Below are 254273 nucleotides of genomic sequence, written 5' to 3'. Positions count from 1 at the left end.
CTTCAGCTTAACAAGACAAGGATTCCTCTTACCTTCCTTAGTATCAACAGTAATAAATAAGAGATCATAACTCGTTTGAAAGAATCACATCAGAAATCTTTAGTTATGAACCCAGATCTGTTACCAATTCCTGTGTCTTAACAGCATCATCTTGCCTTCCTACAAAAAAAGCATGCGATTCTGCAAAATGATTCCTCAGGCCCTATTCTGATCTCAGTTTGCAATCTTGTGTATACAACAGCTCACAGAGATAGTAACTAGCTGTTGTGTTAGGTCTCATCTATATAGTTAAGAGCACGATGAAGCCTGAGTGCATCCTGCATAAAAAATTTCTTAATACGTCTTGCTTCTTTCACTGCTGTGTGGACTCTTCAATGCTATTAAGTATGAAAAAACAGGAAAGTGTAGTCACTCAAATAAAAAGACATGACTCAAAGCACACAGTGAGGATACACATGGAGAAGGAAAATCATTTTTATATACTCCTGCTGGAAAATAAAGCTGCAGCCTGAATTCGCAGCTAATGTAACTCTGTTGGTAGCATTACACTGGAGGTTGATCTGTCTCCAGGAGTTTAAGACAGGAACTCATAAAATATTAGTAAAACAAAGGGAAGCCTGACTCAGTAAACTAATAGTGTTTGAATTTAACACATTCTAAAGACGAGTGGAGCGCTGGCACACTGAGCATGATTTAAACTATCTGCTTGCTATAGATTTTCACTGTAAATATACCTAAAAAAACCCTCAGACAATAAATCATTCTTCCCAAACTGCTGATACAAATTAGAGGAGTCAGCATTTAGGTAACAAAAACTACTGAACGCAGAGTAGTTCCGTGCTACAGTGAAGCAGGAGGAAGATTTTCTTGATATGGAGTTGTCACCCATGTACTGCATGCTGCAACGAGTGCCGTGCCACGCTGACTAGTTGATTGCAATCTGCACTGAGCATACAAAAAAAAAGAGTGAAGGCAGAACTGTGCCTTAAGCCCACATCTTGGGGCAGCTCTGCAAACTGGTCTCCTGTTTTGGTGAATTTACTTCCAAAAACACTAAGGGTTATGATTCCGGACCACCTTTGCAGCTGCCCTCCAGCTCTGACTGGCCTGCGTGCAGGCGACAGCCCTGGGAAGGAGGAGCAGCAACATACTCTCTGGAGCACATGGGATGCAAACATGCCCATACTAGCACGGCATAGGGCATGCCTCATGGTGGTGTAACACAGGCCCAGCTTCCCATGAGTTACGTCTTCTCTCGGGCTTTTGAGAAAAGACCTTTACAGACAGGCCAATGTCTACGAGCAAAGGAAGCGCTCTTCTGCGTTCAGCCAGATCTCCACCCAGTCTAGCATTCTAGCTCCAGCTCAGGTCCATATTAGAGGTAGAAGTACAATAGGAACATGCAACAGATCATTCTGAAAAACACATATACAAAACAGGTTTTGTCTTTATTTCTATCCAAGTTCTCAGACATGGTGGTTTAAGAGATTCTATATACATTTTCTGTTAATAAAAATTACTAGCTGTAGATTTTCTTATTAAAATTAAAAACTTGTAAGACTTTTTAAAATCCTTTTTCATGGTTGGCCACAGAAATACCTTCTGGCTAAGGCTTACACAAAACCAATAACTCCCGGAGTAAGAATTATTTCCTTCTATCACCATATGTCCAAATGCCCATATATTTTTTATAAGAAGCATTAACAGGCAGCAGAGTTTAATGCTAAAATACATCTGCATGCTCAAATACAATTATGCATTCTTATTTTACCCTCTTCAGAGGCACTTTTATTATGTAGCAGCTTTTGCTGGCTTCTTTTTACTTTGCAGAATATTTTCTCTCTCGTGAATACTATTAAATTCTACAAAAGATGCCACTACTGAGAGAAAAAGAACAGTAAAGTAAGTTTATGAAGCAAAATTATCCATTAGGTACTAACTGTGTAAGTGTATTGTGTCAGATTTGACTAAAAAATAGTTAGTATTTTTGTGAATTTTTTTTTAAGTTTTTAGTGTTGTAAGACTTCTTATCTCTTGAAATATGATGCAAGAATCACTGATAAGCTAATATTATTCTGCAAGTTCAGGTTAGTGAAAGAGCACAAGATTAATATTTTTTTCAGTTCCTTGATTACAAAAAAGACATTGTGATATGTTTTTATTTTAGGCATCATAGTAAATTTGTAACCAGATAGGTATTGGCTGTTATGGTTATTAATGATCCCATAAAATGAGTTATGTACTTACACATATTTAGGGAAGTATGGCTAATGTGAAATCATAATGGGAGATATTTGTTTAATAAATTACCTGTGGTGAAAATGGGCATCTGTTGCTTTACTGCACACAACTGTATACACTGATAGTTCCCCAGAACTTTTGCTGCTGGTGTGAGCTGTGTGTGGATGATTGCCTCCTCCCCATTTATGTTACCTCTTGTATCATGTACTGACACATAATTTTTTGTTCATCTGTCTCTTCTACTGCCCTTACCCACTTTAATTTTTTATTTATTTTTGAGACATAAGGGAAAAAGTCTATTGATCAGTTTAATCAACGGTGTATCAGTGTGTGCATAGATAAATATTTACATGTGTGCCTCTATCTGTCTGCTCTCAGTCCTTCCTTAAATAATGTTTGAACCATTTGAATAGTTTAAACCGAAAATGAAGGAGGGGTAAAAGTCTCAGATGCCAAATTCCTCAAAGTTGAATGAAAATGGGCAGCAGAGTAGGAGGTAGAAATCCTACTATTCAACTGAATAGAAAGGCTGCAGCATGAGCTCACAGTCCTTATTACATAATGGAAAGGCTTAAAAAATGCATCAAGTCCAGGATAAATTTTAATCAAAGTTTGTGTCTTATTAACTCTAGAAAATCCAACTAACCACACACCTCTGTTAGGGATTCATGGAATCAATTCTTTTATTCAATGCCACTCTTTTACAAGTTACACTGATTTTTTTCTCTGCCTTCATTCACTGCCAAAACATGTCCCCACGAAGGGTTTCAGGACAAGGGTGGTAGGAGGCCTCAGAGGTAGAGCAATATCATCCGGTAACATCCAAGTTTGTTGGCCATAAGGTAAGGAAGAAAGTGACAAGCTATTGTTTAAGTCTGCAGCCTTTGCCCTGGAAAAATACTGCCACAGCTGCTTACTTACAGACACCTGAGTCTGCCTAAAGGCGCAGAAGCTGTATCTGCATGCACAAACCACCCTGTTGTTCTGAGCCAAGACCTGGGAAGCACAAGAATTCAAGGAACCATCCTTACACAGTCCCAGCTCACTTCTTATTTCTGAACCATTTGGCTCACTTAGGTTTAATTTCATTTAGGTTCCAACATAGGGGTTTATCTTCTTTTTTTTTTTTCTCTGAATAAAACATTCAAAACAACAATATTAATCTAGAAGGTAAAGTCACACTTTTCTGTTCAGTGGAGAGAACTGCTGAGAGCAGGAGTTAGCATCGACCTCGGCTGGTACATCTACACCATACTGGAAGAACAACACAAAGGTATTAATCTCATCATAGAAAGGAGTGGAGGTGCACTAGCATGGTGCCACGTTTGAGCTGGCTGAGGCCAGGACGAGATTCAGAGCTATAGTCACAGCTTCCGTTTCCAGAGCTAACACTCAGTTTCCTTCAGTTAGATTTTAGATTTTGAAGGTATATGTGGTAAAAACCAAGCTCCCAAGAAAGATACATAGAAGAGTTTCTCTACATATCATAAAAACAGAGAAAAGGCATACTGGTTATGTAATTTGTTTTAAAAATCCTGACCAAATCACTCTGAACTATAAATTACCTCTATGAGTCTGCAGCAGGCTTTTCTCTTCAGTAAATCTACTGAACTGTTTATCACTGCCTCCTGTTCCAATTTATGAAGAAAATAATATCCAAAATAGGGTAGATATTTTGGAGAGGGGAAAATGCTTACATTTTGTGTGTGTTATACATTTTTTGTTGGTTGGGAAAAAAGTTATAAAGCTGCATCATCTAGCACAATTCCCTGTCTTCTATGATAAGATAATATTTGTCAAACAGATTTCACAATATGAAATCTAATAACAGGTATGCACTTTTTGTCAGATCTGAATGAGTTTTCTTTGCTTAATTTGTGCTTCATTAGTCCATATTTGTATTCTTTTTATATATTTTCCATTGTCAAATATGGTACCTTTTGATACAAAATAGAACTCATGTAACTCTTTCCTCATTGATGGGTTATTTGATGGTCTTTCCTTCAAGATTAGTGCTTAGAAACCAAGTTGTAAATCCAGCAAGATGTCATCATCTTTAGTCATAAAAAATCTCTCTCTAGTAATAATCATATATTTGTCTTTGGTTTGGCTATCCATATCATGATCACCCTTTTAAGTATGTCTAACTGTTACATAGTACAATTGTCTCTATTTAGGATTTAGCTTTGAAGTACGTAAAGGATATTAGCTACATGAGACAGTTACAGCATAATCTGTTTCACTGTAGTTGATTCAAAGTACATACTGTCTGTATAGACACCCCACTGACTTTATTAGGGATTTTTACTTTACCTTGAATACCCCATAACACCTGTAACCCAAAATCACTTTCAATTCTGCACAAATCCTGCATGCTCAATAATTTAAGGCAGAAATCTACCATAGCAGCAGCAAAAGGTGAGCAATATTATACTTCAGCATCTTTTTATTCTTTGTAATTTTCTCCTTTAATATCCTGTGGAACTTGGAAACTCCATAAATACTGATGTTGAAGGTTACACAGTTCTCTAATCTATTCTGTCATTGTAGAACTACCTCTCTCGGGTCCCCACTTTGAGCAGTCCAGAGCTTGGGCTGTTGAACCTTCAGGGGAAAATAGCAACCTCCTGTGGAGCCCAAGGCATCCAGAGAGTTCAGCAGTATATCCAGAATGAGGGCTCGGAGGGGCATGGTTCCCAACAGGGTCCAATATGCCCCAGTTCATCCAGTAACTGTCTCCACTACTCCTCCCTCCTAAAATGACAAGCTGCGGTTTCCAGGGCGAGCAAATGACAGAGGGCAGGAGGGAGAGTGGAATGAGCCTGCACTAACAGATCTTACTACATCTGGAACATATCACAAAGGCAGCATGAAAACTGCAGGGATCCCATGTCTTATCAGGTTGAGGGGTAGACTGAAGGCAGAAAAATTTCATAGCTGTCGTTCATATGCTTGTGTCTCTGCTGAAATTGGAATTCAGTGGAACAGGTATGTTCCCTAGAGAGATTTATTTACACTGAATTGTCATTTCCTGCTAGAATACTCTTTCACTGAAATATTTTGACGAAAATTATACCTGCGTTACAGAAATTTTCAGGAGCACCGAACATGTTTAGCTATTGCAGCCATCAGTAGTCTGCAGAAATAAGAAGTTATCAAGGTTACCTCATAGTCACAGTCTACAAAAAGGCCATTTATCTTTACAAGCATCCCCATTTTTTTCAAAGTAGCATTTTGTTAACAGAGATATAGATTCAAAGAATAAACTTTCATAAAAAACAGTGGAAATATTCAGTATCTTTGTTTACATGTATATAAAAGAAATGCATGAAATAAACCTTCTGCCATGTATGCAGATCCAAACTGTGGATCCATATACAAGATCCAGGACTAGCAAATTGTATTGAGTAGGAGAGTGGTTTAGGACGTTTTTGGAAAAAGGGGCAAACCTGTTCTCATTTACATTCATTATCATTAAGCAAAAGTACACTCTTTAAAACAGAACAGTTTTACAAGTTAAGCATTATAAAGGTGAAGAATGAATAGGAGGCTTCTCAAAAAATGGCATTAATATTCTATCTAAATGAAACTATCTTCAATCTTAGCTAAAATATCTCAGTTTTGCATATCACATTTTGGAGCAGGAGAAAAAAATCACAAAAAATTGTCTCACCAAAAAAATTATTTTCTTTTGAAAATACTGTTTTAAGAATTTTCAACCAGCTCTGCTTGATAAGAACTCCACAGTAAAGGCTGCACAAGACTTACATTTGTAGTTGGAGTTTGAAATCCTAGGTCTGTGATGTGAGGTAGATCTAAACGAAGTAATGTGAAAAGGATAATACAGTGACTCCAGACATCCGGGTTTTGATGAGAATTTAACTAGCAATTTCCTCGTGAAACCATGGCTCTGTTGGTAGCAAATGCACTTTGCTGTATATGAAGATGTTTTAAATAACACCTATTTAAACTCACATTTTATGTCTGTTACTTTAAATTTTGTTACAGTGAAGACCAACAAATGAAGATGGTCTTTATCTGAAGCCTACTGAAATAAAGGATAATCTCTCCTTTGATACCAGCAGGCATTGCTTTCAATCCTTGTGTACGTCAAAATCTTCAGTCTGAATACCTAAGCAGTTGTGGCAATTTAAATAGCTAACCCCCCTGATTACATTACAGTAACATCAGAAGTATGCATTTTGTAAGTTATGTGATAGAAAATAAAATATTTGTATTAATTTTACTTCCCTCATTAAAAAAATGTTTACACAGGAAATAATTTTTACTTAGCTATTATATAGGTTAGGCACAGATTATATAGGCTAGGCACAGATTTAGCTAAGGTGTATAGATGTGGGCATATCATCCATATCTTACTGGCGTGGTATACATGTGCAAAGTCATACAATACAAAAGTGCCTGGTGGCCGCGCCGGGCCCACCCATGGGCTCACGTCCCAGCCTGGCCTTGGTTGTCCCCAGGGAGGTGCCCAATGCCCGGGGCTGACCCCCTGCCCCGCTCCCTGGCTGGGGTGGGGGGACGGGCCTCGGCTGCCAGGCCCTGCCGTGCCTCCCTAGGCAGCCCCCGTGACACCCGGCTCCCCAGCCCGCAGGGAGCAGCCACCCCTGCTGAGCCCTGGCAGGTCAAGCCACTCTCCGTAGGAGTCCCAGCTGTACCTCATGTGGTGTGCAAAGGTGCGTTTGGCTCCAAAGGCATTAAGGATCAAGTCTGGGAAAAACACCTGAGGTGTAGGACAGATCAGCTGGCCAAGCAGTTTTCAAATCATGCTTATGTCACGATTGATGGCAGCACATTCTCATTTCTTTTTGACAAAAAAATCATGTGCCTACAAAATAGGTATGCAAAACTTCCATGGAAAGTGATGTTTCCACAAAACTAAAAAAAAAAAAAAAAAAAAAAAGTTTGGGTCATTAAATGGTTGCACTTTATTAATTGCTTTAAAACCACTGTTTTCTGTAATATTTGTAACGTGTTCCTAATGCCTGACATCTACTGCTCGCTTGGAATGCAAAGTCTTTTCTTCATTTGGCAGAAGTAATGGTGTATCAAATGCAAAGAATTCAGGGATTCTGAGGATTTTGAGAGATCAGGTCTGAGTGTGCCAGACTCAGCACTACCTCCCAGCTGTTCCTGCTATATTCTCATTTTTCTGTCATCGCTCTATCCTTGTCTGAATAACTGGGTAATTGGCAACTCTTAAAATGTGCTGTGTTTATAAATGTGGCCTGAGATGCTGGCATATACAAAAAAAAAAAAGAAAAGGGAATGATGAAGCTACTTGTTCCTCTTGCCCCATTTCTATTTATTGGCTAAGGCAAGGGCAAAACATTGCTGTCCCGTCACTGAAGTGTAGTCCGGGGCCTAACTACCACGTACAGCTAAAAAAGTGGGTAGCAAATTGGCTTAAATGAGCTAAATAGCCTGCCCAATTGCACCAGCTTTATAGGGGTGTGTGACCGGTACCCCCAGCTCCCGACCCCTGGTAATGTGGTTAGCATAACTAACGCCATTTTATAAGGCAAGCAGCCATTCTCTGTGACCAAGGGGGTCACGTATTCATTCCCTTTCCCTCATTATCAGGCCCTGAAGGTCCTGTGCACCAAGCAGACAAACCAAACAGATTCCTTCTTCCCCTCCCTACTGGCCTCAAGGTTCCTGGGCGCCAGGCCGATTACGCCTTCCTTACCGGCCTTGAAGGTCCCAGGCACCCGGCCAACCCGGTGCTGGTGATGACCCCATCACAGAACAGGGAAGCGTAACAGCACCCAGAGCACTGCCTATAAAATCAAGCAGTTACGAGTCCTAAGTGGGGAACTTGGACCGGAGCTGCTGCTGGACAGTGAGACCCGGGACCCTCCGGTGGCCAGGGACGCCTCCACCGTCATCTGCTTCCTCCGAGGACTGAGTTGTATTCTTTTATACCATTTTCGAGTCTAGATTATGATTGTTATACTGATACAGCAAACCGTGTATTAAGATCTGACCCAATCTGCAGAGGGTCCAGGTGATTAGAAATTATAAGTTGTTGTATTATAAATTCTGTATTACGCTACTTATAGATTGTACTATATTGATTCTGCTTGTAGAAATCCTGTGCCATTCTAATCACAAATTCTGGGCTATACTAATCATAGTATCCTGTTAAGAAAATAAAGCTCTAATTGTAGCTACAATTTAGTGCTGTCATCATTTTGCCAAGGATCCCTAAAAGAACCCATCAGTCCCCTCAGCGTCGGGTGACAGTGTGTCAGCCAGTTTACAGGGAAATGCCTGTTACTCGAGAACCTCATGGAGAAACGGGGAACTCTAGAAGGTGTGTTTGGCACAACTGGAAAAGGGTTGGATGCAGTATTTAGGAAATGGGAAGGAATGGTATTCCGGGGAATTGGACTCCTGATGCTGAGAAAGTTCTGCGTTGCACACCCTGCCTACCTTGCTTAAAGGAGTATTACTAAATTAAAACTTACTGCTTGAAATCTGAAGTTACTGGTTGTTTTGTTTGTTGGTTTTGAAGGAGGTTAATCTTAAGAATGCTATGGCTGAAAGCTACGTAGCAGGAAATTTTTCTTTTTTGGTCAACTGATTTTGGTCATTTGGCAGCGTTCTACATAGAGCCACTTCAGCTGTTTTCTTCTGCAAAACCATCTGTAGTTAAATTTTGAGAGGTGTACAATGGTTTCCTTTTTCTGTTGTTCAACTCCTAACTTGAGATAGTTTTGACTTTCAGAGATCACATGAACTTAAGACTCCTGTTGATTTGGTGGGAAGTCGGAGTCCAGCACCTCTGGAAATCAGGTGTCTCATGCCTCTCTTTCAGAAATCTCCGACTTTGTGTATACAAATATTGGAGAATAAATGCAGCTAGTACTACTACAGCATTGTTATTAATTTTTGCAATGGCTGTCTGGTATATTTTTATATTTGCATTTGGAAATCAGGGTATTATGGAAAGTTGATTGTAGAAAATAATCTAATACTGAAAAATTATGGATTCATTTAACTTAGATGAAAAGATAAACAAAAAACAGATTGACAGTTAAGATCCCCAGTTTCAAAAAGAAAACCTACTAACTCTTTTATTTTGAGAAGTATCAAGCCTGTTTTCTGAGAGGGGATAGGCAGTAGTATGGAGGTCTCACTCCTTGCCCTCATTCCTTGTTCTCTCTTCATAACTTTCTGGACACCATGCACCCTTCCCACCAGGGACGGTGAGAACGCACTTCAGGAAGGATTGTACCTTCTACCGCACAGCATGTTCTCTGTTTTAAACATGTTTTTTGCCATATGAAACTCACATTTTTGGCTGCAGGAGTGAACCACCACAAATTCATAGCAGGCACCAGAACGTGGGGAACTACAGTTTAGAGTGCTGCTTCCCAACCAATGTGATACATCTTTTTAAAAGTTAGATGTGGATCATGATACAACCCAGCAAGCTCAGCTGGTTTTACTGTCTTGCATGCCATACCACAGCTAGGATATCAGCTGTTCCTATCAGCTAGGAGGAATTGGTGCCAGTGATTTTTTTATTAGGAAAAGTCAGAAACCACTGCACTAGGTTTTCTTGGGACTTACCTTGAAGATGCAAAAATTAACTGCAACTGATCCCCCAGAAGGGGAAAAGCTAGCAGGAAAAACTCAATGTATAAATAACCAACTCAGAAAGGTCATTAGCAAGGAGCAGGGAGAATATAATGAATGGATGAATTCCTGATCTGCAAAGAAAGCTAGTGCATGAAGCATGCAGAAAAGATAAGAACAAAAGATAAAGTGCCAACTGGGGAATTTAGCTAGATTAGAGAAGATGTGGGGGATTAGTTTAAAAAAAGAAAAAGGTGAGAACTGGCTAACTGTGAGGCTTGGCAGATAGCATCAGGGTGGAGGGAGGTTGTTCTTGGAGATTCTCATTGCTGTGTTTTGGATCCGGTCTTGCTACATTGATATTGGTGGCTTTGTCAGGAAACGCTGTTTTAGGACTCTGTATGGTTAAGAACTTTACTTCTTAATCAGAAGAAGTGTGTGCTATATTTGCAGAATGTGTGCGAGAATTCTTGTGTGTAGTGTTGAACAGCTAGTCTATGGGATCTGGCTGAAGAAAATGGTCTCGTGACTGCCCAGCTCATCCAATCCTCAATGTAAAACAAACAGCTGCAGTAAACAACCAGTCTCACACATGAGCAACATCCTGCATAGGACTGAGAAAAAGCACGTGCTAACACTAAGAGTGAGACCACTGTATGTCAAAAGATGGAACATAATGTAAATCTTCAAAGATTACACACTGCAATCTGACAGAAGGATACTCGCAGTATTCTCTGCTTTCATTGTCTTGAAAGAGTATGGAAGTGTGGGCTCCATACCCCAGTGCTCTGGTCACCCAGCAAGAACCAGCGTGAGCAACCCAATTTGGAAAACTGCAGAGACTGAAAGAAAATGAGAGTGAGTGTACGCATGCTTGCACTTGCAAGTAGTTTTAGTTAATAAAACACCACAGAGACTCTTTGCCTTGTAATGACTTACTTAATCAAGGTACGATAAATATTAACAGTTAGAACTATTGCCATCGGTTATTATACTTGAAAGGGACTGTGCAAGAAGAGAAGTGCGATAACTTTGCTGACTTTACATATTCATAAGCCATTCTCAACAACAAAGAAGATCAAGTTGTCGTGTGGTAAGAACCAGATGTCTTCAAAGACTGAAGTAATAGGAGAAGGATAATATCTGATAGTATGAGAGAAATGCATGCCCGTATTAACAAGATATTTTTTTCCATATACAGAAACAGGTTAGGAAAAAACTTAGCTGACCTAATCACAGGATGATGGAGTAAGAAACAGGCAAATGCTATCCTAGGCTGCTTCAAAATACATATTTTCAGTAGAGATAAAAGATATTGCCATTGGTGCTGTTGGTGCATCAGTTCTTTTCACATGAATAAGAAAAAGAGGACTGATTAAAATTTAATTAGGTGTTGAAAAGGGTGCCAAGGATACTAAAGGAAATTAAGAAGCTATCCTATACACGTGAGATGAAAATGTTTTTTCATCTGGCAACATGAAGACTGCAAAGAAATACTTCTCTCTAAATGCAAAGGAGACAGAAAGACAGGGAGAGGTATAAGCCATGAACAAGTTCAGAGCGCTACCTGACGATAGATCGTTGGAGCAGAAAAAACAAATTATGTACTTTTCAGATAAAACTTAATCAGTTGAAAGGAATGGGATGCATCAAGAGGGACTGGTGCTCTGTGCGCCAGAACGCTCCCACCTGTTCAATACCCCATCAAACAGCCTGAAGAGCAAACACAGAGCTACTGAAAACGTTGGGGTTTGTTGCAGTTTGTCTAGGCTTGGCTTCCACAGGCCAGCCAAAGTCAAACAAGGCCGCCGCACTCCCAAAGCAGGGAGCTGGGCCTGCCCGGTGAAAGGAAAACAAGCAACCCCCAGATCACCAGACCGAGTGAGGTTTGCCCAGCACTTGGTGGCTGGACCCTAGCGGGGCGTGTAACCATAATTACGAGGGCAGCTAGCCCTGGTTTGGCTAGGCCGCTCACTCACGATGCCGCCGTGGTTTCTGGCACCGGGGGAGAGGCCGGCGGACAGATGGGCCAAGGTGGAGGCAGGATGGGGGATTAGTTTAAAAAAGGCGTGCGGAGGAGGGGAGCCGGGAGCCTTCGTCGCCTTCTCCCCTCTCCAAGCCCAGGCGCTCAGCGGTGCCGGTGCGGCTCCCGGAGGGTCCCGGCCGAGGCGGGGCTCCAGCGCGCCCGGCCAGGCCAGGCCAGGCCACTCCGGCCGCGGCGCCCCGGCCCCCTGCACGCCCGCCCCCGCGGGGCCGCGCCTGGGCTCGGCGGGGCCGCGCGCGGCGGAAGGGGGATGCGGGGCCGGGACCGCGCGGCGGGGCTCCCCGCCCCCGCCCCGGCATTGTGCTGCCGCTCGCACTTTGCAGGCGCGGCGGGACTGGGAATCCCGGGCGCCTGAGGCAGCCTCGCCTCCTCCTCCGGAGTGGGGCGCATGATGGCGGCAGCCGCCGTAGCGGAGGTGAGCAGCGCCGGGAGTAGCAGCAGCGATACCTCCAGCACGGGCGAGGAGGAGAGGATGAGGCGCCTCTTCCAGACCTGCGACGGCGATGGGGATGGCTTCATCAGCAGGTAGCGACAGCGGGAGGAGGTTCTTTGCGCCGCCGGTACGGAGCCGTCCCGTCCTTCCCCCCATCCCCGGCTGCCCGTGAAGCGGCGTCTCAACTTCTCGGCGAGTTTGAGTAGTTTGCAGAGCGCAGCCCCTGCCGCCGCCAGGCCGGACCCTCCTCGCCGCCGGCGGGGCAGCCGCCCTGCGGCTTCTGCCGCTGGCAGCGCGGGGGGCGGACCTTGGGACCGCCCGTCTCCCTTGCCCGCTGCCCCCTGCGGCACGGCGCGGCCTGCCTCGGCCGGTACCCCACCGAGCGCAGCGGCCGGCCGGCCGGCGGCCGGCCCGCCTGCCCGGGGCGCCCCCGCCCTCCCTCCCGCCTCTCGGACGGCCGTTGGCTCCCGGAGCGAGGGGTCTGGGAGCGGGGCTCTGGCTGTGCCTCGCACGGAGAGCTTTTAGGGAACGGAGGGGAGGGTGGACAACTACCGCGGGGAGGACTTCCACTTCCAGCGGGTCTGGAAGGTCACGCCCTCTAACCTGGGTGGATTTATCACCTAATGCACTAGGCAGGCGATTTTTGCAAGTAAACAAGCAAAGCTGGTCACGGGTAATCTAAGAGAAAATTCGTATTGATCTCTCAGATGATCTGGTTTTATTTTTTTAATATGTTTTTATCAATATCCTTGTTATAAAATCTCATTTAAATTCCTCTACTGGTCCCCAGTTAGTTTTGGAATTGTGACCCGGGCTGATAGATTTTGAGGGGGAAGCGGTGAGCTAGTACATTTGCAGTAGACAGTTGGAAATAAGCCGTAATGAAATGTTCATGTATCTGGGAGTACTGGCAATGTGCTTTGGTCAGGACTGGGTTTTGTTGGAAGGATATTTCTGGAGCTAGTCCTCTGTGCTCTCACCATAATTTAAAAAATACTGAACTTCCAAAGGCGAGATTTGCCAGAGATGGTGGGAACTTGGATTTTCAAAATGAAACCTATGTTAGTTGCAGTTAGTAAGTGCCTCTAGAGAACTGAGTCAGAGTGAGGGAATTTCCAAGTCTGTCATCTAACCTGAAACCTAAGAATATGACCCTGCAAAAAGGCTAAGTAAATTTCAATCCCCACTGTCATCTCTTCGGAGCCAGAAAGTTGTTGAAAATCTGTAACAGCTGGCAGTCGCTTTAAAAATAAAACTTAAGGGTCATGATATTTCTTATCTAAACAGCTCCCTGAATACTCTTGTTTTCCCCAGTCTAATGATTATTTTGACAGTTGTGGTTCTGAAATGTAAACTTTGAAAATGTATGCTTTCCAACCAGTGTGTTAAGATCACTTCTCTTTCCATTTGTTTACTGTCTTCATGGAAATCATTCTGATGTCTGAAAACTTAGGACGTTCACTTACCAGCATGCACTGCCTCCTCAGGGCATGCTCGCTGATCTGTACTGTGATGCTTTTCTGCAATGTAAACTCAGTAGACTTATGTATATTTATAATTTAAAGACCGTACTGAGGGATTGTTAATGTTTTAGTGCTTCATATGGACAGTTGAGAGATGCTACCGTGACACAAGCCACTCATTTCTGATTGACTTTTCTACAGTGCCTAAGTTTTGTTCCAAATTTGTATTCTGTGGATTTCAAAATGGGTGTTTCTGAGTGTTGCTTGAACTACACAGTTGAAAGCTTTGAAAACTCCAGGACATGTCTGAGGAGAGACATTGGATTTCAGCAGGAAATGGAAATAAAGCCCAGAGGATAGTGGTTGAAAGTCCTTTAGGCGATGGTGGGTTCATTGTTGAAGGTTGCTAATACCTTGCTTCAGAAGGGAGCTGTGCCTTCAAGGCAGAACTGGTATGGCCTTGATCAGAGAACATAGTGTTATAAATTACTGTCTTCCCTTCATATTTGTGAGAAAGTAGTGACTGAATATTTAACAAATGATCTTTGATATGAGAGGGAGTCATTTACTTTTCTTGACTTCATTAGCTAGCCTGGGTAATCAGTCTTGTAAATGGAATGCGTTCCTTGCTTTGTGCAATGTCTCAATTTCCCTCATGATCTATTTTATGGCAATGGCTTATGCAGGAGCAGACTTGCCCAGTGGTTTTTGGATATATTTGTAGTATGCACCACCATAGTTTTACAGACAGCTCTTTCTGATTCATGGACACACAGCATCCCTGTTAAAAGTATAGCAACTGGGGTTTTGTTGTCGTTGTTTACAGTCTTAGTGTTTAGGTAATTGCATCTTTTTTAATGTAATGAATTAAAATAAAGACAAAAAAGTTACATCTGCTTTTACACTAAACTTAATCTTGCCATTCTGTGCATGCTGTTTGTCTTGCTTCTGCAAGACAATTTTTTTTTCATACAGGCCAGTTGCTTTGTTTTCCTGTTCCCTTTTGTCCTGCTTCCTTGGACTTTCCTTTGCTCATCCTTGAGGGCAATAATTTCTTTGTCGCCTTCCTTGTAGCCCCAGTGGAGATGATAGGCTGACTTCTGCATGTTACTGTGCCTTTTACAGCAGGTTAAACATTGCAATAAATGCCTGGGCATCTGTATGAAGAGCTGAAAACAGAGAAGCCAGCACTGTAAAATCAGCTGCTTCCTTGTGGACTAGAACTGATCTATAGCCTTTTACTAGTTTGAGCCTCTTTTTCAGAACTTACTTATTTTCAGTGCAATGGGGTTGAAATTTGCAGTTTTGCAGCTGCAACTCAGCCTAAGTTGTCATATCTTTCAATATGAGTATCCCTTCTCTTCTGCTTGCAGGGATGAAGCTTGGTCAGTCATTTGTTTGCGTAACACATGCAGCAGTTTGTTTATAAGATGTATTTCTTTCCAACTCCAGAGCTGTTACGAAAGAGAAGATCTTCATTCTTGCAGCAAAGGCAGGCATTTTGTATGCGTGTTTACTTAGTTCATATTGCATGGGGAAAAGAGCTATTTGCATTCCAAATGAAGTAAGGTGGTGTCTCAGCTGTGGAAATGCTTTGTTGTGCATCAAACTGTAAACCTCTTCAAATAATAGCAGGGAAGTAAAGGCACAGATGGAGAGGAGGAGCATGTCCTGAGATACCGATTAATTTTCAGGCTCTCACCTGAGATACTGATTAATTTTCAGGCTCTAAATAGTTAGGATGGTTATAACGCAGAAGAAGCTGAATGATGAAATGCTAAGCCTGTGTCTCTGAGCATTGCATTTGACATGTACATATTGAAATTTTCCAACGTCTAGCTAGACAAAAGTACTAAGAACACACGAGAGTTTTAACTTGTTGGTTTGTACTGAACTGGCTTTTGCTTCTTTTGGGATTAATATTGGTTACTTCATTATTTTAACATCTTGCAAGTGCTTGGCATTCTTCTGATACTTCAACAATGAGAGGTAACTTACAAAAAAAAAAACAACCCAACAACTGCAAAGCAGTCCATGATTAAGGCTGGATTCTGAACGCTTGAGATCAGCTGGATCAGCCTTGCTGGGAGCGAAAGGCAGCCTTAAACACTGTTTACAGTAGAACTTTGTTTTTGCAGCTGTAGCTGGATTGTGTTGTTATTAACAAAAAGCTGTTAACTGAAAAAACACTAATTGTATTAATTTGATTTGCTTTTTATTCTGTTTGCTTTGAAAAGCTTCAGAATCTGATGTTACAGTTAAAAATATATGCAGCTTCAGAGGGTTGGTGCGTGGGGAGGACACCTGCTGCTTTTTTTTTTTGCCCTTTTTTTTTTTTTTTAAGGTCAGCATATGTGGCCTTGGTTGATGTCAGTGAGGAAAGTGAGAGCATGCTGGGTTTTTACAGGTGGCAGGCTAGATTAAAGTCTTCTTTAGAAACTTGATTGCCTTGTAACTTTATTATATGTGGATTGTACTGAAGTTCCATTTAGCACATAACAAATCTCTTTACTGCAGAAGTCGCTAAATGGGTTTCCAGATTATTCTATTCTAACACTGCAAGGTCTAAATAAGGTAACTTTGAATCTGCAGGAGATACTTTTGCTTAAAAAATGAAGCTATGAGCTATGGAGAAAATGGATGAAGAAAAAATTGATTTCATTATTAAGTTACAAACTTGCTATTTTTCTGATTTTAACTTTTAAGCATGGATAAGTAATTTCTAGGGTTATGAAGTAGAAGGGTAAAGCTAGTGTTTAATTCAGAGGGAGAATTGTATTAACAATAATGGAATGAAGTTCTGTTTGTAGAGTTTGAAAATATTTTCTTCTGTGTACACAGATATTTTTACACTGGGGTCAATGTCTTACAGAAAATATTTGGTAAAAGTAGAGTAAGATGTTTAAAAACCCATAAACCTACTGATTTTATATTGTGTTTATACAGCCTGTTAAAAGGACATGCTGAAAGACTGCCTCCTTCGCTAGCCCTTCACAGAAGCAGTTAAAAGGAACTTGTTGGATTTGGTCTGTTGTCTGGGTGGTTTTAGTGGTACATAGCTTTGGGAACTCAAAACCTTTGCAAGGACACGCTGATACTTCCCTTTTTAATGGGCTGCAGTAGTAGGGCGTTCCCAGCTTTCTTGTTGAGTATATTTAGGCATCCCCCTCAGTGTTTCTGCATCTAGTGGCCACATGCTATTAGAAAAGAAAAAGTCTTTTCAAGAAGACAAATTATGTGTCTCTTCATTGCATTTTTAAGGGAAGTGTTTTATGCTTCTATGCTCTCTGTTACTCTCCACCACAGCCATTACCATTAAACTTTTTTTTAAGTGGTTGCTTTTGCTAATGTGCTTGAACTTCTGTGCTTAACATTTAAAGAGATACCTGTTGAAGCACAAAAGGACCGATTAAATGAACAAAATCAATGTGGGTTGTCTGTGACCAGCCAAGTTGTTGCCTTGACTGTTGTGCTGTTGTTATTTGGGGTATATAAGATGCAAAATACATATGCTGTGTCATAGCAGGTTAGTAATTCAGGCTGACATCCAGTTACAATTTTTGGTGTATAATTAAATAAGCTGGGTTTTTGTAGCCGTGGAAGAAACTGTGAAGGTATTTATTGCTATAATCCAGGTTGCAAGCTAGTGTTCATGTAAATTTATTAACTTAGTTGAACTAGATCCATTTACAGGATTCTTGATTTTTCTTTTTAAATTTGTTTTCTTTTCTTGCAATTTTCTGTAAGTAAAATAAGTACTGCTGAGAAATGTAAGTGTCCAAACTGACTGCCTTGGAATCTTCTTAAATAAATGGGTAGAAAGTGGCCTTATAACTAGAGAATTTAGGAATAAAAATAATCCTTTAGTTATTTAAAACATACAGTCCTTATGTAAAACATGAGATGTTTTACTCTTTATTGCCTGAAGGTGGGCCAAACTTTTAACTGATTGTAGTATAGTAGCACAGAATTTGTCCTGTTGAGTTTGACTTGACGGGTCTTTAGGAGAGAACATATATGAAACAGATCTATGAAATGACAAAAGCGTCCATGATTTTTCTGTTTAAAAAGCAGTACAAAAGTTACTTTTTCCCTAAAACAATCTTTTGCTATTCCTTTTTTTACTCTCCCCTTTAAAAATAGGTAATTATTGCAAAGTGTTTGGAGTCAATATAGATGTTTCCTAAGACTGTAATCTGACTTTTCTCCTTGCAGCTGTTCAAAGGGGATACAGTATACTTCAGGCTATAGCTCCATGTGAAACCACAAATCAGGTTCATACAAAGCATCATCAGAGATCTTGTCCAAGCATCATATGTTTTAAAATTCATGTATAGATTGGAGGTAGTGATCTGAATGACATAGAAGATGAGTAAATTATAAGCTAGAACTGCACTGCACATTGTTATGAGTGGGGGGAAAAGAACACGAAGAAGCTACTAGTGTGGGGTAAATTGTGGTGGACTTGTGAAAGGTCCTGTAAATAAAATAGGTAAATGAAACAAGTGCGTAGTATTTAACGTAGATATTTAGTGAGAACTAAATGAATAGGTACCGAGTTCCAAATTCATCAATAGGGTAACTGTTAGGCTTTTACTAGAAGTAAAGACAGAGGTTTGACCTTGTGTAGTTGCTAGCCTATCTCTTACGCTACTCTTCAGTGTGCAGAGGCGCGCTGTGTTAATGTTGAGGTGAAACATTCATTGCTCCCAAGGGAGCTGACTGCAATATGTCAAGGTCTTCAACCGTGTAAAGAATATACCTACCGCATGGCCATGAGGTTCTCAGACTCCTCCTTTCTGCTGTGTATTTCTGTGCTTAGCAATAAATAATTTCTCAGTGTTGGTGGGAGTTGTCAAGCCGACTGCAAACAACTCTGCTGGCAAGAGATAAAGGCCTTTTTTCTCAAAGGCTGTATTTACCAAAGCAGTTTTGACAGTGGTAGCCACAAGAAAACATATAGGGGAAAAAAACATGAGCAGGCTCTTCCTGTCACTATATTTTCTTTCTTTAACTTCTGTTTATGATCTGCTGTGATTAAATTGTTTTCCTTTCATAGATAGTCTCAGGACAACTGGGGGAAAGGTGAGCAGAGGCACTTGTATGGGTGTAATAATGTGGACTTAGAGTATAATGTTAAAATGATGCCTCTTCTGAAATAAACCCAATATATAGACTTCTCAAAAAGGTCTGAACAAGGAGCTTTTCTATTATTTGGTTCATATATACACTAGTAACCTCCTGGAGACTGTTCTAACTTGGTAATTGCTTCTAAAATTAATCTAAACTCTGTAAATGTACAAACATACACAAGCAGGTTTGTCAAAGATTTTATCAGCCTCTTTTGCTGTTGAGGGCATAAAGTTTTACATACTGTACATGCAGTTCTGCAGCCCCGTGGTGGTAAAACTTGGGTTTTACCCATAAGATGATCGTTTATGAGCCTGTGCAAATACATTCAGTCAGGATCTCTGAAAACTTCATTTGGGCATGAGTTAATATTCTGCATGTAGATGCTTTCTAGTCCCTGCAGGCTATTCTGTGCTGGTTGGAAGCAGCATCAGGAACAAAATGTATAAGCAGAAGCTCCTGTGAGTGCTCAGACGTCAGCAGACTAGGGAATGATAAAGCCATATATCCTACAAGCAAGAGGTTTAAAACAGAACAGGTGGAAATAAAAAAACTGCCTTTGAAGGCTTGTGAGAGAAGTAATATTATTCTGCTAGTGTTGCAGGTACTGGGGTTTCAAATTTCACAAGCAGTTTGGTCCCAGTACTGTACAGTCCTAAGTCTGGCCTCAATCCGTCTGTCTAACAAGGGAACATCGCTTAGAAGCAGTCTGCAAAATGTCACCAAGATGGGGACAAGGCTTTGCTCAGTCCCTGAGTTCAGTCTGGCTCTTCATATTGCTGGGTTGTTCTTACCATGGAGCTGGACAAGTTGTTAGACCCCAGTTACAAGATTTTATTATCACTTGAGATCTGGACTATTTGCTCTGTGCTTTCTTTAACCACCTGAAAGCTTCACGCAATTCAGTTTTAGGAATTCCAGCAAAAAAATGCCTGAACCTTGGTTAAACTCACTTTGTCCTTGCACTATTTTTTGAGTGTGTCTTGAAAACAGTTTCAGCTCCCAGGTTCTCTTCCTAGACTTAATTTTATTTTTCATCCATCTCCATTAGGAAGCTGTCACAGCATCTGTCATCCATGTAACTGAAAGAGTGCTTTTATATGGATACAGCACAATACTTACTGTATGCCAAATAAGATGGTGAGTGGAAGCACTGTGCTGTTTTTTACATGATTGTAGTCTGTTTTCTCTGTTTCTCTTGGGACTTGTCTTAGTCAATGGTTCCACAATTGTATAGAATTTTGTGGGGTTTCAGTCTAACTTTGTCCTCCACAGGTCCTCTCAGAGCATCATAACCAAAAAAGGAATAAGTTAGGGGGGGGAAGACAGATGGACGGATATAGATGAAAAGCCAGAGAGACACCCTGCATGCTTAGTTTAGGATGAAGAAAAAAGTATCCCTTTGTTAAATATTGTGTCTAGAAAACATACCAAGAATCAACATTCATTAAAGGCTTATGTCTTTCAAAGTCTGTATTTGTTACAACTAATACACAGTCAGAGGAATATATTAAAGTGAATTTTCTGAACCTTTAGTATTTTTTAATTAGTTAGCTGTCCAGTTCTTATGTAAAAATCAGACACGTGAAGGGGTGTCCATTTATGTTTTAAAGTTAGTTGGTGTGTTTTATACAGGTTATTGCATTTTTCTTTCCTTGCTGGCATTAGTAATCTGGGAAAAGTGACTTAAGTATATATCTCAGGCTTGTTGTTACGTGCTGTTATTTTATTCTTGGGAGCTTGATATCCAGGTAATGTGGAAGAACTGAGCAAACAGTGAGTCACTTGAGAATACAATTGTCAAACTTTTTGATCCCTTTGAAAGTTACCATCCAGTTACCTTGTAAGTGCTGAAGTTGTTTCTTATCTTTATTAATTTTTATCAAATTTTACTAATTTTTAATGACATGGTTGCTAATACCATGTTATTGGGGTTATTATTGTAAGAGAATTGAACCTCTCTTTAAAGTCAATAATTTCCCTTTTGTGGCCCTGGAGGGGAAAAAAAAAGTAGTTGTTAAACTGGGATTTTTTGCCCTGTGTTTTCTTGGGTTTCTTGGTGGCAATTCTGAAAGATTATAACTTCACTAATATACTCTATTACTTTCCTTCCAAGGGTGATGTGGAACAGGGGACCTCACAAGACGCTTTGGTGCTTGGCCTTTCTAGGCCCTACGTAATAACATAGCCCTACGTTAATAACATAGAAACCACTGGTGGCTGTTCTGCCAGTATGACTGGGACTACAGTAAATATTTGAATTTGTCTCATTCATGTGTGATTGCATCTTCTTCTGCTTATGGCAGACAAGGCAGTTAGCGTCCTCCTAACCACTTTGGTTAGCTCATGTTTCTAAGGAGCAACTTTCTAGATGTTTTCAGAATTAACTTGCCAAAACCTATTGTTTGAAATTAATGGATGGGTTGACTGTTTTGGGAGGCACTTGGATGAAAGAAGAGTTCTGCCAGTGGGTGGTTAACTCCTTGTATTTCTTTGTCTCACATTGTTTGTCCAGTTTGAGGATACCATGTGGAAGTATTTTGATGGCCATTGTGGATGGATTCTAAAACAATTAAAAAAAAATTCTTTGTCTTAGGTTGCTGGGGTAGGGTAGTTAGTATCTGAAATTGATTAAAGCAACACAGGTCATGCATGTTTTGATGGGGAGCAAGGAGCCTTACAAGATGCTTGGGCAACTGGCCTTTCTTGCAGATACACAGCCGTAAGCTAGGTGCCTGTACTCCTTATGAAATGAACTGGGAAAAGTAAGTGGAGCTTTCATTTTTTTTTTTTTTTTAAGTCAACCTATGCTGCCGAATTAGTTGTTCCACTGTGCACGGTCCTGAAGTTTTGCTCTGTCTGTGCTGGAATTTGTTCAGTCAAAGAACTGCCCTAGCTGTGAACTAGCTCAGTAAGAAATATTTATTTCCAGCGTGGTCAGTTCATGCTGGCTCATTATACAACTGTGTGACTTTTAGTGTCAGCACAAGACGGGGTTAAGAAGCTCGAGCTTGGGGTTTAGTTGTGATCCCTCTGGTTATGTCTGCTTGACTTTTAAACGTGGTTCACTCCAAATGCTCTGAACTAAGAAACATCTCTAAAAGTTAATTCATGACCATAGAAATGGCATTGTTTTAAGAGGTATAAAACTACAGCAGAGGTTTTATTTAGACTTTTGGTATCTCAGCTGGTAAATGAAAGAGATTAACAAGGCTAGTGTTGTGCCTAATGGTGTGTTGTCCAAAGGATGGGCTTCAAATGGCATCTGGAGAAAAAGTTACACTGTGGATACATGGCTTTTCAAATCCGCCTTATTTTTACTGTGAATGTTCACATGCATCTTTTAGAATAAATAGTACATATGTGGAATTCATCCTAGCATAGTGACTGTTTGCATTCATGACCTTGTATGTTAATTAATGTAGCCGTCATGAGCTATAATGATTAATTGTAATCAGCACATTTAATGTCTCCTTTCTTCTGAGAGTTTTTCTGCAGCAGTACTTTCTTATATTTAATAGACCAAAACAGTATTTATGTAGTATTGGCAGTTACTCAATGAAATCCCTTATGTATTTTTTAAATGTAAGTTAGGTAACAAAGACCAGACTACCTCTGAACGAAAACTGTGCTCCTGGTAGTTCCTACCATGTGGTAGAGTCTGTAGGTTGAATTGATACTGTGTTTCAGCAAAATTTGAAACTAGTAAGCAGCACAAAGGAAAGCATAGAATGGCAGAAGTTCTATTGACAAGCTCTGCTTCGCTGTTGATAAACGGACCTTTGTTTGCCTGCAACAGTTCTGTCTCCGGAGATGACAGCCGTAGCCAAAAATGGACACACTGTTCTCGCAGGTTGCGAGATGCAGTTTGTGTTAAGAGTTTGACGTAGATGTTCGGAGTACACCATTTAAGTTATTTCTAATGAGTAGAATGTGCCTTTGTTGTGCCGTCTGTAAAAACACACGTTTCTGTTCTGGAAGTTCCTGCGACAGACCAGCAGTCATGTCCATATCTAGGATGAAACGAGGGGGAGACACACACACACACCCCGTGGTGGGAGGTATTGACTGTCGAAGGAACCTTCCCCCTGCTTTCCCAGGAGTGGTGGTGGAGGCTGCGTGCCTGGAATAGTACTGTGAGAGGTGGCCAAGCCAGGGCAGAGCTGTGGAGTAAAAGCTTAGCTGGTTGAATTATGAATAAAGCGTACAGAGGTTTGGGGCTGGTTGACGGTTAACCCTGTCTTTTTCCTGCCGCTGCTGCTCAGCGTAGTGGAACTGGGCCAAGTTGCAAGTTAATTGTGAACTGACAGAACAGTCACTGGAACATGAAAGGCAGAAAATGAAACTAGCAAGGAGTTTCAAGTGTAACAAAAAACTATCCCAGAGTATGGAAACACTAACATGAGGGAAAATCAGGGAAAGGGTACCCAAGAGAGGGAGCCAGTGAGCTGTTGATGGCTGATGCTGAGAAGCATGAGATGTTTTTTTTTGTTTGTTTGTTTCCAACACTGAAAATATCAAATATAGTGAGATGATTCCTGCAAATAGGACCGGTAACAAATACCTTGGAAAGAAGGGGGAAGAAAGAAGTTGGAGAGTACTTGGATTTGTTTCAATTAATTGTACTTGAAAATCTTGATATAAGATTCTTAAACACAGTCTCAGAACTATTTTGCAGGGTTTTTTTCCTGAGATCTTCCAAAAGATAGAAGTAACAGAAAATGGGAAAAGATAAAACGTGCTGCTTTTCTTTAAAATTGCAGTGAGGTGACGATCAGTCTGCAGACAGCCTATAACTGGCTGAATATGGATTTGTTAAGAAAAAGTTGTGTCAAACCCACTTGATCTTTCTCAAGTCTAGTAAGAGAAGTTAGAGGTGGAAGTGAAACAATAGATGCTGTCTGTCTGATCTTTATTAAGGTTTTTGATGTTGTTTTATGACGCTTGTAGGCAAGACAGAGAAACAGGGTGAGAGAGAGAGTTTGGTTTGGGTTTTTTTCCAAGCTATACTTAGAGATCATTGGATACCAATAGTTTGTTTTACAAATAAAAGACTATCAAATTGAAATTGGAAGGATGGCCTGGGCCAGATCAGTACTATTAAGGATTAATGATCTGGATGACATGGTAATGAGTAAGCTTTCTCAAATTTGAGATGCTACCAAGCTAAGGAAGACTGGAGACATGCTGAGGGATAAGATTGGAGTCAAATTGGTGTTGACAAATTGAAGATATGGCTAGAAAAAAATCAAGTGAGATAAAGTAGGGATAAGTATACGATAGCACATTTGGTGGTAAAAATACAGGATGTGCAATTGAAGAAAATCCTCTGAGATTTATAGTAGGTCTCAAGTTAAACTTGAATTAACAGTATCATGCTATTGTAAGACAGGACTTCTGCTTTCAACTTTTCTATTCTTTTCAGTGTATGCTTTAAGCTGGTGTCTAGTTTTGCATGCTGTTGTCCATCAGGTTGGTGGATCAGTTGGAGAGAGACAAGAGCAGCTCACTGAAGATGATCAGAGATGCAGAAATTTGAGTTCTTTACTCAAAGGAAGGTGGGACACCTGATGATGGGTTTTAAATATGTAATGACGATTTTTCTTATCAACTGTGATTGAAGAAAACAGACTATTAACTTCCTTTCTGAAGTAATGTTCTGAATTGCAGCTGCAAAGTTTTAAATTAGGAAACTTGCAGGAGAGAACAGTGAAACACTAGGACAGATCACCAACGGAGGTTGTGGCAGCCTTAAAAACAGCTTAGACACACATCAGTGATGACACAGGTGTATTTTTTACTGTCATTGGGTACAGTGTTGGATAATTTTCCTCTGCAGTCCTTTCCATGGTCTCGTTATGTGCTGTATTTCTGTGGGGTGACATCTTAATAACATAAGGCTCATTCAGTTGACCTATACAATTCTGACAATGGAGTTCTGCACAATGCCTCTTTAGATTTAAAACATAACTAAAATCTCCTTGCTGTCCCTTAACCTTTTCATTCAGTTTCCTAGAACAGACTCTTACCATCTTCCTTCCCTCCAAGCTATTATGTCTCCTTTTTCTTCTTCTGAAGCTTCTCTGACTCTTATTTTTCCTTGATCCTGTAACGGCAGCTGTGTACCCTGGTTCTTTTCACTATGCCATGCTGGGAGAATAGATCGTGTTTGAGAATGAGGGAGTAGTTTTCCTTTAGAATGGTTTGAAGCAATATTGTGCTCCTAGTGCAGAGGTTAATACTTTCTGTGCTTTAAAAATGCTGGCACAACATGTTTGGTGCTACACTCTTCTGTTCTTTCTCCTTCCTTATACGGGCTAATTTCTCCCTGTGAACATGGCCACCTTGTTTACTTCTGCAGCACTTTTCTTGTCTTGGTTTTTTTGAGCCAGATGTGTTTTCTCCACTGTTAGAACTTCATTGCCTGTCTTCCGCTGTTTAAGAGGTTATTTGCTGAGTTTTGCAATTTGTCTCTTGTGCTTGTAGGATAATCAAGCAAATGTGCAGGACTCCATATAGTGCCATATAGACTCCAAATATGCAGAACCCAGTGGTTGTGGAATAAATACCCCCTTGTGGGACTGTGGTCTGTTTTAATGACTCCCACCCCCGCCATTTGCTTTCAACTTTGTGTTTACATTTTGCTTTCATTCCTTTGTTTTTGGGTGGAAAAAATAGAAAAAAAAAAAAAAAAATCCTGTAACTAGCAAATGTCAACCAATACTCTTATGTCTTCCCAAGTTTTTATATAGCATGAAAAAACATCTGCGTGAATTCCCTTCCTGATCACAATGAGATGTTAAAGCTGAAGCCTCAGTGTGAGTTTTCAAATCCCAATATCAACAGTACTGCTGCTCAGCGTTTTAACAAGTGTGTCCAGCTAATGTGCCTATTCTGTATCCCATCCTGCCTCACATTATTCATGACTTGCCAAAAACACCAGCTTAGTTGCAGATGTCTCCTTTACAACTTTTGCCTTGTGCTGACAATATATTTGATACACAGAAAAGAGAGAATATTGGGACAGTGAAAAGGAAATGGAACTGTACATAAAAAATTAACAATATGGGTGTTACTAAAAAGTGGTTTGTAAGTGTAGATGAATACTACTGGGCACTCTAGTACTAGGGAGTAAAAACAAAAAGAATACTCTTGAAACAAAATTCATTTTGTTAAACAATGTATTGACTATTCCAAATATACATGTAAGAAATTAATTGTTTACACATCAATTTATCAGTCCTCCTATGTATGAATAGTAGTGATAAGAATTAATGCACTTCATTAAATTGAGATTAGAACTGAGGGCCTTCTTCCCTAACAGCAGCTGCCAGGCAGATGTATTGTTGCAGTAAGTTTGTAGTTCTTCATTCTTTGCCATTTCTTTGGGGCATCTAGGTAGTAGTAAGTAGAAAATTCCAGCAGTTTTGAAGTTGTCCTGATTATTACTTCAGAAGCTGTAACTTCAGTCTTGCTTTTACTTCTTCCTTTAAAACATAACATGGAAATGCTGAATGAGTCTATCAGGATGATCTACACCTGAGATAGTAATAGCTTCTGTGTTGTTAAACCATCAAAATTAGTAATAATGGAGGGCATTGGAGAATCAAAAGATACCTATTAAAGTATTTGTACGTGAAACGGTCTGTGGAAAATGGTCACCATTGAGATTGTGATAAAGGTAATGAAATCTCATGTTTCTGTGTGTAAATTGATTAGAAGAACAGGAATTTCTTTCTTGTGGCCATTGCTAGTTCTGGGAATTAGTTCTTCAGAAAAGCAGGCTGAGAAAGAACTAATGTGGATGATTGTCTCCTTTCCTAGTCTACCAGACTGCTATATCTGCTAGCGAACTTTCCTGAATTGCTTTTCTGCTTTGTAAAGTCAAAACATCTTTCAGGCCTTAGGTAGAATGCAGAACTACATAAATTTTCCCTCCAGCACCACAGGTAGGTGAGGACATTGTTTTAATCATGTTTTACAGACGGAGCAGCGGACATAGTCTTCTAGTCTGGTAACCTTCAAAAGTGATCCCTGTATTTGGGTGCTTACCTTGAGATGCTTTGTTTGCCAAAGATCATAGTGTAATACAGAGGGCTTCAGTAGTATACATTCTCTGTTGCTTATGCGTTCTGGGTATATCAGATGGCTTTGGAATTGTAGTGAGTTACTCCTGTTGGTACAGATTGAGAAACAAGCATTTTGTACAACCTGCTTCATGTGATGCTTAGGGCACGTTATTTAGCAATTTCTTTCCCCATCTAAAATTCTGATAGAGGTTATCCTCTACTCTGAGCAAATGGTGTCACTCTGTGAGCCTTCTGGAAGTTCTGACTGAAGATTGAGCTCAGTGGAAACCTACCTGTACTTTGTTGTGCAGTTGTTGCTGGCTGTTATCTCAACTTTCCTCCCAAAACTTTACACAAAGTATTGGTCCATGTAGTCTTTGTGTGATGCAGTAGTTTATCAGCTGTGCATTTGTACTTCAGGTTGTTAGAATGAGATGATGAGCTTTTATCTGAGGGTTTTTTCATTGATGGCCAATAAAACAAGTGAGCTGGGGACAGCTTTTTATATAAGGTTTGTTGATGGATGAGTTTGTGTGAAGTTTGAGTATTGGTCAATGTGATGGAATTGCTCTATCAGTTGAAGGTCTCCACATGTAAGAGAGCTGCCATAGGTCCTGTGTCACAAAGGTGAAGATGTGATTGCCTGTCCTGGTAGGACCGTGAGTTGTGGAAAGTGAAGAAAATGAGCAGGCTGTCTAATGATACAGGTAAACTGGAGGCTAGTTTGCCTCTGAAGGGAATGGTGCTGTTACTAGCCTAGTGCTGGCTTATCTTCCTCTGTAATGAACTGGTGGGCAGAGCTAAGTAAACAAAAAATATTCCCTTTATTATGATCAGTTTTGTGCTGGTTTATCTGCCTGCTGAGACAGCCCTACTGGAGGAACATGTGGGGAGATGGGTGGGAGAGTGGGATTGTCGCTTTTGACAGAAACAAGCTGACCTACTGTATCCCAGATTCTTGCTTGTTTGTATAGAGAAGTAGAAAACAGAGCAAAGGAAGCTGGAGACAGACTGCTTTGGGAAGCCAGAATGATGGGCAGGAAAGAGGACTAGAAAGAATTTCAGAGTAGAAAGCTACTTCTCATCTGGAGGGAAGCTGATTGGCAGGGCAGAAAAGATTGGTGATTTGCAGAAAATCTTTGGTTAGCAGAAAGAAGTGAGGTGGTACTTGGAGGATTTTATTTGACCTAGGTCTAAATCAAAGACTGGTGAAGAAATAGAGGCAAAAAGTATGTTTTTGTTTTGGCTGCATCCCACTTTTATGCACTGTCTCAACTAAGAGCAGCTTTAGAATTCTGCATGCAGCACGTCTTACAAATTTAGACTGTTGCCTTTGCTAGATCAAATCCCACATGGTAAAATTGCTGGGGGAGGGTGTGTTTAAGGTATGTGTAAGTCTTGGTCTTACTTGCTTGTCTTCAAGCTTTGTGAAAGCAGTGACACCAGCTGAAACCCACAGAGGCCATGTAGTTGAAGCCCAGACATAGAAGTCTGGAGAATGCTCAGCTGGATGGAGGGACTTCTGTTAGCATTTTCTGTGACATGGCAGCCTTTGTTCAGACCAGATTTCTCTCCTTCCCTTTTGCAAGGGCCCACATCTTAATGAGAAAGCAAAATCGGGTATTTTAGGGAAGTACTCTTTTAGTATGAGTAGCAAATGTGAGTTGTTTGAGAAAAAAACAATTCTGAGATCATTGCCAGGATTGTTTGCCTGCGGTTGCTCATAGAAAAGTCAAAGCTAGGGAACTAGTGTAATTCCATGATTTAAGCAGTCAGGGGCTTGAGCTGCTGTGAGAGTCAGAGCAGATGGGGCACTGTGTGAGGCCCAGAAACCCAGCAGTGGGTAAGAGTCCGGCAGCGGGTGCTCTGGAGATCGGTGGCTACACCAGGGAACAAAATTAAACACGCTCCTACCAAGGATAAAAGTGATCTAACTGCAGTGAGTCCAGTATATATATATTATATTGGCAGCTTATTATTGCTTCATTTCCTGGGGATGCTACAGAGAGCTCCATTAAACAGGCATTTCCAGGTTAGTCCTTTTTAAATTAATGCTTCAAATAGATCACTGTTTATCTACAGTACTGGTCCAGAAGTGACTCACAACACAACTGAGTGGAACAGGTTTTCTTGAACTGTTTGTTTATTTACTCTACTTGCCTCTAGGGAACTTGGATGCATCTTTAATTTTGACTTTTCTTCTTCAAAGGTATTTGTGCACCTAGACTGTAAGTTGCATAAGCAAAGATTAAATGTTTTCCAGCAAAATGACCATACTTTTTTAGTAGCTGAAAATGTAAATAGTTTTAAGTAAACGTATAGTTGCTCTTGGTGTTATATAGTGGCTGTAGAACCATCCTTACCAGACTTCCTGTATAAATGTGGTGGAACAGAAGATGGGAAAAGAACAGGAAAATTACTCCACTGGTTGTCTTCAGTCTCAGAGCCAACTCCTTGCAGGTACTGTGCAGCATGCATGTATGCTTACCTAGGTAGTTCCTCATGCTTACCAAAGTGATAATCAGAACAAGGTAAAAATGAGTACAGCAGTGAGTATGGCTGTTCCAGGAAAGAAAAAGACTGTTACTGATCCTGTTTTGGTGTCTAACAGAAGTTTCACTCATTTTACATTTGATCTTCCATTTATAAAAAAAAATCCAACCAACCAAAAACCCAAATAAAAAAAAAAAAACAACCCCCGAACACTTTATGTTGTCATTTTTAGAGTATGCACATGTATGCTTGATTTATGTGTTTAACTGCCCAATATTGTTATAGCACGTAGTACATATGAAAGTTTTTTTTTTTTATTTAATTTCTCCTGGGGGAGAAAATCTCAATGTTGCAAATTTATATCAAGTTATAAATTAGGCTCACTTTTTAATTGGTAGAGAAATCCTGTGTTTTTAAGCTGTGTTAGTAAGAATTAATAAGATGGAATGTGTAACAATTCTTGAAGGATTGGTGTGGTAGGTGGATGGCTAAATAATTAGAACAGATTGTGACAGAATAACCTGATGTTTTCCTGTTAAAAGAACAGTTTCTTGTGATGGCAGGAGTTCAGCTTTACAGCTTCCTTAGCTTTCTGGCTGTTTTCAAAATTTAGGTATCATTGACCTGACAGCTAACATGTCCTTAAAACCTGTTACGTGGTACTTTTTTTTTTTTTTTTTTTAGTATGTTTTTCCAGTGAAAGTGAAATTAATTCAAGGTTAAATTAAAAGAGTCTACTTAAGCAATTTTTTTTTTCTCCTATTGTTGGGTTCCTTAATCTGAAAATGTTCCAGATGATGTATTTCGGAGAAAGGTTTTAAAATTATGTAGCGAGCTTGCTGAATCCAAAATATCTTTCTGATTTGTGGAATGAAAAATGGTTTAGGGCCTGTATTCTTGCACTGCCAGTTAATATGTATTTTTATATGGAGTTTTTTACTCCACATACCATATGTTCCCAACTGTCTCCTGTGTGTCTGTCACCATAAAAATGGATCCAAATTTTGTAGCAGTTAGTAGAAAGATGTCAGTTAACTCCCACAGAATAGGAGAACAGAATAGAGAACTGGCTTAATAGGTTTAAGAGCAGATGTACTGGAATTATGTACATCTCTCTGCCAAAGATAAGCTTTCGTCTGTATTGAACTGGTGTCTTAGGAGAGACTTTTATAGTCATCTTGATTTTAAAAGTTGAATCAAAATAGGTGGCTGGATTATTTTATAAATAAAGTTATTTTCATTTAAAAAAGAGGATTCTTTGTTTTTATTATTAAGCAGTAGGGCCATACCTGCGGTAGAACCCTCTGGTGTCATAATCACTGGTTGTAGAATTTTATGTTCCAAAGTGTTTTATTTTTATTACATTTCAGAACGCTTTTCATACAGTTTTCTTTTAAAGCGACTAGAAGTTCCAATTAGTTGTGCTTCTCAACACGTAGGTATTTACATGGAGAAACTCCTGCAGATCTACATGGGAATGTTTGTAGAATTTAAAATGAAAGTGGTGTTCTTTACTTAAAAATAAAAATCCTTGTGATAGTGTTTGTAGATGGAGATTAGGAAAACTCTGTCATTTCACATTGCATGATGCACTCCAAGGCGTTGAAATCGTATTTTCAGCAGTGCTTGTGGTCCTCAGTTACTCGAGCAGTCTCTGATTTACTGTTTTTTGTAATTCATTGCATCGTTTCTCGCGCTTCTGCAGGCAACGTCCTCAGGCTGTAGGTGCTACAAACCATACTCGGTTCGTCTCCGCACAGCAGGAGAGAAAGCTCAGCCCCTTGTGACTGCCGGGGGCCGGGTGCCGAGCTGGAGGTGCGCCCTGCGGGCCGTGCTGAGGGGGAGTCACAGCCCGGGCCGTGCGAGGCGTGCCGCCGGAGCCACGGCCTCCTCCCAGCCCGGCGCGCCGAAACGGCCCTCCTGCGGCTGGGGCGGCGGGCCTCCGTCCTGGAAGGCCCTGGCGGAGTCGCTCTTACGCTGCTTCGCCTGACGCTCGCTTCAAAATCGGCACTGCTCCGGGGAGTCCCTCGGCCTGTGGTGCTACCCCTGATCTGTCACGGGGGAACACGTAGCGCTACGTGCACAAGGGCTCCTCTGTGAACAGCTGCCCGTGGGTTTGTTGCTGTAGTTGAAGTGATGCCGAAAGCAGTTGCTGCCAGGCTTACCGCATCGCTGCTGCCGTTAAAGTCAATTCCGATTTAGCTGTTGGCATCTGAATTTGGGCTAGCTCCGCCTTAAACTCTTAATGTAGGCGTAGCTTAATTGTAGCTGACGTTCCCCTTGTGAAAACGTGAATGCTTTGTCATCCTTGTTTTTCTTAGCAACGCCCTTGTGAGATTGGTTTGTATTGCCGTCTTAATTTTTAAAAACGGGGAACTGAGCCATGCTAAGATTATTTATTTAGTCATTGACCAGATTCAAAGCTAAGAGCAAAACTCTGACCAAAATTTTAACTGCAAGTATTGATCACTTATATTTGGCCTATGTAATGTAATTTAGTTCTCTTATAATGAAGTTACTTCTTGTCATAAGTGGAGATTTTATTTATTTACTTTTTGCTAAAATACATGGTCATAATGTGATTATTACACTCCAGTTTTACTGTAAACATCTCTGCCAAGAAGTCTGCTGGGGCAGCTCTGGAATTCCTGCGTGGAACAGACTTACAGAGCTCCGCCCGATGTACAACTTTTTTCTGTAGAATAGATGGACCTTGATTGTGATATTAAATTACTTTAGTGAAACGGTTCATGCAAGAACTTTGGATAATTCACTACATCATGTTTTCATAGAAACCTTCTGAATGATGTTCAGATGTTAGTAATGAAATACTACTACTAAACGTGCTAATAATTTACATAATGCTAATATTATTACACATTTCCTTTACCTTCCTCCTACAGAAAGGTTTTGTACAACATAAAAATAAGCAGCACTTAAAAGAAGTCATGACATATCCATACTATTCGTGGTATGAATCAGTGTGGTAGTATTATGCAGTCCAACTCAAAAAGTATTTAAGGAAAGCATGGCAGGAAAGAAATAGTGAAATGTGAGAGTGACAAAGTAGTGGTAATTTTTTTAACTTTTGAAATCGGAGAGAATGGAGCACCAAGAAGATTTTGATAGTGTAGAGCAGCTGTTGCTTCAGGTCTGACTGAATTGGGTTACCCACACTTTATTTAGAATGTGATTAGTTGTCATTTGACAAATATGTATCTGCCTTCCTTCAGTTTCTGGAAAAGTTGTTTCAAGATTTTGTTTCCTCTTCTCTCCCCATGCCTTTTCCTTTCTAAAGTGAGATGGGGCTAGGTGGGAGAGGAATGGGAAGAAAAGAGGATGAAAGAGGGTCTTTTGGCTCTCCCTTTTTTTGGTGGCTGAGTCTCTCCGAGTAGCAGCAGAATGAGGCAGGCCTGAGTCTATCAACTTTGTCTCCTGCTGTTTATGAAAACTATGAGCATCTGGAAAGGAGCAGAGGTGTTTTCTCTGTATGCTCAGGAAAATTATTTGGTCTGGGTTTACAGTTGCAGAGTTGTGTTTGCCTAAGAACAGCAGTGGGTTTTTTAGTGGTTTACATTTTGAAAAAAGACAGTATGACAGTACCTTCAAAAAAACGCTCCCTTTTCTGATGGGTTGATTTAGTCTCTGATGCAGCAAATGACTGAGGAATTTCACTGAGCTGCACATCTGCCACTGTTGGAGAGCGTCCGGTGTTTGTCTAATAGGCCACTTACATTCATATCCAATTCACATCCAATACCTTTTTTCCTGTTGTTCCCTGAATAGACTTGTTAATGGTTATTCACCTTTCTTTCCTTAGTTATCAACTTCTGATTCATGATTTTTTTTTTTTTTTTTTTTTTTTACCAACTGCTACTGTTGAGAATTCTTTCAAAATACTTAATCTTACCTCAGTTTTGAAAAAGAAAAAAGGGTGGTGGGGAACAAACTCCTCAGAATATTTTCTCCTGAGACTAGTGTTATACCCCAGATTAAGCCTTAGGTATGTTCTTGAGGTTCTTGTCTTCACACAAAATAGAAAATGACATTTGTCATAGTGTTGATGAATTTTTTGCCTGAATAGTATGTTTAGGGCTATTTGCATGCATCTCTCCTAAAAGCACATTTTATAAATTTGTAAGTGTATCGTATGCTGTAAGTATCTTCCACGCTGATTTGGTTGCAGCTGTCTTTTGGCCACTTGCAGTCGGTGCCAGAGTATTTTTCATAGTGCTCCTCCCCCTTTTGTGAGTTTCATTAAACAATTGGACCAAGCAAGCTTCTTAAGAGGGTTTTGTAGTCAGAATGTTTGGAGACAGGCTTGAAGCCAGTTAATGGAAATAGTATTTCTCTTTTCTGCTGTTTTCTTTTGTCTCTCGTATGTTTTTCATCTTTAGCTTACTGCTGTTTAGTGGCAAAAGAAATTTCCTTGGCGTGTTCTGAGTAAAATGGAAATTTAAGTAGCCATTGTTCTAGTTAGAAGATAATTATTTAAATCCTTATTATGTCACCTTTTCAGAAGATACTGTGAAGATCAACAGCAGGATTCAGCTCTCCCTTGTGTCCATCTCTGCTAGTAGAAGTGTTAATGATAGCATGAAAATAGAGGTTAACACTTAAAGAAAAATGTTCCTTTCTTTTCCATAGTTTTTCTGTGTTGTAATTTCTTGTCAACCTCATAGTTCCTTTGTTGGATTGACAGAAACAATAGTTGGCTTATTGGTTTTAAATGTCTGTGCATTAATGCATTTTCAGATTAAACAGAGTTAGTATTCCTTTTCTTCTAAACTAAATTGTTGGTTTTTTTTCTTCTCTGTTCCCACTTCTCCAATCTTCCACTTTCATATCCCCCACCCCCCTTTTCCCTCTAAAAATATCCTTAGGAATGACTTGCTGATGGTGTGCCGCCAGCTGAATATGGAGGAGTCTGTCGCGGAGATCATGCACCAGCTGGGAGCAGACGAAAATGGAAAAATTTCCTTCCAGGATTTTAGTCAGTGCCGCATGGAACTGGTACGAGAAATCAGGAAGGAGGAAGTGGAGCTTTCTGTGATATCGGATGACTCTTGTAAAAAGAAAAAGTTAAGGGATAGGATAGCTTCCTGGCCAACTAGCAGCAATAACAGTTTAGGTAGGTATGACTTTTAAATATCATGTTGGTGTAATTTAACAAAAGATAAACTCTGTGGGTTTTGTTGCCAATTTTACTGGCATTAGGATATCTCCTAAAGGGCTTTGTGAATATCTGTGGCATAATTTCATCATATATTACAGTGGTGTTGTAACTGATGCAGTCTGGTCATCGGTATATAGACTAGAATGTGTGCAGAGCATCCTGTTCTAAAAACCCTAGTTGCGCAAGACAACGATCTTTCTTGAAAGGACAAGAGCTGCAGAGCTCAGCTGATAACTGAAGATCCAGTGAACTCTTTGTTGTCTGTAAAGCCCAGACAGATAGGTAGGTAGAAATATTAAAAATGAGGAGAGAAATAATCTTAGTCTTTTGTCTTTCAGATGTAATATACTGTAGGAATGTGGATGTTTCTTGGATGCTTTAAAAAATCATTCCACTTAGTTGGGGATCTGAATGCTGGAAGTGCCTTGTGATTTAGACAATACAAAAATTCTCCTTTCCTTTTGCCTGCCCTCCACCCAGGACAAAAAAAAAGGAAAAAAAACCTTGCCATGCCATCTACGGGAACATGGATGTAGAAGGGTTTGTCTGTGTCATTGAGCCCATCCTTGATAGCACTGTGATCAATCGGCATTAGAGCAGAAATGTTAACACCTACAAAATGCTTCCTTTCACCCTGTAACAGATGCAAGAGACCAGAGGGGACAGCTTCTGTGGTCAAAAATCCCAAAATGCAAGGTACAGTGGAAAAAGCTGGAGATGTCAGTACTCTAGCTCCCTACTGCAGCTGCATACTAGCTAAACATGACCGCTAGCCTATGATCTAGAACTGACCTACATCCATGCTTCAGGGAGATGATGTCAGTACCACTGATTGTATTTAGTAAGAGCTGTGTCCGCTCAACCTTTTGCTTAGACTACATGAGCCTAGATTTTTCTAAAATACTTTTTTAATGAGAGATCCTCTATTAGTCATCCCAATAGTTTTTCTTTCCATGTGTCCTACATTAAGTTAGGAATGTTTTTTACAGTCGGGTATACTTCGTACATCTTCCTGGAGAGTTTACTTATCTGTGTTCTGGCTCCTCATGTAAGTGACCTGTTGTGAGAGTCCAGTACTCTCTGACCAGGTTCTTTTAGATATTCCACGTGTGGAGGGTGTCATGTTTAACATCAGATTTACTTATTTGAAGATAGTTGATGTTACATGGGATTTCTGATTTAGCAGAGTGATACAAAACATACTGAAAACACAATACAGACATAAGTTACACATAGCAGAATATAGCAATTGCAATACACAGTTCAATCACAATACCAACGTGATTCCTGTTACCAGGCTCTCTAGTATGCTCACCATCATGACACTGGGCATCCCCAGTCTCGCTGGGAAGACGTGGGTTAAAGCCAGCTCAAGCCCATTGCTCTCTTTGAAATTCTTTTGTTAGTTGTTTACATTTTCATAGTCTCTATGTTGGGCTGAGCCATGTACACACCACCCCCATGTTGGCCTGGCTAACTCAGGGAGACATTCACACTCTTTTAATGAAGTCAGGGAGAAACACACCACCAGTTGATCCACTCAGCTGTTGATAGCTGTTTATCTAAAGCAAAGACCACCCTCGGGTCCCCTTGGTGTTGAGATCAAGTCAGCTTCTTTGCAACAGCTGTGAGCCATAAAACCCTGCATTATTCCCTGATATCGCCGTGGCCCATCTCCTCTGAGCCTTCTTCTGTAGTAGGGGTTTACTGGTCAGTCACACCTGTCTTTATTTTTTCAGTAGTAAGTCTCCTAGAATGTAAAACTGGGCGTGTGTTGGTTTTGGGGTTTGTTTTGGTGTTTGGGTTTGTTTATTTATTTTTGGGGGGTGGGTTTAGCATGTTTTTCTGTCTTCTAGTAACTCTGCACATGTTTTTGGCTGGTCATCTCAGGCATTCAAATTTTCCTTGTTTGCTTTGTATCCCTGGTGAATTCCATATCTTCCTGCTTTTTGATTGACTGCACTTCTCCCTCACCATCCCGTCATCTCATGCTCATTGGCTTTTCTTTTTGGCTTCTCAACATAGCAAATCTGTTTCATAGCTCTGTTTATTCTCCATCTCATCTCTTTTACTGTCTTCATAGTCATATTTTGTAGTAGATGTATTTTGTTGTTAACATTTCCTCTGTTTATCCATCTTCCATACATATTCTTGAATTGCAAGACTATTAACTCCATAGTTTCTATGCCCGTTTTTCCATCGCTGTCTATACTGAATCTTCATAATCCTTGGGTTCAATTACATTTCCAGCCTATGAATCTCTTCCAGGAGCTGTATCAGACAACACTTCAAAACCAAGATCGTGCCTAATATCTTTTTTAATTGGATTAAGGATGATGTGTGTTCCATAGCTCTTACAATTCTGCCTCTGTTGGCTGTTTTTTCAATGCTGCCACAGTTGTATTTTCCTGCAAAACAGAAAACTTCTTCTGCCCTCAGACTGCTATACAAAGTTTCCCTGTTTGCTGACCAGATTTCTGGCAACTTGGGGTTTAAAATCTTATTTTGTAGACAAACCAGCCTAATAATTATGGTTTGTAATAATCAAGGGTAAAGGATAGGACCTAAGCTTTACTGGAGAAACATTCTGAGATTGTAATGCAGATCTATCCCACAAAGAAATCTTATTAATTGCTGCCAAAAAATAGTCATAGATGAACATTCAAATATGTTAATGTATACAATTCAATCCCTACTCTTTTTTCCTATTTGCCAATTTCTGTTAGTTGTACAAGAGTAATTTAATGCATTTTTAAAGCTGGTGAGTGAATTCATATTTCTTTTCATAATTTTTTTTTTTCCCCAAAAAAAAAAGTTAAGTCCAGAAGACCTTTGAATTTCCTGCCTTGGTATATTTTGGTCTGTGCTGATGAAGCCTGACTACTTTACTGTACTGTGTTTTTACACCTATAGAGGATTCATGGTTTTTGTACTTGTTCTGCCTTGACTCTTGCAGATTCTGTAAGACTTTTTTAATAATTAGAGAACATACAGAGATGCTCCCCCATGTAAACAAAAAACAGAATGGGAGGGAATAATAATAATGAGTGTTTAGAATGCAACTGGTCTTTATTTGGTTGTAAAAGAAAACCATTGTGGCAGCCCTGTCCAAGATGTTCTACAGATCTTTTTTTAAAGAGGCAAGGAAACACCACTGTATTTCTGTGATATAAACACTGCACAGAGTATGAACATAATGAGAGCTGAGGAGTTACACTTGCAGTCAAGCTTGAATTATGATCTGCGTATGCTTCCATGCTTTTCATGTCTTTGAGGGCTCATGTATGTACTCGTTAGTGATCAAAGAGTCAGTTGTGTTATATTGACTGTTTGCTGTTGCTTTCTAAATATTGTTTAAGAAGGGAGACATCATCATGTGCAAATTCAAACATATAAACTTGGTGGATGTTCTTTTTTGTGTGTATCTTTCTTTTTTTCGGACAAGAAACACTGTTTTTGATAAACATTATTTTCGAAATAGTTTACAGGGCTTTTTTCAAGACTGATTTCTACATAATGTGCGAGCTGCTGGTAATCCTTGAAAGCTGTTATCATGTATCCATGTGGGGTGCATGAATTACAAAATTTCAAAATTAATTTGACTGCCACTGAGTAACAGAGGTCCTGGTGGTCTGAAGCAAAGGAATCCAGCCTCTGTCATGGACATTTTTACACTGTGAGTTTGTATGTAATTGTGCAGAGAGAGATTACCAGTCAGACAGCACTTTGTGCAGGCTTTTCTTGTAGCTGTTCACAATTTCTTAACAAAGAGTGCAAAAACATATGCATATATCTAAATAAAAGATTATCTTTGTTACCTATAGTTTTTGCATTTCATTATAAAGAAAATAACTGGCAAAAAAGGTCCTAAGAAATAATTACATCTAAATGACTATTGAACTTTGTATCACCCATCATTTTTAATCACTGGTAAGGTTATTCTAATAGTTTTGCCCAACTTTGCCCAACAAATGTTTTTACTCCTGTGTTTCCAGGTGCGATGCAGAAGTAAGGAAACTGGTTGAATGTTTTAGTCAAGGTACAGGACTCAGGTTTATTAATACCCAGTCATATATGTGCTCAGGAAGCCAAACCTGCATCCATATCTACCATCTTGACAATCAAATGAGTATATAGATTTAGAAGTTTAATCTTTTATTCAAATGCATGAAAAAGGATATTTTTCAAGTTATTAGAATGATGCTTTTTGCTGCTTGGATATCTGCAACTCAAGGCTGTTACAATGTATTGTAATTCTTATTCTACACTTTCTATAAGTGAAATGGAATGTGAACTCTGTTAATATTCTTCTGACATTGTTTAAAATCTAATAAAAATGAATAAAATAACTTTTGAAAGTGTTGCTGGAGTCTTGCAATGACCGAATGCTACCTGACTCTCTAATATATCATTTCAGTAGGAAACACAGGAAGAATGTCAGTTACTGATCAGATCTGTGGGTCCTATTTCCAGTTATGGAGACTGAAAGCCATGATGGGTACAGTAAATCTGTGTGAATCATCTAGTGAGTGATGGAATTGGATTGCTTGGTGAATGAGAGCCTATAGTACAGCAGAACTACACCTCTAATGTTTTAAGGTGGGAAGTTGCCTGAAAAGTTGTGGCCTCTGTCAGGTTTTTCAGTGTTAGATAGTTTTATGTCTTATGTAAAAGCTAGAACTAGAATTATTTATATTATATGTTGTATAGATTTCTCTAGCTCTTTACAGGTAATTAGGAAATTGCCATTTTTTTCCTATGATAAAGAATAGTCTATTCCTAGTGCCCATTGTTTTTGAGGATGAACAAGATATGGTACTGTTTATTAGTAAATTCCTTCTTTAGACAGGTGAATGGCTTCCTGTCCCACTGAAAGCTGCATGTACTTACTGATCTGATTTCATATTCTAGATAAACAGTTATGAATACCAGAGTCCATAAGCAATCTTTCTCTGTAGGTTAGTAGTTAGTAATTAATTCATAGCCAACTCCCCTGTTCTCTTTACTGAAAATAAGTCCCTTGAAAATTTGGCATGATAATTTATTTACATTGTGGATCAAGCATGGGAATTAAGCAAAGGAATGGTAGAAATTCAGCATCAAATTAAGCTTATTGGTAAACATGAGAGGCAGGCCAGTTGGGGCTGAAAAATCATTACTTTAGCTTTGCATTAATTCCATGTTTGATCTTACTGCAAATAAAATGCTTTCAAGAAACTGATGCAGTGATTACATTTATTTATGCTATGTTTAATTAAAAACTACAGAGCTCATATGGACTTAAAGGTGTGCCACAGATTTTCTTGACATCTATGAGCAAAGTTTCACCTTAGATTTGTTTGACTGGAAAAGCTGTGGATATCTGCTAGGCCAAATTTAACTACATACGAACTTACGTTGACTGTAAGTGGTTCAGTTTATTACTTTTAAATATTCTTTTGATACTGCTATCTGTGTGCAAAGCAGCAGAATATAGGTAATTTTTTTTTAATTTTTTATCTTTTTTTAGAAACATAAGAGTGCTAAGTTCTGTGAGCAGCAGGACAAATGAACCTGGATTTCCAAGGGGTTTGTAATTGACAGCTGACTAATCTTATTGAAACTGCAATGTATAATATATGTTAAACACCAGCAAATCTACAAAGTATGGAAATCATCCCCGCAGAATGGGTTCTCTGGTGTCTGATAGGGCAACAAACTTGGTTGAAGCTTTCTTATGGTTTGAATACTTTTAAAATGTAAGAACAGCTAATCTGTATTAGACCAGAGGTTATTCTGAAACGGTTATTCTCTTAGAGTGGTGAAAAGCAAATGGTTAGAGAAGATAATAGGAACTGGGTGAGCATGTAATGATGCTTCCCTATTGAATTTCAGTTCAGGGACTTTGAACTAGAAATGGTTGTGCTTGTTCACACATGCATTGCCTCTGTCCTTCTGTAATACTGTCTTACAGAACTGAGTCTTTGAACCTGTGTTGGTCTTTAGCATTTACCATATCCTGCAGCCAGGAGCAGCACAGCTTACCCTTTTGTTGTATGAGGAACAAACTCTTTTTGCTTTGCTTCAATTTCCTGACCTCCTTCTTCCAGGTGTGTGTGTGGGTTTTCTCTCTTTTTTTTTTTTTTTTTTTTCTCCTAGCATGTCTAGTCAAGGTTGAGCATTGCATCACATTGCATTATTTTTCTCAGCAGGAGCACTAACAGAATCTGTCACCTCTGTGCCTTCCATAGAACTTACAGGAGTTTAGTATATTTGAGACTTTGACACCACTATCAAATGTTTTCGAAATTACCAAATAGCTTAAAAAATTGGAGGGAAAGGGGAAGACAGACAGACCAGTGGGCAGGGCATGCCTACAGGGAAACCCAGGAAGCTGCCCTTCTTGATAGCTGCTGCTACCAAGAGTCAATAGAATGGTTGGCCCAGACACAAGCATGTAGCTAGAGCTGGATCCTGGTCCTTGGCCTTCTTAGCATCACACAGCTCTACAGAGGACCACAGCTCTGGCTTGTTCCAGAGTAATGTTACTGCATAGCCAGTGCTGTCCATGCTTCTTGCTCAACTCCACTGGCAAGACATGGAGCTGTGGCTTGCCATATGGAGTGTGGAACTGGATTACAGCATCACTTTTTTCCCAGTTTATGCTTCCTACACAAACTGTGGTAAGCTTGAGAAACCAAAAGGGTGCAGCTGGGATTTTCATAGAGGCTATGCTTCATTTGGCTTGGGAATGAGCACTGTGATACATCCCACTCTCTAGCTTTTGTAAAACAAGGGTTGCCTCTCCGCATATTTCTGCTTACCCTCTCCTGACTTACACGGTGACATGCTCTTCACCTTGCCCAATTCTAATATCACCAGTGTAGATCTGACATACTATGGTTCGTAAAACAACATGAAAATGACAGACAGCAAACTCAGGATGTTTTGTTTGTTTGCTTTGGTACACATGAATGGAAGTCGGATCCAAATTGAGATTGTCTTGAGTGGAAGATAATCTGGGGGGGGAAGCTGATTGTTCACATACAGAGAAAATTGCCATGTGAGAGAAAATAACTTTCTTCAAAAGTATAGTGCACACAATACAAATACTGTACTTGGAAGGTGTGTTGGAACTTCATCTAGCCTCTGCATAATTTCATGTTTTATGTGCCCTTTTTCCTATTACTATATACACCCCTTTTTACTAGAGATTATTAATTTCCAGAAAAAAAAGGATTATTGTCTCCCTTACTACAAACTTTAAATGAAATATTAGATTGAGTTCCTGAGTATAATGCAGTTGTTAGCCACCAGTGTTGTGGCAAAATTTAGTTTGGTAATTAAACAACACCTGCGTTCTGGGAGACCTTGGGTTCTAGACTGTTGATAAGTCATTCCCATCATCCATTTCTTGTGTCTGAATAGAGGAAATGGTTGTCATGTCTCAACAATAATCTTAAATCATTTCAGATTCAAGGATAGGTGTATGAAGGTGTCATGGATAGTATGCTTTTTTTGTTTTCTGTTTCATCATTTCCTGTATGGCCAATGCCAATCTGCTGGCAAGTACTGAAACCACGATAGTTTACAGATATGCATTTCTACAGTAATTGAAATAAATTTGAAGAAGGTTGGTTGACTGAAATTCCACAAATATTTGTTAATATGCATGGCTTGGGCTACTGGTTTAACAAGCCCAGCTTCTTCATCCACAAAGCTGTGTTGCATGACTGGGAAATTGTAATGAGAGAAAATTTTTATTTCACTAGACATATCACTAAATGTTTTACTTTCTCAAGACTTTATAAGGAATGAGTTACCTGATACAAACTTTGATTGTCTACTTTATGGTTTTGTTCTTAGCAAGCTCATTCTTTTATCTGTCCTAATTTTCATGTGGGCATTTAGTTTATTTCTTTCTTAAGATTTTAGGTAGTTTTCATACTTGGTAAAAATGTGCTTAGAAAAATATGTCATGGAGTGTAAAAAAATCAAAACCCAAAAGCCAAAAAAAATATTACTTTGCTAAGTGAAAGTGCTAGTTAAGTGTCAAACTGTTCTAATTTCTTTAAAGGTGCATTTAAGTATTTCCCAGATTTACTCTATAGTTATACCCTATAGTGAGTCTGGCAGTACAAAATTCCAGAATTCCTGAATTCTGAATGTACCAATATTGAGGATACTTCAGTGAACCTGAAATACAATTAAGGTTTTGTGATGATTTGAAGAAATATACCAGTAGAAAGTGAAAATGTTATAACTGTAGTTCAGGGACATGGGAGACGAAGCATGAGCTGACTGCACTTGGTGTACATACTACACTTAACGATATGCAACTAAAACTGTGCATGAGCCTTCAGTGGGCATTGAGAAACGTAACTGGAGAAGATTTATTTTACTGAGTTATGTCTACAAGAGAGTTCTTGTCTATTGTGAGTATTAGTTTTATATGTTCTCAAAGGTAAGTAATTCTACTCTTTCAGTCAAAACTTGACTTCTCTTTCCATTTGTTCTTTGTCATATTTTCATGCCAAAACCATTATGCTCTATTAGGTCATTTGCTTGATACTGATGAGTATTTTTGTGATCTCTGTAATGCTATCAAGCATGTGCATTGTATTGTATGTTCCTAGTACTAGAAAAGGCATATAAAATGCTGCTCATACTCTTTCAAAGTATACTTGCTTGTCTTGGCATAATATCAAAGTGTTCTGGAGCTTTTTGTTCTTTGAGGGGTTAAGAAAACACTACATCTAAACAAAAATTGTCAAAGGTGTCAGATGCATTTTTCTAAGAAGTCCAAAGCTTTTCTTTTTTAGAGCAAAAATGATGGATTTGGTTCAATTTTCCTCTTAGATCTGATTTAATGAAACAGATTTCTTCCATGGAGTAAGTTGCCTTAGTTAGTCAGAGTGGGGTGTAGCTGTGGCTTCCTTCCCTTAGAGCTTGTTATCCTCACTTCCAATCCTAAGGAGAAAAGGATTGTAATAACATAGCCTAACACAATATCTTCTATGCAGTGTTCATCAAACCAGATAAGGGTGTGGTGGGAGGAAGAAGACCGAGATAGTGATCCCACAAACCCTTGTCTTAGTTATTCCTCATTTCCCCTAACTGCTTCTCCCATAGGAAATTATTTCCTCCTAGGTCACTGGAGAAGAGTTGCAAAAAGTTCTGATGAGAACTTTCTCTAGGACTGAATGCTGCGTTGAGAATGCATTTAAAAATTATGCCTCTGCAGACTTTTTTTTCCCAAAAAAAGAAAAGCTGTTTTATTCTGAATTCTCCCAGAACTTGTAATGGATGTTTAGCAGACATCTTTCTGTATTTTTAAATAAACATTCTCACCCACCTGTGGATGCGAGGATCAGTCATTATCATCACTCTGTTGCCATGCTATCATTCACATTGTTCTGTCATTTGATGCAAAATAATAAATAAGTTTTAAAGTGTGTTTCCTGTTAAATAGGAAAGAGTTACTCTAGCTGACGGGCTTGGGACATGTGCCAGGTGGTAAACATGGACTGTGAAGCTGGAGCCTTTGGTCTTTGATTCCTGTATGGGAGTGGTTCACTGACTTGCATAGAGCCTTTTGTGGATATCTTGTGGTTTTAAGTAGATTTTAAGTAGGTTCCATTCCAGACATAAACAGTTCTACCAGAAGGTTTTTGTGAACAAAAAAGCTATCCCCGCTTCCTCATTAGTTTCCTATAACTCTTCCAGGAAAAATATCACAGACAGCAGGATGTGAGAGAAAACACTTGTTTTCTAATGTGTTATGGAGAACATTGGTGTTACGGAGACACATGATGTTATGTAGAACACAATTGAAATAGTTTCAATAAGTTCCAAATATGACTTCATAATTTTCACTTCTCTAGTCAGGTTGGCTTAGTATAAAGTTGATCCCTCTTTGGAGCATAGCTTCTTTCCAGTTGTTTTGATTTACTGGACTTCATATGTTGCTTGAGCAATTTGAGCTCTCTTCAACTTCTAAATTTTCTTTAAAGTGCATTTGGCCCTTGTAATTTTTCCATCAGCTTATGGGAGTTGAATGTCTGAATGTCCAGAGACTTATTCTCCATTCCTCTTGGTTTCGTGCCCTACCCCCCATTTTTTACAGCTAGGCCAGCTCCTTGACATCTTATTCAGCTGACTGCTAAGTGCAAAATGACCATGCTTTGTTAATTTTGTATGGTTTTCCCTTCATTCTGTGGTGCTCTTACCACCAAAACCATTATTACTGAAGTCAGTAGGGAGCTTTCAAATGACTACTGCTTTTCGCAAATCTCCCTGTTGCCTTCATTGAATAATAGAATAAGTGCTCAAAATTCCCACTCTTTTTGATAGTTTTTCATATTTTAACTGTTGAATGAAAGATTAAAAAAAAAAGCTGAAAAATAGCTGTTCTTCTGGTAAGATAATGCTTTTGGAATACAGAAGGATTCTGTCTTCAGTCAGTCAGAATCTGAATTTTGAATATTGAACAAAATGGAAGCGGAAAAGAGAGGAACTGTCTGGCTCACCTTAAAAAACTGCAAAGTCACTGATTGCCTAAATCTATAACCTCTTTATGCCTATCGAGTGGTCCAGTGTGTGAAATGAGATGGTAGAATCAGATGGACCGTATCTCCAGGAATTGTTGTATACATGTAGTAAAGCATGAAGAAAATGTTTTAAAATAATTATGCAGCTTCTGATTATGGCTGGTTGAAATAGGTTTTGAGACCAGAGGCTAACACTGAACTGAGAGGACTTAACTCTGCCCACTCAGCAGTAAAATCATCATATTCTAGAATGAAATTTCTCCCAGAAGCAGCTGCAAGCTGTGCCCAGTGCATGTGTAAGTTATATTCTATGTTAAATATCAGAGTCCCTCAAATAAATTTAGGTAACTAAATGTCACTGATACCTCATGAAAAACAGTGATAAGACTTTGGATCTCTGCTGTTAAGACCCTCCTCATTGAGTGAGGTGTAGCTATGTGACCTAGAGGCTGGTCGTGCTTATAGCGTCTTACATTGTCAACTCTCTTCGTGTTTGCCATTCGTAAGCCAGACTCATTTGAGAAGCTGATGCAGGGCTAATCTTACAGTACCTCAGTTTTCCTGATATCCCAGATCCTTTCAGCCACTCATACATCTTCAGCACCCTACCATCTTGGTGGGTTATCTTTCCTACCCTGTGAGCAAAGATGAAATCACATAATGCTTGGTCCATCAGCATAGCCTGGTAAAGTTAACCTTTACCAAACCAAAAAGCCTGGCTGTGTGGGTAGACTTGTAGTTATGGTAGGCATCTGTTGCAGAGTACAAGGCTTGTAGGCAGAGAAGTTAGTAGAGAAGATGAAATACCATTTTCTTTCAGATCAGCATGATGAGATGACGCCAGCAGCAGAACACAGACCTCCATGCTGTTACTGAGAGCTTTGCAGGTGATAAAGGAAGATTAAGCTAGCAAGCAGTCTCAATGCAGATGGGCAAGGTATCCTATCATAGTGATACTTGTCGAGGGAATTGATTAAAGTTACTTCAAACAGCTTTGATACAATTCACCAGCTGAAATGTTATCTGTGATTATGGAATCTTGTATGTGTACATGTCATCAAACTAAACTGTCCTTTGTTTTTCTTACATGTGGTATCATATGTCAAAGTTTAAATAATTGTAAATTGTAAGGAAATAAGGAAAAGCTGGGGCTAACTAAATGAACAGGAAAACCTGCAAAAGGCGAAATCTTTAAATAAATGTTTCAGACAAGATTTAGGTTACCCTGCTGTGATTGACCTGACTGCTGCTAATGGATCCACATATGCTCAGATGCTCTACTCATGTACTCTACAAAAGGCTAGAAACAAGAAGTTCCTGTTAAGTACTGAATGTTTACTATAACATGAATTTCACCCAGAATTAATTACAGGTCAAGAGAGGCAAGCGATAGTAGCACTAGGAAGGCAGTTAAAAGAATACTTGTGTAGAATCTTGTGTAGAATCGGAAGCTTTTATACTGCACTTTTAGAGAAGTCTGATGTATCCATTCAGTCCAAAACGGATTGATTTAACTGTCTTACTCTGGAATTGAAATGTTATGTAATTTGAAAACAATTATATGCTTTTATATTACTTAGCTGATACAAATATTGTGCAACTAATTTTTTTTCTTTTTCTGCTTAGCAGTTGTAACAACATAAATTTTCTGGCATGCTTATTACCTGGCAATTTTCATGACAATTTTGTTTCATTTAATACATAAATTTCATGTTTCATATGATTGTAAGTGTAGAGCAACAAGGAAAACTACTATGGGATGTGTGTAGTTCTGTAAAGACTAATTCTTAAACACAGATTTAGGAACTATAGATTCCTAGTTATCAGGTTGGCTATCAGCTTTTGGTGTGCCGTCACAGCTAATGATCCCTTCTTTCCGATTCCTACTGTAAGAGAAAGAGTTGTACATTAATTATGGCAACATATAAGAGTTGTATGTTAATTCCTGACTGAATTTTCAGTTACAACTGAAATCTCAGTTTTGACAACTCCAGAGTTTCCCTGCAGAGCTAAGACTTGAAAGCTGCATGACCCAGGAGGACAGCATCTTAACAGCCAGAGTTTTGGAATCTGTGGGCAAATTTAGAGATTAGGATTAAGCCCAAAATAAAATACTGGAAATGCCTGCCTTTGTAACAGTCATCTCTCCTTGCATTTTTAGTATGTATGTTTTAAATGAGTATGTTCAACAGAGTTGAACTTTTAAGAAAACTTGGGTTAAAAATACAGTCACAATACCGTCATAAAAACCTGATCTTTCCTGGAGTGCCTGATCCATCTGTGACTGACAGGTGACTTCTGAGCCAGCTGACTGTTGTTAATTGCTTCCAATCTGATAGCAGATGGTGCAATCAATGAAGGCCACTTGGGTCTTCAACAAAGCTACTGTTGTTAATGGAATGAATGTGAAAGCTCTTTTGCCGAACAGTGCCGTTTGAGTAATAGAAATTTAGTGCACATACTCTGTTGAAATATGTGCCATATTTAGCTCTGTAAAAACAGGAGTGTCTATGTGATGTAACCAACTCTCTTAATTCTGTGGCTATGCTTGTGCAGATAGACTTGTTTCCCGTGTTCTTGTCAAGCCTGGGAGATGGCAGAGCTGATCCCCTGTCTCCCTCAGGCTTCTGAGATATTTCTGCGGCTTCGGCTCTGTGAGCTGCTGCTTTTTTCTGCTGTACAGTATACTGTAGCCACAAGAGGGCAGAGATACCTAACATTATGCATAGTCACCAGTCACAGTACACTACACTCAATGTAAAATATTGCTGGTAGCCGTGTCTTAGTTCAGCTCTGTTGGAGACTTCGCAGCATGTAGTTAGATTAAGTATGATGGTGCATGCTCTTGGTGTGAATGTAATTGAATTAATCTTTAATTGTTACCTGTACCTGTGGTAATGAATCATGGTAATTATATTGGTATAAAATGTAATTCTTTTTCGTATTTGTGTTATTTTCTACTTACACGTTTAAAGACTAGCATATTCTCATTACAGCAAGGCAGGGAAACACCTCTGGGTTTCCTAAGTCGGTTTGTCATGCATAACTGCTTTACAGGGTGTTAAGAGTGTTGACCTAAAGCTACAGATTAGGTCTTGCTCCCCTTCTGGCTGGTTTTCTATTTGCACATTTGCAGCTTCAACTTTCTTGGCAAGGGGGAGGCGTTCTCCTAATAGTTCATTATATAGTTTATTGTTTCTCCCTGTCATTGTACTGAATAAGTAATAACCAATGATTAGTAAATGCTCACTTAGAATGCTAATGAATATTTGAGAGAGAACTATCTCATAAAAAGGAAAAGCTTTCAAACTAATAGGATGGCATTACAGACAATTACTTATGGTTTGATGATTGCATGGTGGATTTAAGAGTTTTGCTCCGGTTTGTAGCTCTGGATTCTGTTCTGACTTTTCTATTAATTTAGAATGTGTGCTTGGACAAGTCACTTAATTGTTTTTAGTCTTCATTATGTTACATATGAAATTTTACAGTGCTGCCCAGGTTTATTAAACAATCTAGTGTCTACCATGGAATGTTTTGCCATAGGAAATTGTTGAGCCTAAAACATAACAAGATTTTAAAAGGAGTGAGACAGTTGTGTGGGAAGCAGAAACACCCAGGGATGAAGTAGTTACTGATAAAGTAAGAAAATTTTGTTAAATTTGTTTTAAGGTTTAAGCCCATCTCTGGCTGTAGGGAATTGGAAGGATTGTACATGGAAAAACAGCAACCCTACAGCTTCATGATACAGAAACTTCCTCTGAAGCATTCATTTTTGTCACTAGCTACATGATCATATTCTTACATTGATTTGTAATGCAACACCTTGTGATGGATGTGTCTCAAACTTGAACTGAAACAAGAAGGTCTCTGAGGTAATAAGAAAGGCAGTGCTAACATAAAAAATGATGAACTATACAGCTAAAAGATTCCCGTGTTGGTATTCAGTAAACAAAAAGAGGTGAATTATGGTTTTCCTCCTTTGTTCTTTGATCAGTGCTGCTTTTCAATCTGATGTAGTAACTGACACTTTTTCATTCAGTGGTCCTTAGCTATTGTAAATGACACTGGTTTTAATCTATAATAAATAGTCTATGCAAATACTTTTATTTTTCCTTCTGGATCTTGTAATTTAGTAAATGATCTGTGCATTGAAAAGGTTACTACTTTTTTTTTTCTTTCTGGCATTGTCAGCATGTGCAAGATGGGGACTAATGGTGGTGGAGCTGTTTGCTTTTTTCTTTCCGGAAAGACAAGCAGTCTTATTCATGTGTCAACAGTGTGCCCTGTCAGCCAAAAGGGCCAACTGTGTCCTGGGGTGCATCAAGCACAGCATAGCCAGCCGGTCGAGGGAGGTGATTGTCCCATTCTACACTGCACTGGTGCGGCCCCACCTCAAGTACCATCTGCAGATTTGGGCACCTCAATATAAGAATCAAATACTAGAGTGTGTCCAGAGGAGGGCGACCAAGATGGTGAAAGGCCTCGAGGGCAAGACTTAGGAGAAGCGGCTGAGGTCATTTGGCTTCTTCAGCTTGGAGAAGAGAAGGCTGAGGGGTGACCTCATCGCAGCCTACAACTTCCTCAAGGGGGGCAGTGGAGAGGGAGGTGCTCATCTCCTCTGTCTGGTGACCAGCGACAGGACACGAGGAAATGGAATGGAGCTGCGTCAGGGGAAGTTCAGATTGGACATTAGGAAAAGGTTCTTCACTGAGAGGGTGGTTGGTCACTGGAACAGGCTCCCCAGGGAAGTGGTCACGGCACCAGGCCTGTCAGAGTTCAAGGAGCGTCTGGACGATGCTCTTTGTCATAGGGTTCAGTTTTAGGTAGTCCTGTGAGGAGCAGGGAGTTGGATTTGATGATCCTTATGGGTCCCTTCCAACTCGAGATATTCTATGATTCTATGTGTTCTTTATACACAGTCCATACTAGGATGTTTTTCCATTTCTCCATTTTAGGTGCCTTATCAGGAGCCAGAGAAAGCTGGGAGTACGATTCAGGAGCAAGAGACCTTCAGAGTCCAGACCTCCAGAGTCATTTTACATTACAAAAGATGTTGGAATATGGTGGAAGCAATGTGACTCAACAGGCTGCTCTGCAGAGACTTCTAGCTCAGGCCTCAAATTTTAGCAACTCTGTTGGAGGAAGCTACTTAGAACTTGCCAACACTGTAAGTGCATTTTGCCTCTGCTTTTAAGTTTTGTAGAAATTTTTTCTTGTTTTTCTCCAAAGAAGCATATTAATTCCAGCCTTAGAGCCTTTGAGCCTTCATGGAAACAATGCCACACTGCTGTTGCCTTTCATTTACCAGAAAACCAATGTGATTTTAGCAGTTGGTAGGTGTATAGTATTTCCAAAGCTCATATAACTGAGTTCCATCAAAAAGGGTAGGAGTCCATGAGGAACCAAACTGAAGTTTTTAATTTATACAATTTAACAGAAGAAGAGTTGTGTCTGAAAATTTCCTACTAATTAATTTTTTTAAGTATGGTGTCAGATTGTTCAGAAGTGTTGTGCAGAAAAATTCTTCCAATGTTATTTCATTGCTGCCCACTAAATTGTTTATAATTGTTTTAAATGCTTGGTGTGCTAGCACTGTGCTTTTTTATTTCTACAGGCAAGAACTTTTCTCTCTTGTAAAAAACCACCTAACTGTTGAACGAATAGGGCATTATTTTTTGCTTCCCCATCAGTGTGTTGGCATCATGCTTGTGTTTCAATTTTAAGCCAGGTGTGTTATAAGAGAGCACCCATTTTGTAGCATGTTTCTGATTTATGTTGCACGGGAGTTTAAGTGGAGAAGTAAAAGATGCTAAAATGAAAGCAAAAAGTTTCTCATTTTTAAAATGACTGCTTATTGGCGTGCTTGACTTTGATGAAATAGACTCCTCGTTCATAGTATCATAGGATAATTCAAGGTGTAAGAGAACCTCAGGAAGTCATCTAGTCCAACATCCTGCTCAAGACTTAATGTCTAATGGAAGTGATTGCTGGCAACAGAGGAAAATCAACTTCTTTAAGCTACTTTATTTGAAAAGAAAATGATGAAAAATATTCTGAAAGTGTTTTCAAAACCTTTGTAAGTTTTATTGAAGTTCCTGAACATGATCTGATATAGCTGTGCAAAAAGAGTGGTTTGCATACTTTTGTTTCTGGATTAGGAACTGTGAATGCTGTGTCCTTTTTGGATCTGGAATTCATTCAGGTTTCAAGGTGGGTATGTATGTCCTCTTTCTATGCTCCTAACTGATGATGGTTCAGAAGTGATGGGCTTTGGTAATCTGTTGTACATTTGCAAATACGAAGACACAGGTGTGCAGTGTTATTCAAGAATGCACAGTGTGAAGGCTACTGCATTGCTATGACATGTAGAAATCTTAAAAATAAAAATGCTGAAGGATCATAAGAAATAAAGATCCCCAGGTATTACGGCTTTCTTTTTATTTCCACCTCTAAATTTCTTCTATGCTTACTCTCATAAAAGATGCCTGATCTTTGTTTTAACACGCATCTGTTATACTTCTGCTACTAAATATTCTTCCTATGTTCTTTCAAACTATAGTAGAATCAGCAGTCTCTCATTTATATGTAGATGAATTTAATAACATCTCCATTTAACTCCTGCTGAGCACTGGTGTCATGGATCATACGTAATTTTTTGCTTTGGCTTTATTAAAATGGAGAGAGAAGGGAATGGGAGAAAATTGAGAGAATGGTTTACTTTGGTTTTCACTATTTACATTTATTCCCTTTACACAGTTTTTAATACTGAGGGGCATGCTTACAGCAGTCTAAATTTAGACTCTCTAAAGAGATAAACATAGCCTTCTTAGAGCTGTGATTTGATATGGGTACTTCCTTCTCTGTCTCTTTCTCAGATTGTTTTACCTAACTGCATTTGCCACAATGACAAGCCAAGCTGCTCCCTTGCATTTATTCACAGAAATGACAGATCTCAGCTTTCACATTTTTATGGGCTGTATCCATGGACCTTTTGCATTTGTACACAAGGAGCTGGGCAGACTACTTTGTACTGTAACCAGGATTACTTCAAGAAAGCTGATGGAGGTTTAATACCTGCATTTCTCCCCTTCGGGAGTTGATTGTATTTCTTTTTGTAAAGTCGTGGAGTAGAAGGACAAAGATTTAAAAACAGACTCTATGTGGATATTTCTCTCTGGAACTCTAAATGCTCCTCAGGTTAACCAGAGAGGTTTATCTTCTTCAGAATGCTTGCGAAAAAGCAGAGCAGAGCCTTTCTGTGTCATCCTGCTCCCGGAGGAACAGTTCCTGGCAGCTTCTCCCAAATGCATCTACACAGGCCATGTGGACACACTCTTGAAAGCAGTGGTTTTTACATTTCTTTGTAGATGTTTAGACTTTACACTCAGAGGTCTAACAAATTAACTTGTATGGGTGAACATAAATCAGTTAGGTGCTTTCTGGTTAGAAGTTGTGTGACTCAGCATCTTGAAGTGCTTTTCCCTGTTGGAGTGTCAATTCTTCTACTTGATTTCCTGTTTTTCTTTCTGACAGCCTTTTGATTTTAAACTGTGCAGTCAGGCTAAAGACATCTCTGTGGTGATTATGTGCTTCTACAGCATAGATTTTACTCCTCAGTCAATACAGAGACTCTCCACGCTGCTCTTAACATTTAAGTTTTCCATTTGCGAAAGCTAAATGAACATCAGTCCGCTATCAATTTGCTTAGTTCTTATAAAGTGAATTTTTTAAATGCATTTTTTAAATCCTGTGAACATACAGTTCTACAGAGCTTCATAAAAACATAATACCTGCCCTGAAGCATTATTCCTATTCCTTCACAGGAGCGATACAATTTTTTAAAAAGCGCTGTTTAAATTTAACCATTCGTATTCATTGCATATGTTTTCATCTGTTCATTTCAGATCTTTTTGCTATGTTTTGGTTTATTAACACATGTTCAGATTCAGCTTTTGTTTTACCTGAGTAATTTATTCTGTAGTCTTTATAGACTGTGTAATTCTTTCAGCCTTTTTCAGAGTCGCGTTTTTACACCTAAATATTAAGAATACATTTCTCTTTATAGCTCTTCACCCTGGTACCAATATTTATGACTAACATATTAACCTTTAATGTGACCTGTCACCACTTACTGATGATGTGCCTGTTCATGCCAGTAGGTTAAATACCACAGCAAATATCTCTGATGGGAACCCTTGTACGTGTTCCAAATGTAATAATTTATGAGCTTGGTTTGTATTGCATTGGGATGTAGATAATTTAAATATTCTTCATGGATAGAAAAGAATTCAAGCATTTCAAAGGATTTCTTTGTGCGTGTGCATGTTTGGGAGATGTTTTTTATTTGTACTTGAATCTTCAAAGTTGGACAAGAATCACTAATGTGGGTAGTCATATGGTGTCACATTTGTTCACTTCCCAGGCGGCCGTGCGATGTGTTCCCTGTGGTGCTACCAGGAGGGATAGCACTCTGTTGTAGGACCTGAAGAATTGCTGTTCTCTGAAAACATCACATGGGGCAGCATCTCAATATGATAGGCATATTTCACATTAGAGTTCCAGTGAAGTTTAATAAGCTGAAGCAGTAAGATTTGGATATGTTTAATTCCCTTTTCATATTCTCCTTGCGCATGATTAAAATAGACTAGATCGACTTGATTTTTTTTTTAGTAGAATGTGTGCATATGAATGCTAATACATGTCTGTGTGCTTATTGTTAGTTTCTGTTGCCTTAGTTCAGTGTTGTTTTAAGATGAATGCATTTGTTGTCACAAATGTGCAAATGTTGTCACATTTACATAAGTAAAACCAATTGGGATTGTTTCATTTGCCATGATGATATGATCTCATACCTCTGTTCTTTTAGCTGTAAATACCTCTGGTTTGCTGAGAAAGTCTCTGCACAAAGTTCTTACATTTTTAAAATGTGACCCCAAGTATGTTGATATATGGGTTTTTTTAACTATCTAGTCCCTGGACTGGTGTGATCCAGGATCCTTTAATCTCCGATTTTTCCTTCCAAAGACACTGCAGCTGTGTTGGAAGCTCTTTGACTACACCTTCCTTGCCAGAGCTCTTTTGGTTGAAAACATTTAGAAAGATTTGATGAGGGTATGGTTGACTTGCGGAGGGGAAGAGTACAGCTATATTTTTGAGAATAGAGTGTGGTAGGATTTCTTCATGACCACTTGCTTTTAGAAGCCCGTCTTACTATTTCCTCCTCAAAGCAGCCATGCAAGTGCCACAGATGTGGTTGTTCTTACCAACTCAGCGAGAAGGCCATATTTACAGAGCTGCCACCATTGCTTCCTGCAGCATCTCATTCTGGCCAACAACTAAGCAGGCATAATCCCTCTTTTATCTTGTGTAGGGCTGTCAAGGCAAGATGGATGTGTCTAGGTAGGAGGGCATTGGCACAGATTGCTCCACCTGCCAAATCTGCACTTCTCATCTTAAGGGGAGCTGGTTTTGGAATGTCTCCAACAAGAACAAAACAGAAAGCTAATGCAGCAAGATTCTTAATGCGTCTTCTTGTAACTATTCTGGTATATGCTCTTCCTCAGCTATTCCTGTCCAATTTGCGTGTGTGTGTACCTCATTTGGAGGTACTAAAGACTTTGTTGAGCTTGGGAATGCACCGTTTTGATCGTGCATCTGTGTGACAGGGTATGCTTTCTGTACAGCAGAATTAAGGTGACTGAACCGAGTTTAGTTCTGACTGTGGATTCAGTGCCAAATGCAGATATCATTTCTGTTGGGTACACAACCCAAAAGTTTATAAAGTACAAAGGCATACTGGAAATATTCATAGCAAAGCAATATGTAGTTGTATTAGCATTAGTTTCTCAGCATGATCACTAGCAGATGAGAACTTAATGTTTTTGTCTTAGGAAGTGTCATGTTCTCTGAAAATAGATATTCTTACCGCGATACCTTTTCGTTAGTCAGAGTCAGTGAATGTTTGCATTGCTAATTTTTCCTCCTTAAGAGCATTAAGCTGTTAGTTATGATAGAACCATTGTTTTGAGAAAGCTCTTCTTTTTAGTTGACATAGTTTATACTGAGTGATAATATTCCAAAAGCCACTATTACATTTTTCAGGGACAGGTGGCTTTTCCTTTCCCACCTACATGATCTGCTCCATAATCAGGCAAACCTAACTTGCTGTGGCCTATTTATATGAATAGCTTTTGGATATAAAACAGCACGCTTAATATTATTGTTGTGTTTACATTTATGTCAGACTGTAGTGCAGCTGGTTCTGGATAACTGCTTGAAAAAGCATTAATGGGCTGTTTCATCCTAAGTCACAATAACTGTTTGTGTGCTCCGAGGTGCATGTAAATGTAAATTAAGTGATCCACATGTAAATTCTGTACTGCTGTCATGTTATGGAGCATATAATGATTTCTTGCAATGCCTTGATGTTATAAAATGTGCTTAGTACTTTAGCAAGAGAATATTATAGAGATGCTTGGTATTTTGCATATATTCACATACGACATTCTGTGATGAAATTCAAAATGCTAAATTTAATCTCTTTGTCCAGCCCAGTCTCCAGCACTTCAGACCATCTGACAATACATCAATTACTCTGTTACTTCCTACCTTACCTCTCAGTTTGGCTGTAAGACAGCCAGCTGATATTTGCTGTGTTACTAGCAGGGGATGTGCCTATGTAACCAACAGTCTTTCCTTACAAAGACTGATATGATCAGATTATCCGCTGATAACAGATGTCTGCTTGTCCATCTTATGTATATAAGTTTTTATTTGGCATAAGTCACTGTAATGTTAGCATGTTTAGAGAGTAAAAATTATACTGCTTAAAACCCCCATACCACTCACCATCCCAAAAAGCTGTAAGCCTCATATGTGTACTGTAATTTTTTTAAGCTACATTTTTGGCTCATTTTAACTAAGCTAGTAAATGTAGATTTTAAAATTGACTCCTTAAAAACAGGAAGGATTGTCTGGTTGCCAAAGAAAGCAAAAGTACTTTTGTAGGGGATGGGGAAAAAAGGGCTTCATAGAGATTTGCAGCAGTCTAGGTATCCTCTTACAGCTATCCTAAATATGAACCATTTTCTCTATTGTTTAATTTATAGCCATCAGCTGTAAATTAAATGTGAGTTTTATTGAAATCACACAGATATTTCTTTTGTGAAATTATCTTTTAAGGGAAAGTATCAAGGAAGTCTGAAAACAGAACTGTACTGTGAAAGGTAATTCCATGGTTGGTTTGTAGGCTACTTTTGTTTGGTGTCCCTCTTAATGAAAACCTACTCTAAAGCGTCTCATTTAATTTCTAAAGTTTTTGTGGTTTTATAACTCAGTAATATTGTTATGTCCTTTTCTGGCAAAGTCTGCCCCGTTTTCTTCTCCCACCTCTCTCCAAATCTTCTCTGTTTTTAAATTAAGCCTGTTTGTTCCTTGGTTTGGGAAGCTCTGCTCCTTCAGCTTCCCCACCCCTTCCCTTACAGACAGGGAAAGCTGGCCCCATCAGCTTTCCATCAGGTACCCCATCAGGTACCATCAGATACCATCAGGTATCCCATGCTCTCAAGGCACATCTTTTGGATGGGAGAAAGTAATGCCTTTCTAGTCCCTCTGCATGAGGCTAGTGTAGATAAGAAACACTTAGATTCTGTGTATTTCAAAGAATTTATTTGGTGCTATAGCCACTTTGTAGGATATGTCAGAATTCAGTTACCTGTGCATGGATTGATTTTTCCTAAGTTATTTCACTGGGGAGTCTGTTCTGTATTTGGGAACCAGTACATACTGTTACAGTAAACCGCAGGAGCCAGGTCTCTTCCTCTCCTCCCCTTGCAGCCATTTGTTTTCCATGTCCTACATGCAATTTGTATTATAATTTCTTTTTAATGCCAATAAAAGCTATTACCATAAAAATGTAGCCTAAAGATTCCTTCAGCTGGAACCCTAGTAGGAAGGAAGTTGAAGAAGATTCTGGTGGTATGGACGGTACAGCCTACTCTTTATAAAAGATTTGTGCCCAAGATAACCATGCCTTTTGTGCCTTTGCTTCCAAACTAGGCATTGTTCCCATTCTGCCAGGCTAAAAATAGAATCCAAGAATTCCATTAATGCAAGAACTGATTATTGGAATATAGATTCAGGAGGCTTGGCTTGTCGGAAAGCAGGCACAAAGGCAGTTTTGTCTGACAGACATTTTTTATGTCTGGGGATGTGGGAAGCTGTTTGCTGTTTGTCTTTGATTTCAAGCCAGCATTGCAATGGAGTTTGTCTGAAGCAGGCATCAGGTGTAATAGGATTATGCATTGTGTTTATCCAGTCTGGGCTTCCACAGCCCTCTAATAGTGCTCACTTATTCATTTTTCTCTTATAAGTTAAAATGGACATTATGGATTAGGTCTGCCAGGACTCATCTATTTAATACAAAATGTAGTTTTTCTGTCTTTTGAACTTATTGGATCATAGCAGACATGGAGGTAAGAGGCAAATTATAAACTTTCTTGAAAATTCCCTTCAGTAGCATATTCACGGATTTCTTTCTCCATGATAGATGATTACACTGTAGCCCCTTTCTAACAACTCTATGCTGAGCTGGGTTTTGTTTTTGTTTTGGTTTGGTTTTTTAATTCTGTTACTGTTTCCATCTGCAAACGATCACAGCTCAACGTGATGGGTGTCAGCACAGGGCACGTTTGTTCAGGCAGCCTTTTAATAGATCCTTTTGACTGAGGCTTTTAATTGGATCTTTTATGTGACTGTTGAACAATACCTCTTACAAGCATATAACGAAGGTGAAGTCCGCAGAATGATGGGTTTTGACCCAGCTCTGCGGTTGTAATTGGATGATGGGAACAGGCGTGTGGCAATTGGGTGCTGTAGAAAAGGGGGCTCTTAACAAGTGTGTGTAAGTAGATGTTTTGAAGGTCTACAGACGAAGCTTCAAAATTTCTAATTTAACTTAGTCACAAGGGCTTTGTATCTTTCACCCCCTCACTGCTTAGAAACTGTCTTTATGCATCCCATTTTGTTTGCTGTAGTTAAGAGAGCTCTGTCTCCGGTGAAGGTGTTCAGATCTTTTTACTTTTCCAAATGTTTTTTTTCTTTTCAGTTGTCTGAAATGAAGAGCAATTAACCTGGTACATTGGGCCAGCACCACTACACACAGTGGTGTGGTGTATAGTATTAATATTATTCATATAGTATTATATTATAGTATTAATATTATTGCTTTGCTTGGCAGTGGTAAGTTTAGCCTGAGGCCCAGGATTAGTCTGTTGAAGCAACATTAACCTCCGGGATTCTGGTATGCCAGAAAGATTACCATATAGCTCTTGTAGCAGGGTCTTCTATCTTCCCGGCTTTTCTGCCTGTTCTCTGAGTGTGAACTGTTGACATGACGCAGTGGCAGTTCGCAGTGCTGACCTTCTGTGAATCCTCATTTATTAAAAAGATGAGGAGACTTATTCCCCTTCCCCTTCTACACACATACTAAACCCTTATGTTTTGGTTACATGATATATAGGAATTTTGATAATAAAGTGAAAATCTTAACCGCAGTGCACAGTTGAAAATGGACTCTTTAAGTGCTGTTACAGTTCTGTGCTAGTTCCGTTATAATGGAGTAATCAACCGTTATCCTGCCAACCAAGTGAGACAAGGCAGGGTTTCCATAGAAGCCTGTCAGTGCCATGGTTAAATTCATCAAGATGCTCCTGCTCTATGAAATCGTTCCTCGGTCACTGTTAGGTCTGGGACATTGACCTGAGTCAGTGCAGGATGCTGCCACTGTTCAAACTCCTTGCTTCTCTCTATGTTCTGGGGTTTCTTTAAATGAGTACATGGTTGTCAGCACAGCTGTTCTGGGGAACTATTTTGGTGCCAGTGCAGAGATTATGGGAGGTGAGTACTTCTGCACATGTGCTCTCTTGCGCTTACTGTCTCTACTTTTTGTGAAGAACTGTTTCAGCATGATTGCTTCATTTTGGGCTAGAAAACCGCATTATGACTTCCCAGCTGGGAGACAGATTATGATAATAGCTATGTTACAGTGTATTGGTAAACTCCACTTTTCATCATGGTTGGAAGCAATCAAAGTAAACTTTGAGTTTTAGGAAGGGCAGTGTCTGTTCTGTGAAGAGATCATAATGAAAAAAGAACCCCACTGATGTACCCAAGTGAGGTTTGTGCCTTTAAGCTAAATAGCCATCTCTGATTTCCTACACTGAGTTTTGTATTACTTTACCTACTTGAAGGTATAATTTTAGGGAAGTAACTGGAGAAAAAGACATTGAATCTTTCTACCCTATAAATTTTTAAAGAGATTATAAGTGCATATTATTGGTTGAATCTAATTTTTACATGGATATTGATTGTCTGGTATGCATTATAGAAAAGGAAGGAAAAGTCTTTGTTTCTGTAGCACCCACAAGGGTGCCAGGTGTTTCTTCATAATGATGAAATGTCTTGTGCCAGGATTCTAAATCATAAAGACAGTACAAAGAAGACTTTTATTTATTTATTTATTTGCTGTGGTTTAGTTGGTTGATAGACCCTTACCTGAGAGTAAACACTAGAAATATTTAGCAAGTAATTTCTAAACTTAATGAAGTAAGGGACTATCCAGATAAGGCCTGAAATTAAAGAAGATCTTAGCTTGTAATCATGTTTCATGAACCTGAATTAAGTGTAATTGCCTTGAGAAAAGTATAAACAGGTCTTGGGTTGTAGAACCAAACAGACCGTAACAAGAAAGTCAGAGCTATCGTAAATGCTGAAGCAGGGTTGTTCTCTGTCCCTCCCAAAGTAGAAATGAGTGAGGCAGAGGTAAGGCAGTCTTGAAGATTAGGATGAGAAGCTTAAATGTATGAAGATGTGTAGGAAAAAAGCCACTGGAGAGATTTTAAAAGGTACATGGCAAAGGAGTTAGAAGGGCAGAAAACTGAATTTTATAGACCAGATGGGGGGTTAGAATAGAGAACTTGGATTTTATGTTTAGCTATCCAAGGGGAGGAAAAAACCCCCACAGACCTTTAGAAAAATAAAGAAATACTCACATTTACTGGATACTAAATAGTTAGGGAGTTGAGAAGTGTGCTGTAGACTAACGTGCTGGTCTTCATGAGCAGCCACTAAACTATGCAGCCAAAGAAGACAGCAAGTAAAATAAACTTCAGATGAGGGCTGTAGGAATTAAATGACAATAATCTTAAATTTGTTGATAGTAAAATAGATCCAGTTGAAAACTAGGGGGTTTGATTCACCAAAGGTTTTATATATAACAGCTCACATCATTGTTGAAGTAATTATTGTTATAATTTCTGCTAAAATGAAAGCTCCCCAAATCCCATAAATGCTCAGTGAAGTTGATGCTCTTGTCATTTAAATGCTCATGCTAGTCAAAAAGTTTTGTAAGCTTCAAGTAGGGATCTGTCAGATACTTGCCTTGCATTTACCAAAATTCGTCTGGTTTGAAAATGTTTCAAATGGAACGTTTCAGTGAATTGAATCTTTCAAATACTTATATAGGCATGCATATATATGTAAATTTATATAGGTAAGTGTGTGTACACACATGTATGTAGTATGAGTGTATATATGTGTATTCTTTTTTGTGTAAGTATGTATAGTATATATACAAATGTCACACACACTATGTATACACAAATATGTATATATATCTGTGTGTGTATATATACACACATGTAGTCAGAACGTATCCATCAGTTCATCTGTTAAACATTCAGAAGTCAGAGTGGAGAGAAGTCTTATAATTAGGGAAAATAGTTACAGACTGACCACACATCGATGTCTTAGAAGAGTTCAAGAGTAAAAGAGAAGTGGGCGGCTGCTGAGTTGGGCTTGCTGAATGTTTGCAGAGACGAGATCATGACTGTGGAGTGGGGACTGGAACTGGAAATGAGAGTGTATGCAGGACAAGATACAAAACCAAGAGAGTTTAGGAGTAAGAAGAGAATGTAAATGAGGAAATCTCACTATCAGGGATTGGGAAAAATAGGAGAGACTTAGCAGGGGAGTCCTGGCAAATCTTTCTTATGCAAGTAAGAATTTTTGAAAGAGATTCAGTTCACAACTGATAAATGTGAGGAAATACAAGTTCTGATAAAGTAGAAGAGTAAGTATCTTAAAGTTAGGATTAATCGACAGGCACTTTACTAAGAGTGCTCACATTTTTAGTGCAATAAGTGTACAAAACCACAGGCTGTATCTAGAGAAGTTAAATCAATTTTACCAAGATTGTAGGGACTAGAAGTGAAAGGAGTGAATTTACCTTGTGGTTAATAACTGGAGAAATCCATGACTGAACTGAGGGAATGCTGGACAATGAAGGGAAGCTAAGCAGTAGTATGATGACATGAACTGTAGTTTGCAGAACAGCTTTGTGTTTTTAAGCAAGCAGCAAACGAACAGTGATGATAATTAGGTGGCGGCAACATGAAAGGAACATAGAAATTGCTACTGTCTCTCCCTGTTGTCCTCACAGACAAGTCTCTCTAACATGAGTAACAGGCACACATTGACTCCTTGGTCCTTTTCCTGTCCTGACCTGATGCTAAGGCTCTGTGGGGTCAGAGGGAATCAAAACGAATGTGATGGCTTTGGATGAAATGACAGAAAATGAGAGTGGCTGTTTGACAAGTTGGTGAGTGGCTTCATGGCGTGAAATACTGGAGGATGGAAAAAAGGATCAAATGTGAACTCCCAAGGAGACTGGTAAGGTCAAGGACATGACTTTTTAAGTGGATTAAGTATTTGAAGGAAGGGTGAACAGGTGGGAGTAGCTGATTGAAGTGCTATTTGGAAATTACATTATTCTAGACATTTTATCTGTTTTAGACTAATCGAGATGGTGTGATTGAAGGAAAGAAGTTTGCTCATGGTTTTTTCAGAGAGAGTGCTTCATTCTTCAGTATAAGGTTACTTGCAATTGTTTCAAATGCGTTGGATTTTTTTCTCTCAGCCTAGGTACATAACCTTCACTAGCATTAATGAGAACAGTTTGCATCAAGAAGAACCTACCATCCCTTTCAGCCTCTCCCTTTTAAATCATAGTGCATTAATGCTATTGAATAGAGAATTTTCTGGAAACATTATCCAACTACTGTATTGAATTTCCACTTCCAAGTTTAGCCTCCATGCTAACCTTCTGAGTGCTACTATTTTGTCCATAGAAATTTAGACTTTGGCACCACACCTGTGTATTTTGTGCCAGAGTGAGAACAAAAACATGTTGTACTCAAATTGTGTGTAGTAGATTTGCAATATTTGAAGGTGTAATTTATTTGTGTGGGGGATTGTGCAGGGTGCTGCTCTAACTGTAGAGGTGATATTGAAACAAACAGACATGAACTAAATGTTCGGTGGACTTCAATTAGTGGCATTTCAATTACAGAGTTAATTAAATAGAACAAACCAAGAAGGTCTTCTTTCATACATCCTGGAATTGTGATCAGCTAATCATGTATGTTGTGCGCAGAGTGAAACTGCTTCTCAGAAAGTGGTACACACTATGCTGAAGAATATGTGATACGTACATCCTTAGTAGATAATTGCTTTTATGCTGTAGTTTTCACTCTGCAGCTGCCAAAACAAGGAAGGAACATTCATGTGTGGCAGTTGTCACACCTGCTCCAATAACTGTTGAGAAATAGAGTATTGTAATTACTGAGACATACTATGAGGGAGAAACCTTGTGAAATAACTACAGTGCTAATTTTTTCCATATTCTGTGGCAGTTTCAAAAGTAAAGGTGAGAAGGGCAAGAGAGTTGTATATTGTCCCAAAAGAATCCTTTTACACCAGGTGGTAGAGTAAATCTTATTAAATAATTATTCAAAAGGTAGACTCCTCGGTAAATTTCAGATACGTGTCAATGATTCTTTTACTACAGTTTAATAAGAGTAAACAAATGGAATAGAGCGGCCATAGGATTATTAGATCAACAATCAGCAAACTGGCCACACTAATGGTTGTTACTGGATAATTCTGAAATTATCTTGGGAAGAATCTGTCAGTGCAAATGCACTTTCCTACAAGCAGTATACATCATGAGTGCTTTAGAGGTACAGAAAGCAGAAATTGATCAGAACGCACTGAGACTGAGTGGAAGCCCAGGCCAGTGTCTCTGTCTTGACAGAAGGCGTTTGGTGGATGCTGTTTCTGAAAGCTTCCTGTCTCCCCCTTCTTGTTTGCATAATACACACTGAGGCATCCACTGAGACCGTGTCCTCTTGGGCTAAGAAATGTACATCTGTAGGTTAAGAGATTCCTCTTTCCATTCCCATCCCAACTGTAGAGGCTAAAAAAGAAGACAGGCGCAAGGCTGCGGGTGAGGAAGCATCGCTCTCCTAGGCGAGGAACTGGGTCAGGGAGAGAAAGAACGAACAGTCAGCCGCCAAACAGAAACAGAGAGGGACTGAGTCCAACAGGCACCTCTCTTTCGCTGGATGACAGGGTGCTCTGTTCTTTTTCTGGCAATGCAAAATTGGCATACTTGAGATTTTCCTTTGTTTTCTTTGAAGCCTGCCTTTGGCACAAGCCAATGGGAAAATATACTTTGTCTTCAACGAAGTTCTTAGTACCCTGCTACTGTATTAGGTCACTTACATGTATTTGAAAGTGGTGAAACTGCCTGGAGACAATTGGTCAGGTCTATCTGGGAATTTAATTTTGTGATGTAATGTTTTCATTCAGTTAGTAAATGGGCTCGGAGAAATGCCAGATAATATGACATTTCACAGAGAAACAAGTTCTACATCTTCAGGTATTCAGAATGTGTTCTCAATGCTACTAAGTATTTAAAAATGTGATATAATAGTAACTATTTTAGAAGAATGATTACATTTAGTCTTAGCTAGCCCTCCACAATGAAGAAATGCCTGCAAAGTTTGTAAGGACTTCAAGCCACATTGAAACAAGGAGTGCCAGTGCTTATGGGTTAGTTAAAAGTAACAGTTGATACTTTCCAACTGAGAAAAGTGTAATTCCGCACCACTCAGTGCAAGCATGCGGAGATTGCAATGGGAGTCAGCTGGGGTGAAAGTAAAATATTTTTTCATCCAAGTTTGGTTTAACGGTTTCATTAATTTGCATGTGAGTTACAGTTAATTTTAAAATTTTAAAGAAACATTGTTCTGAAAGTATCTGCATGCGTCTCTCATGTTCTTGTGCACATCTGAAACTGTGAATTCTGCTGTTGTTTTTCAGTCAGTATCTCTGTCTTTTTCCACCATGTTACTGTATGGAGTAGGAAAGAGGCAGAAAAAAATCCTGTGCAGCATATGGGTACAGTACGGAGTGGATCTAGTTCAGATCCTCAAGTGCCCTGCACCGTTATGCTTGGGATGCATCTGTGGTGCTGTGTGCTCTGTTCTGTCTGATGGCTGGTCCGCCAGGAATGGACAGCAATGGTGAGTGAGGAAAGGAAATCAAAACTCTTAATTTCTGAATGCCTGTTGATAGTCAGCTGGGAAGTATTTGGCAGTATAGGGATATAGTACTGGAAATGCAGTGTATCAAAGCCATAATTAATATGGCCTTTCCTTTAGAAAAGGAAAACCTTAGAACTTTGTTCTTAAGTAATTCTGAGATTCGTCCCTGTGTTGGTGAACCTGTGATACATGTGACAGAATTGGACAAAGATAGGATCGGAGCAGATTCTAAGCGGATTATAAGAGGGAATATAAAAGTTGATAGGGGTGGTGATGCAAAATACAAGAACTCTGTGACCCTCCCCTTTGTGAAAGCATAACTTGGAAAAGATAAAAAAATTTAAACGTGCTGCGTCGGCTGCAGGAATTTTTGAACAGAAGTTGTTTTTTTCTCATGTATGAGAAATGAGGTAAGTCATTATACAGTACCTTTGTTCCTGGGTATAAAACGCTGTTAATCACATTTTAATGCACAGGAAACCAGTGTACAAAACTGCTGTGGGTATACTGTTCCGGACTGCAGTCTGCAGCCTGGAGGACCCTGCCTCTTCCCGGCTCCCTACCCACTGGAGGGGGAAAGTGCGGTTTGGCCAGTGTGGCGCTGCGCCGTTTGCTGTGGCTGAGCCAGCAGCCATCTGCCAGCAGAGAGCAGTGCAGCCCGTGGCCCACGCTGGAGCAGCCATAAGTGGAAACATATGTCGGGAACAAAGCAGATGGGTAAGGAGGAATATACAGACAAGCACTAGACGTAGAGACAGAACTGAATGTAAAGGCGGGACAGGGAGGATGCTCTCAAGGAGGAAAATAACGAAGAATGGAGGCAATGCAAGGTGGGCATGAAAAGAAGAAGGGAAATCCAAAAATACGGATGACTAGAAAGCAAACTGGAGAACAGGAAAAACACAGAAAAGAGAAAGGAAAGGCTGGAAAATAGACCTGGAGGATGAAAGTAAAACATCTTGTAAAGAGATTGTGGCATTCCCCTTACGCCCTGAGCCAGAGGAGAGTTGCAGTTCCTGATGCTGGGCACAGAGGAAGGACAGGGACCCAGAAAGTGCTACTGCTTTTTAGTATCATAGAGTGATATATATGTGTCTGTCTTGGTTCTTGTTCTTAATGCACTTTCTGTATTGTCATTTGTATGAATTATCCCTATGTCTGCATGCTGATATTAATCTGTGATTAGCAGAGGAGAAAAGAAAAAATCACAAGATGATTTTCAAAGTGTTCCTCTTGGAGAGCATTGTTTCCCGCATAAATGTTTTTGCCAGGGTGCGAGAATTGTGCCACCGCTTGTATAACATTTATTCCTGTTTCTCATGGGGTTTTTTTCTGAACTCATTTGACTATTTACTAATACATTGTATTAAGATGATCAGGTAAATTTCAGGTGCAGAGTATGGTATTTCCTACTTCTATCTCCAAAAGTACATCATAATCCAGCATCACGAAGTGTGTGGGGCTGTCACTATGTTTTAGGGGATGGAGGGAAGGGGAAAGGAGGTTGTCTGTTCTTGTAATGGGTGCAGCATGTCCACAAATCCAGCTTGTTAAGGATTTTTCTAGGTTATTAGTGGAATGTTGAAAGCAAATGCTTTTTTCTCCCCTTCTTCCAGTAGCATCTCCCCAAAGTCTTTGTAAAATATCGGTGTGTTATGTGAAATCTGCAGCTTTCTAATGGTGCTTTTGGGCTTACTGTGACCTTTTGAAATCATTACAACCCCCACCCCCTAAAGCCCCCCAACTTTCCTTACTTAATTGCACATGGGAGTAGGGAAATAGGAATCCACTTTATTGTTATCCAGGTGGCACTTCCTGTTACTTAGCTTTATAGTTTCGTGTATAGTAATTAGTATGCAGAAAGCTGGAAAGATGCCTGTAATTCCAAAATGAACTCTCTGTAGCTCTCTCCCTCCCACTTGCACGCTCCTTTGAGTACCGCCCCTTCCATGCACCCTTTAGCCAGCAGCAAGACAGCTGTGTTTGATCATAAACCACTTAAACTCCGGGCTCACTGGCAGGGGAAACTTTAGCATGAAGTGCAGCATTGGTTTGTCTCGGGGAGGGGAGCTTTCTTCTCTTTTCGCTTCTCCCTCCCCGAACACTGAAGACTGTAGCAGCACGCTCCTTTTAATTTCTCTGTGAACTTGCGTGACGCTCATCAAATTTTTCTGAGCGCATTAAGTGGCATTGGGAGATGCCCTTAAGCAGAGTTGTGGAAAAGAGCGGCATAAAAAAGGCAGCAGAGACGAAGCACGCCTTGCGGATGGACTAAGACAGCCCTGGGATCCTGGCAAGCAGTTCCTTCCCTGCATTCTCTGAGCACTTCACAGTATTAACAAGTCTCTCACAGCAATGGATTGTCTGTGAAGTCAAAACCAGTTTGGTGCTTTTAGAAGATCTTGCATCATTAATTGAAACTATCAATGTGGAGTAAAAATGGCTGTCTAGAGCAGAATGTGCAAGACGGAAAAATTTTGGAGAAGAAAGTATTGAATCAGTTGAACAAAGCTTCGAAGCATTAAAATCTGCAGAAATCGTCAAGCCCCGAGAAGTCTAATCATGAATTCTGGAGTTGCTATGAAATATGGAAATGACTCCCCTGCAGAGCTGAGTGAGGTAAGCAGTTTCAGTGCCCTTCTTTATGCTTGAAAAAGAAACGCTCCCCTTTTGGGCTTTCAGTCTGCAAGCAATGCAATTAAAAATTAATAGAATGTGTATCTTGCTATAACTTGCTGTGCCAGTCAGGAAATGACCTGAACTTTTTTGCTGCTTTCCTCTGAATAAGCGGTGAAAAGCAAATGATTGTAACCATGTAGAGACATTTCTCCTGTTATCCTGCAGCAGAGATTGCCTTGCCTCCGAAGAGCTGTGTTTATACCCAACATTCATCTTTGCAGTAGGTGAAATACTGAGATCTCAGTTGAGATTAAGCAGATGGTGACTAATTTAGGAGGGAAGTGGGGTGAGTAGAAGATGGCAAATATTTATTGGTAAGACAACAACATTGGCAGAAGTTGTGTTTGCTTGTATTTAGCCAAGGTGATGTTGTTTCTTTAGGTTAGATGAATTAGGTTACTTTCCTTCCTTGCCTAAAAGAAAACAAGCCATGGGAAACTTTCTGCTTTTCCACTGGAAACCATAGTAAGCTGTTATTTCTTATAATTGTGGGTATGTTTGGTTTTGTGTAACATGATTGTGTGTTTTTAATAAATTTGAAATTAAAGCCATATCAGCTGTTATGCAAATGCTTAATAAATGTTTTAGAAGTGGCACATTTTGTCAGTTACTGAAATGTCTTAGATATGTCATCCTTATGGGCTTTGCTGAGAACTGCTAATTTAGTTATGCTATGAAATCCCAAGCATTTGATTGAGGTCATGTTGTAGAAAATTGAATCTGCAGTGTGTATTGTCCCAGTTTAACTGACATGCTTCTCTTTCCCTTTTGCCCATTTCTTTAATACACCTTTTGCTGTAACATATCCTTTGTTTACTTTATATGTTTGGGTTTTTAGGAATATTAGGTAGGAAACACTTGGCAGAATGAGAGAGTTAACAATTTCTGGAGTTAATTGTACAGAAAAAGGAGACATTGAGGTATTGAATGGAAAAAAAATCAGTAGGCTAGTGAGGGGGAAAACAGTGTAGGGGGAAGCAGAGTAAATGCGTGAGACCTAAGCAAGTGCAGTACCCTGCCATGCAAGGGAACAGTAGGTTTGTGACTGGGCAGTTCTTGTGAAAGAAATTTCATATGTGTTCCTCCTTTAAGTACAAAAGAGTTCAATTTCATTAACTCTGTGTTACTTTTTCAAATGATTGCTTAGAAATTGTGTATTGGCAATGCAGCATAAATGGAGTTCATAAACTCAGCATAAAAGCCCGGGTTACTTTCGGTAGGAGTCTGCCATGGTGTTTCTGGCTACAGTTGCATTGATAGCCTGCTATCACTGCTTTCTATCCCCTCAACATTTAATTTTCAAGACTGTGCAGGATCACATAAAATGTGGAGTGTCGCAAAGATTTGATACTTGGGTCGTTATTTGGAGCAGGCAGTACTGGTAGCACTGCTACCTTGAAATATTACCGATTCAAGTTTACTTCACACATCGACAGAGTAAGACTTCTGTTGTAAGAAATACCTTTTTCTTCTGATGTTTTAACATGGGAAATATTGAAAGAAGTCTGTGACTGTGCACCATGCAACATTTTTGTTGGCGTTTTTTTGTTTGTTTTTCCCAACAAGCTTACTTTAGTACTTAATCTACATTTGTACTCTGGTGCTACAGGTGAGTCAGAAATAGTCCCTTTTCTAACTGCAGACATACCAGGGAAGATCTTACACTCCTAACTGTCCTCAGCTGCTAATCATCATTTCTTTGCTGCTAGTCTTCATCTTTGCAATTTGAGCTGCTTGCGTGAGTGTGCTTTAGCCTGTGTCACTCAAAGGGCCGGGTCAGCTTCAGCATTGGTCTTGGATAACACAGTGTGCTTTCAATGAAACATGGAGGCCTTACAGAAGCATCATATTCCACCTCCCATAGGGGACAAGATGCGTAAGTACTCTGAGATGCAGTTAGTTGCTCAACTCTAACCTTTAATTACTCAACAAACTCCCTGTAATTTGTGTGCTCATATTAGGCCTTCTCCTATTGGTGACTGGTACTGTTTTGCTTGCTGTAATTGAAGATAGAAAGCCCCAGATAAAGGCTGTACATACGGTTTATATATCTGTTTCTCACCTCTTTGACATGCTCTCCCCCTTTTCCTTCCTTTCTGGCTATATCTTCTGTATGCTGTGTTTATTTCTGATCAATGGAAGACAGTAGCATTGTGTTCATTTAAACAATGGAAAAATTTGGAACTGGCTACAACAGGAATTTGATTAAATGACTGCTGTCTCAGTGTGTTTTCACCTCTACCTCTACAGTCAGCTGAGATTTTCACATTACAGTGGGCTGCTACCAGTGTATATGTCTGAATGGCAAATATGATAACAGACCAAGAAAGACTATGATTCACATGACGTACAGTGGGTTTTGGTGTAGGTGCCTTGATCTCTTTATCTCAGTACATGGAGCTCTAGGCATGAAACTACTGTTATTAAAATAAACAGGAAAACTACGAAGCCCTGAAGATGTAGTAAATGCACTCTTGAATGGATGCATTAGACAAAACAGAAAATGAAATTATTGTAACTCGTTCCATTTGTATTGAAACTTTCTACTTGAGATTTACATCCCTCTTCGGGAAATGGGCAAAAATTAAGGCATATCTTTTTTTCAAGACACAGTGTGATTGTAGAAACTTGTGTGTGGTTGATGTTTGCTATTCCTAAACTCTTGTCCAGGTAAACAGAGATCTTGATAGACTTTATTTACTCCCCTTGCCCCTGTCCAAAGGTCATGCAGAAAGCAGAAAAAAAATCTGATTTCTGTCATAGGTCAGTCAGACTTCCACAAAACTCATGCTCTGTGGTTCCCTAGCTCTAGAGTTCAAGCTGTTGTTTATTGATACATGTATCAATATATGTTACCCCATTTCTTCTGCTTTTCTCTCCCTTCAACCTTCTTTTCCTTCTGTCCAAAGAAAGAAAGATTAGCCAATATGCTGTTTGCATGGTAGATTCAGCGAGTTGTAGCTGCATAGAGAGGTAGAAGCAGCATTATTTTTACATAGCAAGGTTTGCTTGGTGGTGGTGTTAGGTTTGGGATATTTTACTATATGATACATTAAGAGAGGCAAATCTGAAAAATCTAGAATTTTCAGGTGGCTGTTGCTGTACTCTATGAGAATGTACGACAGCCTTTGTTACCTTTGTAAATAAGTAACAGTGTCCAACCAAGCTCAGTTCTACTATTATGAAATGGGCCTTCACCTGTCAATGTTATGGCTTAACATGATTTGCGGATTTTGCTTTTTAAGGCTTGGTCAAGGAAGGATGTATTTTGTATGCCATACATGACACCCAAATTAGTCGAGTGCTCTTTGGATCCCTTCAATTTTTCAGTCATACAATACTGTAAACTTTTCATGCAATCACAAGGCATATTTTTAAAGCCAACATCATGAACATTACTGCAAACATGTATGGGTAAACAGTTCGGTGCACAGAAACTGCAATTACAGACTGGTTTTACATAGTTAAAAATGAAACTTTATATCAGAATTTATACGCTTTGTACATATTCATTCAGTTTTTCTGGAGAAAGAAGTGTTCATCTAGAAGGAGCCAGATTGTCTAATCTATATTTTCTTCTTCTTCTTCCAAATTCAAAAACGCCACCTTTGACTCAGCAAGTCCCTGAGCCTCGGATGGCTTTAAGCCCCAGCGTTCTGGGGAGCTATCACTACATGCTAGCTTTGTTCTTATATGCTCCCTTGGCCATCCACTGTTGAGATGGTGGGCTGAGGTAGGGAAATCTGTGGTCTGACCTAGTACACCTATTGGGCGAAATGTGGTCAGCAGTTAATGCCCATGCCTAATTCTGGGACAGTTTAAATTAGTAGTGTAGGAACATGAAGCAAATATAAGAACTGAGCTTAATGATTTTTTTCTCAGTTGTATACTGTCGTGTTTTAACCCCAGTCAGCAACTGAGCACCACACAGCCGCTCACTCACCCTTTCCCCCCCCGGCCCCGGTGGGATGGGGGAGAGAATTGGAAGAGCAAAAGTAAGAAAACTCTTGAGTTGAGATAAAAAGAGTTTAATACTTGAAATAAAATAATAATTAATAATAATAATAATAATGGAAAGTAATACAATAAGAGAGAGAAACAAAAACCCAGGGAAAGAAAAAAAAAAACAAGTGATGCAACCGCTCACCACCTGCTGACCAACGCTCACTGAGTCCCTGAGCAGCTATCAATTTGCTGCCACTGGCCAACTCCCCCCAGTTTATGTACTGAGCATGATGTCACATGGTATGTAATACCCCTTTGGCCAGTTGGGGTCAGCTGTCCTGGCTGTGCCCCCTCCCAGCTCCTCGCTGGCAGGGCACGAGAAGCTGGAAAGTCCTTGACTAGTGTAAGCAATACTCAGCAGCAACTAAAACATTGGTGTGTTATCAACATTATTGTCATCCTAAATCCAAAACACAGCACTGTACCAGCTACTAGGAAGAAAATTAACTCTATCCCAGCCGAAACCAGGACATATACTTAAGGGCTAAATTATATCCTTGGATTAAGAGCCATATTATGTTCTCAGATATAATTTTCATTAAAGTGAGCCTTGTGAATTTGCTGATGGTAAAACTATGCCTAAGAGATTTTGTTGTGGGATAAGGGCCGGTATTATAGTATTGCATGCAATACATTCAGCACTTTAGATGTAGATGACTTGTATAATGTGATTGTTTATTATATTCTTTTAGCACTTGCTGTATAAGTTGATGGTGCATAACTTCTAAAAAGGATATATTCTTTTAGCACTTGCTGTATAAGTTGATGGTGCATAACTTCTAAAAAGGATATATTCTTTTCTGCACAGCAAAATTAGAAGATACCATGCTGCTTCAGCTACATACTTTATACCTTCTGCTTTTTTCTTTGTGCTTGGAAGTCAAGTGTTTAGGATGTGAATGTTGTGGCTTGCAGCATTAGATACAGCTAAATATTCTGTAACCCTTTACATTGACTGGAATAAACATATGGGCTATTTGTCTTGGAAATATGAGTAACTTGTTTGTTTGTTTATTTTAACAATGGGGTATTTAAAATTTTGGGGAGGGGAAGGGAAAATAGGATTCAAAGTTTGTGTTTGTGTAGGAAGCAGAATAGTGAGTTCATAAGGAGGGTTTCACCGAAATCTTGTATGTAATACCAGATATGAGGAAGTAAAGAGAGAGCCAAGTTTGAAAGGCTTAACTTGTGACTTTTTTAATAATTTTATGGTAGGACAATATTGCACTTAAGATTTGTGTTCCACTGCTGCTAAACTTAGAGATTACGCTTTGAGGAAAAAATTATGTAGGAGAAGAATTTCAGAAAGAAAAGGGGCTGCATGGCTTGAAGCTGTGTACATGAGGCCAGTGAGTAAGTCTGAGGGGAGCTGCGGGGTGAGGTGGGTAACCAGCAGAAGAGCAGGATATTGGGCCAACCCTCACTGGCAAGGGAAAAGTTCAACAGTGGCAATCCCCACCCTGAGGTACTTTCCCATGTGTGTCTCTGTTGTTTTAGAACAAGCATCAGCTTGTGCTTACGCTGTACATACATGTGAGGAAATAGCACTGACAGAATGGGGAACAGGTTTTGTATGCATTCAAGGCTAGGATTAAACCTCAGACAATCTCTCTGTTTTATCTTCCTGGGTTTGGTAGTCTTCTCATTAAGACAGTCAGCAAGTAAATGTCACGCTAATATTGCATCTGCTTCCTGAATGGTCTCTGGCCATGCAACAAGCATGCCAGTATATTTCCAGTACTTCTCGTGAGCAGGTAAACACCATTTCCTACTTCAATGCCACCTCTGCTACTGGACATGGCCTTGGCCGTCAGTGTCAAAGGTGTATGCAACTTGTAATGTAGAAGAGTGTACTGCGTCTTGCCACCAGAGGAAGTATATGTTTTCCCTGGTCAGAAGATGTTTTGGGAAGTGTGATAAATCCTTATTGTTAATCCTTTAAAATATTGCAGCCTTGCAATAGAACCGAGTGGAATGTGGCTATCAAATACTAGACATAGCATATTTTTACATTATATTTAAACTGTATACTACACAAACCAAAAAGGTGAACAGCGTTTGTGAACTGCTGAAGTCTTAGAAAAGTGAGCACAGCAACCCAGTATGCTTAGATCAAAGTATCTTAAGGAGAAACTTTCTTAAATGGATTCTAGTGGAGATCTGGATAAAACTTTCATCTAGTGGTAGCAATAACACCTGTAGCCTTACAAGAGTGTTCTCAGCTTTATGGCTTCAGAGATGCTGAGGTAGAGTTTGCAAATCTTTGGGTGAACTCTCTCCTCTTTCCTGGTTGAAATGGGCTTTGTGAAGTACTAGTCAACCTTGCAAACCTGGTATTTTCCCATACTGTCGTCTTGAGGGGTGTTGAGACTGTAAATGTGAAATATAATTACATAATTTATAGAGTTACTGTGTGTCTCAGTTACACTGATATATCTATCCTAATTTAAAGAAAAGATTTAAATGGGCAACTTTAATGGATGTGCTCCTGGATAGTGACCATCAAGTCTGAATGCAACTTTTAGATTGGATACACTTCTGCTCTATTTCATAGATCTGCTACAGATTATTTATCTTTTTGAAAAAATCTGATTTATTTTTATGGCTTATTTTGAAATCTTATGTTAAATTATATAGGTGAAAGCATCCTTTGAAAGGGGAAGGTCAGCTTTTCTGGAGTCATTTTGACATCTTTTGACTTTGACAAAGTTTTTTAAGAGGCAGGTTTGCTGGTATGTGACCAGTGAACTGTACTGCTGATTTTAGGAACATGAGTTAGAACATGAATGTGAATCCACAGCCGAGCTGAGGGGGCTCTGGCATGATCAACATATGTAATTTATAGTGTGATTGATGCATGGTATTTCCAGTGTAAAAAATGTAGTGACTTCAAAGAAAATTTTTTTTCTGGATTTGTGTGAGCTGCCTATCAGGCACAGAGTGTGTACCAGGCTTGGATGTTATTAAATTGAAGCACTATAAAAAGATTAGTCAAAATGCCCAGACACTGTCAGCACAGATAATGCTCTTCTGCAGCCTCCTAATGAAAAAAAGACAAAGATTATGTAACTTATCTGCCTGATATTTTAATATTCCTTGCTCCTAAAAAATCATGTTTGAAAAATACCTTATGGGCTGAAAAATCAGTTAGAACAAATGTATGCTCTGAAAGTAACATTAACAATGTATTGGATCCTCTAAATGCTTTTAGAGACTTGATGTTTTTATTCTTAAATTAAAAAGCCAGAGTTCATTCCTGGGAGATTTTTGGAGATAAAGATCGTCATCCTTTCCCTCCTCCCCTTCCAACCTGTGTTCGAAAAGAAAAATGTATTTTTGTCCTTGCTCAGGCTTGGACATACCAGGACGTGGCTCTGTGTGGGAACAATTGCAAGACTCTCCTTTCAGAAGGTATTTTTGTGTGTTCCTCTACAATCTATGGATTGTAAAGGAACACATAAACAAAAGCTTCTGAAGTAAGAATCCATAGATTGCAGAGTTAGTGTCTATGCTGTATGTATGTGTGAAGAGGGGACACGGAGAGAGGCTTTGTAATGGGATTGGACAGCTATGGTGGGGTGTAATGAGGTATTTTTGTTCTGGAGCTCTGAGTAGTTTGATATATGATTGAACAGGAAATGTGTTCTTGTTGCTTCTGTTTTTTTTCCTCATGTTTCATTTTTATTGTCTTTATGACATTGTATAGTATTTCTAGTTGCAGGTTTTACTTGTGCTGGGAATTTCTGCTTCCTGAATAGCATGGAAAAGCCTACTTGAGCTCTTCTGTTACAGGTAGTAATAATATACCAACTTAGTACTCTGTAGGGAAATGTGATGATCTCTGAATTCAAAGATTCTCTGTGATGGAAGGACAGAGGTTTGGTGTGGGGATCTGGTGCTGGTAAAGATAGTGTTTTGACACTGGTGGCAGTCTGCATTAGGCAGTCCTATGTCAGGATTTGCCATGTAAATGTACCTTCTGCATGAATTATTCATATTTTCTGAAGATTTAGATTTTTACCATCTCTAATGAATAGAAATATTCATTAAGACTTTGGAAATTGGCTTACATATTCCAACTCTGTTGTTGTAATCATACATGAAAATCTGTCATTGAAATTGGAATATTAATTGACAGAAATCTTTTCAGTCCTGCCAAATTTAAAGAAATACAGAAAGAAGTATTTTTTTCAGTATGCTTAGATATACCCCACCTATGTGCAAATTTTTGTCCTAGATCATAAAGCTGACTAGAGAGTATTGTCTTTTTTTTTTGCAGGTGAAAGCTTCTGAAAGCATGTAGTTGGTATCTAAAATTCTAGAGAAAAAAAAAACAAACCTGTTTTTATTTTCCCTCATTTTTTCAGTATTGTTAGTGATGACATTTATTCTTTTTTCAGGTAAGACATTAAATCAGCATCTTGATTGAAGAGGGGCCTTGGTGGTAGAATAGAGATGGCACCAGAGCTGTTGGGGACTCGGGATGTGTCTCCTTCTGTTGACTCTGAGTAAATCTCCCTGCTTCTCTGTGCATATCTTTTCTTTGTCTTGCCTGCCTTGACTGTAAACTCTCCTAAACTAAGGATTGTTTCTTATTGTTAGTATGGTGAAGCTGTGATGGGACTGCTGGTCTTTATTTGGATGTGCATAAATAATAATGATTTGAGTCACTTAAAGATCCCAAGATACTTATAATGAAAAGTCAGATGTCAGGAAAGAGTTGTGGTAGAATTCAGAATCTGGCATTACAGATAAGTTACGTGAGCTGGAAGCAATCATGGTAACAGGTAGCAGTTTCCACAGTGGCATTAAGTCATCCACAGTCCACTTCTCTATTCTGTGGTCTGAAGTTCTGTTTGGAGTGCTGCTCTATGCTGTTGAACTGCTGTCTTGATATACACATCAAAAAAGCTACTTCTCTCAGTGCAAGCCTATATTATACAAAATATTTTAAAACAATATGTATCTAAATACTTAGCTTTAGGAGGTGAACCTGAAATTGAAGCAGAAATGCTTGTGGTGTTTAAATTTGTGTTTATTTTTAAATATGACTTACCTTGGTTCTGGTATTTCTTTCTGCAATATCCAGATGTCTCTGTTTTAAAGTAAAATATTTCTAAATGTAGATAAAAATGTGATCAGTGTGCAATGACTGAAGGATTACTGGCATTACTCACTATCTTAAGAACTTTTTACTTCGAGTGTGTCATTTCTTGCTTGTTGCTATGTTTGAAAAGGAAGTTATTTCTTGTATATCAGAACCTTACCCTTAAACCTGTTTTTTTTTTTTTAACCAAACAAGGCAGTGCTGATACTAGCATTTTTTAAGCTCTCTGTCATACTAATATAACCTACAAAGTAAGTTATCAGAGCCACCAGAACAATAGGGCTCACAATGTCTTCTGGTTTGCCGATAAATACTATGCACTTACAAAGCTGTCATTGCAATTAGGAACCCCAACAGGCAATGGCTAAATTTTAGTATTGCAGTGCACGTTCAGTTGGGTCCTAGACTGCAGTTCAGCGACACAGTAAATTTAACTTCAGGAGCACTGTAGAGTGTAGGGGGGAGAGAAAGGGAGAGGGAGGGAGAGAAAGAGGGAGAGGGAGAGGAAGGAAACAGAAGGAAAAAATTGTAGTCGTTGTTTGGAGTTGTTCAAAATATTTTGACATGTTCATTTTTTACCAGCACGCTTTATACCAGATCAGGTAATGCCTGAACTACCTTACTTTTATGCCTGATTATCTGTTGTCTGTGCTCGAATAGTCAGTATAAAGGTACAAGCTGGTATAAATGCTGCTATCATTCCTTCTGGATTATTCACTGGAAATACGGACATATGACCTTGCCCAGTCCGGACAGAATTTGTTCTACTAGGGGTCTGATGGTGTTGAGATACATTTTTAATAATTGTGGTACCACAATTATTACTACTACCAAAGCAGTAGCTTTCAGACATCTATAAAGTACAGAGATAGGAAGGGGCACAGAGATGCTTGAGCTCAGCACTCTGCTTCCAGTGTTGCGCTGCTGTAAGGGCGAAATATGGAAGGAGATGAAAATCAGAGTAGAAGGAGCTCTTCCTACAGATAATCTCAAAATTGTTTGCTATTTTTTTACAGAAGACTGGAGGATAGAGCTAGATGCAGAAGGCAAGCTTGAAAAAGAAGTAATAATAAAAGACACTATTTTTTTTTACGTATTGGGACTTATGTGTTAACACAGTAAAACATTAAAACAAACTAACGTTTGAGGATATAACTAATCTTGCAAATGATCCATGTTTACTGAGGTAGGCCTACACATGTTCTTAGTGAGTTTTTATATGAAAGCTGAAGTTACCAGTATGAAATTATTTCCTATTTTTATTAAAAAGCTCAGTGCAGATTGTAGCACAGCATTTTCCAAGTGTTCTGTGTCTGACAAGAACTGGCATAGCGTCATGTGATTCTGCTGAAAATTTTTTATGAGTGTTGGGAAACATCGTACAGGTTTTTTTAAACTGTTGCAGAAAATAGATGTTGTTTGTAATTCGAAAAAAAAAAAAATTAAAAGTGGTCCCATTTTCCACTTCATTAAAGCTTGTGAACCGATTGGCAATGGGTGGATTCCATACACGGAGAAAAAAATATGTTTTAAATTCCTTTAGAAAAAGGCAAATCAGTATATTGAAGCTCAACACAAGTAAAAGATAAAGTGCTTTCCTTTTGGGTCCCATATGACAATGTATATGATCTATTACAGAGCTTTATGCTGGGGTAGCTGCAGGACACGAGCAAAAACACATGGGAATTTAATATCCTTGAGCCTTCTAAAGCTGCAGTCCAGTCGATTGTTGTTTGTGGCATACAGCTTTCAAGAATTACAGAAGGATTATTTGGACCTTTTTTAATGTGTAAGATTCTTGGCACGAATTCCAGTCAAGGTGGAGCAGAAAGCCATTAGAGACAGCAGAGATTCCAAATGGCTAATTGTTTTAATAGGAAGAGCAGTAAGTGCATATAGTGTATTTGTCTCAGGGCAAGGGGAAACTTGGTGATCCCTCCATTCCCTTGCTTAATTTAATCAGAAAAGAAATTACTCTTACTTGTGTATATTTATCTACCTTTACAGAGTTGTTCTGAGCGTTAGTGTTTGTACAGTGTTTTGAAAACACAAAATACTGTGTATCTACTATATATTACTGTCGTGGTTTAACCCCAGCCGGCAACTAAGCCCCACACGGCCGCTTGCTCACTCCCCCCGGTGGGATGGGGGAGAGAATCAGAAGAGTAAAAGGGAGAAAACTCGTGGGTTGAGATAAAGACAGTTTAACAGGTAAAGCAAAAGCCACACACGCAAGCAAAGCAAAACAAGGAATTCATTCACTCCTTCCCGTCGGCAGGCAGGTGTTCAGCCATCTCCAGGAAAGCAGGGCTCCATCACGCGTAACGGTGACTTGGGAAGACAAATGCCATCACTCCAAATGTCCCCCCCTTCCTTCTTCTTCCCCCAGCTTTATATACTGAGCATGACGTCACATGGTATGGAATATCCCTTTGGTCAGTTGGGGTCAGCTGTCCTGGCTGTGTCCCCTCCCAGCTTCTTGTGCACCCCCAGCCTGCTCGCTGGTGGGGTGGGGTGAGAAGCAGAAAAGGCCTTGACTCTGTGTCAGCACTGCTCAGCAGTAACAAAAACATCCCTGTGTTATCAACGCTGATTTCAGCACAGATCCAAAACATAGCCCCATACTAGCTACTATGAAGAAAATTAATTCTATCCCAGCCAAAACCAGCACAATTACTCACCCCTTTAAAACATCACTTGTATTGGAAAAAAGTCAACTGTTTTTTATTTAAGTTAGAAGAAGGTCCTCTGCAGGAAAAGTATTTGCTGATGGAAAGAACCAGTCATTGTTTGGATTTTTTTTTTTAATTTTTCTTTTTTTTAAGCTAAATTATTTGCAGACTCATGTTTTGGGAAATGAGGTTGACACATTCTGCTCTGTAAGTATCTGGATTTCAATTTTCCTTCTTTGCACAATTGATTTGAACCTCCAGAGTCTGGCCATTTGTTTCTCGTAAACTGTTGGTCAGCGCTATTCTAGCTTTGTCCTCACCTTGTTGTAGTCTAAATGGACTTCTGTAATATCTTTTTTGGCTCTTGGAATACTTTATTTTAGGGTTTTATCAGCCTCTCTAAAATGTTTCTCCTCCACACCTTTCCCCCACCTCCAGTTTTGAATCTATGAGAAATCCAGATTTTTTGAGGAATGCCGTGCACTTTTTCTGTTGCTGTTGTACTGATATGTTTTCCTTTGTTAACAGTGTGATATTAAATATGTTTTTTCCTATGTTTTTCTTCACGTTTTCCTATTCCTTTGAGCCCTGCTTTCTCTGGCAGTGTTCCAGAGCAAAGGATGTTGTTTCCCCAAAGGATTACTTGTATTATATATATAATTTAAAACCTGATGATCTCAAAGTCTGTTTCTTTATATCAAAATACTGGTCTTTGTTAGACTGAGCGCACTAGAAAACATGTCTGAGAGACATGTCTGAAGTCTTACAGCCACCGTGAAAGTAGGCAGGATTAATTTTTTAAAAAAGGACCCTCTTTGCTTTTTACCAGTTCTCATCCTGATTAGTTTTTGGTCCTTTTTGAAGACTGATCATTTGACCTATTAAATGAATATGCTGTTTTGCTGTGGTAGTAATAATAATCTAAAAGCAATTACTTGGGCAGCTGTCTGAAGGGCTCTGGTATTTTGAAAACCTTATCTGCTATGAATCATGGAGCAGACTTGGCTGTTATTGAAAATCCAGACTGCCCAGTGTTCCAAAGTAATGTTCTGTCTGGCATCCTCTGAGCAGGGCATAGCTATCAACAAAGCAGGAGAGATGGCAGTAATTAGACCAAGTCCTTATCTCTGCTCTGATATGTAGCTAACAATAAAGGATGTGGGAAATAAATGTGCTTATATTAATATATGCATTTATGCAGCATGTCTTTAAAGCAGGTGGCAGTACAGGAGAGTTTTCACTCTCCTAGTAGATTTTAGCAGATTTTAGATTTTCTTTTTAAAGAATCAGCTCTTTCATAAATTCAGTGTTTCCATGTCTCTTTCTGATTTGAATTATATTGTTTGATAATAGTGTACTTCTGTAGCTTTGGCTGAGGTTCTTAGGATGAGAGTCTTTAACTCTAGGGCATATGATCTAACATCTCTCCTTGGTACTTGCTTGTCTTGAAAAGTTTGTTAGATTAATGCCTGTTTAATCTCAAATCAATTAAGAATTTATTTTGCATTGAATTTTGTCCAGGTTTTATCTGTGCCTCACGGTTACATCATGCTTTCATGACTACAGCAAGTTCACTATCTTGATAAAGCAAGAGCTACTCTCCCTTGATGACTCATCTCCTAAAGAATAACGAAAGGGCTTGACACAGGAATAAATTATTCTTTAACAGACAGTGATTGGTCTTGATGGAGATGAAAACTGTGGATGAAATAAAACAAGAATGTCAAGCTCATTTCATAAAAACTATTCTGGTATAATCAGCATGGCTTTCAGGGGTCAGGGGTCTGCGCAAGTCATGAGGAATCATAATTTGCACAAACCATGTCTTTTTGGTCTTATTGATTGTATCTTTTAAGAGCCACAATTATGCAATGCAATTAATCATCAAGGGAGTTTGGGTTAATGGTATATATTCAAAGTAAACATTTTTTTTTTATTGCTGCAGCTTTGTCTTTTGTGCTTTGAGTAAGTGCGGTAATGAATGCTTAATTTAAAGGGATGCTGTCAACCTGAAACGTATTCCTTTTTTTTTTTTTTTTTTTTTTTAGTTGAGAGGAGTCTCAGAGACTATGCCAATTCCCTTGCCAGCATTGTGATTCCATGGCCACTCTGCTTTTTCCTTTTTTCAAGGCGTTTTTCCTTCCAGCAGACAATAAGAAAATTGATTAGCATATAATAACCTTTATAAAATATGCAAAATTTAAAATACATAGAGTTAACTGTTTTCCCCAAGTAATAATTAATCTTGATAGATCTGGTGTTGTGCCCCCGTTGTTGTTGTTATTTTTTTGTTTTAGGGAATTTCTGACCCTTCTCAGGTTCTATTTCGTCCATGCTTTCCCTTCTTATAGCCTGGCAGATAGTTTACAACCCATATTTCTGCTCTCCTTTGCTTTCTTTCCTTCTTTCCAGAACAGTATGCGTCCTCCAACATCTGTGTTCGACTCATTGTTTCTCTATAGTGCCTGTTAGCTGTATATGCCATGGATGCATGAATGTATAGACTCGCCAGTTGTTCCCATTGATGTCCTCCAAGTCCTAGCTGTGTTCTGCAGACACAGCTCAGCTGCTGTGAGCTCTTGCCACACTGCACAATGCTCTTTGGCATTTGAAAAGTGTGGCCATTGACGTGTAAGTTAGTGGCTGCCTGAGGTCAGAGGCTGACTCTTGTGTTCTTTGTTTTAAAGAGCAGTATCCTGCCACTGACTGCACTGAAAACTGGGAGCAAACTTTCCCGTCCTTTCCAAAGGACGGACCAAAATTTCAGTAGCATTTTCTGAATATCACTACAGCAGTTGATATTGATACCATGGCAAATTAATTGAACAAAAGTAATCTTCAGAAATATATCTGGTATGTTACTCAGTACCTGAAAACACTTTGAATGTATCTTTTAAAAAAATCCCAGAAACAATCTTTGGATTTTTTCAAGAAATAAATTTTGAATATTTATATGGGTTTCTGTGTCTGTAGGTATATTTGTAAATACTTTCAGGTAAGACATTAAACGGTACTTTATTGTATTGTTTAGTTCTTCTACTGATGATTGGATCTTGCAATATTTCTAGTAACAGTATATTATCTTGGTATTGCTTGCTATGAACTTGGGTCTTGAGAAGTGTCCATTTCTTTCCTCTTCTAAGTACCTATTTGATCAGCTGTTTTAACAATAATTTTCGGGTAGTCAGTGCTATAGTGGTGATTTAGTCTGACAGATATGGCAACTAAACCCTTTCTCTGAATTCAGAGGAATCATACCATCCATTTCTTTTTGTTGGTCACAAGTTTGCGTGTTGCTTCAAGGCTCCACAAGCTGTTCCACCGACTTTTATAACCACACACAAATAAAATGTTCCGTTCTCTGAGATTTTTGAAGTCTTGGTGGGACAAATTGTTATAAATTTAAGGTTGTAATAGATAAACATGAAGTGAAATTGTCATATTTATGCATCCCATTTATTTCACGAGTAGACTAATCTGAGACTTTAAGGATGTGGTATTGTGCCAAGTATTGCCAGCATTTGCTGAAGTTAAAGTTTAGCAAAAAACTTGATGTTTTGGTCAATCCACCATCTCCTGCCTACTGTACTGAAATGAGTATGTGCTAATACCACTTTAGTGTAAAACCTATTGATGGGTTTGAGCACAGATAAATATGAGATCATATAAAACACCATGGTTTGTAAGGAAGTCACCGAGGTTCTGGCAGTGTCTTCTGCTGACTCTGCTCTAAGAAGGGCAACCTGTGGCAGAAGGGACAGCTGGAGAGTGGTAGCTTTGTAAACGGCTTCCACGGCATCTTGTCTGAGTGCTGTGAAACCAAGTTCGCCGCTAACGTCTCTCTTTGGTTCTGTTGCTCAGAACTGTGCAAATGCCATACTGAGGGACTGCATGCTCTGTTTATGCATGCATTTGCAGGGATACCGCAGTTATTAACACAAGTGAAGTGCTCTGGTAAAGTTTTCTAGCTGTTACTCGTTATGAAAGGCTTAATCCTGGTAGGCATGCATCCTTTTCTTGGGTTTTGTCTGTGTCAGTGGGTTTGCTGACTGTCTGGAGGGATGTGTCACTCATACTATGTATCTAGCATAATTATTCTTTGACTTCTTGCCAATTTAACTGCAACTATGTTAACGGTTTTGTCAGCTCAGTTATGATAGCTAGAAACATGCTTTCTTTTTGCTGTTGGCTAAGGTAGGTGTGCTATCAAAACTCCGGAAGCATAGACCCGATGCGGAATTCCCATTTATTTCCACTACCTGAATGAGGAATGAAAAGTTATGCTCTAACTATACTTTACTTGACAGTGCAGAAAAATACATTGATACCACAGGAAGAACCCCCTCAAAGCAGCAGCATCAGTTTCTGCAACAAAATCACTCTTCTTTTTTGTTGTTGTTGTTGTTTCTTTTTTTTTTTTTTTTCTTTTTCCCTTCCACGTAAACTATGCCAGATTTTCTGGAAATATTTTCATGGAGAATGGATATTCTGTGAAAGCTTAGCCTGTGCCAAATGCAGATCTCTCTTGCTCTTTGAAGTTTTATGTTTACAGTACCTCTCAGCACCTAGACAAGTATGTGAAGGAAGCTGGATAATACGTTTGAGGAGAATGGTTACAAACAGACTGCTAAAGTAGCAAAGGCCTAGGTGCTTTTTACCCCTCTTTTTGTACATATTGTCACGCCCAGCACTTAATGTGTCCTCCTTAATATGAGGACAGAAAACTTTCTTTAAATGAATAATGAAGTAGACACCTTAGGGAGTGTTATGCAAAATGTCTTACAAACACAAACTGAGTGTGCTTAAAATAAAAGCTGAGAAACTATGAATTGATACCATAGGTACCGGCATGGCTGCTGTAACTCTTAGCCTGGCAAGCAAAAGTCTGGTTTTGCCTTAAAGTGTAGCATCCCCAATCTATCGGCTACTTTTTGCACATAACTTTTTGTCACTTGTTTTAGAATTCATTTCATATCACCTGGCATGTATTTTTTTCATCACAGTTTCCACAAATCAGAATAGAAACTTTTCTTGTTCACTTGAATTGTTATTTTTCCAGCCAACCTCTGTTGGTAGCAGAAGAAAGAGCAGTAAAGTATTCCCAGTGCTTTCACTACTTCGTGACACCCTTCGTACCATACCCCTTGCACCACAAGGATCACCAGGCAGAGAGACTCTGAATGAGACTGCACATCAGAGCAGACAGTACATGAGTCATGGGGTTTGTAGCCTTACTCTGGAGGGTAAAACCCTCTTCAGATCTTTCTCTGCGGTTAAGTGTTGACACAAAGTGTCACGATTTCAAGTGTACTTAGTACTTTGATGCAAGCAAGCTCTGTTCCAGATGGAAGTCCTCAAACTCATCTCTGGAGTGTCTCAACCAGGTGGATTTTTTGCCTGTGTGTTAACTTATGGATCTTTTCTTGTGCCATTTTGCCCTTGCCACCAGAAATGTCTCAGGTCCATTTAAATAAACAAAAAAGCAATCCATTATCTAGCTCATATTATTAAATAAAATATAGATAATAGAGCTTGCAAAATTATTGTAGCGAAATGATTTCTAAAACATATAAACCCATCTGCTTTAAGTAAGCTGTTTCCTACATAGCATAACTTTATTATACCAACATTTAATAAATAATGTTGTTTTTTTCTAAACACAGCAATGGCTTCAGTTATTTGCATTCTCTTCCAATAGAAAAAGTTAAGTCTGTAGCTTTTATTTACTTACTTTTTACTGTCCAGACATTCCCTTTGCAATTATGCAGCATTTCTGAAAATAAGTTCTAGACTCCAACGGACTTATTTCAGACTACTCTGATGTGGTTATAACATCTGCCAGTCAGAAGCGGGATGCTTATTGCACTAAACTAATCCCTGTCCCCAGCAGATTCCTGAGGCTTAGAAGTTAATGGCATGAATAACTTAATTCTTTTCAGAGTAGTGTTAATATTTTCACTTTCTGAAGGTAGCAGGAGGGTTGAGTAGCTCATTCCATTGATACATTACTTTGAAAGTGTCTTCTGAGTAACAGTCAGCCTGCTCTGTTAACATTATTCTGTAGCTTGCTCTTTTGCAAAAAAATTATATATTTGGGAGAAAAAAAAATTGCGGGGACTGTTTTTCCCTTACATGTTTTGCCATAAACTCATCGTGAAGATCATAAAATGTTCTGAAGGTTTGCAGTCATCTTGGAAATATCCTCACAGGAGTTAAATACTGTGCTCCTTGTACACTTTGAGTATCCTGTCTGATAAAAAAAGTCCTAAGGTCTCCTAGTTTCGGGGACTTCTCTGGGTCATTTCTTCCTTAAATTAACTTTTCAGCATTTCCATTTATTATGGAGACTCATGTGTCCATGTAATTTTTTATTCTTGAATACCAATTTCCAGCTGTCCTGTCTACTGAAATACAAATTTCAGTAAAAAGATCATTAAAAAAGCGCACACTTCAACAGTTGCTGCCCTGAGTTGATACTAAGCTCTGGGATTGTACAATGCAAAGTACATAGGGACTGCGTCTTAATTTTCCTCTGTCTTAAGGAGTTCATAACATAATAAGGAAACCAAAAGTGCAACAGAACCACATGGTGAAAATAGTACTGTCAACTCATTTATCCATCTGACATTTTAATTTTAAAACAAATATTAGGAATTATTGCCTGGCTTGGGAGGGAGTTGAAGTTGCAAATTTATATCCCTAAAATTTGTTTAGGCTTAGAATGGAACTAATTTATCTAAGTAAAAATAATACTGTATATTGTATGCATCATAAAATCTATTTTCACAACTATGAATATATATTTCACTCTCAAATAAACCCTGAGGAATTACCTATTTTCCAAATAGTGAAACTGAGCTTTAACATTTCAATTATGGAATTGTTCCTACTCATCTAATTTTTGCTACTCTGAAGTTAACCACTGCTGCCAGTGATATGCCATTGCCTAGTTCTCACCACAGCATTGCCATTGATTCTGTAAATAGTTTTAGTCAAATTGCTTAATTTCTGCTTCTGAATTCCCTCTTTTTTCATGGACACAGTATTTTTTACAGTTGGTATTTTTCCAGAGATACTTACCTTTTATGTTTATGTTTAAGTGCAAGCATCCAGATGTGATTTTAAAAAAAAAAAAAACAAACCAAACTTAATTTAAAAAAGCAAGGGAGGAGCACAAGTTAAAAGCAGTAGTGTAGAATGAATATTAAAACTACTCCCCCCGTTTAAATGCAGGGTATTCTCTGGGGTTTTTTATTTGTTGTTATTTGTATTTTTCCTGCTAGTAAAATGCCACTGAGTATGCAAAGTGGATACAGGAGAAAACACCATGAACTCCCATCTGTCATCACATGAAGCTTACAAGAAAGCTCGTGGATTTCTGTCACTCTTTTTTTTCATCTGTTGCTTAGGGAAGCAGGCATCAGATATGGTTTAATCAAAAGCAAGGGGAAAAAAGTAAGGACAGGACAGGTGGAAGGGAAATTTCATCCTTTATCTCTCACATCTAGTTCAAGGTTGTGTACAGTTTGTAGAGCTGAACTTTTCAAGTACTTTGTCTTCCAGTTCAAGCTACCATTCATGCAGTCAAGTATGTCTGACCTTCAACCAAAGCCTAGCAAAAGAGACCAATGTGATACTAACCTGTACTTGCAGGTAAAAAGGTTACTTGTGTGTTACCTGTGACTATGATTTGCAGTGCATCAAGAGCAGCAGTAAGAGGTATAGCACTTTTAAGGAAAAAATTTGCAATTGGAGGGAGGAGAGAAAAAAGTGAGGCTACAGTATACATGAATACACTGTCGTGGTCTGAATGGGCTTAATTGTTAATAATGTGCCTGAGTATTCAGCTGATGGAGCAGCAGAAGAGTCAGAGAGACAAATAAGGATCTGTCTATCCTCTTAGAGTTGAATCCATTTAGTTCATAGACAGGAGTCCAACACAATTGTGAATGGGAATATACTTCATGTTTACAAAATAGAAGTGTAGCAAAAATGGGGAAAAGGCATTCCCATTAGAAGTGTGCTCACATAAGGACCTACGCTGACAAAACTGTAGTGCCTTATCTACAGACTATATAGTTGCATTGACTATTCTTGTACATCATCCTCTATTACTCGGTCTTGGACAAGAGGTATGCTGTGTGTCAGGTTTTCTTACTTATAATCTGTAGTTCTGCTACCCTACCCTTGTGGATTTCAGTTACAAAATTACACACACCCACACCCATTACAGCTCACTTCCCCATCCCCTGCTAAAGAACTCCCAAACCTCACATCAGTGAGCTGGCTTGCTACTGTGACTTTCAGGTATTTAGGCCATGAAATTAATTGTGCATCCCTTGGAGGTACCTGTACCTCATCTGTAAAGTGTGCTTCATACGCTGAGAAGTAGTAGCAGGGGCCTTCCAGATAGGCATCTTTGGATGCTGTAGTAGTCCCTATTGTAATTTGAAATAAATGTAGTATTCCTTTACAGCTGAGTTTTTGGAAAATGTCTGTGGAAGCTAAATACCTAAATCCCAGGGAAATCAGTTTGTAATCTGAAATTGTTAGACTCCTTGGAAAACTCCAATTTGTATTTCTGGAGGCAGATTCCAAGATTGTCTCTCTAAGAATGTGCAAGACCGTAATCCTATTTCAAGTGCACTTTTTTCACCCATATCTTTTCAGTTCAGAAAAATGTCGTAAGTTTCCTTGTGATATTTAAGGGAGATACCAATACAGTCCAATATTAGCCTCCATATATAAACAAACAGGAACGGTATTGGTGAGTCCGTGCTCTACTTTTCTCCATGTAGCAATTTATAACTACTAAGATATAAATAGCCAGGGTACTAATTTGGTGGCCTCAAATACCTGAAGTTAGATGGCTAAATACACTTTTAATATATTGTGTCTAATAAAGTCACAACAAACAGTAAATCAAGTCATCTTCCCTCCTTTTCTTAATTTATTTCTTCAAAAAGCAGCCTATCCCAACACTTACCAGGAGGGATGTTTATAATGGTCTTCTGTATTCTTTCGGGCAGTCCTCAGTCCTCCCAGATCTGTTTTCTTGTTTGTCCACGTGAAGAATATTTTAACTTTTGAGCTGTTAGATGGTTCAAAATTATGCCGTTTCACATCTGAGGTGGTCCAAGCTTTTCTCTTCTTCCAGAAGGGCTAGTGGTAGATGTAACCAAGTGTTTGGATTTTTAAAAATTTCTGTAGATTCCTCAATATTGTGTTTCAGGTGACGATCAAAGAGGTAAAGTAATACAGTATACCTTTGCTTGACGTTGCAGAACCCTTTAACTGTGATTTTTTTGAAGTCCATGTTAAGCAGTTTGACCTCGAAGCTTTGCTGAGCATGGTCTGCTCATTTAAAAAACGAACACAGCAGTCTTGTTTTTCCATAGTCTCCTGTGTGTGCGGCGCATCACCAGCTAGTTACTGATTACAAGTGGTGTGCCAGCCTGGCTTCAGTGTGCCTGGGACGTCTGAAGCTGGGAATGTTCCAGTGGCAGCGGCAGCAGCAGCAATTTCAGTCCTGGTTAGTGCCAAGTCCCTTTTTTTAATGATCCTTCCAGATGACTTAGGTGAACAACAACAACATTTCTATGCAAGACACATCGCCCTAGCTAAAGAGAGAGCTGTCATACTATGGGGCTGCTAAAGCCAGTAATTTTTGGAAAAGAGCTTAAGAAAACAGTCCCATCTGAAAAAAAAGTTGGTGAGATTTAATGTTCATGTGAAAAAAAAATGCATGTTCTATTATCTAGAGTGCTGTAATTAATTAACACCCTTGCGATGAAAGGAAGTAGAGTTATTCCCATATTATATGTGAGAAAACAGTACGGGCCTGTCTGCACAGGGCTGTTTTCCAGTTGTGCTGTTAGCCAGTGCACTACTGTATTTAAACAGCTGTAATTATACTGGTAGAATTCCCTGAGTGAGACTCTCTTCTGAGTAAAAACATGCCCTTTTCTGGTTTGAGGTGTACTGCTTTGGAAGCAATTTGAACTGAGCCAAAAAAAGAAAAACCACCCCAACTTTTTGGCTAAATACAAAATAAGACCAAATACACAGTAAGTTATACTCAGTAACTATGGTGTTTTAAACATTTCCCTCATCCTGTGTAGCTTTCCTGGCTAGACAAGCCTTGAATAGGTTAATAATGTGCTTCTGTCACTGTTTGTTGTGCTTGTTAATACTGCATTACTGTTTCCTTGTGTCCGCTGTCTTCTCCCTGCATCATTTCTATGTACAGTACAGATCTTTTGCTTGGCCTAGAGAGCTTCTTTTGCAGAACAGTTCATATGTACAACCGTAGTGCAAAAGCAGATCTAAGGGCAGGTGGTCTGACCTGTATCACCTTTATTACAGGTTGTATAATATTTATTTGTATTAATGTTAGATGTTAAATACAATCCTATTAACATTTAGCTGATATGAAAAATATCCATGTTTAAAGCTCTGCAGTTCAAGTCCAACCTGTTAGATGAAACCCACTCCCAGGAAGCTAAAAAGTCTACTGCAGACTAAGCTAATTCTTGCTGATCGTGTAGAACTGGGAAAAATGTGGAAAAAGAGAAGACATTAATGCAGCAGGAATTGTGTCTTTATCTATTTTTCTGTATTTCTTTGGGTATTTTGGTCATATAGCTAGGTTAAGTCACTTCAAATGTTCTTCTTTGCAATCTGGTATAGCTGATATTTTTGCTTTTATTTAGAAGATGCAGATAATTTTTTTTATGGTTTCTTGATAACCTTGGAAATTATGTTGACTGGAAAACTATATGTTACAGATGGAAAGATCCATAAAATCATCTGTTCTATATCTCTGCCAGTTTAAGAGTGTTTCCTAATGTATATTTTGTTATCCAATCTAGCTGTATGCTTCCCAAGTCATGGAGCCTTTAACATTTACGTCAGGAGGTGATTATACAACTCTTCTGAATTTTCTTGCCAGGAACCCCTTTTTTTAAACTTTGTCTAAATATTCTTTGTTTTACTCCAACATTCTTACATCTACCTTTTTTTTAACTCTCTTTCTGCATTTCTGTACTTTCATGTGCATGAGAGTTGTGATTTTTCTTTTTTTAATTGCAACAGTGATGCTAATGTGAGTGCACTAGCCAAATTTGAAGTTAATAACTTGAAAATCCAGCTGCCAAGAAGTTCCTCCTGGACAATCATTCATTCCCAGTCTTTAAACTGGTTTTGCTCATTTCTTTCTTTTCTTCTTTCCACCCTTAATATGGTTAAATTACACGGTTACTTAGATAGGTTCATGTACTTAGTAACAACTCGTAAATTAATGTTAACCCAAGTACTATTCAGTAGAGTAACCTTTGTCTCTCAAAACCATAATTATTTTCTTGCATTTCAGTGAGATTTCCCACTGTTTCTAAATGCTTGTGGTCATATTTTTCTTCATCTGCATGTTGGTTCATATTAACTACCACATCATGAATGAATTGGTACAAGCTCCTCACTCATAGGAAAATGAGGAAAAAGGCCTCTTCTCCTCCCAGTGAAGGGAGGAAAGTAGAAGTTAACTTCTTTTAACTCTTTGGAAGGGTTCTCTTTCACAAGACAAGTACCCTTTTTTTCTATATCTGTGTGTGGCTGTGTAGATCTTTACATCTGGATGCTGTTGGAATAGTCTTGCAGTCACACTGTAAGAAGATAAGAGAAGGTGTTAGACCAGAAGTCTTTCTTACGAAGAGAACTTACAACTCTTGAATTACACCCAGTGCAATTTCACAGTGGGAAAGTTGTTCCAGGATGTAGACCAGAGAATATCTCATCTTTCGCTATACATTCTGTATATTTGAGTTTCCTTTTTTTTTTCTTTAAATAACTTCTAGTCACTGTCTTATCCTAGAGGTAGTAATTGTTATAAACTTTTATCTATGATCACTTTAAGGTGGCAGTATTTACCCCCTATGGTGTTGGCAGGTTAAAAGGAGAGAGGATGGAAAGCTATATGAGGGGGAAGTCGACTTGTTAACTTGGCTAGAAAAGCCAAGGTTTTTGGTTGTTGGGGTTTTTTTTCTTTTTTAAAAAATGGTGAAATAAAATCTGTGTCAGCACACAGATTTGTGCGCTGTGTGTCAGCACTTGGCTTGTTACTACTTTGTCAATTGCTTGTCTTGTCTCTGACCCATTGGTGAAGGCTTCCAACCTAAGGCTGCAAAGAGTCATTGAATATTCCTGGCCCTTTCAAGAAATGTCCTTGGGTAGCCACCAGTGCAGACACAAGAGAAAAGGTGCCAAAAATGTTTGTTGGAGAATTACATAAGCAAGCAGTTCTCATTGGAAGCATAGTACTTGGGAATCTTCCCATCTCACCACGCCAGTTACACCCGTAATCCCATTCTGACCCATATGGGACTTTCAGACTGAAGATTAGAGCAGCAGGGTTGGCTGGTAGGTTGTGCTTTCATCAGCATTTATGTAATCTTCCAATTATGTGCAAGTGCAAACCCTTTAATTTTTGAAATTCTTTACTGGTTAGTGCTGGTTTGAAGACTTGCTTGTTTAAAGGGTAGAACCATCTGTTCAATGGCTGATAACTGATGCATTAACTTTGTGAATCAAACTACCTTTTCTTCATTATTTTGTTGAGGCCAGTGGCTGAAAATAATTTTTGACAAATTTACATTGTTTGAAGGAGAAAATTGTCTTAGGACATCTTGAATTAACCAACGTGATTACAGTTAGTTTTCCCATTTTAGCATTCAAATACTTTGCATTGTATTACAAAACATGATGTATTGGAGAAGAGGAGGAATGTTCAGTTTTGAGCATTTGACATTCCTAAAATTAGATTTAGTCATAATGTGATGAGCATTTGTTCATGTCATTGATTGGCTTGTTTATTTTCATAGATACTAATTCCATGCTTCAAAAGTAAGCATATTTATTTATTTTTGCTCTGAGGTCCAAGTTCTGACCTCTTATAGGAAGTTGGACCTTTCATTATCGTTACTGAAAATTATCAACAGGTTTGCAAAAGCAGAGTTTAATTATAATCTTTATTGTGCTTACTACAGCTTAAAAAAACCCGAAAAACCCCCACAACTGGTAGAGAATCCAAACACTGAAGCGTAAGAAATTGTCATTCTGAGAAAAGCTTTCTGGACTAAGAGAACATAAACAGCTACTACTACCTGTGGGCAAACTACCTTTGTTTAAGGAAACATAACCTATTGTATTTCTTCTTTACTTTTGTATAATTGTTAAAATGCAAAATCCTGGATGGATAGCAGAATATGATGTTATCTATATACTGAATTTTTTTTTTTTTTTTTTTTTTTTTTTGCATCTCTCTGCTCAGGGCATGCACACACATATGTTGCCTTGACTCATGATAATCCCATGCAATGATTTGAGCATAATTTTTATTTCTTGACTTCTGATATTAATCTAGCCAGAAGTAGTTTAGTGCTGATGATAGTTGACAGGAAGAACGGGAAATACTGAAAGAAACTTTTATTTTCCTAGTTCATTTGATTTTGTTGCTGTTGCTGAAGGGTGTAATTCAGATATAGGATGCAGGGCAACTGCAAGAAGATTTCCATTCCATTTAACAGTCTAAGAATTTTTCAGGTTTTTCTTTACCCCCCCATGACACATGTGGCCCATGCCACTTTTTTTTCCTGCTTGCATCTACATCTTTTCTTTAGCTTTCCTAAATCAACATACTTCATGAGAAAGGAGAGGTCAGCGAGAGAAATGGTTTTCTCAAATTACATACTGCTCATATGTGGCTGTCTTTGTATGCATATTGTAGTTGTTGCTTTGTCTCAATGACAGGCCTGAATCTAGATCATTTTATTCAGCCTCTGATGTCCTATTTTGAGATCATAGTCTTTAGTAAAATAATCCTAATACAGTCATATATATATAGACCTTAAAATCAGTTTATGTTCCTTTCCAGTAATCCAGGGACCTGAAGCCATTTTGCTCTGACAAGGATTCTGCTCTTTCCTCTCCTTTTATTCCGGCTTTCTTGAGTAGAAGCTGGCCCTTTCTGTAAGATAAAAAAAATCTTACCATTAATAACTTTTAATTGTTTTACAAATAGTACACAGTGGGAGCAGTAAAGAAAGCTTACTCTGGCAATCCATAAATGCTGGAGGATGTCTAATAAAATCTATTTATGCAAATACAACTATCTAAAAGTGTTTCTCATGGTTAGTTCAGCTGTTCATGGTGGTAAAATACTTTGTGTTTTGCAGGAGATAATGTTTCAATTGAACAGCTGCAGAGTCAGTGACAAATGCTCTTCTAGAATTAGATGATGAAGCATTGGCCACCACAAATAGTGGGTCAGATCTGTAGTAAGGAGAGAAGCTGCACACAAAGGGAGCTTCTGGGGACTTGATTTACTGATGTGGTTTCCCTGAGACCTGTGTAACTGTCTGTTGTGATCTGTACAGCTGTAGCAAATAACTGGACCAAGGATTCAACAGTGCCTCTGTATGGGAGCTGGACTACAGATATTTGGGAATATTGGATTCCTGGCCTGGTGTTCAGGCCATGTTCAGATTTGGGACTGCTATGTTCTCAACCATGGCTTCCATGAGGGCTCGTAGGTAGTTGTGAATCCAGCCTGAGGTGGGGCTGGAAGTGGCTTCTGTTTATCCCATACTTCCAAACAAGACAGAAGACAAAGTAAATAGCTGTCCTTTTCAACTCTTCTGCACCACTCAGGGTTTTGAGTACTTGCTCAAACAATGAAGAGATGGGTAGTTATAGATACAGGCTAATTTTTAATGATGTTTTAATGCTGAGCCTGTGATAGCTGGTGGCTTGTCTCTGACTAAATTCTGCCAGGTTCTGTTTCACGGAGCAGAAGTGGTGTATCAGAATTACTCAACCTGGCAGGGACCTCAGGATATCTCTAAGCCAACTTCTTGCTCACAGGAGAGTCAAAACTGAATTCAGACCAGGCAGCTCAAGGCTTTATTCAGTTAGGTCCGGAAACATCTAAGGAGATTTCCTCTAACAGCATCTCTGGGCAACCCTTCTTGCTGCTTGGCTGTCCTCACAGGGAAAAGGTTGTTCCATACATCCAGCTGGAACCTCCTCTATTTCAACTCATTTCCATTCTCTCTTGTCCTCCTGTCATGTACCTCAGTAGGGAGCGTGGCTATATCTTCTTGATAACCTCTTCATAGGTACTGGCAGGCTGCTATGAGGTTCCCCAAAGCTGCATCATGTCCAGTCTGAACAAGCCTAGTGTTCACAGCCTCTCCTCAAGTGCTTCAGCCCCCTGACCATCTTGTTAGTCTTTGGCTAGACTTGTTCAAGTTCATTAACGTTTTTCATGTACTGTGAGGCCCAAAACCAAACACACACTTCCAGATGTGGTCTAGAGAGTGCAGAATAAATAAATGGGAGTATTCACCTAGCTTAATCCCTGTCTGCATTCATGTTGGTTCAATCCAGGATGCTGTTAGTCTTCATTGCTGCCATCGTGCACTGCTGGCTCCTGTTTAGCTGGCTCTCCACCAGGACCTCCAGTCCCTTTTCAGCAGAGCTGTTGCCCAGTCAGTCAGTTCCCAGTATGCCCTGTTGCAGAGTTTAGTTCATCTCGTCTGCGAGACATTGCATTTGTCCTTGTTGAATTGAATGACGTTGCTGTTGGCCCACTCCTCCAGCCTGTTTATGTTGCTCTCAGTGGCAGCCCTGCCCTTGGGTGTATCATTGCAATGGAGGCTGATAGAGATTATTAATAATGATAACCGAAGTTTAATCAAAGAAGGAACAAAAGATACCATAATCTTTGTATGATACCTTCTCCATTAAAATATAGCCATTTTCAGGCACAGTACTACAGTGCACCAATGGTAAATTGGAGGGAAGTGAATATACCTCTGTTTTCTCTAATAAGAGAAAACATGTGGTTATGTTGAGGTACATTGATACTTATCCGTTGTCACATAGCTTCTGTGTTTTCACTGAACATACGTTGCTGTTGGCTTCTGTAAGTTACTGATTGTATTTTCAACCATTAATTCATATATGTAAAGTATACTGCTATGTAGGAGAAATTGAGTGCAGGTTCCTACATTATTCTTAATGGAAGGGGCTGGAAGATAAGCCTGTTTTTTAACTCCCAATCTGATATGTATTTATGTGTGTATGTGTCATCAAAGCTTTATTTAATGTCTGCTTTCCCTGTCTGAAATAGGAAGTCACAAAATGTAATGAGAAATTGAGAAAAGTAGAAAGAATGAAAAAATCTTGGATGGACTACGTAAAGCTTCCAGAGGAAACGTCCCATGTTGGTACTAAATAATAAACTATACTGCCAGAATACATGGCTTAGTTACAAAGTACTGAGAAGTGTATTTTCAGGGCACTTGTCTGGAGTCAAAGATTTGATAAACTTTTATAGATAGTGGGAAATATTTCTGGGAATACTTCTTCTAAAGAGGAACTACTTGTGCCAATGGGAACCTAAGATTAAAAAAAAACCACCACATTTAAGAAGAAGCTTTCCTTTATGCATGTAGCCTGGGTGTTTATAAAGATTTCTAAGAAACAAAGGTGTACTTAAAAGTAAATTAAAACCTTGTTATGGGTGAAGTATTGAAATTATGGTTCACATATAGTTTAAAGTCATTCTGAAAAATAAGGAGTGCCAGGAATATCAAAGTTAGTAATTGTCCTCAGTGAAGACAGTTTTGCAACTCAGTGCCTGAGTTATATCCAAGTTACTGATACATATTTAAGTGGGGAGAAAGTGGTTAGGAGGCTTTTGTTGTTGCTGTTATTTCTTTTGGAAGGGTTTTTAAAATCTTTGATTATGTGGATCTTTTTGCATAAAACCTCTTTCCTCCTCTCATATGGTCTATATTCCTTCTGTAATTTCTCAATGTTGTATTTGTCCCTTTTTGTGATACCTTCTGTGACATTCACAGGACCTGAATTCTTTTGTGCAGGGAATGAGTTAGTGGTGCATGTAGGGATCAGTTTTGTGAAGGGTCCAGAGATGTGTTGTAGGATTTTCTTCATGACCTCCTCTAATGAATCTTCTTCTTTACTGATTAAGTTTCAGTAAAACTTTCGGTTTCATTGTAAATTCTCATTTTGACATCTTAGTGTAGCATTACTTGGTTGTTATGGCATGCTGCCTTGGTTCATTAGCTTTGAAATGGCTTGCTTACCTCTTATTTTAGTTTGCCCCCTAATAGAAATATGGCTGTAGCAATGAGCAAGTTAATGTCCCAGTGTTAAGCACTGTGTAAGTTGTAAATATTGTGTAGTTGGCTATTGTTAATAAAGAATGTTTTATTCAAATGGAAAGGGAGTCTTCTGGTTTGGGGAATGTCCAGAGTAACAGAAAACTGCTTTTACTAGAATTGCTCTCATAACTTTCTTAGTCTTTGGTGATCACTCTAGATTGTTCCTGGTAGGGTACCTATTTTCTAGACACTATTTTTACCTTTGCTTGGAAGATGCAGTGTCCAGAAATTATTTTCAAAAAGCAATACATGAAATACCTTTTGCAGAATAAACTGGCTTCGGTCAACTGAATTTAAGTATCAGTTCAGGTTTAATTTGGTAAAGATTTTGCCCAAATAAGTAAATAATGCCAGCTTTTCTGAGACTTTATTTTCTGGTTTTTTTGAGTAGACCACAGAGGTATTCATGAACACATAGGGAACAACTCAATTTAAAAAGTCAACTGATGGCAGAGGTTGGATACATAATCCGATTAAAATCCCTGTTCTTTAAATTACAGGAAAAATACTGAAGTTGAACCTCACTGAAAAGAAAGACTACCTGAGTGTCATTTGAAATTGGGTGATTGGATGCTTTATCGCTATTGCAGTTCTAGCCATGTTAACTTTACATCAGATTAGGGACTAATTTTGAAACTACAGTAGTCACCTGGAGTTTGCCAGAATAGTTGAAGAATTGGATACGGTATTTGTTGATGTGAAGGAGAATATGGCAGAATGCTGAAGCTTGCTATGGCTTTTCATGCTTGGATGCCTTTTTAAATTTTGTCAGTTTTACAGAGCATCATAAGCTTTTTCTGTGTGATTTATGTGGCAGAAGAAAGTGAAGTGGTTTTTTGTTTTCTGAAGAATGAAAGATGCTGAAAATGACATGTGGTTCCCGGTGCTACCAGTGAAAAGAAAGTATCAAGACAACTATAGCTTATTAATCCACTTAAAATGAATGAAGATTTCGCCTCTTTAAATTTCAAATTTGAACAGGCCTTGCAAAACATAGTGCCAATTAATGAGTTGTTCATCATAGAAGAGACCAGATGTTAGTGCAAGTAGAGCTGACATGTGTAGGCAGATGTAGCTTGGACATTTTAAGATATGCTGACCAGGTTAAATAATCTCAAAGAAAATTTAGAACAGAACATATGCTAAAACCTTCCTGATTACTGATAAAACTCCATTTCTAAATCACAACCTCTCAAGCCATTCCTTTCAGAGTTACTGACGAGTTGGCAAGGACAGACTGTGCTACACTGTTCAAAGTTTCACAGCTGTCAAGAAAATTTGCCTGAATTTGAGCAGGATTTCCTTCTGGAAATCAGACTAACAAGGAAGTAGCAAAAGTGGTTAAATGATGTTTCGTAACGGACTTGGCTGCACAGAAGGAATGTAACCGGTAAAAGGTCATATCCTGTAAATGAAGCTCTCATTTCTCACTTGTCAGAAGTTAACGAATTGTAACCAGATACAGCGTGCAATGTGGTTGAATGTGGAATTTTAAGAGAAGATTTTAGTGGATTAAGTGAATTCTGTAGTGCTTACACAAAAACATTTAGAAATCTTGAACTAGAATAGGGAAGCATGAAGACTTTTCATCTCTTATGATTAGAAAGATAGCGCTGGTCTTGATTGTGCCACATAGTTTGAGCATTATCATGGGCAGGTCAGATAGTTTTTTGCTTCTTAAAGAAAATAAGGCCAGATATAAGCAAATATTAGCATGACCTGGAAGACACTGGTGGAAGACACTATAGCAATCCAGGATATTTTCTGTGTTTCTAAAATAATGAAAATCTCGTCTTCGATAGCAGTGCTGCAGCATTGTCACAATCAAGTGAATTTATTCTATTAGCAATACAACTGTTGCTTTTCTCTAGACCTGCTGTATAACAGAATCCATCCGTAATGAGTGGAACTGCTTGGTGAAAAAGTATAGTCTGATTCACCCACTTACTCCCCAGACCATCTCCTTTAGGACCTACTGGAAAGATACAGAAGATGTGTGTGGTGGTGTTCTCTGATGCTTTGTGTGAGAGGAAGTCATGTTTTGCTGTCTTTCTCTTCTGGGTGTACAATACCTACTGTTTTTAATCAGTATTACTTTAAGAAAAAAGGAAAAAAAAGGAAAATCTCAGTGTATTGCTTCAGAGGCCAATATTTTGTTTGTTTTGACAAGGTAAATCCAGTGATTTTCCCCTTCACTCCTTTTTCCCTCGAAAATAAAGGAATTTAAGAAACTGGCTCATATATGGATAGAAAAATTCTCTTGAAAGTTGGGTTAGAAGTTGAATTAGTTAATTTAGAATTAAGTTAGAATGAAGTTCATTCAGAATTGAATTTTAAAAGAGCAAATACTATACTGACGGACACTTTCATATCCTGAATACATCAGGTGGGTGAATCTAATACAAATTTACACCAAGTAGACAATAAACCTTTTGATTTTGTAACTTCTTGTTGGTCTTAATCTGTTTATTTACTCTTAGCTACTGGAGCTAAGCCGTATTTCTTCTCTCATGACATAGAGATACACTGGAACCCTGTGGCATTTAGTTCTATGTGCTTGTACCACTGCACACAAATGGCATAGGCAACTGGGAAAAGTCAACCTGCTTAATTGTCAGTTCCCCACAGTCTCTCAGAGCACAGCCAGGTTGAAGGCTTAAAATCTTCATGAGAGGAAGACCCAGCCAAGCCATTGTCTCCCAGGAAGGAAGAGATGACTGGCTGCCCTGACCTTTGCAAGTGCTAGCAGTTGCTAGGCTGGTGCCTTTTCTGGATTGGGGATTTTAGGAGGCTGCTGGCTAGACTAGTTTTTTTGTGAACTGAAGTCTATTTGCCTATAAAAATAGTGGGTAAAATATAAGGGGTAATAAAACAAACATCAGTTGTCTCCAAGGGAAGTATGGTTTATGAAGGAAAAATATGCCTTTGGATTAAAAACAGGTTTTATGTTTTTCTGAGAATCCTTCTGTTGTCACTTAATATTTCTGTAGTTTTTATACATCTTGTTTCTGTTACCATTGCTTTTTTCCCTTTTTGGCTTTTGTGAGAAGATTGATTCATAAATTATTTAAAATTGAGTAGGATTTTGCAGACCAGAACCAAAGCAAGCTATGCAGGCCATACTCTTGAGGGCATGATCTTGAGTACACTCACTAGAACAATATTGTTAATCAGTATCACAAGGAGAGAATAAAGTACAGGTACACTTCTAAATGAGACCCTCAGAATTGCCTTTCTAAAATAAACATCTATGAAAGGAGAAATATATCAAGCCGTATGAGTGTGTGGGCTCCCTGGGTCCCTTTATGCTCTCTCCATCTCAGTGAAACTTAAAATAATGTCATGCTCTGTTGCAAAAAGAGAAATGGACTCCCTCCCCTTTCAAACAGAGAATAAAAATAAAGGTGGTATGTGATGCTGCTTGCTTTCTGCTGCCCCGATCAATTGCCATTCGCAGTGTGCCAGGAAGACTGCTGATCATGCCCCAGTCAAATAAGCAGTGCAGGAGTTAATGATTTACACTCTACAAATCACTACTATCACTAGCACCAAAGCTACTTCCTGCCAGAGATCAATTGCTCACATCTCTCAAAACTTGAACTTGTCAGTATCCAGACTTTTGATGCCTCTGCATCAATTACATTCCCATCACATTTTGCACTTTTCACTGTGATAGTAACAGCTGAAGACCAGTTATTACTTTTTAAATTTGCAACGTAGAGGAGAGAAAACAGCTTTGCAAAGGAGCTGATGTCATGTTGGAGCTCACCATACTGGTTTCTGAGTGTTAATTCTCCTTTGCAGGAACAATGTCTTTAAGTTGCGTTTTATGGGTAAAGGTTGAGTGTAAGATCAAAGTCCCTAAGACAGCAGGGCTTTTTCTGAACCTCCCATTCTGTTAGAATTGTAATTTAGGCATTACTTTAGTTTATTACCTAGTGTAGAAGAAGTACTAGTGAAACTGTCAGCTGCTGTGCTAGAGAACCAATAAAGGCTACGATGCAGTGGAGTACCAACTGGCACCAGTGTGCCATGATCAGTTTTGTAACAGATTAAATACAGAGGGTGTAGAATAGTCGAGAGATAAAGACGTAAGTCAGCTGAAGAATGGAAAACAGGGACTTGTATTACTTTGCAGTTTCTCAGTATAGCATGAAATGCTTTTTCTGTTCAAAGTCCAGGAAAAGTTGCCCCAAGAAAAGAAAGGTGGTGTGGTGGGTTGACTCTGGCTGGCGCCAGGCACCCACCAAGCTGCTCTATCACTCCCCTCCTCAGCTGGACAGGGGAGAGAAAATATAATGAAAGGCTCATGGGTCAAGATAAGGACAAGGAGATTACTTTACACTCACCAATTACTGTCACGGGCAAACCAGGCTCGACTTGGGGAAATTAGTTTAATTTTATTACCAGTCAAAATCAGAGTAAGATAATGATTAAACTAAATCTTAAAGCACCTTCCCCCCACCTCTCCCTTCTTCCTAGGCTCAACCTTACTCCCTATTTCTCTACCTTCTCCCCACCAGCGGCGCAGGGGGATGGGGAGTTGCGGTCAGTTCATCACATATTGTCTCTGCCACTCCTTCCTTCTCATGCTTTTCTCCTGCTCCAGTGCAGGGTCCCTCCCATGGGAGACAGTCCTCCAAGAACTTCTCCAACACGAGTCCTTCCCATGGGCTGCAGTTCTTCACGAACTGCTCCAGCGTGGGTCCCTTCCATGGGATGCAGTCCTTCAGGAACAGACTGCTTCAGTGTGAGTCCCCCATGGGGTCACAAGTCCTGCCAGCAAACCTGCTCCAGCGTGGGCTCCTATCTCCAGGTCCTGCCAGGAGCCTGTTCCAGTGCATGCTTCTCATGGGGTCACAGCCTCCTTTGGGCATCCACCTGCTTCGGCGTGGGGTCCTCCACGGGCTACAGGTGGCTATCTGCTCCACCATTAACCTCCATGGGCTGCACGGGGACAGCCTGCCTCACCATGGGCTGCAGGGGAATCCCTGCTCCGGTGCCTGGAGAACCTCCTCCCCTTCCTTCTTCACTGACGTTGGTGTCTGCAGAGTTGTTTCTCATATTCTCACTCCTCTCTACAGCTGCAGTTGTGCAGGTTTTTTTCCCCCTTATTAAATACGTTATCCCAGAGGTGCTACCACTGTCGCTGATGGGCTCAGCCTTGGCCAGCAGCAGGTTCATCTTGGAGCTGTCTGGCATTGGCTTTATCGGACATAGGGGAAGTTTCTAGCAGCTTCTCACAGAAGTCACCCCTGTAGCCCCCCCACTACCAAAACCATGCCATGCAAACCCAATACAGGTGGATAGATGCTTATTTTAGAAATGGGCTAATTGCATACATGGAGCACTGCATCTATTAAACACTAACAGAAAAAACTTACCAATTACCCCATGTAACCTGTTATTAAAATCAAGTATATACACAAAGGTAAACAGGGCTCCTCAGTGAATATTACAGTGTCATAGAGGTATAGCAGTCTTTGGATTCTACTAAAACAATAATACTGTTGGTAGAATAGAATAGAATAGAATAGAATAGAATAGAATAGAATAGTTCAGCTGGAAGGGACCTACAATGATCATCAAGTCCAACTGCCTGACCACTTCAGGGCTGACCAAAAGTTACATCGAATTATTAAGGGCATTGACCAAATGTCTCAAACACTCACAGGCTTGGGGCATCGACCACCTCTCCAGGAAGTCTGTTCTGGCATTTGACCCCCCTCTCAGTAAAGAAATGCTTCCTAATGTCAAGTCTGAACCTCCCCTGACACAGCTTTGAGCCATTCCCATGCGTCCTGTTGCTGGATCCCAGGGAGAAGAGACCAGCACCTCCCTCTCCATTTCCCTCCTCAGGAAGCTGTAGAGAGCAATGAGGTCGCCCCTCAGCCTCCTTTTCTCCAAACCAGACAAACCTAGAGCTCTCAGCCGCTGCTCACAGGACATGCCTTCCAGCCCTTCCACCAGCTTTCTTGCCCTCCTCTGGACACATTCCAGGACCTTCACAACCTTCTTAAACTGTGGGGCCCAGAACTGCACACAGTACTCAAGGTGAGGCCGCACCAATGCTGAATACAGCAGGATAATCACCTCTCTTGACCGGCTGGCTATGCTGGGTTTGATGCACCCCAGGGTGCGGTTTGCCCTCTTGGCTGCCAGGGCACACTGCTGACTCGTATTGAGCCTGCTGTCAACCAGCACCCCCAGATCCCTTTCTGCAGGGCTGCTCTCCAGCCACTCCTCCCCCAATTTATACTTGTGTCCAGTGTTACTCCACCCCAGGTGCAGAATTCAGAATTTGCTCTTGTTAAATTTCATGCCATTGATGATTGCCCAATGCTCTAATCTATCTAGATTCCTCTGCAAGGCCTCTTGTCCCATGAGAGTGTCAACAGCATCTCCCAGTTTGGTATTGTCAGCAAACTTGCTAATGCTGCGTTCAACTCCTGCATCTAGATCATTGATGAATATATAGAACAGAACTAACTGACCCTAGAATTGAGCCCTTGAGGAACACCGCTGGTGACTGGTCGCCACCCAGACGTAGCCCCATTCACTACAACCCTTTGAGCTCTGCCCTTCAGCCAGTTCTTCACCCAGCACATCATGAACCTGCTCATCCTGCAGTTGGACAACTTGTCCAGAAGGATGCTGTAAGAGACAGCATCAGAAGGCTTACTAAAATCCAGAAAAACTACATCCACCGCCTTCCCTTCATCCACTAGGCAGGTGACCTTATCCTAGAATGGTATCAAATTAGTTAAACAGGACTTCCCCTTTGTGAACTCATGTTGACTGTGCCTGATGACTGTGTTGTTCTTTAAATGCCTTTCAATAGTATCCAGTATGATCTTCTCCATAATTTTTCCAGGAACTGAGGTTAGACTAACAGGTCTGTAGTTTCCTGGGTCATCCCTCTTGCCCCACTTGTAAATTGGAATAACTTTGGCTAGCTTCCAGTCAGCAAGGACCTCCCCAGCCTCCCAAGACCTTTGGTAGGTGATCAAGAAGGGTCTTGCCATAACATCCGCTAACACCTTCAGTACCCTGGGATGAATCCCATCAGGCCTCACGGACTTGTGAACATTCAGCTGATATAGCTGGTTCCTGACAATTTCAGTGTCCACAAATGGAAAGTCACTGTTCCCACACTCATGGTCCTCTGACTCAGAGGACTGGGCAGCCCAAGGTATCCGTATTACTAAAGACTGAGGCAAAAAAAAGCACTGAATGCCTCCGCTTTTTCTTCATCCCTGGTAGTCAGGTGACCATCTTCAACAAGTATTGGTCTGATGTTTTCTTTAGACCTCCCCTTGCTATTAAAGTACTTAAAAAAGCCTTTCTTGTTGTCAGACACAACACTGGCCAGTTTCAACTCTAACTGAGCTTTGGCCTTTTGTGTCTTCTCCCTGCATATATGAACCACAGCTCTGTAATCTTCCTGCGAAGCCTGACCCTGCTTCCAGACATCGTACAATTTCTTCTTCCTCTTGAGCTCCACAAGGAATTCCCTGCTCAGCCAAGCTGGTCTTCTGCCCTGCTTGCTTGACAATGGAATTGCCTGCTCCTGTGCTTCTAAAAGGTGGTTCTTAAAAACTGACCAACACTCGTGGACTCCTAACCCCTCAAAAGCAGATTCCCAGGGTAGTCTGCTAAGTAGCTCCCCAAACAGCTTAAAGGTTTCTCTCTTCAAGTCCAGGGTAGCAATTCTGCTGTCCTTTTTTCTCATTACACTGAAAATTTTAAACTCAGCCATTTAATGATCACTGTGGCCAAGACAGCCACCAACATCACATCCCTCACAAGTCCTTTTCTATTCACAAATAGCAAGTCTAGGAGGGCATCTTTCCTAGGTGGCTCACTGAGTACTTGTGATAAGAAATTATCTCCCACAAACTTCAAGAACTTCCAAGACCTGCTTGTCACAGCAGTATGATATTCCCAGTTGATGTCTGGAAAGTTGAAATCTCCCATAAGGACAAGGGCTACCTGTCACGTCCCACCTATGAGAAGGGGAGAGTGACTAAGGTCTGCAAATCCCCTCCGTGTGGATTAAGGTGAGATAACACTCAAGGTCCGTACATGAACATCAACTTTAATGGAATGAACACTCTATAAGCATCAACCTTCTGTGTATTAATATGTCGCATAAGCTAAGCGGCTTTATGAGAAGTTGATGTAGGCCTTGTGTTACTTAGCAGCATCAAGGGCAAAGAATGAGAAGGGGGGGTGGAGAGAGAGAGTTGGAGTGGAGAGAGAGAGAGAGCTGGGGGGGGAGAGAGCGATCACCAATCCTGGGTCCATCGTCAGACCTGCCAACGGGGGGTGTCAGTGTGGAGAGCACCCTGAGGAGGCTTGTGTGTGCCCCTATTTATTGGCCCCAGTCCAAGGTTTCTGGAATCTTCTCTCACCCTGGTTTCAGGAGTGGTTGGGACATCAGTCAGTCAAGGAGGGTGACACCGGGCCCCTCCCCGTGGCTGGCTTCTGGAGCTTTCTCTTGGGGCATTGTCTGTGCTTGCAGCACAGTCACTTGGGCCTCGTCCCTTACACTACTGATCCAGAAATTTCTCCTAATTGCCTATAGAATAACTCATCAGTGCTAACATCCTGGCTGGGCAATCGGTAATAGACACCCACTACAACATCTCCTTTGTTTTCCATCCCCCTAATCCTCACCCAGAGGCTCTCAACAACATCACCGCTAACTGTAAGGGCTGTACAATCAAACCTCTCCCTTACATACAGTGCGACACCTCTACCCTGCCTGCCCTGCCTATCCCTCCCGAAAAGCCTGTAGCCCTCCATCCCAGCAGTCCAATCATGGGACTCATTCCACCAAGTCTCACTAATACCAATGATATAGTGGTATATGATATTCCCATAGTTCTGGGAACTAATCACCACTTCCGGTTCATCCTGTTTGTTTCTCATACTGCGTGCATTGGTGTACAAGCATTTCAGATATGCTCCTGAGCCCTCTGTGCTCCCAGGAGCAGCGTAAATGTTCCCACTAGCATTGCCACCCTCAGGCGATGCTATGCCAATCCTTGGCTTACCTTCAGCAATTCTGTTGGTATCCCCTTCCCCCATCAATTCTAGTTTAAAGCCCTCTCGATCAGTCCCGCCAGCTTACACCCAACAATGGGTTTTCCCCATCGGGACAGGTGGATCCCATCAGGCCCCAGCATACCTTGTGCCTTGAAGGCTCTGGAAGAGCCTTTGGGTTTAAAAACCCAAAGTTTTGGCAGAGGCACCCATCCTGGAGTGAGGTATTGATATCTTGGGCTTGCCTGTTTCTTCCAAAGTCTCTCCCTATTACTGGGAGAATCGAGGAAAACACTGCTTGTGCTCCTGAATTTTTTAGCATTCTTCCCAGGGCCCTGAAATCTCTTTTGATGGACCTTCGACTTTTTGTGGCGACATCATTAGTACCCACAATCTTCTCCGATTTCAGCTGAGACCTTTTTTTATCTTAAAGACTATTTTGACTGAACATGTCTTAAAATTAAAAAGACTACGTCAGACATAACACTTATCTCATGATACCCTTCAAATACACGCACAGTTGCAGAGCTACTTATCTGTGGAGTGTGATGACAGTGGTACTGTCGTGTTTATAGCTTAGTTTTCTACTTTTGCTCTTTCTTTGGTTCCATATGTAGAAAACCTTTGCATAAAGAAATGGTAGTGAGAATTGATCAAAAGCAGTAATTAATTGTGGGTTCAGCTAATATTGAGGTTGAAGTTTAATAATTCAGGAGTGTTGCACTGGATTATTGAAATATTTTGGGCTCTTGATCCTGCTGTAGTACAAGAATTCCTGGCTGCATATGATTGTGTGTTACCTGTTGTATATGTGTGTGTGCGTGCATGCTTACTCACTCATGTTACAACTCTGAAAGCTGAAGAAGTGCCTGTTTTAGATATTGCTGTCCGAACATTGCCAATTTAACAAACAGACCTTCTCCTTAAACTGCAAAGAGAATAGATGCTCACACAGATAAAAAATTAAGTAATTTTAAAAGTTTGTCAGATGTGCTGCCAAGTCCTCCTATATTCATAATTTTATTTTAAATGGAGATTGGGAGCTGGGACAACAAGCTGGTTTTGTGAACAAAAAAACCCAAACAACATTTAAGCAGAAACCTGATTGTTAATACTTGCTACTAGGAAGGGTCTTTTTTCTTTCAAAATGTTTACTGCGGAAAATCAGTGACAGTATGTCTTCTCTACTTCCACTTGCATAATATCCTTCTCTTCCTGACACTTTAAACTTCAAAAGTACATGAACAAAATTAAGGAGTAATACTGTGTCGCGTATTTCAGTTTACTGGTGATTTGCATGCTAGCTTGTTTTTGGAATGGTTAGGTATTTTGTATTCAAAATGGACATTATTTGGAATTGCTTATGTGTAAGGCTAAGGTGAGGTTGAAGGAGGGCTTGCTACACGTTTGAAAGGCTTTAAACTTACCTGACACAATGATTGAGGATTGTTCAGCATTCAAAAGAATCCTTCTGCTATTCTTTTTATACCTTCTTGTGATGTTTTTTCTTCAGATGATTTCCCTGGTAGTTGCAAAATGCAAATACATGGACAGATTTCACAAAGCTTGCACATTTACTGATTTGTTCCTCTTCATGTAGTTGTTTTATACATGCATATGGTAGCGTGCATAGCTTCAGCCAGTGAAAATGACCTTAGTAATAATCCTAGGAGTTTAAAAAAAAAACAACAAAAAAATCCTCTCCCCTAAATTTAGCCAAAGTCACATAGCTGCTATTTCCACAAAATGTTTCGGTGATGGAATATGGGTAGAAATTTTATCATTTAGTGTTTTATTTATTGATACTGAAAATTGTTCTTGCATTGCTCATTATGTTTTGTCATCTGCATGTGAATGACCCTTTCCTTTTGGATGACTGAAATGCAGACATCGCAATCGCTGAACAACTGTACATCTCACTGTTGATGAGAGGTTGGTACCATAAACTCCTGGCGACTGTTTTGTCCCCAAGCAGAACAGTTCATCTTGCTTTACTCCCAGCTCACATTTAAATGCCCCTAGGAAGAACGGTAGCTAGAAGCAGGCTGCATGAATTGTTCTTGTGTCAGTCCAATTTCTGATGCTGGGAGGTGGTCAGGAAATCTAGGTATATGCAGTGAAAGTGTCTTCTGACCTTTGTTCGATTTACTGGGCATGTCCAGAGGGTCTGTGTTGGGCATGGGTGCACACCCAGTGCCGTGGCAGTGTATGGTTTCATCATGGCTTTGTGGGAATCAGGATTGTTCTCTGCTGTGGCAAGGTTGCTCTGATGAGTATTGCCCTCTGTTTAAGTATTCACAGGGAGTACTGTGCTCCTGAATACTCTGGGAAACTTCAAAGTGATTTATTTAGCTTTGGTAAGGGAAAGATCATGAAGCTTGGTTACGCTTGAATTCTATTCAGATACGTGCTCAAATGTATCATCATTTGTCTGTTGATATCTCAGTGCACCGGTGTGACCGGTACCCCCAGCTCCCAACCCCTGGTAATGTGGTTAGCATAACTAACGCCATTTTATAAGGCAAGCAGCCATTCTCTGTGACCAAGGGGGTCACGTATTCATTCCCTTTCCCTCATTATCAGGCCCTGAAGGTCCTGTGCACCAAGCAGACAAACCAAACAGATTCCTTCTTCCCCTCCCTACTGGCCTCAAGGTTCCTGGGCGCCAGGCCGATTACGCCTTCCTTACCGGCCTTGAAGGTCCCAGGCACCCGGCCAACCCGGTGCTGGTGATGACCCCATCACAGAACAGGGAAGCGTAACAGCACCCAGAGCACTGCCTATAAAATCAAGCAGTTACGAGTCCTAAGTGGGGAACTTGGACCGGAGCTGCTGCTGGACAGTGAGACCCGGGACCCTCTGGTGGCCAGGGACACCTCCACCGTCATCTGCTTCCTCCAAGGACTGAGTGAGTCGTATTCTTTTATATCATTTTCGAGTCTAGATTATGATTGTTACACTGATACAGCAAACCGTGTATTAAGATCTGACCCGATCTGCAGAGGGTCCAGGTGATTAGAAATCATAAGTTAAGTTGTATTATAAATTCTGTATTACGCTACTTATAGATTGTACTATATTGATTCTGCTTGTAGAAATCCTGTGCCATTCTAATCACAAATTCTGGGCTATACTAATCATAGTATTCAGTTACGATTTAGTGCTATCATCATTCTGCCAGGGATCCCTGAAAGAACCTGTCTGTCCCCTCAGTGTTGGGTGACAACAGATGATAATATTTCATACACCAAATGCTTTTGAATTGTTAGTTATATTAAGGCTTATGAAAAAGTATGTCTGTGATCTTGAGTTATCACATGAGACCATCAGCAAAAATCTCTGCATTAGCTTTGTTTTTCCCTTGAGCTTTACAGACTGTCGTTACGGACAAGTATTTCCTTCTTTTGAACAGACTTTATTCTGTTTCTGCTTGAAAACTTTCATTGCCAACAGAGGGTTCCGCTAGCATGTCTTATTCAATCCTTCTCCATATTTTGCATGTTTCTGAATAAAAGTTGGTAGCATATTGCCTTCTTTGGGTCATTTGAGACATTGTCCGTTGCTTTATTTTGGGAAGAGATGTGCAGAGAGAAATGGGTAAGTACATAAATGGAAACAAAGATATTTGCATTTCTGATGTCTCATGCTGCTGGCCATTGATTAAAGGATCCTTCTGCTTCTGTTCTCACTTGAGTGCCGTTGTTTAGTGTTAGTGGATCATTGCTGCTGTCACAGGGTGGAAACTCTTTTAATGACACAGTGTTCATGTGATGTTTAAACTTCTGCTGATGCGCTGCTACACACATGAAGAAAATTTGACTTTTTTATTTTTTGGGTAGACATAACTTGTCTAGGTCTTGTATGTTTAACAGAGTAGAGATTTAGCTTTCAGTTAACCCACTTTGGGCTCAATTTTGACTGGGGTGTAAACCGCAGGGATTCACAGTGCTGTTACATAGCTTACCTGACTGTGCTAATCAAGCCTCACATTTCAGCTGCAATCCATTCTTCCAAGAGCCCTTCTGACAGCACTAATCTAATCAGGGCATGATATAAACAGAGAACAACCAAATTGTTCCTGATAGCAGCAGTAATAGTCCTGGGAGCCTGGTTCATTAACTGGGAGTGAAAGGCATTCCGCTCTTATTCACTAGTCTTCATACCTGTGTTTATGCTGCTGAGCTGCTCTGGAGAAAGCTCTGTGCAGAATTTGTCCTTTACCTCTTTAGATTAGATTCTCCCTTGCAGCCCTGGTTTCTTTGGCGGTGGAAAGAAACAGTACCATTCTTAGCATACCAGTGAACATTTTCCTTCTGTAGGCACAAACCTCCCTCTCCTGTAATGTTCACATTGTTTCATGTTACAGTGGTTTCATCTGACGCCATTGCCAAAGTGGTAGTTGAGACTGCAGCTGGATGGAAATACCTCTGCTGCTCATCTCTCCTCTCCTTGCTCCCACAATATTTTCTGCACTCTCTCAAATGCAGGTTGTTTAAAACCAAGCTGTCCTTTCTTCCTTCACATGTTGGGTTCTTGGCTGATTTGATGTATGAAATCTGTATGATTATGTGATCCCAGCTTCAAGGAATTTAAACTCCTCAGAAATCCTAATCTTGTCCTCCGTGTTCTGCAGTCTCTGTTAACCGCTCTGTATTGCATTCTCCCAAAGGAAAATCCTCCTTTTAAAGTTACTTTTTTCCCATTCCCCTAGTGTTTACTGCTAAACTTATGTGCTGTTTAGCCACCTAAATCCCAAAGATACCTTGGTAAAACCTCAGTGTGTATGCTCAAAGTGCTCTCCTTGCTGATTTATCACTGATCTCATCACCTGCTTCTTCTGCTGTACTGTGTTGGACTTGCACTTCCAGTCCTCAGCTTCAATTTCCTAAAGAACTTCTCTCCATCTGTTTTCCTCTCCTTTTCCTCTTACTCTTTGTGCTCTTCCAGATTCTTTTCCTTTTCAGCCAATATCCCCCTGGAGTTTGTTGATGTTAGTGAAAACAAGCAGCACTGAATTTGAGGAGAAGTGAGGTAAAAGAAATTATTCTTGCCCACTCAGGCAGCAGCCAAACAAGCTGGCGTACAAGCCAAACGATTTGGCATGGGTGAGGAGGTGGAAGGCTCTGGGCAGAAAGCAGGAGCAGGGCTGGCACTTTCCTGTCCTGAGAGGAGAGTTTCTGTTTCACTAGTGGCTGGTCTACTTCTGGAGACTTATGCTCTTCTGCCTGCAAGGCACAGCGTCCTATTTGGGCTGAATCAATTGGCTGCACACACTGTGAGGGTCTGGAAACAAACTTGTGGGAGTGGGACCAAACAGCTCCATGTTGAAATGGAGAATCTTTAATAAGGAAAACAAGCTTTTGGGAGTGGTAAAATTTAAACTGATAAATGAGAAGATAATTTCTTAAGCCGTATGTAAGAGCTAAGCCCATACGACATCAGACCAGAAGTCTAATTACCCCATGGTCTGGTTTCAGATGGTGGCTGAGAATAGATGCTTGTTCAAAAGTAGGACAGTGAGGTACTGCTGTTCCCTGCCAACCGTGTTAAGCAGGGAACTTTCTGAGCTAGAGCTGTTCTGGCGTTAGGCTGTTCTGCTTAATGGTTTTTGAAGGATTTTTCTTGCATTAATGGAAATGTTAGTTCTTTGAATCCGTGTCAACTGAAAATATCAACGTTTCAGGGCAGTGGTCCCAAAGCCTGATGACACATTGTGTGAAGGTACCTTTTTGTTTGTATTGATCTGGTATCCGATCGTTTCCAGTGTCACAATGTTATTTTTATATCAGGAGACAATAAAGAGTCATTCCTTGATTTTCTTTTCCTTAACAGTCAGGATTTCCTTAACAGTCAGCTCTTTTACAGTCTAATTACTTTTCTTGTTGCAGTCTTGGATTGTCCTTGCCATACATCTTTGTTTTATTTTTAGCTCACTAATGTCTTTGCATACCTGAGTTAGTTATCATTTAATAGCCTCACCCTCAGATTAGCACATTGTTTTGTGTGTTTGTTCAATCCTTTTCCCAGAAACATTTGTAAAACAGATTTTCTTAACATTTCCTCCTTATTTTATTTTACAGTTACAGGTTTTTTTTCTTGTTTCAGCATGTGATTTGTCCACATTAATTTTTCATTGTTGTACTGGGCCTGGCTGGGATGGAGTTAATTTTCTTCATAGTAGCTCATATGGTGCTGTGTTTTAGATTTTTAACCAAAACAGTGCAGATAACAAATTAATGTTTTAGCTGTTGCTGAACAGTGCTTGCACAGGGTCAAGGGTTTTTCTCTTTCTCACTCTGCCCGCCCCCAGTGAATAGACTGGGGGGGTGCGCAAGAGGTTGGGAGGTGACTCGAACTAACCAAAGAGATATTCCATACCATATAACATCATGCTTAGCAATAAAGAGGAAGAGGAGGGGATTTGAGGGGGTTAACCACCTTTTGCTCGGGAACTGGCGGGGCATCAGTCTACCCGTGGGATGTGGTGAGCAAATGCCTTTGCATCACTTGTTTAGTTTTGTTGTCTTTCTTTTTCCACTTCTCCTTCACTTATTAAACAATTTTTCTCTTGACCCACAAGTTTTCTTGCTTTTACTCTTCCTTTCCTCTTACCCTGTCCCATGAGCAAGTGCCTGTGTGGTGCTTAGCTGCCTACCGGGGTTAAACCACAACAACTCTATAGACATTTTCTTGTTTAATAAAATGTGTTTGGTTCCACCTTCTTGGGGAATAGAGCATGTCTATGTTCTGACTCTACAGATACAGGTGTAAAAAGGGGTTATGGGTTGGACTTGCAAGTGCTTCACTGTCACTTTCGTTAAAAGAGAAAAAAAAGAACATTGTTATTAACTATAAGGATTAAAAAGAGGTGAAAAATTATTTGCTGCATCTGCTGTAATATATGGTGATGTCCGAAAGCCTCTAACCAGAACCAGTTATTAACATTTGAGTTTTTAATGTTAATTCCTTGATTTTTAGTAAGCTATGATATTACTCAGATACAGCTTTGCAATATTGCATGTCTGTAGTTCACTGGAGATCGTATTGCATTACTTCAGCATTCTTCCTAACAGCTTTGGCACACACTGGAACACAGGAGGTTCCTCTTGAACATCAGGAAACACTTTTTCCCTTTTTCACTCAGTTTGCGTGGCAAGGTCTTGGTAGTGGGGGGGCTGCAGGGGTGGCTTCTGTGAGAAGCTGCTAGAAGCTTCCCCCATGTCCGACAGAGCTAATGCCAGACGGCTCCAAGACGGACCCACCGCTGGCCAAGGCCGAGCCCATGAGTGACGGTGGTGGTGCCTCTGGCATAACATATTTAATAAGGGGGAAAAAAATCACACGCAACAGCAGCTGTAGCAGGAGAGAGGAGTGAGAATATGTGAGAGAAACAACTCTGCAGACACCAAGGTCAGTGAAGGAGGAGCAGGAGGAGGTGCTCCAGGTGCTGGAGCAGAGATTCCCCTGCAGCCCATGGTGAAGACCATGGTGAGGCAGGCTGTCCCCCTGCAGCCCATGGAGGTTAATGGTGGAGCAGATAGCCACCTGCAGCCCATGGAGGACCCCACGCCGGAGCAGGTGGATGCCCAAAGGAGGCTGTGACCCCATGGGAAACCCACACTGGAACAGGCTCCTGGCAGGACCTGTGGACCTGTGGAGATAGGAGCCCACGCTGGCACAGGTTTGCTGGCAGAACTTGTGACCCTGCGGGGGACCCATGCTGTAGCAGTCTGTTCCTGAAGGACTGCACCCCGTGGAAGGGACCCATGCTGGAGCAGTTTGTGAAGAAGAACTCATGTTGGAGAAGTTTGTGGAGGACTGTCTCCCATGGGAGGGACCCCACGCTAGAGCAGGGGAAGAGCACAAAGAGGAAGGAGTGGCTGAGACAACACGTAATGAACTGACTGCAACCCCCATTCCCTGTCCCCCTGCGCCGTTTGGCAGAGGGAGGAGGTAGAGAAGCCAGGAGTGAAGATGAGCCTGGGAAGTGGGAGGAAGGTGTTTTTTAGATTTGTTTTCGTTTCTCATTATTCTACTCTGACTTTTGATTGGCAGTAAATTAACTTCCGCAAGTTGAGTCTGTTTTGCCCATGATGGTAATTGGTGAGTGATGTCTCCCTGTCCTCATCTCGACACACGAGCCTTTCATCATATTTTTTCTTCCCCTGTCCAGCTGAGGAGGGGAGTGATAGAGCAGCTTTGGTGGGCACCTGGCGTCTGGCCAGGGTCAACCCACCACAGGGTGACCGAGCACTGGCACAGGTTGCCCAGAGAGGTTGTGGTGTCTCCATCCTTGGAGATATTCAAAAGCCATCTGGACATAGTCCTGGGCAACCAGATCCAGGTGACCCTGCTTGAGCAGGTGGTTGGACCACATGACTTCCAGATGGAGGTCCCCTCCATCCTCAACCATTCAGTCATTCTGTGATTTTTTTTTAAAGGTCTAATGTTATGATGAAATATTAACTTGGTTACATATTAATCTGAGGAGCTGCTTTTACTATTGATAAAGTTTTTACCAGACACTGCTGGGAATGTTGTAAATGAGAACTGCCTAGCAATGAAAGAAAAGAGCAATAGGGGTTAATTTTGTCAAAGAGCTTTAGAAAAATCATTTACTTTCCAAACTCAAGAGGTAAGTTTGTTCAGATGAAGGATAGTGATAGGAGGGGGACATGATTCTGTAAATACTTGTTTATTAAAATATTCTGAAGTGAGGTTAATATGACTGCTGATTGGAGGAAATGTGTTCAGGAGCCAGGGTGCGTCTAAGTGTTAGTTTAGTGCATGTGCAGACAAATCTGTTTTACATGAATGGAAGTACTGAAATAATTCTGGGAAGAGTTTTGAGACAACGTAAGAGGAAAATTGGTGGGGAGAGCTCTCTGAAACAGTAATTGTACTCATGCAACTGTGTAAAAGGGAATAATTTTGTGACACCAGTGAGAAATTGACTCTAAAATGGGGCTATTTGTAATAGGAAAATATTTCTGCAATAATAGTTTTGGGTGACAAATTAATGGCTTTGATTTAGGCTTAAATTTACACTAGAATCTGTTACCTCTGTGATGCTTACACAACAGGAGTATAACTGATCCGAAAAAGGTACAGAAGCTATCAGGATCTCGCTTTTCAGTAACTGTAGTAAATAAGGAGTGTAAGAATCACAACTGATACTGAAAAATGCAAGTGTAAAATTTACTTAATTACTATTTTATTATCTCACACCTAAGTAGACCATGTGATCTGCTCTTAATATATATGCATATAGTGGATATATATCTGCACATAGAGTACGTGAACCTCTTGGGGGAAAGTCAAAAGCATTTTTAAGAGAGGTTATCTTGAGCTCTCAGTCATGCTTTCAGGCCGAGTGAGTTTTTATGGCTGAGACTGTCCAGCTGCTGTTACCGCCTTCCTGAGGCTGCTCTTGTCTGTAAGAGGTCTGGCTCAGCTGGACATCAATTGGGTTTCTCAGCCACATCGTTTGCATTGTTATACAGTGATGCAGCCAGAAGCCGGGAATGATTCATACTCGGTGGTGATGGCTGTGAGCTGCAATGGCTCAGGAAGAGGTAGGCATTCTGGAGGTAATCGGAGAGGTCAGCTAGGGGGAAGAACTGCTTCAGCTGCACCCTCTAACTCTTCCCAGCAGCGTAAGTCAGAGCCATTGGCCATGCCTCCTGCCCTCCTTTCACAGTACAGAAAGGATACAGCTGCAGTTTTCGTTACAAGAATTGTTTTTGTATTACATTATAAATTCCTAATGGAGAGGAGACAAGGTTGTTTTCACAACAGCTGAGCTAAACCCCTGCAATCATCTGCTATACTCCACCTTACCTGGTTTATCCAGTGATAACTAAAAACTTAAATACGAGAGTTGTTATATGCCAAGTTTTCTGAACACCAAAACACATCTTTTCTGTAGTTAGGATGATGTTACTGACATCCACACAACCTTGCTTTTTCAACCATGCATCTATTTAAAACTATTCCCCCATCTGAAATGTGGAAAACACTGTGATATCATGGAAGTATGGAGTCAGTACAACTTAATAGGATTAAAAAAATGAGAAACTGGAAGAATACTTGGATAACTTTTTACAACTAAATCAGTGACCTGTGATCAAAGCATTCTGCTGGAAACTTCTCCCTCAAGCCATATTGCCTGTTGGCCCATAAAACCACATCTCTGTTTGCTTAAGGATTATGTGCTCTCACATGCTCTGTCTCTATATTTTTATATAAAAAGTAAAAGTATGAAAACAGTATTCCTGCATAAAATGTTTTATGCTGATGGTGTCTACCCTAAAGGATTACTGTATTTGGAAAAGAACAAACACAGCAGTTTTCTTTAGTTTATACATTTGTGATTATTATACACTTATGAGTTGACCATGTCTCTGATAAATGCTGAAAATGTTCTACAAAAAGTTATGGTGGACTGAGTCTGATGTTGAACAGGAATTGGGCAGAAGTGTCTCCAGGATACAGAGACCTGAAATACCGTGCCCCTCAGTATAATGGGTGTCAGGTTGGAAGCTGCCAAAAACATACCTACACATCAGTAAAATAGAAAAGCCCTTGTATTTCGTTATGGATTTTATCTTTGCACTTTTGTATCAGTATTAAACATCTAGACCATATTTGTAACTCAAAAAGAAAACCTGGAATGTAGAAGGCAGGTGGTGGTTTTCTTCCATATCTTGCGGAAATACTTCTGCTTTTAGAACCTGACTGGTGGTTTTGTTAGTGATAAATGAAGCAGAATTGAATATAGTAGCTAACTTATTAGTTCATATAGCAACAGAAAAAAAAAAATCAGAAAAAACCCATTTCTTTAACAGTACAGTTCAGCTGGTGTTACCTGAGGAGGCAGAAGGAGAAGGTGCACAGAGTTGAAAGGTGCAGTTACAGCACTGTGGGTTTTCTAACTCTAGTCGTGCTCCAGCTGTTTTGCCTCCACATTCCAAGCGACTTGTAGCGCTGCAGCTCTTCCGAACAGTTTTTATCATGTGAAATGACTAGGAAGATCGGTACAGGATGCAAAAGCTTTCTGTCCATGCTTGATCTGCTGATTACTACTGCACTTGAAAGGGCGGGAGAGGTAGTTAACCTGAAGATAGATTTCTGAGGTAGACCACTTTGGTTATCTTCTTTTGTTTTGACTCATGATAAATATTGAAGGAGTGAATCCTGACCAGAGAACACGTGTAGGTTGCAGTCAGAAGGCAAATGTTCTTCTGGGAGACTTTTCTCAGTGTTTGAATGCCTGTGGGTATAAGGAATGTATTAAATTAAAAAAAAAAAAAAAAAAAAACAAAAACAAGCAAGCTTTTAAAATAGTGTAGATTTGTAAAATATAACAGTTAGATTAATTCATTGGAAAATCCTGTGTTTTAAAGAAAGCAAGAGTTTAAAACTCAATTCTAAATATATTTCTCTCTGTATATGGGCTCAGGCTTTCAAACAAATTGGTTGAAATAATCATGTAAGAGATTAGGTATGTACAAAACATAATTTAATGGAGAATATTAAAACTTGAAATAATTGTATCTTGTCAATCTAATTGGTTTTGTCTCTGTGACACGAAAAGGTCTTTGTACTTTCAAAACATACCTGCAACGTAAATCTCACTAAAATGTTTGTATTGAAAGGGTAGGTGTCCGCTAGTATACCTGAATAATTTATTTGACAATGCCAAAAACAATTAGAAGTTGAATAAATGTTTTGCTCGAGTTGTTTCATTTAGGTGTTACAACTGTGGGATACCTTGCTCTCACAAGGCTTGTGGAAGCCCACTGAAGTCATGCAAGAGAACTGCCTTGGGTCATCCCCAGGTGTTCATCCTAAGGCGGAGTGCAAGCCCCTGAGCTAAAACAGTGCATTTGGCTTTATCTGCTGTCTGGAGAGCTGCTGGCTTGGCAGTTGCAACTGTTGGTCCTAACACCTGGGTGTTGCATCCAGTGCGTGCACTCCATGAGGCACTAGACAGACGATTGCTGTGCTGGAGGATGAGCTAATTCGGCTGCTTTGAGCAAGTTAGCGAGGGACTGCTCTGTCAGCACAACCGTGGGGTGGTGACGCAGGGCAGTAATCTCTGGATCCAGAAGAGGACATCCCTCTGTCTTCTGGGAAGCGTGTTTGGGAGGTGCAGAATCTGCCTGATGCAGCATGCTTCAAATTAGCATTGTAGGTGAATGTTTCAAAATGGATCTGGGAAAACCAGTGTTGGTGAGTTACCATATCAAACTTGTCACAGAGGCAGGTAATTGCTAGGTGGGGTTATACAGCCCGTGTTATGCAGGAGGTCAGATTAGATCATCACTGTTTCTTCTGGTTTTAAATTCTGTGACTCTAATGCAACCAGTTGTTCCATGCGATCACTGTCCATACTTGTTTATCACCGGCACACCCAAATCAGCTTGCATCCATATGCGGCTCACACTGTAATAGAGCTGTCTGTTTTCCAGGGCATGAAGAGCTTTCTCATAGGTCAATGTGGTAAGCAAAATGGAACTTTAAAAATTATATACTTGCGTGACATGGAGTTAATTCAGGGGGAGAGAAGGGAATTGAAAATTATGGAATTTTTAATTAGAAATTCAGGTATTCTTGACTAACTTCAGCTAAATCAGTAGAACCTGTTTTAAACTGAGGCAGCACTTCACTCAGGTTTAGAAACAGGAATAATTAAAAAACACAATGCAGAGTTGTGTGTTATGCAGAATTATGTTATTATGTATTGTGTATATTATTATTATATATTATGTATACTATAACATATAACATGTTGTTATTACATATTATTATGTTCTTAATGCAAAATTAAGGACAAAGTAGATGGGTCAGCTTGCAGTAAACTGCTCTTGCTTGAAAGCCGTTTGTGTGATGTTGGCTGTGTCCGCATTAACATGTAGTCTGTTTCCATCATTGGGATTTCAGAGTACATACAGGTCAGGATTGGCCAAAAGATTGGTCCAATCAGATGTATTTGGTATTCTTGAAAATAATGCCTTTTTGCAGTTCAAATATGTGTAAGCAGCCCTATACTTGTTCTGGTAAATCTTAATCTCTCCCTTTATTTTTACAAGTGCTGGTTACAGGCATGAATTTACCTGTGGATGCAGTTTTAGGCCAAATCTGAAGGCCTGAGTAGCAAAAGTTTAACCCTGTTTGCATGAGAATTACTGAGAGAGATAAAAGGCTAGGTTTTCAGAGTTTGTATGCATGAAATATGTAAAAGCTGTTACATAAATGTATATATAAAAATACAAAAGAAGAAACGAATTGTTGAAAAAATTGTTTGGGTTTTTTTTTTTTAGCTTACATAAATATGAGTTAATTTTTAGTGCTGCAGATTGAAATCTGTTGGTCATACTGAACTGGTTAATGTTACTGCAGTGCTGTCTGCCATGTTTGTGAGATACAAAGCTCTTCTCTCCCTGAGTTCATTGCTTCCCAGAAATAGTTGTTTTGCCAGGCACATTGCTTTTTGAAGAAGGGAAGGGAAGACATCATTTTCAAAGAAGGACAAGACTGGGATGCACCTCAGAGCACTGCTCCCATATTAATAAGGTTTCAGTCAGCACCCCTCTATGGACTTACTGCCCTGCCCCAATTTATCTGTCTGTTAGAATACTTAGTTTTATTTGGAGCAATTCAGATAGTACAGTTGCTATGGGTAGAGTGTGACTGTCATGTAAAATTAATTAGTTTGCTGATAACTGTAGATTTTCTTCCTTTCTTTGCAGAGTCTGGGATAGGATGATGAGTCTGTTGAGTGTTTTCCTCAGTCAAAAAAATACTGCATTTGAGATGGTATATAAATTTTACTCAACAAATCTCATTAACAAAATACTGAGAAGGCTTATTTTTAATGGAAAAAATGAATAAATACTGAACTCACTGTTATCTTTGATATGTTCCAAACATTTTTTAAATGTCTTTCCGACAGATGGTCTGCATAGCTTTTCTCTGGAATCAGCTATGCCCATTAAAAGAGGGAACATAAATAGGTCAGATGAAGCTGCTAACTGTTCTAATGTAATTCAGGAGCACTGGGCATAACACAGGCTTTTGGTACAACAGCACATCTTTCTGATTATTGTCTGAGGAATATGTTGCAACCTATCCAAAGGAAATTTGTGTATAGAGCTGTTGTTTTTATTGTATTTTTCTCTCACACCCCTTGCTGGTTTTGTTTATATGGTTTGGCTGGATATTTGGTGTGGTTTGGCTGGATATTGATTTAGTTTCTCTGGAACAAACATACAGATTTAAAAAGTAATGATTAAAAAAATCTTTTTAAAATCCAGTTTGCCTTTAGAAGAACAGGAAGAAGGTTTAAAGGCTGAAAGTAAAAAAGAAGATTTGCTACTGAGCTTTTTTTAGAGCTTACCATTTCTGCAAGGTGCCCAGGGGTTACTCTGGTATTACTATTTTACTTATTTGTTAGCTGTAAACAGATATATTTTGGGTAAGTGGGGAGGTGGTTATAGCTACTTACAGCTTTTAGGGTTATCATTACTGGTTGGCAGGATGCCTGTCTGTGTCTCATGTCAAATATTTTCCAAATGTGAGTACTTCAGAGGCTGGTCTACCGTAACCCACACGCTTGTGTGCTCATCGGCTTTGGCTGTTTCATTGTACTGTAAGTGTGAAGTTTTTACCATTTTCCTTCAGAAGTTAGTTATGATAGTATGAGAATTGCTTGTTTCTGGTGGTATAAACCATTGTCAGAAGCACCTACCTCTGGTCTGATTCTTTCAAAACAGTTTTATTAAAGTGCTTTGATGATGTCAATGTTCTGGTCAGAACCTTGTGTCTGTGAGGATATATTTACATGAGGATATCAGAGAGAGTTTTTAACTTTAGTTATTAGGAAGCAGTTTAAGCAACTTTATTCAGCCAATTTCAGTTGGTTGGTGTATTTATAGCACAAAAGGGGGAAAAAAAACAGAAGGAAACTTTTGAGCACACAAGTGTCTGAAGCAAATAAATACTGAGAAGTTGCACATCATCTAAACGACCTTTTAAAATATCGCAATTTGATGACGAACCCAGAGCAGCTCCTCAGGGTTACAGAGGCATGCTGGCATCAGTTATGAGGAAGGGAATTGGAAGCACAACTTGGCACGCATCACACATGCACAACTCAATGGTGGTATGGCACTTGGGGCAGGGGCAGAGTCTGAAACAGCTTTGGAACAGAGCAATTATAGAGAAATTATGAAGAATGGACTGGAGATACCTGTGCACTTAATACTGGCATAGTAGAACAGCAGGACTATGTGGATAACATTGTATTTATTTTTTTTTAAATCATGTAATGGTAAAAGCTTGCAAGGCAGGACTGTTGTAGAATGTATATGGAGACAATGACTTGGAGAGATAAACCTGGAATGACTACCAGTGCCATTCATCTGGTGGGTGAGTTTAGGAGCTCTGAAAACAGTCTGTCCAAGGAAGCTCCTTGTCACTCGAGACAGCTAACAGCCATTATTTATGGATGTATTGTCAAATAATTCAGCTTTGTTTAAATATGTTGATAATCTTGAAGTAATGAACAAGATTTAATTTTCTTTATGGTATTCAATCAAATTTCCAAATTACTGCTTATAACAGGAACATGTATCTATACAAAAATATTCATGTATTCCAGTGTTTAACTCCGTATGTGTGAGTGTATGTATTTAGGGAATTCAGTTTTCAGTAAAATAGCTCAAAACTGAAATTTGTCATTCATATTCAAACCAAACTTGTGATGAAATTTATCATCCAGCCACATAGTGACAATTAATAGATTTTTTTGTGACCATTTGTGCAAGAGATGCACATTCTCTTGCAAATTATTGTTTCTTTTAGAGTGGCTTCCTTCCATAAGAAAGCGCTTTGTAATTTTTTTGTATTAAACCATTGCGAAAGAGACAGTAATATTAGTCTGACCGGTAGTTAGTTGCCTTTCTAGACAAAGGCTTGCAAACAGTAGTGACAAATAATATGTGCATTTTCAAATATGAAGCATCATATGTGGATAGTAACATGACAGTCTACATTGCGACGTACTGAAGTTGGCTGTGTTGTTAGGGTCTGTAACCCAGAACTTTATTTGGAATGGATTTTAGCATGGTGACGTTCATAAGCTGGGTATTGACAATGATATATGTTCATTTTATTGGTCTTCTGCTGCGCTTTAGGATCCACATACATCTTGTATATGTCATGTTTTCATGGTTTCTTATTTTTTCTTTAATGATGGTGACAACTATAGATTTACGTTTAAGAACTCAAATACTTCCAGAAAAGGAGACTATCTTGCTGTGTGCTTTTACACTTCTTATAGTACGTTCTGGATGCCCCTTGAATGGATAAAATCATGTGTTTTAATTTGCCTTATTAAATAATGTAGTACTGTTTTGTCAAAGTGATATTTAGCACTGCAAAAACAGATGAATATGCATGTCTTTAGATTAAAGTAATAGTTTCCCTTTCTCCTCTGTTTCTAACCTGTGACTTCTAACTATGTCGAACTGCAGAGTGTTTTGTCCTCTGTTGGTGCATATGCATGTTTATTATTGTAGATTTGTTTTTACTACAAATACGAGCACCTGAAAATAAATCTTTTGCCAATCTGGAAATGTGATATGCAAAAGAAACGCTCTCCAGCCTCCAGACAAGGTCCGCAAAGTACCATTGAGACGTAAAGTAATCTGTGGTTTGGGTCATCCTGAAAGCTCTTATTGATATGAGATGAGTCTCGATGGAGAAGTCCTGCTGTCACATGTTCATCATGTACTGACTGAGACCAGGGGGAATCGACTCAGAGAAGGCTGAAGCCAAGATATTTCCTATGCTGCAGAGACTGAGAGTGTGAAAGGAGCTAATGCCTCATTAGGCTGCACTGATTAAAAAATTGCAGAGTTTGTTAGACATAAGGTGCTCTGTTCACTGCTAATGGGACAAGTAAGCAGTTTATTAAGGTAAGGGCATTGTTCTTCAAAAGCAGATATGAGAAGCTTTGTTTATCATGTATGTGGGTTTTTTTAAAGTGCAGTTTGCTGCTTTGCTATCGGAAAAAAAAAATTGGCTGCTCTGTAACATAGCATTGTCAGAGAAACAACTGGAATGCAGAAATGCCTTTGAACTCAGGATGGATTTGTTTTTGCTTCCCAGGCAGTCAGCATCAGTGTTTTTAACAAAAGGGAGGAGGCTGATTACCGCAAGGTTTCCTGTTCATGTGGATAAGGAGCTTTCATAAAGAAACAGGAAAACAGGAATTCTTACAAATGATCAGTATTCTGCTGCATTTTGTGACATTCTGTACAAATTGTAAATGAAGCAGAAATAAGTATCTGCAGAATATGGAGGGCTGTGCGGAAGGTACTGAGAGAAAAGAACAGCAAAAAATGCAGAATTATGCAAACTGCCTTTCCAGTATTGGATTTAACGTGCTTGAAGGTACTTGGTGAGAGATGTGTTGACGGGTGTTCATGCTGGTCCCTACAGGGGATAGAGGATAGCGTGAGGTTTGTAGATGAAGAAGGAGGGGGTAGAGTGGGAGGAGGTTTTCCTCCTGTTTGAAGAGGGCAACTTTGCTGCTGTTCGGGGAGCATGGCACTTACTCAGGGTGTACTTGAAGGACTAGTTGCTGGACTGGTCACGCCTCTGTTCCAGGGCATGTAGCTCTCGCCCCTTCCTCTCCCAAATATGCATACACATACGTGCACGTGCTCGTGAAGAAGAAAGGCCTTCCAGAGAAGCACACAGTTACTGAAACTGTGCACAGGATTTTGGCTGGAGAGGATCTTAGGAGGGAGGAATTCTGCACGGCAGGCTGGCCGACAGCGCAGGGTGCTCCCGCGGGCAGGGCTCCCGGGGGGCTGCCTGCCTCCCTGGGGTTTAAGCCATTCACCTTCTGTTCGTGTAGGGGACAGTGGGAAACCCGCAGCCAGAAATACAACTCGGGGTGAAAAAAACAAACTTGTGTGTCCTAGGTGAGTTTTTTCTTCTAAAAGCAGGGTGGAGCAGTCGTCGTGTCCTGTTGCAGCTCTGTAGACATGAGGGCAGAATACTAAGGCATCGTTATTTCCACCAGCCTGTGGTCCCCCCTCCTACTCCCACAACTTCGTTTGGCTTCACCGTTGTGCTACAGCCACATCACGGCGACGTGCTGCGTCTTTCCTGACGCGCAGCTTTTCCTTTGTGGCCGTGGGGAGTTCGGCCGGGCTGGGGGAGGGGGGAGGGGGAGGGGGAAGGGCGAGGCGGGGAAGGAGGTGGGGGCAGGGAGGGAGAAGTTAGCGGAGGGAAAGCTGGAGGGCTGCGGTGGGCGGACGGATTGTTTTTCTGCGAGAAGTCGTGTGCTGGGACAGCCCTGGCACCGGCCGTGTGTGTTCGCTGCGGTGCTGAGGATGAGAGACCCAGGTAAGGCAGCAAGAGGGCAGATGCTTGGTGGCCGAGTGCGTTTTTTATGCCCCCCCCCCCCCCCCCCCCCTTTTCCATTTTATGCAACTAAAGCTTTTTTCCCCTGCTTTATAACGGGACAAGTACCTAGGGGAACGCAGACAGGTGCCAGCCTGTGTGAACAAAACATAACTTTTTAAAATTTAAGTTTTAACGTAAGAGTGTTGGGCTTTGGATAACAAATGTTCCCATCCTGCGTGTTTAACCTCTGCGTGATCTTAACTGGGAGGAGCAGCAACTTAAAACACGATTCTGATTTTTTTCTGCACTGTAAATACCTTAATATGAACATGGGAGTGAGCAGTTAGCTCACTGAATATCTCAGAAATGGTTGGGAGCAGTCCTACAAACTCTCTGTCTCAGTTGTGCGCTGGGATTGCTAACCTGTATTTCGGAGGTAAATGTAGGTTACATGGAGAGGAAGTGCTGGTGGCGCTGGGTGGTAATTAAGCGGCCTGGATATAAAGATTTCAGACGTGAGATACTGGGAATGGGAGCTCCAGCGAAAAAAATGGAAGGGGTTCATGTATTGGACATACAGGTGAGATGAATTACATGACTGATCTGACCATTGAAACTTTGAAAATGAGAACTAATTTTGGCTTACTAGGAGGGTTAAATCGGTGAAGGATCTAGAGAGTTACAAGGAAACTTGTACTCTTAAAAAATAAACCAAACAAAACCTGATGTCATAGTACATCTATTCTTTCCTTCGATCTGAAAGCTTCTCTGTAGCTTTTAATGACCTCCATCCCCACAACTAATACAAGAGAAACAATTAACAAGCTTATTTTATATAAAACATTCAGAAAATTTTTGCAGCGGTTATGTAGTGGAAATAAATACAGCATCTTGAACTCTTTAACTAAAATTGTCTCTTTTTTAAAGTAATTAACAAATTCTGCCTGCACTTGTGTTAAAGTACCGATTGCAGTGAATATGGTGTTGACAACATTTTAAAATGGCTTTTTACCGAATTTTACCTGAGTATAAAGAATTTTTACTGTTATATTTTGATCAGTATTACACTTGCATTGACAACTGGAAACATGGCAGAGGTCAGCTGCAAGAATAGATCTGGTTTCAGTTATCAGTCCTTTTAATTCACATCAGTACATTTATTCTGACGCCAAATACAGGTTGGTTGTAAATGGTGTTTTGATGTGAACCTACCTGGCAGTACAGAAGAGCTAGAGACAAATAAAAAATACAAGATAATACGTAATTACAATAATCATTAGCATTGAGACCACACATCTGAATACACTGTATTTGAGGGCAACTTAATTTCTGCGCATTCTTGTCTAGAGCGTAAGCTCTTTTGGACCAGACTACATAGGTGTTTCCTGCTTGTGGCAGGGCCTACGCAAAATGGTCGTTGCAACAGATAATGGTGATGAAGTTTTCTGATAAAACATACAATTTTTTTTCAATAAACATTTCCCCTTTAATCTCAATCACTGTATAACAGCTATTGTTACAGCCTTAACCTGCTTCCACATTCTTGCATACATTAGATTCTTCTACTAGAAAACAAAGCAAACCTTGCCAGTTAGCTCTTGTGCACGCTAGTACAGGTGAGCCCCAACAGCCTGTAATGCATTTGTGTTATTTCCATCTTATGAGAAAGGGCGCAAAGGGCAATGGTGAAGACTCCTGGAACCCTTTCTAATTTAGTGCTGCTGTGACAGCCACAGAGCTCATGAGAGTTGGAGAAGGTGTAGGAAGGGGAGGAATTGTACACGATTTGGTCAAACAGGAAAAGTTCTTGCTTACCACAACAAAGAAGGTAGAAAAGGGCAGTCCATTTCACTCATTTCTTCCATCGGTGTGTTAGGACGTATGAACATGCCTGTGCTACATCCAAGATTGCTTCTAGACGTCAGTTCTCACTTTAAGTTGGCCAGCACTTCTGAAGAATGCTGCAAACGCTACCTGTGCTTTGTTAAATAGTTGTTACTTGCTTTGGGAGGCTGAGACAAGGCAGAAAGGATTTCTAGTGCAAGATCCTCTTCTCCATTTACTTCCCTGTGGCTTGGCTTAGCTACTTTCCTGTTGTTGAGGAAGTTGGGAGGGAGCTGTGTTCCAAAACATGCTCTTGGGAAATCCAAAGAATCTTCTGTTTTCCAAAGATACCTATGCTTTAATATTTTTTTTTTTCCCCCCCAGCCTGGTTCTCAGATTTGAAGGCTTTTTAGCAGTTATGATAAGAGAAAGATGTACAGCAGCCCTCCCTTTTGCTGTACATTTATTTGGCCTTGTCTAAGTAACATTGCAAACAATTCTTGCTTTGTTTTATGCTTAGCGTATTGTTTTGCTGGTGCAGACCTTTCAAAGTGTCTGACCTTGTTTGTTTGTTTTCTTTTTTCCACTTCTTTTTGGATGTGCTTGGGTTGGTTTACGTTAGCACTGTATCCATCCTGTATGAATCAGTATACACCAAAACTTCACACCCAGAGAAGAAGCCACCACCTGTATTTTTGCTATGTTCCTTTTCCTCTTGTTAAAGGAGGGTCTTTCCAAACTTTGAGTAAGAATGGGAGGTGTGATGGATACAGTGCCCTTTGCTGCCCTGAACTTAGGGAAGTCACATTTACCATTTACCACTCTACTATTAAGTCAGTTCTCCACCTTGCGTCAGCAGCATCAGAAGTTCAAACGCATTATTCACTTCCTTCATTGCTATCACAAGGGCAGCTGTTGCATAGACAGGACTCAGGTGTTGTTATTTTTACCAGTACATTGTTTAATCCTGCTCAATATTAGAAGATGACGTGATACAGATTACCTCAGCCCAAATACAGTAGGGAATAAGGAATAATTTTAATCCTTCATGCAGAGTATTTCATTAACTATGTAAATTTTAGTGTCCTTGTTTCCTCTGAAATACAGGATTTTAATCAATACTAAAGACAACACCTCAGATAGGTTGCTTCTCTGATCCAGGGTGGTAAATCCTCTATTTCCAGCCAAAATATACACATTGGTTTTGCTATAGAGACCTCCTTTCCCATCCCTTTGTCATTGTGTAACACTATAGCAAAGTGAACAATGAGAGCTAGTATGTGCGGTCTAAACGTTCAGCCGTGTCCACGGGTCTTCCTCTTGTGTATTCTTCCTCTTCCTTGTTTGAACTCATCACATGCTTCACATGTCCCAGTGTCACTGGGACACTTGTCCGTGCCTGGAGAGGCAGGCGTGCACATCTTGATGCTCTTGCTTGCTCACATGCTGTCTCTGACTGTCTTTTATTAACACTCCCAACCCAGTTGTTCACACAGTCTGTCACTCAGAGAGGGGATAAATTTCACCTCCCTATGGACAGGATGCTCTGGGAAGCATAAGCAAGCATCTAGAGGCCGAAAGTGAGAGGTCACAGTCCAGTAGCAGACTTGCTCATTTCTCGCTACAGTCGCCATTCTGCTTTTCAGAATTTGGGCACACTGTATTTATTTTACACCGTTAATTTTCAGGTTTAAATTTGGGGAAATCTGTCACAGTCCTGCTTACCTGACAGCTTTTTTAACTCCTCTACGGGACAACTTCAGTAATTCAAAAAACAGGCAAAAGTGAGCCTTTCCCCATGGAACTCTATAAACACCTGAATAAAACACCTGTGAAGACGGTCAAAAAATTCACCACAGAGACAGCGGAGATGTTTTGAGAGGTGGTACAGGCTAGGATGTGAAGACAAATTTTCGCATGACATTTCTGGTATTCTGGGGGAATTATGGTAACAGTCAAGATGCCCAAAGCACAAAGCAGGTCTCTAACAATAGAGAAACACACTGGAGAGGAAGAAATGACAAGCTTCAGGAAGAATCTCACTGTGAAACAGGCAGAGTTAGGCTTTCTGTCTTGCTGATGAGCGTTGCCAAAAAGATGGTGCTAGCTTTCCCACTCCAAGGGAGATGGAGATTAGGCAAAGAGAGAGATCGTTGATACATTCCTTACTAGTGGTGTGGACAGAAGGCACGAGTAGGCAGTATGGTGTGTGACTGACCTCAAACACAATGCAGGTAGGAAGTAGCAGCATAGATCTGTGGGAGTATATAAAGGTGCAGGTACACATTGAAGAGACAGTGGTAACAAGGAACTCGGCTTAAGCTGTGACCCATTGAGTTTCCTAGTGACTCACGAAGGGTGTTCGTGAGTACTGAGAAAATAGGTTTTTCCTTGAAGTATCTCAGCTGAGAGAGTCTTGTTCTGTTCTGGAGAAGCCTTCCAGAAGGAGAAAGACATGCCATTCTCTGACAAAGGAGACAGTGTTTGTCACCTTGGTCTTTACACTGGGACTTGTTTCAGTGTTGCAGGCTAGTTCCATGCTCTTGACTAAGAACCAAGGCTCGTGGTCATAGAATCTCCTGGGCTTGCTTCATAAGCAGAGTTTGCTTGGCTTCCTTTGTCATTTGACAGTTAGCTTTGCTATCGTTTTTGTCCAGTTTTTTCTTCTGTTAGAGCTTCCATAAGAAACAGAGGTTTAATTGTAAAGAATCTGGAAGAAGTTTTATGGCCATGGCCTTTTGTCAGTTTTCACTCTAACAGAAGGAACCTTTTGGATGTGGTAAAACTCATTTCAGATGAGTTCTGAAAACCTATAGTGCACGTGACCCCTATGTGCTATACTCGTAAGTCATTTTGTGTTCTGCCCATTATAGAATAAGGAACAGATTGGTATTTGATGATTTTCCAAGTTGCTTCTCTTTGAAATTAGTTGTGCATTAGTCAGACCTGCAGAGGCAAACCTCATTCTTGCTGAGTTGGATTACAGCCAGCATGAAAGCAGCAAAGTCAGAATCACTCATTTGGAAGTGAACTCCCTCATTTTAAAAGCTATTTTTAGGCGATTGTTGGAGTTCTGTCCTCTGGCACAGAGTATTTTTTCTGTGTTTCAGTGAGTTATATAACATCTCAGGTTTTGGAAAGTTCATCATAACAGGCTGGATTGGCACATCTTTTCAGTTCTTAAATTTAGGTAGATTTAAAAAAAATATTGCTAGACTTAGTTACTTCCTGCTTCTACTTAGTCATTTGCCCTCTTTGTCATCGTTGTTGTAATCACGTACTGAAATGAAATTAGTCTTTGGAGTGTACTTGGGAGAAGGGAGAGGATCGAGGTGCTGTAAGTGATACGGATTCTCTCACCTGGGAACACGCTGGGTTGCTCAGTGCTGTAGAGCACTGTGGTGGGTTGACCCCCTCTGGCAGGCAAGCCCCCGGCCGGTCACTCGCTCAGTGCCCCACAGTGGGATGGGGGAGAGAATCAGAAGGGCATGCGTTCTAAGGGTGTCTTCTGTGACGAGCCAGAAATAATGCCAACCTAAAGCAAGGTTAGAAGAATGGCAATCAAAACTATACTAGGCTATCCAGTTAATGGATTTACATGCTTGCCTGCAGTGTTGCTCATTTATGACAAGTATGACTCTTCTAAAGAATTCAGGCATAATTCTTTTATTCTTACCAGAGATCTATTTTAAGAGAAGCTATTAGCTTATGTACAAGAGGTAGTAATACAGTAATAAAGATCTGTTGGTGTAAATCTAGTTGTGCTGGTAAGTTTTCTTTGTTCTAAATGTAAGTTATATTCTTTAAGGCTTTTAGGGAAAGAAAATTCTACACTTTCATTTTTTCTTGGGCTTTTTTTCCTCTTTTTGTTTTCACATATACTTTTATGTTCTAAAGACAAGACATTAAGAGGACTAAATGCAAATACAGTTTTTAAAGGTGTCGTAGAACACTAGCTGTGGCAAAGGCCTCAGAGATTATTTGCTTGGCCGTTGCAGTTAGTGCAGGATTTCTCTCTATTCTGTCCCTAACACTAGTGCTCAGTGTACCTTGTATATATCTTTGTCTACTACTACTGTGTAGTATTTTAGAAGCTTTTCCAACTCTTCAACATGTTTTAAATAATGGAAACTCAAAAATGTTTCTTGGGAGATTGTTCAAATTGAACAAAATCATATAGTCAGAAAAAAATCATGGTATATGTCCCTCTCTTACTCTTCTGTATCTACATTCTTGTGGGCCAAAATGCATTTCCTCATTGGGTCCATACCCTGGAATCAGCTGCTCATGCTCCTTGCTATTTACCCAGATTATGCATCTCAACTTCACATGCCTCACAGATGTACAAATCTGTTGTGATGAAGATGGCAGCTGAGCATAGGTAGATGGACACACAGAGCAATCAGGTCAGTGACTTTATGCTTCTCATTGTATTTTTTTCCAAATTTCTTGACTCCCTAACAAGACCCCTTCCATAAAGACACAGTTCTTCTGCGGCTTCACTTTCACTCTGTGCCTCCCTCAGGGCCCTCCTACATGTTAACTCACTGTTAGTGTAATATCCCCTCGTCTTATATTATCTGGCCTTCTTCCAAATTCACTTTAATTTCCAAACCATCTTTGTAGGTCTTTTGTATTGTTTCTCAGTCTTCACTGATGTTTCCAGCACCACCCCATTTACTCTCATTTGCAGATGTCATTAGTTCATTTTTAGTTCCCTTTTATAGGTATTGAAAAAGTTAGATAAGATGGGACTCACCAGTTAATACCTCTGCACAGCTTAGTACCTTGTTTGTTTACTGTATTGTGGCATTGTTTATGTCCAAGTATAAGTTAATTAAATTTGAAATGAAGTGTTCCTGAGACACTTGAAGTTTCTGCTTAAATGGAATGTATTCTGTGGTTGCAACATCTAGGGCTTTTTTGTTTGGGTGTTTGACTGGGATTTTTTGTTTTGTTTTTTAATAAAGTAGTGGTGGCAGAATGGAAGTGCAGCCACTTTCTGCTGTAGCCTTATTGCATTTCTATAATGGTGCTTCGGAAGACTTTTTCATTATTAATTCCAAATTTTTTTTTTTTTACCAGCTGGGCATTATTGGTGAAGCTGTTTAGCTAACAAATAAAAGCCATTGTGTTTTCAAATACATTGTACCTTGTACTCTAGAGCCATTATTTTCTATGCCCATTATGGCTATGCATCCAGTTTGGGGCCTACCAGTACCATAAAGATGAGTGAGTCCAGTGGAGGGCTACCGAGATGATCAGGGGCTGGAGCATTTGCTGTGGGAGGAGAGGCTGAGGGATCTGGGCTTGTTCAGTCTGAAGAAAGGATGGCTTCAAGTTGATGTGACAGAAGCCCCCTGTGCCTGCAGGGTGGTTATCATGGAGAGGGAGTCAGGCTCTTGCTGAGGTGCGCAGTGGGAGGGTGGATAGGCAATATGCATAAATTGAAATGAGAGTTAACTGAATATATGGGAAAAAAATTTCCCTGTGAGGACAGTCAAGCAAGGGAACTGGTTACTCGGAGAGGCTGTGCAGTCTCCATCCATGGAGGTTTTCAAGACCTAACTGTACAGAAAGACCTGAGCAGCCTTGACTCTGCTGCGAGCAGGAGATTGGGCTAGAGACCTACCATCCAACATGAATCATTCTACAGTTCTGTACCATTCATCAGCCTCACTGCTGATCTTTCAGACTGTTCGTGTCTCAGGGTTTGCTTCCCTGTTTAAGTAACAGTAAGTGCATTGGACTAGCTCTAGTTTTGTAGGTCTTTTAAAATCCAGGTCACATTTCCAAACATACCTCTTATGTACACTGACGGATGTATCTTTATCTACTGATAGGTGCTTTGTAAAGAGCTAATTTGGTCATCTTTTAAAATGAGGTTAAGAACTCTGTCAGCTGGTCCTGTATTTCCATGATGTCTGACAACAAAGCACATTGCTATGATTAATTTATAATAGAAAACAGGGTGTTCTGAAACGACCACAGGGCTTCCATGAAATGTGCACAAGTTGGAACTAACATAAGCTATATCTGTTATTTCAATTCCCATCTGAGATCCTGATTTCTTAACTATAAATAATGTACAACCCCTTTTACATACTCTGTTCTGGACACTAGTGCTCAGTGTAGCTTGTGTATATTTTTATTCCTTTTTAGTTTACTTTCTCCTCTGCATTATAGCTGCTGCATTAAAATACTGTAAGGTAGAGGATGATGATCTGTAAGTCTTTTTTGTTTGTTTTTGGTATAGGGGGGCTGCGTAAGCTTTTCTTGTTTCTCTGTTCAGCAAAGACAGATTGAAATGTCTTGACTTTAATACCTACTACACAATTTCCAAAAAAGTGTTACCAAATTTTAATGTCTGCAGTGGAAAAAAAACTCATTTGCATATTCATTGTAGTACAGCAATAAAAGCTTTTCTTTCATTCCCTCCATGTTTTTGCTTCAGACAGATAAAATCACTGGTGCATCTGTGGTTTTATGTGAATGAAATGTCTCTTCTCAATTACTATTTCAAAACAAGCTTGCTAATTCCCATTGTCCTAATCTAAAAAATCCATTATTTGTCACCAAAAACCTGGCAATGTCAGCTCACTCTTCATTTAAAAAAAAAAAAAAAAGAGTATTGACTTTAGAGTTTTAACCATTCTTACATCAATACTGTAGTGTATAATTCTTGCACAGTAGAATATGATAGTAAGCAGTGTTAACACTATGTTGTGCCTGCCAAAATATACTAATAAAATTCATTGCGGGCCAGGATGGTTGAATGATTAGAGCACTGGTCTGGGAAATGAAACACCTGGCTTCCAGTACCAGGTCTGCCATTCCCTGTCTGATGTTTGCAAAAGAAAAGCAATCTTATTTATTCTTGTCTATGGAGAGAAATATCATTACCCACTTCTGTAAAGTGTTTGTATGGTACTTCTCACTCAAAGATTTTTAAGTATTATTAATTTTACTTTCTGACTCAGCGTAGGAAATCCCAAGGATCCTTAACCAGTAGCATGTGGTGTTTGCAGGCTTTAATTCAGAAGAGTTGACCGTAATGAGCCTCCCAACTCTGTCTTTAAGTGTGATACAGGAGTTTCTGGATGTAATGCTATTGTCGGTGTTATTTGGAAGGTCAGACTAAATGACTTGGACTCCAAGAATATGACAATATCTGGTTTTTTTTCTTGTTGTTTTGGGGAGATGGGGGGGGGTGTTGTTTGGTTTGTTGTTGGGGTTTTTTTAGTGTGACATGTAAACTGCATCAGTGCAGTGGCATGCCACAATGCTATTTTGGTTTTACCTAGCTGAGAGACTTAAGTGAAGGGCGATTGAGGACTTTTTCTTAAATCTCTGCCCATGTAATAGTTTTTTTAAATTGTTTGAGAGATCATAGTGTAATTCTGTCACACTGGGCATGGAAGAGTCTCCAGTCTTCCCATGGTCTGTGGGGAGTGTGGAGGAGGATGTAATAGTTTCAAAGTGAATGATTCAGACTTGTGGGAGAAACAGCTCCATCCCATGTGTAAGGATTAGAAACCCAAAATCAGCTTGGATAGAAATTAAGCTACAATGTGAGGGCCGGGACATTCCCATCTACGTACATTCTGCCAGTGGCTGAGGAGTGGGTCGAGCAGACAGAATGGTTGATTCTCACAGTTTCCATAATTTTTGTTGGCAGTTCAAATCTGTCCATTGATAGTCACATAGCTGAGGATGTAAAACAAAATCTAATTTTCCCTTGGCTGATTGTGCTGCGTTTGTATCTCCTGCAGTATATAGTTCTGGGATATGGGATAACGCTGGAACTGTTAAGTCAGTAACACTGCAAAAATGTGCATGAGTTGTGCAGAAAGATGTTTATGTTTAAATGTAATGTTCTTGCCTAGAGCCATCTGGTTTATACTGTCCTCAAATTCTTTTCCAGATCTCTGTCTTAATTTTCTGATTTTGTAATGTAGTGGAACATTTGCTATTAATTAGAAAAGAAAAGCCCTTCATGTCCTTACTCAAGAAAAGCAGCTAACTTAAATCTCAGGAAACTCAAGTATATTAATACAGAGCAGGGTGGTCTAATTCACAGCACCATTTACAGACCAAGTCCACACAGTCTGCCATCACAACCTTTGGGAAAAGGAGGGGTGACTACAGGGGAAGCATATGTAAGCCCTACAGCTGAATGTGTCCCTAGGTGCCTGTACACAGCCTGATAAGGAAGCTATGAGCTGCTGTTGCTGCATCCTCATACGAAAAGGAAGAGAAGGCAGAATTGACGATTCCAGAGTATGGCTGGTGGGCAGCACTGAATTATACAACGAGCTGCTTCTACCTGCAAGGAGGGCCATAAAATAGGTGTTACGAACCTTCTGTCAGCACTGGAGAGTTGGGACCACTGTGACCCAGAAAAAGCTCTGCTAGTCACAATACATAAGCATTCCTGCTCTGTTTTCTAACAGCAGCCCAAACTGGCATTTATTCTTATCCAAACGTGGAAAAGGGGGAAAGATTGGGGAGATAAGGGGTCCTGTGGTATCCTACATATTGCACTCTTGTAGACTTGCTCTTGAATCTCATGCTTTTGCCAGGCAGTGGAACTGACCTCAGCAAAAAGTTTTAACCAGGTTAATATGAATCCAGTTTTGACCCACAACACCTTGAGGAGACTGTGTAATGTTCTGCTGGTGCAGGGGGAACTGTTTCAGTCTCATAATACGTATATAAACAGAGCTTCAGTGGAGGTTTTGAGTGTGTATGAACTGTGCATGACCAGAGCTCAGAGAAGCAGATTATAAATTTCTCTGATTCTCTGCTGTTGAGACTGGACAAATGGGAAATCTCAGTAACAGGATTAAAGAGCACTACAAATTACATTTACAGAAATACTCTACTGGAGTTATTTGAGAAGATAAGTTTAAGAATCTCATGTAGTTGGTGGACACAATCTGAGGAGACGTTTCTTCCCTTCCTGCCCCTCACCTCCATTCCTTGAAGAAATACCTGCACTTAAATTTGACTGGATGCAGATATATGGTATGGTAGGAACATGAAAAATTGCACTAAAATTTACATATCCTTGACAGCTAAACCACACTGTACATGCAATTACACTTTTGTGATTACAATTTCTTTGAAGTGGGAAGGGAACAGTAGGACTGAGGCTTGTTTTATCTCCACTATGGAAGTTTGGTGGAATATGTTTCTTATAAAATTTCTGTCTCAGTCCAGGCCTTAGAAATAGCTCTTTCAAAGTGTGTCCTAACAGAGGTTGACACCTTTTTAGTCTAGCAATATATAGTGTATATCAGTAGGTTTTTATTTAGAGTGGCACAGGCATTCAAATACACTGTCTGGTTCTGGAACCCTAGAACAAGAGAAGAAAATTACTTACTTTTCCCCTTTTTCTGGGTCAAATCCAATTTTATTTTTTTCTTTTTGTTATAGTGGACGTTTGGATTCCTGCTGATTAGATTGCCTTACAATGATATTAGAGCAACTGAGTTGGCAGGAAGGTATGCCATTGTGTGGCTCAATTAAGAGCAAATTCACAGTGGCATCTGTAGCTCTTTTACCCTTCCAGTTGTTGAGACTGCAAGAGTGCTTTGCAGAGTGCTTTGAGATATGCTCAGTGACTGAAATTGAACTGTGTCTGGAGTATTAAGTTGAGATCGCAAGGTAAGGATCCTTCCTTCAGAAGGAAACTATTGGCTTGCTTTTAGTTTGTTCCCTAGTCTTAACCCCCTCAGAAATTTCAACGCCGGCATGGCTAGAAGAAAGAGTCCCACATACAGCCTTTGGTTCACTTAGGGAAATTGAGTAAACAGTCAGGCATATGTTTCAGAATCAGTTGTGTGATGCCGAGAGCTTGCTCCGTGAGTCCCAGGTTCTGCAGTGAGATTTCCTCCAACATGGATATAGTAGGGCCTCTGGTGGGATTAGAGAAAGAGTAAAAGAAACAGCGATGGTGAAGGTCTGTTGCTAGGACAGCAAGCCTTATATCAAGCACAGAACGTTATCCTGTGATTGTTCCCAGGAGTGTGGGGAGAGTGGGAGGAGGGATGTGCGCATTTGGCTGATCGGGGTTCGGTTTGCAGGCACGGAATGGTTGCTGCTTCTACAAGCTTTGCTGCTTGTAGTTCAGTGAGAGCTGTGCAACTTGTTTCAAGCTTGGCTACTTTTTAATAGCCAATAGTTTTGTGTAAAATTCAGTCTGGGTCCATCTAATGACAAATTCAACTTCCGAGAATCGGATGAGATGCCTGAGGCATAGCTGTGTATGAAAAGTAGCCAGCAGTACCTTCTTGTGTAGGTTCTTGGAACAGACAAAATGCTTTTATGTTACTTGAAAATGGACTGAGAAAGATGGGGGGTGGAGTTGAGAGGAGGAGGAACGAGCACCTTCTTATTGCAGAGTAAGAATATCCTTGTGAAGAATTAATGACAGCTTAATTAATGTTAGTTTTCTACGACTATCACTTTTTTTAAAAAGCTGATTTATCTCAGCAGTGTTTTAAAAGTTTGTTTTTCAATATGTATTCCAAAATATTCTGGCATGTGATTTAGCAGTTAGATGCATTTCATGAAGTGTTCCACAATTTTGAGCAGGTTAAAAAAAAAAAGACATGACAGGTTATTTTTTAATGTTGCTGCTCTTTTCCAGCAATAACGCGTTTTAGACTTGGCCCTTGCTGTTGTAAATCTGATCCTTGTCACAAAGTTTTTTTTTTTTAAATATCTGTTTATCGACTTCAATTTCTAGAAAGAGGCTTTGAGATTTTATGCTCTCAGGGGCTTAGATATCTGTGGCAGCTGAGAGTGCTGCTTCTGCTGCATACTCAGCATTGCAGCTGAAATAGGCAAAAATGGTGCCTGCAAACAGAGACAATATTAATTGCTCCCTGCAGTTAAGTAAATAGCTTCATCGGTGCATAACAGGCAGGAGGGAGAGGGTTAATGAGGGGCTAATTCCATTCTCAGAGGGACCACAGGGCTGATTGGAAACAGCTGCTGTATTGCAGGCTCTAGGCTGCACAGGGTCATGCTGTGGTGAGCCTGGCAGCTTTGGTGAAAAGTGGGAACAGGAGAAGAATGGTATGTAGGGAAGATAATAAACAATCCAGAAAAGAAAGGACATAGAAAAGTATCTTAGGCCTGGATCCCTGAGAGAGGAGAAATTGTAACAGGCAGGAGAGAAAGAAGGGAGAGTTTGGGCTGGAATCGCAGACCGGAGGAGGGGGTTGCAGCCATCTGCATGCCCTTGACCTCTGCCTGAACGTCAAGGCTTACAATTAAGTCAACATGGTATAGTGTAGGTGTAGCTTGGATGTTAAAACAGCACAGCTGTGTTAATGGCATGCTTAGCTGAGCTAGCTAGCTCTGTTAGAAAGTGGGGGAATGTTGCTCAAGATGGATGCTGGGTATATGTGGCAGTGATTCACCAGAATGCATATTTCTGATGGCATTTGTCAAAATATGAATGAAAATAGGAGTTTGGTTCATTGATGTCAGCAACACAAGAGTCAAGTTATCCACAGTTCTGTAGGATGTGAATAATTCGGTTAATTGTCATCTCTGGTACATACCATCACGTTGTCACCTGAAACTTGGCTTCTTTCTCTTTCTACACCTGTCATGTGCATAGACATGTCCTGTGTTCCTGCTTACATACCAGTAGTTGTTACCAGTATTCATACACAAAACCTTTCAGCAGATGCCTGTGTCTGCATTTTGAACCGATGCTTGCTTCTATGGCTGAAGATACTCGTTAAAGCCCCAGAAATGCTTTAGCTTAAGCCAGAGCCCACCCTCTTCATAGAGGGGAAACTGCTAATGCCTTTCCCACTGCTTTTTCCTAAAGACAAACATTTTCTCCTGCAATTGATACAGTTAGCTGAGGAGGGGGAGGAAACCAGCTTCAAACTTCTCAGCACAAAGAACCATGGAATTTACCCCAGAGATATACTTGAGAACACAAGGATTGCTTATATACAGGCTAGATTGACCCAAATGTTAATGTAGCAGAGGCCAGTGATGTAATATACGCATAGGTTTAGCTTGCTGACAGCCAAAAATAGTTAGCCTTGTCAGCTGTGCGGCCAAGCACTATCCCAGTGGGCTGTAATGTGTCGAGCACCAGAACTGTAAAACCAGAGTGCTCCAAAGAAGGGCAAAAGGGAGGATCAAAAGTGAAAGAGCATCTTCTGTTTATTAAATAGATTAGGACATGTCAGCCTCAGGTAATAAGGGAGAAAAAGGAGTATATGTTTTGAGAGAGCATCATAAATTCATGAGTGATATGAAGAAGATCAGAAGGGACAAAAGTTATCCTTGAGGTGCAGAACATGCAAAGCAATACCAGGGAAGCATTACAAATGTATATCCAGTTCTTACGCTTTTTCTTCAACTTCTGTGATTCACCACTCTCAGAGGCAGAATGCTGGACTATCAGCCTGTGGTCTGGCCTGATACAGCACTTGTTAAGTATGCTCTTTCAACCAGGAAACTTGCTTTAAGATGGGGAAAAATGTGATCCTATTTTTTTTCACTGATGTTTTTTCAGTTAGATTGGAGTGGTTACTGTTTCATTATTAAAATTATGTTAAAGATAATACTTTTTAATATGTCAGGATTTTAGAGCCCACAGAAACTATTTTTGAGAATGTAAATTAAAAACAAAATGATGCACAATGTAATTCTTCACCTGAATTATGAAGTATCATGTTACACAAATGGTGAAGCCATAGAATATGAAAAAAGTAACTTCCACTTCCATTGTACCAAATTATGTGAGTAATATGCCACATTCTATATAAAGATAGAAATGAGAATGCTGTATGAGTGAGGAACATGCTCTGTGAAGAGTTAACACAGAATAGCTTTAGCTTTGGTATCAGCAAGCGTTTGGGCCTATGTAATGTGCAGGGGTGAAAAATAAGCCATGTGTTAAATGGATTAAAGCAGTGTTGATCCTCTTCTGTCAGGACAATTAACATGAGTAAAATATTTGCCCTACTTTAAACAGATAAGGAGGTACTGTGTTGTGTTCCTCTTAAGATTAATGTTCCTATATGGGCAGCAGAGAGCACAAGATTTATTTCCTGAACCTTATGTAGATTTATAGCTGTGCCAGTTACTGCTTGAAAGCTTTTTATGAGCCATGTTCACAGCAAGTCTTTTTTTGTGTATGTTAGTGAAAGTGGTCATAGGAAGGAGGCAGACATTTTGAAGTGTTAAGTGGGATGTGTGACAGGTACAATGCCTTTAAATTATAAATTTTGTCTTGTCGTGACCCCTGGTTTTCTTTTATATATGTGTATATGTGGGCATGTGTTTGTATGATATAAACATAAAAAATGTATTTATAAAATACATTATAAATGCATTATAAAATGCTTTAGAAGTAACTTCCTGTGCTGTCCTGCCTTCCTTAGAGAATTAGTAATGTTTTTTGTGTTACTATTTGATGATTTAAAGCAAAGAAAATTACACTCAAGGAGGGAATGCCAATCTCATGGGATGTGCACTTTCCATGGAACTGTGCTCTGGACTCATAAATATCTATGCAACTCCTGTTTATTTAATAGGATTGCATGGGTGAAATACGGGGTTGAATTTGGCATTCAGAGTCCAAGATAAGGAGTGAACCTGCCTTGGGCTTGGTAGAGACAGGCACGTAATGGTGGAAATACTATGTAAATTAATCTCAAAATGTTAGAGCAATTGCTATTTTTAATTTTTGTTTGAGTGAAGCTTTCAACTTTGCTAATTATAAGCATCTGCAATTTCATTAAGTGCAATTAAATTTTGAGTGTGTGTATATACCAGTGAAGATTAATTGTCCAGTAGACACTCTAAAACATTTAGATCTTAACTTTTATTCTTTTTCAGAGAAGTTGCAGGGAAAAAGTCATATGAAATGAGTAGTCTTAACGAAAATACATAGTAGTCTGGTTAGAAAATGGCTTTTCCATTTGCAGAAATTTTTGACATTTAAGGAAATTGTTACGCATTTTTTCCTGACAAACAAGGGATTTTTTTTTTTTTAACGTCAATTGAAAAAGAAAATGGAGGCATCCTCACTTGAAGAAGAACTAAAGCTTCATCTGTTAAGTCCCTGTATCTGAACTTACGATACAAAAGAACAAAAATGAGCTCATTGTGGGAGGAGAGGTTATGAGAAACAGAGTTAATCTTGTACTAGGATTTACCAGACACCTTTTCCCACCCATGAGTTTTGCAGACAGAGTTGTGAACAGGGCTGAAATTCTAACCATTACATTCATGAATGACACTTAGTTTGATTAGCTTCAGGTTTTTGATTACTGGCTACTTGTACCTTTGAATTACTTTTGATGCTATCTTTACAAATTGCTATCACCAGTTGACTCAAAGGTTCTAGTATGGTTTTGTCATGCTGTAGACACTTGATTCTATGCAAATTTTACAGCTACTTGCTTTTATATTTGGAGAAGCCTGCTGAATAAAAGCTGAAAAAGTATGAAGCCACTTGAGCAAAATACTATGCCTGACGCTACAGACAAAGATACCGTGTTGGATTATTAGTCCAGTGCAGAACAAAAGAAAATATTTCTCCTAAAAGGAATATATCCAGTTGTTACTGAAATACTAAAAAACTGATCTACGTAAATTTCTATTCAGTAAACAGATTGAAGTGTGCCAGCTGTGCAGACTTCTCTATGCTGGTGCAATTGATAATAAACATTTATCAATGTTTATTTTGACCTTTTCAGTTGTTCGTGCACTGGAGGTACCATTGCTTAAAATGTAAGCTATGTAGTGACTCAAAAAGAAAAATACATTCATGCAATTGAATTTCTTTCAAAAAGTCTCATTCACGAATGGTATATCTCTGTGCTGCCTGCTTCCTTCTAAAGGTAGTTGACATCAGGAAAGAGTTTGAGGCATCATGCAGAAATCTTGCATCAGGTTTTCTGATGGTTAGCACCAGATCCGAACATGCAAATAACTGGTATCAACTGGAGGACGACAAGATGGTGGAGGGCACTTGCAGTTTCTCAGTCCTCTGACTCACTGCTTTGGTCTCGCAGAAAAAAACCTAGTGGTTTTCACTAATGCAAAGTTTTTTTCCATGGTTTTCCAGAAAGAGGAAGAGGTTTTAAGTGGAATTCTTCAATAGGAGATTTATTTCAAATGAGTTATACCATAGAGAGCAAGAACTTATTTGGATAGACCTATGGACTGTTTTTCGAGGGAAGGGAGTTTCTTAGGATAGAATGTAGAAGTTGTGCTTGAGATTCTTCTTTATTTAACGTGCTTTCATCAAGAGTTGAGGTTGGTTGTTTATCTAAATATAAAAAACCAAATACTAGTCACTGATGTACTAAAACCCAGCTAAGCAGATGCTTTTTTAGCTTTTTCTTTTGCAAACAAACTCCTCTAACAGTGTTGTCGTAACTCTCTTTTTGAACCTTTCCTTTGCAACATACTCATTTTTAAAGCTGATTCATCACAGAGCGTTATCAGGGTTGCATTTTGCAACAGTGATTGTTTTCTAACCAATTTGTTAAAATTATAGTTTCAGTAATAACATCCAGTGCAGTGGGAAAACTCGACAGGAAATAATGCAGTGTCTCCCACAGTTTGCCATCCATTTGCAAAGCTTTCAGTAAAATCAGTCAGCTTTTCCCTGGTGTACTGACTGGGTAATAAGAAAGAGGAGGCAATGAAAGATGCAGGACTTGAAGTCTGGAAATGACAAAATGCACTGCATGTTGCTTATAAGTGAAATACTCAAAGATAACTTTTACAAAGGTTTATGGCATGTAGCTAGAGGGAAATTGTGGAAGCTTCCTGCAGGAACTGAAGTTATAGTAGCATAGGTAATTTTCCTGCCTAGGGATTTGTATTAAGTTTGAAGAAACTAATTCCCCTTGGGGAAATTGCGTATCCAGTTTTGAACTGGTTGGCTGGTAAAGATTGCTAGGCAAAAGAACTGAGATCTGCCTAAAACAGCAAGTCTGACCTAGGGGACAGTTGCTTGTGCTAAGAATTGACCTGCAATAGTGAGACACTGACCTGGGAATGTAGCACGGAGAAGTCTGAGATTCACAGCCAGGAGTGTAAAGGTGGGTGACACTTGGTAAACCGTATACAACTTGAGTATTGTTTATAGTATGTTATCTTTCTAAAAACATTTTAAAATCACTACTTGCTTGTAAGCCGGGAGGTCACTGGAGACCTCAACTCATTCTCCACTCACCCTGGAGAACGTGTAACTGGTGGGTGCAGTTACAGGTGCAAGGGGTTCTGGGAGGAGCAGCCATCAGAAGCCCTATGAAGAGGGGATGGCTGGTAGCCTGAGGTTAAAGAAGCAGGGAGGGGAATATGAAGGTCTCAGAGATGCAGCTAACCTTGGAACGATGAAGTAATTAAGAACTGAACTGAATGTATTTTGTTAAGCAAGCACATGCTCATCCAGGGAATTTTTCTGCCACAACTGGGGGCTCTAAAGTTGTCTAGCTGCTTTTAAAAATTGTTTTAGAGCTATAGTTTTGGGAGCTGCATAATGGATGTTCTAATAAAGCACTTTAGGTCATGAGCTGACTAAGAAAAGCTGCGAAGATGTTTTCTTTCTATGAATTTCAAACAATTGGACAAGTACGTTCTAGGGGGTTTAGCTGATGGGTTTGGTGGGGTTTTCTTACTTTTTTTGTTTTGTTTTGTTTTGTTTGTTTTCCTTGCTGAAGCATCAGATTTTGGCTTATGATGGAAACAGAGTGCTGGATGTGGTGGATCACTGATTTGACCTGGCAATACAAATTTTGTTTCTCTAAATTTATGGTGACAGCAGATCGTGTGGGTGATGCTGGATTCAAAGATCCTTGTATCACTGTGAGTACAGCTTTATTGCTAGTCCACAGTCTTATCTTCTGAAATCAGAAATAATTTTCTGGTCAAGAAGTTTTGAAAAGAACACAAGAACCATGGGATGCTTTTTAAAATTATTATTAAATTAGCATAGTAAGTAGTATTGAATTTTTGAGTGGCTCTTGAATGGCGATCTCTGTTTTGAAAGATCTGGATTCTTCTCAGTCAGAAGAGACTGAAGTTGAAGGAGCAAGTTAAGGTGATATAAAAAATGGTGGGGCTGTTGGAAAACACGTCAATGGGGATGAGCTTGCAGCCTGTCTGTGACGTTGTTGTATCCAACACTAGAATGTGGGTCACCTTAATGCTAAATGCAAAGGATTGAGTGAGGTGCATTCTTGGGATTAGTTTTCCTCTCCTTTCTTTCCTGAGGGGAGAGTGTTATGCCCGTCACCTCAGCGGTGGTCCTTGCAGACTGGAAAGAAACAGTGAAGAGGGTTTTGGCATCCTGAGATTTACAAGGGATAAGGACCTGCACTGCACCTCACTGGTTTTCTCCCTTCTCGGTTCATTTTACCCAGTTGTGTTGGGCAGAATGGGAGATTCTGGTCTTGTTTCCTCTTTCCATCAATTCAGTGATAAAAAAAGAGATAATTTGCCTTACTTAAATTATATTGAGAGTAATTGTAAGGAGGGTAGGAATGCTAAATAAGTTCACTGAAGTGGGATCAAATCCGGCTTAGTATGGACATACCAAGCCCTCCCTAGCTCATAGTGGTGTATTAATATAATTTTTTATTTTTATTTTTACTTAAAGAAAGGCTGTGGTTGCAGACAATGTGTTGAGACTGAGTTGAAATCAAGACAGTATTTTTGTCCTAAGCATGGTCTCCCCACCACCCCATTTCCATCCCCTGCATTAGTGTTACTTTGCTCCCTCACTGGGAGTGGAAGTGGCAACAGGTTCCTCCCTTGGAGGGCAAAAGCAAGGCTGAGCCTTCATACATGGTGCAAAAGCCAGGTAAGAGGCTATCAGTGTGGACATGTGGGCTGCTCTGCAATGGGACAGTTGAGGTTCTTACTCAAAATAGTAAACTTTGCAAAGAGTAGTTGTTTTGTGCAATCTCCAGATTCAGATGTTTGTCTCTTTCGGTTATTTTTAGGTCTCGTTTTTAGGCTTTTCTTCTCATGTCACCTAAAATTTTCTTCTCCATGAAGGTGTAAACATCTGTTGTAATAGAAATAGAGCCATTAGTCTAGCCCTCGGGCACACTCGAAGTACAAATTAGCACCATGCTCTATTCATCAAGTGCGAATTATCAGATTAATTTTTCAAAGGAAGATCTTTTTCATGATTACATCCTTTTTTTTTCTTTAATGTGTTCTAAAACTGATCCTACTCACTGGAATAGCACTAGATTATCTGTTCTATGACATTTTTTTGAACAATCTTGTAGTGTATTTTCTTTATCGAACACTTTTTACTGTGATTAAGGTGGGAGTTTTTAAGAACCATTTTAAGAAATAGTTTGAAATACTCACAAGTGCCTGCAAATGTTGATTTCCAGTTAAAAAAAAAATCTCAGTTGAACTTGTTTATAAATAATGCAAACAGATTGAACACATCTTCTGCAGATTTTTCAAATTAAAACAAAGTATGTCTTACAAACACTTGGTCTTTGTTTTTCTAGATTTTGGATGGCTCCATCCCAGCTTGTGTTGGCACATTATTTGTTCAGTATTGCACAAGCATATGAAGTAACTGTCTAATGTCTAATATGACAATAATTGCTTCAGCAGCATAGTCACAAAACGTCCATTTTTGTATGTCACTCTAAAAATTTGTAGGCTTTTTATTAGCACATAACAGTTGTTTCAAACATATAGTTTCAGGGCATGTTTGTAGGCACATCCAACAATTCAGTGGTACAGCTTTTTCAGTCATTTTGACTTTGCCTTAGGTAATTACTTAAAGGGCTGTTGACTGTGGTATTTCAGGGCTGTGCTCTAGAGATCATACAGCTGAAACTGTCTAGGGAATATGGAGCTGTCCTGTCACTGCTTCTGGGAGATGGTTGTTCTTTTAAGTTTTTCCACTCCATCTTGTCAGTACGTTCACAGAAGTGGACTTTGATTACATTTATTTCATCACCTGGACCATAAAAATACACCTTTCATGGAGCATGGCCAGGAAAATGTGGCATGAAAATCGTGTAGCACTGAGAAGAAAAATGGTTGAGAGTAGCTACACATTTATATAATGATCACTTTAACTAAGTGTATTATTTGCAAGTAGTGCTGATCTGTGCTTCTGATAAAATGTAAACTTGACAATGCCTCTGAGTTTTTACGTACAGCAGATGTCTGTAGGACAAGTTTCATATCTTTAACTTCTGTCTTAGAAAGTTTTTTAAGCTTGGCCTAGATTTTACTTTGTTTTGCAATTTTTTCTAAGATGTTTCTTGGTTGTGTGAACCTGTGCTATAATTTCTTTTGTATTTTTTGTTCTGTGTAAGTTTTTCCTCTTGCACCTTTATCACAAGTCTTAAATATGTCTGCTGTGTGTTAGCATAACAGGTTCTCATTCACCTCAGCAGATGAGTGCCAGCCTTTTCTAAGCTTTTCCTGGGCTAACCCTGATACTGTTGTGTACTGCCATTAATGAAAGTTAGCAATGCACAGCACAATCACAGCCCTAAGATTCCTGAAGTCAAAATCCAGGCAAGGTTTTATTGTTCTGTGTCTTAAAATGTGTTTTTCATTATGAACTTACATTACCAACCTTTTTATTTCCTTGACAGCAACTGTACATTTTAGTCATAGTTCCCTCTTTCCCTTGAAGAAGAAGGGTGTCAGAAAATACAATGTATAGATAGCCATTTGTTGTTGTTTCACCCTTTCTGCAGTTCTAGCTGGAATTCTGACTGTATTTTCCATGCTATCCTCTATACCTCCCATCTCTCATCTTACAAAGCAGCTTGGGTTTTCAAATCCAGTGTAGCGTCCAGTGTCATCTGATAACAAAAAAACTGGGGAGGTTTTCAGAGATGAGGCAGAGTTCTGAATACTTGATCAGGTGTTTCTGTGTATCCTGCGTGTCATTAAAATAAGTAGTAGCAATACACAGAAAACATCCGTGTTGTAGGTTATTTGCACTAAAGCATGCAAAATGCAAATGGGAGACAGAGGAGAGAATGTCAGAGCCCAGTACTTTCTGACCAGGTATTCCACATGTGGAGGGTGTCATATTTAACATCAAATTTACTTATTTGAAGATAGTTGATGTTACATGGGATTTCTGATTTAGCAGAGTGATACAAAACATACTGAAAACACAATACAGACATAAGTTACACCTAGCAGAATATAGCAGTTGCAATACACAGTTCTATCATGATACCAACATGATTCCCATTACCCGTCTGTATAATACGCTCACTGTCACAATGCTGGGTGTCCCCAGTCTCTCTAGGAAGGCATCCATGGGTTGAAACCAGCTCAAGCCCATTGCTCTCTTTGAAATTCTTTTGTTAGTTTTCTGGTTTTCATATGCTATGTATATACACATCCCCTTCTTGGCCTGGCTAACTCCTGGAGACATTCACAGTCTTTTAATGAACACAGGGAGAAACCTTTCCACCACCAACTGATCCACTCAGCTGTTGATAGTTGTTTATCTAAAGCAAAGACCACCCTCGGGTCCCCTTGGTGTTGAGATCAAGTCAGCTTCTTTGCAGCAGCTGTGATCCGTAAAACCCTGCATTATTCCCTGAGCTTCATGGGCACATCGCCCTGGCCCATCTCCTCTGAGCCTTCTTACGTGGTAAGAGTTGCAGTCACAGTCAGTCACAGAGGACACACATAGAACAAATAAAGTGGTCTTTTGGTGTTTGGCTGTTTTGTATTGGTATATGGGTTGGTATCTCCTTACCGTGATCTTGATGCTTTTATGGGTCCCTTGTTATGCCAGAGGTTACATTTCTGAACATCTATTCCCAAGCTGATGTGCAGCAGTACTGTAGCCAAGGAATGCAGGAAACAAGGAAAAAGATAAGATTAGTTCTTTAATTTCACAGAGAAGGATGTGCTTAGGTCCTTTTGTGATTTCTCTGTTGAAAATAGCAAACATAGGCAGTGAGTACAACTGGTTTTAGCAACATGGTTTAATTAGTCTGGTTCCAGGCTGAGGGAAAGAAAAACGTGGATCAAACTTAGTGATGAGGATCACAGTTCACAATGGCAGCGAAGAATGCTGAGTATAAGAGTAGTTGTACTGCTTTGCAGTGCTTTAACTTTAACCTGTCATTTTTTCAACACTCTCCTTCATTGCTGTTTGCATCTTTCTCTTGTTTTGTTCATGGCCTCAGAACACTTCCAGCAATATGTACTACAGACATGTCAGTAGTCCCCTGCTTCCTTGGCATTCAGTTCATATTGCTATCCCATCTGCTTTTGTATTCTTTTCCCCACAAAATTCTTGAGGAACCTGGCTGTCAGCAAACATTGTTTTTAATTGTACCCGCGTAGAAGATTTCACAAAGCCCAGCACCAAAAGCAGTGTTTAAAGCACTGTGCAAAATATACATCATTAAATCATGTCTACAATATTCTATGAGATGTTTGTAGAAGCAGGTATAATGGGGAAGAGACTGCAGTCATAAAGGAGGCTGGAAGAGACGTCAGGAGGTTGCTTTTCCTAAGCTTGTGCTTTTTTGTTGTTTGATTTCTTTTTTTTAATTATTGTATCTTTCAAAACTTAGCTGTACAGTGGTTTGCATTTTAAAGATAGCATGCTATGCACAGTTTGTTATTTTATATTAATAAATAATTGTTATTATATATTTACTATATAAAAACCTGGCAGGATAGTATTGGGTATAAAATGTGGTGTATATATATGTTTCAGTAAACAACCTGCTGTTGTCCTTGCAGAAAATTTCATAGAAATTGTAGCTTCTAAGTTAAGATAGGTGATGCATTTTTTATTAATACACTGCATCTAATTTCTTTTCTGAAAGAATTCTTATTTCTTTGGATGATGGTAGAGAAGCAGGTTGGTTGGCTTGTCTGATCCCTTTTCAATCATTGCTCTCACATGTGTTGACCGTGCCTGTCCTGTTGGACAGTTTGGGTGCATCAGCATCACATAGTGGGTTTTTTCCTGGTGGAATTCAATACTAGCTGTATTGGATCAGTATAAAGTTTATGAACAAAACTGGCTTAGTCAGTGAACTGTTTTCTCTGTATGAAGTAGTTCTCTGTGGGAGCTGTTGCTTAAAGGGTCAGACCAATGTGTTGTACAAACAGAAATCTTTTGCGGAGTCTGTGTTAATATTTACAAACTACTGAGGTTTTGATCTGTTTTGTAATCTTGTGTCATTAAGAGGCAGCCCACCTTGAACTATAAATGTCTGTTATGAAGGTTAGTGATGGTAACTCTGCCTTGTCTATTGCTGTTTGCTATGGGGAGAAAAAAAGCGGTATGCCATATGGCTACCTCCATTCTCCTCTCTCTTTCCCAGTTGTCATATCCCATAGTGATTCAATGCTGCAGAGTTACAGTCGTGACTGACCGACTGCCTTCCGGTTGAGATGTTTAAACGGAATCTTTCCAACTTTAATAGTTAGGCTTATTAAATTTGAATTCTAAACGTGAGGGTTTTTTTTCCCAGAATGACTTTTTTTTTGTTGACTGTAGCTCTTTGCTCAGATGTTTCCTTGTTTGTGTTACAGCAACATCCAAAGATCTGTGTTCCAGTTCCCACCCTGCTGTGTGCTATACAAACACACTGGGAAGCATGGTCTGTGGGAACACTCACACCTTAAGGGAAGATGCAGCAATACTTTAACACCTTTTTAAGGAATTGGGGAGGAGAGCTTGGCTCTGCCAAGAAGACACAGCTACGCTAGCTGTGTTAACCTTATTATATGTTGCAGTAGTAGCTGGAGGCACCACTTGCATACGGCTTACTTACACGTATGCTGTGTGCACTGGGTACATGCATGAAACCGAAGAGTATCCCAAGCAGCCCTCCTCTGTGTATGATAACTTCCTGTTCCTTGGTCTGCCCTTTCAGTAACTTTCTTTTTTTTTGTGTTGTTTTATTGGTAGTTGGAAACTGGACTGGTCCAATTTATGAAAGGAAAGGATAATTTTGGATAGTAAAAGATGCAACAAACTTTCCTTGTAATTAGTAAAGAAATCCTTTGGTTACTTGGAGAAGAGAGACCCTACATTGAACAGGGAGGCTGATGTAACTCACGTCTTGGATACCCTTGTTTGGCAGGAGCTACCAGGCCAGGCAGCAGCGTTGCTATAAAACTAGACACAATTCATGCTGTTTCTTACCCAGTTTGGGGTGTGCTCGGGGATGTGAGGAAGAACTTGAGCTGACTGGAGTGTGGGAAGAGGACAAAGACAAATCCATAGGAAGTCCGCCTTGTTAGTTCCACTGTTCAGAGAACAAGTTGTTTTTCATTGAGATTTTTAAATTAACGGTGTCCTTTTATGTTACAGCACCATGTGTATGGACATTATTGGTCTGGTATTTAATTAAAACCACAGCTGGTGATCATTTAATTATAGTGTATGAAAGGGAATGTTAGTTACTTGACTATGTAGCATTGTTTTATTCAATTTAGAGAATTGTAGCCATTTTTTCATGTATTATTTGAAAGCTGTAGTGAAGGATGCAAGATCTGATGAACAAAATGGTGAACTTCATTGCAACATTTCCTCTCTGTTAAGGAAATAAGGTGAAACAGCGGCTTACAAATTCACTAGCTTTCCTGAAAATTGGAAGTCAGTTATGAACAGATTGGTACGATTAGGCTGGTTCTTGTTTCTCCACACTGTAAAACCAGTGCATAGTTTCCTGTGATAGGAAGGAAGGCCTTCTGCTGAAGGCCAAGAATACTTAAAGATATTCAAGGTGTTTCTGGGTTTATTAGGAGATTTCAGCATACATACTTGAAAGAAGCTATGTAGCATATGCCCGTAGCAGGCCTGAATTACTGTTTTTTCACTTGAAAAATGAGGCTGCCTCGAGAATCTTGAACGTACTTCAACATAAAATTGTGTATGTGTATATTTGTACTGAAATGAATAACCGCACCTGTGTAAGACGCTTTTGTAGCTGACATAATAAAAATGCTTTCGACTGAACTCACAAATGAGGATGTCCACAGCGTCTAGCATAACTAGTTACACTGCACTTAAAACTGCAGAATTCACATCTAAAAATCTTCATAAAATTATGTTTTCTGTCTTGAAGCCAGAGGTGGCCTTTTCTATAACAATGGGAATACTGTATGTGAAGGAGCTGTTGCCAAATGATCTAGTCTCTCTGCTGTCATAGAGCTACATTCACAGGTCAGTACATGAAAACACCTATGGTTTTGCTGGCTTCCAGTATTGTAAAGGTAAAACGGAGATCAAAATAGGACTCATTAGCAGATTGACTGTAAATGGAACAAGAAAAATAACTTAAAAGTGAACCGCCCAATAAAGTGTCAGAGTGAAGGACTGAAACTGGCTGGAGGACTAGAAACAGGGTTTGTGTTTCAGTCTGAATCTTGGCAGCAGAGCGGTGTTTGCTGTGTTACTTGGTCTGGTGTGAAAGGTCATTTTTGTTTTCTCATCCAGTATAACTTGGAGTTGTTTCTTTACTACTACAAAGAAAGATTTCATTACTAGTGGCTAGTTTTCCTCTTGGACTTTTTGGTTGTAGTTGTCAATACTGAGCGTTGAATTCTAGCTGATGCCTTCGGTGTAATGATGAATGGGATATTTCAAGAGAGTGTGAGACAGGAAGAGAGTGTGTATGAGTTACAAGTATAGGATTCTTTTAAGAATTGTTCTCAATTTCTACGTTACGTAGCTAACGTAATTTAGATGATGTTAGTTATCCTAGTCTGCTATATATTTCCACATGCTATCAGTTAAATGTAGAACGTATCTTTCATCAAAAGGATCTGCTGCAGAAAGAAAAACAGGTTCTTCATTTGTGGCTTCAGTAGATTAGAATCATTGAAACTCACTGACGTGGGACCGAGGAGAACAACAACTACAGAGCTGTAGAGTAAGCTTTAGTTGCAAAATAAAACCGAATCCTATGCATGGAGTAATTCCCTTTACCAAACTGATAACCTCTATATGTCTGAAGGCATCAACACATGATACACCTTCTTTTATAATACAAATCTGAGTCAACATTTAATGTAAGGTTTTATAACACAAGACTCAAGCTACTTCCTAGTAAACTAATGTGAGAACTAATCTACACATTTCCAGCTGGATTATACTTAATTGTATTTATCCTTATAACGTGTTTTCTGATGAAGGAATGTGTGTGCTGTCTGGAGAGGAGAATTCCATGTAAAAAGCGTTTAGTAGCATGTGGATTTCTTTTAGACTTTTGTTATACTAAAGTTCTTATTAACTACTGCAGAAATCCACAGATACTGTAGCTAATGTATAACTACTTACCTTCTTTCAGATGCTACTGCCACATGGCTAGTGAACTGGTTAATTTGTTTCTTTCCTTTTGTCTTCTAGCTTCATTTAGCAGCCCTGGCGTCATTAAAGGGAGACATAGTGGAGCTTAATAAACGTCTACAACAAACTGAAAGGGAGCGTGACCTGTTGGAAAAGAAATTGGCAAAAGCACAGGTGAGCAATAGTTCAAGATTCTGAAGATGGTCCTTGATTATGTGTTGTCCTCGTTCTTCAGAGAGGAATGTGGTGTGTGAGGAGAGGATAAAATACCTGAACAATGTCACAAGTGAAAAGAATTTTAAGACTGCAAGAAACATAGTTGCCGTGGGTTTTAAGTTTTATGTGCTGATGACATTCTTCTAAAAAATACCAAGAAAGAATTAGATTAGTTTTGTTTTGAAGCCAATATAAACAGCGACTATTTGAAATATTTTAGAATATAAAAATTGCAGCATACTCTCAGTGGATTAGGTAACTGATTGCAGACCCTTCCACTCCTAGGTCAGATTCAAACACAGCACAAATTAACACCGATCAAAAGCTATTGGCAGTGGTTTGGTGGTATGTGAGAAATGATTTGTGATCTCAGTCTAGCTTCTAGTAAGCCAGTTTGTATGTATCTGTTGTGGAAAACATAGTCAGTGGAAAGCCAAGGGATTGAATAAGAATAAGGTCTGAACTCTAATGTTTTCACAGTTCTTCAAAAAACAAAAAAAAACCTTTCAGATCAGGATAAATGTAGAGAGGGAAATGCAAACGGCGAAAACTGAACTATTGTTCTTAATATTTCTCTCTTCTATCAAAAAGATCTCTCTCTCTTCTGAAAACCTTTGTTTTCAGACACTGTCATTCTGGCAAATACCTTTTATAAGTACTTTACATTTCAAAACTAATTCAAAATATATACTAATTTATACTTGCATAGAGACAGTCAAAGCATTTTGTCCTGTAAAGTATAGCATCTTATTTGTTGCCCAGGGAGGTTGTGGAGTCTTCTAACCTTGGAAGTACTCAAGCCACCTGGACCCGGTCTTGGGCAACCTGCCCTAGGTGACCGTCCTTGAGTTGGGTAAGGGGTTGGATGAATGACCTCCAGAGGTCCCTGTCAACCTCAGCCATTCTGTGATTTTGTGAATTTAGAGTCTTCAGTATTCAGTGCTTTTTGGTAGGGGCTGGTATCTGTGTGTTAATTAAACTCAAGCCAAACATAGAAATGTTTAAGCAGTCTAGATTTTAAGGCTCTTACTTCAGTCCTCCAACCGTATTTTGGCCCTTGTCTGCATTCCCTGATACTTTTTCAGCTACCTTTAAGGTTTTTGGGCTTGTAAGTGATACTCTTATTGCAGACCATCAATGCAACATCCAGGAATAAAAAACACTTTCATGTTTTTATTCCCCTTGATATGTGAGCCAGAGCGACACTGGGAGTTAACATTGTTCATCAGCTATAATCCTGAGGGCCTTTTCTAATTTCTACTCCACTCTGAGGTAGAGTCCTCTTTCTGACATACAGTTTGAGATGAGGTTGCATTTGACAATCATTAAACAATCAGATGGACCCACTGTATCCAAACAATCCACATCATTCTGCATGACTACACTGACTTTGTTGTTATTTATAACTCTGCAGGGTCTTGTGCTAACTGCAGGTTTTTGTTAGTGATTTAGTTTTATTTCCAGATCTTTGTTTAAAAATACATATATCGTCTCTCAGCCAACAGAGAGTCCCTTGTAGGTGCTCCCACACAGTAATGAATCCCTATTGATGGTGACTGGGATTAAGGATCAGTCCTTAATCCCAATTAACATGTGCTCTGTTAGCACAAGATTGTTTGCTGTTTTCTGTGGTGGGTTACCAATTATGCATGTGTATGTAGTGCTCCATTTGTAATGCTGAGGGTTTTTACATGATCTTGGGCTGTATGCTTGTGAACACAAATGTAGTGATGACTGCTATCTGAACTGTGAATAACACAAAATCAGAATATCTGAAAGCTAGCGTGGTAGCTAGCTTTCACATTAAAAAATTACTTTTTAATGAACAATTTCTATAAATTTTTAATGTTTTAGCTCTTTTCAATTTTTTTTTTTTAAAAGCCGTCAAGTGGATAGAAATTTTTTGGGATGTGTATTAAATAAAATACAACCTTTCTTAAGGAATAAGCCATTAAACAAGCACAGCTCATCTGTTCAATGTGTTGGCTGTGTTTAAGTACTGAGACAGACTCTGGTGAAACTACTTTACCTTTTCTTCTTTTTCTAACTGCATCACTTCCAAGTAGATGCTCCACTTAATGTAATTTTTTGAACTTTTCATCCCACTCCACAGAGATTCATCCAAATTTGTATCATGTATCATATCATATCATTTTTTCCTCTACAACCTCTGTCTAATGCATTTCTTCCTCACTAATGCAGCTCAGAGATTCAGAAGGCATAAATTAAATAAGAGGTGTTTGAGGTTCTGCATAACCATATTCAGATGCTAGCGGGTCAGTATTAAATCTCTATTCTGCATCTGGACTATACTTACAAAGGCAGTGCATGTTTCATTTCAGCTGGCGTGGTAAATGCTCTCTGGAACAAATAGCTCTTAAAACACATTTTTGATAATGCCTTTCCCATCATTTCATAAGGCACGTGAGACACTTTGGAAGAAAGGATTAGTGATTTGCAGAGCACAGGTGATTTGGGGAACCACAATTCAAGTAATAGATGAGAAATAGTGAAGAAAGATAGTTGGATAGCCTGTGCTTAAAATTTTGTAAAAGGACGTAATAGATTACTGGCTGTTGTATCACGCTCATTTCCAAAACTGCAGTCTGTGGAGACCTGCTATAGCATTTGACTACACCCTTCTATTATTTCAGTAAGACAGCAGATCTCCTTGTCTCTATGTTTGTATCGGTGTACAATTTGGCAACAGAGTGCTCTCTGGAATGAAATTTGCTGTAAAGTACCGGTCAACCACAACTAATGTCTTCTTCCAAAAATCTTGTGTGGTTGTGAGAAGAAAAGTAGTGCTTTCTACTAGCTCTGTCTGGCACGGTGTCCTGGCTTTCATAATGATAAATAGTGTATGTCTGAAGGGAGAGCATAAGAAACGCATATAGAGAGTTGTCCTCCTTCATACTCCCCCACCTTTCTGCCAACATGCGTGAGCAGGAGGCTGCATCACATTTAATAGTCCTCTATGGTCCTATCCTCTGTGGATTTATCTAATCTTCTTTCTAATCCGTCTACATTCTTGGCATTTCCTACATCCTGTGACATTGAGTTCTGCAGTTTTATGATAGAACATGGGATTTAATAACATGCTGAATGTTTCAGCAAATACAACTAGAACAGGCAATTCACTTAACTACATCTTTCTTACCGTTTCATCTCCGTTCACAAGGTAGTCCTGCTCTCTCATTCTTTGTGCTTAGTCCTTGTAATTTTGGAATTTTATAATAGCTCTAGACACAGGGTAACAAAGACTGTGCTGTATCATTCTGGATCCTGCATCACACAGCAGTAAGTCCCATTACTGCAGTAATAATTCTTTACCATCCTCTTGATTATTCAGAATACAGAGAGGGACAGCAGAATTTCAGTACAAGAATAAAACCAACACTCTGTAGGCATATTAAGAACATGTGAACTTCACAGGAAGGCTTTAGTTTCTCATTTAACAAGTGACTTGAAATAGAAATGTATGGTGTTCAGATGAATGTTGAAATGACTTGTCCTGTTGTGTGATGTCCTTATCTCACATGGATTAGTCCTGTGAGCTTGTATTCTTCTTCCACATCAAGTATACATAGAATATGCCACCAAACAATTAATTCTGACCATGCATGTTTTCATGATGGAGGATTTGGCATGATGGACTTGTGTTCATACTTAAAATTAGATGAATGGATTGCCACTTTAAAATCTGCCACTCCTTTTAAATTAAAATACTGTATTAGCTGAGCAAAGATTTTTAGCTCCTGTGAGCCTGTTAGACAGGTTTATCATTGTGGCTTATTCAGGTGATGACTTGTATTCTTGGTGAACAAAGCCATAGCCAGTGTTTCTCTCTGCAGGGCCTGAGGCACTGGGGGATCTCTTACCGAGCGCTGCTGCTGGTGGTTCTTTTTTTGTCCTCTGACTAACCATTTCAAATTTGACATAAAGGTTTGCACTGGTAGTGTTTCTTGCACTAGGAATTTGTCTACATTAATAGGCAGTAGAATCGTGTGTTGAGACAATATCCTTGGGTTAAAATATTTTCTCTCTTCATCGTTCTCCCTCATACTCTTCTTGCTCTTGTGGTTGTTTCCCAGCATCAAGTGTTTCTGGGCATTGTTAATTTATACTGTAGTTGAAATAACCTTTTTAGTCTGTACCAAGAAGCAGCCAAGGGTTGCTTACACTGAGAACTGTACTGGAAACATCTCTCCTGAACTCAACAATTGCTCATCGTTTGCAGCCTTTTAGTGGATTATCCCTGTGTTTGCTTTCTCAGAGAATTAGAGCTCTTAATCGTTTTGATCAGAACTTAAGTATGAGGCTGGAAGAGGGATGAGCAAAAGGGTGTAAGGTATCTATCTTAAAAAGTTTGTGTGGCTGACATGCAAATAAATTGCAAGACCTGAATGTGTACACCTTGGAAAGAAATAGGAACTGGTGGCAGATCCATTGTTCTGAGACTCAAAGGACACAGAAACTAAAGAGGATGATGAACAGGTTCAGTATCCCAGAAAAAAACTTTAGCAATGGGTACCAAAACATGCATTTGTTTCTTTTCCCTTTTAAGCTTTGAGATGAATGTGCCATAATAAGGAGCAATCCTGTATAACCAGAAGAATTTTCCATTGCTGCATTTTGGGATTCATACTGAACTATGTTTCCATTGTTTGGATGCTTTTGCCTTTTTTAGTTGAGACTTGTCATGGCTGACCAGAACTTCAGAGACATGTAACTCTTTACCCTCCTCGAAGGCACAGCGGTCCTTCTTAGCATCATGTCCTGCCTTTCACAGAGGTTTCCTTTCTGCCTTTTCCAGTTACTTTTGCCCAACATAATCCAAGAGCCCTTTTAAAAAAAATCAAATGTGAAGCTGTTGTCTTATATTGCCAGACTGCTGGTTGTTCAAAAGTATGTCTGTCACTAAATGATGGTTATCCTGAAAAATGATGACGGAGAAATGGCTGGAGAAAACAGAAAGTAAGTCTGGTAATGTGGCTGAGGTCCATTAGCAAGAGTCCATATATCTGCAGTCAAGATAAACAAATTCTGCTTTTCAGTGCATAGCTTAGAAAGACAAAAGTTGTTGTGATAAGGTTTTATTTCTTGTCTGAAAATAATTATTATACACTCCGTCTGAAACATCCTTTTGGTTTAAAAGAAAACAGTGCGCATAATTGCTTGATCTGGATAATGCTTAGGTACCATTTGTGGGTATCAATGTGTGTCAGAGGAAATTTAGGTTTAGAAGGGCAGAATAAGCAACTCTTTATTGCACTTAAATCTGTTCTAAAGCTTTTGTTAAACATCTTCTCTATGTTACTTCTGCACTTTGAAAGCCATGGTAGTTCTTCAGCCAGATACGATGTTAAGATACAGAAACGTGCAAAATAAGTCGTGGAATGATCCTACCATAAAGAGTCATTATAATATACATGTATAACCACATCAGTTGCCAACATGAAGTCTTAAAAGCCAGGTGAACATTATCAGTCTTCTAAAATGTGACCCTTTGCTCTCCTCTTCAATGTGAAGATACGGTCTGTTTGTCTTAGTGTAGGTGAAGGTGCTTTTGACTCCCGCTGGAGTAAGAAACTGTTTTGTTGTAGTCTGTGGAAGAGTGCTCTAATGTCTGGGCTACCTTTCAATATGCGTATTCCTTTAACTTTAAAATAGTGAAATAAATTCTATTTAAAATTTAAAAGAAAAATATTATTGAAGCTCAATGTAAATTTTAGTTTTCAAGCAGCCTTTTATGTAGATGATGTTCTCAAGCTGTGAATGTGAGTGGCCAAAGAATATGAGGGCAAGCTATGAAAATTCTGGCTTACCTGCTAGTTTGGGTATAATTTTCATATTTATGATACAAAGGGTTGAGGGAGTTACCTCTATGTAGAGTGTTTACTTGATTTGAAAAAACAAGTTTTGATGCAGCAATGTTGGAGAACCTCATACATTACTATAAATTGTAGTCTTTAGAAATGCTACTAGAATCTTACATTGCAGGTCTTCAACTAACGAGTGAGGTTTTTATACTGTCAGTTGGCTTATGAATTTTCTTTTATTGGCGGCATAGTACATACCATTCTGTGGTTGCAAGGAGGCTTGACTGTTTCCTGCAGGGAGACAGAAGCAAAAAGTTAGAAGTCTTGCTCTTTTCAGCCACTACCAAGCATAACTTCAATCAGCATGCACTGTTGAATTGTAATTACAGTAGATTGTAATTGTTTGCTGTAACTGAAGTAGAGTGTTTGCTGGTGTGAAGAGTAAGCCAGAGAGGCTGGATTTAAAATTGCATTGGAAGGAAAAAGGAGGATTTTGTAATATGTATAAAAAACAAGCAGCCATGTAGCCTTTGAATTGTTCAAATAATAAGCATTTTATTGTGGAGGATTAAAATAATAAAAAATACGCTATGTTATCTTTAAAGGCTAATAAAAACAAATACTCATGCTAGAGAAGAAGTCATAACCTCAAAGTGTGGTTGCTTTTCTTTATAATAATGTGGTGTCTGCCTTAGGACTTGTTCTAATTCAGACCACGTTGGGAAGATCCTTGAAGATTCATGATGCATCATGAATCTCACGGATTCAAAGACGAGATATTTATAGCTATTTTGAGTTGCAGATGGCGTTTTTTGTTCAAGTAGGAAGGGCAGCTTCTGCTCTTTAGAAAAAAATAATAATAAAAGTACACTGCATAGTCTTTCAGTTCCTAAAATCTTGTAATTACATACCTTTGTGTACCTGTCAATATTTTGCATCTGTCCTTTTCTCTTGCTAAGGCAGTGTTGGTTTGATGCGTAAGAAAACGATTAATGGTATGCACTTTTGCCTTGTATCTGATCTCTGTGCAGTTATTCATAAGACCCTTTCTGTTCCTTGCTTCTCTGCTTTAGTGTGAACAATCCCACCTAATGAGAGAGCACGAAGACGTGCAGGAGCGAACAACACTACGCTACGAGGAACGAATCACAGAGCTGCACAGTATCATTGCTGAATTAAATAAGAAAATTGATCGACTACAGGGAACAACAATAAGGTACAGCAACTTCCTGGAAATTCTGGGCCAATGGAAGAATGGTGCAAAACATGATATGAATTATACTCTAAATATAATTTGATGATGACTTTACAGTAGTTAGGCTTGTTGTGACTGGTACTGAGTAGCTAGCTGCCCATAATTAAGGTGTCTGTTCTGCAGAGTATCATCCCGAGGCTGAAAAGTGCTACATTCTCTCTGGCAAAATCACACTTTGCAAAGCCTAATGAGCACTGCAAAGAACTGCACTGTGCCATCTAAATATTCCTTTAGCGTAACATACATGCCAGGGTACCAGATAAGGGATAGCAATTGTGGATAAAGGAAGATGTAGCCACCCAGCCTGCACCTCTGCTTTTAACTTTATTTTGTGGCATCCTATAGATCACCGAAGTAAAATCACTTGTGGTGAGAAATATGGTTCAAATGGATTTCAGTAGGTTTTGCATCTACTTGTACTGGTGTTTGTGACAGAACACAATGGTAGAAATCACGTTGTTGCCTGTTCTTGGAGCAGCAAAGCATGGAGTATTACACTAGGTCATTACTTGTTACTGTGTTAAAATAAACTTTACATTTGACTACAGGAAAACACTTATTTTTCCTCACTTGCTTTTACCCATTATTCTCAACCTAGAAAAAGTTGGACTAGAACGAGGAAGGAGCTTCTTAAAGCTTAGCTTGTGAGGATGCAACTAAACTATGAGAATCTATGGATTTTCTAGAGAACATCAAATTAGATTTGACACTTTCATAGGTAATGTTGACATGGTGTTCTACCCATGTAGCAAATTTTCAGTTTTCCTTGCCTATTAGCTGCAAGTTTTTTGATAACTGCTTCATTTGTTCTTCCTTGTAAACGTTTCTACTAGCACAAGGCAATGTTGTTACAACTACTCACTTAACCTTTCATGAAAATATTTATATGCAAAAAGAAAAAGGTTTGAGGTGCCATAAATAAAAGAAAGCATCGTCACACATGTATACCACTATAAAAGCAGTGACAGAATCACATTATGTTAATGTTACTTAAGAAGATAAATACTGCCAGCTCTGAGATGATCATAACTAGCAATGATCATGGTGAGATTTTTCAGGTAAGTATTTTCTAAACTGGTAGTACTTCTCTGAAAAAATCCCTGCGACTCCCGTGTTCTTTCATGCTTGATACCTCTGCAGACAAACTTCCCATTCGTCTTGTTTCGAGTCACCTTTCTTTTCAGCATGATACTGGCTGCCCATCCCACCCTCCTCTCTGGTAAAGCTCTACCAATTGAACAGAGAGGTTGAAAAGCAAAATCTGAGAAGCATGAGAGCTGCAATGATATTTTTTTCTTGAATGACAGAAGAACTCTATGACATTTAAGAAAAATATTACATAGAAACCCTAAAAATTGTTTGTCTGGAGTCCCTGTGGCAAGCTAAATGCCAAGTGGTGTTCATTTACAAAATACTGGAATCGGGTGGATACTGTGAGTGTTTAACCATGTCCATAAACAAGTCAGCTGTGGCATACACAGGAAAGTGAGGCGTAAGAACCGAGCTTGATAGGAAGTGCATGCAGTTTTGCTGCCCCTTTGGGGGGTGCAGGCTTTTGAAGGCATCAGACCAATACTGCTGCAACAGGTGCCACACCACTGTCATGCCCCACCTCTTTGGTCTTACTGTATGAGAGCTCGTTTTGCTCAGACAGCTAGGATGCCTCCTCTGGTTTTATTTGTCCTGGTTTTATTAGTAAGAACAAAAATGTTTATTAAGTTAGTGGATTTTTTATTTCCTTTAATGATTGGAATAGCTTGTTTTCTTTGGCAGGCCAATAATTTGGTGTCTGGGGAACAGAAGAGTAATATTCCTCCTAAAAATGGCAAGCAGAGGTAGAATTGGAGGGATTCCATAGGGTTTGTAAAGACAACTGAAAGAAGGAAAACTGATGCTTCCTGCTGTGACTTTCTGTAAATCCGCTCTGGGATCTACTTGTGTCACTCTTGAGAAGCTGTTCCATCCCACAGAGCGAGGGTGTTGTAATTGCTGTCCTTGCTGGGACAGGTATGACTCACAGTGCTCCACCCTTGGCTATGGGGACTGTGAGCCCAGGAGCTGGAACAAAACAGTCCTGAGGGAAAGGGTTCTGGGAGCACGGCCCTGCTAGGGCCTCGGCATTTATACTTTCCTCTAAACCAGGACACAGGAGGGATTTCAGTTTTGATTTGACTCTTGGATACTTGCAAGTAATACTGAGTGGAGGCTTTACTTGTGCTATCACAAAGTTTAGGCTGTCTTTCTGGAAACAGTTTTCTTGAGTTTACATTAATTGCATAACAGATAAATGTTTCCCCAGTGTGACACAGAGATTGTTCAGTGTTTTCATGTATCATTTTTAGGCTGTAAAAATAAACTAACATGTAGCTTGATGTACTGCTGCTTTCTGGCATTCTTCATGGTTCCTCCCAAAACCCAAAAGTTTCATGGAGGGTATTTGACTATCCTGCTTAAGCTATATTATCTTTAAATTTGTAGCTCTTTGTTTGAATGCGAGTAGTACCCTCAGAAAGTAGGGCAGAAAGTAAGCAGAAAGAGTGTTTAAATCTGAATAAGGTATTGCAACAGTTTGAGGAGTGTTGGCAGGCTGTGTAAGCTAGTTAATGTTCTCCATTCTGAGAATTTTTCTCTCTCTGTTTTTTGGTGGGTTTGTTGTTGGTTTTTTTTTTCCCCTTGCAATGCCAGGGGTTTTACACAGCTTGAAGTACAATGGCTTTTGCTCACGTGGTGTAGTAATGCCAGCTCTAAAAGAGAGGTTAAGTCATATGTCAGTGTCTGTGCCTCTTCCCAGGTATATCTGATATGCTGATCTCAGTAACAGCACTTACAGGAGTATTTTTTAGAATTTTCCAGGATTGTTCTAGGTTTGCTAGCCATTTCTTGGGTACAACAAGTTCCATGTGTGCGGCCACATGAAGTTAGCTGCTGTTCTTGCACTACGTTCTTCCAGCATTCCCTAGGGAAAATGAGGTCACCATGGTTGTGGGAGCAAGCCAACATTCATCTACAATTGTCTCATCTCCCTGCTGCTGCTCTGGACAGCCCAGCTGGTTTGGAAGCCCAACTTCACCAAAAAAAAGCTGAAATAGAGCTGTAACTGATTTGATATTAAGGCTAAAAAGAGAGTTGCCTATACTCATACTGTGCAAGTAGACGAGCCTCTTGCTTGCCTAGTTCTTCATGTGTGACAATGCAGAATTTACCCACTACCAGCTCAAGAAGGTAGCAGTTTGGGAGCAAAAAGACTCCACTAAAGAAGTGGTCCACTAGGATGAGGATGCTTTTTTTATTTGAGCAGTCTGGAGACATAAACCTTGGCTATGTTTTTCCTTGGAAAATTGTAATTGTGTGACAGTGTCTCAGTGTTCTTGTCTATGTTATTAGGGAGAGAGTGGGAGGAGGTGGCTAGTATTTTGCTTAAGTTCGTTGTAAAACTCAAGTCACAGGCTTTCGTCAAACTCTGCAAGACTTTTGGGCAGAAGAGCCCATGATGATCGTGCAGAGCACATTTTGTCAGCTTCTTTTAGAGTGAACAGCTTTCACTGAGTGATGCTAGCTTGGGGATCCTGTTAGCATGTTGAATGGATGCCGGTGGCAGTGTTACCCCTACTTCTGCTGTTCTATTTGTAGAAGACAAATTTTTTGTATTGCAAAGGTTCTCTGTCCTTTGACAAGGTGTATGCCTACTCCCATTTTCTCTCCAAGTGTGTATAACTTAGCAAGGCCAATCAAATGTATCTTCCCAATTGTAGAGTCATACTGTAAATACTTGGACATAGCATCATAGAATCATGGAATAGTTTGGGTTGGAAGGGACCTCTAAAGGTCATCTAGTCCAACCCCCCCTGCAATGAGCAGAGACATCTTCAACTAGATCAGGTTGCTCAGAGCCCCGTCCAACCTGACCTGGAATGTTTCCAGGGGTGGGGCATCCACCACCTCTCTGGGCAACCTGTGCCAGTGCTTCACCACCCTCAGAGTAAAAAATTTCTTCCCTATATCTAGTCTAAATCTACCCCCCTGGACATAAAGGATACACCTGATAACTCTGAAGCACAGAAAGCATTTATAAATTACGTGGTAGTGTACTAAAAGGGAATTATGTCTATGTTAAAGGTGAATATTCCTGACTTCAAAAGTTTTTAGTATTAGCTTAGATTCATTCAAACTCAACTCTTTTTTTTCTTGATCATGTCTTTGGCTGGCAAAATCATCTGTAACTTGGTTGTGTAGAAACAACTTTGGCCTATGACTGACAGTCTTTCTTAAATGTCAAATTGAGGTTCAGCAAAAGGAAAAAGGAAGAGAACAAATTGCTTTTAATTTTAAACCAGTGGCTGGTTTGGGTACATCTGTGCAACTCTAAAAATAATAAGCAACTTTAACAATACCAAACAGAAATATACTTTGTGGAATATTGGTGCCTGCTAAGGATTATTTGAAACAGTTGTCAAGAAGCTTGTAACTCATTTCTCTAAAACCATTTGTTCAGACTTAACAGCTTTTAATCTGAAATACATTCAGAAAGTAGGTTGTGTTGGAGTTAATGAGGAAGAAGGATTGTGAATAGACTACAGCATCACGGGAAATAACACATGGCACTTACAGTCATACTTACACAAGTGACCTGGAAGTCTGATTCTAGCTTCTAAATATGTGCTAGGTAGAAGCTACTTGGATTCAGTTCAAATGGCAGTGTGAGTGTGATTTATGTTGGCTTCAGCATACAGTGCCCAGCCCCATCTGCCTTCAGTGATAAATTCCCATGTTGTCTCAAGTGTGCCGCTATTTGTTCACAAGTGAACTAGTTCAGAGGGACCTCAAGTGTGTATACACAGGGAGCAGTCAATCTCTGGGTTGCAGTGCACATACACCTGTAGTGTTTTCTATCTGAGGGTCTTAGAATGCTTTAAAAATAGTTGTTCAAGTAAAATGATTGTTGAAAAACTTCTGGCACCTAAAGTGTGAAACTATGCACTGTTTGCAGCCATGAAGAGAATGTGCACCTTGCCAGCATCCTGGCAGAACTCGTCAGTGGTGTGAAAGGATGCTGAAAGTGTGCCATTTTGCTCACTATTTGATCAAGTTTTTCTCAGTGTCTGTGCAGCAGTTGTGATCCTTGGTTGCACCTGAATATGAGGAAAGCAGTAAGTGCAGACGTACCTGTAAAACACACGTTTTTGCTCCAACATTGACACTAGGCCACTCTGTGTTTAGAACAGCTTGATCTGGTCTTAATTGCCTCCAACTCACCATGACATTCCAGCACCTGGGAACCATCAGAGCCCATAGGAAAACAAATATCTGCTTTCTCCAGTGAGGCCTTAGATGATGGAGGCAGCAAGGAAGTTGTAATGCCTTCACCTTCTGGGTGGTGTGGCAGGAGTTCAGTGGCTAGTCGTCATCAGCTGTTGAGTGCCTTGCATTTCCAATGCCACTGGAGGACTCTTGTCCTGTTTTGGGGAAAGGGGAGTCTCAAACAGTATCTTCTGTTACTGCCAACTTCAGTTTTAAATGCAGAATTTGTATTTGTGGTGCATCGCTCCCCTTGAATTCCCCCTTGTGTTTTTAGCCCTCAGTCTGCCCCCTATGAGTCTGGTGGTGGAGAGACCAATTGACCTTGCTGTTGCTTTACCAAAAATGGATTTCTGATCTTTCTGGTCAGGTCTTAGAAGCATTAGTTCATTCAGAAACTGACTTCTGGCTTGAGCCGTCAGAATGGTGTGAGTCCTGCCGCGTGACATACTTTTCAATTGCCCCAAGATACTGGGGGTGCTTAAACTGAAAAAACAGCACTAGTGCTAGCTAAATGAAGCTGTGTTGGATTTTAAACAGAAAATCTATGCAACAAGAGCCAAAAGAAGAGTGGTGAGAAATTACTATTGTGTGTGGCATTGTTTTATGATCAACACAGCCTCTTGTCCATTTGTAGAGGTAATTCAGGTTTTAAAAATGTAGGACTAATTGTTTCTTAAATGAAAAAATGAATTACCTTCAGATCAAAAAAAATGCAACTGTTTGAGTGCTTGGTAATTGTTTTTGTCTAAAGCTAATTACTACTGCCTTGTGCTGTGGCTAATAATAAACAAGTTCATGGTACATTAACTCATGCTTATGTGTCTTCATTACACTGTTTTAATTCCTGCTATTCATAATTTAATTCTCACACTTTCTTAAACATGTACTGCACGGTACCTTAAAGACCTTTCTTTGATCTAAATCTCAATTTTAACCAGCTGACCTGCATTTTTGTTTAATAATAGTCACTAAGTGCTTCTGATAAAGTCAGACTTTCTTTGCACTGAAGCAAATGTAAGGGGTAAAAGAGCATAATGGTTCCTGTAGAAATTACATCTCAGTACCTTGGGAAACCCTGCTTGGCAAGCAAGCTGAAATTCCTTTTTTGAATTGGTGTGGTTCATATATTGTCACCTCTGCTATTCTGAGAGCAGACTTTACTTCTGTCATTGTTCCCTGTATGTACGGACCATCTTCTCTGCTGTTTTGCCTGGCAAATCCAGACACGCCTCCAGGCTAAATCCTGCAATATTTCTGCAAGAAACACTCATTACCATGTAGCATACACACAGCAGACTTAACATTACAGGTGCCCCTCCCAGATGCAGATCCCCAGATAGCTCTTTGCTATTTCTTATTGTTTCCAAATCCAGACAGTTCCATTCTCACACTTTTCTGCTGAATCTGCAGCAAAATGTATCTCTGCATTTGATTTAGCGTGTAACATGATGGCTGTTTGCTTACTTATCAGAGGGGTTCTGCACCTGAATAAGCTGATGTTTTTCTCATGTTTAAAATACATACTTTAATGTCAAAACAGTCACTATGGAAGTAAAAAAAAAAAAAAAATTCCGAGTTGAATCAGCAAGTGGATCAAAAGAAAAAATGTTTACAAATGTTTTCAAGCAAAGCTATTATTCATTTACTTACCTTCTTTCCCAGTGCTTTGAACTCTTCGTGTGGAGACAGGAGGGAAAAGCCCTTATTTTTTTAAGCTCATTCGCTGTAGCTAAATATTCTGTGTCCTCAATTATTTTAGTAGAACCAGCTTGACAAATAAGTTAAAACCTAGGTAATTGAGGCTTTTTATTTTCCACTAACTCCAGCAGTTCAGTGCTATACTCACTTATCTGTTCTCTTCCTTTTGAGAAGAGAAAATGAAAAACCTACCTGTCCCCAAGAGCATTTTCATACACATATGCAGGTATGTGCATGTGCACGCTTGGTTTGCACAGAAGCCGATGGCATCCTTGAACTGAGAAGGAGACCAAAATCGGTTATTGCTAATCCACTTTGGGATCAAAAGCCACTTGTGCTGATTAAGAATTGTCAGTTGGGGAGTTATTGCAGAGTAGTGTATGTCCTTCTTGCACGCGTCCTTGCTTGCACTCAGTTTCGTGCATTGTTTTCTTGTACAGTGGTCTGGAGTAATAACAAACTTGGGAATAAAGAAATGGAAACCAGGCACTGGCTGCTGCAAGTGGGTGTTATGGGCATAGCACAGTTGCTTTGCGATAAAGGGTATAAACCCTTTTCTACTGGCTGGACAAAACACTTACACTTGTGTGGATTGTATCCTGTGGCTCAGCTTAGAGGTCTGAAATAAGTGTCACAGAGATACTTATTTCCTCAGAGGATTTTATTTCTGCCTTTGCTCTCTCTCCCAGGGAGGAAGATGAGTATTCAGAGCTGCGGTCAGAGCTCAGCCAAAGCCAGCATGAGGTTAACGAAGACTCACGCAGCATGGACCAGAATTCTGTTTCGGTACCGGAGAATCAGTCCACCATGGTCACTGCAGACGTGGGTGAGTTATGCTTCTTAGCAGACGTCATGCCTTCTCTGAGCAGAAAGGCATCATAGCCTTTGAAATGCAAATCCAAACGTTTGGTGAGGAAATATATGAATCTAGGCTGTATTAATCACAAGTGCTGAACTTCTCCACAGCTATGAACTTATATGTGAAGTAACTTCTGTGCCTTGATGTAGAATAGCTATGGAGTCTAAAATGGAATGATTGTTCAGGAGAGCTCATGACTTTTGGGAAAGAAGAGAGGGGGAAATAACTATTCACATACCTTACATGTGCCTGTAAAGTAGTCTAACTCTAGAAAATAATTGCAGACACAATGAAAGTTGGGGGGAAAAGCATGGTGAATGGAACTGTCTGTCCAGTTCTTTTACAGCTTAATTGTAAAGGATGTCTGCATTTTTTGAAAATGGAGAATATGGAATAAGGATAGTTTGCTGAAATGGATTTAGACAAGGACAAATCTGACACAAGTTGTTCAAATACAGTGCAAGGAGGGAGCACCTCCAGACAGTCTGTAACTGTTTTTTTTCTGGTTAAGAACTAAGAGGGCAAGCATCTTTCCTTCAGAAATTACTTCAGAATTTAATCTATTTTGTCATCCAAGCACAATTACTGGTCATTTGAAGAACCTCCAAGTATGGAATAATTACTCCATAAAGTTTGCAAAATAAGCATGAGCAGACACTAGGTCTTTAGTATGATAATGTTTTAAGTGTTTGGGCACAATTGCTGAGCACCATAGCTGTAGACTAGCAGAAGTCTGGTGTAATCCTCACTATGACTGATTTCCAGAATACTCTTCAGAATACTATTTCTCTTAATTTATATTTAAAACCAAATAGTTGGTCTTCATTTTCTTCCCTAGGTAAACTAGCTGGGTGCCTGGGAGCTTCTGTGGGTGATACTGTACACAAGCAGTGTTTTAGGAAATCATTGAAATAGCAGTCTTAATCCCTGTTGCAGAACTTGAGATCCTTAAATATTAAGCTATTAACTCTACATGAGGCTTTGATGGTTATAATGCAACAGACAATATTTGCTTCCATACGTAAGAAACTGTATTAAAACAGTTTCCAGTTGTTTGGAGCAGTGCACTTCATTAATTAGAACTTTTTGCTGTTTTTTTCCAGTACAGTGCCTTTTAGAGGAATGGATCTGAGAGTAGGATGGCTTTTGGGCATAGTATTTGTTGCCCTCAAGTGGAGTTTAGTAATGTAGAAAACATGTTGATACTGTAAGCAACAATATAAAAGAGATTTTCTGTATGATTTCTTAAATTGAAATGAATACACCGGCTCTGGAGCTCTATTTGTTTATGAATGCAAGACCTGCCACAGAACGTTTGTATTTCAGTGTCTTTAATTTCTGGATTAATATTATTATTGTATGTATGTATTGTATGTATTAATATACAATGTTAATAACAATGTAATCACAAAGTGTCTGACATACGGAATTCAAAGTATACTTAACAAAATATTGTATGGAGTCAAGATATTTTAGTAGAGGTTTTTCTGTTCTTAAAAAATGAATGTTTTTACTTTCAAAAGTTAATGCTTATTATGAAGTTCCTACCTGAACAGATTCTAACATGAGGACTTTCTTGTCCTTCAATTTTCTTTCATTTTTTTTCCCTTTCTTTTGACAAAAAATTCAAATTAATTTACTTTTCAGCATTTATTTTGGGGTTAGGGCTTTGATTTTGTTCTTCATGGGCTGGAGCTGAAGCAGGGTTTGTGTACATTAACAGCAAGTTACCGATTTAAGTTTCTGCTAACAGTGGGAAACATGGCAATAAAATGAAATACAGCAACGGACAAAAGAAGAATGTTAACTCTAGGGATTCTTGCATTGTTTCCATGTTTTCCTTCTTTACATGGACTCTGTCCTTTTTGGGTTTTGTTTCCATATTCTTGTGGAAAAAAATCCTTTTGTGTGTATATACGTCTGTGTGTACACACACATATATATACACAAATTTTTATATTTTTTTTATCCTTCTAGATATAGGTATATAAGGATAAAAAATCATGACCTAATAACCATGTACATGACCTTGCTTACTGCCCTAGTGGAATGAGCATCAGTGACTAAATAATATGTCGTGATACACTAATGCGTGTGGATATGCTGCTCTATTGCTACAGGCAATAAAACACCAAGAGCTAAAACTATGAATGCTCTCCAGTACGCCTTGCAGAGCTTGTGATTGGGTTGTACTGGTTTTCTGTGAGAAATGGTGTTCTCGTTACTGTAAACCCTTATTTTCTGGGCAAAATGTTATTGTAGGAACAAAACTCGGCATACAAGGTCCTGTGAAGGTTGTTTAGATGGACAAAATGTCTGTTATAGAAGATGTTATGGAAACAAATAAGTTCAAGCAAACAAAATAGAGTTTTTTACAATTAAGCATCCTGCATGGTATCTGTTGCTCGTAAGTGAGTGTTATTATAAAGGGGTTTTTGGAATTACTGCAACAGATGGGTGGCTGCTAGTCAGGACCTAGTGAATATGAATTCAAGAGTAAAGTTTTGTATGTGTTGCCCATTCACATTTTTCATCCAATACTGTGACATCATTCTAAAATCTTCTTTTTGGTCAGCAATAGGTTCATGTTTATCTGCATTAGGCTGTGGAGTTAGATTTGTGGGAATGAGTTTATAGTTTTTTTTAATTTCTGACCATCTCATCCCTTCATCCAACCACTTTCAGTCTTCTCTTGCACAGAGAGATTTCAAGGCAGTCTACAATAATCTGGTGTCTCATGTCTGTTAAATTTCAGAGACAGTTCAATGCCACACTGCTTTAGTCTCCTATAAGAACCACAGCTGTGAGGCTACTAGGGAATTCTGACCATGGTGAAACGCTTGCAGCAGTAGTACAGAAATAACACCCTCCAGCAAGAATGCCTGCCACTGTTTTTAGTAAGGTATAGGAACTGCTGGTGCGCTGTCTCATAGTGTACCACTTGTGTGCTGTACAGTTGGTAGTTATTGCAAACTCTTAACTACTAAGCCAGAAATACTAACTAGCACATCCGAGAGAGAGCACAAGGGTGAATTCTACCACGTGTCTCCCTTAGGAGACACTGCCACTGTCTGTTGCCAGATGTAAGCCTAAGAAAAACAAAAATAATTTATGAAGTGAGCTAGCAAGGTACTGAGACCCACTTGTTTTCACAGAATGGAGGACGCTGTGGCAGTGCCCAAGGCACTAGAAGAGCTTTGCCTAAAGACAGAAAAGGAAGCGATTCTCTGCCGCATTTTATAGTTAAAATAGCGTTGTTGTATATGCTGCTAATATGGTTGTAGTATGGAACACAGCAAAGAACAAGGGTGTTGTTATGATCCCTGAGTATTCTGTAGTTGCATTTGTAGGAGAAATAGCTATAAAAATGAAACATAGACTCTAAGATAGTCAGTAGGGATCATTTCTGTAAACACCAGGATTTTTTAAATCGGGCAGTGCATAAGTAGAACCAGAAAAATTCCTCTGAAAAATGTCAAGTCATAATGTCAGTGAATGTACCAGGCAGAAAAAATGTTGAATTTACAGAGAAAAACCTTTGAGGGTAACAAAATCAGGATAATAGGCCCTGAATGGCAAAAAGAATAACAATAAAGAAATGGCATAGTATGTGAGCATGTGGTGTCTTAAAATGTTGCCCTTCAGAAAAGAGAGGGTTTTGAAGAAAGAATGAACACTTCAGATAAGTAGGGGGAGTGTTATTTGTTAGATGGGAGGTAACTCATGATTTCCGTTGATGTGGTTATGGTATTTAAGCCTATCAGTTGGTGAGGAAAAAGTGGCAGATTGCAAGGACATTCCTTGAACAGTATCAGTCCTAGCTGTTCTGCAACAGGCACTTCCTGGGTTAGAGTTTGTTTTTTCACTGAGTCACTAATTGTTGTGATACTTGTTTTGTTTTGTTTTGCTTTCTTTTGCTTTCTTTTAGATAACTGTAGTGACTTGAATTCAGAACTGCAAAGAGTGCTGACAGGTCTGGAAAATGTTGTCTGCGGGAGGAAGAAAAGCAGCTGCAGCTTATCGGTAGCAGAAGTGGATAGACATATCGAACAACTCACTACCGCCAGTGAACATTGTGATTTAGCCATTAAGGTAATGGTAATATTAGGTTCTAAATGCAGTGTGTACTTTGCCTGAGACAGCTGATCACATTCTGTAGTAATAGCACTTTACTTCCAAAGGTGTAAAAGTACTTCACAGAAATCAACTCCAGCTCACAGTGTGTGTTGGGTAAGCAGTAGTACACCTGTTTTACACTGAATTCCCCAAGGCACAGGAGGAGCTACTAATAGACTTTTGATCTCAAATCAGAAATGTATTCGTCTTATGCTCATTTCAGAGATAAGAGAAACGGGAACACTCAGCAGTTAATTTACTTTCTGAAGGTTATCCAGCAAACAAGTTGTCGCTTGCCCAAGGTCACACAGCTAGTCATTGGTCAGTAACTGAAAACACAATATGTAATACTCGCTGAAATTTGAAGATAAAATGCCATAAACTATGCGTAAGTTGTGACTTTGCTGTCTTAAAATGTGAGGCTAGTATTTAACACAAAGCATGTGTAGTATATTAATTCTAGTGAGACGAGCCAGACACAGGAACAAATAATTCAACTGGTACTTGTATGTCTTGGTTTTATTGTGCATGTAACGGAACAAGAAGAGGGATGCCTGATAGCACATGTAATGAAGCGATTGCGATTCAGAGCCTGAAAGCGAGGGAACTGTAGAGTGTCTTGCTATATACAGGGAAAGAGCTGAACAAGTCTCATGAGGAGCGGCTGAGGGAACTGGGGTTGTTTAGCCTGGAGAAAAGGAGGCTGAGGGGAGACCTCATCGCTCTCTACAACTCCCTGAAAGGAGGTTGTAGCAAGGTGGGTGTCAGTCTCTTCTCCCGAGTAACAAGCGATAGGACGAGAGGAAATGGCCTCAAGTTGCGCCAAGGGAGGTTTAGATTGGGTATGAGGAAAAATTTCTTCACCGAAAGGGTTGTCAAGCGTTGGAACAGGCTGCCCAGGGAAGTGGTTGAGTCCCCATCCCTGGAGGTACTTAAAAGACGTGTAGATGGGGTGCTTAGGGACATGGTGGACTTGGCAGTGTTAGGTTAACGGTTGGAGTCGATGATCTTAAAAGTCTTTTCCAACCTTAATGATTCTATGATTCTATGATTCTGAGTTGTTTGTGTCAGATGGAGAGGTGTCAGTGACTCATTTATGTAAGAACAAATAAATTGACAGTTTGCTCTTGAAGTGGGGAGGTCTTGTTACCTCCCCTAAAGGCTTAGACAGCCCTTTAGCATGCTACTGGGAAAGGTCCCCTGTGTCCCTGGTGGTGCCTGAGGAATATAATGGCCTATAAAGCAATTAATGTTGAGTAGTAGTTTGAAGAATGTGGGTATATTTGAGAGAGAGAGAGACAGGCTGACTTCTGGGTCTCTTGGGAACGGTCTTAAAGCAGTTTATCTGAGTGTCTCAGAGGATTAGGATCAATACTTTGAATGTCACCCAGTATTATCTGGAGTTTTAGGGTTAAGTGTTCTCAGAGTCAGTATTCACTGGGAGAGAGATTGTGGATCCTGGAAAACAGGTAGAGATTGGTCTGTGTGAGGTCCACAGAGGTCTCTGAAGAGGGATGAGATGAAAACTGCTGCAGGAGGTGGATTCAACAAAATGTCAAAATAGCTGCCATAAGCTTAATTCTCACGCTTTTTATTTTAACCCCATTGTTTACTGTTGATTGAAAGTAACTACAATCAAACTTTTACAATGATAAGTAACTGTCAGCAGCTCCTTCCTGGTCCAAAAAGCAGGCCTTTTATTTTCATGTGATGTCTACATGCGTAGCCATTTTTGGGGAAAGCTTTTCCCCACTGCCTGTTCTGTAGAGCCTGAGATTGTTTTTGTTTGACAAGTGATAGCATGCAAAGGTTATTACCCTTTCAGGAAGATACAAATCTCTCTGACATGCTCCAATTATGTGCTAGTGTGTCACCAATGCATTTAATATAGCAAAACCTACACGTAGAGCCCCTCTCCACAATTCCACCCATGGCTGCGGGTCATTTCTTCTTTCCTGCTTCCTCAGACAGAGAACTGAGAGATTTTTAAAACAGGTGGAATCATGAACGAAAACCTCAAATATTCTGACTGTCTTTTGCTTTGACTGTTGGCTTTTTTCTTCACTGGTGGACTAATGCATTTAATGTTCTGAATCCTTCTGGTTTGATGGTTAAATTTCACTGGGTTTCTTCAATGCTGTTGCTGGTAAATTTTTTTTTTTTTTTGCTTCTTTTATATAAATCATGTGACCCTAACTAGCTCAATTGTTTCTGTCCCACAAAGAATGAAAAGACCTTGAAATGAGATTTATCAGATTGTTTGATAAAGTGAACAGTTAGAAAACTATCCTTTGTTTAAGAAAATTTCCACAGAGTAGGCTGGTTAATGCTTCATATATTTTGAAGAGTAAATAACTATCAGTAACAGATACCTACCACTAAAACTCTACCAATTAAAAAAAGATGTAAATATTTCCAAACATGAACCATTTAGAACATGAGAACAGTGGGTCAGACCAAAAGTCCATCTCTCTAGTGGCAGATGCCAATGGAAAGACTGCATCAAAAAGGACATGCGTAGTATGTCCTTATTCTCCTTCCTTCAAAGATGCTTCTGGCAAGGTGGGTTTCAGAACTTCTTGAGCCAGAGATGATGACTTTGTGTTTAATAGTCATGGGTGGAATTTTCTTCCATGTTTCTATCTAATGTGTTTTTTAACCTGTCTGAATTTTTGGCCTCCACAAATTCTGGTATGAATAAATTCTACCATTGAGTTATGCCTTGTGAAAAAGTGCTGCTTTTTGCTTCTTTTAAACCTGATACTTGCTGATTTCATCTGATACCACGTCTGTAACGCAACACCTCTTGTAAGGAAACTAAGGCAGAGAGTACTGATGGCAGTGTCAGAGACTAGACTGGATTTACCATGATATGACATCCTGCCCTGTGCTCAGAACATTACATTGTAATTCAATCCTATAATCTGTGAAATTATACTTGAATTTATCTGCTGTGCAGCAGCATGCTGGATAAAACTGCTCTGTAATACTGCTTTGAAGAAAAATAAACAACCTGGTAGTTTACATGGATATATCCATGTACAATATTTATGTTTTATTTACCATGGAGGATGGTAGCATGTTGGTCATCAAACTGGAGAATTGTGGTAATAGTTTAGTCAGCAAAAGGATATTGATCACATCAAAATGAAGGAGCATAGAAGCAAGCAGAAAGATCCGTCAGCTTTGTGAAGGGCTATAGGGCAGCCCTTAGTCTGACTGTCAGACCCATGCTGATGCTGTCAGTGCCTGAACTTTGTACTTGTGTGGGCAGATGGTAGCAGTGGAGTCTGGAGAAACAGCAGCAGCCTCTCTGTCTGAAGATACCTCCATGATGTTGAGGCACTGCTGCTGCTTCCTCATGACAGTCCTTCCTCTTTCAGTGTTGCTCCAGGCTTATCACCCTCAATAGTGCTCTGAGGAGGAGAAGAGACTTGGGAAAGGGAGGGGTTGGAAAAATAGCAACACTAGGAGCTTGGGGAATAAGGAGGAAGGAGGCAGCAGCAGAACTTGGCATTAGAGGGGTGAGGAAACAGTAGGGGAAGTGCATGAAAGAGGAGAGGAGTTTTGGGGGAAGAAGGCAGAGGAGAAGACAGCAACGAAGAGGCACTGTTTAAAATAAAGCTGGCATCATCAAGAGAGAATGCTCCTGCCATTACAGAGCTTTTCTTCACGTTGTAAGATTAACCGCCCTATGCTTATTCAGAACTTGAACTCATCCTCATGTTGTGTTGAAATAACTTACCTTGTTATAGGTCATAGTTTGAGACCTATAGGTCCAAGTGAAACTACTGTAAGGGAGAGCTGTGGCTTCTTTCATCTTACAGAGATGTTGCAAGGCATTGCTCTTTTAGAAAAGTAATTTAAGCTTACTACCAAATATGGAAGCAGAATTGTAGGGTAGATACTCTGTCAATGGAGTTTTATATTTGTGACTCTAAATGTATTGCAGTTTTATGAAGAGAGACATGAAACATGATTTAAAAGGATACACTGAACCTGACTGCAGAAGTCTTGTCCCTGCTTCTTTCATAAAGGCGTCTTGAACTAGTTGTTAAAAATAGCTTTTTTCCTTTTGTATGAGTGTCTTTTCCTCCTCACTAAGGAGTCTTGCTGCAGCCAAGATTTATTCTTTAAGATTAATGTATTGATAACAATAAATAACCAACTTCTCATTATAATGGATAAATAATAAAATTTCAGTGATACCTCACAGTGTCAGACAGTGCTGAAAACACTGGGAAGATTTCTTGCAGAACAAAGTTATGTTTTCAACTTGGTTTGTCATTTTCCGCTGTACTCCAGTTGGTTCTTTCAGTCCCTCCCAAATTAAGGACATAAACTTCTGTTAGTAATCTTTGTTATATATAAAAATTAAGTCCTTTTGAATAAAACAACTACGTAGACTATTTTTAACCTTGGTACATGAGTTACTTATCTTCCATATTAAACTTAAAAGTATAGGCTTTAGCTGTAATTTGTTCTTGGATTATCCAATGAAATGAAACCTTCTAGGTCGCTAGTTACATCATATACTCATTTATTTTCCATGTTTCTTCCTACCATTTTAATGCAGACTGCTTTCAGGGAGATTCAGAAGCTTATAAGCAACAATTGGAGGGGTTTTGCTTGTTGCAAAGGTCTTCCATAAGGGAAAAAATTTAACACAGGCACAGCATATGCTGTGTAGTAGAATCAGAACTGCACATAGTTACCTGACACGTTGAGTGTTATGCTGTGTTTCAACATGTTGAATGACCAGTCTGACGGTAAGTTTAGGCATGGCAGTATTCCCTTTCTGGTGGTGTGTGCGTGTAGTTTAGTTTCACCCAGTGGAAGCTGCTGAATATCCTCCGTGCTGAATGGTGCCTATGAGGCACCGTTCTGAGCAAGGGGATGGGGCGGGAAATGCTGAATGGCATTATATGTCCCAGAGAAACACAGCCTTTTTTAGGTGCTAGAAAGGCTGTAACGTCTTCTGGTATAATGTAAGCCTAGCCAAGGCCAGCTTTCTTTCGTTTATCTCTCTGTCACCCCTAGGAAAGAACATGCTCAAGGACATGGGAAAGAAGAGTCCTCTTTTTTTACTGTCCCACTCTTTTCCTTGCCCTTTTGTGGAGTCCGTCTAGAACTAAGAAAGGCCCCATGCTATGCACATTCACAGGCTGCTGCTTTCTGCCTGTTACTCAGGCAGGGAAGCAACAAGCACAGTGCTCACCCGTGACAAGGAGTCATTAATTTGTTTTAAAGTGTTCTGAGGCGAAACTAGTGGAATTGCTGTCACTCACGGGGGACATGTTTTATTTGCATATGAATCATCGATTTGCTTTGGTGTTGGTCAGTATGAAATATTTTAATAAAATGGTTAAACTGTCAAACAAAATAAGCAATAATTTTGTTTTATATTACTTATCAAACAAAAGAAGCAAACTAATGGTGTTGTGGGGCTGGGAGTGCACATATAAGTATATATAGTTGCCTGTTACACAGTTCTGTCCTGTTACCATTAGTCTTGTTCAATCATTTTTCTCTGCTGCTTTCTGGTTTTTGATGACTGTATTTTTGCAGACCGTAGAAGAGATTGAGGGTGTACTGGGACGTGACCTTTATCCAAATCTATCTGAAGAGAGATCTCGATGGGAAAAGGAGCTAGCTGGCTTGCGGGAAGAGAATGAGAGCCTCACAGCCATGCTGTGTAGCAAAGAGGAGGAGCTGAACAGGACCAAGGCCACCATGAATGCTATTCGTGAAGAAAGGGACAGACTGCGTAGAAGGGTAAGGCTGCTGCATAGATGATAGCTTCTTGTTCCTCCTAGCCTGTATAATTTTGTCACCAGAACAAGCTTCTCTTTAATCTCGCTTCCTGTACTGCTTGTAGGGCTTTTTGTTTTTAAAGTTAAGCTATGCAAATTACAGAACTAGGACAAAACTGAACATAATTGAAAAAGAGTGTGATGAACAGCCAAGGTGTACAGCAACCTGATGTCAGAAATCATGTGTTAACAGAAAACCTGATATTCATCTCCAAGGAAGCATATGTGACTTGTCTATAGAGAAAGCAGATGTTCATTTAGTGAATTTTCCTGTGAGGCTTTTTTTTTCCCTGTAAACAACAAATATTTCTTTGTTTTTGATGGGAATTCAATTTGTGATTAGGAGAAAGAAAAAGAGCAGGACTCCTGTCAGTGGGTAATAATTCTCAGAACTGAACAAGGAGTAGTCCCAGCCATGTCCTGCTTCCCTGTCTACATTTTATGATGCTGCAAGGTCAGATAAAGGCCTTGTGCTTTGTGTGGAGTCCAAAGTAAAAAAACTGGAAATTTGTTCACAAAAAAGATCCAAGAGAACGTGACCTCAATCGCTGTAACTTTTAAAATTTGTTAGCTTTGTCCCTGTTAAATCTGCACAGTTTTGGTTAGATATGAAATAATTTTTTTTTTTAAACAGGCAGTTTCAAGTTTGTGTTCAATTTGAGTGAATTGAATTTAGACCACTGTATCTTGGTAAAATTATTGGAAGTGTTGCTCTTTAGCTACTGGCAGCAAATTGACCTTTTATGCAAATACTGTGTTTCTAAAACAGACGACTTCAACTTTTCCTTTGTAAAATTTAGTTTTGTCATATACCATAAGTATAAGTTGTTTTCAGTCCTGAAGTTTTTGGACTGGTTTTATAGTGACACTTCTTTTTGAACAGAAACAGTACTACCTCTTGAGCTACAGAAGTAGCATTTATGCACCTGGTGAATTATTGCAGGATTGGAGGGAGCGGGGGGGGACAAGCAGGCAGAAAATAGAAGCATGTGCTTGTGAAATTTGCTTACGCAAATGCAGATATTGACACTACAGATTATACAGATCAATATTGGGATATCAAACAAGAAAAAAATAGATGGCCTTGAGGGTAGATTTAATAGAAAAAGGTTTAAATTTTGAGAAGTATGGAATGCAAGTTAAGGTGCTTAAAGTATTGGTAACAAGAATTTATGCTGACACCCAGGAGCTCCTCAGTTAAAAAACAAAAAAGGGGAAAGAATTGGTGTTTGTACCCTCAGGGATCAGCATGGCTGAGCCGTTGATGCATGGTGGCAAATTCAATCCTGTGATGTACCAGATAAGTTATTTGCAGTAAGAGATTGGAAGGACTGTATAAAGAGCTGTGAGATCTGATCTGGAATGTTATATGTAGTTCTTATCTCTTACACTTGAAAAGGTTCAGTTTAAATTGGCAAAAAAAGATGTAGAACATGGTCAAAGAAATGGGCAGCTTGCTTGAAGAAGTGACTTAAAGAGATTGTCTTGTTCAACTTGGCAAAGCAAAATCTGAATTTGATTTCTCTTTCCAAGTGCTGGAGAAAGCAAGAAAGAATGGGAGCTAATGTCTGTTCAAACTTAGGGACAAAACTGGAGCAAGAACAGATTAGTATAAACCACTTGTGGCTATATAAGGCCAGAAATTAGACTATGAGAGGTCTAACAGACAAGAGGATTGTGGTTCTGAAGAAACAGTAAGGAGTAAGGTTACTGACTAATTACTTTGAAAATGGAGCTTTAAAATATTAAAGTTATGTTTGTATAATGAAATGTATGACTATGTGGGGATACCTATTAAAACTAGGATCGTTACATTAGGATTGTATCCAAAGGAAAGCAAAAAAGCATACTTTTAATTGGCACAGTTCATACAGCTGCATTAATTCTAGAGCCTAGCCTTAGTATCTCTGCACAAAACTGTTACGTTTTATCTGGTTGGATTAGATGATGAGGAAAATGCTGTTCAGTTCTGTGTGTGCAGACACTGCTTGGCTTTGTCAGTCTATATTGGAATCCGCATTGAACCAAGCATTTGTGGAGCCACGCAAGTATTGGCTATGTTACTGAGTATTTCACAATTTCTTTAGCATAGGCAGGGCCTGGGACTGAAAGGATAGTGTGTTAATCATGCTCATCTAGTAGTTGCAGGCCTGTCTGTTGGAACTGTTAGCAGGGATGCATGTGTTACTGATGTCTCTCTGTTACAGAAGCATCTCTGGTGGAAACAGAATTGAGGTCATCAACTTGCCTCGTGTAAGTGCCTAGAGCAATTGTTGGATGATAGTAGCAGGGGGACGTTACTGACCTGAATTGTGTTCAGACGACTGACCCTGGAGAGGCTAAGTCTTGAATTGCTCTGTAGAGACTGTGAGCTGTCTTTCGTATACAGCAAGCCAGTTTAAATGTTCATTCTTCTTTAAGGAGATTCTTCTTGGACAGATTGGATAGGTGTCTTGCCCAGTAGACAAAGGGTTAATTTTGGATTGGTGTAACAAAATCAAGCAGCCTCTATATTCAGGCACAGCTGGCAGGGTTTTTTTTTCCCCGTTGTTTTCATTTAGTTTGCACCTATAGAGGAATTTATTGAAATATGGTTTTTAATATCATCCTGAACTTGCAGAACAACTGGTTTATAGCCCCCACCAGAGAAGTTTGTCCATGGCATGTGGCCCTGCCAGCAACACTATGTAATTGTTGCACTGGAAACCGTATTTGCATTTTTAATGTAACTTTGTGTCCATAGTTGCAACAAAATAAATGTTTTCTTTGCCCTATTAAATGTTTTCTGTATGCCACTTGAACTCAGAGTCACTTCAGATTATTTCCCTGGAGAGTGGGAAAGGAGCTCCAACTAAAATTTAGTTATTGTTCTTCTCAAATTAAATTGTGTGAAGCGAATAAGCTTGAAGTTGACCAGATCAATAGGTCTGTTACTTTAGACCAATGTCTGTAATCAAGCAGAGTGCTTTCAATACATTTTTCTCAGGCTTGTTGGAGATTTAATTTAATTAGGTATTTACTGTGCTCAGTTAATAGATTGAGCTGCTTTCTAGAACGGTAGCTAAGAAACAACATACATATGGAGTTTGTTTCTCACGGGTCATTAGTAAATGAGGTAATCGCTTATTTCTGTAGGGTGCCTGCAGTGTAGCAGCTAATTTCATAACGCAGAGGTTTATTTTACCTCTCTATGATATTGCCATGTTAAAAATAAAATCTAATTAAGTCTGGGCCAGTCAACACCCTAGAAACCGCTTACACATAGCTGACCATAATCCTGAATCCAGTAATACAGATAAGATGCTGGGGAACTTCTGTACCAGTTCATGGGATTAATATTATTATTAATGAGAATAAGGTTGTAATTAGGTCAGTACTATTTACAACTGCTATATGTAGTAACAGGCTTACATAGTAGTAGAAAGAGTAATATTTGTGTTCTTATACAAAATCTCTTGTATCCACTGGGGAGTCAGATGAGCAGCACTGATACAGCATGTGAACTCTATCATGACTGCAGAGTAAAAGTTGTGTTTTTTCAATTAGTGCCCATGAAAGTTGCCAGATGAGCAGTGCCTCAGCACAGTCCCAAGCAGCCCGTTGGCATAAGAAGCAGTGGGTGTGGACAGTGTTCAGGCTTCCCTGAGGCTGTTCTGAAGAACTAAGTGTAAAGTGAAAAGGCGGTTCCAGCTCTGGAAGTCTGTTAAGTCTGTTCTCTGCATAAGCCATATCTCAACTTGTTCAGTTAATCAAAAGTTGTGAGGGTTATTCTGCATCTGCTCCAAACTCAGCTGAATTCACCAAACTGACCAGAATAAAAACAGACTTAGTATTTTAAATATCTTCGACTTAAGACCTTTGTGAAAACATAATCTGCAGAGGAGTTGAAGAGTACCATTTTAACGCGTGATCCCTCCAGCTTCCCAGATTGCCCCCACTCCAAGAAACTTCATTTTAGCATGAAGGCTCTCCCAAAATACCTTGTTCTTACGAGGAGTTGAAACCTACCCAAACCACAGCAGGAGTCAGACCTTGGCCTCACAGGCATTCTTGAGCCCACGCTGTTCTCAGATGACACAAAGCTGGCACGAGCTGCTTGACTGTCCTTGTTTTGGCATCATTCATGTTGGGATCAGAAGGTATTGTTCCAGATTGCTAGAGAACACTGATATGTCATGGGCCTTTAGAGATTATTATCAGCTTGCACAGCTTACAGTGATCCTTGAACAGTTCTGTCTGCTTGTCTCTTGGTGCGCACCAGAAACCTGAGGTAGCAGCCAAAGGCTATTTCCATTCTCTGCCTCCTTCAGTTGCATGGTATTTGCTTATGCAGCAGTATTTCCGCTTAGCTGTTAACAAACTAGAGCTTTGCTTCTGTTTCCAAGCTTGTATGCAAATGCTCAGTGATTAATCTGAAATTTAATGAGAAAAAGCCTGAGATAGGTTTACTGCCCTCGCTTGTGTTTGTTTTCGCTGTGTGCTAGCCTGGATCAGAACACTTCAGTTGTGCTCAGAGCTTTTAGGAAATCCACCCTTCACTTCCCATGTCACGTCCTGCCACGTCCTTGGTTTTCATTGCTTTGCATCCTTTATAGAGGTGCAACACCCAGATCTTTCTGCATGGAGCACTGCATGAGGGGCTTTTGTCTGAAAGGTGTCAAAAGCAGAGGGGCGCTTGCTTGGTAACATATTTTTATCACCCAGTGCACTGTAGCCTCTCCTGCTGCTTAAAAAAGCCATATGTATAAACCCTAGTAGCATACCTGTTCTCCCATAGCTTGTTGTCTGTGTGTTGTTCCCTTTCTCCATTCCTCAAAATAATTACTCAAACTGCAGATTGATTTTCAGATCTGCCAGAGGAGTAGCGCTCCTAGTGACAGTTAAGTTACTACATATTTCTTGAAAGTAGACATCTTTGCAGAGGAGAGAGGTTCTGTAAATGTTTCCTTTGCACCGATGAGTGCAGGTCCAAGCTCATTCAGCTCCAGAGAATTCATTGAGGGGATGGCCCTGATTGAAAGTTTAGGGGTACTTTAGGCTGGGAAGGGCCCTCACCACTCGGAGCAGCTTGAATTGTCACACTGGTATTTCATTTTCCATCTTCCCCTCCACAGACTTTTGCAGTATGTGTGAATAAATTAGAAAGTGGGAGAGATATATTCACTTCCCGTGGTTTGTTGTACTTCATCTTCCTCCTCTGTATAACAGGGAAAAAAATTGAAACGGTATTAAAATGCTGGGGAAAAAAAATGTTACTACTTGAAGGGTTCAAAGATACTGCGTGATGAAACAGGTCACAATTAGGGTAGAAAGAAAAGAGTCACAGGCATGCCCCTTATTTGAAACTGGTTTAGAAACAAAAGCACCAGGTGTCCTTTGAATGTGGAAATCAGTGACAAAAACAGGCAGTTTGTAGCTGTGGCTTTTTTTATTTAGGATATGTTAACAAATCATGTAAGTATACATACGTGAGTATGCGTGTGTAAAATTCAAAGTAAAAACATGTTTCTTAGATTCATGATTATAGATAATGAGCATATTCCACCAAAGTATTTTCTATAACCCACTGTGCATTTCTGCAAACATGTCCGTGATGCCTGTTAATCACTTATGAAGTCTTTCATATATCCAACATCACTGTAATGTGTCAGCCCCTTTTCTACCATTGCTGTCTTTTTATTTAGTTCTTAAGGTACCCACAAGAAATTATGCTTTATTTTTCCCTATTTCCAACTCCCAATTCTCAGCATTCAAAGGAATAAGTTAGAAATGCAGCTAAACAATTGGCTCATATTGCTAAACATCAAATTCTAATAAATAAAATTTCCAGTTATTTAGGTTTATATTAATAACTTGAGAATGTCCATTTGTACCTGACTTATCTTGGTATCTAGGCTATCCATTGCTCTGAAGTCTAATGGCTCTCTTGCCTGTGTCTCACTGAATGCCCCTGCTCCTGCTCTTTCCAAGGTTCCAGCACTGCTTTACTTCTGTAATTCTTTGGACTTCCTCCAGCTGTTTAGAAGATCATTGCTCTTTCTTTTTTTTTTTTATTGTGGATTTCACAGATGTTTCCCTGGATTTCTCCTGTTTTCCTCTGTTCTTTCCACCTTTCCCCCCCCCCCAGATCATATAATTAGATCTGTCTGTCGGTCACTTTCCATCTCAATTTAGAGTTTTAGGACTTTATGGCAATTTTTATATTCTTCTGGATGTTTCCGTCTTTAAACTAGTATGACGCAAGGACTGAAGAAATCTTTTTTTAAATCCTTCCTTGTTATTCCTCCTCAACTCACAAATCTACACTTTCCTGTCTTTCAGTGGAACTTTTTTGGTTTTGTTTCTTCACTTGTCTTCACCCATTGGATTTTGCCAATTTTGTCATCCATTTCCTGTAAGATCTGCCCTTCCTCTCCCTCCCATTTCCAAGTTTTTATTCTGTCTCATGTGCAGTACTGCAATTGCCTTCATTATACTAATAAACGTAACCTTCAGAATAATTTATATTACATTGGTAAGGACACTTAAGACTGGTAGAAGTATTGAGCAGGGGTTGTCAGACAATCTTTAATCATACTTTTTAAAGTAGTCTTTTCATAGCTCATGCATTCACCAATCCAGAGAAGAAACTGGCTTTTCTGAACTCTTTTTTTCTTGATTCCTGTTCTTTGGTCTTCCTTTATTTTTCCTGTAGAATTACTACTAGTGTGGAAAAGTACTTTCTGAGGAGATGGTGCATACTGCTCTATTTATGGTGGAGGTTTTAGTGACCAGAAATAGTTACTTAAGCTGTCTCTGGGCAGTCTGGTGGGTGGGCAACCCAGTCATGAGATTCTGGCTTGGTGAATGTGTGAATTGTGAGATCGGTGATTTTACAGGTCAAACTTGCCCTGTTATCCTGCTCAGAATTACCATCCAGTACTCAGCATTGCTAAAGTTAGTGCAGTTATTTATAGCAATTAATTCAGCATGTAATTTCTCAAATGAAGGCCTGAATCAGTAAATACATCAAGAAGCATGAACAAGCAGATGGTTTCTTTAAGTTGTGATTGCTTCTATGATGCAGTATTAAAGCAGTGACTTGCAGAGATTGATAACTGTGCTGTGCTCTGAGTTTTCTTTTATAAATGCTTTCCTGAGCAAAACTTTGCCTGGCTACAGTCTTAGCTGTGTTCATTTTCTTTCTGTTGCTAATGTTGTTTTACAGCTCCTTAAGAATAATTGGCTTTGTAATCGTGGCCAATAATCGCTGCTCAGTAATAAAACATAGACTAAAGGAAGGCTATCTGCATTGAAGTTTTATATAATACTGTCCTTACATAAGGTGTTTTTAAACTTTGGATGCTTTATAATAATGAATGCTTAGCATTTTAAGCAACTTTAGCACTCTGTTTCCTGGTTGCCCTTAAATTTAGAATGTTACTTGCTTTTGGACTGAAATCTTCCAGGACTAGCTTCTGGGCATAGGTGACTATTTCAGCAATTTTTAAGTCGGGCATTGAGGCAGGGATTTGATTTTATGAAGAATACATTCCTAGTGGTTTTCCTGTTTGTTTGCTTTTAAACAATGCTGTAACTTAAGCACTTGGGGAACTTAGTTTGGAACAGCCCAGGTTAAAAGAAATAGTAGTAAATGTGATTTTGAGTTAATGAAGTTTTGGAGTTGCTTTTTTTCAGTGTTAATGCCACAGTACCAATCCTATCTGCACTGGCATTCCACATCTGCAAGCAGAAACATGCATACATGGTTTAATTCAGTTTTATGCATATCAGGCTGAAATGATTGCTTTGCATCAGTAGAGCACTTCTGTCCTTAAGGTTTGCATTAGTGCAGCTGTACCCATGTTGAAATTATATATGTCTGCATGAACAAAGGAGGCCTCAACTGCAAATACGTAGAAGATACATGCTATGAATGTGCACTTTATGCACTCTGCTCGGTTGACTTCATGATGTAATTACAGTTAAGTTGTATAATTCTGGGGCAAGCACCCATATCCATTTTTCAGCAAGTTACTTTAAACATTGGGGATTTGATTTGAGGTTTTGTGTACTTTATTTTTTTTTTAACAGAGACACCAATGGAGTTGTTTGGATTCATTTTGTTTAAGGTGTAGCCCTCCTCCACAATTGAACAGGGAAGTTATGACTGCAGTTAGCCTTTATGTGCTCTTATTGTTGCCACCTACAGCTTTTTATTAGTAACATGCAATTGTTCCGCTCTGGTATGTAAAACACATGGATTTTTTCCTTTTTTTTGTAATTTGCACATACCTAAAAAGTCTGTTATTTTGACAGTAAGTCCTCAGCCAACCTGACCTTCAGTTTGCATATGACTGAGGGAGAGGCAGGGGTACTCTTCAGGGAAGTAGAAGCAGATTGTAGGGGATCATAGGAGGCATAAGATACTGCTCTGGTGACTGGAGAGAGTTCCAGCTTGAACTCTTTCCGTAGCGCAGTAGGCTGAAGGGATCTGTGTATGTTGTGCAGAGAACATGCTGACTGCCGCTTCTTCGAGCAGAGATTGCTAAAGCACTGACCGTGCACTTGGTGAGCTTATAGCTGAAGAAAGCCTAAGCTTTAATGCAACTTTAATTTTGATATTTTTTGACTAAGGGATTTCATCTTGCTTAATCAGTTCTTTGTGTAAATGTGTATTGTATTTAGTATAAAATCCCACCTTGTTTTAGAGAACAGGAATCAGAGTTGCATTTCATGCTACAGGGGCATGTCAAATGGACTGAACTTTTATTTCACTGGACTTTTTGTAAAATTTCACCAGTTCTGTTTTGCAGATGGACTGTTACAACAAAATCAGCATAGAAACTTGCATATTAAAGTAAACACTCTATATTCAGGCAAATTTCCTTTTCAGATGGCTTCCTCCTGCTTCTCTCATCTCACACTCTTTGTTTGAGAATCTGTGGGAGAAATGAGCTCTGTCTCTTTACCTTGTGGCATAATTGTTGTGTTAAGCAGACCATTTGTTCTTTGTCTTTTAAGAATTATTCCAAGGTAAACACTATAATCTTTAGCTCAGCTATAGTTTGGCTCCTGCAGACTTTTTTTGTTTTTACCCTTTAGTCCTGAAAATCTTTTGATGTCAGTTCTACAAGTATCTGATGTGTTATGAGGACTGTGCAGTATTTGCAGTGTATGTTTACAGAGAGCTTCTGCAGGCTGTTAGTTGGGTACTTTGCTGGTATTTTCTTGTCCGTACATTACTCACTGTATGGTAGCTTTACTTAACTGCAGTTTTGAAAGCATGATTAATGTTTGAATTTCGTTGACCTTTAAATATGACAAATCGTGTGATATATTTATGTCAAGAGTTTTTTCAACACTGGAGCTTTGCATTAACAGCAGGATCTTAATTTGATTTGTTTAGGCATCATAATCTTAGGCTGATTATACATATATCCATATACATTATACATAATCACCCCAGAGAGAATAATTTCTATACATACAGTACAGTGGCACTGAAGGGGTTATATAAAACAAGCTGAAACTTTGAGTAATTGCTCTACAGTATTACATTTTCATATTTCCACATTGCAAATAGTTTAAAAAACTGGCAACAATGGAATTTTAAAACAACCTCCATTCATCTGCTCCCCACATGGAAACTTCGTGGCCACCGCAAGACAAAATACAACTTCTGTGCTCAGGCCAGAAGCAATTGGGCTTGGCTAGACAATGAGAAAATGTCCAAACTGTTTAAACCATAAAAGTGGAAAAAACAGAACGTTATGTTTTATTGTAGGTTCGGGAACTGCAAACCCGTTTGCAAAGCGTGCAGGCAACAGGCCCATCCAGCCCAAGTCGTCTCACTTCTGCCAATCGACCCATTAACCCCAGCACGGGAGAGCTGAGCACAAGCAGCAGTAGCAATGACATTCCCATAGCCAAGGTGAGCTATTGTGTGTTGCAGTAATGCTTCTCGTTATCTGGAAGAAGCAGGCTTCATTTTGCACAGCTGCTGTGCAAGCATGTGATTAGCTGGGAGATACCTAGAATCCCCGGAGAGTTTTCTGGGGTCCTAAGCAGGCCCATGAACTTGAGCTGCAGAAAGGAATTAAGCGCTAATGATTGTAATTCTCTCAGTTACAACACAGGTGTCAATTTTACAGTAGTTTACTTCAGGTTTGCAAGTGTAGCTAGTGAACAAATGCATTTTGTGTAATCTTTATGGAGTGTGGGTTCCTGTGTAACCTGTGCAGCATTCTGACTTACAGATTGCTGAAAGAGTGAAGTTGTCAAAGACAAGATCAGAGTCTTCATCATCTGATAGACCTGTCTTAGGATCAGAAATCAGCAGCATAGGGGTAAGGACTAATAATTATGTGCATGTGTGGTACCTTCTGAAGATGACCTGTGTTCCATTAAAAGCAGCATGGTTTTCTTACTAAATTAATATATGAGCTAACTGAAAACTTTAAAAGTTACTTTGAGAAAAATATTTAAACAGAGAATATTTCACCCATTATTAAGATCTCATTTTCTTGTAACTGGTAGCTAGCAATCATTCTGAGTGACCTCAAGAGGATAATTTTGGAGGTAATTCCTCCAAAGTATTATTCTTCAAGAAAAGACTGTTCAGCTGCATTTCACAACTTCCAATCAACAGAGAACTGGGTTCTGCTTTGTAATGCCAATGTAAAACCGTAACGCTGCTGTTACTGTGTGTTAATATTTGTTTCACTGAAGAATTTAGCTCTGACCTTTTGCTAAGCTTTCAAGAAAGTAAATAACTTGCATATTAGGCTTTTTAAATGTATGATGAAATAGTGGGCTTCACCCTTTGGTTAGTAGAATTCTAAATCAAAATAGCTTCTTAAAGAGGAAACTTGTAAATGTTCTATTCAATATAAAATTCACAGTAGAAACTGAATAATGAGTGCCTTGAAGTGAGTGCATGCAAGCAAGTGCAGCTCTCAATGCAGACTGCCTGTGGGAAGAATCCAGTGGTTATCTATTCACAACGATCTATTAACTACCCTGTGCAGGTGTCTAGTACTGTGGCTGAACATTTGGCGCATTCCCTCCAAGACTGCTCAAACATCCAGGAAATCTTCCAGACTCTCTATTCACATGGATCTGCTATCTCTGAAAGTAAAATCCGAGAGTTTGAAGTGGAGACAGAGAGATTAAATAGGTAAGGTGAAAAGTTAGATATGCTTACCTCTGTTGTCTCCTATTAGCTTTGTTAAAGTTACTACATTTTTACCCTTTTTGAACATTTCGTAGTTCAGTCCCAGCTCAACTGTGGCAGCTGCAGATAAACATGGAATGTAGTTGATGAAGAGAACGTATGCTAAGATTCTTTTCATTAGTATGACAGTTTGGCATTGCATTATTACATAGACATGGCACCTTCACCTGTGACAATTTGCACTGTAGAGTGTCCTTCTCTATGGCTGATCAAGTAGACATGGCATCTTTTTTCATAAGACACATCACTGCTAGAAATAAGGATTTCCATAACTTATTCTCCATCATTCTGGAATTAGCTTGCTTTGTTTTGTCCTGAAGAAACAGAATTATAGCATTAACTGTATCAATGAATGTACTGATGTATGGTGGTGTGGCCTATATACCAGTAAATAGACTTCTGTCTGCAGAAGAAAGATTGCAGCTTTCTGGTTGCACTTAAAATACTGCTGGTGTTATCCTTCAATAAGCTCTGTCAAAACCAATGCTTCATGTCCTCTTTAGCACGCAAAATCAAAACTGCAGATCAGGAATATGAGAATTGTCTCTCAGAATGTTTCCTTCCAAGTTCTCTCTTCCCCACGGCTATCTCAATTTTAGTCTGATCAGTACAATATCTCTTTTATTTGTAGCTCATGTTTTTGTAGGGCTGCAAAATGTGATCCTGTTTTTCTTTTTTTTTCTTTTTCTTTTTTCTGTGCACTGCACAATTATGCTTTAACAACATGTATCCTTATAGGAGGTGTCAAAGAAGATGCAGGAGGTGAATTATCTGAGAGTTCTAGCAGCTAGGAAAGCCAGGGCTTTAGTCTGATCAATGAATAAATGGTATACTAGCCCTTCTTCTTCTTGTGTTTGTTAAGAAGTCAGTGATTTGAGAGTTCTGGGTGGCACTGATTTCTTCATTAGCTACCTGTCCAAATTTTGAAATCATTTGCCTGTCAGTTTTTGGTGTATGTCCAACTCTTACGATTAGGCGTAGTACATTGATGTGTAGTGCAGTTACCAGCAGTGAGGATAAACAGTAATACTGACATTCTGAAGCCTCATTTTCAGATTCAGAGTTAACCTCATTGAGAAGAATATTACAATTAAGTTCTGGTATGAGCTTCTGTTTGACTATTGCCAGAACTTTTGGAGATTTCATTGCCTCGTTGAAACTTAATTCATATTTTCGAAGTTACCTCTCTAATCACAACCAAAATATTACTTCAAGTGAAACGGTTATTCTGTATGTTCCAAAGAAAGGGGGCATTTATGCAGCTGCATGATCCCCACACACACGCACACATTGCACTAATGAATATGCTGCTTAAAACAAGAAGCAAATGTGGCAGCAGGAAGTGAGGAATGGAGGCAGAAAAATTAAGCAAAAGGTTAATATGAAACCGTCTTACGCAGTCTTGTGGCTACAAAATAAGGGTACAGCTTTCTGCTTGCTGCTGTTGCACAGGGTTATGATTACATTTTATGGGAAGGAGAGGAGAAAGAGAAGAGGCTGTCCTAAGAGAATCATAGAATCATTAAGGTTGGAAAAGACCTCTAAGATCATCAAGTCCAACCGTCAACCCAACACCACCAGGCCCACTAAACCATGTCCCTAAGCACCTCGTCTACCCATCTTTTAAATACTTCCAGGGATGGGGACTCAACCACTTCCCTGGGCAGCCTCTTCCAATGTTCAACCACTCCTTCAGTAAAGAAGTTTTTCCTCACGTCCAATGTAAACCTCCTCTGGTGCAACTTGAGGCCATTTCCTCTCGTCCTATCGCTTGTTACTTGGGAGAAGAGACCAACACCCACCTCGCTACAACCTCCTTTCAGGGAGTTGTAGAGAGCAATGAGGTCTCCCTTCAGCCTCCTTTTCTCCAGGCTAAACAACCCCAGTTCCCTCAGCCGCTCCTCATAAGACTTGTGCTCCAGACCTCTCACCAGCCTCGTTGCCCTTCTCTGGACATGCTCCAACACCTCAACGTCCTTCTTGTAGTGAGGGGCCCAAAACTGAACACAGTATTCGAGGTGCGGCCTCACCAGTGCCGAGTACAGGGGCACAATCACTTCCCCGCTCCTGCTGGCCACACTAGTTCTGATACAGGCCAGGATGCCAGTGGCCTTCTTGGCCGCCTGGGCACACTGCCGGCTCATGTTCAGCCGGCTGTCGACCAACACCCCCAGGTCCTTTTCCGACAGGCAGCTTTCCAGCCACTCTTCCCCAAGCCTGTAGCGCTGCATGGGGTTGTTGTGGCCGAAGTGCAGGACCCGGCACTTGGCCTTGTTGAATCTCATGCAGTTGGCCTGGGCCCATCGATCCAGCCTGTCCAGGTCCCTCTGCAGAGCCTTCCTACCCTCGAGCAGATCAACACTCCCGCCCAGCTTGGTGTCGTCTGCAAACTTACTGAGGGTGCACTCGATCCCCTCATCCAGATCACTGATAAAGATATTGAACAAGACCGGCCCCAAAACTGAGCCCTGGGGAACACCGCTCGTGACCGGCCGCCAACTGGATTTCACTCCATTCACCACAACTCTCTGGGCCCGGCTGTCCAGCCAGTTTTTGACCCAGCGCAGAGTACACCTGTCTAAGCCGTGAGCCGCCAGCTTCTCTAGGAGAATGCTGTGGGAGACAGTGTCAAAGGCCTTACTGAAGTCCAGGTAGACCACATCCACAGCCTTTCCCTCCTCCACTAGGCGGGTCACCTGGTCATAGAAGGAGATCAGGTTGGTCAAGCAGGACCTGCCTCTCATGAACCCGTGCTGGCTGGGCCTGATCCCCTGGTTGTCCCGCACATGCCTTGTGAGCGCCCTCAAGATGAACCGCTCCATAATCTTCCCCGGCACCGAGGTCAGGCTGACAGGCCTGTAGTTCCCTGGATCCTCCTTCCGGCCCTTCCTGTAGATGGGCATCACATTGGCAAGCCTCCAGTCATCTGGGACCTCCCCCGTTAACCAGGACTGCTGATAAATGATGGAGAGCGGCTTGGCGAGCTCCTCTGCCAGCTCCCTCAGCACTCTCGGGTGGATCCCATCCGGCCCCATAGACTTGTGAGTGTCCAGCTGGCGTAGCAGGTCATTGACTGCTTCCTCTTGGATTACGGGGGGTACATCCTCCTCGCCATCCCTGTCTTCCAGCTCAGGGGGCTGAGTACCCTGAGGATAACTGGTCTGCCTGTTAAAGACTGAGGCAAAGAAGGCATTGAGTACCTCAGCCTTTTCCTCATCCTCAGTGGCAATGTTCCCCCCCACATTCAATAAAGGATGGAGATTCTCCTTGGCTCTCTTCTTGTCATTAATATATTTGTAAAAACATTTTTTGTTGTCTTTAACGCCAGATTGCGTTCTAGCTGGGCTTTTGCCTTTCTCATTTCCTCTCTGCACGACCTAACGAGATCCCTGTACTCTTCTTGAGTCGCCTGCCCCTTCTTCCACAAGTGGTAAACTCTCCTTTTTTTCCTGAGTCCCAGCAAAAGCTCCCCGAGAAATTACTATCCTCTTGACTCTTGATATGGGACACAGAACTGATAGATTTTGCCATCTTCATTAAAAACCTTGTGTAGACCAAATGGTATTTGTTGTTCTAAATTATGATTGTTCCAGAGTTTTCAGGGCAGTGTCTGCAAGCTAAGCTTGAAGGTTGCAAATTACTTCCTTTCCTACAGCCGTATTGAGCACTTGAAATCCCAGAATGACTTGCTGACAATAACACTGGAAGAGTGCAAAAGCAATGCCGAGAGGATGAGCATGCTTGTTGGGAAGTACGAGTCCAATGCCACAGCCCTCAGGCTTGCATTGCAGTACAGGTATGTACCTATGCAGAGGGTGTCTCAGCCAGAAAAAGGGGAAGCGGGGGAGACTTGAGCGTGAAATTGTTGGTGTGCCATAGTAGTACTGTTTCTTTTTGTTTCCTCCCTGAAAAAATGCCCCTTTGGTTGAACGACTTAAACTTAAAACTCTTAAACTACAGAACTGAAGTTATTGATACAAGTGTATTTCAACTCTAGTTCACCAGCAGTAGTGAACTTGATCTAATAGAAATATACAGATCTATCTTTTAATTTTTAAATACTGAATTAACATTTGAATTAGGGGTTGTGTGTAGGCTTGAACTGCCTCTGCTGTATCCAGTCTTAAGATACAGATTCTCTGTATTAGGCTGGCACGTTCCACAAGACCAGTGGACCAAAGAGTAGTAGTGTACTTCACATAATTCAGAGTGTCTTTATATTACATCAGTTGGAATTGTGGATTAATTGCTTGGTATTTGGTTACAAGTATCTAAATTTGCTTGAAACTGTATGTAAAAAGATGGTGTCGTTTAACTTCAACTGCAACTAATTTGGAGCAGGCAGTTCTGGTCTTCAGACAAATTGTGTGCCTTTTGAAGAATGTATTCTGTTACTATCAGCCTTGAGCAAATTACAAGGGAATGTGAATTGCAAATAGGTATATTAATGTGTATATTTTCAAAAACATTAGAGTGCAACAGGAATGAGTGACTCACAACTGTATTTAGAAGCTGTTGGGTTGTAAGGAGGAAAATCTTAGCCAGGACAGACCAACAAGTATTTTTCTTTTCTTCTTACTCTACTTTGTATAGTATAGTTATATAGCGGAGTATAGAATACTGTATTTTGTATAATAAGAAGGCGTGAAAAAAGTTCTCAAAGGGATCATGTCAACCACCATTCCTATTGTTGACTGTTTCAAACATGCTTCTGGAGCTCACTTCACGTCAGGTCATTCTCTTCTGTTTTAACTTGAGGCCAACCTGGGACCATCATAAGGAAGGGGAGACTGTTGAATGCTTGTGATAGAAGCTGTGTGTTATGTCATTTAATATCCCTGCTGCTAGACAAGGAGTAGGGAATCATGCAGTTCATCAGCTATGTCTTTTTTTTTTTTGTTGCTGTTGCAGGTATTCTTACCCTCTAAATTGCAGATATATTTTGTGTGATTTTTGTTTTCTGTGGTTTGTTTTCTCTTTCAGTGAACAGTGCATAGAAGCATATGAGCTGCTGTTGGCATTGGCAGAAAGTGAGCAGAGTCTCATTCTTGGGCAGTTCAGAGCTGCAGGTGTTGGTTCTGTTGGTAAGATGTCAATGAATCACTTTATTTAATTTTTTTTTTTGCATGTCAGTTAACATTAGAGTTAGTTGTAATGGTGAATCATCTCATGACCCATCACTTAAGAATGCTCTCCAGTCTTTTCTTGTTTTTAACTAATGAAATCATTTTACACACCCAAAAAATAGGGGAAAAGAAAAAGAGAGACTGGAATTAAATCATAAAATTCACCAGCAATTTAAATTAACCTGTGTATTACTATCACAAGGGGATGCCTATTCTGGCAGTGGTGAGGCTGCTACAGGCATGCAACTGTACGGAGTGGAATTGTTAAACAATACTCATGAGCGTATGTGGCTTAGGGCCATACAGCTGTGGTAATTGCAAGTACAGATTTCATTTGAACCAGCAACATTGATCCCCATAGAAGTTGAGTATTGTCTATGAAAAACTGGGATTAAGACAATACAAAGGTAGCATTGAGTAGTTACCAAAAAACCCCAAAAAAATGGCTCTAGTTTTTCACCCCACATTTTACCTTTGCTCTGAAATTTTAAAACATTCTATCTTACATTTTTACTGTGTTGTTGGGGATATTAGCCTATATGTTTTGGGGTTTTCTTGTTTTGTGGATAGTTAATCTTGTGGTTAGGTGGTGTTTTTTAAAATGCTGCTCGCTAAGTAGTGGAATGAGATACTATCATAGGCACAGTTCAGAAGTTTTTGGAGCTTGATGTTGCTGCTGGCTCCACTTTGCTGATAGAAAGGGGTGTTTACACAATGAACGTTAATCTGGGTTTTATAGCCCAGTTCCTTTTACTGATAGGAGAAGGTAGCTGTAGTAGTCTTCCAGTAGAAAGAAGGAAAACCTTCAGAGAGAAAAGAATAGCTCTTCGTGCTGTGCTGAGGCGCGGTAACTGCCTGGTTGAGATAGTATTACAGCGCTAGCTTCTCAGGAATCACTGAAATGTAAACGGAAGGCTTTTAGAGACAGAGTGACCATCTGGCTTTAGAGCCACAGGACTGGCATGGTCAGCTTCTTATTTCAGATGACTAGATGCACTCAGCCCACAGTCAGTGTGCTGCTAACCATGCCCCTTATTTTGTATCTTTTCCAGTGCTAGAAGCAGGCCCTTGTGTACCTGTCTTGGCCTGTACAGGGTGTGCCATACACTAAACATTAGAGTGGATGTCTGAGATTTTCATCCACCTTTCTTCCAGACTCTGGTCATTCCTTTCTGCGGTGTGCTAGGGAGCTTTCCCTGCTGGCAGAGATCAGTGGCCAGCAAAAGTGAATTTAGTCTTGGGCTTTCTATTCACGTAGGTGGCAGAAAGAAATCTTAGAAGGGAGAAATACTTTGTGTTTGAGTAGGGTTTCATCTCACATGCATTTTATGAAAGAGAGTGTGGTTTAGTTCTTATATAGGTGTCTGTCTACAGCTCTTAATTATGGTATTATCAGTTACAGCCCTGTGATAGAAATAGTGCCAATTTACCATTACATAACACAGCTTGGAGGAAGTTGTGTTTGGTTTATGTGCCTTTACTTCACCGTGAAATTTGATTAAAACACCTAGATAAAATAGCAGATTTTTGGTTTGAAGATAAGTCAAGTTTTATATCAACATCTGTGAGTGGAAAATTCATGGGAGTTGCTTCTGCATCACTTAGAGCTGAGCATATCCAGCTGCTCTTAACAGAACATTCTCCCTTCCTTTCTTCCACATTAATGTTATTTCTAGTGCATGCACTACACTTAGCAAGTGTGAGGTATGGGTAATTGGCCTTTGACTCGAATAAGGGTGAAATGAAAATCTGACATAGAGCAAACTGGGTTTTTTTTAATGCTCTCTGACATCTTTGCATTGTATTTGGTAAAGTATGAATATATTGTAGCTTTGTTCAGACTTTCAGTGTAGCTGCTAATGTGTCTCACTTTAATGACTTTACTCCAACTGTAGTTAGAGGACTGTAAGAATCGCAACAGTGGTGGTTTCTGTCCTGCCTCTGCTGAAGGGATGGCTTACCAGCTGCATAGATGCTGCATAACCACTAGAAATTACAGCAAATGAATAAACACCAGTGCTAGTTTTCTTTTGGTTTAGTATGCATGACTGTAAACTCTGAAAGGCTGCTTCTAAGCAGTAAGGCAATTCTTGCAGCTGGAAAGGTAACCTGTAAGAAGGTGTTTCTGGCAAACCATTAGGCTTGAGATAAAGATGCTTGTGAGAAGCAGCACTGGAAATGACCGCACTGTGAAACAGTACTGGACTGATTGGTGTAAGAGTTGTAATTTAGGCTGAGGCTTTTGCAGTGTATTATTAATTTGAGCATCCTAACCTAACCTTAATGCACTTAGGATGCCCTTACAAACAGACAAGCTAGCTAAGATAAAACATCACTTAAGACATGTACCCAGAGCAACAAGTACCTAGAGTTTGTGGCTGGCAGGGAGGTGCATTCGGGCCAGTAGCCCAGTTACCACTGATGCTCACACAGAAGCGAAGTTGCTTTTACACCACAGATTGGTAATTTATTGTCATCGTCTTGGTATAAACTGAGAGTGTGTAGAAGCATCTCTACTCTTGCCTTAATTTCTATCACCCTCCTCAAAGCTCTGAAACAGATTGTTTGCTTGAAAACTAGGGGACCAGACAGGTGATGAAAACATCACCCAGATGCTTAAGAGAGCTCATGACTGCAGGAAGACAGCTGAGAACGCAGCAAAAGCCTTGCTGATGAAACTAGATGGGAGCTGCGGGGGAGCCTATGCAATCACTGGCTGTAGCGTGCAACCCTGGGAAAGCCTGTCATCCAACAGTCACACAAGGTAACTGCAACTCATCTGCTCCTCTAATGCCCAAGTGTTTGATTTCAGACCAAAAGTTATGTTGTACTGTATTTACTGAACTAAGTGCAAAGGTCCTGTACATGGGTCAGGGCAATCCCAAGCACAAATACAGGCTGGGCGGAGAATGGATTGAGAGCAGCCCTGAGGAGAAGGACCTGGCCTGGGGGTGTTAGTTGATGGGGAGACTCAACATGACCTGGCAATGTGCACTTGCAGCCCAGAAAGCCAACCATACCCCGGGCTGCATCAAAAGAAGCGTGGCCAGCAGGTCGAGGGAGGTGATTCTCCACCTGTGCTCTGCTCTTGTGAGACCCCACCTCAAGTACTGCGTCCAGCTCTGGGGCCCCCAACATAAGAAGGACATGGACCTGTTGGAGAGAGTCCAGTGGAGGGCGATGAAGATGATCAGAGGGCTGGAACACCTATCCTATGAAGACAGGCTGAGAGAGTTGGGGTTGTTCAGCCTGGAGAAGAGAAGGCTCCAGGGAGACCTTATTGTGGCCTTTCAATACTTATAAGGGCTTATAAGAAAGATGGAGAGAGACATTTTACCAGGGCCTGTAGTGATAGGACAGGGGGGCAATGGTTTTAAATTGAAAGAGGGTAAGTTTAGATTGGACATAAGGAAGACTTTTTTTACGATGAGGGTGGTGAGGCGCTGGAACAGGTTGCCCAGAGAAGCTGTGGATGCCCCATCCCTGGACGTGTTCAAGGCCAGGTTGGATGGGGCTTTCAGCAACCTGACGTAGTGAAAGGTGTCCCTGCCCATGGCAGGGGGGTTGGAACTGCATGATCTTTGAGGTCCCTTCCAACCGAAACCATTCTATAATTCTATGAACTACCTCCCTCACCTCAGTCTACTGGCTTCTTTACTTTGATTTATAAGTCACCATGCCTCAGTGGTCTAATTGTCTTTAGACTTTGAGCAACACCAGCCAAGAAGGGTTTTGTATAAATTTGTTGCAAATGGGTGACTCTGAACTTTGATCTTCCTCATAAAGGGCAAAACCATTATGTTTGTTTTACATCAGTGACTTTCTTGCTGTTTTACTAGAACTCAAATCACGTACTTCTTATTCATATCTATTGTATGCAGACAGCACAGACGTATGGAGAACCTGAGATCAGAAGTATGCTTCCATCAGTGTTTTGGAGTGCTCAAGAATTGTTTTCTAAATGTTGCAAATCCAGCCATTTTGTTTTAAACCATTTCCTCTCCGTTCTCATTCTCCTTTGCCCCCCTCCAAATTCTTCTTTCCCGTGCTATTCTTTCGCGTGTGGAGTGGCAAATGAACATGATGACAGACGGAGTGGATTCTTCCAGGAAAGGCTGGATATTGCAGTTTTTCTGAAGACCTATAAAATAATGAAACTTAAATGAGCTATTATTGCAGAAGTGTTCCAATTCAAATACATCTGCTAGCAACTTCATTTTGAGTCATTGCCTGCTTGCAGTGTAATTGTACTCTGTGCAGTGAATATGTGTGCTTGTGTATGGATACGAATTTGGCAAGCATGCTGGATAAATATAGATGAATATTTTTCTTTTTAAAAGTTATTTTGGTTTCTCAGATTCACTCTAAAACTTCATTTTAATTCAGTTTTTGAGCCAGTTCTTTATTCAAATGCTGTCATTTTTTGACACTTTTAGAAGTTTATTTTAGTACTATATCATTCCCTCTTCTTGCTGATGCGTCCTTCAAAGGATCTTATTTCCTGCCATGTGACTAGCATGGAATAGCTAAAAAGTGAGCAAAAAGGTAACCTGAGGGAACAGGGTCCAAATGTGAGGTAAATTTTAACGTTTTGTTCAAAGAATTTTTATGTTGCACTTTCGGTCCAAGAAAGCTGTATCTTTATTCAGAAATTAATGTGGCAGCATCTGCGCTAGTAACACATTGATCACTCATTGTACCAAAAGTATTTACTGGCCTTGGAAAGAAGTTATACAAAGCTGTTTCAAATACTTGACTTGCCTCAGTCTGCATGCGCTTATGCCAAATCTACACCTGCCTGTGAGCACGTTGTAAGTGGCCACACATAGCAACACCTCTACCTAGGCTGAGCTTGTTTTCCATCCTATTGTTTGAAAGGGTCTTTTTCAGTTGTTTCTAACTACCTCAGTGTTTTTCTTCCTTGTGAGATACCTGGTATGTAGTCAAGGCGTAATTTTTTTTTCTTGAAAACAACTTAGATAGTTTCCAGTATTGATGGGGGGGGAAATTGGCGGGGGGGTGGGAGGTGTTCCTGGTTTAGTGTTTGTTCTCCTAGCCTTTCACTGATAGTGTTTGGTAGGAATATAGTCACTACAGTCCTTGCTGCTTTGAACATCATTTTTGCTTTTTTGAGGGGGAGGATAAGGGAGGGAGGTATGTGTGTTTGGGGAGGAAAATAATCTCTCATGCTCATTGTTTACCGTGAACTTTTGGTGGTCAGATGGCAATGTGTGTATGTCTGCACATAACATGTTGACTGCGTAGATAAAGTTTCAGCGGAGTATGGTTAAAATGGCATAGGATTTCAAATTTCATCAGTATAAACTGTGTCATGAAATGTAAAAGTACAAATGTAAATGCTTCTGTGTGCAAGAGAGATGTTTTAGCTTGAGTCGTTATCATTGTAGGATAATTTTTTCTGGTGTGGAGCAAGATATTGTACTGAATAAGGTAACCATTATTATCTGCTTTGATATATGTGGAACATGAGAGAGAAAGGCTTCTCTCGCTCACCCAAAAGGCACACGGCAAGTCAGGAACTTGTCATATGGACATCCTGATCTGATCATCACTTATACATTGTCGTCCCTCTCTCCCCCCCCATGCCCAATGTAATTTGTCTTTGTGTTAAACATACGTATCAGTGAAAATATTTCTAAAACTTTAACTTCTCCATGAAATACAAATCTTCTCTTCTTTCCTTCTGTTGTGTTCAAGTGATATGTGGTAGAGGTGTTTTCAGATTTCTCCTTCCTGTGGACCCTGTCTCAAAATAGAGGCATCCCCCCTTCAGCTTACAGACACATGACGCTGTGTCAGCCCGTAGATGGAAAATCTGTATTGGTTCAAAAGGCACACATTTTTCTATATTTATATCAGTAGATGTTCCATCTCAGGTTTAAAAAATTGAAGATCTTGTCTTTAACTTTTCCTCCCCCTATCATTCTGGATCCTTTTTGTTTCTCTCCAGGGACCCTATTCCTCATTTTTGGAATGAGGAATATCCTGCCTATATTGCCAGCTCTCAACCCATTCATGCATGCTCCCTTGTCACTTGGCTTCCTGCTGCTCTAGACAGAAGTCCCATTGCCGCAGACCTCCAGCCCTCTATGATTCTTTGATGTTCATGGTTTCCATTTCCTTTCCTTTTCCATTACAATAGCAATCCAAGCAGAGATAGGAAAGCAGACTGCAGATTTCTAGCTGTTCCTGCAGGCTTAATGTTTTTGATTTGTCTTAAAGAACTTGGCAGTCTGTAAAACTGGGGAGTAGAACAAGCCCACATCACTAGTGAGTGCTGTGTGAATCACCATTTGGGGACCACTGCACTGAAATGAAAACATTTTTACATTACGTGGTTCAAACATACTCCGAATCTGCAAGACTTTTGCTATAGCTGTTTTAGTGTTGCAGGCTTTTAGTTGCAGATATGTATTGCTACCTTTTCCCTTTGAAACCAACTGAGTAAAGAGGTAGTGGGATGATGAAAACTCTCCTTTGCTGAGACTTGTGACAAATGAGTAGTTCTCCCTGTTGTTCGAAATCCTGTTGAATAGGGACTTATAATGGAATTGTTGACCCATCTTTAGCTTTGGCATTTCAAATGAGATTCTGAATGTCAAATTGCTGACCATATTACTGAGAATAAATGCTTGGTGAGCCACTAGTGACAAGTGGTTAAAGACTGTAAGAGGGAGCAACTGAAATGAAAAGAAATGAAATGCGATGAAGGAGCATCACAGAGGTTGTTACTGGTGAAGTGAATAAAAATAATAGCAAGCATCTCAACTCATTTGGCTGACAGCAGCACAATAATGTTGCCAATTCATTTTTTTAAAATAGAAATGTCTGCAGTGTAGTTGGAAGTCATAATTATTTTAATGGACAGAAGCTAACTATAGAACATATATTGCCAACAAGGTTTGACTGATTGCACCTTAAAAAGAAGGAAACAAAAGAGAAGGACTCCATTTGTAACACTGACAGAAAACGGTGGATTTTATTCCCTGCAGTGCTAGTAAGCCCAACCTTACACCTGAATTCATGGGGGAAAGATCTGGTCTCTTATATGCAAAGGGAATTACTTGCAGTATTATGCAGTGTCACAAAATATCTGAACTCAGCCAACTGTAGGACTATATTTCTCATCAGAATCACCTCAGATTTCAGATAAGTAGCTGACAGACATGATTATCTAGGCTGAAGTGTGCAAATAAGTTATTCAGAAATATCCCAACAGATATCTTAATGTTATCTATATAACACTTCATTGCTGGACTGAACTAGTCTCAGAAGGAAGCAGGGTAGTTACACCAAAGGTTCTGATTTTAGCCAATGTTTGTCTTTTGGCTGGTTGGAGTATTTTTCAGTTTCTCAGGACGTTACTATCTTTTGGCATTGTGCTGTTTCAGATCTCAAGCCACAACGTTCACCTAGAAGATGGTTGGCCCGTGTATACTGTGTATCAAATGCATGCTTTAAAGTGTAAGGTTGCATGCAGACATTGAAGCAAATTTTGTGGATTCAGTTCTGACAGCATTATTTTAGTTCTATAAACTTTTGTATTATCCGCACCGCTGCTGAATTGCAGATTTATTTATTGACCTGATTTTTAACACATGAACTGAAGCTTATACAGGGTTTCATGGACAAAATTTTGTAGTGTACAGAAGTTACTCACACAGAGGCACTGTTGGAAGCCTCATTTATATCCTTCCACTGCATTTGACACACACACATGTGCATGCGAACACACACATGCATGCCAGCAAGTAAAACTGCACGTTATACTATACCAACCTGTGTATTTTCCACAGGCTGTATATGAAAATTAATTTGACATTGTCCAGGCATGACATCATTGTAAAAGACTTGAGGGATGAAGCGAGTGGGAAAAACACTTCTCTTTGCTTGTTCTGAATACAACAGCAATTATAATGAGCAGATTGATGCTGTATTCCCTCCAGGTGTGATGAAATTGTGATCCTTTCTCTATCTTTACCTACATGCTTGAGAAATGAGAAACTGCACATCTTTTGCAACAGTTTTGTGTGTTTTTTGGATGGATGCATTATACTACATATGCATTCTGTCGGTCTGTTTTCCTTTGTCCTGATTGCTGTTAGAAGGGAGAGCAATATCTGAAATTCAGGATCATATGCTCACCAGCTGTAGGCCTTTAAATAGAGCAGCAATGGACTAGCATTATGACTGCAGAGAGCTGTATGGTGGGGCTTTTGGGGGAACACACCCTGGCAGAGCTGTGCTGTGGGAATTCAGAAACACTGCAGTGTTGTTTCTGTCCCTCATAATGCAGCCTCATTTTTGCAACAGTCCAAAGTGTCTTTGTACCCTGGCTTTCTGCAGCCCATACTGCTTCCAGTCTTCTGAGTGGGGGCTTGCTGCTAAATGGGCGGGAGAGGGAAGGTTCTTGTCCCTTTGTGTGCTGGCTGAGACAGCTTCCTCGCTAAGCTCCCCTCACCTTCTTAAAAAAAAAAAAGGGGGGGTGGGGGTGGAAACCAAGAAGAAGAGCAGCTTGCTAGCAATTCACCAGAGGAGCCAACTCAGCTGCAGACAGACAGGCAGGCAGGCAGCCAGGACTGAAGTAAAAGCAGCCTGAGTATCACTGGCAACAACCCAGACTGTCCTCCTCGGTTTGGACTGCTCTCCCCTAAAATATACGTGCATAGCCATGGATCTTTAAGGGCCAAAATCTGTGGACATCCAGTGGATACAAGGTCCAACACAACATAACAATAGACTTTAAGCATTTTTGCTCAGGTTTCATTCCCAGCAGGAGAGCTAAGTTTTCTTTCCTTTGCAAGCGAAAACTGAGATGAGCTCTTTGTGTCCCAAGATTTGAAGCCTGTGTAGGCTTTAAAAGCTGTCCTTCCTCCAACAACAGCTGTTTTACATTTAATCCAGAAAAGCTGTGCATTTGCTGTCTTTGGGTGTTGAGGAAAACTTGCAACATGACTTCAGTACAGAATTAAGTATTTCTCACATTGTCTATCCCCATGATTTTTGTATCAGTATCTACTTCAGAGAGGTATCTTTAGACTCAGTAAAGCAAGATTTATTAAGTGTTTTGAGGTTCTGTAATGAAGAACTAAGTATGAACAAAAATTTGTTTCAGCCTGAGAGGGTTTCTATGTAGTGGAGGTACGAGGTGTTTTTAGCTTTGCTGCAGATGGAAATGAATGAAAACAAAAGCAAAGACCAGTTTACACTTGTGGTAAATATGGCAGCTATTATCACTAAGAAAAGGGAGGAATAATGGGAAATTGACAGAGAACTATAGTAAAGAGCTGTAATGCAGTATTTCATGAGAGGGAAGGATTTTAAGAAATCTTTGTAGACCTGCCAATTCTCCATCTCCTCCAAGGCTGTGCTTGGAATTTGTGGGAAGATTGGCAATTATTTGAGGCACTTAAAAATCAATGTAGCTTTAGCTGAAGTAGAACCAAAAGAAATGAGAAAGATCAAGCCTATCTTGATAGGCTTCCCCTTTTTCATATTAGGACATCATCCTGACTCTCACAGCATGTAGCGGGTGGGGCTTTTTTTCTTCCTACAAAAATGTTGAGCAGCAGTGCAATTTGATACAGAAAGTGATTTATTCCCCTGCTGATAACTGAGATCATCTAGCATTCCAGACAAGCACAGTTAATGGATGACTTATCCCTCACCCGGCAGCTGATTACAGGACCTCAGGAGACAGCAGGCAGCTTTGAGTGAGGTTATAGAAACAACACGGCATTTTGTTTTCCTTTTAGTGTTATTGCAACTATATTCAGCCCTGGAATGCTACGGCTGTATCGGTCTTGGCCCCCTGCAGCACTGGCATGCATGTAGGTGGGTAGGCAGCATGGAGCCACCCTTGCTCTAAGGCATTAGTTCTCCCTTTCTGCGATCTCTGGGTAAACATTTGTGGGGCAGACTAAGGGGCAGTCATTTGTTTGACACCTGTAGATAGAAGTTCCATCAAGTCTGATGATGATTTCTTATTAAAAATCCTGCTAACTTATGGGTTGGTTTTAAACCCCTCCAGCCCTGGAGGAATGTCAGTGTACTGAGGAATACACCTTAACATGGATTGAAAGATGCTACATCCTGGCATCTGCCAGTGGAATTTTGCTCAGGTTGATTCCTACAAGTAACCATTAAAAATATCTGAGATGATAACTGGTATTGCCATAAGCAGAGATAAGTGAGGTCTGGGCTGATTCTTTTTTCTTAGCAGATGCTTCTTCCCAAAGAAGATGAAGACTCAGTGGCTGAGCAGCAGAGAGAAGCTTGCCCTGCTAGAGTATTGCTAAGAAATCTTAAGTAGCTTTTTTTTTTTTTTTTAAATGAAAAAAGACTTGTTTCGTAAGACACCATTCCAGAAAAAGTAATTCAGTTAATGTCACTAAATGTCTGGCTTTGCAGAGGAGTTGTCACATGATTCAATTTTCTCATGCAGCTTAGAGAATTAATTTCTTTTCTGAATTTGTCACACCCCTCTGCATCTTATGAACATTGCAACGTCCAGTCCACGCTACGTGTGTCCTTTCTATGAACTTTTAAGTAAGACTCAGATGTGTTGATGAAATATTGGGAGAGTGTTTGATGTAAAAATGTAGATTTTGTTCCACATGTTTTTTTAATACTGTTCTTTCTCTTTCTAGTACTACCAGCTCAACTGCAAGCAGTTGTGATACGGAATTTACAAAGGAGGATGAGCAGCGGCTGAAGGATTACATCCAGCAGTTGAAAAATGACAGGGCAGCAGTGAAACTGACAATGCTGGAGCTGGAAAGCATCCACATTGATCCCCTTAGTTATGACGTTAAACCTCGTGGAGACAGCCAGAGGCTAGATCTGGAAAATGCGGTCTTGATGCAGGAACTTATGGCAATGAAGGTATTTTATTTATATCCAACAGGCTATCTGCACTGCCGACAATGTCCCTGTGCTACAAAACATGCTCAGTCACACACATGGGAGGCTTTGATAGTGATCACTGGGTAACAAAGGGTAACTTTGTTGAAACAAATAATCAGGGCTGAAAATCCAGTAGTCAGAAAGTGACAGAAGGTGGTGCATTAACAGTGACGAGCTATGTGTGTTTTGAATTAGGCGAGGACTTCATCCGTGGCTCTACACTTGGAATGCTCTCCTTTACAAACCAGATGGTCTCTCTAAGAGAGATGGCAGCTGAGTTGCTTGAGGGTGACCAAAAGCATGATACAGCACTTCCCAAGAGTCAGTTCGTTACTTTACTTACAAGCTTGCAAATTTGCATCTTGAATATTTGTGGACTGTGAAGCAGAACAAATTTACCTCCTTTTAATATTGCCGTGGGAGGAGGAATGGTCTGTCAGAAGCTATCATCCCTAATGCTCTCCAGCGGTCAGTCACAAGTCCAGAGCTGTTCTAGGCACTGTGTTGCAATCTGTAGCTCAGTTCAGAGCCTGAGCAAAGAGCGCAGTGTGTAATGACTTGCAGTAACAGAGGTTTTCGGAGAAAACTCTGGTCCCTCGGGACTGGTTTATAAGTTCAGTTCTAAAGATGTGATCTAGAAAAACTGACCTTTATTGACCAGGTATAGAGCTTATATAATTTTAAATCTGGCTTCTGTATTGACTTCGAGAGAGGTGGACGTATTAAAGGCAATACAAGTGCGTGTCTGCATTTAGAAATTGTCTGGTTTTGCTTCAGTTTAAATAAGTTTACTTTTTGCATGTTAGCAAGTCCTATTTTAGTCAACTAATGGGAGATACGTCAGATGATGGTATCAGGTGGGACAGCAAATCCTAATAGTTTCGTAAGCTGCTAAAGCTACAGATTGTTGTTCAGGTGTACTAGTGCTGGCTAACTGGTAGCTTAGTAATGATAATTATGTTCTTAGTGGTGCTGCCTTTCCATGATGACAAATACAGTTTTGCAGTAACGCATTCAATATTTGCAGTTCAGGAAAAAAGATTGCCTGATACCAATCAGAAGATTTAAAGCTATGTTAGTTGTTTGAATATACTGTGGTCAACAGCAATGGATTCCTCGTAATAAAAGCATGCAAGATGTACTGGAAGACATTTGTGGATAATCAGATATATATTTCAGATATCACACTTCTTTCTCCTCTTTTGCATCCAGATCTTCCCTGAAATTTCTTTTACACCATTTTTACCTCTATCTTTAAGTTGATTGGTAAAGGCAAACTGCAGAGCTACCCCTTGTGATTAGTGCCCTTGCATTCCCTGACCTGGCAGGAACACCAACAGTTGCATATCATAATTTCTGGCACAGTTTCGAGTGCTGGTAATCCTTTTGTTCACTAAACAATCATCTAACTTGTTTTTGACATATGGTGTCCACTCATAACTTTTGGCTGGACCTAGCACATTGGGTTTTCACTGCAGGAATTGTCTCTAGAAGAAGAAGAACAAGAAGAAGAAGAAATCTTTCTTCTTGGTTGGTTTGTGTGCAGTGCATACTGGAATAGACACACATTTTACATAGGTGGCTGAAGTCACCTTCAGTCCTTTCTGGTACAGAGAAACTGACAGTACTGTTGTTCATTATAATTTGTTGTACTTTGCCAGAATTTACAACTGCAGGAAATCCCTAGGTTTCTGAAAGGGATATGGTGAAAATCAAGTTTGTCAAAGCTTGGAATGGATTTGTTGGTAAGTGCTCTCCTGTGACAGAAACTGAAAATTCCTGCCTTTCTTCTATGCATAAAGCATTACAAAAGGCATAGCTACACTCTGCGTGCTTTGGTCCCAAGAGAATGTGCTACCATATTAGCATCCATGGTTGTTGCTCAGGTCTGCATTACACCTTGCTCATATGTTCAGCAAGCTATGACATAGCTGAACCTAAGGGCAGGACTCATGGATGTCTTGGCTTTCTGAGTATATTTTTTGTATCTATTATTTGGAACATGTACCTCATACAGAATAGCATATGCATTTGCCTTCTTCTGAGACAACTGGAGAATTTAAATTTCCTTATGGTATTTTATTTAACTTGAAGCAGATGGAACTCATCTGTGCTGCAGAGGACTTCATCATGTGGCAGCTCTTAATTTGTTCCCTCCCTTCCACATTCTTAGCAAGGATGATACAGCTTGATGGAGCTACTCAAGGATTTCCTGCATTGCTGGGTCTTACTAACAGCTGCTGTCTTCCCGAAACTTGTATCTGTGTTGGAGTCTCTGCTGCAGCTTTTGGCACCTTTCATTTATGAATCCCAGTAAAAACTGATCACCGTATCAGTCATACTGCTTCTTGCATCTTTGTGTTACGCTGATAATGTTCTGAAAATGCCTTTACACCATTAGTTCATTGTTGATGAAAATGATCTATAAAAAGATGGTTTGGGGATGGTTTCTCTGTTGCCCCGTTTATTTTTTTTACTGATCCAGAGTGTAAGATGTAGTGGTCTGCTAGTTCTTCCATAAAATCCAATTCTTTGTTTCAAGCAATAATTAACCATGTTTTGAAATATATTCTCATCTGCGGTTTGTCATCATTCAGCAGTCTTGCTTTGAGGTCAGTTGTCATGCCCCAGTTAGCAAGGAGATTACTTCTGATGGGTGTAAATAATTATTGGTTTACAGCCTTTCTGCATTTCAAAGGACTTAATCTAGATAAGAAGTCTCAGCTTTCTACACTGATAATTTTTCCTCTTTTGTGTACAGGTGGTAATGATAATGTTCATAATGTGCTTTGAGACTACAGTCTCTTGTGGAAAATGTTAAGAATCCTGTTGTCCACCTTTGTTACAGCATTTCATGCTCTTATAGATGTATACAGTAAAATACAGTTAACTAGAGCATGGCATTTATCTGCTCTGATATTTATTTTACTTCTGAAGGCTGATATATTCCACCTGTGATCCTCCTGGAGTCCCTTTTCATGACTTTTAGAACTTTTTGCCACATAAGAGTCCTTGCTGTTTTATTCTGCTGATGTGACTACATCCAACGCAATTTCTGATTTTGAGGATGCTGTAGTGTTTCTGATTATATTGTGTCAGGAGTGTTTGATTTTCATTCAAGTTTTCACCCAAATTCAGAATTACAATACAACTGCAGGTACAAAATATTCCTCAATATTCAATTAATTAGTCCTGAAATGACTGCTAGATTTGGTGCTTGAAGCTTGTGAATTTGCATGGGTTGTGTAAGTCTTCTGCAATCAACTGGAAGAGTGACCACTTGCTAACTCCTCCTTCAGGGTTTCATTTTGTAAATGCCACTTGTGCTTTAGGCCCACACTCTGAAGAAGCAGATAGATTAAACTGCAAAATGTTTCACCAGCATCCTGTAATTAGAAAAAAAGAGGATAGTAAATACACAAAGGTGATGTTGTCATTGAAATGAAATTTAGACACTATCTTTAGAAAACATATTTTCATGGAAAAAAAATTACTGCATATATAAAGACTAAGTAACTCTCTAAGTAAACCTGAGCTACGTGAATTTTCCTGCATGAAATGTTACTGTTGCCACCCTGCCTCACAGATTGTATGTGTCCATGCCAGAATCCTCAACTGTGGTTTTAATTTTTAACTTCAACCTTTCTATTCCTCCCTGTTCCTTCCCTGGAAGCCTCTGTAAGACACTGGCTGACAGTTCTTCCACTTTTCCCCTGCTTTGTCTTTGCTTCTCTACTTCAAAGTCACATTGTCTTGACATGAGAAAACTAAAGTATGGGGTGTGCTTTTGGAGTCCATGATATGCCTTCTGGGACAGGATGCAAACTTGTGAATTCATATATGATGAAGACAGTAAGCTTAGATCATCAACAAAGGAGTTAATCATTGATCCTCAAATTTATTTTGAGCTAGGATATGTAGTACAAACAAACATCTGGTCTTTAAGCTAAAACTTTTAAGTGATGGGAAAAATCAGTTCCACAGATTCATTGTTGCAGAGGTTAAATTCACCTTTTTCTTTTAAAAAATAAACGTTCCTTATTTCTAGGCTGAATTTGCCTAGCTTCAACTTCCAGCCTGGAAAAGTCTTGTCATGACCCTCCCACATAGATAGAGCCCTCTGTCAAGAGTATCTTCTACTCACATAAGTGCCAAAATACTCTGCTCAAATTACTTCTCAGACTTCACTAAGCAGGCTAAGTCGATTAATGGCTTTAGAAGTAGAGGCTTAAGAGGCTAAATGCATACACTTAAGTATACCAGACAATCCAGTTCAACTCCTATAACTAAATTTCCCCATCATTATTTATCAGTATCATTTACATTTTTACTGTTGACAAAGGAAATTAATGGTAAGTTTGCCTAACAACTAAATTTCTGTAAACCGCATTGAATGAAACTGATTGTGCTTCCAACCTTCAGTTCACAAACAAGTAGATGAATAAATGAATGATTTTAAAGCTCATACAAACCTTTCCAAGCCTGAGGGTTTTTAGGGTATGGATTTTATTTTTGCATGGTTGGTGATTCTGAATAAGGCAGTGATTACCTGTGATTACTATATGCTGGTTGTAACTGTGCTACACCTGTGTGCACTGCTTATACTTAATCCAGACAGCAAATTTTTGGTAGGAACGTAGATTCTCTTCTACAGAAAAAGTTAGTCTAAATATGTGCCAAGATTTGTGTTTGTATAATCTTTGTTAATAATGGATATAATACGAAGAGCATTATTTTTGAAGGATAAGGTAAGAAGCCTCTGATATTTTTGTGACTAGAATATGTTTTTTTGTTTAAAAATAATAATTTAAAAAATAGTGATTTGTTCCTAGGCTGGCCACACAACAAGAAACTTCTGTCTTTCAGAGATGTTTGCACAGTGAACAAGTCTAGAACTGAACTGTAATACAGAAAATGGCTGCATGAACTCAGTATTCACCCATGAGGTGACCTAGGGCACGGCAAGCTCAACAGTGAGAACATGATTCTGGGTTGGGTTTTTTTGTTTTGGCGGTCTTTTGTTTGTTTGATGGTGTTTCTTTAACACATGATGTAAATTATGATTTAGGACTATCTCTGTAAATGTTTTGTGGATGCTGGGTTTTCCTGGGTTCAGAAAATAACTAGACGTTTTGTGGAAGGAACTTTTCTGAAGTGTTGTTAAACACAAAGAGCCTTCTGGTTCAGGATACCTGTCAGCTGCTTTTCATGGGAGGCTGGAAGCAAGTGCTGAAAGAAGGGTCACTGCACTCATGCCTTGTTCTGGCACTTCTGCCCAGCCACTGTCAGAGCAGATGTTAAAGCAGAGGCCTGTCCCCAAATAGCAGTAGTTGTGCTACAATAGTTGACAGCTCTGTTATAAATATCAGAGTGGCAGAAGAATTACACACAAGAACTAGCTCTCAGAATTGAGCTTCTTTCTATGAAGTACCAGTGTCCGTCCTCTGTGAATCATATTTATGGAAGAATATAAGCGAGTGCAATTTTGTCAACCTCCAGTTGTGTATAGTTGGGATTCTGGCCATCTAGAGGAGGGAAATTAAAAATTGATATCAGACGGTGCCATACCCAGTTGCCCTTTTTGACTAACTTAATCTACCACAGAGGCTGGTATTATGAGGCAGGAATATGTGATCTGTGTTTGCTGTCCTAGTCCCTCAAACCTATTCCACTGTAATGAGATAAACCAACTCTAACTTTCACATATCAATAAGAAACTGGAATCTGGCATTTAGGGAGCTGTTTGACGAGAAAGTCAGACACTCCTGTTTTTAGGGCAATGGTCTCTGAAGGGCAAGATAGAAGCAAAGAAATGTCAGCAGCTGTGGCAACCTTCTCAGATCCCTGATACTCTACTTTGGGCACCACGTTAGCTGCTCTGTTGCCTCTCAGTTTATTTTTGAGGCTGATTAAGGGGGGCACAGCTCATTGTACTCACTTAGTCTCAAGATACTCTGGTCTTTTGACAAATATACTATGTGATTATGAAAAGCCTTCTGGACGCTGATAGTGTTCTCCATGGAAGGAACACTCAAGTAATAGGAGTGGGTAAAAACCTTGTTTAACCTCGTCTTCCTTTAGGTATGTAGTCCCATGAAGCAGCATGCTGATAATGTTTCTTCAACAGGAGGAGATGGCAGAGCTCAAGGCACAGCTTTACCTGCTAGAGAAGGAGAAGAAGGCATTGGAATTGAAACTGAGCACTCGAGAGGCCCAGGAGCAGGCCTACCTCGTCCATATTGAGCACTTGAAGTCTGAAGTGGAAGAGCAAAAAGAGCAGAGAATGAGGTCTCTCAGCTCAACCAGCAGTGGAAGCAAAGACAAATTGGGCAAGGTCAGGAGTCAAACAAGTTTCCAAAATTGGCATAAACACAATTTATTGTACCCCTCCCCTCCCTATAGCAGTCTTTAGCATGTTAAACATTCTCCTCTTTTATCTATATGTACGTCTTTTCTCTCTTCTCCAGTTGTTAGGTGTTTCTTTCCATGCTGTGACTTATGAGGACTTTGCAGAATTACTGTTAAGCCTGGGCTAAAATAAGGTCATTTTGGGGAGGAGTACAACAAAGCCATTCTTGCCAAACATACAAGCTACTGTGGTTGAACATGTTGTGTCTTGCCTATTGCCACTCACTGGAAACAGTGGAAGAGAGTCTAAGCAAAACACCATCCTCCGCCTACTCCAAACACAAAATATGAGATAATAAAGCTCATTTCTATGAAGCAGTTAGAGCATTGTAATGACAGTCTTTTTTTCCAAGTCAGTTTGTAATGATTTGAGAATGAAGACTTTTCCTCCCTTAGTATAATGCAAAATACACAGATTTCTGCATTTACATTAATAATTTGCATGAAGAAATAGTGATACCTAGAAAAACTTTAATCCTGTTATTTTAGTGTTGTGTCCCCAGAAAACCTCAGTAATATGTTTAAAAGCAGAATCCAGAGCTAGTATATAACTGTCTTTCTTGTTTGTTTCTGGCAAAGCATCATCTGATCCAGTGCTGCTTTGTTTCAAGTGTGGTGTCAAAAGTAATATAAGGCACCAGCAGTTATGCACATTATAGCAGAATTCTGCAAATCCGTGAGCTGTGTGGTGGTTTAGGAAACATCTAGAAGGATTTGTGAAGTGTTAATCGGTTAGTCCATTTTTTGGTATGTTGATACACTGCCGTGTTGTGACATTGTGATGTTTATTTCACCTCCATTTTAAAAGTAGCTGCGAACAAAGAGGTTTTCAGAGTTTTCCCATTAAGATGGTAAGTAACTTCAAATTAGATGGCCTTTCCTCATTTCTCAGGAATGCAGTGATGGCACCGCAACACCGTTAACACTAGCTGAGCTGAGACCGTACAACGAGAGCGAACTGACTGCTGAACTGACAAACGCACTCAGGCGGTAAGCAGCTTCATTCACCAGAGATACGACTTGTTCTGTAGGTCCAGGGCGAGGTTTAGTTCTAAGCCTTCACTCTTACCCTCAAGCGATTTTAAGAGTGATCACAGATTTTTCCTGCGAGAAGGAACAGGATTGAAGTTCTTCTAACCTTCCCCTCTCTTTTGCTGTTGTTCTTCAGCGATGGAAGTCCTCACATGGTGCTCAGCTCCATTCTCCTTGAGGTTCTCTAAAATTCAGATTAACTGTATCCCTAAGAAGCCCTGAAAATGTCACGAATGTCCATATTCAGGCAAGAATATGAGACACAAAACAGTGACATGACTTGCTTGAAGGCATGCAGAAAACCTGTAGTGAAGACAGGATTTGAAGTGTGATCTTTGGTTAAGAAGGTTGGTCACAGAAGAACTTGGGTAGGAGTTACAGGAGCGGGACTGGCAGTGATTTTGATGACTCAGATGCTGCGTTTGCCTCCCAAGTATGTAAGCAGACCACAGTTCAATTACGAATGACACTGTTGTGTGAAGCATTAGCTTTCGAACGAGAGAGAAAATTGATGTCTTGACAAACTGCTTTTATCAACAGCCAGGTTTTAAGCCAAAACTTTCAGTATGGTTATACATTAACTAGATATTTGTTTGTGCAGCAGTTTTCGCTGGACCAGCAATGTGGTAAACTTCATGCCAAAGATATTCACTGTTTCAATCGTTGTTTCAGTATTTGTTCCACCTTTTCTAAGACATGGCTTAGATATTAGATCTAATATCTAATCTGGTCATTGTATTTAGAACCTGTCCAAAATGCTACTAAGAATTTTGGCTGGGAAGAGTCTATTTCGCTTTTCTGGTGTTTGCACCCTCTTTAACAGTGGAATGTCCTCTCAGGCAGCTATGGTGTTTCATTCCTGAAGTGCTTTTTTCATAGGTGCAACTTGTCGTGTGCCTAGGGACACTTAAGCCTGAAAGGCATTATGTAAAAATGTAAGATCGTTACCACTGCAGAATCAATACATCTCATACCGTTTGCTTAATAGTCTGGCAGTTGCTGAGTATTTAGTTTGCGTGATGCAGGAAACAAAATTCTGTGGTTAAAATAATCAGAACTGTCACTTGTGTGTGGGTGGATAAAACCATCAACAAAGTCGTTTGCATAAACATTGCGTAGAGACATTGGCTTCCCCCATATCCCCCCCACTCCAGTCCCGGTGTGAGCAGCTCCACTGGCATTTTCTGTCTTCACTCAAGCTGCAGCTTTTTCCTGTTCTTGTTACTTGCTCCTGGATTTCCAGAAGATGCCAGTGACCTTAGTTAGCGGAGGTTTGAGTATAGTCATGAAATGCGGTTTGCTGACAACACAGAGAAAAAAACTTTGCTTTAGCTGCTAGTCCTTAAGTTGATTAGCATGGATTTCCAGCCAGGGGCCTAGCAAGTACAGTTTGTCAGGCAGAAATGGGGAAGAAAAATAATTGGATTAAACTGTAAATAAATTTTGGAGTGAAGACTCTCTGTGTAATGGAAATACGACTGTACTAAATGTGATTGCTACTGCCACTAGGGCTCAAGCACAGTTCCCGCGAGCTGTGTGGACAGGGTATTTTTCTCCCTAATCAGTGTGCCAGCCAAATCAGGCTGGATGCTTAGTCTCCTTGTCCTGAAGTCTTCTCTCTGAAAGTTGGTAGAAGGTCTGTCTAGCACATGGAGAAAGCTTACTGCAACCTGTTTAGCCACAGCTATGCTAAAAAATACCAGCAGTTGGTAACTGCTGTCCTGGATAAATGGAGCCTCAGATAACACAATGGAATTCATACCATCATGGAACCACAAAAGAGTTTTAAAAATAACCAAAGTGCATTTTCCTGTCTGCAAGTGCTACAACAATGCAGAATGGTCTGAAGTGACTGTGATATCTTTACGGACAAAATGGACTTAACTGTTTGCACTTAGCATGTGCCAATCCCTCAATGCTCTTCCCTCTTGTATGGGAAAACAAGTGCTGGCAGTATGTGTGAACCCGGAGAGATCCTGGTGGCTCTCCCTAGCACCCTCCTCACCCACCAAAGAAGTAGGACCAGAATTCAAAATAAAATATATTTTGCCCAGTAGCTGTGTTTGCTGAGGGGCAGGAGGGAGATATGAAACAAGTGAATATTGCACACTGAATCTGTGGTCTAGAGGCAATATTTAAATGCCCATGTTCAGGAGTATTTCAGTGCTGGTTGCAATTAGTGAAAAAAAAAAATCCATTTTCTTTTGAGTCTTTCTGTTTGTCAGAGAATGTGATATCAATCAGCAGCCCTGCTTGCTGCCCCCTCCCCATCCTGTCTTCACAGAGACAAAAGCCCTGGCAGCTCCCCCCTCTGCTGCTTTCCCATTCTGTCCTTCTGTTGCTGCAAAACTGTCAGGTTCTTCTCAGTTAATTGAAATAGAGTGAAACCCAAACAAAACAGCAGGATGTAGTTACGGTTTGGATTTTGGTGTGGTTTGGAAGCATTTATTTGTTCAGAGTCTGCAAATGGCTTTGCAGCAGAACAGTCTCATCCACAGAGGTAGCCTATCTTCTCTCTGCAGATGTTGATTTTCTCGTAAATCTGGAATCCAGCAGTCTGTTGTGAAGCTCCCCGAGTTGTCATTGGTAGTGCCCATCAGCAGAAATTCAAGGCAGGAACCACTTCATTTATTGTTTTATAACATATTTGTTCTAGTAGGACTCAGGGTTTCCCATAGCAGTGTTCAGCATTAAAACCCATCTTAAGGGCTTTCCGCAGAAATCGCTTTTCCTTTCCATGACCACTATGCTAACTAGTAGAAGTGTAAATTATCTGCAAGTTTCATGTTGTAAAAGTTACATCTAGGTTACCAAATTTCTGGTATCGCAGGCTAAGGCCACTAATTTAGGGACATGCCCTGTTCCAGCCAAGCATAAATACATTCTGCCAGAGTCTTTAGCAATTTTGCTTTCCCCTCTCTACTTTCTTGATGGAATGATGGAATGTTTCAATAGACATGAAGCCTCTTGAGTTTGACATATCCATAAATGAGCTTGTTGGCAGGAAATACTTCATTCTTGGGAGGGCAGAATCATGGCAGTGACTATGTCCTGACACAATGTCAGCCAGAGGTAAATCAAGCCACCTTCCTTTATTTTAAATTTCCACAAACTTCATGTGGCGACATCTTAGTTTGGCATGTTTTCAAGGGCCACCCTTATTTTCATGGTAGCAGGATTCAGGAGTAGGTAGAAGCATCTCTGAAATTCAGACCTATCTTGACCATCAGTAAGCCAAAGTCTTGGAAATGAAAAGAGAAACACCTAGAACGCATCATATTGTAATGACTCAGATTTAAAATGGCTCTTAAGAATTGAATCAGTAAAATCCTCTTTCTGTTCGGCCAAAGTACAGGATGAACATACAGTAGATAAAAGTGGGGGGAAGAAGGCGGGGGTTGGTATTCAGGACCTACTGATGAGTTTTTCTAGTGCATCATTGGCTGCTTTTTGTCAGTTACATTTGCTTATTTCTGTTCTCTTATTATCATGTCCATTAATGGGGAGATACGCAACTCTGAAACATTTGAAAGCCAGAGACTGGCATGGATTGCAGTCATTGCAAATTTGGGGGATCTCTGTGGTTTTTATGACTGTGCAGTCTCCTGCTGTGGTTTCCCTTGGCTGCTTGAGGGGTTCAGGCGGCATGGCCGTCTCTGGAAATCCCCCCCGGGGAGCCCCACTGAGAGAAACCTTCTCACAAGAAGAGAACTGACTCATGGTGATATAAGGGACAGATTCCTCAGAAGCGCCTCGGGTGGCTATTTTTTCTACATGCATCACAGATAACCATCATTTTTCTTTTTCTCTATTTTTGACATGGAATAAGTAGTTCTCCTTACCACTGTGTGGTTATCTGAGCTGCTAAGCTGCTGTTCACTTGGATATAATCGTCACAGGGAGCTCCAAATAGCTCCAGGTCTGGAGAGCTTCCAGGCTGGGCTGGCAAAGCTGGGTGGGAGGTTTGAGCAGTGAGTGCAGCAGGCACGCTGCTGCCTCCCTCCAGGCCTGTTCTCCTTTTTTGCTGCCAAACTGTTGTTTCCAGGACCACACCTGGCCTGCCTCCCCACTGCTGGTGGTGTAACACATGCCTGTAGTACCATCTGGTTTTTGAGATCTGCTCTAAGCATCTGACAAGCAGCAAAAAAGCAGTACAGTATCTTACACCAGCAAAGCATTTTTTAAAGCACTCTCCATCTTCTCTGTGATCAGAAAAGGCTACCTTTGCACAGGTAGCAGGCAGCACGGGTGTTCTCAAGCCCTGAGATGCCTGAGGAGGTGAGACAGGAAGACATGGCATTTGAAGAGGGTGATTTTAAGGCTCTTTTGCCATTTGTGTAGTGTTGTTTTGTTGCCTCTTTAAAAAGTTCTATTATATATTAGTTGCTTTCCTTAGCAGGCCAACCCAGACCAGCGAGGCAGAGCATGCATTTGAATTGGCTTGGGGATTCTGCATGCCAGTCTGACGTAAGATGTTAGTTTAAACTGCTGATGAAAAGGTAATTTATCTGCATTCCTTTTAAGTGTCCAGCTGTTATCTCCTGAGAGGAGAGGAGTCAAATGCCTAGAAAAAAAAAATCCGTGTGTCACCTTGTTCAGCTGGAACTGGAAAAGGCAGAGAGGGGAGTGAGGGAACATGCCAGGCTTAAAACAACAGGAGGATATTAGGAAAGGGACTAGGAGCAAAGTGTGGGATGGAAGGTGTGTGCCTCCCCTTCAAAGCGGCGACCAGGCAGAAAGCTAGGGGCCATGCAGGAAGTGCTTCTCCTCCCTCCCCTCCCCTAACCCCATGTGCCTGGGCGCTGGCCAGCTTGCATGGGTACCTACACCCGGGAAACCTCGGGCCTCTGTCCCGCGCGGCTGGCTGCCCGGCTACTGCATCAGGGCTTTGTGTATGTGAAGCTCGGGGGCAGATGCTGAGCTGAACCTAATGGTGCCACTCCGACAGGGGAGCCAGAAATTGAAGGGGTGTTCTTGTAGCAGGCAGTGCTCCCTGGTGGGTAAAACGATGTTCCTAGGGATGCCAAGATGTAGGATAATCAGGCCCCAAAGGCCCCTGACTCCTCTGCCCCTCTCCTCTTTGGAGAGAGCTCGTTACTCCTCTTTTGCTCTAGATTTGGCAAGAGCTGTGGGTGCTCTTGACCCCAGGGCAGAGGGGCGATAGCTTGTGCTTTCACAAGAGGAGGAGTTAGCTCAATACACTCCAAGCCAGGGGCAGAAAAATCAACTTTCTGCATGCCAGGGAAGAGCAGCTTCCTGTTTGCAGCACTGGGGAATTCTTGATGAAATGAGCAAGGGCAGGAAAATCTGCCTGGGAAGACTTCTGGCATATGAAACCTTGAACATGTCTGGAAAAGCCCAGACAGGAGGGAAAATAAGGTGCGCAAGACCTTGCTTAACATTATTCTGGGCCAAACATGGTGTCATTGTGTGGAGGCCAAATTGACAGAAACTGTAGAAATGTGCCCGATGTGATATAGTTTCCTTTACAGCTCTGGCAGAATTCCCCGCTCTCTGCAGCAGTAGCCTTGAAACCAGAGAAAACATTAGGGCCTGTCCGCTTGCCTTCCTATTCAAACCATCCTGTAAGTCTGAAACAAAAAGCCCTTGAAAACAGCTTAGCAACTGCCCACTGAGTGTTTTGATTGTGAAAATACAAAAGAAAAGTCTTTGTTACCAGCGTATTGGGCATTTCACTGAAAATGGTGTTTTTAGCGGATGTTGGAGTAGGCTGTAGGCCTCCGAATACACTTATTCTGAGCTTTTCCTTGGAAAGAGAGCAGTCGGGGATTTCCCCAGCTGACTTCTCAAGTGCCCCACAGCAGAGAGCCTTTGTGTTGGAAGTGAGCCATGCCCTCAGATCATAAGTTTGTTCCCTCTTCTGGGAATACATGCTCATTTTCTCTGTGTGCATGAGGTGCTGCGGCTGTGTTTTCCACAGCTCCAGCGGCAGTAGCCAGTTGGAAGAGGAACTGTTGGGAGCAAAAGCTGTGCTGACTTCTGTGGTCCAGTTGACTTGTGGGCTCACAGAAATTGTGTTCTCTTAAAAATACTTGCTTCTCCTTCCCTCTTCCCATCAAAATACACACATACACACAGGATCCATACTGGTCTGTATTACAGCCTTGGGGCACGATAGTAGTATGAGTTTGGCATGTAAGCTTCTGCGCGAGTTTGTTCTTCAGACTCTGGAAGACTGTCTGGCAGCAGAAGGCCGTGCCACAGCCATACAGCGATCCCTATCGGGAGGATGTTCGTATGGTTGTAGCATGAAATGCAGTTCCATCTCTGGTTCACAGCTTTGACACGTTCTTATCCCGAAAAAATGCTGCATATGACTAGGGCTGTTGTTTTAAAATATTCTGTCTTACTAAGCCTGTAGTGGCTGATTCTTCATATTTGCTGATTTATAATAGCAATCAGGAAAGTGAAGTGGTGCTAGAAATCCTGTAAAGACAGCTAACCCTGTAATGCATTAAAGGAATACAAATAGCACGTCACAATACATTATGACTCCCGTTCACTGCCCAACTAAGCGATCAGTTTTGGAGAGACACAAATAAGGACAATTCTTTCTGTCCAAACTGAGGCAATTAGTGATAGAAATGGAGAGAAGTGGGAGGAGTTAGCATTATGAGGCATGGGATTTTTACAAAGGGATAGAGCATTTGCTGGCCAGCCAGTAAGGTACAGCTCTGAGGTCTCTCATCTGCTACTAAAATAGAAGGTGCAGCACTCTGGGGAAAACCTTACATGTTTTTTGCATGTAATACTCGTTAACCAAGTGTTTATGCATCTCCATTTCCCAGACTAAAACAAGGTATTTACTGTGCCTTCACTGTTGCTGCTATGTTTGTCTATTCAGGTGTTACTTGTTCTGTGAAATGCCTCTTGAAGTAAAGATATTTTGATAGGCATGTTTTAAATTGGGAACAGTGAGTGTTACAGTAGGTTCCTATGTGTTGTTTTTGTAAGATTTTGGGACGTTTCAGCACATGCAATCAAACTGCCCATTGCTTTCCCTGAGATTAAGGTGGGAGTAGGCACTAGCTTAATGCTGTTTTCACTGACTCCAAGACATCAAGAAAAGCCAAAAGAACTGTGTGGATCTTGTCAGCTCAGGGAATACATGTGTTTTACTGGTATAAATGTAAATTTGAGGCATCTATAGATTTGAAGGATTACCCACTGTTACCTATTTAGCTAGTTGGCTCAGAACTAGCATCTGAAAGTTGTTTAACTAGCCTGTGGAGGCACAGGGTGCTCACCACTCTGCTGGCTCTGTATCTTTGGCAAGCAGCAAGACAAGGATGTTATAGGCCCAATGTGAAGAAATTCCTCTGGATGTTTAGCTGAGTTCAGGCTGAACATGACAGGTTGAAAGATGTGAGTGCAAAACCAGACAAAAGGTGATGTAATAGTTTTATCAGGTAACAGTCACCGTAGCAACCAAACTTTACCATGCATGACAAGTTCCTCCAAGTCTTTCCACTGTGTTTCTTTTCCACGCAGCTTTTGTTACAGCAGGTGTGTTAAGGACTTCAGCTGCAGTAAACGGTGGCTCTGCCGTTTCTTTCCCATGGGACTGTGTGCAGTGTTTTCACAGCTATACCTTTTCTTGCACGTAATGTTAAGTCAGCCTCACGTGATTTTTAGTTTTCTCTCCCCATGCAAATACTGAGAATGTTTATTCCATTGGACTTGCTGTTCATGCTAGGTCACAGTGCTAGGCACGGTACTACTGAGCCTTCCCCAGAGCCTCTGGCTGTGGCATCCTTTGGAGCAGACAAGCACCAAATTTACCCTACTCTGTTCTGTCATATCAGTAGCACCACAGACACGTTAGATAATGGGTCTGGCCTCTGCCAGGTCTGATCTTTTCTTATTTATCTTCTATTGCAAGTAAAAACTGGATTTTTTTTGTTCCTGTTTTCTTTGCAGAACACAGATTTTGACCATAGACTGTGCTGAGTCTTTCTGACTGCTAAGATAGGATATAAAAAATAAAATTTATATTTGGGGTGGGCGGTAGTGAGCTTTTAACAGCTGGGGAAAAAAATTGTGTAATTTGAAAACCGAGAGTATGTTACTTCAATGAAAGGACGCATAAAGAATACTGATGATTCTTCATCAACAAGGCCCCTCTTATGTCCTTTTTAATTTGGCCAGTAAACCAGTGTCTGCAGTGTGTTGGGATAAATTGCTAACTTGGAATACTTCCCCGGCTGACTTTGTGAAAGCCCTTCTGTTGCTGAAGCTGGGCACGGTGAAACATGCCACATGTGCTGTCCTTGTCTCTGGTTATAAAATGCTGCCGTTGCCAGGCCAGCCTCGGAACTGCAGGCTGGTGAGCTGGCTTTTGAGGAGTATGTGTGGTCTGCGCAGAGCCGGGTAAGCTTTCACAAACTTTAGGGTATTCATTCCTATGGGACTCAATGGGCTTACGCGGGAGCTAGTGGTAGTCTTGCTATTGGGATGGAAATCCAATTTACTCACTTAGCAGCACTGCACCAAAAACAGGAGGGAAAGGCAAATGACTGCAAAGCGGTTCTAGGCAGCAAAGCACAGACCAGCGTCTCCATGTCACGGAGAAAGGCTCCTGGGTCTCCACATCAGCACCCTTGGACAAGAGGTGGGACAGTCCCATGCCTATATAGGAGCCGGCTGTGGGCAGCCATCGGCTCTGCAGCAGGGAGCTCCCTGGGAAGAAGCACCTGCCTCATGCCACATGCTCACCTGTGTGGGGAAATGCTTTTTAAAGCCAGCTTAAATCCCAAGCTGTAATGCTTACTCCTCTCCAGAACTTCTGCCTTGTTCGCTTTTTCTTTCCCTCGTAGAGATATTTGTAACATAAAAATATTATAAGGTACCTTACTTCCATTTTGTCACGCTTCATGTAATTAGTTTTTTGTTCATAACTGGTAAGTAAGTACTGGTAACTATATCGGCATTTTAAACCTCACTACTGTGGCTTATTTGAAAGAAAAAAGAGTACCTCATAGAAGAAAATGCCTGTGCACTCTCTTCTTCTGTATTTCTTGTGCTTGCCCTTTTCTGTCTGTACTCCCCTCTCTTGTTCTTAACTTTTTCTGTTTCCCACTGCCACATGGACTGAACTTGCTGGCTCCTAAAAAACCCTAGTGATCTACTGTAATACAGACTGTAGTATAAATTACTCAGGTAAATTTGAGGCAGTAACTGAAATTGACAGAATTTCTCTGAGGGTGGTGAGACCCTGGAACAGGTTGCCCAGAGAAGCTGTGGATGCCCCATCCGTGGACATATTCAAGGTCAGGTTGGACGGGGCTTTCAGCAACCTGGTCTAGTGGAAGGTGTCCCTGCCTATGGCAGGGAGGCTGGAACTGATGATCTTTAAGGTCCCTTCCAACCCAAACCATGCTATGATTCTATAGTAATTTCTAAGTAAAAAGAAATTTGTTTAGTAAATTATCTTAATAGCAATCCTGGTATGCTATTTTTAATTAAAATTCTTTTCCTATATGATTACCATGATATTTGATTTCCCTTGGCAGTTTTCTTTGCTATCTCATTCAAGACACAGTAGGTGGCATGCACCAGGTATTCTTAAATTTTTATTTATTTATCTTTGTGATTATTTCTTAGTGTGATTCGATACATACAAGACCATGATCCACCAGAGAAGTTTGGTTTCTCTTTTGTCTGCTGCATCTCTGGTCCTATATTCTAAAATGGTGAATGTTATAAAAATCGATCTGTGGAAAAGTTTAATGTAAGAACTTCCTCATGTGTTATCCAAGTAGTAGTAAGGAAAATATTTTCAGCCTGTCAGCCCAGCACAGGACATCTATTTGTGCACTTGCAAGCTGAAGCATTACTTCTGTTTTGAAAATAGTTTTCTCCCTCCTTTTCTCCTGATCCAGGGAGAAGAAACTGAAAGCTAGAGTGCAAGAGTTAGTGAGTGCTTTGGAGAGACTCACAAAGAGCAGTGAAATCAGACATCAGCAGTCTGCAGAATTTGTTAATGACCTTAAAAGGGCAAACAGGTAAAGGATCTACCAGCAGATGGACGCACCATTGATTTTTTTTTTTTTGCCGTGTTCTGGTAATGCACTGTAATCCTCTCCTTACCTTAATGAGCAGTTTCTGGATCCTTGCGTTCACACAAGTTGACTCTTTAAAGTTATAGTTAGAGATGGGGGAGGTATAAACCTCCCATGTAGGACACTGAAAAATACATAGCTAAGAAGAGAGTGGGGGACATAGGTTCATCTTAACTGAGTTACTAGTATATGCATTATTATTAAAACAAACAAAACCCTCCATTTAGTCAGATTTATGAAACTGTTATTTTGTTTAAAATTGCTCCCTTTTCTTTGGCTCCAGCCTCTTTATTAATAAACTGGCTTCGATAATCACACTTAAATTTTATTGCTCACTCAGTAGATTTTACTGGCACAGTGTTTGGATGGACTGAGAATATGATGGACTGTAGCTGCCCTTCCTGCAGGGAGCCTATCGCTCACAGTGTAGTTTTCATTAATAAATTATACTTGAAAGCCCTTGTGGTGAGGAGCAGTACCCATCTCAAGCTGTCCTACTGAGTCAAGGTGGAGGCACAGAAGATACTTGGCAGCTGACAAATTAGCACAAGATGCCATCCTCTGAATATAACTGTTACTTTCTAAACTGGAAAATGCAAAATTAGTGCTAGATTTTATAAGCTGATTCTGGCCGTGCAATGTTTTTGTAAGTCATTACATGTTTAATGTTGTGGTATCCTGACTCACAAACAGTGCTCTGCGAGGTCATCGGCAACCTCTAGCTGGCTCTTTGAACCATGTTTAAAAAATGTTTCAGTAACCAGTTTACTGGTAAAGGTGTGTACTTGCCCCAGAAAAGATACAGAGATTAGCACTGATCTTCGTTTGGATCAATAAGGTTTGGATCTAATGCGTTTTAAAGCACTAGTAAATTTTAGGAAGATGATCAGTACCCAAACTTTGGAGTTCCCTAAAGGTGGGGTTTTGGGGTGGATTTTTGTAGCATTTGCTATGAATGAACAAGCCTTTTTGAATGATCCTGTATTGCCTTGTATTTCTAACAGCAACTTGGTAGCAGCTTACGAAAAAGCAAAGAAAAAGCATCAAAATAAGCTGAAGAAACTGGAATCGCAAATGATGGCCATGGTGGAGAGACATGAAACGCAAGTAAGGATGCTCAAACAAAGAATAGCTTTACTAGAAGAAGAGAACTCTAGACCACACACCAATGAAACTTCACTTTAAGTGCATCTCTTTCAAAGATGCTTAGTGCCATTACAAATTACTTTCTTTTGGAGGCTGACTTTTAGGTAGCTTCAAACACTAAAAGCTCTGACTGTCAATGCTGACACACTTACTTAAGCACCTTCTCTGGGATCCCAGAGAGGTGTCATGGGGATAATATAAGTGTTAACCTTAAGGACTGTTTCATAATGTAAAATGGCAGTGCCTGAATTATCACGCTATAATTATGTACATTGTCTGTGTCATTATGTCTATATTCATACAGCTTCTCTTCCATTTTATGTATGTCCTATGGGTGACAGTGTCACATAGCAAAATAATTCATGTTAAGAGGTTTTAATTTGGGCAGTTTGGAGATAATTTGAGTTTTCCCAATGCCTGAGCTCCCTCTGCATGCAACTCTGTATTGTACCCTCAAGACTTGCTGCTGTGGTTTAATCAACTAAATGGGCAGCTGCAGAGTAGGGAGATGATAGCCTGGCTTGCTTTTTTGCACCGTACTTGCAGTACTGTTGCTCACAGTGCAGATCAGGTAGGAAAACTCCTCTTGATTTGGAAAAAAAAAAAAAAAAGAAACCCTAGTTGCATCTCTGAAAACTATGATAAGTACTTTTACAGTTTGTAAGAGGACTAAAGGCTGTGAGTTTCACCATGCCAGATAGACAGTCTGTACCAAGGTTGGGTAAGAAATTATAGGAGACCTCCTGGTATTTATAGTGCATGGTGTTTGCAATTACTTTGTGAAACAGTTTTTTTTTCTTGTTAATACATTATAGCCAAGGTTTTCTTTAAGAAGCTGGGCCATTTTTGGCACATGTATAGTGCTTATTACAGCTTTCTGTGATCAAGAGGTAGAATGTCTTCGTTTTATACTTGTTTTGACCAAAAAAGGTACTTATTAGGAATGTACCTGTTTGTTTTTTTGTTTAATATTGACTACATAGGCACAAAACTATAAATGTGTAGGTGTGTGGATATACATCCACAAACAGAATGTGAATGGTGAAGTCTTCATACAGCTTCTTAGGTTAGTTTTTGTTACTGCTAACATTCTTTTTTTTTTTTTGTTTAAGTCACATTATGTTACTGTATTATCAAACTGACTGAATTGAAAATGTTGGTCTATTATGGTAATGAACATTAAAACAAAGCATGGGGATCAAGTTGATTTCTCTCGGGAGCAAAATACAGGAGTCTGCTGTAGCACCTGTTTCATTCAGAATTTGCTTCTTTTTGACTGTAAAACAGCTTCCGTGTTTGTTTTAACATGCCAAACTAGAGTCCATTAACTTCCCTTAGCCTGTTACGGTGTTACACTTCTACTTTGTTGTTTTTCAGGCTCTGTTTTTGAGTGAATCCGATTTCAGGAGTTGTCCATCCTTTTTGCTTTACATGTTGAGTTGCACCTCAAGTTTTATTAGTGTATTTAGAATTACGATAACTTCTCTCATTTATTCCTCCAATTTCTAGTACTAAGGAAATATTTTTAGAGGACTTGAACTATTTTTGTCTACTCTTAGGTAGCCAAAATAGTTGTGGGAATTTGTGTTCTGGCATTATTGTTAAGTCTTGGTTACATCTGAAACTGTAGCAGCTGATGTTCATGACATCTCTTACTACTGTAGCTGCTGTTTTCTTCTTTTCTTAGGGTATTGATTCCTACTTCTCTGGAGTCTGATACATCAGCTACAAAGCCAACATAATACATGATTGATTGCAATAGCAAGTTAAAACAATGCTGATTTCAAAATTAAGTTGTAGGTAGTGATGCCCTGGGCTTAGTTTTGATCAGTCCTCTTTCTGAAGATAATTGCACTTTTAATTTATAATGCGAATGGAAATTTTTACAAACCAGTCTGTTGAGGGAGCAGGCATGTTGATTTCTTACTGTCTTTATGGTTTTGCTAAGTATCTATCTATCTATGATGTTTCCCTTTCTTGGCCAACAAGTTCCAACAAGGAGTGTGGGGTTTTGCCATAAGCTTCAGTGGTAGCTGATCACACTTGTTTCTGAAGAAACACAAAGAAAATTATCCATTGTGTACTGTGGCAAAAATGCAGTTACAGTTTTGTCTTCCTGCATCTGAAACACTTAGTAACTTGGGGTCATCTCACACTGTCCATGTTGAAATACCTTTCACTCAAGGTGACTAGAAACCACTGCTGCACTGGATTTCCTCTTACGCTCAATTTTTTTCTACTTCTTGGTAGCTAGAGAAGCTGTTAAACATAATATAATGAAGATTAAAGCATTTGAATTGAAACCTGTCTTTAAAAGAAAAATACAAATTAAGAAAGCATAAAAGGCACCTGGGTTTAAAGGCATAAAAAGCTGCAGTGTCCCTCCATGCCTTTTTCAGGCCTAACGATTTGCTGATTCTGCATAAACTGGACATTGTTCTACTACATTTGCTGCACGTCTTCCCTGCCAACTGTGCTCTAAAAGCATTTTAGAATGAATTATAAATAATCAGTAAACATAAGCCACTCCCCCTTTCTTCCCATAGGGCTTATAGGTGAAAAAGCAAGACTGGTATCATACAGCCTCAGCAGTAGCTATAGTTTGCCAGACCACCGGTTGCTACTGCTTCATGTGTTGGCATACTGGAAAAGACCACTCGGGAAGTGGCGAAAGGTTTACTGTTATTGTGAAAACTGTTTAATATTAACAATTAGCTGCAGTTCCAGTGTACCTGTTAAAATGACACCAACCCTGAGAATAAATGCCAAGAAACTAACTCCTTTTATGCAACTGTTTGAAATACCAGCACACCAGCCTATAGGCAAGTGTGCAAGTCACCTTGAGTCATAGCACCCTAACTCACTTTACAGTTGTTGCAGAAAAAACACATTTGCAAGGCAAGAAAAATAGGTGGTTCTTGCCAACAGAACCTAAGTTGTTCACTCATTAATTAATCTTAGGGTGTTGTTTTTTTAATTTTCTAAGTCACCAGAGTGCATGAAACTTTGTATTTCACAGTGTGTTCAGAAAAAAAGTACTTTTTTCCTAATTAAATGTATAAATCTTCACCAGCTTGAATGTACTGTTAGCTATTGCAAAGCACACGTGACTAAGTTTGCATTAATGTCAGTATTGTTCTACTGGTTTTATTAGGATTTTCTCCTCCTTTAATACTGTACCATACATTGTAATTTTAGAAACTTTTCACCTTACTGAATTAGCTTTAACCGTGTTGCTGCTTTTTAGTTTCCTAGCTGCTGTAAAATAGCTATTTTGTGTTTATTTGATATAGAATTGTAAAAACTGCATTTATTTATACAGAGACATTTATAATACTTATTTTACAAATGTTCTTATATTCTGAATAAATTTCTAATGCTGTTTCTTTGCCTCAGGGGTTGCTTTACCGTACCTTGTCATCTTATTGTTGAATGGGTCTGCTTAAAGGTCCCACAAAGACTTTCTCCAAGATAAGTTATTGAGGAAGATGCTATGACACTGTCAGGAAAGTTCCCATAATAGGGACATGAAAAGTTGGTAAGAACTCACTGGAGATCTGATCACAGGTTTTAGCGGAGCTCAAGAACATTAGTACTTGCCCCAAACCCTCTGCAGCTTCAATGAACACTTTATAGAAATGGAAAGGCACATATGAAACCGTTTCCACACATCCAGTTCTTTTAATAACAAGTTATATGGACAAAAAAAAAAAAAAATCACTATTTCATAAATACTTGAAAAGCAGTGGTTGAAGTTCACATACTTCCTTTCTCCAGTACATCTAACACCTTTTAAAAAAGAGTTTCCATTGTGTTCGATGGGCCCCTTGTCCACCTTTACAACTGACTTTAAAAAATACTACTACTTTTCCTGGCACTATATATAATCAGTGCTGCTGATTGGCTTAAGGCAACATTTAAACATTCTACAGTGAAAGAGTAACCTGTGCCAGCAGCACAGGCTTTACATTTCACACTGATCAGCAATGCTTATATTCATACTTCAGTACTTCAGTAAGTTTATACATAAAGTCATTTAATTTTACAGAGAAAAATTACAGTATAGAAGAAAATGTCAATTTAGTCATAGCCTCTTAAATGGTGTGCTTCAGTTTCTGAATCAGTGAATAACAAAATCACAATCATCAGTACAACAGATATTACAGGTAGTTACAGATTTTATTTACTAAAATTGAAGAGTTGACTAATGCAAACTTTCTTCAAGATAATGTAATGGAAGTTGAATAAAATCTGTAACTTTACATGGTTTTAACCCTGTTAGCTGTACATACTTTCTACTTAATTAGCACTGATATGACACTTACATACCAGTGAAGAAAACAGATAAAGTTCTTGAGCTTTAAACAAACAGGAGGAAGACATAACCCTTCATGCATGAGCCATGTAACAAAACACCGGCTCCCTATTTTCTGCAAGGCATGCAATGCTGCACAGAAAAGTGTTATCTTTGGGCAGCAATACCTGAGTCAGCCTGGGTCCTGGAACACATACAGCAATCTAGCATTATGCCAAAATTAATGAACAAAACCCCACCTCCTTCTGTGGAGTCTGTTCTGCTTTTTAATGTTAAAGTGCCTTGCAAACCCAGCTAAACTGCTCCTCAGGGCTGAAGTACAGCTTCCACATACTGCAGTGCCATGCAGACATAGTAAAGTTACTTAAGGATCCTGTTTTAAGTATAGGCTTGAGAAGTATTTGCTGAGAGCTCTTAATCATGCAGTTTTGCATACTTTTCCTGCATAACAAAAATATGTATCCAACCAGTAAGATATAAATGGTTCATCTCCCTAGTTTAGTAACTTGCTCAAACATGCGTAAAAAAAAATCTGCAAAGTAAGTTTTTCTCACAGTGGGAAGTGTGTTGTAGAAAACTGAGTTTGCAGGATCTATATTCTTAAAAAGCTACAAATGCCTTGCTTTAAAATGATTAATGCTCCATGAGCTGTAATCATTTTCTTAAAGGCACTAAACTGTAACCCATAACAGAAAGTAGAAGAAGCTGGTTCTTCTGATCAACAATATAAATGACAAAATACTCAACACTGTTTTCAGTAAATTCCGTAGTAGACCTATCCAAATTTAAACATTCTGTACCCTGTGAAATTTTTATAATTACTTAAAAGCAAGCTTTCTTTTTTTTCTACAAGTATTGAAGGAGGAATTGAAGACACTTTTACTTCCTTCCCCGAGCTGAGAACAATTTAAAGATAAGGGTTTCTGTACAGCTGAATCTATACAGTAAGTTAAGTCTCGCTTAACCTAACATTTTCAGTGAAAAGACAAGTTAAAACCCAAGCATTTAATTTTAATGTACTACTACTAATCTAGAATAGTTCCTCTTGTATGATCTTGAATATGGTCAATGTAATTGCTACATGTTGTCTTTCTTGTAAGTTCACAATCTATTTCAAACGGTGAAATGCACACAGAGCACAAATCCTACTGCATCTATCAGTGCTTATGTACAGGATTAAGAACAGTGCAAATACTAGCATTTAGCCTACTTTCATTCTTGAACTACACTATTGCTATAAATGCATAAGAACAAAAACCTATTATGCAAGAGTAGTGACATTTCCAAGCCTAATTTACTGTAAAAGCACCTTCAGTTCATTTGTAGAAATTTACCATATCTTAAATAATTTTGGTTGCTTCAAAAGCTGAAATACTGTAATAACAAAAACAATCTGAAATGATGAAGTCATGTATAAGCACCAGATTATGTAACATTTACAGTGCAAGACAATTTCTGTAAATAAACTGATTTTAAATCAAGAGAAGCTATTCTACCAGTTCTCAGTAATTTTGAGCTTCCTAACACATTTAGAGTATAACCTCCTAATTTAAAAGATGAAGGCACCTGACTTTACCTTTGAAAAAAACCTCTGTTGCTCAGAATTTATAAAAAACAGGTAGCTGAGGATTAAACAGCCCACTGACCCAACAACTAGACAGCCAGTCACCAATGGAGCAGCAGTGCCATCTTGCACCACAGGATATTAGAGCTTGGATTCTTAATGTAGACTCTTGCTCTTCACACCAGAATGACATGAGTGCTGCTATAAACAGCAAATCAACAAAAGCAACTCTAATACAGTAAGTAAAAGTTGGAAAAAATAATTTCTTATCTGAAATTACAATCTGAGAGCAAGTCTGTTAGGAATAGCCAGACCTGAAGCCTGCCTTGTTTTTAAAAGGAACTGTTACATTTATAACAGCCACAGGTAGGTGAAGGAAAAACACAGTAAGTATTGTTCTCAAATCACCAAATTAAATGAGGAAGGTTGGAGCATAGCACATAAGCCTGGAACAGTGATTAGGCCCAAAATTTTATTAGAAACTATTTATGCAAGTTTGGTCTAAAGAATTTACATTGTGTTAAAAAAATACTTTGATTGTGCAATAAATAAAGCTATTTTCCCTCTTCATCCCAGTACCACTGTTCCCAGACTTCAGACTATGTAAGACACAGCTACTTTCAAAAGCATGCATGTTCATCAAGGAGTTGAAGTTAACAGCATTTCAGCACAGACCGTTATGTTATTCAATTAGGCAGATCACTTTTCAGTCCGAGTTCAAAGTTTAGAGCATTCTGTGAAGGAGAGATGCTAAAAATCTCACACTAAAACAGGGAGTTTATATAGTACTAGAAACTGCAAACTAGTACTAGATTCCCAGCACCCACACATTTGTAGTTTTTTTGTTAAACATTTGTTTATTCCACAAGTTCTTTAATTTCAAGAACGCTGAATGGCCATTCATAATCTGAATAACCCCTTACAGGCAAGCATTCTCAAATTGAGCAATGTTTGTTTTTCAAGTATCTTGACATCAGTTCTCAAGTCTGACATGCAAACAGTTACTTGTGTCTAGCTCCCATAAAATAAAAACTCATGGAACTAAATTCTGTATCTCACTTGTTATTTCTTCACTGTTTTACAGAAGATAATGTAAACTGTACTTCTAAACTTAGAAATATACTTAATTATAAAAGGATGGTGAAATAAGAACATAAACAATAGTAAACAGTTCAAAATGTTCACAGTGTAGGGCATGATGGAACCATAAGGTAGATCATATGCCACCACACATTGTTTTAGAAACCTTACTGAGAAAGCAGAAAGCAATGCTACTACAAGAAACAGTACCCTTATACAAAGAAGTAAGTTATTGCATATTTATCACATTTATTTGCAACTCACATTAAGGCTAGATTTACTAAAATCATGACATATGTATAAGCCCCACTTTAGGTTGCTTAATGAAGCAACCAATTTCTCTTACACTGAACCAACCTTTCACTAAGAAGAAAAAAAATGATTCAGTGAAGATAGAGGGCAGCCAGCATCTCCTATTCATAGGACACACTTGCTTCGTTGTAAAGACTTCCTCTGTCTGGGACATGATTTCCCAAATAGTTGACAGAAGCTCCAAGTTCACTGTTTCATCAACATCCCCCTTATTTCACAGAGCACTAGATGAAATATAACTGTAATTTATCTGAAAAGTCAACTTACTTATTAAAGATTTCCACAGCCTGATATTTAGTCATGCCTTAGGAGAGTCTTGTTAACTCCACAGGCAGTAGCAGCCTCAGGATACACATACAAACTTCTGCCTCACCATGAGTAAAGGCACTTTTGCTGGGAAATCAACTACTTGCACTAAAGAAGTAACTAAAGATTAGTTTTCACCTGAAGCTGAATAACATAACCTCCTCCAGCATTATCCCACCTTCTCAATTACTGTTCTTCACCATTTACTGTTTTGAACTGCCTTTGGATACTTTTTTTTTTTTTAAATAAAGTGAGACAAAGCTAGATTGAGCTATTTCACGATTTGGTCTTGAAAGACAAGGCTCTCAGGGCTCTTGTCCTCCAGAAGGAGGAAATGCTGCAGTCTGTTTCTCCTGTTGACTGATACAGAAATCCAGCGTTCCTATCGCCAAGATTATTACAGCATTGGAGTCCCAAATCACCTGGTGCCAGGCAGGTAAATAAACCAGGAGATAGTTCTAAAGCTATTTCTGAGGAAAAGCACTAGGTAACAGATCAGGTAGGGTAGATGAAGTAGGGTGGTTGAAGGAAGACCAGGATTTTGTTTTTGGATGACACATGAGTTGCATAAAGACTCAGTGCATGAGCATACACTGTGATGAAACAAGGGCGTAGTTCATTCAACCTATGAAGTTACCAATTACTCACCTTTATTTTAGAGAAAAGTCCATTTTTAAATCTGGGACAACATGCTTGCTGCCACAAGCTGCTGTGACAAATTATTTCAGTGCATTTCTCTCAACTGCAAAGCACGTGTTCAAAACCCCTTAACTTGAATCATAAAGGTGATTTAACAGTTGTCACCTCAACTTTTACTGTTTTTTTTGTTTCCCTTCCCCACCAATCTTTGATATTTTTACTAGGAAGTATTGTAGCTGAAAATGACTGAGGCTACATCATTTAAATGCTAACTGCAAGTGCAATTCAATACTACTGGATATATACAGAGCATACACTACACAAGAGATCCGAGGACAACAGCACAGAATACAATACTGGACACCCTTAGAATAGTTATTGCAAGCCTGATTAAGCCATTTAGTGTCACACAATGACTCTATTATCCATGCACCTGCCCTCCTCCTCAGTGAGATCTACAGAGGCTTATTTACATTCAGTATAAATTCTACACAAGTAACCTCTCACAGACAAAGTTTAAGCTTTTCTTTTTTGAAAGCAGCTGCAACTGGGATAACACAAAACTTTGCAACTTCTTCTTACCCAGCTGGGGACGGTGCATAAGAGTTGAAGCTAGACACGTTGAATGGCTAAGTTCTACCCAGTGCGTGTATCCTTACTGAAGACAGAGGCAAAGTAGGAACAAGAAGTCAACATGCTATAGATTTGACTCCAAGTACTACTGATCACCAGCCAACAGAAACTATCAGTGTGAAGGAGGGAAGGTATTTTGGGCAAGCAACCAGGGCAGAGAAAGAATGACAGGCTGAGGCTAGGTTTGAAATGTGCAACTTGGTTTCAAAATCACTAGGACAGAGGAGTCCTCTGAGAATCAGTTTCATTGCCACTGCCATAATATTGCAATGTACTACACAATAATGACTAACAAGTCCAATAATTTACATCAGAGCAGTTAAAGTTTAGCAAGCTGGTATACTCCAACAGTTAAAAAAAAAAGTCAATGACATTCTACAAAACACACAGCAAGTTTAAAAAAAAAAACCAAAGAAAAAAGAATGCCCTCTAATGCACAGCTAGGAACAAGTGAACTGAACACTGGAAAGGTACTTTTGTGGACAAAGGCTATACTGCATTTAAAGTGCAACACTTGACTATGCCACTCCCATACTGCAAAGAGAACAAACCCTTCCAAACCACCAGTCAGTCCCTGCATTGCATTTAAAAACAAACAAACAAAACAAAAACTCCTGAGAAAGAGTAAGGCTGGATAAGAAACCCCCTCAATTGCAACAGGCAAGTCTGATTTTTGTTCCTAGTAAGTTTGCTGTCAGAGGTCAAAATTTTTCATTATGGCATCATGGTCAAACTTGAAACTCAAGAATGCTCTTGATGAGAAAGCAAATTTGTAATGGCCATTGCATGCCACAGAATGTCCCTCCACGTGTTCTGGCAGTGGGTCTTCACTGGAGCAACACATCTCATATGCTGCATCTGCTTAAAGAGAAAAAAGCATGAAACAAATTTTAAACAGATAGTTATCAATAAGAGTATCAATAACAACACAAAGCCATACCTCAAATGTACATTCAATTAATATTTATGACAAAGTCTGTATGTCTGGTTATAAACAGAAGAATGTAACTCAAACAGCCATATTTACAAGTCATCTAGTGGCTAGAACAAATCTTAAAAGTCATGGCAATCTGGGGACACTTTCAATAGCCAATTTTACCCACAGGTGCTGTTTTGCAAACCATTTCTTAATAAGGAGGAAAGAAATATGGCCCTATTTTCTGAGCAGTAAGTAAAGAACTGTGTGCACTCTCCAGAGTAATCCAGTATCAGCTGCAGCTTATTACTAGCAGGACAGAAAGCCTTGAACCAACACTCAAATTACCAGCATTGTGCTGACTCAGATGCTATTTTCCTAAACCAGCTTTCAGTTACTTTTTCCTCAGCCACCTGGTATAATCTGACAGTCTTCATAATTAAGGAGAAGAACTGCAAAACCAACATGAAGCAGCACATGAAGTTAACAACAAAAAAATTCAGACTGCCTTCTAAAAATATGGCTTTATAACATTTGGTAGGTTAGCATACAAGGAAAAACCCTCAACCATCATTATTCAGGTACCTTCAGGCTGTAACGCATGACAATGGATGAAAATTCAGATTGCACTTGCCTGTTTCAAAGTTATCTTGAAGTCTTCTTGGATTAAGCCTTTTTTCACATTTCTGGTTAAGAGAATGACCATACATTACACACTTCATAAAGAAACGGCATTCTACTTCCTAGGGGTATAGCTTAAGCATCAGCTAAAAGGCATGCTGGTTATATTTGCTTTGACACACCTCCTGATGTGTCAACTATTTCACCTGTAATTCAGCATAAATTCTGTCATGTTACTTTACCTAGTAAGCATGGTTGAAGTCCACAAGTCTTTCAGAAGCATGCAAGCTTTTAACAGTCAACAAACCATTTTTAAAGTGTAGGCTTTTAGGGAAAAAATTTGAGTGCTTTCTAAATGTTTTAAGCTGGAAAGGTCTTGCGTATGATGGCGTGGAATCAAAGTTGCACATGCATAAGCCCATTCTTCAATCGGCTTGTCCCAAAAAGCAAGGGGAATGTATTTGCAAACACGCTGCTACTGCCAGTTAAATTAGCATGCATTAGAGACACAAACTTAGAACTCTCCAGGGAAGAGTTAAGTTTTGGCCCCAGATATGCTGCTGTAAGTATACAAATACAGAGAAAAGTATGGCCCTTTGCACTCTGTGCGAATTAAGAGTTCCCTGGCCTCCAAATTGTATTAGAAAATTATCACTGGGACATGAAATATTTAAACTTCAAAAGACTGACAGTCATGAAAATGCAAATGAAACACCACAGAAGTATTTAGCGAAGTCTATAAAGAGTCTAACAAAGTAACTGTGGAGTATTAACAGTTCCATTTGTTTCCATGAAGATCCTACAGATTGCCCTTAGTTTTTTCTATACAGCCGCATTTCTGGGCAGTCAATTATTTGACTTTTCATTCTTCTACTCTCAGACCCAAACGCAACTAACCATTTCTTGCTACAGTGAGGATTTTACAGGATGAGAGTTTATGGTTTCTGCACTTTTACATGAAAAACAGAGAGAAGGTAATAACCACAAGCCAGAATGGGAAGAATCTAGCTTAGAGCCAGTAAACAAGAAAAACTAAAGCCTGGACAAGCCAGCTGAGCTGCATGGAGAACTGGGGCTCACTGCTGCACAAGAGCCAACAAAGTAGAACTGGAGAGCTATAAAGAAGGGGGGAGGGCAGGAATATAAAAAAAAAACATTAAAAAAAGAGAGAGATCTCAGCCTTCTCCCAGCTAGCAGAACTGTGGGGACAAAGACAATTAGTTACTGCAAGGAAAAGGCAACAAACCAAGAATGTCATACTGGCATTTACAAACTGCTGTAGTTCTACTGTATGATTAAAAAATTATATGAGATTCTGGCGTACAAGTCAAGCCTCCATCTCAACATTTTTGCTAGAGAGAAGGGAAATAATAAGCATATGTATTACCACTTTGTATCTAACTGTTGCATAACAAAACTCCATGTTTACAATAATATATCATACATGAATAAATAAGACATGTACTACACTGACTTATTATGATACACTGCAGTAGGCTATTACCTGACAGGAACCTGGAAAGCTGCAGGATTGTCTACTGAAACAGCTGACATTTTCAACTGCTAAAATAAGACTTACTTCCAAAATGCAAACTTTGAAGTTTAGTATGCTTGTCTATAGATGTATATGCATACAAGGTAAGAAATGTCATATTTCTACAAATGCATACCAAATATTCTGTTCAAATATACTTTTGATAGATATGCACTGTACTTTCCTTCAGCAGGACATTGGCCTGGACATTTGTTAAGCATTACTGGAACCTGTTAATGAGACAGCCACTGCATGTTTCTTACCAACGTATGGTTTTGCTTAACTGCTTGACTGTGGACTCCATTTGTTCGCTTCTTTTGGCTGGAAGTGTCTTGATACTGCTTTCTGCCATTGCTCCTCAAGCTCTGACTCTGCCATTACGTCCAAGATGTAGTAAAGGGAAGAGTTTAAATGGCAGCATTGAACATCATTGCACAGACACTTCCTATTTATTAGTTAAAACTTTCCTCCAAATAACCTGAAGATTTACATGCTTTGAGGTTATTCAGATATTTCAGGTATAGATAGCAATTGTCTACAAAAGCAAACTGAAGCACACTGAAATTAACCATACACTCAAGTTACAAAGAGTCATCAGCTGTTACTCAGTCTCTCTTGCACTATTACAGACACTGTATTACACAATAAATTCAGCTCAGTCAGTTCCCATACACTGATGCACATATGCTAGTGGTACCCAAAATATTTAAAAATACAGTATTTTCGTTCCAGAGAGGAACCTTATGAACAAAGGCATCGATTTTAAATAGCTCAGATGCATATGTTTGCCTGAGAAACAACCTACCTTTATTTTCAAAACTTCAGACATCTCAGCATGATTATATGGCTTCTGTGGCTGTTTTGGCTTCACACACTGCTCTCCTGAAAAGCCATCTGTAAACACCTGCTGACTACAGCGAAGTTTGGATCTAGTACAGGAAAACAGAGTTTACGACACAACTTCAAACCTACCAATTGCAGAAGAGAAATATGAAAGAATTTTCTGCTTTTTGAGAACAACCTGAAAGACAAGCTTAAGTAACCTAGTGTGGAAACTGTAATAATGCTTACTGCATTCACCCAGCTTTGTTTTGCCTGCTGGTAAGAAACCTGTGTTCTGCACAGACAGCAGGCTAGGTCCACGTTAGCACTTGTCCTGTTGTCGTCGGTGTTGGTGCTGACCTGACTCGAATTACTGGAGCATAGCCTTCTCTTTGGGACTACAGGTTTTTAAAGTTTGCTTTACCGCTTTTAGCTCAGCTGAATCAAAAGCCAGCAGGACTTGTTCCCCTACTGACCCCCACAGGTTTTATCTAGCTAGCTACTTCTGATAGTACTTTACAGTCCTACTTCAGAGAGTTCTAGTTTTCATCTGTGGAAGTGCCAAAAGCATTGAACGTGAAGCATTGAAAGTTATCTACTTGTTTTAGCTTCTGTTTTTTGGATTTCCATAGACAGGACTCCAGAAATTATCTCAGTTCTGACACATGTGAGAATTTACCAAAAAAAGCGTGACGTTAATTAACTTCTCATCCTATTTAGTCCTATGAGATATGCCCGCTATTTTTTTTTTTTATTAACACCTGCTATTACTGGAACACAAATACTCAGAGAAAGAGAAAGGACAAGCAGCTTTGTACGACCAATGTTTTATAGAAAGGATATAGAGGTGTTAAACTGACCTGGTTCTTACCTAGCTTTTTCCAAATTGGGCTTAGAGGGTGTGCTCCCTGTAGATGAAAATCCATTGTCACTATCTGAGGAATCTCCATTTCTTCGGGAAATCCATTCCCTCAATGGCCTGTGAGCAAGGAGAAGTGCAACAAGATCAACTTACTAAAACAAATCTAAAGAAATTAAAATTGTCTGAAAGGCACTGGCCTAGCATTTGCCTCATCTAAAACATACCTGATGAAGGGAATAGCCATAAAAAATTTGTTAGGTGCCAAACCCAGCTTGGACTTTGGAGTCATGTCATTTCTGTGGCATGGTAATTTGTCGATGGAAAACCACTCAATATTCTAGAAAAAAAAAGAAAATCAAAATACCCACTACTGTAGCCTTACAAAATGTTACAAACGTGTACCAACCACAATTATTTCCCTTAATTAAAAAATTACATTGGAAGACTTCAATGGACCACAACAGGCTTTTTCACAAAAGGTTAATTAACAATGCGGTCATTCTGACTGCAACTACAGAGTAACAGATGGTACAGCACATACTCACTGCAAGATATGGCACCTAAAATATGAAAGGTGTTATCCAGCAACTAAATTCTGAATAAGGGTTTCAAAAAACAACCAACCAAACCACTACACACTGAATGCCATAAACAAAGGTAGAGGCTTTAAATAACTTTCAAAGCCGCTACTATTCTTGCTATTTTTATTTAAAATGCCATCAAAACTAGACCACCACTAGTTCAAAGATTATCAGAAAGAATAGCATTTAGTTTGCAGAGTAAGTTTCAGTTTTTGTTACAAAAGAAAAAAACATTGGTCAAGGATAGGATTTGTGTTATAAGTGATACATTATAGTTTTAACTACTAAAACTGTACACTTTGCAGAATGGGGAACAAAATCAGGAGTCCTGAATATACACAGTGGAGAAGAACCCACATGAGCTTTTCTATTGCAGAACCTAGCCCCAAAACTCCAGGTCCAGATAAGATGCATATTATGGAAAGAAGTTACAAACTGAACAGTTTTAAATATAGTTCTACAGGGAATACAAAAATTGCATGCCCGGTTGTATCAGATCAGATGAAGATGGTGCTTCAGCAGGGAGACAAAAATCTGTCATTGTAAGAACCCTTCATCACCCCCACGCAGATGGTCACTGTCATACAGAGGGGGGTATTTACCATACATTTTAAAAAACCTCCAAGTTCATCTTCTTTTACTTTGTATTTTGAAAAACAGGTCTCTAACGCAAGAAATTAAGAGACTCCTGTCTAGTCAACTACAAAGCCAGATGCCCTGTTCAGTGGCATCATCTGCATGAAAATATGGGGATAGCTGTTTTAAACAGAATTACAGAATTGCAATACAAGAAAGATATTAAAACTTCAAAGATTACGGGTATTAGGAACAAACTTCCCAACAGGTCTACTACCTGAGTCTTTGCTTCTCCCTTTCACAAAACCTTTTAAAAGCATAATGGTACACAAATCATCCAAAATAGTTCCCGTTCTGTGTGCCCTTCCCAACCTCCTCCTTAAAATACACTGTTCTCCAAGTCTGTATGGTATTAGCCAAGAGAAAGAGAACACAATCCTTAGTTTCTCCTTCTGATATGTAGGCTTTTGTACATCAACAATTAATAATTACATCTTCAGAAGAATATATAGTTATATATGGAGCTATGACTACGAATAACATGAAATGATTAACACATACACCACCTAAGAGAAAAGAAGGGGAGAATTATAGTTTGACAGCATGCTCTAATGTTTTCATGAATGAAGACATCAGACAGATAGTCAAGAACCAGTCTTTGCAGTAGAGTTGCAAGAAGTTGACAAGACCCTACAGTGCAGAGATGCCATTCGTACCTAGTATTTGAGATATTCATCATGCTTGGTAGTTTCATTATTTTACAGACCATTAGCTTTAAAAATCAAGCTCCACAAGAAGGTTCCTATACATTCAAACAAGATAACACATACCCGAATTTCCCGTCTAGTTTTGGGGTTGAATTTTGTGTTCTTGGGAACTCCTGGAATGATGTACAGCCGTGCTAATTGATCATTAATTCGCAGCTCAATGTATTCTTCTTTGCAGATATAATCTTTTATGTCAAACCCAGTTTCTTCAAACACCTGAGAAGCATATAGATGACATCAGTGTGTGTATTCAGATTTCTCCTTTCAGAACCTATCATCACAAGGGAAGGAATGACTGTTTTTCAGATCTATCCATGAAAGCAGGCCACTGGTGGGAAAAACAAGCCTTTACATAGATACTTTTTCCATTACTGAGCATATATCCAAGATCCTATGTGCTTTACATTTCTCTAAGACAGACAGACCTGTAATAAAAGTTGAAACAATTCTATTACACCTTCATGTAGCAATTTATTAATACAGATGGGGAGTCTCTAGCTGCTCCTCCATGCTGCTGGATGCATGGAAATCTTATTCACAGCAAAAACTCCTATTTGGGGAGTAAAGACATCTTCAAATTCTAGCAAAATTTACTTGCACCTCAGTTTTTCTTCTCTTTCAACAATCCTTCTACTTCATGAACCTTCCACCCCCAATACATATAATCATTTTTACATTCATAACAATGTATAGCAATACATTGTATGAATAGCAAGACATTTGTACCCTATAGCAATAGGGTAGCAAAACTTTTACTACAAAATTCAAACTGCACATTCACACTGACAAACTTAAAACTGCATCGTCAGCTACTCTAAAGAAAAAAAAAAAATAGGAGTTTTGTACCTGCTGGAGATTACTAGAAAGACAATGGTATTTTAAAAGAACATTTTCTTTGCATATTTTATGGTCTTGCAGTGAAGGATCATAGATTCATAGAATGGTTTGGGTTGCAAGGGACCTTCAAAGATCACCTAGTCCCACCCCCCTGCCACAGGCAGGGACAACTAGATCAGGTTGCCCAAAGCCTTATTTCGAAATACTTACTTTTGACAACATTTGCAAATATACAAGGTTTATAATATAAAAAGATTCATGTCAAACATACCTAATAGCTTAAACCAGATCATGCCTCTAAGCCTGCTAAATAAATACTCATTTTTAGAAACTTCCTAGTCCTCAAAATCTCCACAGGAAATACAAGTACTCAGAAAACATGCAGGATTGATACCACTGTCCAAAATATTTATGCCCAGACCATGGAACATGCATGTGAACAATCACTCATAGAACTGGATATTAACCCCAGGGCTGTTAAGCCCCACTGCCAATAATCCAAAGGCAGAAGTCCTCAGTTAAATTTTTTAAAGACCAGATTTAGAATTAGAAAGAGGGACAGGATCTTCAGCAAAACCTCTTCTCAACCCTCATCTCCTGTGGGTACGTATAATGAAAAATAGAACTAAATAACTGCATATAAAATAATAATAGCAGGAAATACTCAAAATATGTTATGCAAAATACCAAGGTATATATTGGTATCAGCAAAATGGTTGTAAGTTCCATTTTTGAAAATGCAGAGGAAATTAAGCACAAATATGAGAAAAACAGAAGTGTTTAATACAAAGCAAATAATTGACCAGTTAAGTCTTCAGATTAGCACATACAACCCCTCGTATACCAAAATAAAAAGGAAGCCATCTTCCCATCTAACTACATTAAGAACAGCAGAGTTTAGGAGGAAAAAAACAAAACAAAACACCACACACTGTCTCAATTAAGAGAAAAATGTTTTTCCTCCATACTTACTCTTACTACTAACACCAATGTTTTCCCTTCCTAAACGATGGTCCTGGTTTCAGCTGGGGTAGAGTTAATTTTCTCCGTAGTAGCTGGTACAGTGCTGTGGTTTGGATTTAGGATGAGAACAATGTTGATAACACACTGATGTGTTAGCTGTTGCTAAGTAGTGCTTACACTAGTCAAGGACTTTCCAGCTTCTCGTGCCTTGCCAGCAAGGAGCTGGGAGGGGGCACAGCCAGGACAGCTGACCCCAACTGGCCAAAGGGCTATTCCATACCATGTGATGTCATGCTCAGTACATAAACTGGGGGAGTTAGCTGGGAGGTGGTGACCGCTGCTCAGGAACTGGCTGCGCATCAGTTGGTGGGTGGTGAGCAATTGCATTGTGCATCACTTGTTTTGTATAGTCTTTTATTATTATTACTATTTTATTTTATTTCCATTATTAAACTGTTCTTATCTCAACCTACAAGTTTTCTCACTTTTACTCTTCTGATTCTCTCCCCCATCCCACCGGGGTGGGGGGGAGAGTGAGCGAGCAGCTGTGTGGTGCTCAGTTGCCAGCTGAGGTTGAACCACAACAATCTTTCCAGATGATTTAAGTGAATTCATTGTAGAAACTCCTTTTACCACGACAATCATCCATTTAGTATGGTTTTGCCCTCATCAACTTCTGAAATACTACTGAACTGTGTAGGCACTGCCCAGTGAAGACCTCTTCAATTAGACCTTATACAGATACAGTTTGTGGTTTTAAGACCTGTGCTGACTCCAGTAAAGCAGTTAAAAGATTTATGTACAGATATTACAGACATCCTGATTCCTGGCCACATGTAAGCCTTGAAGAATTAGCCAGTTCATCCACAATGACAATCTACCTTGACAGAAAAAGATCATAGCAACAGTGCTGTTCACTAGTGTAACCTAAATCAATTCTCCAAATTAAAAACACCATCAAAAGATTTTTTCCCAGTATAACTGTGCCCACTTTAATGCTTTTGCTAGGATAACTTGAAGTAAAGAAGGCATACTTCATGTCATTCCCTCCTGAAGCAGTTATGCCTAGTTTGTCCTGTCCGCTGTGCTGTGGTCCATATATTTTTATGGTCTCATCTCCCTTCAGTTCAGTCCCTTAGACCAACCCTAAAAGCACCTGACTAGTAAAAGTTTAACTGAACAAGCTATTTATGGAGTAGGGGGAAAGAAACATGCATTGAATAATCAAGTTAACCTTATTAAGTCTCTGCTCATCCTTCCCCAGCCCTTGAGTTCTGCAATGACAGCCCACTGCATCTGTAGCTCAGGTGTTCCACTCCTTGGCAAGTCATCTGATACCACATAGATAATGTTCTACACTCAGGCATCAGTAACTGCTAACATGAAAGTGTATTTCATGTGTGTCCATCGCATAATAGTGCAATGTTAAGATCTAACACCTTATTTTGCTTTTCCAAGTCCATATTAAATATATGAGTGATATAGAAAGCACCATCAGGGAATCAGAAATCCAGCATTTTTCATTCATGCATCTTTGACAGGTATATTTAAAAAAAAAATCCATGATTTCTCAGATACTGATTCAGTCCAACCGTGAAGAAAACTATGCATCTTACTACTTTCCCTCATCTTAATTTTCCCTCTCAAAAATTCTAGATATATTATGTTACATCAACATTGAGTCTATACCAGTAATTCTTTTACAGGCTATTTTTAATATCCAGCTTCACTATGTGTCTAGGTCTCGAGCAGCAATAAATCCCACAGATTATTTTATTTTTCAGATTTTACTTGCCATAGACATTGATCCTTGTTACTTTTCTATTTTTTAGTGATACAGGAAAGTTCTTCACAATTTTTATATAATCTTCTACAACCTCCAACTCAACTCTTTAGCCTCCTTACATAGTCCAGTGTACATAAGCTAAATTCCCATTCTTCTACCTTTTTACAGTTATGGTGGGCCTTGAAATTGATATTCCAAAAGCCACAAAGTACATAAGATTTCCCAAGCACCAAATATTTAAAAGTAAATTGATAGTTCCTCAGAGAACTTTAGAAATAGTATTCACTTAACTTAGCAAGTTAGTGCAAAACAATTAAAAACATTGAACAGCGATTTTTAAACCACACCCTTGATTATCACTCTAGAACTCAGAAGAGCACTAAAAGCTACAGCAGAAGACGACTGCAAGAATAGACTATTTATTTACCTGATTTCAATAGAGAGATACCTAAGTAAGGTGTCTTTTCATCTAACGCATTCTGCTCTCAGAAAGATTTCATGTCTTTAGCTTAAATTTAAGGGAATCAAATATAACTTACCTCTCTAGCAGCACAGTCATGAGGAGCCTCTTCTTTATTTACTTTCCCTTTTGGAAATCCCCAACCAGACTTTGCTAAATAGCCCTGAACCAAAAGAACCTGCAAAATACAAGGGAATGCAACTGTCAAAGACCCACTATTCTAACCAATTTATATTAAATGTCTTCCCTTCACCATCCCCTGCTTCTCCAAAAAGATACTTTAGCCTGGAGGAAGGAACCCATCAGGTTTTCTGTGTTCTAGCAAGAACTATGGAATTTTTTATGGGATCATGCAACTCAGGGTGAAAAAAAAGACCAAAAAACTGAGTAGGAAAGCAAGCAGAAGTGTGTTTACTGTCTCCTGTATTATATTTCTGTACACACTCAACAGTGTCAAGTAACTGTCAGGTCTTTGTGAATCTGAAGCACTTTTCTTTTTTCTCCAGATGAAAAATGTAAACAACAAAAAGATTACTTCTGCCAGCATATGCCATCCTTCCCTCTAGCCCTTCACAACTATTTCCTTACTTACATTTTCAAGTGTCTCATCGAGAATAATTGCACCATAGGTTGGCACTCCCATTTTGTATTCTTTCCACTCATCTAAAACCTTTTGCACATCTTCACCTTGAGGCAGTAAAAAAGGGCAGTGATTGAAGAGTACAGAAGCATGTTAAGGAAGATAAACTTAAGCATCCAGTTTCAAATCACACACAGACATACAAAAAAAAGATACCCACATACAAAAGATACCCACTCAACAGTTACAATAACCATACTCCCTCCCCTAAGTGCTTTCAAGATATATTCTCTTGGAAGTAAAAAATACTAAGCATCAAGTAATTTGGTAATTCTAATACAAGCCAATTTAAAAAGAAAAAAGGCAAAAGATGGTGCAAGGCTGCTTGTTTGAAGGAAGGTCTCCCCTAATTTTGAAGAAAAAGTATCCATACAGCAGTTATTCTGAATATGTATTATTCTTAAACACATTTTTTTCATTTTGAAATGAGACACAAAAATACAGTTTCATCTCCTGCTTGAAGTAAGTGGAGATAAATTTTTCCCACAGTCATCTGTTAGACTACGGTACAGAATCTGTACTTAAGTATTTACTATACGAAAAAAATATTTTTAATGGCATCAAGTTAGAGATCTAAATTCTAATACACTTTACCAAAACTCACCATGCAGAGAAAATAATGAACAACCTTTATAACTCTAAAGCTTTGAAAGCAAATCTACAAGTCCTTAATAATAGTATTAATATTACATATAAAATTATACTACCAATAAAAAATATTCCATAGCAGAGTACTTAAAAATATAACATTGCAGCAGAACTAATATTTCTGGCAAATGTGAGCTGGAGAGGGACAGATGTAATGAACAAGTAACATGTATTATATTGTATTTTTCCTGCACTGTCTACAATTACTAGAAGAGTTCTGTTGGTCTGAAAATACATTTATAATTAAAAACATACCTAAAATAAATAAAAAAACTGCATAATATCAAGCAACAGAAAATTACCATATTTTTACAGTTTATTGTTAAAATAAAAGCTGTAGTGTTTCAAAGTAAATCTCTGTTACCAAACTAACAGAGAAGTATTTTGGGTAGTGAAACCACAGATAATATTATCATGAAAGTTAGAAGCAATACTCCAATCCCACATCAAGAACATACAGGAAAAGGTTAAAACTAAAATACTTGCTGGATGAAGGTCATGAGTTTTCCTCCAGCAAGGACTATATAGTATACGTTCCAGCAGCCCTTGTAAACAATGAAAAAAGCAGAGGCCAACAGTGTGAATTCAGTAAAAATGCATCCTCTCCCCTACCAAGAGAACTGTTTCTAGGAGCAACTGTCAGTACTTCCAACAGATACATACCACTTGTCCATGAAGGAACACATATCACCTTCAGCTACATTAACATTTATGTACTATTTACTTGGAAAGGGATTAAATTAAGGACACAAAACACCATGAAGAGCTCCAACAGCTCATCTTTGAAACTCACCTTGTCTGCCAAAGTGCAACCATGAGGAAAAATCCTCAAAGATCAGAAGTTACCTGTTTTCCATAGTTCTTTAGCAGTCTGAGAAATCTCTCTTTTGTGGGTGCCACAAAATTATGGAAGCAGTGAATAGATAACATCACATACCTAGCAATACTAACTTTTAATCACCAACACATGAACTGACATTTTCCTGCTGCAAGTATGAAATTTCAGTAACAATATTCAGTTTGCACTTTATCCACTGAGACAGAAAACAATCACAGTAATAAAAAGGATATCAGCTTTAGCAAAGTCTCTTATCCCACACTGAGGTAATCCTGGTGTGTTTTGCATGTAGAAATCCAAGTAAAACCAATGGGCAAGTTCAATCTGAAAACACACTCTGATTGCATTGTCTCTCTCTTCACTTGGAATGTGCAAAATAAATCGGCTGCCAGGAAAGAAAGAAGAGTAAGATTAGCCAAATCTATCGATTTAAATAAATCTAACAACAAAAATGCATTGCGACAGTGGAATTCCCGATCCATTAGCACAGAGCAACAGACCACCAGATCTTCCTGGTGGTCTGGACAGCAAAAGGTTTTCACATCAAAGTAAAATACAACTTTTAAAGTCAAGAAGGAGAATGGATCATGATGTTGTTTCACAAAAGTCAATTACAGTAAACTAAGTAAATTAACTGTTGTGAAAACAGGGAGGGCGAGGACATCCTATGTAAAGGGCTATATTACAAGAATGAGAGCATTTTTACATGGCCAGTAAAGAGCACCTGCAAACTCTGATAACATATGTCAATGCATTTTTTTTCTGGATACAAGTTAAACACAGCTATGTATTTTCACTTAGAACCACAGTAAACTATTAGTTTATGTAGATTTTAAAATTCAATATGATCCTATTAATTTTCTCAGTCTGAAATAGAACATGGACAATTGGTTTATTTTTCAAGTCTACTTTATGCTTTAGTTCAAATACTGGCACACAAATATAGTCCCAGAGATGTAACTGTAAGTAGCACTGTGTGATAGCTTATTATACTTAAGCAGAAGAAGCTTTACTTATTTATTTGTAAGGTCAACAGACTCTTCTTTTTAGAAATTTAAGGTCATCCACCCCATTGAACTTAAACCATTTGACAGAGATCCTTTACATTCAGCTCCTGAGTACCACCAGCTACATTCCAAAAGCACATACTATCATTGCCAGAACCAGAAATACTTAAGACATCTTTACTTAAAATTTAACAAGTATAAATTGTTAAGGGATGCCAAAAGTGGTTGCCTCTCCCAGCCACTCTGGCCAAGGACTGCCTCTTGCCTGGCCGTCGGAGCCCAGCCTGGTCCAGGCTGAGGGACATGGCTGCCGCTTTCATTTGGCAGGTTGAACCAGTAGCAAAGCCCAGCATGTATCCCAGGGACACACACAGGACGCTAACGCAGCTGCTCACACAGGCTGCCACAGACAAGGCAGCACCTATATACAGGACTCACACAAAACACAAGCACAGTCAAGTCCCCTTCTCTTCTTTGGCTGGCAGAGGCAGAAGGTTGCTAGTGCAAGCACACACTTGACACTCTCCAGATTCACAAGTACATGCACATTCACGTGTCCCCCAAGTACCAGCACGGCTCCCTCTGTCCACCCAATACCCCTGCCCAGATCCCAGGCCCTCATACCCACCACACAGGTCCCTGCCTTGCCAGCTGGTCCAGCTTCAGGTTTGCTAATGAGTACACATGCACAACAGGTTTAGGGAAGACAAGACACTCGCCCCACCACCAGCCGGCACCAGGCACATGGGCTGTGACCCACGGTCCTGCTCCAGCTGCTGGCGCTCTGCCCCTCACTCACACAGTTCCCCCACAGTAGCTGGTTTTCAGGACATTCACTGTTCCCACCCCAGAGGCTGGAACCCAAGACCCCCATCCATGCTAGTAGCTGGCACTGAGACATCTCCCCTCACTCCAGTAGCTGACACCCCATCCACTCACACACATAGCTCTCATGAGTAGCTGGTACTTCATTCTTGCAGCACACATGTACATGGGGTAGAGAGTGAGATTATGCAGAGAGAAAATTAAGAAAAGATTTAATAAGAAGATGTAAGAAGGTAGGACAGACTGTGGCAATCAGGCAAAAGGCTCAGCCAGAGCCTCAGATGCAAAGGCCGGGCTGATCTTCCTGGAAGTGGTGCCTGTGGTTTCTTGATAGCCCATCAATTAGTGTGACTGGCAGGTTTGTTTCTTGTCACTGTCTCCACTTTTGTTTTCTTAGGTCTGTCTCTCTATATTTTTGGTTCTGATTTCCCCCTTTTTCCCTTAGTTTCCCATGAGCAGGTCCCTGCTCAGATAAACTTGCTGAAATGAACATTCCCACACCCCCCCACACCCTCATCAATCAGTGGCCAGGTTTGGTTCTCATCATCACCTCCCTTATTATTCCTCCCTCAGGTTTCTGTCCCTGTACATTTTGTTCATGGCTTCCTCCTTTTCTTATTATCCTGTTTTAGCATTGAAAAAGGTCCTTGACCAGATACCCTTAAAGAAGCAGACACTCTCCCTTACATAAATAACCTTATTCACTTCAACAACAACATTTTCCCACTTGCCAATTTTTAGTTGGCAATACTACCACCCCCCGACTGCTTCTTTCCTTTTGAAGGCTCTATTACTGTTGAAAATAGCCCTTACATATAAAGCTGCTGTAGATTAAAGGTAAAAAAATAAAAGTCTATTTTATTTTATAACTAGTTGATAATGTTTTCTTGTCCCAGCACTGCAGCTGAACATAAATCTGAAGATAAAATTTGTAGAAGTAGTACCAAAGAGGAATAAGAACATGCCAGCATGAGGCTTAGAGTAACAAGAGCAAAGCCAATTAGAACACTACTTACTAATCAAAAAGTTAACTCCTAAGTTAGAGTGACTGAAGTGCTAACAGGCTTCTCTAGGTTGTACTAGGAGCAGGTGCCCAGGTGCTGGCAGTGGAGGACTGCAGGGTGGCCTCCATTGAGAAGAGGCCGGGGCTGCCCCGTGCTAAACACAGCTGGCTCCAACGGACTCACGGCAGGGCATAGCTGAAGACAGCAGCCAAGATGGTGGCACCTCTAGGAAAGTGTATTTAAGAAAGAACAAAAATGCTAGAGAGGAAGAGAGAAAAAGAGTGAGAAACAGGAGTGCAAACACTGAGGTCAGAGAAGAAGGAGGGAGAGGAGGTGCTCCATGGCAGAGCAGATGTCCACACTACAGCCTGTAGAGGATCCTATGCTGGAGCAGACGGATATTTCCTGAAGGAACTTCAGCCCATAGTATTGACCCCACACCAGAGCAGGGGCAAAGCATGAGGAGGAAGGAGTGACAGACAGAAAGTGTTATGGTCTGACCACAACCCTCATTCCCCATCCCCCTGCACTGCTCAGGGGGGAGGAGGTAGAGGAGTCAGGAATGAAGGGGTGAAGTTGAACTTGGGACAAATGGGGATGTAGGGGAAGGTGGTGTTTCAATTTTTTTTCTCTTTGTTTCTCTCTAGCCAAATCTATTTTAATTGGCAACAAATTAAACTAATTTTCCCCAAATCGAGTCTGTTTTGCCCATGATGGTAACTGGTAAGCAACCTTCCTGTCTCATTCTGAGCCACAAGCTTTTCCATCCTATTTTCTCCCCCATCCATTGAAGAGGGGGAATGAGGGGGTGGGCATCTGGCTGCTGGCCAAGGTTAACCCACCACAGTCCTGAAGTCAAAAGATGGGATAACAGAACTTGCTTATAGGAGGAAGAGAGCACCAAGAAGCCCCAAAACCTACATTAAGACTCTGTACCTCCCCATATTTATTCAGTAAAGAACAACTCAGCAGCACAAGACAGCATGACAAAAAAAGGACACAGATACCTGTGACTTGTTATTTAACAGAATGGGTCAGAGCAGCCCTACTACTGAAGCTTACACACACAATAACTTACTAGAACTAGAATAATTGTATCCTGGCATTGTGCGATTCTAAAAAAGCCTAGGAACTCAACAAATGTTTGAAGACATTATGTACCTGGCTTTAGCTTTCAACTTGTTTTCACATGCTGGCAAGTAACATTTTACTCTTTGAATAAGAATGGAGGTGTAACATTTTACTCTCTGAATATGAATTCTAAGTGTAGAAGTCTCTTAATTTAGTTTACCAGCAGGGAAAAACTGTGACAGCTTGGAAAAAAAAAGTTAAATGGAAGTGCATTAGACAAGTGTTTTTAATCTTATTTTTGTTATCCTTAGAATGGTTTTGCAATGAAAGCATTTAACAGTAACCGCCACCACTATTATCACTTATACTCAATTCTCACACAGATCTCTATAACTGAATATAAAAGCCTACTTGTTATTTTATACTGTTGGAGAAAGTTGTGGGATTTGGGGGTTGTTTGGTTTTTTTAAGAGCTAGCTTATACTGATTCTCTAGTGCAGGTTTCGGTGCTGTATAATTTCAATATTAGATTCTGTGAAGTCAGCTATGAACATTTGACTCTGAACATACCTATTACAGCAGGTAACTTTATACGGTGAGCTCCACAGGACAAAAAGCCCCAGGCCTGAGAGCCCTTCACCCAATGTACTTGATTTAATAAAGCCAACATGAAAGAGATGTTTTAGTAACATGCATTAAAATTCTACACTTAAGCTTAGCTATAACCTATATGAAATTATTATACATTCCACTGCTCACAGCATGGAAAAACACTAAGGTTAATATCAGAGAGAACATCCACAAGTACACATTGAGCATGCAGGGTTTAGGGTTTTTTTCCTCCCACAAAAGAAATAGGTACCTTAAGTTTCCCTTGTCCAATTAAAAACTTAATTTGATGCTGAATGCCACAGTTGATACTAAATAGCCAAACTTTACCCTAAGCAAAACACATGATCACACAAATACTGCAAGTGAAACTTTGTAAAAGTAACATCAAGCCACAAACCCAGTCTAAGAACATAATCCAGACCCTCCTAGAAGTTCACATATCTCAAAACTGAGTTGCTTTAAGTGACTACAGACAATAAAAATTTGGAGTCTTAGCCCAATTAACTATACAATTGAACAGTATTCATCAACGTAAGATCAAAATTGATTACTACAAAAAAAAATCCAGTCATCCTGCATAGTACCTAAAAACTTGGAAGCTTTAACTCACAATTGCAAAAATAACATAATTGATGTGGTAAAGGTTACCCCGCAGTACTTCATGGTGTTTTAACCTATCGGGCTCAACAAAAACTAACAAACAAAAGAACCACCACACCCTCCCCTCAAGACATACAAAATTCAGATACCAGCTAAGGCACCTTTGTATGCCTTTGGAGCTAGCAACAACCATGAGAATTACCTGCAGGCATTAAAACAGCTGTAGCTGCCCCGAACAGTGGAATTATTATTTAGACTAATTGGCTGAATTAGTTGGAACAGCTGCAAGTGATCTGAGGACCTACACATGAGCGTCTTTGAGTCACCTCTGTGTGGAACCTCCCTGAGCCTCTGCCTAGCCAGGAGCCCCTGTGAGGAATCTAAAGAAAGTGGTTCAGCTTAAAGTAAAATCCAAACACATTTTAATTCAGCAATCCATAGTGTTGATGGAATAAGCACCAGCTCACAGTGGTCCTTCTGTTATAAGGAAATGCATCAAGCAGGTAAAATGGCAGGTACAGCAAGAAGTACTGATGATCGCATCTCCTGCGTACACAAACATTTAACAACTAAGAGTTTTCTGCAGAGAATCCTTTGCTTCAGGACAAAGGAAAATATTCCTTGTCCAAAGACAAAGTGCAGAAGTCTGACAGATATTCTAGCACTCTCAAGATACAAATAAAACCAATAGTTCTGTTTTGTGCACATCTAAGCTTTAACTTAACTTTTTGGTTTTCAAATACACACCAAAAAAACCCACTAAAAAAAAAATAAAAGTCTCAAACTACTGGGCAAGCTTGACTTGAAAGCAGATTTATTTCATTGTTTAGCTTAGTAAGAATAATGTGAATGCTTTCCATCTCCTAAAAATTCACCAACAGTTACTTAGATTTGCAGCTCACACTGCTACAGTTCATATAAAAAGATACCAGAGAATTCATATGGGTCCTGTAACTTTCCAAACCTGTTATACTGAAATTATAATTATTTTAGTACTGAAGTTTTATTTGCTGATAGAATTTAAAAAAAGAAAATATAGGCTGTGCTAGAAAATATTTTGAATCTTCTCAATAACTGAGTATGAAAAATTGCTTGGCTCCTTCTACCAAAATTTCCACTAATATCATATATAGATTGAAGAATGTGGGAAGTGACAGATACTTTAATAACCCATTTATGGCCAACCACCTGAAGCGCAGCACCATTGACCTTCCACTTATTTGATAGTTTATCTTCTCCCTTGAGCCAAGGCCTATCAGGCCCTGCCACTCCTCCAGTGCACACCAGAATCCTTTCTCTTTCCCACAGGAAAGCCTGACTCCTCTGCTCCTTTCAGTTGTTCTGTCCATGTCCAAGCAAGGCAACATATTTGAAGCAGGGCTGATCTGTTAGCACTAATGAAAGTCAGGAAGGTGAATTAGGAAAAGATGGAGGATGAGACAGATGGTAACTACAAGCCCCTGATCTACCATTTTAAGGCTGCTTTTTTTTTTTCCAATTAAAGCCACACGACTACATTCATACAATTATAAGACAAAATACCATTTCAAAGGTAGAAGATGACAGCAGTTCAGGGGAACACAGTAAGACAGTGGGACTGACCCTATAACAACATAAGATCTCATTACTCACATGCCCTTCTATTAGTCACCCCACAGGAGTGACACTAATAGGCTATTTCAGCTTCATAAGCACTGTGATTCCCCTCTGGATTTTCTGAAGAAGTCTTAAACCCCACCTCATATGCAAGCAGGCATCTAAAAGACAAGTCTCATCCCTCTGTAGGGAGCCCAAAGGAGACACAATGGAAACACAAACATACTTCAGAGGCCAGACTTAAAGAACTGAAAATTTACTTCCATATTGCAAACTCCGACTCTTGCATTAGATACACGACAAAACGCTACTGAGCGGAGCAGTTCTAGCTTCCTGTGGTATTCTCACTTCTAAGTATTTTCACTCATTTCAGTAAGTGGACTATCCTTCGTCTCTAGTAACCTTTCCCTCCTGTACATAAATACTTCAGAAGGGGTCCTTTCGAGGTAGTAAGACAGTAGGATTATTTCACTTCAAATATCACATCCAGTGTGGGGTATCAAATTCTGGGGATGACAGATGAATTAAAAAGTCCAAAGGGCTTTTGGAGTTAGTTAAAGGACCACAGATGATCAGAGGTCAAGATCATAAAGGGAAAAGGCACCTCCCCCCTCCCCAAGAAAACAGAATCCATGTTTCATGAAAATTTAAATGTGTAGCCTTTAGGACAAGAAAAGCTAACCATTTCACTCTGAAAGGACCGACAAGCGGGAGAGGACAGTTTCATACTGAAGGGTATTCCTTTGGCTCTTCCTTTCCTGTCTCACTGGAACATTCTCTTCCAGCAGAGGTAAATCAGCAGAAGGGACTTTCTGCCACCCTTTCTAAATGAAACCAGACTTCTGAACGGTAAGTATCACATCAATTCATCACTACACACGTCATATCAAGCTTATGCTTCTAACTCTTCTTTCACCCGCGCAAACACCACCGACACAGTTTTACCTTCCTCGGTCAAACAGCATGAGCTGCTGAACACCGTAAGAAAAACCCACAAACCATGTTCTCTTTCTTCCTCCACACTCGGCTTCTTCCCCGCCGCCGGTTTAGCCCTACAGCAGGTTCTGACGACGGTGCCGACGGCAGAGGAGAGCTGGCGGGCACCCTTCCCGCCTCGCCACGCCAGCTTCCATCGGGGGGGGGGGGCGGCGCCTTGGGCCACGAAGCCGTGAGGGGGGCGGGCGCAGCCCCACACAGCCACGGGGGGAGCCGCACCGAGCCCCTTCCTTCCGCTTCCCGGCCGCTGCGGGACTACCGACACCGCCCATTTCCCCGCGCCGCCCCGCTCCCCCCTCGGAGTTCCGCCAGCCCACGGAGCGCTTCAGGCAGCCCCCAGCAACCCGGGCACCACGCCACGCCGGCCCAGCGGCCCGACCGCACGCCTCGCACCCGGCGGGGGGGAGGGGGAGAGGGCAGGGCGGGGAGACGGCGCCACCCCGCCCCCCGCAACGGACGGCCCGCGGCACCACGGGACGGGGGCGCCGCCGCCGCGCAGGGGGCGGGGGAGACGCCGGCCGGCCGGGGCTGGTGGGCGTTAGGCGGGCCCGGGAACGCCCCCACCCCGCGGCTACCTGCACAGGTCGTCCAAGACGCTGCTGGGGATCTCGGCCCGTTTTGTCTCCATAGGGAAACGCGGCTCATCCCGACGCGGCGAAGCCCGAACCACGGTACAGCGGCGGGGGCGGGACTCCTTGGTGCCCGCCTGGCGGGCAGCGGGGCGGGGAGGTGGGGGAGCGGCAGCTTCTTCCGCCAATCGCCTTGCGCCGGCGGCTCCGGGGTCCTCCCGCCTGGCGGCGCGGCCTGCCGCGGCGAGCCAATCAGCTGGAGCGCTACTGAGGGAACGAAACCCTCAGGTGATCGCGGGAGGCAGCCAATGGACGCTGCGGCCAGCCTGGGGCGTCATCGCCGCGTGCGCGCGGGGAAGGCCGCCCGCCGGAGCGGCGAGGCGCGTCACGTTACGTCACAGCACGTCACGCCGGCCGTAGCGCCGCCATCTCGGCCGCTGGTGGTGGCCGGTTACTGCCGGCCCGCGCAGGCCGCGGACTCCAGCGGTGGCAGGCGGGAGAGCGGGCGCTGCCGCCGCTGAGGCGAGGCACGCCGCGCCTTGGCTGCGCCCTGCGCTCGCTCTTCGGCTCCCCGACGCCCTCGGCCGCGCTGAGCGCCGCGCAGGCGCGGCCCGTTACACGGTTTTCCCCTCCACGGCGAGCCCCGCAGTTGTGCGTGAGGTAGTCAAGCTTCCCCTAGATGGGGCTTTGCTTCACCGTCTTCATGCGCACGTTAAATTCACTTCGGGCGGGGGGCGCATTTTGAAATTGACGGGCTTTGGAGAGGAATACGAAGCCTCCAGCAGTAGATTTCCGTTAATTCATTTTCGTCGCCATCGAGGCTTTGGGCTGAAGTCATGAAGGGTAGTGCTTGGAGAGGCTTAAACCTCGCACTGTGAACAACCAAGCACAGCAGACGTTTTTAACTGCCGTGAGGATGAGGAAAATGCACCAAACGAAAACGTCTCCGAGTCGGCGTTCATGGGAAATCGTCTCTGCCGCAGCTGCGGCCGGCAGAGGGTATCGCTGCGCTCTCCGCGGCAGTTGCTGAGGCGGATCTGCCTCCCTCGCTGCAGGCCGGTAGCTGCTGCTGCCGCGGCCGCCTTTGATTTCAGTTACAAGTGAATATTTAAAGCATTTCTCGCCGTGTCGCCCCCCAGCCCCTTCCTCGCCAAAGTGCCTGAGCTCCCTCAGATCGCACTTCCACGGCAATTTCACCGAGGTTGCCATTGCTGCAGTCCCATCCTCCTCTGCACTGGAACACAGGGAGCTACGGGGGACAGAACCAGTATAAAAATTGATGTATAAAGCAGTGAATAGTTTTCTACTTTAGCTACCAGAACCAGCAAAACCAGCTAGGTCAGTATCAGCAGACGAGACAGGATAAGAACAGATGATGGGGAGGATGGGATGATAGCTGCACCAGCCTGGAGCGGCTTAATTGTTTGTAGTGAATTTACACAGCATAACTTGCTGAAAGTACCAAAAGGAGGATGTCGCATTTTATGCTTCCCTGTGCTGCTCTACTTCTGGCATTCCACCAGGCCTTGTACTGAGTCAGTTCAACTCCCCAGTTCAAATTTCAATCTTTTTAGAAGAAAAAGATCAGTAGCAAAGAAAAAAATCTAGAGAAATACAACAAAGAGAAATACAATCCAGAGAAGTTTTGGCTCTGGCTGTGCTAAGAAATTAAGCACTTTAACTCAGTGTGCTTACAGGCTCATTTGAGTAAAGAAAGGAGCTAACAAAGACACCAGCCCAGTGTTACCCTGAAGACACAAAAAGTATGTATATTCGCAACTCAGTTTTTAACTGTTAGGGTCAGAAAGTGAGAAATGTATCCTTTGCCTCCCTTCCAAAGTTAAAACAAAGAATAAGAGACTCCATGATAGCTCCAGAAGTACAAGGGAAGGGCATTCAACCAGGTATAGAAGGAGCAATATCATAAGAAGACTTTAGAGCACAATCAGTAGAAGTAGAGTTATCCCACAAGCGGGGTCCGGTACCCGGTGTGCAATAAGCCAATCTTACACACACAGCTGAGATATTTATTTATCTCATGTTTGCGCAAAGATGGGTGCTAGGTGGTAATTCCACAAAGCTAGCACACCACACAAAAGAACTACAGCGTATTTATATTGTTACATGATTAGCAAAAACCCACCTAAGTTCATGCTCATTGGTTAGCTGTGTTCAAATTAGCCTCGCTTGCCATGTAAATTAGCACGCATGCTCCTTGCAGGTGTGGGGGCAAGTCTTTCCAGTCTTGCATTGAGTTGGCGGTCGCGATCTCCCCCTGCTGCCTTTGCCTTTCCCCTAGTTACCGCAGTC

The 254273-nt window shown here is 40.0% G+C and overlaps 2 protein-coding genes across 8 annotated transcripts; one reads left to right on the top strand and one right to left on the bottom strand.

Annotated features, from left to right (window-relative positions):
• The first annotated feature begins 12184 nt into the window (after nt 1–12184).
• Nucleotides 12185–225647, top strand: MCC (MCC regulator of Wnt signaling pathway). 6 transcript variants are annotated; one of them, XM_076361821.1, is made up of 19 exons: nt 12185–12415; nt 34362–34609; nt 50142–50353; nt 151032–151145; nt 158083–158225; nt 165950–166086; nt 170048–170211; nt 175804–176010; nt 185815–185961; nt 186287–186376; nt 187058–187206; nt 190919–191059; nt 192247–192347; nt 194970–195153; nt 203060–203294; nt 209443–209649; nt 210616–210713; nt 220658–220780; nt 221842–225647. In XM_076361821.1, exons 1-19 carry the CDS (start codon nt 12279–12281, stop codon nt 222020–222022), a joined length of 3018 nt encoding a protein of 1005 aa, XP_076217936.1. In that variant the 5' UTR covers nt 12185–12278; the 3' UTR covers nt 222023–225647. The 6 variants fall into 6 exon arrangements, with proteins under 6 accessions (XP_076217936.1, XP_076217937.1, XP_076217939.1 ...); XM_076361824.1 differs by having other exon boundaries at nt 12407–12450; XM_076361825.1 differs by lacking the exon at nt 12185–12415 and adding an exon at nt 31782–31818.
• A 351-nt stretch (nt 225648–225998) lies between these two features.
• Nucleotides 225999–252069, bottom strand: DCP2 (decapping mRNA 2). 2 transcript variants are annotated; one of them, XM_076361828.1, is made up of 11 exons: nt 251970–252069; nt 243917–244068; nt 242150–242277; nt 241637–241735; nt 237575–237727; nt 235812–235924; nt 235597–235704; nt 234709–234832; nt 234167–234274; nt 232383–232434; nt 225999–231690 (listed from the first exon to the last, which is right to left on the bottom strand). In XM_076361828.1, exons 1-11 carry the CDS (start codon nt 252020–252022, stop codon nt 231527–231529), a joined length of 1254 nt encoding a protein of 417 aa, XP_076217943.1. In that variant the 5' UTR covers nt 252023–252069; the 3' UTR covers nt 225999–231526. The 2 variants fall into 2 exon arrangements, with proteins under 2 accessions (XP_076217943.1, XP_076217944.1); XM_076361829.1 differs by lacking the exon at nt 234167–234274.
• Nucleotides 252070–254273: the final 2204 nt, after the last annotated feature.

Source organism: Aptenodytes patagonicus, chromosome Z, assembly GCF_965638725.1.
Source record: "Aptenodytes patagonicus chromosome Z, bAptPat1.pri.cur, whole genome shotgun sequence".
Lineage (NCBI taxonomy): Eukaryota > Metazoa > Chordata > Aves > Sphenisciformes > Spheniscidae > Aptenodytes > Aptenodytes patagonicus.
The sequence above is the reverse complement of the archived record's forward strand: the minus strand, read 5'-3'. Positions and strand labels throughout refer to the sequence as shown.

Coding starts and splice junctions, on each gene's coding strand:
- MCC (XM_076361821.1), top strand. CDS start 12,279: ATGATGGCGGCAGCCGCCGTAGCGGAGGTGAGCAGCGCCGGGAGTAGC. Junction 34,610..50,141: donor TAGCAGCAATAACAGTTTAG/GTAGGTATGACT, acceptor TCTCCATTTTAG/GTGCCTTATCAGGAGCCAGA. Junction 195,154..203,059: donor TCATCCAACAGTCACACAAG/GTAACTGCAACT, acceptor TTCTCTTTCTAG/TACTACCAGCTCAACTGCAA.
- DCP2 (XM_076361828.1), bottom strand. CDS start 252,022: ATGGAGACAAAACGGGCCGAGATCCCCAGCAGCGTCTTGGACGACCTG. Junction 234,833..235,596: donor CCCAATTTGGAAAAAGCTAG/GTAAGAACCAGG, acceptor TTCCTGTACTAG/ATCCAAACTTCGCTGTAGTC. Junction 232,435..234,166: donor TTAAGCAAAACCATACGTTG/GTAAGAAACATG, acceptor TCTCTTAACCAG/AAATGTGAAAAAAGGCTTAA.